Consider the following 288,358-nt stretch of genomic DNA (forward strand, 5'->3'; position numbering starts at 1 on the left):
TTCAATTCCCTTGTACCTATTTAGAAGCCAGATGCAAAAGTGATGTGTGTTTGTGATCCCAAGGTACCCAAGATGAAACTAAGCCAGTCAGTCTGAAGTTTGTTTGCAATGGCAAGAGACCCTATCTCAAAAAAAGTAGAGCACAAACATCCTTTGACCTTCATACGTACATCATGACACACATGTCCCCCCTACACAAATAAATAAAAACTTTAAAAAAGTCAAATAAAACACTCCCTGGGGGAACAGGAGAGATGGATTAGCAGTTAAAGCACTTGCCTGCGATGCCTAAGGACTGAGGTTCGATTCTTCAGTACTCACATAAGCCAGATGCACAAGAGGTCACATGCATCTGGAGTTTATTTGAAATGGCTAGAGGCCCTGGCATGTCCATTCACTCTATCTGCCTCTTTCTCTTTAATACAAAAAAAATGCTCCCTGAAAAGCCTTGCCAATAGAAGAAGGCAGAGTATCTCAACTGAAAGACAAGGACATGGCTTGGTGATTAACAGTATTTGCTGTATGATCCTGAGGGTCCAAGAAGGCCTGAGACTGCCCAAGTACCATTTCTCAGCAGCCATGTGAACAGCTGGGCACAGCCACCCACTTCTTTAACCACAGCACTATGTGGGGCAGAGACCTAAGAACTGTTCAGGCTTGCTGACTGAAAAAACTGAAAATGGCAGCTCTGGGTTGAGTGGTAATGTTTGTATCAAGGAAGCATTCAGTGGATGAACAAAAAAAGGAGGATATCTGATGCTCTACTCTGGCCTCCATATGTGTGTATAGGGCATGCATATCTACACACACACACACACACACACACACACACACACACGCGTGCGCACATGCATGTATGCACCCCCTGCATTCTAAGAGGGTATGAACTAAACTTTCAAGCTACTCAGGACATTATGAAATGACAAAATTTAAGAATTGTGGGCATAAAAAGTAAGGTTTCATTCTAAAGAAATAAAGAAAATATTTCCAACGAAATCATAGTAGGAAATTTTCCTACATTAGGGGAAGAGATGCCAATCCAGACACAAGAGGTATTTAGAATACAGAATAGATAAAACCACAAAAGAACTTCTTGTCATATCATAATGAAAGCACTAGATACCAGAACAAAGTATACTAAAAGCAGTAAGCGAGAAACACCAAGTCATGTATAAAGGCAGTTTCATAAGAGTAATAGCAGATTTCTGAAAAGCTAGTAGAGCATGGAAAAATAACTCATAAGGCAGACTTCTACATATAGCAATACTGTCCATCATAACTGAGTAAGGAAAACTTTCCATGATAAACACAGGCTCAAGGTATTTATAACAACTAACCCTTGAGGGAACTTTCTGGATGGCAGAGAAACACATTCATGAGGGCACAGGGAAGAATAAATCATGACTGAATAATAGTTAAGCAAGAGAGCAGAAGGAAAACCCCAAACATTATAAAACATTACAAAATTACAATGACAGGAAATATACATATTTTTCAATCATGACTCCAAGCATGGTCTCAATTCCCCATTCAAACAACAAGCTAAAAATCAGGATCTGGGCTGGAAAGAATGTTCAGTGGTTAAGTGCACTTGCAGTACAAGCATGGAAGCCTGAGACTGCCCAGTTTAAATCTCCAGAACACATGTAAACAGCTAGGCATGGTCATGCATATCTGTAACCCTAGCCTTGGGGGGACTGGAGGTGGGAAAGTCACTGGGGCTCGAGAATGAAAAAACCCACAATCAGTAAGATACTCTGTCACAAGGCAAAACTGTTGGGTGAGTAATGGAATGGGATACCTGATGTTCTCCTCCAGGCACCACAGGTGAACATACAGGACCACTGCACCAGCACATACATGTGCAAACACCATACATGCCACACATTTCAAAAAACCAAAAAGGGAGCTGGAGAGATGGCTTACTGGTTAAGGTACTTGCCTTGGAAGCCTAAGGACCCGGGTTCGATTCCCTAGTACCCAGTAAGCCAGATGCACAAGGTGGCGCATACATCTGGAGTTAGTTTGCCATGGCTGGGGGCTCTGGCATGACCATTCTCTACATATATATATTATTTACTTCTCTCAAAAATAAATAAAATTAAAAAAGCAAACAAACATAAAAGGCAGTATCTGTTACCTCCAAGAAACTCACCTCACTATGAAATGCAGATGCTACCTTATGGTGAAAGGATGGGAAAATATCTTCCATACAAACAGAACTAGGAAATAGTGGCACTGTTCTAATATTTGACAAAAAAAAAAATTAACTTTAAACCCAAAACTAATCAGAAGAGACTATTGTGATGTTTCTCAAAAAGCTAAAAATAGAAGCAGGGCTGGAAAGATGGCATAGCAGTTAAGGCACTTGCCTGCAAAGCCAAAGGCTCCATGTTCGATTCCCCAGGACACAGATGCACAAGGGGGCGTGTGTGTCTGGAGTTCATTTGCAGTGGCTGAAGGCCCTAGTGCACCTATTCTCTTTCTGTCTTTCTATCTCAAATAAATAAAAAGTTTAAAAATGAAGCTGGGCATGGTGGCACATGCCTTTAATCCCAGCACTCGGGAGGCAGAGTTAGGAGGATCACTGTGAGTTTGAGGCTACCTTGAGACTATATAGTGAATTTCAGGTGAGCCTGGGCTAGACTGAGACATTACCTTGAAAAACAAACAAACAAAAAAATAGAAGTTCATGACTCAGCTGTATCATGCCTGAGCACATACTCAAAGTACTCTACACTGTTACAGAGATATATTCATCAACGTTTACTGCTGCACTCTTCACAGTAGTAAGATAGCATCATCCTAGATGCCCATTAACTGAGGAATGGATAATGAAAATGTGGTTCATATATAAAATGAAATTTATTCATCCATAAGAAAAATGAAATCTGCTGGCAAGTGGATGGACATAGAAAACATTAAATGAGACAACAGGTACAGAAAGATCAACACTGCATATTCTCTTTCCTTTGTGAATCTTAGCTTAGAACCTTCCTATATGTGTTATTACGAGAGAATACAGATAACAGGAAACTAAAAAGGAACCCATGAAAAGGGGGAAAAAGAGGCTCCAAAGGAGAAGGGTAAGGAGTGCAGCAGATCTTAGGTGATATGTAAAAGCCAAAGGGGGAAATTGGATAAGGTAGCACACACCTCTAATCCCAGCACTCAGGAGGTTGGAGCACTCTATTTAGCCCCTACTGACCTGGAATTATGTATAGCTCAGCCTGGCCTTGAAGTCAGGACGATCCTACCTCCTTTTCGAGTGTTAGGATTGTAGGTATGAGACACTCATGTTTAGTTTAAGGTTTAAAATTCTTGCTCTGACTTTCTGTAACTGTCTTGTCACGGACCACTAACAAATGGTCTGAAGACTGGCACTAGCTCATGAACCAGATTTCTGGTAGCACTGCCCAAGAATAAAACTGAATCTGACCAGATGAAGTCAAAGCAAATGAAGTTGTTCTTGGTCAGGAGTGACCAGACAGCCACCTAGTGGCCTCTGTTAAACCTTAAATCTGATGTTACCATTCTGCTGCTATTATTAAAATCTGCTTTTTGGTCACCTGTCTCTAGAATGATACTCCAGTTTTTTAGCTTGGCTTCCAAGGCCTTCTGGCCTAGTCCCAAACATTCCCTACCCTCCATGCTCCCATTATCTTCTTTTGACTCCCCTTGCTATCCTTCCTCCTAAGTAGTCCCTCCTTTTTTTATTGGCAGTGCTAGAGATTAAACCCAAGGCCTTGTAAATGTTAGGCAAGCACTCTACTACTGAGCTACATACCCAGGCCTCCCACTCAATTGCTCAAATCTGACTTTCTACTACTATCTGTTCTACTAGACTTCCTTGTCCAATAGAGTAGCAACTAGCTCCACTTGAGCTGTAGTTAAGGGCTGGAGGGATGGCTTAGCACTTAAGGTGCTTGCCTGTAAAGCCAAAGGACCCAGGTTTGATTCCCGAGGACCCACATATGCCAGATGCAAAAGGTGGCCCATGTGTATGGAGTTTGTAGTGGCTGGAAGCCCTGGTGAGTCCATTCTCTTTCTACCTCTGTCAAATAAATTAAAAAAAAAAATAAAATGTAGCTAATTGAGGAACAGATTCTTTTTTTTTTTGAGACACAATCTTGCTCTAGCCCAGCATGACCTGGAATTCACTATGCAGTCTTAGGCTGGCCTCAAACTCTCAGCAATCTTCCTACCTCTGCCTCCTGAGTGTTAAAGGGACGCACCACCACACCCAACAGAACTGAAATTTTAGTATTGTTGCAGTCAAGTTCACGTTGCTGGCAGAAAACACCAACAGCAGCTTGAGGCAGGAAAGGGTTTATTTTGGCTTACAGACTCGAGGGGAAGCTCCATGATAGCAGGGGAAAACGGCATATGCAGAGGGTGGACATCACCTCCTGGCCAATATCAGGTGGTCAGCAGCAATAGGAGTGTGCGCCAAACACTGGCAAGGGGAAACTGGCTATAACACCCATAAATCCAATACATCACCTCCAGGGGAAATCTAATTCCCAAATTGTTACCGCTGGGGACCTAGCATTAAGGACATTTAAGGCTACAGGGGATACCTGATCAAGCCACCACAAGTATCAACTTTAATTACATGATTTAATTACCACAAAAAATTTCCAGTATATTTGCAACCAATTTGATATGTAAGTTTACTATTCAAGTATAATTTTTATGAAATCAAGTACTGAGATAATTTCCTTAAGTATAAAATACACAATAGATTGAAACTAATAAAAATAATGTACATCATTTAAAACTAGTTTAGATGACAGGACATATTGTGGGAAACATTAATTTCACATTTCCTTTTACCATTCTTTTGATTGCAAGTGTGGTGAACATACATGTATGCGCCCATGTGCTCACTTGTGGTGGCCAGAGGGAACACTGAGTGTTATGCTCCACCACTCTTCAGTTCTTACTGATCCTTGAGCTTCCTTTTTTTTGCAAGCTGTGGCAGTTCTCGGGCTTTTTGCTCCTATACAGGGACTAGGGTTATAGATGTGCTTGGTCATGCCCAGCTTTTTATATGGGTCTTGGGGATTGAACTCCATTGGATTCTCAGAGGTTTTTCTTAAGCCCTCATGATTGCACAGAGGTACCCTTAACTGCTAAGCCATCTCTCCAGCGTACCTTTTACTTTAAACATCATGCCCATCTCATGCTTCTTTTTATTAACTATTTACTTGCAAGCAGAGACAGAAAAATTGAGAATGCCTATCTTGCCAGCCCTACATGTATTTCCACTGGATAGTGCTGACCCAGACATCCATGCTCAAAACTCAAGAAACCACTATTGATTCCTTTCCCTCATTTGTCATTTTGTGAATGAGGTAAGTTAGGTTTAAATCATAAACTGCACTTTGGATTCATCTGCTTTTACCATCTCTGTTGTATTTAACGCTACTCTATTCCCTGGAGCTCTTCAATGGCTTGTGTAACTGAAGTTACACTTTTTTTTCTTATCCCTTTCCTTTGCTCAGCAGACTACACACTGGCCTCTTTGCTGTGCCCTAAAAACTCACCTTGCAGCCTCTACCCTACTATTTCTTTTAGTTTCACATTCACCCTAATTTCTCCCCAGTTCCTAGTTCAGAGGAAACCTCAGTGACCATACCAAAATTCTGTCTGCTTTCTTGAGAACCACTTTACCTAGTCACCTGTTTATTTACTTTGTGAATTCATAGGACATTTTCTCTTTTTTGTTTTAAAAACTTTATAGTCTCTCCCCCCCCCCCCCGCCTTCACTAGAAATAGTGCTCTTCCAACAAATGAATGAATGACTAAAACCTTATTTTTGATCAGACCTACCTGGTTGGTTGGCTCATAAGACTACACGGTCAAACATAATTACCTTTATTGTCCTTTTTCTGTCAGTAAACACATTATTATTCTTTCAGCCGCTCCTCAGACACACTTGAGAGTCACCTTTGACACCTCCAGTTCAGTGCAGCAAAGCTCCAAACTTTCTTTTTGTGGTGGTTTTCTTCACTCCTACCTCAGTCCAAGTCACTATTGTCTTAAAGATTACTGTTTTAACCCCAAACCTTAGGATAGTCACTGGCCAGAAATAGAAATTCAATAATATATTGCTTATGCTTATAATTTAATGACATTCTCCTTGCTCTCAGAAGCTAGTTCTTGCACCTTGCATATGCGGATGTTACCATACCTCTGCATCTTTGAGCACTCTGAATGTTGTCTTCTCTGCCCAGTCTTCCCTTCCTTACCTTTCTATTATTGTTTATTTGGCTGAAGACCTTCACCCTTACTAAAGCTGTTTCTCCAGTGCCACTCAATTCCTCCTTCCAGGCTAATAAGAGGTTCCTCCTCTGAGATTCTAATGTCCAGCAACTTGTTCTTATCATACTGACTGCACTTGTTTACACTTTAAGCATAAGATTAATGAAGGACAAAAATTTTGTAGCAATCATTACTTGAATGTTTAGTCAAATAATAGCCAGGTAATTTCTTTTTTCTAATTTTGGCTTTTCTTTTTTTTTTTGTCATTTATGTTTCTTTATTTGAGAGTGACAGAGAGAGAGGGAGAGAAAGAGACAGATAGAAAGGGAATGGGCGCGCCAGGGCTTCCAGCCACTGCAAACGAACTCCAGACGCGTGCGCCCCCTTGTGCATCTGGCTAACGTGGGTCCTGGGGAACCGAGCCTCGAACCGGGGTCCTTAGGCTTCACAGGCAAGCGCTTAACTGCTAAGCCATCTCTCCAGCCCTCATTTTGGCTTTTCAAGGTAGGGTTTCACTCTTATCCAGGCTAACCTGGAATTCACTAGTCTCAGGGTGGCCTCGAACTCATGGCAGTCGTTCCTACCTCTGCCTCCCAAATGCTGGGATTAAAGGCATGTGCCACCACGTCCGGCTAACCTGGCAATTTTTAATCCACTGAAGCAGTGAAACATTAAATCAAAAGAAAACAGACCATGTTATATGGTTCATAGACAGCTTACTTGGTTTCAATTTTACAATGCTTTAGAAGTTACATAACGTCTACAAACCTTTACTGAATCACAATTACAACAGGACAAATGGAGGAAGATTAAGGATCTGTAGCCACATAAATTTAGTGGGGAATATGTATTTCATTAAGTTTGTCAGCTGTGAGAGATTAAACTCCTGGTGCTGTCTCAGAATTCCCAATTGTTAGATACAAGATGCTCCAAGTCCCACGGTTACAGAGGTTAAAACATACTAGTCTGTTACTTTGCAAGTCTCATGTGAATTAAAACTTATAAAGCTTTTCCACCACAAATCGTACTCCTTAAATAAGCATGAATTACTTCAAAAACAAAACACAAAATGTTGATATTGTAGACAAGGAAAGCCAGGTACGTGTGTCCAAAGTGACAGCAACCCGAAGGTATTACAAAGGTCTCTAAAATAGGAAGTAATACTACAACGTTAAATTTAAAAACATGGCCACAGAAACCTGTACATGTCCGTCATAAACCCGTTCAGTTTATGCGCGATGCATACGGAACATCCTTTGTTCCTCCCCCCGCACAATACCGACTTCCGTCCCAGAGTCCTTAGTTCAGTCTATGTGGCCACTGTAAGGCACATCCTGGGCTCCAGGCCGCCCTTCCGGCTGCCGGGATCCTGCCAGCAGGCTCGGCGGGCAAGTTTAGGCTCGAAGTACTCCGCAGCTCGCGTCCTGCAGCAGTCAAGCCGCAGGGGCGAGGGTTCGCACTCGCAGGCCGCCTTCCTAACTCCTACCCACCTCGGCAAGGGGCGGCGCGGAGCAGCCCGGCCGCCGCCGCTCGCCGCGCACATGGCCCGCCGCAGCGCCCACCCCGCTGCCGCGCAGGCGCCGGCTGAGCCGGGACTTGCGGTCGCCCAGAGCGGATCATTCCGCCGCTGCCTTTGTGTGGCTCAGCGCTGGAAATGCCATTATTTCCCTTCCCTGTTAAAAATCGAAATCAGACCCTAACGTCCCTTCCTCCTGCCAGGATGAGGTCGGGCGGCGGGTGCGGGCGGGATCGAGGCCTGCCCGCGCGGGCAGGGGAGGAGGAAGTCTCCGGCGAGGGCCGTCCGGGAGGGATGCTGGGAGTTGACTCACGCGCACACCATGTGTTCCTCCGCGCGCCGCACGGGGGACTTTTCGGTGGGGATTTTGGGCGCCGACCAGACGCGGCATTTTCGGAAAATAGCGCCCTGTGCAGCTGAAGCGCTTTGTGTGTAGCGGGGCCGCGTCAGCCCGGCCGGGTACGAGGCGCCTCGGGTCCTCGCACCACCTCCTGCTGCTCCCCCGCCGCCGCTCCTGAAGCTTTTCCAGGTCAGTGCGGGTCTGTGTAGGGCCCTGTTACCACCGGATGTGGAAGTTGATCTCTTCGCTGGTAAAAAATAATTCCACTTCCCCCGGAACCCAGATCATCCCCGCGATTTCCTGTTTATTGCATTAAGGCGCCGGGTTTCCGGGGCTCCTGGCCCCGCGGATTTTGTGGGGGTCGGCGGGGATCGGCCTGGGTGCCCAGTCCGCCCGCGCCGTCTCCGCGCTTTGTCCGCCGGGCACCCGGTTTCTGGGAGGGGCGGGCAGACATGGTGGCGGCCGCCGCCCCCTCGGCCCGGCCCAGCCGCCGCGGCCTCCCCTGCACTCCCCGGCGGCCCGGGCGGCGGGCGGGCGAGCGGCGGAAGGAGGCCGGCGGCGCGGCCCGGCTCCCGCCGCCCCCGGGGCCGTGGGCCTTTGTCTGGGCGGCCTGGCGGAGCTGAGGGCGCTCTCCGCGTCTGCGAGGCCGGGCTCGCCGCGCTGCGGGGCCCGCGGGGCAGCGGCGCTCGGGCCCCGGCGGGAGCGGCCGGCCTGGACCGGGTAACGGGAGAGCCTGCCCGGCCCCGCACAAGCCTGCCATTCTCAGTGACTTCATCGCCCGGACCTTTGGGAGCCACAGCTTCGGGAGAGTAGTTGCAAATTTTGCCAGGTCATCTCTGCCTGGGCACAGTTTTAATCAGTATTTACTGTCGTGTGCTGAAGCTGTCCAACTGTGTTCATTCCGTGTGTCCAGCCTCGAGCGTACATCGTGAGAACTGAAACCAAGGCCTGTTTTGTGTGTCCCCGCTTTCAGCTTGTTTCCGTACACATACCTTTGCTTTAAACCTCTTCGGACGGTGGCGAGCTGACACATCTGTTTAAAGGTGGGGCGAGACCACTACTTCTGAAAAGGGGGCTTGAGTCTCCCCGGACACTGGTTTACTGTCTCTTTCAGGCAAGTTACTTTCTGAAGCATAGTGTTTTTTGGTTTTTTTTTTTTGTTTTTTTTCCTAGAAAAGACTGACTAAAAGATCCTTATGAACTTGAAGAATTAAAAATGCACCCTAATTTATTATGCTGAAGTTCGTGGTGAGGAATTTTCAAGGCAGGTCATTTATCTCACCACCCATTTCAGCTTGGTTTAATTTGCTTTTCACTGATATATTTTGACACTGAAACTTTCAGGTCCCAACTTTAAATTTAAGGAAACTAAACGTAGCTTTTTCCTTTTATTTTTTTAAATTAAAAAAAATGTTTCCGTGTTAACTTATAACATACTACGTAAGAATGACATTGCTTTGCAATTTTGTTTTTTAAATGTCTGGTTTAACAAAAGATAGATCTTTGAATCTACTTCTTTCTGCAGTCTGTTGTATTACCACGTAATCCCTGGAAAACTCCTTTGTACACCATTCTTTGTTTCTTTTTTTCTTCTTTTGATTTTTTGAGGTAAGGTCTCACTCTAGCTCAGGCTGACCTGGAATTCACTATGTAGTCTCAGGGTGGCCTTGAACTCACGGGTATCCTCCTACCTCTGCCTCCTGAGTGTTGGGATTAAAGGCATGCGCCACCACGCCTGGCTTGTTTCTTTATAAACGACACAAATGTGATATCCCTGTTCTGTTTGCACCGTGCACTTTAAATCAGGATGTTATGCAAGACACACTAAAAATATGAATAGGAAGAATGGTTCCTATGTTTTTTTGGCGGGGCCCTAACTTTTAAAGATTGGGGTTTAGTTGCATAAACTATCAGGTAAAGACTAATTTCATATGGTTTTGGATCTGAACATTTGGAAAGATTCTAAATGATGGAATTTTAAATTCCATAGTATGTTTAATAACGTATACAAATAAATTAGGAATTCCACATTAGATGTGTTGTGAGAATTTGTGCACTTGTAACCTTTAAATATAGTATACCTTAAAAAAATTAGCATACTTAGAAAGCAGTGTAGGAGCTCTGAATTTAAAAGGGACTCTGCAGTGAAAACCTTTGGGGAAGCAGGAGATTTTGCATGCATGTATCCATATAGTTTTCTAAGTCAGATTTGCCTAGGTGTGGGGACAATTAAGATTACACTTTAAATGCGTTTGAAAGGAAGCTGAGTTTCCAGTTGTTTCTGTGAACTCTAGTCTGAATTTGTCAGTCTAGTTCTCTACTGTTCCATCAACAGGAAGCATCTGGTCTTCATTCTTCATGTAATTGTTAGAAAATGCCAGATGTGTTTTCTTTGCTATTCATATGAAAGTAGATTGGATCTTGGTTAATTTGATTTGATTTTAGTGTCCTCTCCCTGGCATTTTATTTATTTTGATTTTTCAAGGTAGGGTTTCACTCTAGATCAGGCTGACCTGGAATTCACTATATAGTCTCAGGGTGGGCTGGAACTCATGGTGGGTGATCCTCCTACCTCTGACTCCCAAGTGTTGGGATTAAAGGTGTGCACCACTGAGCCTGGCTACTTTTTTATTTTTTATTTTTTTTATTTGAGAGAGAAAGGATGTGCCAGGGCCTCTAGACATTGCAAACGAACTCCAGACACAATGTGCCACCATGTGTATCTGGCTTATGTGGGTACTGGGGAATCAAACCTGTATCTTCAGGCTTTGCAGGCAAGCTCTTTAACCACTAAGCTATCTCTGCAGCCCTCCCTGGCATTTAAAAAAACATTTTAAAAACTTCCTAGAGTGTGTGCAAGTGTTTGGGCATGCCAGGGCTTTTTGCCACTGCAAATGAACTCCAGGTGTATGTGCTACTTTGTGCATCTGGCTTTTAGTGGGACCTGAGGGATTGAACCTGGGCGGGCAGCCTTTGCAAGCATCCTTAGTTACAGAGCTTGCTTCCCAACCCTCTCTCCCTGGCATTTTTTTTTCTTTTTTTTTTGTTTTTTTTTTTAAATGTTTATTTTTTTAAATTATTTATTTATTTATTTATTTGAGAGCGACAGACACAGAGAGAAAGACAGATAGAGGGAGAGAGAGAATGGGCGCGCCAGTGCTTCCAGCCTCTGCAAACGAACTCCAGACGCGTGCGCCCCCTTGTGCATCTGGCTAACGTGGGACCTGGGGAACCGAGCCTTGAACCGGGGTCCTTAGGCTTCACAGGCAAGCGCTTAACCGCTAAGCCATCTCTCCAGCCCTTTTTTGTTGTTTTTTTGAGGTAGGGTGTCACTCAAGCCCAAGCTGACCTGGAATTCACTATGTTGTCTCAGGGTGGCCTTGAACTCATGGCGATCCTGCTAGGGCTCTCCCTGGCATTTTAAAGTCATTCAAAATGCCTTATCAGATAAAGCAAACATGTTAGTATAAATTCAGAAATTGTTACATGAAATTTTGAGTCATGAATTAGTTTTTATTTATTTATTTGAGAGAGAGAGGCAGATAGAGAATGGGCATGCCAGGGCCTCTAGCCATTGCATACTAATTCCAGACACATGTGCCACCTTGTGCATCCGGTTCATGTGGGATCTGGGGGATCTAACCAAGGTCCTTAGGCTTGGCTGGTAAGCACACTAACCATTCAGCCATCTCTCCAGCCCAGTGAATTCATTTTTAAGGGAACATGAGGCCCTTACTCAGTTTCCCTTTGCAGGTAGCTTGTTTAATGAACTCTTAGGGCTCCACTTGGCAAATGATAAAAAAAAAATCCAAAGATGTTCTTTTAAATTTTTTTTTGTTTTTGTTTTTTGAGGTAGGGTCTCACACTAGCTCAGGCTGACCTGGAATTCACTATGGAGTCTCATGGTGGCCTTGAAGTCATGTCTATTTTCCTATCTCTGTCTCCCCAGTTCTGGGATTAAGGGCATGAACCACCACACCTGGCAACTTTTAAATATTTCTATTTATTTGCAAGCAGAGAGAGAACATGAATGGATGCACCAGGGCCTGCAGCTGCTGCAACTCTAGATCTATGCACCACTTTGTGCATCTGAGTTTACCTGAATACTGGGAAATCAAACCTGGGCAGTTAGGCTTTGCAGGCTGAGTATATTCATGACATAAGAGTAGAGGCTTTGGCTTGAAGTGATTTCTCCCAAGGACTATTAATAGATTTAAACATAGAAATCTCAAATGGAGCCTTAGTTCCTAGTAAGAATAGTTATAAAGCCTGGCATTTAGTGTAGAAATGCTAGTGTATAAAGAAAAAACGTAAGAAAGACTTGATTACTGTAACTACACCTTTTAGTATGAATCAGTACTGTTGTATACATTGGGTTTTTAAAATTTTTTGTTATTTTGATTTTTGAGGTAGGGTCTCACTCTAGCTCAGGCTGACTTGGATTTCACTATGTAGTCTCAGGCTGGCCTCAAATTTACTGCAGTCCTCCTACTTCTGCCTCCCGAGTGCTGGGATTACAGGCCTGGACCTTAGCCTGAAGCCCAGGCTGTCCTTGAACTCATAATGATCCTTCTACCTCAGTGTACAGAGTGCTGGGATTAAAGGCGAGTGCTACCACATCTGGCTATTTTATATTTTTTCTTAAAAAAATATTGTGTGTGTGTGTATGAGAGAGACAAATATGTATGTATGTATGTATGTATGTAGAGAGAGAGAGATTGAGAGAGAGAGAATGAATATGGGTGTGTCAAGGCCTCTAGCAGCTGCAAACAAACTCCAAATGTATGCCCTACCTTGTGCATCAGGCTTATGCATGTACTGGGGATTTGAACTGGGGTCATTAGGCTTTGCAGGTGAGCACCTTAGCCACTAAGCCATCTTTTCAGCCCTGTTTTACATATAAAAAAAATACGTTTTTGTTTATTTGCAAGAGAGAGAAAGAGGCAGAGAGAGAGAATGGGTGCACCAGGGCTTCTAGCCACTGTAAACAAACTCCAGATGCATGTGCCATTTTGTGCAGCTGGCTTATATAAGAACTGGGGAATTGAACTTATGTCCTTAGGCCTTGCAGGCAAGTGACTTAACCACTAAGCCATCACTCCAGTCCTATTTTATACTTTTTTTTTGTTTTTCGAGGTAGGGTCTCACTCTAGTCCAGGCTGACCTGGAATTCACTATGGAGTCTCACGGCCTCAAACTCACAGCGATCCTCCTACCTCTGCATCCTGAGTGCTGGGATTAAATGTATGTGCCACCATGCTCAGCTCTATTTTATACTTTTTAAAAACCACTTTTGTTTTATTTGCAAGCAGAGAGAGAATGGGCATTGGCAAGGGCCCCTAACCACTGTAGATGGACTCCAGACGCATGTGACCCTTTTGTGCATTTGACTTTGGTACTGGGGAATTGAACTTGGGTCCTTAGGCTTTGCAGGCAAGTGCCCTAACCACTAAGCAATCTCTATCCAAGTTTTTTTTTTTTTTTAAGTTTTCACATCATGTTTCTATTTGGTCTTCTATCAGTCTATTAGACTGATTGCATTATATCTGGGTATTTTTTCCTTTTTATTTTATTTTTTGGTTTTTTGAGGTAGGGTCTCACTCTAGCCTAGGCTGACCTGGAATTCACTATGTAGTCTCAGGGAGGCCTTCAACTCACAGTGACCTTCCTACCTCTGCCTCCTGAGTTTCCTTTTTTTTTTTGAGGGGGATGGTTCTTGGTCTAGCCCAGGCTCATCTAAAATTCACTGGTAGTCTCAGAGTGGTCTTGAACTCATGGCAATTCTCGTACCTCTGCCTGCTGAGTGCTGGGATTAAAGGCCTGTGCCACCACGCCCTGGCCTAAGTGACTTTCCTAACAAGCCAAAGGTGTTCCTACCTTAGGATCTTGCACATTTCCTTTACATAGATTCTAGAACATGACACCCAAAGAAGCAGCTTTCTGTGACCACTACATATTGCAGTCACGGCTCAGCACTCTTGTCTAGTTTTACCCCTTTTCAAATTTTACTCACTACCATTTAATAGTATGTGTCTGTTCATAATGTCCCTCCCCTAAAATGTTAGCTACAAGAAAAACAGGGACTTTCTTTGCTTTGTTTCATCACTGTAACTCCTCCCCCCACCAAAAAAAAAAAAAAAAAAGAAAAAAGAAAGAAACATAACTTGGCAAAGGACAACCGTTTTTGAGTAGTTCTGACAAGGAAAAGCAAGAGTACGTGGAGTTGTGCAAGAGCAGGCAGATCGTCATGGAAATGGTGGCCTAGTGATGCCATGGAGTTAGGACTAAGGCTGAAGAAGCAGAATGCGATATAAAAACGTTTTGAGGGGCCTGGAGAGATGGCTTAGTGGTTAAGGCATTTGTCTACAAAGCCAGAGGATCCCGGTTCAACTCTGCAGGACCCACATAAGCCAGATACAGAAGGGGGAGCATGCATCTGGAGTTCATTTAAAGTGGCTGGAGGCCCTGGCTTGCCCATTCTCTCCCTCTTCTCTCTCTCCTCCTCCCTCTGCTTTTTTCTCTCTCAAATAAGTTTTGAGTTTTAAAAACTAGAATTTGGACTTTACCCTGAAGACTACTGGGATTCAATCAAAGTTTTAAACAAATGGTGATCTATTCAAACATTTATTCAGTCAAGTTCAACTCACTTTGCTTGGCACAGTGGAGAGGGCAAAGGTCAAAGCCAAGGTCTCTCCTTGGGCTTTTTGTTGAGTAACACAGGGTTCAAAAGTTTCAAGAAAATTATTCTGGCAGCAACATGCAGGATGGATTTAAGGAAAGAGACTAAGTTGGAAAAACTGCAGCTTGGTGGATATGATAAATGAAGGAAAAGCACCTGTCACAGACAACATGAAGGTGTAGATATGATGAAACTAACCAAAAAAACCAGCAGATAGAAAGCTGGATAATAAATCTACAGGTGATGGAAATTCCTTGTGCTTTTTAATGGAAACATCGACTAACCCACAAGAGCTGCAAACCAAGAAAGTAGACCCTAGGGAGTCGGCAGTGTTTAAACATTCATCTGAGAGCAGACAGACAGGCAGATGCCAGCATACTGGCTAGAATAATGACATTGTAAGCAGATCCTAAAACAACAGAACACTAATCAGAAAGGGAGAGCAGGATGGTATGCTAACCTGGAAGGCAAAGGAAATTCATAGTCTCTGTGAAAATCAACAGTAATAGGCTGGGTATGACTCAAAGGCTGAGGTAGGAGGATTGCTACAGAGTGAATTCCAGGTCAGCCTGGATTAAAGAGACCCTACCTCAAAAAAAAGTAACAAAAAAATACTCTCTGGGGCTGGGGAGATGGCTCAATGGTTAAAGGTGTTGCTTGCAAAGCCTGCCAGTCCAGGTTTGATTCCCCAGTACCCATGTAAAGCTGGATGCACAAAGTAGCATATGTCTGGAATTCACTTGCAAGACACCCTCATACTCACTTTGTCTCCTTGTAAATAAAAAAAATTATTAACATTTTGTGTGGATACATTATGTTTTGGTACCTACTTCTTCCTCTTCCCTGCCCCCATTCCACTGGGGAACCTCCTCAGTGGGGTTGCAGGTATTCCCCATGGGATTGTGTGTTATGCTTTGGGGGAGTAGCATTCAGTTTTTGTGGGGGAGGCAATGCCTCTGGGCTCAACTTGTGGCTCTTACAGTCTTTCTGCCTCCTCTTCTGCAAGATTCTCTGAGTCATGGTTGGTGAGTTTTAAGTCTACTTCAGTGATGAGTTCTTAGGAGCCTCTGGATCTCTGCTTTGGTAAGTGTTGAGTATTATCAGGGTCTGTCTCCTACAGCCTGGCGCTAATTATCCGGTTCAGCATGGAAGCAGCACTCTTTCTCATCTCCCCAATCCCTTTGTGGTTTCAGCTGTGGGTTGGCTGAAGTACGAGGGGTGGTTTATCTCCTTGGGTCTTGCTACCTTCTGAAAAAGAAAAACATTGTCCAACGGATAGTGAAGTCAAAAATAATCTGAAGCAAAAATCTGAGTACAGTATTCCAAAGCCGCAGCCCACTAGGAAAGAAGTAGCAAGAGTTGAGAGCCAGAGCTGTTAATGCGGCTCAACCTTGTTGAAATAATGAGGCAGAAAGCTGGAAAGAACAGAACAGTAGTTCATTAGAAAGTTGATTGTCTCCCTCCCCACTCCCCCAATTCATAGAAGTCTACATTTAAAAGTATGGAGGATAAGCCATTGAAGATAATGAACAATGTGCCCAGGGAGGAAAAGTTAAATGTAGCAGTAAACTGGGTGGTTAACCAAAAAATCAAGGTGTTAATACAATCAGTGTTTGTTGATGGTCAACTTATAGGTAGCAAGCAGTCTTTCTGTTCGACTCTCACAAGGGGACACTGGCTCTCTGAAGGCTTTTTGTTTGTTTTTTGAGGGCATGTGGATGTGGAGACCAGAGGTAAACATCAAGTGTCTTCAATTACTTTCCACCTTATTTTAGGTTTTTTTTCCCCCCATTCTTATAATTTGTTTGTGTGTATAGGTGCACTACACCTTGGGGTATTCTCCTCCTTCCACTCTTGAACAGGGTCTCTTGCTGTTGCTGCTGCTGCTAGCAAGCTACTAGATTTGCTGTGTGTGCCACTTTGCATTTGGCTTTATGGGGGTACTGAGATCAAACTTGGGTCTGCAATCTTGCAAGCAGGTGGCCTTAACCTCTGCACCATCTTCCTAGTCCCTCCACCTTACTGTTTTCTAATTTTATTTTATTTTGGTTTTACGAGGTAGGGTCTCACTTTAGCTCAGGCTGACCTGGAATTCTCTATGCAGTCACAGGGTGGCCTCGAACTCACAGTGATCCTCCTACCTCTGCCTCCCGAGTGCTGGGTTTAAAAGGCGTGCACCACCACGCCCGGCTTAATTTTTTAGTATATATTAATTTTTTTAAATTTTTTATTTATTTTTGTTTCTTTTTAAAAATATTTATTTTATTTTTAGTATATGTTAATTTATTTATGAGGAGGCGTCACCCAGGGTCTCTTGCTGCTACACACACACACACAACACACACACAAAGTTTGTACCATTTTTCACATCTGGCTTATGTGGGTGCCTTGGAAATTGAACAAGGGCCATCCCTAAAGCCCTAGTCTTCATCCTTTTTTTGTGTTTTGTTTTGTTTTTTGAGGGTAGGGCCTTGCTGTAGCTTAGGCTGGCCTAAAACTCACAGCCATCCTCCTGCCTCAGCCTACCATATGGTGGGACTAAAGGCATGTGCCACCACGACTGGTTGCATCTTTTTTTTTTTCTAGGCAGGGTCTCAACTCCAGCTCAGGCTGACCAAGAATTTACTATGTAGTCTCAGGGTGCCGTCAAACTAAGGGCAGTCCTCCTACCTCTGCCTCCCAAGTGCTGGGATTAAAGGCATGCACCACACTCTGAGCTCCGGCTGCACCTTAAAATTCTTTTTTATTTTTATTTACTCACAAGCAGAAAGAGAGAACATGAAATGAATAGGGTCATCAGGGCCTCTTGCCACTGCAAATGAACTCTAGCTGTGTGCACCACCAGGCTTTGTAAGCAAGCACTTTAATCACTGAGCCATCTCTCTAGCCCTCCACCTTATTTTTGAGACAGTTTCTCAGTGGAACTAAAGCTCACTGATTCAGGTAGATGGATCCTCCTATCTCTGCATTCCCAGTGCAGGGAATGTGTCCACCTTATGCATGGGTATTCAGGATCCAAACTCAGGTCCTCTCTGGCTTGCATGGCAAACACTTTACCAACTGAGCCATCTTCCCAGCCCTCTGCAGCCTCTTTTAAAGGGCACTAATCTCATTTTTAAAGGATTCCACTCTCATGATCTAACCTCCTCCCCAAGCCATCATCTTGGATGTTTAGATTTCAACACAGCAATTTTAGGGAGATATAGCACTCAGACCATAGCAATAAGGAAGAGAAGATGAGGCTATGAATGGATAGGATAAAGCAATATAGGGAAAGCAATCAATCACATGGGCAAAGGTCAAAGAGATCACATAAGCCATTTATGATACAGAGGAAAAATTGAGGTCATTTTACACCTTACTATTTAAATGCTTCCTGTTCAGATCTGAGGTGGCATTGACACAAAGGAGTAGAGCAGTCAGAGGGGGCTACACGTTCAACAGTTGCATCACAAAAGGAACTGGCCTAATTCTGAAGTCCATTACTATAATTAATGTTATGGCCTAAATTCACATCTACTGATTGGAAGAGAATGTGTTAGTGGCCTCCACCCATTTCCTTTAAAGAATCAGCTGTAATAACAGATTAGTAGTTGCTTGTCCCTCAGGTGTATTGAAATTGAAACAACTGAACTGCAGTAGAGAAACTTGCTTTTTCTAGAAAAATATTCCACATTATGAAGCAGAATCACAGTAACAGTGGCTGTAGCATATTTTAAAAATAGAAACGGGAGGGGATGGTGGCACACCCCTTTAAGTCTAGGATTTGTGAAGCAGAGGTAGGATGATTTCTGAGTTTGAGGCCAGCCTGAGAGTATGTAGTGAATTCCAGGTCAGCCTGGGATAGAGTAAGGTGGGGTTGGGGGGAGGACACAGATGCAGTGGATTTAACATTATTTATTTATTTTTATTAGAGAGAAGGAATGGGTATGCCAGGGCCTCCAGACACATGCACCACCTTGTACATCTGGCTACCAGGGAATCGAACCTGGGCCCTTTGGCTTTGCAGGCAAGCGCCTTAACTGCTAAGCCATCTCTTCAGCTCCAACTTTTAAAAATTTTTTTGGGGGCTGGAGAGATGGCTTAGCGGTTAAGCGCTTGCCTGTGAAGCCTAAGGACCCCGGTTCGAGGCTCGGTTCCCCAGGTCCTATGTTAGCCAGATGCACAAGGGGGCGCACGCGTCTGGAGTTCGTTTGCAGTGGCTGGTAGCCCTGGCGTGCCCATTGTCTGTCTGTCTGTCTCTCTCTCTCTCTGCCTCCTTCTCTGTTGCTCTCAAATAAATAAAAAAATAAACCAAAAAAAAAAATTTAAAAAAAAAATTTTTTTTTGGTTTTCCAAGGTAAGGTCTCACTATAGACCAGGCTGACCTGGAATTCACTATGTAGTCTAAGGGTGGCCTTGCACTCACAGTGATCCTCCTACCTCTTCCCAGTGCTGGGATTAAAGCTGTGTGCCACCATGCCAGGCTCCATCATTTTTTAGTCAGAGATTAAAGTGGGCATTTTCCATTCTTCCCATTTTATTATGTTTTGATACTTGTTTTTTCTTGTTGTTTTGTGTTTTTTTTTTTTTAATTTTGTTTGTTTGGTTTTTTGATTTTTGAGGTAGGGTCTCACTCTAGCTTAGGCTGGCCTGGAATTCACTGTGTAGTTTCAGGCTGACCTCAAACTCAGAGCGATCCTTCTACCTCTGCCTCGTGAGTGCTAGGATTAAAGGCATGCACCACCATGCTCAGCTAACTTTTATTTATTTTTTAATATGCTGTTATGGTTTGACTGTGAAATGTTCTTTATAGTCTGGTGTGTTTGAACACTTGGTCGCTACCTGGCAGTCTTTTAGAAAGTTATGGCATCTACAGGAGGTGGATACTCTGTGGAGGAAGTGCATCACTGCAGAGCCTTGAGGAAGACCCAGCTCCACTTCTTTTTTTTTTTTTTTTTTAATTTTTAATTTATTGATTTGACAGCGACAGACACAGAGAGAAAGACAGATAGAGGGAGAGAGAGAGAGAATGGGCGCTACAGGGCTTCCAGCCTCTGCAAACGAACTCCAGAGGCGTGCGTCCCCTTGTGCATCTGGCTAACGTGGGACCTGGGGAACCGAGCCTCGAACTGGGGTCCTTAGGCTTCACAGGCAAGCGCTTAACCGCTAAGCCGTCTCTCTAGGCCCCAGCTCCACTTCTTGTGTGCCCTCTGCTTCCTGACTACAGACACAGTGTGCCCAGCAAACTCACATTCCTGCTGCAGTGCTTCCCCACCATGATCGACTGTATTCAGTCCAACTGTAAACCAAAATAAGCCTTACCTTCTTTTAAGTTTCTTCTTGTCAGACATTGGCAACAAAAGTAACCAATATATTTACCATGTACTAAAAAGTTATGTACTGCTAAGTTTTAATATTAAAATACATGGGATTCAAAATTGAGTAAATATTCTGAAGCATTTTTGTTTGATATGATTTTTTTTTGTAGGTAGGAGGGATAGTCTACTTACGCAATGTAGGCTCCTCTTTCCTCAGCCTCCCTAATATACAAGTAATCACCCAAGTCTACCAGCCCAAGAAGCCATTTTATTTTCATACTTTTGAGAAAATTACTTTGAGTAAAGTTTTCCTGTAATGTCTAATTAATGGGCACATTAATCCTAGTTCTTTCTGATCAGTTCAAAGCTGACCTTTCTGTGTTACAAACCTCCAAACAGATAAAGGTGACTGTCATTTCTTACTATTTTGTGTTTTTGAGGTAGGGTCTCACTCTAGCTGAGGCTGACCTGGAGTTCACTATGTAGTCTCAGAGTGGCCTCGAACTCACAGCGATCCTCCTACCTCTGTCTCCTGAGTGCTGGAATTAAAGGCATGTGCCACCACACCTGGCTGGCTGTCATTTCTTAAAGTAGCTTCTCTTTTTTTTTTTTTTTTTTTTAATTATTTGAGAGTGAGAGAATGAAAGAGACAAAGAGAGAGAGAGAGAAAGAATGGGTGTGCTAGGGACTCTAGCCACTGCAGACAAACTCCAGATGCATATACCACCTTGAGCATCTGACTTTACATGAGTATTGGGGAATCAAACTTGGGTCCTTAGGCTTTGCAGGCAAGAGCCTTAACCACCGAGCTCTCTGTCCAGTCCCCAAGTTTCTTTCCTTAGGTTAAATGTTGAGTCTATAATTTTTTTCAACATTTCCCATTTCCTCATGATCAAGGTCCTCTGGACATAATCATAATTTATATTTTTTCTGTTTTTTTTTTTTTTTTTGGTTTTTTGAGATAGGGTTTCACTCTATTCTAGGCTGACCTGCATGCGCCACCATGCCCAGAATTATTATTATTTTTTATTAAATATTGGGTTCCTATCACCTTGGGAACATAAGCTTAGGCCTATTTAATTAAATGATGATCCAAGGTCAGATTCTTGGTAGTTGCTACTTTAAAAACTGATCCAAGGGCTGGAGAGATGGCTTAGCGGTTAAGCGCTTGCCTGTGAAGCCTAAGGACCCCGGTTCAAGGCTCGGTTCCCCAGGTCCCATGTTAGCCAGATGCACAAGGGGTCGCATGCGTCTGGAGTTCGTTTGCAGAGGCTGGAAGCCCTGGCGCGCCCATTCTCTCTCTCTCCCTCTATCTGTCTTTCTCTCTGTGTCTGTCGCTCTCAAATAAAAAAAAAAACCAAAAAAAACTGATCCAAGCTGGGCGTGGTGGCACATGCCTTTAATCCTAGCACTCAGGAGGCAGAGGTAGGAGGATTGCCATGACTTCGAGGCCACACTGAGACTACATAGTGAATTTCAGGTCAGTCTGGTCTAGACCAAGACCTAACTTCAAAAAAAAAAAAAAAAAAAAAAAATCTTGGGAGGCAGAGGTAGGAGGATCACCATGAGTTTAAGGCCACCGTAAGACTACACAGTGAAAAACAGGTCAGCCTGGGCTGGAGTGACGTCCTACCTTGAACTCCCCTCCCTTCTCCCAAAAGAAAAATTTCCAAGAAAAGTAACTTAGGACTAGTGCTGCTTAGAGCAGCATGACAAGGGAATGATGGATGAGCTGAGAGGTAGTGGGAACCAGTTTTATTCCAAGGAATAAACTTTTCTTTTGCCAGAGAAACTCTCTTTCCTACTTCATCTGTTTTTTAAATTTAAACCTTTGAACCCAAAGAGCAACTATCAAAATAGTTTTCAAAATTTTTCATGTGCATGTGTGCATGTATTTTACGTGGGTACTGGTGATTGAACTCTGATTCTCATGCTTGAGGGAAATGGTATGAGCTATCTCCCTAACCTTCACTTTGTTCGAAACTGTATTGGTGCCTAGACCTCACATATAGGCAAGTATTCTGTTTCCAAACTACATTCTCAGCCCCAAGAGTTTATTATAGCCCACAGTAAGAGATGTATTCTGTGGTAATCATGTGTTCATGATACTGTGATTTTGTGAATATGTGCTTGTGTATGTTTACCTGTGTCAGGGGCTGGGGAGATGGCTTAGTGGTTAGTGGTATTTGCTTGCAAAACCTGTCAGTCTGGGTTCAGTTCCCTAGTACCCATGTAAAGCCAGATGCACAAAGTGATACATGCATTTGGAATTAATGTGCAGTGGCAAGAGGCACTGGTGCGTCAATTCTTCCCTTACTCCTTCCTCAAATAAATAAAAATCAAATATTAACTATGTCATAAGCTTGTATTTTTTTTTTTCATCTACACAGCCATTTTACAAATAGTGTATTTTAGATGAGATTTTGTGTACATGGTACAGTAAAAGCTGTATAACCGTTAACATTTGCACTTGGAAATTTTCAAAATATTACTTCAGTTCTCCATATAGAAAGTCGATCTTTGCCACAACTGTGCCCAACCAAATTTCTGTATTTTTCTAGAAGCATTTCATATATGTGACAGCAATTTAATATAAACATATACACATATAGACACAAATGTGTACTTTATATGTATTACCAACATATGTAAAACCACAAACATTGTTGTGCATGCTGTTTTTTTTTCCACACAACATCCTGCCTTTTCTTTCTTTCTTTTCTTTTTAATTTTTATTAACATTTTCCATGATTATAATAAAATATCCCATGGTATTCCCTCCCTCCACACCCCCACATATTCCCCTTTGAAATTCCATTCTCCATCATATTACCTCCCCATTACAATCATTGTACTTACATATATACAATAACAACCTATTAAGTATCCTCCTCCCTTCCTTTCTCTTCTCTTTATGTCTCCTGTTTTTAAATTTTTTTTAAAATTTTTATTAACATTTTCCATGATTATAAAATATATCTCATGGTAATTCTCTCACTCCCCACCCCCACACTTTCCCATTTGAAATTCCATTCTCCATCATATTACCTCCCCATTACAATCATTGTAATTACATATATACAATATCAACCTATTAAGTATTCTCCCTTCCTTTCTCTTCCCTTTCTGTCTCCTTTTTAACTTACTGGCCTCTGCTACCAAGTATTTTCCTTCTCACACAGAAGCCCAATCATCTGTAGCTAGGATCCACATATGAGAGAGAACATGTGGAGGTTGGCTTACTGGGCCTGGGTTACCTCACTTACTATAATCCTTCCCAGGTCCATCCATTTTTCTGCAAATTTCATAACTTCATTTTTCTTTACCGCTGAGTAGAACTCCATTGTATAAATGTGCCACATCTTCATTATCCACTCATCAGTTGAGGGACATCTAGGCTGGTTCCATTTCCCAGCTATTATAAATTGAGCAGCAATAAACATGGTTGAGCATGTACTTCTAAGGAAATGAGATGAGTCCTTTGGATATATGCCTAGGAATGCTATAGCTGGGTCATATGGAAGATCAATCATTAGCTGTTTTAGGAACCTCCACACTGTTTTCCACAATGGCTGGACCAGATTGCATTCCCACCAGCAGTGTAGAAGGGTTCCTGTTTTTCCACATCCCCGCCAACATTTATGATCATTTGTTTTCATGATGGTGGCTAATCTGACAGGAGTGAGATGGAATCTCAATGTAGTTTTAATCTGCATTTCCCTGATGACTGGTGACGTACAATATTTTTTTAGATGCTTATATGCCATTCGTATTTCTTCGTTTGAGAATGCTCTATTTAGCTTCATAGCCAATTTTTTGATTGGCTTGTTTGATTCCTTATTATTTAACTTTTTTGAGTTCTTTGTATATCCTAGATATTAATCCTCTATCGGATATATAGCTGGTGAAGATTTTTTCCCATTCTGTAGGTTGCCTCTTTGCTTTTTTCATTGTGTCCTTTGCAGTGCAAAATCTGTAAATTCATGAGGTCCCAGTGATTAATCTGTGGTTTTATTGCCTGAGCAATTGGGGTTGTATTCAGAAAGTCTTTGCCAAGACCAGTATGTTGAAGGGTTTCCCCTACTTTTTCCTCTAGCAGTTTCAGAGTTTCCGGTCTGATGTTAAGGTCTTTAATCCATTTGGATTTAATTCTTGTTCATGGCGAGAGAGAAGAATCTTATTTCCATCCTTCTGCAGATATATATCCAGTTTTCAAAACGCCATTTGCTGAAGAGGCTGTCTTTTCTCCAATGAGTATTTTTGGCATTTTTATCGAATATCAGGTGGCTATGGCTACTTGGGCTTACATCTGGGTCCTCTATTCTGTTCCTCTGATCTACATATCTGTTTTTGTGCCAGTACCATGCTGTTTTTGTTACTATGGCTCTGTAGTATAGGTTAATATCAGGTATGGTGATACCACCAGCCTTATTTTTGTTGTTCCGTATTATTTTAGATATTTGAGGTTTTTTGTGATTCCAAATGAATTTTTGGATTGTTTTTTTATTTCCATGAAGAAAGCCTTTGGAATTTTGATAGGGATTGCATTAAATGTGTAGATTGCTTTAGATAAGATTGCCATTTTCACTATATTGATTCTTCCAATCCAGGAACAAGGGATGTTTCTCCACTTTCTAGTGTCTTCTGCAATTTCTCGCATGAGTGTTTTAAAGTTCTCATTGTAGAGATTCTTTACTTCCTTCGTTAGGTTTATTCCAAGGTACTTTATTTTTATTTTGATGCAATTGTGAATGGGAGTGATTCTCTGATTTCATCCTTTGTGTGTTTGTTGTTAGCATATATGAAGGCTACTGACTTCTGTGTATTTATTTTGTATACTGCTACATGGCTGTAGGTTTTGATCAGCTCTAACAGTTTGCTAGTAGAGTCCTTAGGGTCTTTTATGTATTTGTATATCTGCAAATAATGATAACTTGATCTCTTCCTTTCCAATTTGTATTCCTTTTATGTGTGTCTCTTGCCTTATTGCTATGGCTAAGACTTCCAAAACTATGTTAAATAAAAGTGGGGACAGTGGATACCCTTGTCTTGTTCCTGATTTTAGTGGAAAAGCTTCCAGTTTTTACCCATTTAGTAATATGTTGGCTGTAGGCTTGTCATAAATAGCCTTTATTATATTGAGATATGTTCCTTCTATTCCCAGTCTCTGTAGGACTTTTATCATGAAGGGATGTTGGATTTTGTCAAATGCTTTCTCTGCGTCTAATGAGATGATCATGTGATTTTTGTCTTCAACCTGTTTATGTAATGTATTACATTTGTAGATTTGCGTATGTTGAACCATCCCTGCATCTCTGTGATAAAGCCTACTTGGTCAGGGTGAATGATCTTTTTGATATACTTTTGTATTCTGTTTGCCAATATTTTGTTGAGAATTTTTGCATCTATGTTCATGAGGGAGATTGGTCTGTTATTTTCTTTTTTTTGTTCTATCTTTGCCTGGTTTTGGTATCAGGGTGATGTTGGCCTCATAGAAGGAATTTGGCAGAGTTCCTTCTTTTTCTATTTCCTGGAAAAGCTTAAGAAGCAGTGGTGTTAACTCTTCCTTAAAGGTCTGGTAAAATTCAGCAGTGAATCCATCCGGGCCTGGGCTCTTTTTAGTTGGGAGATTATTGATAACTGCTCGGATCTCCATGTTTTTTATAGGTCTATTTAAGTGATTAATCTCATTTTGATTTAATTTAGGTAGGTCATAGAAATCAAGGAAATCATCCATTTCTTTAAGATTTTCATACTTTGTGGAGTATATGCTTTTATAGTATGTCCCTATGATTTTTTGAATTTCTCTGGAATCTGTTGTGATGTTACCTTGTTCATCTCTGATTTTATTAATTTGTGTCTCTTCTCTCTTTCTTTTGGTCAGATTTGCTAAGGGTTTATCAATTTTGTTTATCCTTTCAAAGAACCAACTCTTTGTTTCATTAATTCTTTGGATTTTTTTTTTTTGTTGTTGTTTCTATTTCATTAATTTCTGCCCTAATCTTTATTATTTCTTCCCGTCTACTGATTTTTGGTTTGCCTTGTTCTTCTTTTTCCAAGGCTTTAAGGTGAAGCATTAGGTCGTTTACTTGCGACCTTTCTAATTTCTTTTTTTTAAAAAAATTTTTTTGTTTATTTATTTGAGAGTGACAGATACAGAGAGAAAGACAGATAGAGGGAGAGAGAGAGAATGGGTGCGCCAGGGCTTCCAGCCTCTGCAAACGAACTCCAGACGCTTGCGCCCCCTGTGCATCTGGCTAACGTGGGATTTGGGGAACCGAGCCTTGAACTGGGGTCCTTAGGCTTCACAGGCAAGCGCTTAACCACTAAACCATCTCTCCAGCTCTCTAATTTCTTAATATAGGCACTTAAGGCTATAAATTTACCTCTTAGGACTGCCTTCATTGTGTCCCAGAAATTTTTGGTATGTTGTGTTCTCATTATCGTTTGACTCTATAAATTTTTTGATTTCCTTCTTGATTTCTTCATTGACCCATTCATCATTTAGTAGTGTGTTGTTTAGTTTCCATGATTTTGTGTATGCTCTATAGCCTTTTTTGCTAATGATTTTTAGTTTAATTCCATTGTGGTCAGATAGAATGCAAGGAATTATTTCAATTTTCTTGAATTTATTAAGATTTCCTTTGTGTTCTAATATATGGTCTATTTTAGAGAATGTTCCATGTGCTGATGAAAAGAATGTATATTCTGCAGCCTTTGGATGAAATATCCTGTAGATATCTGTTAGTTCCATTTTTTCTATGACCTCATTTATTCCAGATGCCTCTCTGTTTATTTTTTCCTGGGCTGACCTGTCAATTGATGAGAGTGGGGTGTTAAAGTCACCCACCACCACTGTGTTTGGTGTTATCTGTGACAATAAGCTTGTATTTTTTAAAAATGCTGGGCTTAATTTACCAGAATGATCTCGCAGTCTGATCTGAAAAGCAGAGTGAAGACAACATATGAACTGTTTTTTTTTTAAAAATATTTTGGTTCATTTTTTATTTATATGAGAGCAACAGACACAGGGAGAAAGACAGATAGAGGGGGAGAGAGAGAATGGGCACGCCAGTGCTTCCAGCCACTGCAAACGAACTCCAGACGCATGTGCCCCCTTGTGCATCTGGCTAACATGGGACCTGGGGAACTGAGCTTCCAACCGGGGTCCTTAGGCTTCACAGGCAAGTGCTTAACCGCTTAGCCATCTCTCCAGCCTGAACTGTTGATTTTTGTTACAATCCATATTCTTTTCATTATTAGTCTATTTTAAAAATCAACACACAGTAATTGCATATTTATGGAATGTTGAGTGGCATAATAGTACCTGTATAAAATTTTAATTATCATATTAGGGTGATTGGCATATCTTTTATACAGATATTATTTTTTTGTGTTGGGGAACATCCAAAATCATCCCTATTAGCTATTGTGAAATATTCAATTAATTGTTGTTGACCATAGTTATCTTAATTTGCTGTAGAACATTAGAAGTCATTCTTCTATCTAGCTGTGCCTCTGTGCCCATTAGCTTTCCTCTATTCTTCTTCCTCTGCACCCTTCCCAAGCTCTGATAACCACTATTCTCTTCTTTGAGATCGCCTTTAGCTTCCACACCTAAGTATGAGTGCATTTGTGTTTCTGTCCCTGAAGTTTTCATTTAATATAATACCCTCCAGTTGTACTTTTGCTGCTAAAACAACAGTATTTTATTTTATTTTATTTTTAAAGGTAGGGTCTCACTCTAGCCCAGACTGAGCTGGAATTCTCTATGTAGTCTCAGGGTGGCCTCGAACTCATAGCTTCTCCTACCTTGGCCTCCCAGGTGCTGGAATTAAGGACATGTGCCACCATGCCTGACCCCAGTCTTTTATTTTTTATGACTGAATGATACTCCATTACACACACCCTATTTCTTTATCCATTCATCCATTGATGGGTATCAAAGATAATTCAATGTCTTTTCTATTGTGAATAAAGCAACAAAGTAAATGCAGTTATCTCTGACTTTATTTCCTTAGAATATATATCTAGTAGGTAGGTTGCTGGTACTTCAGTTTCTAGTTTATTTTTTTAAATAATGTCATTCATTTATTTGTGTATATATATGTTTGTGTGTGAGAGTGCAGGCACATATGAGCCACAGTGTGTGTGTATGAAGGTCCACCACATTTAGGCAGGGTTTCTCTGGATCTCATTCTGCTGTGGTTCTTTGCTGTGCTTGCCCAAGAGCTTCTGGGGGATTCTCCTGTCTCTGCCTCCCATCTCTGCATCAGTGTGCTGGGATTACATGAGCTTGCCACAGCTTCCAGCCTTTTATATGGGGTCTGAGCATTAAACTCAGGTCCTCAAGATTGAGTGTGAGTGCTTTGTACACCGAAGCCATCTCCCCTGCCTCCTGTATCTAGTTTTTTTTTTTTTTCCCCCGAGGTAGGGTCTCACTCTAGTTCAGGCTGACCTGGAATTCACTATGTAGTCTCAGGGTGGCCTTGAACTCATGGTGATCCTCCTATCTCTGCCTTGAGTGCTGGGATTAAAGGTGTGTGCCACCACGCCCAGCTCTAGTTTTTTTAAAAATTAATTAATAATTTTTTTTTTTCAAGGTAGGATCTCCCTTTAGCTCAGGGTGCCCTGGAATTCACTATTAGTCTCAGGGTGGCCTTGAACTCACGGTGATCCTCCTACCTCTGCTTCCTGAGTGCTGGGATTAAAGGCATGCGCCACCACACCTGGCTTGTTTCTAGTTTTTGAGGCACTTCCATACTTTTTTCCACTATTGCTATTTTATATTCTTGCCAGCATTTGGTAATTATTTTTATATGTTTGAAAATAGATATTCTAAGTGGGGTGAGATAATAATCTCTTTATTATTGTGATTTTGATTTGCATTTCCTTAAAGATTAGTGACGTTGAGCATTTTTCCATATAAGTTTGGCCATTTGTATTTCCTCTTTTTAGAAATGTCTGTTCAAGGCTAGAGAGATGGCTCAGTGATTAAGATGTTTTTCTGCAAAGGCTAATGACCAAGGTTTGATTCCCCAGTACCCATGTAAAGCATGATGCACAAGGTAGCACATACATCTGGAGTTTGTTTGCAGTGCCTAGAGGCCCTGGTATGCCCATTCTCTCTCTCTTTTATTACAAATGAATCAAAATATTTCAAGAATGAGAAAAAAAATGTTTCATCATTTTTCCATTTTCTTTTCCTCCTCCTTCTTCCTCTTGTTTTTTTTTTTTTTTTTTTGTTTGTTTGTTTCAAAGTAGGATCTCACCCTAACCCAGGCTGGCCTGGAATTCTCAGGCTGGCCTTGAACTCATGGTGATCCTCACTTCTGCCTTCCGAGTGTTGGGATTAAATGCATGCTCCACCATGTCTGGTCCCATTTTTTTTTTAATCAGATAATGACTTAAAGAACATGATCTTTCATGTATATGTAAACATGTTTGTTTGTTTTTGTTTTTTTGAGGTAGGGTCTCTCTAGCTCAGGCTGACCTGGAATTCACTATGTAGTCTCAGGGTGGCCTTGAAAAGAGATCCTCCTACCTCTGCCTTCTGAGTGCTGGGATTAAAGGCGTATGCCACTATGCCCAGTGAAATTTAAAATTTTTTGTGGGTAAGTTCATAGTGTCATATTTGATAGTACATATATATAATGTATATATTAAAATTACATTTTAAAAAATTTTAGAGAGACAGAGAGCCTTAGCCACTGTAATTGAACTGCAGATGCTTATGCCACCTAGTGGGCATGTGCAACCTTGTGCTTGTCTCACCTTTGTGCATCTGGCTTATGTGGAATGGAACTTGGGTCCTTAGGCTTTGCAGACAAGTGCCTTAACCACTGAGCCATCTTTTCAGCCCAAGTTAAAGTATTCTTTTTTTTTCCCCCGAGGTAGGGTCTCACTCTTGCCCAGGCTGACCTGGAATTCACTATGGAGTCTCAGGGTGGCCTTGAACTCATGGCAATCTTCCTACCTCTGCCTCCCAAGTGCTGGGATTAAAGGCGTACACCACCACACCCGGCTTAAAGTATTCTTGATATATGAACTAGAGTGGACTTATTTAATTTAGTAACCATTTATTGTTATTCGAGGTGCTCCTAACTAAAATATACATAAGACTGACATAATTCCTGGGGCTGGAGATGTAGAATGCTTGCTTAGCATGCACGAGGACTTAACTTAATATCCAGTACTGAAATAATAAATAAATTCTGTATGACTTCTTGAGACTTACAGGAAAGGAAAACAGATGTACTTATAATATGGTAGAATCCTTGTGATAATGGAAATATATTCAGGGTCCATCTTCTATTTCTTCTACAACATTCAACCTTCACATCAGTAAAATATTTAAATATGCAATATGTAAAATTTAAATATGGCTGATATGTACAGGTAGAATATTGTTAAATAGGTGTATTATCTGTCATTCTATACCTTATATTGAACACATTAACTTATTAGCATGGTTCTAATATACTGATGTCTTTTGGTATCTAAAATTCAGGAAATAAAAATCATTTTTTATTTATTTGTGAGAGAGGGAGAGACAGAGAGAGAGGAAAGGAGGCAGAGGGAGAGAACAGGCATACCAGAGCCCATAGCTATTGCAAATGAACTTCAGATGCATGTGTCACCTTGTGCATCTGGCTTACATGGATACTGGGAAATTGAAACTGGGTCCTTGGCTTCACAGACAAGTGCTTTAGCCACTAGACCATCTCTCCAGCCCCTAAAATAATTTAAAATGAATGATCCCTAGTTTAGTATTTAAAACTGAAGATTAAGGATGTTTATATTAAGTATGAAAGTCCTTTTCAATGTAAAAAATTTGGGTGTACCTGCATATAACTTCTACTTAACAGATACAAGCAGTCACATACTGGAATGGTGCCTAAAACAAGGGCCTACTATATAATTTGAGATTTAAAATTTCTTTTTCTTTTTCTCTTTCTTTCTTTCTTTTTTTGTTTTGTTTTTTGAGGTAAGGTCTCACTCTAGCCCAGGCTGACCTGGAATTCACTCTGTATTCTCAGGGTGGCCTCGAACTCATGGCAATCCTCTTACCTCTGCCTCTCCAGTGCTGGGATTAATGGTGTGCACTGCCACACTTGTCTTAAAATTTCTTTTGAATGAGTTATATTTCAGAATCAAATTTTTAATTTTTTATTGACAACCTCTCTCCATATACACAATATACCATGATCATAACCCCCTTCTTTGTCTCCCTCTACCTGTTCTCCCCCCCCATTGAATCCTTTCTTTTCAGCTACTCTGTTCTGTTTTGATGTCATCATCTCCCCCTTCCCCCCAACTGCTTATATAGACCTTGTGTAGGTAACATCAGCCACTATGAGGATATGAATGCCACAACCCACAACCCCTTTGTATCTGGAAGAAATGCATTCCTCCCCTTCCTTTGGCTCTTTTTCATTCTGCCACCTCTACTGCATTGGTCCTTGAGCTTTGGAGGTGTGATAGGCATGTCTTATTTGGTGCTGAACATTCCACTGTCACTTCTTAACACTTTGATGAGTTTTGAGTCTCCCTAGTGGTCATTGCCTTCTGAAAAGAGAAGCCTCTCTAACCTAAGTGATAGTAACATTAATATATGAGCATAAACACAAGTATTTAGAGGGTGTTTGGGGCATGATACATTCATTTAGACAACAGTAGTAGTTTCCCCCAGGGCTCATGACCTCCCCTTATCATAGGATTTTGACTAGGTCTTCAATAGCAGGCATGAATTCCCTTCCATGGAACCTGCCTCAAATGTAATCGGAGAGCAGTTGGTTTCCCTCATAATAGACATGCTACCATTGCACCAGTTGGCACATTTGGCCTGGCTGGCCAGATGTGTAGCCTACAGTGTCCACTTATGATTAAGACTTGCTAACTTTTCTTCCTCAGTAGTGTATGTGGCTCTTTTCCACCGTCCTGACAGCTAGTCAACAGGGAGGACGTTTCCAGCTCAGCTCCAGCTTGATTTTCAGTGACCTGCAGCCTAAGCATGTGAAATCTTCAGCAAGATCTTACCTTCTAGCTCTGGTGTGCAACCAAGAGCCTTGGAATAACCTATAATGTTTTGGGGGCATCAAGGGGCCTCCCTGACCAACAGCTCACTGGAAGGTATCCTTCTCTTAGCATTGAAATTTTCTCTCTTGTTTTTTGGTTTTCGTTTCCTTTCCCTTACCCCTTCCTCTTTCCTTCTTTTCAGGTAGGGTTTCACTTTAGTTCAGACTGACCTGGAATTCACTATGAAGCCTCAGAGTGGTCTTAAACTCACGACAGTCCTCCTACCTCTGCCTCCCAAGTGCTGGGATTAAAGGTATGTGCCACCATGCCTGGTTCAGCACTGAAAAAAAAATTTTAAAGTATGTTTTATTAATTTATTTGTTTGAGAGAGAGAAACAGACAGAGAGAAAGAGAGAGAGTGAGTGAATGGGCGCGCTAGGGCCTCCAGCCATTGCAAATGAACTCCAGATGCATATGTCCCCTTGTGCATCTGCCTTATGTAGGTCCTGGAGAGTTGAACCGAGATCCTTTGGCTCTACAGGCAAATACCTTAACCGCTAAGCCATCCTTCCAGCACCTGAAAAAAGTTTAAAATATTTATTTATTTATTTTTACTTATTTGACAGAGATAGAGGGAGAGAGAGAGAAAATGGGCCAGCCAGGGCCTCCAGGCACACTGCAAATGAACTCCAGACGTGTGTGTGCCCCCTTGTGCATCTGGGTACTGGGGAGTTGAACCTGGGTCCTTTGGTTTTGCAGACAGACGCCTTAACCACTAAGCTATCCCTCCAGCCTCCCCTTTTAAAAATATTTATTTATTTTTTATTTATTTGACAGAGAGAGAGGGAGAGAATCCCCTGAAATTTTTAATAATCTATGGCTAGAATCACAAAAATTTGTTTGGAGCGAGTTAAAAAAAATTTTTTTTTTATTAATTAGTTTTGTATTCAGCAAATACAGTCAGTTTGGTACCATTATTAGGCTCACCCATGACCTACCCTTTCCCTATTGGCCCCTCCTTGTTAAGGTATATGGGTCATGCATTGTGGAGTTAGCCCACAGTTATGGGTAAGATAAATGTCTCTGCATATCATGACCCAACATGTGGCTCTGACATTTCTTTCTGCCCTCTCTTCTGCAAAATTTCCCTGAGCCATGTTGGGTTCATTTTTGGTCTGCTTCAGTGATGAGGTGTGGGGGGCTTCTGAGGCTCTGGCTCTCTGATTTGGTAGGAGTTGATTTTTCTCTGTGTTGATCTCCTTCCCCCTTGTGCTGGTATCTGGTTCACCAGGAAGACAGCACCCTTGCTTGTTTGGCCAATTTTTTTTAGTCGGAGCCCGTTTGAGGTATGATGGGATGGCTCTCCTTAGGATCTGCATCTATCTTTCTTTCCCTGGGATTTGCAGTGTAGCTAGGCAGTCACCATCTTGGCCGGAAGTCTCCCAGAGCGAGTTTTTTTTTTGATGTTTATTTGTTTTTGGTACTGGGGATTGAACCTAGGGCCTCTTGCTGGCTAGGCAGTAAATCTATCACTGAAGTTATTTCCCTGGTCCCCAGATTCTGATTTTTTTTAAAAATTATTTTTGTTCATTATTTATTTATTTATTTGAGAGTAATAGAGAAAAAGGCAGATAGAGATAGAGAGAGAGAATGGGCACGCCAGGGCCTCCAGCCACTGCAAACGAAATCCAGACACATGTGCCCCTTGTGCATCTGGCTAACGTGGGACCTGGAGAATCAAGCCTCGAACCGAGGTCCTTAGGCTTCACAGGCAAGCACTTAACCACTAAGCCATCTCTCCAGCCCCAGATTCTGATTTTTGAGGCCTTTGCTTATCTATATTGCTTATATCTGATTGTCATGTGGCCAGACTAAAAATAAGACACATGACGAAGCATATATATGTATGTATGTATATATATATATGCCTGCAAATAAATTTAGTAGTTCTTTTCTGGGTTTGTGTTAATAAGCATTTAAGTGTGGAATGAAAATGAAAAAGATCTGTTAAGCAATTCTTACCTGAGATTTAAAAATTGTCATGATGACAGAATAGGGCATTTAAAGAGTTGATAGCTATCTCTTCAAAAATATTTCCTAGAATCTGTAAAAGATGACAGGTTTCACGAAGTTCAGCAGTTCACCAGGTGTGGTAGCCCACACCTTTAATTCCAGCACTTGGGATCACTGTGGGTTCAAGGTCATCCTGAGACTATAGCATGAATTCCAGGTCAGCGTGGGCTAGAGTAAGACCTACATGGGGGCAGGGGGAGAATTACAGCAATTCATAAATAGGCCAAAAATACCTTCATAGTAAAGTACATCATAATAAAATCAAAGAAAACCAATGAAAAACCTTAAAATGTCGTTTGGAGAAGTGGAGCAGGGGAGTGGCTAAGTATATATGAGTGCTTGTTGTGCAATCATGAGGACCTGAGTTTGATTCCCAGCATGCACCCACGTAAAAAGTTAAACCTGGCTGTGCATTCCTTCAACCACAGCCTGAGTGGGGTGGAGCTAGGAGGATCACAGGTAACAGAACAGAGCAAGCTCCAGGTTCAGCGAGAGACCCTGTCTCAAGGAAATAAAGTGGAAGAATGGTATATATATTTTTTCTTTTCTCTCATATTATTCAGGTCTTGGGTAGGTAGCATCAGCCACTATGGGGTCATGGATGCTATGGCCACTTTGTGTCTAGAAGACAGTATTCCAAAGCCTGCTTTCCTTTCCTTTGGCTCTCACATTCTTTCTGCCACCTCTTCTGTAATGGTCCTTGAGCCTTAGAAGTTGTGATAGAGATGACTCAGTGCTGAACACTCCACTGTCACTTCTCAGCAGTATCTCCAGTGATCACCACCAACTGAAAAGAGAAGCTTCTCTAACCAAAAGTGAGCAGTATTGGTCTGTGAGCATAAATCTAAGAATTTAGAGGACAATTTGGTGGGTATGATATATCTGTTTATCCAAACAACAGTAGTAGTTCCCACCCTGTGCTTATGACCTCCTTAGCCATAGGCTTTTGATTAGGTTTTCAGTTTCAGGCATGAATTCCCTCCCCTGGAGTAGGCCTCAAATCCAATCAAAGAGCAGTTGGCTTGCCCCATACAGACATGCCATCATTGTACCCGTTGGCATGTTTTACCTAGCTGGACAGGTATATAGCTTGCAGGGTCCACTGCAGATTAAGAAAGTTGATGACTTTTCTTCACTATCTGCCTTCATGGATCTTTCCAGCATGCTGAAAGCTAGATAGCAGGGAGGAGGCTTCCAGCTTAGCTACAGCTTGATTTTCCAGTGACCTACAATCAGAGCCTATGGTATCCTCAGCAATAGGGTCTTACCATCTAGTTCTGGTGGGCAACCAAGAACCTTGACAGTAGCCTGCTTTGTTTTGGGGGCACGACTACAATTCTTGTCATCCTTTCTCATTCTAACTCAGGACCCTCATACCTGTCATTTCGTCTTCCTGGATTAATAGAGTCAGTCAGATCTTTTTTAAAACTTTTAAATTATTTATTAATTTGACAAGGTTGGTGGTAGAAAATGGGTATGCCAGGGCCTCCAGCCACTGCAAACGAACTCCTGATGCATGCGCCCCCTTTTGCATCTGGCTAACATGGGTACTGGGAATCAATCCTGGGTCTTTTGGCTTTGCAGGCAAATGCCTTAACTGCTTAGCCATCCTTCCAGCCCAAGAATTCTTAATTTTAACTAACAGAAACCACACCTGGTTAACTTAGCAGAAATTAGTTAGTCACAGGAAGAAACTTACTGTCATTTTGGAATTTGTTGCCACTTTTAGCCACACTGTTCTCTATACACTTCTGCTATTTCTTGTCTAGGTTAAATTGTAGTATGAACTTTCTCTTTTGGAGTAGAGGCCTTATGACTACTAGTTTCTTGGGAAGCTGGGAAAACAGATATTCAGTAGTATGAGCAAAAGTGATAAATGTGTAGTATATTTTTGTGATGAAGACTCAGTGGAGATAGCTCCATTAGTAAAATGCTTGCTTTGTAAGCATGAGGTTGTGAGTTCAGTCCCCAGAAACCACATAGAAAAGCTGGGTCTGGTAACATACTCTGGCAATCGTAGTGTTGGCGAGATAGAGCTGGGCAGACCATTGCAGCTTGCTACAGCCAGTCTAGCATGTTTGGTGAATTCCAGGTCAGCAAGAGACCCTGCTGTTTCTTTTCTTTTTTCAAATTATTATTTTCAAGGAGTGGGAAGGGAGAAAAGGTATGGGTGTGCCAGAACAAGCTTCAGACTCATGAGCCATTTTTATGCATCTGGCTTTATGTGGGCACTAGGGAATCAAACCCAGACCATAAGGTTTAGCAAGCAAATGCTTTTAACCATTGAACCATCTCTCCAACCTAAGACTCTTGTCATTAAAAAAAGAAATGGGCTGGGCGTGGTGGCGCACGCCTTTAATCCCAGCACTTGGGAGGCAGAGGTAGGAGGATCGCCGTGAGTTCGAGGCTACCCTGAGACTACATAGTGAATTCCAGGTCAGCCTGGGCTAGAGTGAGACCCTATCTCAAACCCCCCCCCAAAAAAGAAAAAAGTTTAAAAAAAGAAGTGGATGGCACCAGAGGTTGACCTGTCTTCCACATGCTTGCTCATGCGTATGTGCGTGAGTGCATGCGCATACACACACACAGACACACACACACAAAGATGGAATAAGAATATATATACTAAATTTGTTTATGTTGCAAAAAGCCAAATCAGAAGCTAATAACTCTATGGCAAAATTCTTCTTGTATAAGGGTTAGATAGATTGCTTAGCAGTTAAGGTGCTTGCCAGCACCTCAGGTTCGATTCCCCAGGACCTATGTAAAGCTGGATGCACAAGGGTGGCGAATATGTCTGGAGTGTGTTTGCAGTGAGTAGAGGCCCTGGCGTGCCCATTCTCTCTTTCAAATGAATAAAGTGCTATTTTTTTTTCTTATATGTATAAGGTACTGGGATGAAACCTAGGGCTTTAAGCATGCTAAGCAAGTTCTACTACTGAACTGTGTCCCTGGCCTCTGTAAACATTCTTTTTTTTTTAGTATCTATTTTATTTGCAAACATAGAGATAAAGAGAAGAGAGACAGAAAGAATGGATGTACCAGGGCCTTCAGACACTGCAAATGAACTTCAGATGCATGTGTCACTTTGTGCATCTGGCTTTACATGGGTACTGGGGAATCAAACCTGGGTCATCAGGCTTTGCAGGCAAGTGCCTTAACCAATAAGCCACCTCTAGACCTGTTAACATTCTTATACATTTTTCTCCCTTTGTGTATATGTTCAACCTTGCACAAGAAGATAGACCTTCCTAGCACAGGACTCCCCTGGGTTAAAGGTTAGGCATATCTTTAACTTTGCTAGGTACTGATAAATTGTTCTTCAGAATACCTGCTGGGAAAGATTTTAGATAAGGGAAGTTTGAAATGGATGTCTTCCCTCCTAGATAGTGAGTTCTTGGAGGCAGGCACTGTGTATAGGCTGTTTAAAATTGTATCTAGCTGAGCGAGGTGGCACACGCCTTTGATCCCAGCAGCACTCTGGAGGCAGAGGTAGGAGGATCACCTTGAGTTTGAGGCCACCCTGAGACTACATAGTAAATTCCAGATCAGCCTGGGCTAGAGCAAGACCCTACATTGAAAAACAAAACAAAATATTGTATTTTAGGGAGATTGCCTGGCAGCAGGGTGGAGAAACTAATAATTAAGTCAGCTGAGGTGCTGTTGTGATTTTTAAATGGCAGTGGGTATGTAAGGCAAGAGGCAGTGGGGAGAAGGGTGAATGAAGATGAGAAACTTGGGGAAGAAAGGAACAAAAATTTATGCATCTATTCAGTGGTGTAGTGCTGGTTCACAGTTGTGACAGCAATTGATTGACTTTACTTTGTCAGGTGATAATAAGAAGGTAGGTTGTAGGACTCTGATTAACTCAGTGCCATCTGCTACTGACTCATTACTATAGAGTTCAGGATTGGTCTTGATTTGCTTGCATTCTTTTCAAGACAGTCTTTTCCTGGGATAAATACGTGACTTAAAAGAAACTTGTAGTTAAATGGATTAAGGCACAGCGGTTTCAAAGATGAGAGTTTAGTAGTCTCCATGGACCCCTTTACCTTTAGATGAATTGATAAATTTTTATTGTTTATTCTTATTTATTTATTTGACAGTGACAGACAGAGAGACAAAGAAAAAGAGAGAGATAATGGACACGCCAGGGCTTCCAACCACTGCAAATGAACTCCAGATGCGTGCCCCCCCCTTGTGCATCTGGCTAACATGGGTCCTGGGGAACTAAGCCTTGAACTAGGGTCCTTAGGCTTCACAGGCAAGTGCTTAACCACTAAGTCATCTCTCCAGGACCAAACTGATGAACTCTTAAAGAACAAAGTTCACATTTTTTATGTAGTTTTTAGAAGAGCCTATCTAGCCTTACAAAAGAGGATAAGTCATTGGGCACAGTATTTTTTTTTTCAGAACTTTTTGCAAATTCTTTGGCTGGCAGCTGGCCGGCCTTCCTCCCTCCTTCCCTCCCTCCTTTCCTTCCTTTCTTCCTTCCTTCTCTCCTTCATCCTCCCTCCCTTCCTCCTTCTCTCCCTTCTTCCTCTTTTCTTTCTTTTTTGAAAAAGATTTTTGTTATATATATATATATATATATATATATATATATATATATATATATATTGCTAAGGCTGGGCTTAAACTCATGATCTTTCTGCCTCCACCTTGTGCAGGTTGGGATTATAGATGTGTGCCATTGTGCCTGGCAACTTTTAGAAAATTATAAAGTTGGTATCTTTAAGAAATATTTTGTTTTGTTTTGTTTTGTTTTTGTTTTATGAGGTAGGGTCTCACTCTAGCCTACAGCGACCTGGAACTCTAGTTCCAGACTGGCCTCACCACCATCCTCCTAAGTCCTGGGAGTAAAGGCATGTACCACCACTTCCAGCTCCTTTAAGGAGTATTTGAGAGGCTGGGAAAACAATTGTTCTACTATATTTTATTTAACCCCATATATATAAAATATTACTGTTTCAAATAAGCTGTCATATGCTTGCTTATTTATATGTGAATGTATATATATGTGTATATTTATTTTTGGAAACAGGGTCTTGCTTTGTAGTTAGGCCAGCCTTGCCTTGGTGATTCTCTTGCCTCGGCATCCTGAGTGCTGGAATTACAGGTGTGTAGTATCATGCTTGGCTTTCAATATGTTAGACAAAACTGTTTTTTTTTTTTTTTTTTTTTTTAGGTCAGGTCTTTCTCTAGCCCAGGCTGACCTGGAATTCACTGCGTAATCTCAGGGTGTCTTTGAACTTGCAGTGGTCCTCCTACCTCAGCCTTCCAAGTGCTGGTATTAAAGTCATGTGCCATTTTTTCAAATTAATTATTTTTATTTTTTTTTTCTTACTTTTGAGGGAGAGAGAGAGGGAGAGAATAAATCAGTGGACCTGGGCCTCTAGCTGCTGCAGTCAAACTCCAGACGCGTGTGCCACCTTGTGCACTTGTGTCACTGTGTGCATCTGGCTTTTGTGGAACCTGAAGAATCGAACATGGGTGCTTTGCCAGCAAGCGCCTTAACCACTAATCCCTCTCTCCAGCCCAGTTTATTTATTTATTTTTTAACTTTTTTGACAGCTTCAATACTTACAGACAATAAACCATGACATCCTCTCTTCTCCTACTTTCCCTCTCACAGATCCACCCTCAGTCTCTCTTCAATTTTGATGTCATCACCTCCTACTGTGAGGGTCTCGGTAGTGCCCGGCACTGCAAAGGTCATAGATATCCAGTCTAGTTTTTTAAAATTTTTATTAGCATTTTCCATGATTATAAAAAAAAATCCCATGGTAATTCCCTCCCTCCCCCCCACACTTTCCCCTTTGAAGTTCCATTCTCCATCATATTTCCTCCCCATCACAATCAATGTACTTATATATATACAATATCAACTTATTAAGTACCCTCCTCCCTTCCTTTCTCTTCCCTTTCTGTCTCCTTTTTAACTTACTGGCCTCTGCTACTAAGTATTTTCATTCTCACGCAGAACAGTCTATTTTGTGTCTGGAAGATTGCATTGTAACCCATCCTACCCTTCCTTTGGCTCTTGCATTCTTTCCGCCACCTCTTCCACAAAGGACCCTGAGCCTTGGAAAGTGTGTTAGAGATGCGTCAGTGCTGAGCACTCCACTGACACTTCTCAGCTATCTGAAAAGATGAGAAGATTCTCTAATATAAAGTAAGAGTAGCGTTAATATATGGGTATGAACATTTATAAGAAAAGTGCTTATAGGGCATTTTGGTGAGCATAAGATATGCATTTAACCAGACAACAGTAGGTGTTACTCCTTTATGCCTCATAACCTCCCTGGCCATAGGTTTTGACTAGGTTTTCAGTACTAGGCATGTATTCTCTCCCATGGAACTGGCCTCTAGTCCAATTAGAGAGGGGTTCATTCCCCCATAACAGACATGCCACTATTGTACCAATTGGCACATTTGGCCTGGCTGGCCAGTCTTAAGGCTTGCAGTGTCCACTGCTGTTTATCATTGTTGATGACGTTTCTCTCCCACAGGGCTGCATGTAGCATAGCTTTTTCTAGGTTTCTGCTAGCTGGTCTACAGGGAGAAGGCTTTTAGCTTACCTCCAGCTTGATTTATTAGTGACCTGCAGCCCGGGCATGTGGAGTCTTCAGCAGTAGGGTCTTACCATCTAGTTCTGATGGGAAACCCAGAGTCTTAGCAATGGCCAAAACATTTTTTTTTCTGGTGCTGGGACCAAGCTCAGGAGCTGTACATGCAGAGCAATCACTTTAGCATTGAGCCCTAAAGATTATTAATGATACATTTTATAGTTTATTAATTAATTAATTTATTTATTTATTTAAGGTGGGGTCTCACTCTAGTCCAGGCTGACCTGGAACTCACTCTAGCCCCAGGCTAGCGTTGAACTCAAAGTGATCCTCCTACCTTTGCTTCCTGAGTGCTGGGATTAAATGCCATTTTTTAGTCTTCTATGCCTTCAAAACCTAGTGCTTATTACGCTTGTAGTACATCTCAGTTTGGACTAGTATCATTTCATTTCATTCAGTAGCTCTAGGTCAGGTCTAGAAAATACTCAGCTAAACTTTGAACTCAACTTGTCACTGATAGTGTCCCTGAGGTGATCTTGTTTTATAGTCTTCCTGTTGCTAGTTGGTTAGTAGATGAGTTCTGGAATACATTTTTCTGTTAAACAACAACTTGGCAAAGTAACTCCCTTAAGAGTTCTAGCCACTGCCTATACTTACAATGTTCATAATTTTTGCTATTAATTCAGAAAACATGGGATTGACCTGAGAATTTTGGGGTCAATTTAATTTACTGTAAATTTAAACGTACAATTTAAACTACTAGCATTGTGGCCCACACGTTTAATTCCAGCATTCTGGAGATTGAGGTAATATTGCCATGAGTTCCAGGCCAGCCTGGGATAGAGTCTCCTCTATAGCACAGTTGGTTTCTTATTTATTTATTTATTTTTTCTAGGTAGGGTCTCACTGTGGCCCAGGCTGACCTGGAATTCACTATGTAATCTTTGGATGGTCTTGAACTCATGGCAATCCTCCTACCTCTGCCTCCCAAGTGCTGGAATTAAAGACATGCCCCACCACGCCTGGCTTGGCTTCTTGAGTACTGTGTCTGCAGGTGTGCTCTTCTATACCTAACTCAAATGGGATTCTAATAGAGAGGGGAAGAGAGAGAGAGAATGTTTGTGTGTTTGAACCTAGGGCATGGTATGGCAAGGACTCTGTCATTGAGCTTCATCTCCAGCCTTTATTTTACTTCTAAACTAAAAGATGTGGGGAGGAGGATGGACTAGGTAAAACGAATGAGGACGGGTGGGGCTGGCCATGGTTCTGTACCACTAGTCTAAGCACTCGGGTCAGAGGCAGGCAGGAGGATTGTGAGTTTGAGAAAGCAGGGCAGGATGGGGGTGGGAACAGGGGAAAATCCAAATGTGTTAGAATTATGATGATTTTTTCCCTCCCAAATAACTACATGGGTAGATAAGCTCTTAGAGGACATATTCCTCTCTGTCCAAGAAGAACCTCAGTGTTTTTTCATTGAGAATAGAACACAGAAGGTTCAAATACAGTTCTTCAGCTCAAAACTAGTGTTACTTAATAAGTGTTTTTACTTTTCACTTGCTTCTTTTGCAAAGTGAAGATAACATTGATCTTGGAAAGGCCCTTTAGTTTAAACGAAACTATCTAGGATAGATTTAGCAAGATGCTGGGGACTTTTTCCATTATTTTTGAGGTTATTTTCATATGAGAATGGACAACTAAAATCTTATACCCAAGAATATATTCCTATGTACAGTGTTACATTTTTACTAGGAGTCACATTTTATATGTTGCTACTTAACAGTGCTTTTTCAACATATACCTTTTTTTGGGGGGGGGAGTTTCGAGGTAGGGTTTCACTGTAGCTATGGCTGACTTGGAATTCACTGTGTAGTCTCAGAGTGACCTCAAACTCACAGCAGTCCTCCTACCTCTACCTCCCGAGTGCTAGGATTAAAGGCATGCACCACCATGCTTGACTGTATGTTTCTGTTTCTTTTTCTTTTTCTTTGGGTTTTTCGAGGTAGGGTCTTGGTTTAGTCTAAGCTGACCTGGAATTTACTATGTAATTTCAGAAACTCACTATGTAGGCCTTGCACTCACAGTGATCCTCCTACCTCTGCTTTACAAGTGCTGGGATTAAAGGCATGGGCCACCAAGCTCATCTGTAATCTAATTTTTAAAAAATATTTCATTTATTCAAGAGAAGTAGATAGAGAGAATAGGTGCACCACATGTGCATCTGGCTTACATGATTACTGGGGAATCGAACCTGGGTCCTTAGGTTTCACAGGCAAGTACATGAACTGCTAAGCCATCTCTCCAGTCCTGTAATCTAATTTTTAAAACATTGTATTTACAAGGTGGGCGGAGAGAGAGAAAGAGAAGAGAGAATATGAATGGGTGCACCAGGGCCTCTAGCTATAGCAAATAACTCCAGATGCATGCACCACTTTGTGCATCTGGCCTTACGTGGGTAACTGGAGAATCAAACCCAGGTTATTAGGCATTTCAGGCAAGTGCCTTAACCACAGAGCCATTTCTCTAGCCCCAATACGTTATTTACTTATGTTCCAGTTTGTGGTGTGTATTAAAATATGCTATCATTATTGGTAGAATTTCCTTTTACCACTAGATGGCCCTCTTAGCATGTATTGTAACTTGTTGGCAACAGTAGTTTCTGTAGATATTTTGAAGTTTCTTTGTACAGCTTATTAAAATATATATTAACTGGCATAAGAAGTATCAGATTGATAATATTTTCATAAGTAGCACAAATTCAAGGTGGAATATATTGAGGTGGTTTTTTTTTTTTTCCTTGAGAAAGGATATTAAACTAAATGGCTTAAAATGCCATGCACAGTGTATTTTCAGTAACTATTTTTAGGATCTGTTAAAATACACTGAATTATATTTTTTCAGTTGATTGAGGGAAATCAAATGAAGAACATCCTGTTATCACTAACCTTTAAGATGATATTTGAGAGAGAGAGAGAGAGAGAGAATGGGCACACCAGGGCCTCCTGCTCCTGCAAATGAACTCCAGATACATGCACCCCCTTGTAAATCTGGCACTTTCTTAATCTTTGATGATTTAACATATAATATGGATGAGTGAACTGGGGACTTAGCTTGGAGCTATAGTACTCTTGCTTGGTTTTGTCTGGATGCAACTATGTTCCTCTAGAGAGCCAGAATACTCCATTGTGTGGAATAATAATAATAATAAACACTGGTCTTTGCAGACAACTGCCAAGCTGAACCTACTCATACACTGTATGAATGAGACCTATATTTAATATTAGTAGCAATAATTAAAAAGGCTTATTTTGGAGAAACTGGGAGAACTTACCTATTTTCTCCATTTGGCATTTGGTTCCCTATGAAGAATTGTTTAAAGAAAGGCCCAAGTTAACTAAGCCAGCCCATGACCTTGGCCATGGGAATACTGCTTAATAGGTGGAGCTAGCTGGAGTGGTCAGGGCACCACCATGAACACTCTTGAAAAATGTCCAAATTCAAGATATTGTTGACAAGAACCTTGGCCAAATACACACAGTAATGATGAGAGATGTAGTCCCATTTCTCCAAAATAACTTTGCAAAACATAAACTCTTTATCAACAGCAAAAATTATATGTAAAAACCACATGCTTGGGCTGGAGAGATGGCTTAGCGGTTAAGTGCTCACCTGTGAAGCCTAAGGACCCCGGTTCGAGGCTTGATTCCCCAGGACCCACATTAGCCAGATTCACAAAGGGGGCGCATGTGTCTGGAGTTCATTTGCAGTAGCTGGAGGCCCTGGCGCGCTCATTCTCTCTCTATCTGCTTCTTTCTCTGTCTGTCACTCTCAAATAAATAAATAAATAAAACAAAAAAAATTTTTAAAAACCCAAATGCTTTTATAATCTAAGCAAGTGAAATGATACAAAACTGGTCAAAATATAACTCATGCCAACAGTTGTTGAACTTCATTGGACAAGAAAACAACACAGAGCCCATAAAGCCCCACCCCTGCCATGTACTGTTACCATGCTTCAGGGAAGCTCTGCAGCCCTCACTGTGGCTCCTCCACTCTCCAAACACATCAGACCCAAAGCAACTAGGCATCAAAAAACAAAGCTAGAATTGATGTTGAATCAGAGTTGAATGCAATAGTTGAAAGTTAGCAATCTCCAAACCTTATGGATTCACCCAGTTTCTTTTCCTGTTTGTTATATCACTGCTCTACCTCTGATTTACCTTTAGTTTTCACATTGGCAAGAATTAAGACACAGTAAGGTACCAAAAATTGCCGTGGATCTTCTGGTTAAGATGGTGGCGTAGGTACCACGCCAAAGCAGCCTAGGGGGGAAAACTCAGCAAAATACACACTTACTAAAAAGTGAGGTGTATAGGAAATTGAAATGGCAGTGGAGAAGTGGAGAAGGAGAGATCCAGAGCATCCAGAGCCCACAAAAGCTAGTAAAAGCAGCCCCGGAAGGTCTGCCAACTGCGGCGGCGGTAGCGCACCAGAAAGTCGCCAGGCTCGGCTCAAGCTGCAGGAAAAGCCAGGATAGGGGAGATTCCACCCACACCGGAGCTGTCCGCGAACTCAAGAAACGAGAAGGGAGAGCGGCAGTGAACAAAGGAGGAGCAGATCACAAGGTAGAAGAACACGTGGAACAGTGAGAGAACTAGAGCAGCTGTGGTCCCCTCCCCTCCCCCACTGCCTGTACCCAGCTCCAGCAAATGGAGCAGTGGTCCTGGGACCCGGCCATGCCAATTTGAGCCGATGGCAGGACCCAAGCAGAAGCAAAGTCCAGTAGCAACATCAGCGGCTCCGGCACCGACAACAGCAGCTGCGGATCCAGTAGTGTGGCAGCTTCAGAGGCAGCAGTGGTAGATCCAGCAGCAACAGACTCAGAAGCACCAGCTTTAGCAGCAGCAGCGAGGGATCCAGCTTTGGCAGCTTCAGCAGCAGCAGTAGTGGTTCCAGCAGCGAGGGTGCCAATCTGCAGGGCCACAGTTGCCAGGTTCAGTTTGCCCCTCAGGAAAAGCCAGTGCCCAGCTCCAGAAATAAGAACAGCAGCCCAACGACCCAGCCAGCAACTTGACTGAGACCAAAATCATCCAAGGTAACTGGGATTGTACCAGGGAAGGGTCTCAGTTGGTCACAAGCTGACTTGGATCCCTCAACAGACCAGAAATCTTAACCTCTTTGTTGATAGAGGATCTGGTTTTTATAATAACTACTCTTGCATAAATACTCAGTGCTGTTTTTGATAGAATGTGTACAGTGTTTAGTTAAATTTTATAATCTACCTGTATTTTATTCCACTCAGCCTACTTGAATACTCCCATAGCAGGGTAACTCAACCCCTAGGACACCTTTGAAGATACTCTGAGAGTCTTAAGAGCCACACCTAACATCATAAGCTCCTACCCTGCAGATATTAACATCAAATCAATTGATACAGCTAAGAATACCCAGCTAGCTAGAAAATCCAAGCATTAACTTAATCCAAGATACAAAAATATATACATTATAACACAAGAAACACTAAAGAACAAGACAATATAAATCCACCTAAAAGGATTAATGCATCAGAAATGACCTCCAGTGAGAACGAGTTAGAGGAAATGCCTGAGAAAGATTTCAAAAGAATGATTGTAAATAGGTTCAAAGAAGTCAAGAGAACAAATCAAAGGAATCAAAGAGGAAATCATAGAAGACGCAGGACACCAATTTAATGAAATAAAGAAGGCAATACAAGACATAAATAAGGAAATAGAAATAATAAAGAAAAACCAGTCAGAATTACTAGCAATGAAGAACACAGTTACTGAAATAAAAAACTCTGTAGAAAATCTCACTGGTAGAATGGATGAAGGAGAAGACAGAATATCTAAGCTAGAAGACCAGGTGGAATGCTTATCTAATACAGTCCAACAAAGAGAAAGACAAACTTATAGAAAAGTATGAGTGGGAATTTCAAGATACTCGGGACACTATGAAAAGATCAAATACAAGAATTCAGGGCATAGTAGAAGGAGAAGATTTCCACTCCAAAGGCATAGTAGGCATCTTCAACAAAATCACAGAAGAAAACTTCCCCCAAATTGGGAAAGAGGTGCCAGTGCAGATACAGGAAGCCTTTAGAACCCCAGCCAGACAAAACCTGGAAAGAACCTCTCCTCACCATATTTTAATCAAACTACCAAACACACAAACCAAGGAAAAATACTGAAAGCAGTTAGAGAGAAAAATCAAGTTACCTACAAGGCAAGCCCATCAGGATGACAGCAAATTATTCAGTACAAACTTTAAAAGCCAGAGGGCTTGGAGTGATGTATTCCTAGTTCTGAAAGATAACAACTGTCAACCAAAGTTACTTTATCCTGCAAAACTATCTATTCAAATAGATGGAGAAATAAAGACATTCCATGACAAAAGCAGGTTAAAGGAGTATTTGAAGACAAAACCAGCTCTACAGAAAATACTTGATAGAATCCTCCATGCTGAAGAAAAGGAAAAGCACACATATAAGGAACCTAGAAAAAACAAGCAATACTCAAATACTAGTTAACAGAAGAGAGCACAGGTAGAACTGGAACCACAAGAAAAAAAAAAAAAGGCAAACATAAATACACACCTTTCAATAATATCTCTTAATATCAGTGGCCTCAATGCCCCCCCCCCCCAACACATATGTTTGCAGACTGGCTTAAAAAGCAGGATCCTACAATTTGTTGTCTCCAAGAAACCCACCTTTCTACAAAGGGTAGACATTATCTTAGGGTGAAAGGTTGGAAAACGGTGTTTCAAGCAAATGGGCCTAGAAAACAAGCAGGGATTGCTATCCTAATATCTGACAAGGTAGACTTCAGTCCAACATTAGTCAAGAAAAATAAGGAAGGTCACTTTATATTGATTAAGGGCACACTCCAACAGGAGGACATTACAATCCTAAACATAGGTGTACCTAACATGGGCCTCCCATATTCATCAAAAACTATTAGAACTAAGGTCACAGATAACACCAAACACAGTGGTGGTGGGTGACTTTTATACCCCACTCTCATCAATTGACAGGTCATCCCGGGAAAAAATAAACAGGCATCTGGACTAAATGAGGTTATAGAAGGAATGGACCTAACAGATATCTACGGGACATTTCATCCAAATGCTGCAGAATATGCATTGTTTTCAGCAGCACATGGAACATTCTCTAAACTAGACCATATATTAGGACACAAAGCAAATCTTAACAAATTCAAGAAAATTGAAATAATTCCTTGCATTCTATCTGACCACAATGGAATTAAACTACAAATCAGTAGCAAGAAAGGGCATAGAGCATACACAAAATCATGGAAACTAAACAATACACTACTAAATGATGAATGGGTCAATGAAGAAATCAAGAAGGAAATCAAAAAATTTATAGAGTCAAATGATAATGAGAACACAACATATCAGAATCGCTGGGACACAATGAAGGCAGTTCTAAGAGGTAAATTTATAGCCTTAAGGGCCTATATTAAGAAATTAGAAAAGTCGCAAGTAAACGACCTTAATGCTTCACCTTAAAGCCTTGGAAAAAGAAGAACAAGGCAAACCAAAAATCAGTAGATGGGAAGAAATAACAAAGATTAGGGCAGAAATTAATGAAATAGAGACAAACAAACAAAAAAGAAACAGTCTAAAGAATTAATGAAACACAGAGTTGGTTCTTTGAAAGGATAAACAAGATTGATAAACCCTTAACAAATCTGTCTAAAGAAAGAGAGAAGAGATACAAATTAATAAAATCAGAGATGAACAAGGTAACATCACAACAGATGCCAGAGATATTAAAAAAATCCTAGTGACATACTATAAAAGCATATACTCCACAAAGTATGAAAATCTGAAAGAAATGGATGATTTCCTTGATTTCTATGACCTACCTAAATTAAATCAAGATGAGATTAATCACTTAAATAGACCTCTAACAAGCATGAAGATTCTGAACAGTTATCAATAATCTCCCAACTAAAAAAAGCCCAGGTCCAGATGGATTTACTGCTGAATTTTACCAGACCTTTAAGGAATAGCTAACACCATTGCTTCTTAATCTTTTCTAAGGAATATTAAAAGAAGGAACTCTGCCAAACTCCTTCTTTGAAGCCAGCATCACCCTGATACCAAAACCCGGCAAAGATAAAAAAGAAAATTACAGACCAATCTCCCTCATGAACATAAATGCAAAAATTCTCAACAAAATATTGGCAAACAGAATAGAAGAATATATCTTCTTTCTATTTTTTAAATATTTTATTTTTATTTATTTATTTGAGAGTGACAGAGAGAGGAAGAGAGAGAGAGAGAGAGAATGGGCGCACTAGGGCCTCCAGCCACTGCAAACGAACTCCAGACACATGCGCCCCCTTGTGCATCTGGCTAATGTGGATCCTGGGGAGCCAAGCCTCGAACCGGGGTCCTTAGGCTTTATGGGCAAGCGCTTAACCACTAAGCCATCTCTCCAGCCCTAGAAGAATATATCAAAAAGATCATTCAGGGCTGGAGAGATGGCTTAGCGGTTAAGGTGTTTGCCTGCAAAGCCAAAGGTTCCCGGTTCAATTCTGCAGGACCCACGTAAGCAATGCACAAGGAGGGCGCATGCATCTGGAGTTCATTTGCAGTGGCTGGAGGCCCTGGCCTTCCCATTCCCTCTCTCTCTTAAATAAACAAATAAAATATATTTAAAATAAATAAATAAGGGCTGGAGGAATGGCTTAGCAGTTAAGGGGCTTGCCTATGAAGACTAAAGACCCAGGTTCGATGCTCCAGGTCCCACGTAAGCCAGGTGTACATGATGGCACATGCATCTGGAGTTCGTTTGCAGTGGCTAGAGACCCTGGTGTGCCCATTCTCACTCTCTGTCTCTCTATCCCCCCTCTCTCTAATAAATAAACAAAGAAACAAAAAAAAGATCATTCACCCTGACCAAGTAGGCTTTATCCCAGAGATGCAGGGATGATTCAGTATACTCAAATCTGTAATTGTAATACATTATATAAATGGGTTGAAGGTCAAAAATCTCATGTTCATCCCATTAGATGCAGAGAAAGCATTGGACATAATCCAATATCCCTTCATGATAAAAGTACTACAGAGACTGGGAATAGAAGGAACATATCTCAAAGTAATAAAAGCTAATTATGACAAGCCTACAGCCAACATATTACTAAATGGGGAAAAACTGGAAGCTTTTCCACTAAAATCAGGAACAAGAAAAGGGTGTCCACTGTCTCCACTTTTATTTAATACAGAACTGGAAGTCTTAGCCATAGCAATAAGACCAGAGACACACATAAAAGGGCTACAAATTGGAAAGGAAGAGATCAAGTTACCATTATTTGCAGATGACATGATTCTATACATAAAGGACCCTAAAGACTCTACTAGCAAACTGTTAGAGCTGATCAAAACGTACAGCCATGTAGCAGGATACAAAATAAATACACAGAAATCAGTGGCCTTCATATATGCTACCAACAAACACACAGAGGATGAAATCAGAGAATCACCCCCTTGCACAATTGCATCAAAAAAAAAAAAAATAAGTACCTTGGAATAAACCTAACTAAGGAAGTAAAGAATCTCTACAATGAGAACTTTAAAACACTCAAACGAGAAATTGCAGAGGACCCTATAAAGTGGAAAAATATCCCTTGTTTCTGGATTGGAAGAATCAACATGGTGAAATTGGCAATCTTACCAAAAGCTGTCTACACATTTAATGCAATCCCTATCAAAATTCCATAAGCATTCTTCATGGAAATAGAAAAACCAATCCAAAAATTCATTCGGAATCACATAAAACCTCAAATATCTAAAATAATACTGAGCAACAAAAATAAGGCTGGTGTTATCACCATACCTGATTTTAACCTACACTACAGAGCCATAGTAACAAAACTTGCATGGAACTGGTACATAAACAGACATGTATATCAGTGGAACAGAATAGAGGACCCAGATGTAAATCCAGGTAGCTGTCACCTGATATTCGATAAAAATGCCAAAAATACTCATTGGAGAAAAGATAGCCTCTTCAGTAAATGGTTTTGGGAAAACTGGATATACGTCTTGAGAAGGATGAAAATAGATTTTTCTCTCTCTCCATGCACAAGAATTATGTCCAAATGGATTAAAGACCTTAACATCAGACATGAAACTCTGAAACTGCTAGAGGAAAAAGTAGGGGAAACCTGTCAACATACTGGTCTTGGCAAAGACTTTTTGAATAAAGCCCCGATTGCTCAGGCAATAAAACCACAGATTAATCACTGAGACCTCATGAAATTACAAAGATTTTGCACTGCAAAGACACAGTGAAAACAAAGAGGCAACCTACAGAATGGGAAAAATCTTCACCAGCTATCTATCTGATAGAGGATTAATATCTAGGATATAGTAAGAACTCAAAAAGTTAAATAATAAGGAATCAAACAAGCCAATCAAAAAATGGGCTATGGAGCTAAATAGAGCATTCTCAAAGGAAGCAATACAAATGGCATATAAGCATCTATAAAAATGTTCTACGTCACTAGTCATCAGGGAAATGCAGATTAAAACTACATTGAGATTCCATCTCACTCCTGTCAGATTGGCCACCATCATGAAAACAAATGATCATAAATGTTGGCGGGGATGTGGAAAAAGAGGAACCCTTCTACAGTGCTGGTGGGAATGCAATCTGGTCCAGCCATTGTGGAAATCAATGTGGAGGTTCCTAAAACAGGTAAAGATTGATCTACCATATGACCCAGCTATAGCACTCCTAGGCATATATCCTAAGGACTCATCTCATTTCCTTAGAAGTATGTGCTCAACCATGTTTATTGCTGCTCAATTTATAATAGCTGGGAAATGGAACCAGCCTAGATGTCCCTGAACTGATGAGTGGATAATGAAGATGTGGCACATTTATACAATGGAGTTCTACTTTGCGGTAAAGGAAATTGACGTTATGAAATTTGCAGGAAAATGGATGGATCTGGAAAAGATTATACTAAGTGTGGTAATGCAGGCCCAGAAAACTAAGCGTCACATGTTCTCCCTCATATGTGGATCCTAGCTACAGATGACTGGGCTTCTGCGTGAGAAGGAAAATACTTAGTAGCAGAGCCCAGTAAGTTAAAAAGGAGATATAAAGGGAAGAGAAAGGAAGGGAGGAGGGTACTCAATAGGTTGGTATTGTATATATGTAAGTACAATGATTGAGATGGGGAGATAATATGATGGATAATGGAATTTCAAAGGGGAAGTGCAGAGGGGTGTAGGGTGGGTATTACCATGGGATATTTTTTATAATCATTGAAAATGTTAATAAAATTGTGAAAAGAAAAAAGACATTAAAAATGTTGCCCTTCATGCCATCATCTACCTCCCTAGTAACCTCATCACCCATCACAGGCAATCTAGGAACTTGCAGGGAACAGTCTCCCAGAGATTGTAGATAGCTGCTCAGACAGTCCTGTTTCACCACCCTACATCCTATTCAGAGCAAGCTCTTAACAGTTCCATGGAGTCATTTATCTAGTTTCTTGTCATCAGTCTATCATTCAGAAAAACCCACTGTAGAGGCTGACACCCTCTGCTGGCTATCTTGATTTGCTTGCAAAATGACTGATTCATTGGCAACTGTTGAAATTTCTTGGCTGGTGGAAGATTCCTTGGAGGGGCAGTGAAAATATCACCAGATCACATAGCCTCCCTTACCCACCCTTTAATCTCATCTCTCTCTCTCTCTCTCTTTTGTAAGGAAACTAAGATATGCTTTTAAGAATGAAGCTGACTGTTTTCTTGGCAAAGTCACCACATTTAAAAGTAGCTCGGACATCACATCTTGCTCCCTTTGGAGCAGCACAGTCTGGGCACTTGGTAAAGGCTCCTTTCTCCTCAGAGGACTTTTGCAGGTCTCACTCATGTTTATTTCATTTTATCCAGTCTCAAAATAATCTTAAAATTAGCGTTTGCACTCAAAATCAAAGTCATTTCCCACAGGTTCATGGCTGAGGAGATTACCCTCCCTGCTGGTCTCATTACTGGATTTCTATCATTGAATTTGGCCTTTTCTTGGACATCAAGGGTCTGGATATTAGTAACAAAAATTTCATTGGCAGGCATTTGGCCATCACTCTTGTAAAGAGGTGTGCTCTCTACAAGGAAACTCACCTGGTGGGAACACCTGGGCAGAGGGGCACAGGAAGAAGTGGTGAAGGTGGCTGAGGCACTTTCAACACTGGTGCTGACAGAAAGGGGAAAATTCAGGTGGTGGCCACTACATTCTTGGTAAAGGCAGCAACTTTTTCCCACTCCTCTTTGGTCACCCGTGATCGTTTCCTTAAGATAAGGGTAGTCCTGAGCCATTTCTAAACCACTCTTGGGCCAAGGTGCCAAAGAAGGAGCAGGCGGGCAAGCACCAACTGTCTTGCGTGACCATTTCATGAAGTTGTTGATGAGAACAGACCTTCGCAGGTAACATTGAGCTCATCATTGAACTTCAGCTTTTCCAAGGACATGTAAAGGATATGGGCTCACTCAAAAATTGAGATGGTTTTGTGGCTATAGCTGCTGTGTTGTGGGTGAAGATCCTCTTCTTCCACATGCTTCCTCTTAAAGTATGTGATCTTGAATGTTACAGAATTTGAAATTCCTGTGTAATGTGATCCTGCCAGTGGGGACTGGCCCCTTGGTCTTCCTGCAGAGGAACCTGTGCTGGTCCTGGGGGAGGGGACCCTCTGGCCTCTATAGCTGTTAGCCTTGCATGGTGTTTCGTACCCAGAAATTTCAGCAGCTCCTTCTGAGACAATAGTCTCACAGAATATGTTCATGGACAGGACTAGAGCCATCTTGCATGCCCCCTAAGATCACTCGGCTTGTGCCACACCACAGCAGTTCTCCTTGGGTCCCTGGGTGCCTATGTGTGGCCACCACTGATGCTCACAGACATGATCAAGTGAGCAGCTCAGGGAGGCGAGGAGTGCAAGGCAGCCTTCAAGCCCATTCGTCTGGAGCTAGCATGGGAACATGACAGGCGCATTCCCCACCCGCTTCCCTTAAATTTGATTTTTATTTATTTGAGAGAGAGAAAGAAAGGGGGAGAGCAAGAGAGAGGGAGAGAATGAGTGTGCCAGGGCCTCCAGCCACTGAAAACAAACTACAGATGTATATGCCACTTTGTCAATCTGCCTTATGTGGGTCCTGGGGAATTGAACCTGGGTCCTTGGTCTTTGTAGGCAAGCATCTTAACAGCTAAGCCATCTCTCCAGCCCTCAGTAATTATCTTGACAAAACAATTAGAGCATTATTAATTTTGGTCTTGCTTGATGTCATGTATATCTTCTATTTATTTTCAATATCATTAGCTCCATTTTTTACCTTTTTTAAAATTAACATTTTATATCATCTCATGCTAACTTGAAATGGAAATCATGGTTAATATCTCCTATTTGTATCATCTAAAAATATCTTGCTTATAGTATAAAGGAGAAATAAGGTAGAAACAGTTCATAATAAAATAAGTACCTAGACAGTACTAGGTGACTGTACATGTGCAGGCTGCTTTCTGTATCTGTAGGCTGTGTGTGTTCACATTTAATCAATGACAAATCAGAAATGCATTAAGGACTTGGGAGCTGGCTTACTGGGTAAGGAGCCTTGCTGTGCATGCACTAGAACCTGAGTTCAGTCCACAGCACCCACATAAAAAGCTGGACATAGATGCATGTGCCTCTAATTCCAAGAGGATCTGGGACACCCTGATCTGCCAGCCTAACTGAAAAGTTAGGAATTTGATGAGAGATTCTGTCTCAGGGAATAAAGGCTGACAGGTGATAGAGGAAGACACTCAACATCTGAACTCTGCAGTGTGCACAAAGGATGAGCATATCTGCACAGATGTGCACACACTGTCCCCCACCATATGCTACACACCTATCAAAAATAAAGATAATTTTAAAAACATGCATTATAAGGGCTGAGGAGATGGCTCAGCAGGTAAGTGTACTTGCTAAGCAAGCATAAGGGTCTGAGAGGGTTTGAGACTGCCGCACTTTGAATCTCCAGATTCCACGTAAACAGCTGTGTATGGCCACATGCACTTGTAATCCTAGTTTCACAGGGGAGAAGAGACCCTGGAATTGTCAGAACCCCACAAGCTCTGCAATCGGTAAAGAGAATTTGGTTCAAAATGAGACTAGGTAGAAGAGTGATGGCGTGGGACACTGTGTGTTCTTCTCCAGCCACCATACACACAGGCACACACAATATAGTCATGTGTTTTTTAATTGTTAGTATGTTGGCTACTTGGTGTTTGTCTTCCCCTTCATTTTTTTTTTTTTTCAAGGTAGGATTTCACTCTAGCCCAGGCTGACCTGGAATTAACTATGCAGTCTCAGGTTACCCTTGAACTCTTAGGAATCCTCCTACCATGGCTTCCTAAATGCTTAGATTAAAGGCATGCCCTATCATGCCTAGCTACATTTTATTTTATTATTTTCTTTCATTTATGTTTTTTGTTTTTTGAGGTAGGGTATTGCTCTAGCCCAGGCTGACTTGGAATTCAATATGTACTCTCAGACTGGACTCAAACTCACAGAGATTCTCCTATTTATTATTATTACTTTTATTGACAATTTCCATAATTATAGACAATAAACCATGGTAATTCTCCTCACCCCATCTTCCCCTTTGCAACTCCACTCTCCATCATACTCCTTCCCCCCTCAATCAGTATGTCTTTTATTTTGATGTCATCATCTTTTCCTCATATTATGATGGTTTTGTGTAGGTAGTGCCAGGCACTGCAGGGTCATGGATAGCCAGGACATTTTGTGTCTGGAGGAGTGCATTGTAAGGAGTCCTACCCTCCCTTCTTTCTGCCACCTCTTCCACAATGGACCCTGAGCCTTAAAAGTTGTGATACAGGTATTTTAGCGCTGAGCATTCCTCTGTCACTTCTTCTCAGCACTGTGGTGCTTTCTGAATCATCCCAAGGTCACCACCATCTGAAAAGAGAAGCTTCTCTAACCAAAAGTGAGAGTAGCATTGATACAGTGGTATGAACATTAAGAGAAGTTCTTACCAGGCAGTTTGGTAGGCATATTATATATATTTAGCCAGATGCTAGCAGATGTTGTACCCTTAAGGTTCATGACTTCCCCTGTCATAGATATTCAATATCAGACATGTATTCTCTCCCATGGAGCAGGCCTCCATTCCAATTAGAGAGTGGTTGGTCTCTCCCATACCAGACATGCCACTATTGCACCTATTGGCTCATTTGACCTGGCTGGCCAAATTTAAGGTTTGCAGTGTCCACCATTGAGTATTTCCACTGGTGATTTCTCTCTCTTCCATTGAACTGCATGCAGTGTAGCTTTTTCTAGCCTTCTGTCAGTTGGTCTACACAGAGATCCTCTTTCTGCTTCCCTAGTGCTGGGATTAAAGACATCTGCTACCATACCCGGCTACCTTTTTCTTTTTCTTCTTTTTTTTCTTTATTTTGTTTTTTTGAGGTAGGGTTTCACTCTAGCTCAGGCTGACCTGGAATTCACTATGTAGTCTCAGGGTGGCCTAGAACTTAGACAATACTCCTACCTTTGCCTGCCGAGTGCTGGGATTAAAGGTGTGCACCACCATGCCTGGCCCTTTTTCTTTTTTTAAATAAGTTTTAAAAAATATTTATTTATTTACAAGGAGAGAGAGAGAGAGAGAGAGAGAGAGAGAGAAAGAGAGAGAGAGAATGGGTATGCCAGGGCTTGTAGCCACTTCAAATGAACTCCAGCTGCATGTATGACTTAGAGCATCTGTTTTTTTTTTTAATTTTTTATTAACATTTTCCATGATTACAAAATATATCCCATGGTAATTCCCTCCCTCCCTACCCCCACACTTTCCCATTTGAAATTCCATTCTCCATCATATTACCACCCCATTACAATCATTGTAATTACATATATGCAATATCAACCTATTAAGGATCCTCCTCCCTTCCTTTCTCTTCCTGGAGCATCTGTTTTTATGTGGGTACTGGGGAATTGTACGTGGGTCATTAGGCATTGCTGAGCCATCTCTCCAGCCTTTTTAAAATAATTAAAAGAATATTTTTATTTATTTGTTTGCAAAGAGAGAGAGAGCGAGTGAGAGAGAATCCTAGCATCAGAGCTTCTTGCCACTGCAAATGAACTCCAGATGCATGGATCACTTTGTGCACCTGGCTTTACATGGGTACTAGGAAATCAAACACAGGTCATCTGGCTTTGCACATAAGTGCCTTTAACCATTGATCCATCTCCGGACTCCCTTCCGACTTTTATGTGTTTGTGTTTTCAAAATCTCTCTCTCTCGTGTGTGTGTGTCTCAAATAAATAAAAAATGTATTTAAAAATGGGGGAAGCACTAAGTTAAATTACTGTTGCTTGAATGGGTGTGGATGGGAGGTCATTTACTGGACTTTAAGAAGCAACTTAGCCATGGGTACACCACTGAAGAAAATTACTCCCCTGCTTCTAGAGACCATTAACTGCCAATAGCCTCTCTGGGGGAAGTCTTTTTTGGTAATGTTGCTCACATGAATTTGTGATATGCTAATTAACCTGTCACTCCTCCCTTATAGCTTGATTTTCTTTGTCTGAGTTACCTGATCCTCACATGTATACTTTTTTTGGGGGGGGTGGGGAAAGTTCAAGGTAGAGTCTCACTGTATCCCAGACTGACCTAGGACTCACTCTTTAGTCTCAGGTTGGCCTCTGGCTCACAGCTGTCCTCCTACCTTTGCCATAGTGCTAGGATTAAAGGCGTGCACCATTGCACTTGGTGTATTCATTTCTTAATTAAAAAAATAGTTTTAAAATTTTGTTTACTTGAGAGAGAAAGAATGGCAGATGGATTGGATGGGAATGCCAGGGTCTTTAGTCATTGCAAATGAACTCTAGACACATGCAGCACCTTGTGCATTTGGCTTACATGGGTCCTTGGGAATTGATCCTGGGTCCTTTGGCTTTGCAGGCAAGCACCTTAACTGTTAAGCCATTTCTCTAGCCCATAATCATTTTTTTAGGTCATTCATTGAGAAAAGATTTCTCCTACTAAATTTGTTTCTGTTCTTTAGTATAGTATATAACACTAGAGGATAGCCTTCTAGCTGGATAGTCTTTTAAAAAAATTTTTTGTTTTATTTAGTTTTTTAGAGTTTTATTTATTTATTAATTAAATTAATTAATTAATTAATTTATTTTTGAGGTAGGGTCTCACTCTAGCCCAGGCTGACCTGGAATTCACTATGGAGTCTCAGGGTGGCCTTGAACTCATGGCGATCCTCCTACCTCTACTTCCTGAGTGCTGGGATTAAAGGTGTGCACCACCACACTTGGCTCTACCTTACTTAATTTTAATGAAACATTTCCATGCTATACCTCTTCCAATCAGAACAAATAGCTGTTAGTTTTAGAACTTCAGACTTATTTGTACCTGCTGACTTACCTCTTCTCACTTTTACCTACTATATTTGAAAAATTTAAACTAATTCATTCTATCTAAAAACTTAAAATGAAAAGAAAATATATTCCAAAAGTCCAAGTATAAAATATTTTGTGAAATCAATATTTTTAGATTTACTATACTACTTGAAGAGATAATTGAGAGTTGATTTATTAATAAAGATGAGAGGAAAATCATGTCACAATATATAAATGCAGATTTTGATATCCAGTTCATTTATGTTTTGTTTAGATGTCCCTGGTAGACTTGGGAAAGAAGCTTCTAGAAGCGGCACGAGCAGGTCAAGATGATGAAGTTCGCATTTTGATGGCAAATGGAGCTCCTTTTACTACAGACTGGGTAAAGGGTGCTTTTAATTTTGTAGTTTTTAAACTTCTTCCTTCTCCTCACCCCATTTGTGTCTTATAATAAAAAATGTAAAATGTAACCAGTATTATTCTTTTGTTTATTTTTATTTATTTACTTGAGAGTGATGGATGGAGAAAGAAAGATGCAAAGAGAGACAGAGACAGAAAGGGAGAGAATGGGCACGACAGGGCCTCCAGCCACTGCAAACAAACTCCATATACATGTGCCATCTTGTGCATCTGGGTTATTGGGTCCTGGTACATGGGTCCTGGGGTCCTTAGGCTTTACAGGCAAGTGCTTAACCACTAATCTATCTCTCCAGCTCCCCAGTATTATTCTTAAAAGTGGTAAATTTTTTTTTTGTAAATTTGTTTTTCAAATTTTATAATTATAGCCATCTTTTAAAATAAATTGTTCATATTATTTTCTTAGCCAAATATTCTGTAAAAAGGTTTTTTTTTTTTTAAAGATGTTAGAATATTCTAGTATGGTGTGAATCATAGAGCTACTTGGGATTCAGTTTAATGGATTGATAAACAGCATAAATAGAATTTACAGTTCACAGAATAGCAAATGAAGATAAGAATTCTTTTTTATTTTTTTTTTTTAAGGTAGGGTCTCACTCTAGCTCAGGCTGACCTGGAATTCACTATGTACTGTCAGGGTGGCCTGCCTCAAACTCATTGCTATCCTCCTACTTTGCCTCCCGAGTGCTGGGATTAAAGGTGTACACCACCACGCCCTGCTGAAGATAAGAATTTTTTCTTTCTTTCTTTCTTTCTTTCTTTCTTTCTTTCTTTCTTTCTTTCTTTCTTTCTTTTTTTTTTCTTTTCTTTTTGGTTTTTCGAGGTAGGGTCTCACTCTGGCTCAGGAATTCACTATGTAGTCTCAGGGTGGCCTCGAACTCATGGCAATCCTCCTACCTCTGCCTCCCCAGTGCTGGGATTAAAGGCGTGCGCCACCACGCCTGGCCAGAAGATAAGAATTTTAACTGATCTTGAACAGAAAAAAATTTGCATTTCCCTTGATACTTGTACAATTATGCATGCGTGTGTGTGTGTATGTGTGTGTGTTTGTACACATGTATGCAAACATGTGGAGGCCAGAGAACAATTTTTGGTGTTATCCTTAGGAATGTCATACATCTCTTTTTGAGACAGGTTCTCTCATTGGCCTGGAGCTCACCAATTAGGTGAAATGACTAGCCAGCAATCTCTAGGGGTCCTCTTGTCTTCACTCCCTAGCTCTGGTATTACAGGCATGAACTGAGCACTTTACATGGGGACTAGGGCTAGAGCTTAGCTCTTCATGCACACAAGAATTGCTTTGTTCACTAGTCATCTTCCCAGCCCCAAGAAACCTGTTTTATTCCAGGCTTCATATCCACTAATGAAACTGCAAGGAAAATGAGTAGTTAAGCAGAATTAAATACACCAACACCAAGCAGTTTGTCAACAGAAGCAGACCTACTGAGGACTATAGATGAGATTTCAGTAACAAGTTAAAAACAATAGAAGAGAAAATTAGCAAATGGAATGATGGGAAAATCTAGTGTACAACATAGACAAAAAATAGTAAGTGTAAGAGATATTAAGAGTCACAAGAAAGAGCTGGGCGTGGTGATGCATGCCTTTAATCCCAGCACTTGGGAGGCAGAGGTAGGAGGATTGCTGTGAGTTTGAGGCTACTCTGAAACTACCTAGTGAATTCCAGGTCAGCCTGGGCTAGAGTGAGGCCCTATCTTGAGCCCCCCTTCCCCCTAATAGAGGAAAAAATCATGAGAGAGAATATGAGAGAGGCTAGCATATATTCTAGCTATAGATCCCAAGGGGAGTGATAACTGTGATGAAGTCACCAAGAATTTCCAGAATGGATTAAAGTTGGCACCCTATGGATTACAGTTGACCCCCCCCCCCACAGATTCAATAGCCCAAAAAATCTACAGCAGGTCAATTTTTTAAAAAATATATAACTAGTTATATCACGATGATGCTGTATTATATCCAGACAAAAAGATCAAGAGAATTAGTATCCATATACATTAGGAATTCCTATGAGTAAGAAAAAGACAAGATGATAGAAAGCAGATAAATAACTTAGTAAAGTGCTATATCAAGAGAGAGTTTGAATAATCAATAAACATAAAAAGGTGTTCATCTCCTGTAACAGACATATGTGAAACAAAGTCATGAAATGTTTTTGCATATACACTTGGATTAACAAGATCATGTCTGGCAGTACCAAGCCTTGGTGAAGAGATGGTGAAATGGAAACTCTCAGATACTTTTGGTACAAGTGTGAATTGATATAGTCGGCTTGCCGGACAGTTTAGTAGTACCTAATAAATCTGAAAATGTGTATTCCCTTTGATGTAGCAGTTGAATTTCTAGAATATAGAAGTAGGTCTTTTTTTATGTGCCTGAGGTATGTACAAGATTATACTGAGCAGCAGTATTATTTCTAAGAACAAAACTAAAAACATCCCAATATTCATTAGTAGATTAATTAAATAATTGTGGCTTATTGATGGGATAGAACATTGTAAAGCCAGAAAATTAGTACATTACCTTCATATTTGTTAACATGTGAGTGACTCTCATAAACAGTATTAAACAGAAGACTAGTTCCAGAAACACATGTAGTATGTTCTATTTAAATAAAGTTCACAACAGGCAGAACCAGATTCTATCATCTGGAGGTTCATAAGTAATACAAATTAAATAAAGCAGTGCTTGTCAGGAATTCTGAGTTGTACTTACCCTGGGGCTGAGGGAGGGGCTTTTAATCAGGGAGTAGCATGTGAGAAGATTTAAATTATTGGCACTGTTCTATTTCTAGGCTGTATTGTTGACCTCACAGAGGTCTACCTTTTCTTCAAACTACATATATGTACACTCACATGCAAAGACTATGGATATTATATTCTTTCATCATCAGTCCAAAAGGGAAGAAATAGCTTAATAGAATTTAAAAGTGGTGAAATAGCCAGTTATAGAAACCTGTAATGAAGCATGATTTTTGATCTGCTAGAATCTATTAAAATTTCCTCTAAAATATATGGTTTTTGATTGTAGTAATAAAATTATTTCCAAGGTTTCTGGTTTTTTTTTCAGTTTTTTTTCTTTCTCTATTTAAGAGCGACAGAGAGAGAGAGAGAGACAGAGAGAGAGAGAGAATGAGAGAATGGGCCCACCAGGGCCTCCAGCCACTGCAAACAAACTCCAGATGCGTGCGCCCCCTTGTGCATCTGGTTAACGTGGGTCCTGGGGAATCGAGCCTCGAACCGGGGTCCTTAGGCTTCACAGGCAAGCACTTAACCGCTAAGCCATCTCTCCAGCCCCCCGAGGCTTCTGTTTTTGCCAGACATTGATAACACATGCCTTACATTGTATCATAACTCACCTGTTATGTGACTTCATGCAAATTAGTGACCTCTTTGTGTCTTAGGTTCTTTTACTACCAAATGGGGATAGTAGCAGTACCTATGTTATGAAGAGATTAAATGAGATTTATGCATCCAGGTCTTATAATAACATGTTCCTTAGAAAGTGCTATTATAACAGTGGTGTCCTTAGCACATTTCATGTTCTAGTGGAATATCTTAGTTCTTTGGACTATCATTGATTTGGCAATCAGTATAGAAGTGTTCTGTGCTTTCAAATGCATCTAATGTAACTTACCCTAAATTTCACCTATTTAAATTATGCTCTGATAAAGCTCTTCATTCACATTTGAGTGCTTCTTCTATTTTATCATATGTGTTAACTTAATGGTTAGACAATCAGCAAAACTGAATTTTGTTTTGGTTCTGTCCTGACTTTGGCAAATGTACCTCAAAAATTTTCCTTTGAAAAACAGTTATAGGAATCTCTTTTGAAAAGATCATAGAGAAGCCAGATGCGGTGGCACATGCCTTTAATCCTAGCACTTGGGAGGCAGAGGTAGGAGGATTGCTGTGAATTTTGAGGCCACCCTGAGACTACGTAGTGAATTGTAGGTCACCCTAGGTTAGAGTGAGGCCCTACCTTGGAAAACCAAAAAGGAAAGAAAAAAAAAGATCATGGAGGAGTTGGAGAGGTGGTTCAGTGGTTAAAGGCACTTGCTTGGAGAGCTTACTGACCTAGGTTCACTTTCCCAACACCCAAGCAAAGCAAGGTGCAAAATGTGGCACAAGCATCTGGTATTCATTTACATCAGCAAAAGACCCTGGCTTACTCATCATAAACACACGCACGTGCACACACACACACGCACACACACACAGAGTCATGAGTGCTTGTGTGCTCATGCATATACGTGCAAATAAATTGAAAAAATATTTTTTAAAAAGATCATGGAGATGCTTTTGTCAATGTAATTAAAAATATTTTTATTTATTATTTGAGGGAGGGAGAGGGAGAGGCAGAAGCAAATAGAAAAGGGTGTGCCAGGGCCTTCAGCCACTGCAAACGAACTCCAGACATGTGTTACTCTGTGCATCTGGCTTACATGGGTCCTGAGAAATTGAACCCTGGGTCTTTTGGCTTTGCAGGCAAGTGACTTAACCCTCCAGCCCTGTTAATGTAAGTTTTTTTTTCCAAGGTAGGGTTTTACTCTAGCTCAGGTTGACCTGGAATTATACTATATAATCTCAGGGTGGCCTCGAACTCACAGTGATCCTCCTACTTCTGCCTCCCAAGTGCTGGGATTAAAAGCATGAGCCACTATACCAGACTATAATTTTTAAGTCCTACTAAATCGGTTTTTATTAATTCAGTGTAAAATGTACACTACTGACCCAGTTCTGGGAATATAGCTCAGTGGTAGAGTGCTTGTTTAACAAGCATGAGGCCCTGGTTTAATCCCCAGTACCAAAAATGGAAAACAAAAGTGAACTGCTTAAATTAGTTGAGATTAATTTTGCAGATGAAGTTATTTTAGCAAGTTTTATGTAATTGATATGAAGAAAACAATTTAGTACTCAGAAAGATTTTTCAAGCCCTAATTATCTCTAAGTCTTTTATTTATTTATAGAGAAAGAGAGAGAGAGAGAGGAAGAGAGAGAGGGAAATAGAGAGAATGGGCATACCAGAGCCTCCAGCCACTATAAACAAACTTCAGATGCACGTGCTTCCTTGTGCATCACATCTGGGTCCTTTGGCTTGGCTGTCAAGCACATTAACTGCTAAGCCATTCCTCCAGCCCAGCCCTGTCTCTAATTTTTTTTTTTTTCGAGGTAGGGTCTCACTCTAGCCCAGGCTAGCCTGGAATTCACTATGGAGTCTCAGGGTGGCCTCGAACTCATGGCAATCCTCCTACCTCTGCCTCCCGAGTGCTGGGATTAAAGGCGTGCGCCACCACGCCTGGCTCCTGTCTCTAATTCTTAATGAAATTAATTTGCTTGGTTGTTTTTTCTCTGTTAAAAAACAATAAGAGCTAAGCATGGTGGTGTACACCTTTAATTTCAGCACTCAGGGGGCAAAGGTTGAGGATCACTGTGAGTTTGGGGTCAGCCTGGGACTACAGAGTGAGTTACAGGTCAGCTTGGGCTAGAGTGAGACCCTACCTCAACACCCTCCCAACAAAAGAAAACAAACAAACAAACAAAAAACCATAGAGCTAGTGTATACTCATATAATCCTGGTACTTGGGAGGCTAAGATAGGAGAATCTTGATTGTGAGGCCAGCGTGAGATCTTGTCTCAAAAAAAAGAGGAGGAGGTGGTTGAATAAAAGTAAGTACTGACTCTTGTTCCTCACTAAGTGAGTGAGAACTCTCAAAGACTTCTGTGAAGAAAATAAACTTAAATAATTTCTTTTGAATTTTGAATCATTGTATGCATAGTGTAATATGCTTATTGTGTAAGTAAAATATAAAATAATATATGGTAGTAGAAATATGCTCAAAGCAACTGTAAAAGTGTATGTTTTTCCCCTGTGGTGTAGCTGGGAACGTCTCCCCTTCATCTTGCCGCACAGTACGGGCATTACTCCACCACAGAGGTACTGCTTCGAGCTGGTGTAAGTAGGGATGCCAGAACCAAAGTGGACCGAACACCATTGCACATGGCAGCTTCTGAGGGCCATGCCAGCATAGTTGAGGTTTTACTTAAGGTAAGTGTTTTCTTTTTTTACTTAGCTTTCAAATCCAAGCCCCATAGACTTAATAAGAGGAAGGGAACTAGTTTTATTGAGTGCCCACCAAATGAATGTTATCTTGAAATTTTCTATCATGAGGAGGTAGGAAATCTTCCTTTAAGTATATAAGTTGAGTCAGTTGTAAGGTCTTCTGGGTGAAAGATTGTAGCTTTGTCTTAATACAGTTTGAATGATCAACAAATTAACAAGTAACTAAATAGAGATGTATCTTCAATCATCTAACTGCCTAAAGGTGATGAAGAAGATTCTGAAACCGAGTGATAAACTCTCTTTTTCCTTTTTATTCTGACTTCTATATAAACTCATCCAAAAGAAATACACTCTAAGTCAGAAATGCAAATCACATGTAATTCTATCTATTCTTTTAGCTATGTTAAAAACTAAAGATTTATTTTAATATTTAATTTAACCCAATATATTAAAAATATTCTCATAGGGGCTGGGGAAGATAGCTCAGCAGTTAAAGGTGCTTGGTTGCAAAGCTTACTGTCCCAGGTTCAATTCCCCAGCCACACATATAAAGCCAGATGGGCATTTATCTGCAGTGGCAAAAGATTCTGACACACATACACACATATATGCAGTAAGTCAATAACATAAGAAATTTCCTATATAAAAATTATTAGTGAGATATGTTATATTCTACTTTTTGATATTTTTACATTTTTATATACTTATTTATTTATTTGAGAGAGAAAGAGGTAGAGAGAATGGGCACACCAGGGCCTCCAGCTACTCCAAACGAACTCCAGATGCATGTGCCACCTTGTACATCTGGCTTATGTTGGTCCTGGGGAATCAAACCAGGGTCCTTTGGCTTTGTAAGCAAACACCTTAACTGCTAAGCAATTTTCTCCAGCCCTATTTTTTGATATTTTTGAATTCTACTTCTTTTTTATACATTTAGTGTATGTATATTCTGACTAGTCATAATGAATGCTTAATAGGTAGGTATATATATTTTTTGTCTATTATAATGGACAATGTCCCTTTAGATAACATACTTCTAAATCCTTGGGTTGTACTGGTGAAAGAAAATGATGTTTTTAGGTAAATAAAAAAAATGTGGGCACCATGTATATACCATACACCATCAAGGAGCATTTTGGAAGAGTGCACGTAGTGATCCTTCGCCTGTTATGCCATTCTACCATTTGTGCCCATAGCTGAGTAACAATGACAACAAAAAAGACATATTTAAGAAGTTAGAAGAAAAGTAAAGAAATGATTAGGAATATCAGCATAGTAGAAAAAGTGACTGATAAATGATAATGGCTGGAATATGTACTTAACATTAAGATTCCAAAGAATTGATTATGTTATTTGCTTTTCCTTCAAAGCATAGTGAGTAGTATTTAATATTTTAGCTATCTGACTGAAGGTTTTTTTTTTTTCAGCATGGTGCTGATGTCAACGCCAAGGACATGTTAAAGATGACAGCTCTGCATTGGGCAACAGAACATAATCATCAAGAGGTGGTGGAACTGCTGATCAAATACGGTGCTGATGTACACACACAAAGTAAATTTTGTAAAACAGCATTTGATATTTCAATAGATAATGGAAATGAAGATTTAGCAGAGATATTACAGGTAAACTAATAGCAATGGAATAGGTTTATTTTGAAAAGACCATTTCCCCTTCATATTTCAAATTCTTCCTTCATTTCAACAACATGAAACTTGCTGAAATGTCCGTTGTATTATTCCTGTTGGAAATGATTTATTTCAAATACCATGTTGAATTGTGTAAGAGGGGGCAGAAAGATTGGAAGAGCCACAAAGTAGGTAGGAATGTCCTGAGGCACAGTCTCCCCACTACCCCACTGGGACTAACAGAGGCCTTCATGACCCTATAGTGAATACCATAACCCCACTGAGGAGGGTCTCCAGGGTAATGGGAGCTGGGGTGAAGGGATAAAAAAGAGTAGCCTATTATAATCCATATAAAAAACCATGTTGAAAAGTAAGATATGCTAGATTAATTTTGAAGATAGGAGTTCTGAATTAAACCTTTAGGGGAATTCCATTTCATCTACTTCAAAATTAGAAGAAAAGGTCTTAATTGGATTTTCCTAGATATGAAGCTGCTGGAAAAGTAAAAAGCAAAAGGCTAAGAAATCTCATGCTGTAGGGAAAAAAAATCACAGAACCATTTGTGCTTCATAACATTTACTTTTCCATAACAGAAGTTATTTATCTGTTCATGTAGAAGCAAAGCTCAAGAAATAATATAAAATAATTGTAATAGCAAACATTTCATTTTTTTTCTTCTTTTTTATTAATTAGTTTTGTATTCAGCAAATACAGTCAGTTTGGTAGCATTATTAGGCTCATCTATGACCTACCCCTTCCCCGTTGGCCCCTCCTTGTTGAGGTATATGGGTCATGCATTGTGGAGTTAGCCCACAGTTATGGGTAAGATAAACCTCTCTGCATATCATGACCCAACATGTGGCTCTGACATTTCTTTCCTCCCCCTCTTCCGCAAAATTTCCCTGAGTCATGTTGGTCTGCTTCAGTGATGAGGTGTTGGGGGCCTCTGGGTCTCTGGCTCTCTGATTTGGTAGGAGTTGATTTTTCTCTGTGTTGGTCTCCTTCCCCTTTGTGCTGGTATCTGGTTCACCAGGAAAACAGCACCCTTCCTTGTTTTGCCAATTTTTCTTAGTATCAGCTGGGGCCCTTTTGAAAACATTTCAGTTTTTAAAAAACAAAATAAAATATGTACATAAGTTTCTTAGGGCTAAAAATAGCAATTAGCAGCAAGGTCTGAATAGTTGTAATCAATCACAAATTATTATTTGGATAAAATGGTGATACCATTGAATTTAAAATAATCTTTGCAGTCTTTGGAACTTTTTTTTATTTTTATTTTTTTCAAAGTAGGGTCTCTACCTCAGGCTCACCTGGAATTCACTATGGAGTCTTAGGGTGGCCTTGAACTCACAGTGATCCTCCTACCTCTGCCTCCTGAGTGTTGGGTTTAAATGCATGTGCCACCATGCCCAGGAATTTTTGCAGTCCTAATGAGATACAGAGTGCACAAAAGGGATATTTACTATCTTTTATTTATTTACTTTTTTACATTGTAGATCTTTATCAAGTACAACTGGGTGTTTTGAAATATGGCATAAATACATTGCAAAATGGGCAAATCTAGCACATCTATATCACAAAATATTTTTGTGATACCTTTAAAATCTGATTTGTTAGTATTATTTAAGAATATAGCTCTGGGGAGATGACTTAGGAATTAAGGCATTTGCCTGCGAAGCCTAAGGACCCAGGTTTGCTTCCCTAGTACCCACATAAGCTAAATGCACAAGGTGGCACATGCATCTGGAGTTCATTTGCAGTGGCTGGAGGCCCTGTCACATCCATTCTTGTTCTCTCTCTCTCTCTCTCTCAAATCAAATTGAAAAGAATGTAATATATTGCTATTTATTATAGCTACCATGCTGTATAACAGCTATCTTGAATTTTCTCCTAATAAATCAATTTTATGTCCTTTAATATCATGTTTTTGTTTTTTGTTTTGTTTTAGATAGAGACAGAGCAAGAGAGAATTGATGTGCCAGGGCCTCAGCCACTGCTATTGAACTCAAGACGCTTGTGCCACCTAGTGGGCATGTGTGATCTTGTGCTTGCCTCACCTTACCATGTCTGGCTAATGTGAGATCTGGAAAGTTGAACATGGGTCCTTAGGCTTTGCAGGCAAGCACCTTAACCACTAAGCCATCTCTCCAGCCCCCCCCCCCCATTTTTTTTTTTTTCCAAGGTAGGGTCTCACTGTAGTTCAGGTTCACTTATGTAGTCTCAGGGTGACCTTGAACTCACGTTGATCCTCCTACCTCTGCCTCCCAGTGCTGGGATTAAAGGTGTGTGCCACCACACCCAGATTAATATCATCTTTTAAAAATTCTTAGCAATTTCATACATGTAAACAATACAGTTCAGTTCTCCACTTACTCTCTTTTAAAAATTAAACAAGTAATCATAATAATGTCTCATAAATGATATATATATGTGTATGTATGTACATATATTTGCAGCAGGGTCTTACTATAGACTGGACTGGCTGGGAACTCACTCTGGAGCCCAGACTGGCCTTAAATTCATGGTGATCCTCTTACTTCAACCTCCTGAGTACTGGGATTATAGGTGTGCACTACAATGTCCAGCTCAATGTTATCATTATTGTCATTATTTTATAGTGCTCTTTTCTTGAGGACAACTTTGTACAATATTAATATATTTAAAATCTTCAAATAAATTGAGGCCTAGATAGATGGTATCTTTTTCCAGATAATATTTTTATTTGTTTTGGCTAGGTACCTGAGAATACTAACAAAAATATTTCATATTAGTCTCTATTAAGGTACTGTAGTGATTTGAAATTTTGGCTTAAGTTCCTATCAAAGATGACCCCTTTCCCTTTTATCCTCTTCCTATAGTACAACACTTTGGGTTTCTCAGGTCTCCTTCTCCTGACCCCTTGTCTCTAAGCCCTTAACGCTTTCAGTAACAAAATCAGTAGGTATCACCAAGGCTGGCACAACTGACTTCAAATAACAAAAGCTTGGGCAAGGTTTTGTGGTGTATTGTAGTTCTGGCTTATTTCTGTTATTTTTCACCATCATTAAGAAAATATAACCCAACTATTTGTAGATAGTTATTTTTGGCTTCATTGTTTCTCTTTCCTTCAGCTAGACAACATTGATGTACCTAGTGCCTTTTCTTATCTTATTTTCTGGTTCCTGTTTGCATCTGAATTCTTTTATTTTATATTGGCTGACTTCACTGACCTTTCACAAGTTACTTATCAGATATGTTTTGAAAAGTGGATTTTACCTTGACTTCTCATTTTTTATACGTAGGAGTGCAGTTTGAGTTTTGGGGTTGGAAGATTGGAGCAACTAATTGGGAAAGCCATACTTTATATATGTACTGTTATGTGTTGCCTAGTTTGGCAGAAGTACTTTAATTTTTAAATTATCTAAATAATTCTACAGAACAGTAGAATGTCTTTCATTGCATAATTTTTCTGTTTTCTATGCAAGCCTTTCAGATACCTGTTGTAATGAATTGTGCTGCTTTGCTCAACAGAAAATCTTAGAATATAAATTCATGCCTGTTTTACCACATACAATAATCCATGCACACACTTCTATTATATTTTATGGTTCTTCTAGAGAATATGCTTTTGTATATATATATATATACTTAATGCTACATTGAGAATCTATGACAAATTTTCTGGTTAAAATTCTGAAAATATTCTGGTGATTTGTCCCTTAGATTGCTATGCAGAACCAAATCAACACAAACCCAGAGAGTCCCGACACTGTGACAATACATGCTGCGACACCACAGTTTATCATTGGACCTGGAGGGGTGGTGAACCTAACAGGTCTGGTATCTTCAGAAAATTCATCCAAGGCAACAGGTATTGAGATGCATATAGGATAGATGTTGGGATTTTATGCATTAGTAGGTATTCATCCTTTTAAGAAAGGACTGTTGGAGAATGAGGGTAAGCTTATGTCAGCAACCTTAGCTCTTATTAGCAAGACCATTTTTTTCTGAGATAAAATAATCTAAAGAAAAGTGATACTAGCCAGGCATTATGGCACGTGCCTTTAATCCCAGCACTTGGGAGGCAGAGGTAGGAGGATGGCTGTGAGTTTGAGGCCACCCTGAGACTACATAGTGAATTCCAGGTCAGCCTGGGCTAGAGTGAGACCCTACCTCAAAAAACAAAACAAAACAAAGACAGAAAAAAGAAAAGAAAAAGAAAAGTGATACTGCAAAATGTACCACAATATGGCCTCTCAAAACTAATGCTATCCAAGTGTCATTTAAGACTTGAACAAAATAAAACAAAATAGAATATGAGAAGTATAAATTGGGTTAAGTGCCTTTAAAAATTCAAATATGGGGCTGGGGAGATAGCTTAGTGGGTAAGAGGGTTTGCTGAGCAAGCCTGAGAGCCCAAGACCAACTACTGAGTTTGATTCCCATGTAAAAACCCATGTAGCTACACTCTCTTGGACACTAGTCTTGTGAGCAGAGACTAGATTTCTATGCCTCACTGGTCAGCCATTCTCATAGAAAAAACCAGGTCCCAGTTTAGTGAAAGACTCCTGCTGAAGGAAACTGAAGAGTGATAGAGGAAGACATCCAGTATTCTACTCTTGTCTCTGTATGTGTGTGCACGGGGCACACACATCTGGACAAAAATATATATTCATGCATGTAAAATAAAAATTCAAATTTGTTTTCTTCTCTTGCAGATGAAACGGGGGTATCTGCTGTTCAGTTTGGAAACTCGTCTACATCAGTATTAGCCACGTTAGCTGCCTTAGCTGAAGCATCTGCTCCGTTGTCCAATTCTTCAGAAACTCCAGGTTAGAAAACAAGTAAAATTTATACATTAAAAATGGAAGATTTTGCCGGGCATGGTGGCATATGCCTTTAATTCCAGCACCTGGGAGGTGGAAGTAGGAGGATTGCCATGAGTTCAAGGCCAGCCTGAGACTACACAGTGGATTCCAGGTCAGCCTGAGCTAGAGGGAGACACTACCTTGAAAAAAACCAAAATAAGTAAATAAATAAATAAATAAATAAAAATAAATAAATAAAAAAGCAGATTTTAATAGTCCAGGAATGTAACCTTAAAGATAACATACCAGGGTGGAGATGACGACAGCTAGAGAGTGGGTGGGGCAGGAGCATCTTTGTTTTCATGGGAGGTGAAAAATCTTGGACTTTAAAAATATTAAGCCTGGGCTGGAGAGATGGCTTAGTGGTTAAGACACTTGCCTACAAAGCCTAAGGACCCAGGTTTGACTATTTAGAACCAACATAAGCCAGACGCACAAGGTGACACATGCATCTGGAGTTAGATTATAGTGGCTAGAAGTCCTGGCACACCTGTCTCACTCTTTCTCAAAAAAAAAAAAAAGAAAAGAAAAAGAAAGAAAAACAAAACAAAAAATATTAAGCCAGGCACTGTTCCTACACTCCTGTAATCAGCATTTGGCAGATTGAGGCAGGAGGCTTACAACTTTCAGGATAGCCTAGGCTGCACAATGAGAGCCTAACAACAAAAAAAAATAACAAAAAAAAAAAAAAAAAAAAGAGGGCTGGAGAGATGGCTTAGTGGTTAAGCGCTTGCCTGTGAAGCCTAAGGATCCCGGTTTGAGGCTCAGTTCCCCAGGCCCCACATTAGCCAGATGCACAAGGGGGCCCACGTGTCTGGAGTTAGTTTGCAGTGGCTGGAAGCCCTGGCGTGCCCATTCTCTTTCTCTCCCTCCATCTGTCTTTCTCTCCATGTCTGTCGCTCTCAAATAAATAAATAAAAAATGAACAAAAAAAATTAAAAAAAAAAAAGAGAGAGACAAAACCCAAGAAAACTTAAAAAAGAGATATTAAAGCCAAGTGTGGTGGCTCATGCCTCTATAATCCAGTGCTTTGGAAGGCTGGGGTTGGAGGATTGTAATGAGTTCAAGGCCAGCCTGGGATAGAGGGGAACCCTACTTTAAAAACCAACATAAGCTAGGCATGGTGGCACACGCCTTTGATCCCAGCACTTGGGAGCCCAAGGTAGGAGGCTCACCGTGAATTTGAGGCCACCCTGAGACTCCATAGTGAATTCCAGGTCAGCCTGGGCTAGAGTGAAACCCTACCTCTAAAAACTAAAAATAAATAAATTAAGTAAGTAAGTAAGTAAGTAAAGAATAAATTTTATTTTGGCCAGGTGTGGTGGTACACGCCTGTAATCCCGGTACTTAGGAGGCAGAGGTAGGAGGATCGTGGTGAGTTCGAAGCTAGCCCTGAGACTACATAGTGAATTCCAGGTCAGTCTGAGCTAGAGTGAGACCCTACCTCAAAATTTAAAAAAAAAGGAAGAATAAGAAGAAATTTTATTTTGCCAAATTTTTAAGAAACCTGTGTGGGTCACATAAAGCTTGCTTATCCAAATTGACCCTTGATTTTTTTTTTTTTTTTTTTTTACCAGTTTGATGTTTTGTTGAAATAGTATAAATACATATGAACTTACAGTTTTTTTCATAAATTTTTAGTTTTTGACAGTTTTTGGCAGATACATTAGGGTGATAGAAAATTTTAATGACAAAAGTAGTGTACAAAGATCAGTTTTAGAAGGGTTTCCTGTTTTAAAATAACGACATACAGTATTAGTATTGATGGTTCAGACATGTATAACGTTTGCATTTTATTTGCCCAAAATTGTTCTTACTGTTTTTATTAGGCAAGCATTTTATTTAATTAGGAGAATTAAAAAAAAATACTGAGTAGCCAGTCTTACAATCTTACAATCTCAGCTACTAAAGAGACTAAGAAAGGAGAGCTGCCAATTTAAGGCCTGCCTGGGCTACAAGTTCAAGTCCAGGTTGGGTCCACAGTGAGATCCTGTCTAAAAACAACCCAAAACATCAAGAAATACTCTTTTCTATTCAAGTTATTTGTATCATTGCTCATAAAAGCTAATAATAATTCTTTAAATTCATGTTTTTTCAAAATTTTAAGTAATAATAGCTCATTGAATATGTATTTGGGTAAGGCACTCTGTTAAATGTCTTGTGATGTCATTCATTTCTCACCCAAATGCTTTATAGTAAATAACAATTTGTTTTCACTTGGGAGAAAAAAAAAAGCCTACCTTAAAAAAAAATTTCCTTTCACTAATTGGTGACAATAAATATTTACTCAGCTTCTTTAGCATATTATGGATGAAAAACTAGGGGCTGGAGAGATGGCTTAGCGGTTAAGTGCTTGCCTGTGAAGCCTAAGGACCCCGGTTCGAGGCTGGGTTCTCCAGATCCCACGTTAGCCAGATGCACAAGGGGGCGCATGCGTCTGGAGTTCCTTTGCAGAGGCTGGAAGCCCTGGCGTGCCCATTCTCTCTCTCTCCCTCTGTCTTTCTCTCTGTGTCTGTCACTTTCAAATAAATAAATAATTAATTAAACAAAAAAACAAAACTAACCCTATGGGCTAGAGGTAGGGCTTAGCGGTTAAGGTGTTTGCCTGCAACCAAAGGACCCATGTTCTATTCCCTAGGACCCATTCCAGATCAGCCTAAACCACAGAGACCTTACCTGGGGAAGTGGGGGAATTCTTAGGAAGACAATGAAAAGCTTTCAATAGTAATTAACTATTTTTCTTAAAATAATTTCTTTGAAGGCTGGAGCATTAACTGAGCAGTTTCCCAAGTTTCTAAATTGGTTCCAAAGAAGCTTTTGGAATACATTTGTGTTTCTGTTTGACAAACAAAGAACAGGAACAGCCAGGCATGGTGGCACATGCCTTTAATCCCAGCACTGGAGAGGCAGAGGTGTTAGCCAGACGCACAAGGGGGCACACACACGTCTGGAGTCTGCAGTGGCTGGAGGCCCTAGTATGCTCATTCTGTCTCTCTGTCAAATAAACAAACCAACAAACCAACCAACAAACAAACAAACAAATAAATAAATAAAATAAAAAATTTTAAGCTAACCCTGTGTTTGGGAGTCCAGAGAATTTTCTGAATTGCTTCTGGCCATTAGCAGTTACATGCATCTTTATGTTGGCATGTTGCTTGTATAACTTCTACTTGGGTCTCTCTGGCTCCTTTGAATCTGCGGAAGCTACCAAAGATAGCTGATATCAGGGTTGTGGGACAGTTTAGTGGTAGAGTGTGTGCTCACCATGCAGGAGCATTGGATTTTACCTTCATTACCAGCCAGAGAGAGAAAAAGGAAAATAAAACTTGATTCCATTGGTAGTTTCTGTTTGGTTAAATTTGTCCATTTATTTAAGTTACATAGACCTGAAAATTACATAATTCTTCTTAAAAGTCAGGTAGACATTCTGACATTGAGAGTATTGATTCTATAATTAGTCATACTAACTTTTCTAACTTCTCTTGCCTTTGAAAATGTTACGGTCTTGTTTAAGGAGTTAGTAATTTCAGTGACGTTGATTGCATGTAACTTAGAATCTTCCATGAACATAATTTTTCATTTTGATGCTATTTCACAGTGTTGTCTTCTTTTTTTTAAACAATTTTTGTAAACATTTTTATTTATTTATTTATTTGAGAGCGACAGACAGAGAGAAAGACAGATAGAGGGAGAGAGAGAGAGAATGGGCGCGCCAGGGCTTCCAGCCTCTGCAAACGCACTCCAGATGCATGCGCCCCCTTGTGTATCTGGCTAACGTGGGACCTGGGGAACCGAGCCTTGAACCGGGGTCCTTAGGCTTCACAGGCAAGTGCTTAACCGCTAAGCCATCTCTCCAGCCCACAGTGTTGTCTTTTTAAATAAGATTTTAAGGACTGGAGAGATGGCTTTAGTTAAGGCATTTGCCTGCAAAGCCAAAGGGTCCCGGTTTGATTCTCCAGGACCCACGTAAGCCAGATGCATAAGGAGGCTCATGTATCTGGAGTTCATTTGCAGTGGCTGGAGGCCCTGGTGTGCCCATTCATATTCTCTCTCTCTCCCTCTCTTCCTCCCTTTGCTACTTACTTTCTCTCTTAAATAAATAAATAAATAAATAAAGACATTTAAAAGAATAAAAAAAAGATTTGAAGACCTAGAATGAAGTAGAAGTTTAGGTGGTCATGTCACTGAAGAGCATAACTAGATAAAGAAAGTTATCAAAGCTGGGGGTGGTGTTGCCTTTGATCCCAGCACTCAGGACGCAGAGGTAGGAAAATCACCATGAATTTGAGGCCAGCCTGAGACTACATAGTAAATTTCAGGCCAGCTAAGGCTAGATAGAATGAGATTCTACCTCAAAAAAACAACCCCTGCCCCCCCCCCCAAAAAATGATAAGTCTCTTAAAATTCTTTCTGTGCATCTTGATTGTCAGTCCATCAGACTCATGCTGATTTTATAAATATTTATATGCTTTAAAAGGGCATCTTAGCATCAGAGAAATATATTTGGAGTATTTCATCTTTTGTATGATAAAACTAAGGTCAAATAGTTTTGTTTTCTTTTCCTCTAAGGTCACATGGCTATTAAGTGGTGAAAGGAGGCTTATACTGAAATTAGACTGATTCCCAAGTTGTGTGTTGGGGATCACTATAAGTAGACTGCATTTCCTATGCAGTGTCATGAGGTGATGTATATTCTGGCCCCTTTTGTAAAGTATGTCGATAAGAAAGATTTGTTTATCTTTTTGTTTCTTTTTTTTCCTCTTTTCTCTTTTTTTTTTTTTTTAAGATAGGGTCTCACTCTGTCCCAGGTTGACCTCCAACTCACAGTGATCCTCCTTCCTCAGCCTCTAGAGTGCTGGGATTAAAGACATGCACCACCATGTCCAGATCAATTATCATTTTTCTTAGGCAAAAACACTACTTTTCCTGCCTTTACTTCAGGGACATGCCTGTACCTTTTTGTAGTAATATGAAATCAGTTGAAGTAAGTGTTCTCATAGTGTCTTGTCATTTTCACTTGCTCATAGGTGAAAATGTAGTGTAAGAAGTAGTGCTATACTAGTTGTTACTGCTCATGCTCTTCTGTTTTACCAGCCAAGTAGATATGCAAACCCTTTTTCTAGGTGCCAAGTAGCAGATGAACTATATTTTAAATGGAAACTGGATGGCTGGCTTAGTCCGCTAGATGGATAAAAGGTTCATGTGGTTGCTTAGGGTACTATGTCATTTCACTTGGGAATTAGAGCTTTAAATAACACTGGCATGATTGTAGTAGGACCGTTTTTTGACATACCATTAAGTTTTAATGTTAGTCCAATTAGAACCTCATAAAGTCTATTAAAATGCTCTATTACAGAGCCAAGTGATAACTTGTGTTCATATTACAAACAATTATAATTGTAGGTTATTAGTGTTTGATAATGAGACTATCTCAGTGTTATTGTTACTGTTCTTCAGAGGGAACAGATTAACTGGAGTTGGAGTTGGGCACAATGGAAGGGTGGGTGCTGTACCCGAATGAGTAGATGTAATTTAGAGAGAAAGGAATTCATTCCAAGCCGCACCACTTTGGAGTTCATTCCAATTTGAAAGTTATTTCAAAATGAAGAGACAGAAAAGTAAAAACTGTTTTTAGAACATTACAGTTACATTTTTTCTTTTTCCTTTTTGAAAAAAACCACTGTCGCTGAGTATACTCTTCAAAAATCAGAGGCAATCTCATTTTCCTCTTAAAATTTAGAGGTTACTCTAGTGGGCTTCTTACAATCTTCCTAGAGGATTAAATAGGATCAAGGACAAGTTGGGGAAAACATTTTACGAAGAGGGCCACATCAAGCTTTTGAAGAAAAAGGAGCTAGTCAAGAGACAGAATCCAGTGTAATTCATGTTGTTGAAAGTAAGATTAAATTTGTAAACTTGTAAAATGATTACTCTGGCTGGCTTAGAAAAATACTCTGGAAGGAAGTTTAAAAATTAGTTGGAAAAAAAAAAGAGTTTAGTGGAAGTGGGAGGGTGGATAATAGAGGATAATGGGGGTATATATGATCAAAGTACATATATGCATGTATGAAATTGTCAAAGAATAAATTAGTGTTTTTTGTTTTTTGCTTAGCTTCAGTCTTCTTTGTAGTTCAGATACATAATACTTCAACTAGGAATCTGGTTACACTTCAGTTTGTCTTTTATACAAATTCTATATTTTATTTATTTGAGAGAGGCAGATAGAGAGAAAATGGGTGTACCAGGCCTTCAGCCACTGCAACTGAACTCCAGACACGTGCACCACTTTGTGTATCTGGCTTACGTGGGTCGTGGGGAACTGAACCTGGGTTCTTTGGCTTTGCAGGCAAGTGCCTTAACTGCTAGCCATCCCTCCAGCACTTAGGCAAATTCTAATTGCTAGAAAGGTGGCATTTGAAAGGTGTAAAATGTCTAGTAGCTGTTAAAAGTGCTTTACTTCCAACTCGCTAGTGAAGTTTGAACCAGGAACCTTTCATTTATTGTATTTTGGTTTGTTCCTAAAATAGAGTAATAAACCTTAATTAGTTTTAAGGAATGTTACCAGCTCATTTGAATGTTTTGTTTTTCTTTTTAATTTTAGGTTTGATTGCAGTTCTTAATATCTTTGGAGTGTTACTTTTCCTTTAATGAACATAGTTTCTGTTTTATTGTTTAGACATTTTTTATGAGACATTTTCAAGCTTAAGTACTTTCCAAAGGCAGCTGTTGTCCCTGCCTAATTTCACTTGTATGACATTGTAATTCAGAACTCTGTAGGATAAGAGATCTCAGATATCTTCAAAGGCATTGTCTATTATCTAGCTTTCTTTATTAAAAGTTGACTTTTGAACTTTGATCAATGAATATTTATGTTATTACAATTACTTTTTATTGAGGGAGTTACAATTTGGAGTATATTTATACATTTTAAATCAATCTTCTAAAGTTCTTAGGGTTTCTCTTTTCTTTCATGTGACAACATTTCACTGATGGGCTGTTCTTAAGGTCTGGGCATTGTACTTTAACTTCTATAATTGGTTTCCTTTTAATTTTTACACAAATGCTTTATCACCACACAATTTATAAAAAGATTCTTGTAGATGAAAGGCAGGAACTCTTATTATTTTAATGACAGTCATTGCTAATAATACAAAGATGAAAGTTCTGTGGTCATACCTGGGTTGTGTGTGATCTCATATATTCCTTACATATGATAAAACCTTAAAATATTATTTGACATTAGCATTCACCTAGTGAACATTTCTTTTCATATGGTTATTCTTTTAAAAATCAAAGCAATAGCTTATGTTTTTGAAAGCCTTAGTAGTCATTCTATTGAATATTGCTATCTTATGTTCTATATTTCATTTTGTAACTGTCTTTTTCTAATTTTCTTAAGTGTTTGGTGACAAAACACAATTATAATTTAAGGAAAAAAAAATAACGAGAGCACTCAAAGCAAGAACAAAAACAAAAAGTTGTTTGTGTTTTCAGCATTCTGTTCTATTGTGGCCTGTTTTAAGTAGCAGTAGCATTGAGACAGGGTTGAAACTGGGCCTGTGGTCACAGTGCGCCTAGTGAACTGGGAGTGCTAGTGGTTCTCTTGCTTTTTGAAAAAAGCAGTCCATACATTTGTAGGCCTTCCACTTTTGGCAAATCCTGGGACCACTGGTGTCCGTGGTGTTCTGCTGGTCAGCAACTCTGTGTTTCAGAACAGTAGTTCTATCTGGCTGGTAGTTTGACTTTGGCAGAGAATAGTTTTATTTGATACACTTTTTCTATGTGTCCTTCAATAACACATTAAGAAACCATGTTACTTAGTAATACTCTTTTATTTTTTTTCTATAAAGCTACTCTTGAACTTTCTTTTAAGTTGACATTTTAAAACGGATAAAAAAATTGAGAGGATGGACTTTATCCACTTTTTACCTGTATTCACTGTTAACAGCTCGCCACACCCATGTTTGTCCTTTCTCTGAGACACAAGCACATACACTTGTTTTGCCAAATTATCCAAAAGTAGGCCTCAACATCATGAGACTTTATCTTTAGTACTTGTTATGAATCTCCCAAGAGCAAAGGCAGCCCTTTACATATCTGTAGCTCAATCATCAGCACTAGTTTAATATCTGACATATTGTCCGTATTTAAGTTTTCTCACTTGACCCCAAAATGTCTTTTAGAGTTGTCTGTTTCTCATCCAAGATTCAAAGTTCTTATATCGTGTCTATATTCAGTTATAGTATCTCTATGACCTTTTCTTTTTCAATGCTGAGTTCACTTTCCTAAATCCTTATTTTACTCTTCTTTCCTCCTTTTTTTTTTTCTTTTTTCTTTTTTGGTCTTTCGAGGTAAGGTCTCACTCTGGCCCAGGCTGACCTGGAATTAACTATGTAGTCTCAGGGTGGCCTCGAACTCACAGTGATCCTCCTACACCTCTGCCTCCCAAGTGCTGGGGTTAATTAAAGGCATGTGGCACCACACCAGGCAGAATTTCTCTTATTTTATTATTGACAACTACCATAATTATAGACAATAAACCATGATAATTCCCTCTCACTCTCCCCTTCACAACTCTACTCTCCATCATATTCCCTCCCCCTGTCAGCCACCCCCCTCCTTTCTTTCCTTAGTTTCTTTCTTTGTTTCTCTTCCCTCTCTCCCCACACTCTCCTCTTTCTCTTTCAGCATTGAGATTTGAACCTAGGACCTCTTACATGTTAAGCTTGTGCTATATCACTGAGCTATATACCCTTACTCATTTCTTTTATAGTAGATGCAGGTTAAATACTTTCAAGAAAAACACATACTTTATAATCTTTCATTGCATCGTATCAGGAGGCATATAGTATCAGGCCATCCTGATAATAACCATATAGTGAAAATGCTGACTGTTAGGTATTTACAGATACATTTCTTCCTTTGTATTGGTAATTTTTGATGTGATGCTTTAAGACCATTTATACATCCTGCTTCCCCAAAACATTTCACTAATGCTTTTATTTATTTATTTATTTTTGTTCATTTTTATTTATTTATTTGAAAATGACAGAGAGAGAGGGAGAGAAAGACAGATAGAGGGAATGGGCGCGCCAGGGCTTCCAGCCACTGCAAACTAACTCCAGATGCGTACGCCCCCTTGCGCATCTGGCTAATGTGGGTCCTGGGGAAATGAGCCTCGAACCTGGGTCCTTAGGCTTCACAGGCAAGCGCTTAACCACTAAGCCATCTCTCCAGCCCTCACTAATGCTTTTAGTGTACACTAGTGATGCTTGCTTAAATCAATTATTTTATTAGTATTATGGTAGTGACATTTTGTTGTTGTTTGTTTTTTTGAGGTAGGGTCTCACTCTAGCTCATGCTGACCTGGAATTCACTATGTAGTCTCAGGGTGACCTTGAACTCTCAGCAGTCCTGCTACCTCTGCCTCCCAAGTGCTGAGATTAAAGGTGTGCACCACTATGCCCGGCTTATAGTGGTAACTTCTTAAACATTTCCTCTATGTTAATTAGATATCATTCTTCATTCAAGACCTTTCCCCTTTCCTTTTTAACAAACATGATGTTGAAGGCTGGAGAGATGGCTACTGGTTAAGAGCACTTCTTGTGCAAGCATGACGGCCTGAGGAGATCTGGGAGACAACTTGAGTTTGATACAGGACCTACATAACAGCTGTGCCTGGCTAGCACATTGGTAACCCAGTCCTATAGGGGAGCAGAAGCTTGAGAATTGCTGGAGCTTGTGAGAAAATGGCAAGCTCCAGGATCAGTAAGAGATGTGGACTCAAATAAGAACCAGTGTAAGTACAAAGTACAGTGGAGCAGAACACTTGACATTCTGCTCCTGCCACTGTAGGCAAGCACACCCTCTCAAATGCATGGGGCACTGCATGGACACATACACATGGCATATGCTATATAAGACACACACATGCACACACCATATTATACATACATGCACAAGCAAAATAACAACAACAACAAAACAGTGTATTGGGGCTGGGGAAATGGTTAAACAGTTAAGAGTGCTTGTAACTTAAGCATACGGGCCTGGAAGACCTGAGACAGCTGTTTCAAATCTTCCAGAATCTACATGAAAATCTTGGCATGGGGCTACAGGTGATGTAGCAGTTGGCTCTTGCCTGCAAAGCCTAGTGACCTGGGTTTGATTCCCCAGTACCCATGTAAAACCAGATGCACAGTGGCACATGAATCTGGAGTTCATTTGTAGTGGCTGGAGACCCTGGTGTATCCATTCTCATTCTTTCTCTCTTTTTCTCTGTTTCTTCCCCCTGCCTCTCTTCTCTCTGCTTGCAAACAAGTAAGCAAACAAACAAACAAACCTGGGCATGGGCACACACATTTGTAATCACAGTCAATGGTAGACAGAGACTAGAGAATCACTGGGGCCCAGTGAGCAAAAAATGGCAGCTCTGGGTTGAGGGAGAAACCCTGTCTCAAGGAAGGAACATGGCTGAGTGATAGAGAAGGACACCCAAGATCTCCAGTTGTGTGGTGCGTTAGCATTGCATTAACATTTACAGTATGCGCATCAACACATACACTTGCACAGAACATACAAATATTACACACACACGGGCATGTGCGTGTGTGCATGCACATGCCCAAACCTCCATGATACATTTACAGATTGTGAAAAATTCAGTGTCATAATTAATTATTGCTGTTATTCCTTTTGATTTTTAAAATAAAATATTTATTTATTTATTTGAGAGAGTAAGAGAGAGAATGGGCAAGCCAGCACCTCTAGCTACTGCAAACAAACGCCAAATGCATGTGCTATCTAGTGCATCTGGCTTTATGTGGGTACTGAGGAATTGAACCTGGGTCCTTTGGCTTTGCAGGCAAATGCCTTAACCACTAAGCCATCTCTCAGCCCCCTTTTAATGCTTTTAAAATATATATATTTATTTATTCATTTATTTGAGAGAGAGAGAGAGAGAGAGAGAGCGCAAATGAAAGAAACAGAGAAAGTGAATATGGATGTGCCAGGGCCTCCTGCCACTGTAAATAAACTCCAGAAGAATGTGCCACTTTATGCATCTGGCTTTACATGGGTACTGGGGGCGCTCAAATCCAGGCCATTAGGCTTTGCAAGTAAGCACCTTTAACCATTAAGCTATCTCTCCAATCCTCTTTTGATGCTTTTTTTCTTTTTTAATGAAGCGTAACATGTATATAAAACTTCATATCACTATCAGTATTTTTGTTACATTCATCCATCTTTTTGTATATAGTCATTTAAATTTTTTTTTATTATTAACAGCTTCCATAATTATAGACAATAAACCATGATAATTCCCTAATCCCTCACTTTCCCCTTCGTAGGTCCACTTTTCCATTATATGTCCTCTCAATCAATCTCTTTTTTATTTTGATGTCATCACCTTTCCCTCCTGTTTTATTATCTTGTATAGGTAGTGCCAGGCACTGTGAGGTCATGGATATCCAGGCCATTTTGTGTCTGAAAGACTGCATTGGAAGGAGTCCTACCCTTCCTTTGGCTCTTACATTCTTCTTCTCTCTCTCTCTCTCTTTTTTTTTTTTTTTGAGGTAGGGTCTCAATTTAGCCCAGCCTGACTTGGAGTTCACTATGTGGTCTCAGGCTGGCCTCAGACTCACAGCGATTCTCCTACCTCTGCCTCCTGAATGCTTGGATTAAAGGCATGTACTTACTATACCTGGCACATATAGTCATTTTAATTGCTGTGTAGTATTGCACTGCATTGCTGCCAGTGGTTTATTCATTGTAAGTGAATATCTTGGTTATTTCCAGTTTTTTTTTTCTTTTGTGTCAATCTGTTAGGAAATGTGCAAGTCTGTTGGAGAGCAGTGTAGGATTGCCTATGAGAAAGGATTTTGGCAGTATTTACTTGTGATTTCTTTACTTACACAGGCCAGAAGTATAGACACCTTTTCTGTGCCTCTTAAACTTTTTTAAGAGCATATTGTAGGACTTTACTGATGCAAATTTTTACTTACCGAATTGCTCACTCTCATACAGTACCAGATCTACATGTTGCCTATTATCAAAACTGCCCTTTCTCACTCAGTCCCAAATGAGATGCTGCTTGTTGTATTAACTGATATGTAAATTTGAATAGAACATAACTATACTCAAAATGCTGTTTTTTATTTTTGTTTTATTTGTTTACTTCTTTGAGAGAATCAGAGAGAGACAGATAGAAAGAATGAGTGTGCCAGGGCCTCCAGTCACTGCAAACAAATTCCACTTTGTGCATCTGGTTTATGTGGGTCCCAAGGAATTGAACCTGGGTCCTTTGGCTTTGCAGGCAAATTCTTTCACTGCTAAGCCATCCTTCCAGCCCCCCAAATGCTCTTTCAAATTGTGAAATTTTACTGACCCTAAGTGATCTTATATTTGTACTTCATGTAACTAAAAGAAGAGAAGTGGTTTACTTTAATATAGTCATAAATGCCAGATGTGGTGTGGTGCACACATTTAATCCCAGCACTTGAAAGCCAGGGGTAGGAGGATCACCATGAATTCGAGGCCATCTTGGGACTATGTAGTGAATTCTAGGTCAGCCTGGGCTAGAGTGAGACCCTGCCTTGAGAAACCAAAAAAATAAAAAATTCATATAAAGATGATAGAACTCTGTTATAGATTATAAGGCACATTACTTGTATAGATATCTGCATACTTCTGTTGAATGGTTTAAAAACCATGTAATATTTGTCCTGTTTAATGCAAAGTAAATTACTTTTCATACTGTTAGATATCCTCAATGAATTTTACTTTTCTCCCCTGCCCCCCTCTAGTAGTGGCCACAGAGGAAGTGGTTACTGCAGAATCTGTGGATGGTGCAATTCAGCAAGTGGTCAGTTCAGGAGGTCAGCAAGTCATCACCATAGTTACAGATGGAATTCAGCTTGGGAATCTGCACTCCATTCCAACCAGTGGAATAGGTCAGCCCATCATTGTGACCATGCCAGATGGACAGCAAGGTTAGTAGTAGACATGTAGGTAATATGTCTGTTTTATTCAGTATTCAGGAAATTGTCTTTACAAAGAATTTAATTTTGTCTTGAATTATGTTTATAACCTTTTACAATGGACATAATTGCCTAATATTATTTGTTTATGTTAATACTGATTAGCCTACTTTCCCTAAGTGCTTTCTAAGTGGTCAGAAATTTGACCTCAAAAAATTTGCCTGGAAAATAAACTTCAAATGTTGCCACAAATAATACATAGATAACTTGGAATCTGTGTTGGACAATTTTTATGCAATTGAAATACAATATTGAAGAATAACAACTGAAAAAATAATGTGAGGACATGCTACAGATCCATGGTGGAAAGTGAGGAGAACAGGGAAGGGAGCTTTAGAAGCATTAAGACAGAAATATGTTTATTGTTAAGATGGGCCAGAAGTTTGAGTTTCATGTCTAAGCCTTGAAGTGCTCTCCTCTGTGCCCTGAGACTTGTGCTTAAGATGCTCATGTGTACTGTTTACTTTCCAGTGTTAGATTAGCCACACTAATAGAAACAGACTAGAAGGTGTAATTTTTTGTGGGGGGGTGTCTTTTGAACAGGTCTTTTGAACTAATTTTGTTAGCCTAAGATGTTAACATGGTGAAGCAGATAGCCTATTGCTGGTCATGGAGGATAATCAGGAAACTTGTCTCAAAGGGGACAGTGATTTGTTTCTGATTAAGTGAATTTCAAAATAAGGAGGAAAATGGTGATCAAATTCCTAGTGATGGCTTGGAAAGAATGGATTTTACGGTGATACAGAGGACATGAGATTAACTGATAGTGGTGATAAACAGGCAGAAATGAGAGTGGCAACTGTGCCTGTCAACTTCTGGGAAATATTTATCTGCTGAAAGCAACAATGACTGTGTTCACAGTTTGGTCAGCACAGTGGCACACTGTACAGCGTAACAGTGGAAGCCATGACTATAGCCTTCTTTCCTGCTACACATATGCTCCAGGAAGAAATCCAGACACTTAGGAAACATTTAATTATCTTTCTGTAAGATAAAACTAAAGTAATAAGTATGTAGTATATATAAGAGTTTAGTATGAATTGAAGAAAGGTTTAGGCATAAGTCGTTTCCTGAGACCCATGAAGTAAGCACACCCCATATAGTGGTTTGTTTATGAAATGTCTCTCATAATCTCATATGTTTGTGATTAAGTTTCATACTTAGTCCCTAGCTGGTGGAGCCTCTGGGAGGTGGAGCCTTGCTGAAGGAGGTGTGTCACTCATGGTGGACTTTGAGGTTTATTAGTCCAGCTCTATTGGTGTTCACTAGCCAGCTTATTCTTGCTACCACTTCCCAGCTGATGTTACAAGTTGTGATGCCCAGCCTTTGCTCTTGCCATACTTTCCCTGCCATAGTGAAACTTCCCCTCAAAACTGTATTCTGAAATAAACCCTTTCCTCTCATCAGCTGCTTCTAGTTAGGTGTTTTGTCTCAGCAACAAGAAGGTAACTGCTGCATCCCTCCAAGCTCAGCCAAGTATATGGAAATATGTCAGTGGGGGTTCCTCCTGTACCTCCCCCTCACTCCTATGGGAGCCTGCAGATATAACCTCATACCATACTCTTCACCCTTCAGACTTGTCGGGAAAATGGGCTCCTAAGATCCATCTCCTTACCTAATAAGGTTGAAGCCTTTGTCCATGGAAGAGAAGAACCTTCCACTTAAGCCTAAAAGCACATGGGTCCGGGAGGAGATTGGCTGTCTGGAAACACACCTCTCTTGCTCCTTGACTGCCCCAAGGCCCATCTAAATCTACTATGTGAATGAGTTCAGCAAAGATGGTAAAAGAAGGGTGTGTGTGCTGTTTCATCAGCAGTGTGACAGTACACTACTATCAGGCTGATGGAGGACAGAGGCAGTATGGCATCCTGTCCCTGCAGTCCCACCCCACTCCCTGCTCTTCTGAAGAGGGCTCCAAATTATGTTACTATCTCTACAAAAGCTGGACAGACTTCCCTTCTGCTTTCTTGTCTCTTGATAGGCTGGCTGAGGACCTGACACTGCATGTTAATCCTGAGGATGTGCCCTGGAAGAGATGTCAGTGTTGTCATCCTCTGACAACCTCTTTACCTCTGCATGGCTTTGGTTCAGTGCTCTTCAGAGCAGCAGTGAGCTAGTTGTAGAAGTTTGAATTGGGTATTGTCTTCCAGCAGAATGAGAAAGGCAAGAAATACTATATTAATAACATCTGCCAAGCAAGATGTGCCCATAGGGGCAATAGTGGACTGTCTGTTATGGGGGCAATTAGCTGCTTTCTGATTGGACTGGAGGCCCACTCCACTGGAAGGAATTCATGTGGCTGGGGAGGTCATAGACCCAACTGGGGAAGCTCCTACTTTTGTTTTGCTAAATGAATAAGATATGCCTGTCAAAAATATCTTTTAAGTATTTATATTTGTGCCCATAGATAAATGTTGCTGTCAACTTTGGTCAAAGAAGTGACCTTTTACAGTAGGTTGTAATTGTAGAGATTCTCAGTTTGTCAGAAATACATAACTGTTGAATGTTTATCCCTAAATAGATCATCTAAATCACATTGTGGAAGAGAGTGTGGAAAGAATGTAAGAGCCAGAAAAAACGAGGGTGGGTAGTGTTGTAGAATGCTGCCTTTTGTGCATGGTGTGCCCACTGCACTCTTGAGCCATTGGCAGCTGTGACTACCTGCCTAAAAGCTGTGCAAGAACAAGATTGGGTTCTAAAACATGCCATCATGAAAGGGGGAGGGCCTCACGAGGCCCTACCCCTCTCAGAGTTTCTATAGACAGTTAATAATTGCTGGGGATGGAGAAATATTTTCTTTAGTGGTGATACCACTGGTAAGTTGCCCATGCTCCTGGAAGCAACCCAAATTAAACTTACCAGATCCCTAAAATAAGATGTCAAAATAGACCAGAGACTACTGTTGGGAAGAGAAAAGAGATCAGAAGAAATGATAGGAGGGCATCAGGTAGTAATTAGGGTGAATATGATCAAAAGAAATTATGTACATGTATGAAAATGTTATAATGTATAATTCATATATAGTAATAAGTAACTTAAAAAGAGAAGATCAAATAAAAGACTAAAGTCACTGTGTGTGGCAACACATGCCTCTAATCCCAGCACTTGGGAGACAGGTATGAGGATTGCCATGAGTGTAAGGCCAGCCTGAAATCACATAGTGAATTTCAGGTCAGCCTGAGCTAGAGTGAAACCCTACCTCAAAAAGATAGAGTGAGAGACTAAAGTCAGAAGTTTTGTTGTTGTTGTTTTTTGGTTGTATTTTTTCGAAGTAGGGTTTTGCTATAGCCCAGGCTAACCTTGAATTCACCATGTAAACTCAGGGTGGCCTTGAACTCACAATGATCCTCCTACCTCTGCCTCCCAAATGCTGGGATTAAAGGCGTGCACCACCACACCTGGTTTATTTAGCACTGCTTTAAAAAAAAAATTATTTATTTATTTGAGAGTGACAGAGAAAGAGGCAGAGAGAGAGAGAGAGAGAGAGAGAGAGAGAGAGAGAGAATGGGCATGCAAGGGCCTCCAGCCACTACAAACGAACTCCAGCCGCATGCGCCCCCTTGTGCATCTGGCTAACGTGGGTCGTGGGGAATCAAGCCTTGAACCAGGGTCCTTAGGCTTCACAGGCAAGCGCTTAACCACTAAGCCATCTCTCCAGCCCTTAGCACTGCTTTTTACTGGTCGCCATGGACAGCCTCAAGTGTTAGTACTGTAGCTGTCATCTTTGGAGGAGAAAGAAGCATGTGGACATCAGCTGTATAATGTAGTAGATAGACAGACACCATCCCTAGGCTGTCAGAAACCAGACAGCTGTCTGGTTTCAAGTTTGACAAACTCTCTACTTGCTGTTTTGCTTCTGTGGAAAATTCTTCCACTAAAGTAACTGACATCAAACAATGGTCAGAGAAAATCAAGTTATACTTCTTGTTAATATCAAGAAGACCTCAAAACTATAGAACCACTCTCTTTTGTTTGTTGTGCAAGGTCCACCAACCTGGGTACCATCTGCCTCCTGAGACATCTGCAGCAGTTCGTCTGCCGCATCTCAGAGGCTATGCTGCCTGCACTGTTCTCCTGGCATCTGGTGGACACTGAGCATGGGTGGAGCTCTCTCCTTCAGTGACCTTGCTGAGGAGTTCATGACCCACCAGTTCTATAACTGAAAGGATTATCCTTTACTTTCACTTATACTTTTTGGTAGACAATGTGAGCTTTAATAGGCTACTTGAATACTTGAAATGTTAGCATTATTTACCCTTCCCTTCCTCCTACTTCTCTAAGACCAGCTTGTCTTCTGAGTTAAGAAGTAAGATCATGATTTAAAAAAAATTTTTTTTTAAGTTAAGAAATAGCTGGATGTGGTAGTACACGCCTTTAATCCCAACATTCAGGATGCCATGGTAGGAGGATCCCTGCAGCAGTTCAAGGCCAGCCTGAGTACACATAGTGAATTCCAGGTCAGCCTGGGCTAGATCAGGACCCTACCTTATAAAACCAAAATATAAAGTTAAGGAATAGCAATTTACTAAATTAGAAAGAAGATCTAAATAATTTTATTCTGTGGGCTTTTTAAAAATTATTTTGTGTGTGTGTGTGTGTGTGTGTGTGTGTGTGTGTGTGTGTGCATGCCTGCATGTGTGATCTCTGATGTGGAGATTAGAGAACAACTTGCAGGACTATCCTTGCCTTCCACCTGTTTTGAGGCAGGGTCTCTGGTTGTTCACCATTCTACTTGCAGGCTTTTGGTAATCCCTCACCCCAGGTGCACTGGGACCACAGAAGCCTGCTACAATCTCTGGCTTTGTGTGTGTGTGTGTGTGTGTGTGTGTGTGTGTGTGTGTGTGTGTATGGGGGTGGTTATTTTGGGTTATAGACTCGAGGGGAAACTCCATGATGGCAGGGGGAAATGACAGGATGGACAGAGGGTGGACATCACTTCCTCACCAACATCAGGCGGACATGTGGCAAAAACTGGCAAGAGAAAGCTGGCTATGTCAGTTTCTGACTTTTTAAAAAAATGATTTTAATAATTTTTTTTGCTTATTTATTTATTTGAAAGTGACAGGCAGAGAGAGGGGGAGAGAATGGGCACACCAGAGCCTCCAGCCACTGCAAACAAACTCCAGATGCATGCGCCCCCTTGTGCATCTGGCTAACGTGGGCCCTGGGGAATCGAGCCTGGAATCAGGGTCCTTAGGCTTCACAGGCAAGTGCTTAACCGCTAAGCCATCTCTGCAACCCAAGAATATTTTTGTTTTGGGGTTTGGTTTTTCGAGGTAGAGTTTCACTCTAGCTCAGGCTCTCCTGGAATTCACTATGTAGTCTCAGGGTAGCCTCAAACTCATGGCGATCCTCCTACCTTTGCCTCCCAAGTGCTGACATTACAGGTTTGTGCTACCATACCCACTGTTTCCTCCTTTGAAAATTCAGTACTTTGCTTCATTTCTTGAATGGATGTTTTTTTTGTTGTTGTTGTTTAGTTTTTTTTTTAAGTTATTTATAGATACTAGGCTTCTCTTGGAGGTATAGCTGGTGAAGATTTTCTCCCATTCTGTTAGTTGTTTTTTGGCTCTGTTTATGTTATGTTTGTCTGCACAAAAGCTTTTTAGCTTCATGAGATCCCCCTGGTTGAGTGTATGCTTAATTTCCTGAGCTACTTGGGTCCTAGTCTGGAAGTCTTTCCCCACTCCTATGTCTTGGAGAGTTATCTTTAATTTCCCCCCCGCCGAGTTTCAGTTTTTTTTTGTTTTTTTTTTTTTTTTTTTTTTTTGATTTTTCGAGGTAGGGTCTCACTCTAGCCCAGGCTGACCTGGAATTCACTATGGAGTCTCAGGGTGGCCTCGAACTCATGGCGATCCTCCTACCTCTGCCTCCCGAGTGCTGGGATTAAAGGCATGCACCATCACGCCCGGCTACAGATTTGATACTAACGTCCTTAATCCATTTGGATTTGATTTTGGTGCATGATGAGAGTAGTGGATGTAGATTCATTTTTCTTCATGTGGGTATCCAGTTTCTCTAGCACCATTTATTGAAAATGCTGTCTTTTCTCCAGTGTGCATTGTTGGCTCCTTTGTCAATGATCAGGTAGCTGTAGTTGCTTGAACTGGATCTTCTATTCTGTTCCATTGGTCTATATGCCTTTTTATGCCAGTACCATGATTTTTAAAAAAAAATTTTTAATTTTTTATTTTGGTTTTTCGAGGTAAGGTCTTTGCTGTGGTCCAGGTTGACCTGGAATTCATTACGTAGTCTCAGGGTGGCCTTGAACTCATGGCCATCCCCCTACCTCTGCCCCCTGAGTGCTGCGATTAAAGGTATGCGCCACTATTCCCAGCCCATGATGTTTTTAATACTACGGCTTTGTAGTATGATGATTCCTCCAGCAGTATTTCTTCTGCTGAGGATAGTTTTAGATATCCAAGGCCTTCTAATAGTTCCATATAAAGTTTGAGATTTTTTTTTTATCTCTTTGAAGAATGATGCTGGATTTTTTTTTTTTTTTTTTGGCATTGTGTTGAATGTGTCTATTGCTTTGGGTAGAATGGCCATTTTTACAACATTAATTTTACCAAGTCATGAGCATGGGAGGTCTTTCTGGTGCCCTCCTCAGTTTCTTTCTTCAGTATTGTTATGTTTTCATTGAACGGGTCTTCACTTTCTTGGATAGTGATACTTTAGGATATCTATTTTTGTGTGTGTGTGTGGCTATTGAAAATGGGACAGCCTCACTCATCTGTGTGTTTGTATTTGGCATTGCTGCACTCAGGTTCGCATGGCATAAATCATCTGAACTAGAGCAGCTTTTGGGAAAAATAAAGGTTTATTTTGGCTTACGGACTTGAGGGGAAGCTCCATGATGTCAGGGGAAAATGAAGGCATGATCAGACACAACACCTCCTGGCCAACATAAGAAGGACAATAGCAACAGGAGAGTGTGCCAAACACTGACAAGAGGAAAGTGGCTGTAATACCCATAAGCCCGCCCCCAACAATACACTGCCTCCAGGAGGTGTTAGTTCCCAAATCTCCATCATCTGGGAGTCTAGCATTCAGAACACCTAAGTTTATGGGGAACAACTGGATCAAACCACCACATTCAGCCCCTGGCCCCCATAAAGTGATAATCATACATGATGTAAAATGCAATGCATTCAGCAAGAGTTTAAGAGTCCTCATAGTTTTTATCAATCATAATGTTGTTCAAACATCCCTATAACCCAAGGTCTTTTATTTGAGCCGTAATAACAAAAAATCCCCCCAAAACTCATAATGGCACAGAATAAACACTCATACTGCAAAAGATGGCCCTGGGCATAGCAAAGAAATATTCAACCAACACAAGATTTAAACAGGGCAAACATCAAACTCTGTAGTTCCAACAACTCTAGCCAGTGACAAATCTCCAAGTCGGATAATTTTAACCAATAACAAGTCTCTGGAGTTCAATTCCACCCCTCCATCTATGGTATTCACTGTCCTGGAAAACTTTGTCCGGGTTGGCAGCTCTCGTTAGCAGGTGTATTCGTGGTCCCAGCATCTTCACTGGGTCTCCACTGCAACCCATGGTCTATCCTCACTGTTCCATTGGGTCTCCATGAAGGCATCCAGCAAATCTGCTTTACTGTGCCCATGGCACTTTTCAAAACACAAGACTGTGCTATGAATTTAATTACCCTCTATTTCCTGCATTTCTTATAATCTGTAATATAATGCTAGTGTTTTTTTTTTTAATCCGGGGGGTGGGGAATAAAGCATACTTTTTGTAGTGCAGGACAATCCTTGATCATTCAGACCCCTTCAAAAGACTCTGCATTCTTTCTGTTGTCCCAATGCAGGTCAGCTGGTCCAATCTCAATGGTTGTAATCTCTGATACAATTGCAGCTGAACAGGCAGCAGTTTCAGCCCAAAGATTTTTTTTTTTCCTCTGCCATATCCCTTTGCTCACACCAGTCCATTTCTGCACAATGCAACCTGCACAAGTTCTCAGGACAGGGACATTACAGCAAGCCTCTCACATAAACTGCTTCTAGCCCAGTCCAGACAAAGCACTTTCTCACCCTCATAAGCTGTACCTCACAGTCTTTAGGTCTTATTGCATTCAGGTCTTTCAACTCTGACTGGAATGGTCCATCAAGCTATACTTAAAGCACTGCAAGGTGTCTCTTAGGCCAAGGTTTCAAATCCTTGTACATTCCTCTTGCAGAGTAGTTCCAAAAGGCCAAGAGCCACAGAGTCAGGTTTCTAGTAGTAATGACAGCACTACTTGGTACCAACTTTACTGTTGCTGGGAGAAAACACCCATCCCAGAACAACCTGTGGGAAAAAGGGTTTATTTTGGCTTATAAACTCAAGGGGAAGCTCCATGGTGGCAGGGGAAAATGGCATGAACAGAGGGTGGACATCACCTTCTTGCCAACATCGGGTGGACAACAGCAACAGGAGAGTGTGCCAAACACTGGCAAGAGGAAACTGGCTATAGGAACACCCCCAACAATATACTGCCTCCAAGAGGCTTTAATTCCCAAATTGCCAACAGCTGGGGACATGGCATTCAGAATATCTTAGTTTATAGGGGACACCTGAATCAAACCACCACACTGGAGGTTAGGGTTTAAACATGTGAATTGGATGGTTGTGCCGGGGGGTGGGTGGGTAACACAATTTAGTTCATTCTTTTTTTTTTAACTTTTTTATTTTTCGAGGTAGGGTCTCACTCTAGCCCAGGCTGACCAGGAATTCACTATGGAGACTCAGGGTGGCCTCAAACTCATGGCAATCCTACCTCTGCCTTCCGAGTGCTGGGATTAAAGGCATGCACCACCATGCCTGGCTTATTTTTTCCCCCTGTACTAGCCAAATAGATTCTAAAGTTCATGTTTATTGAGAAGACAGAAAAGAAGAAAACCTTTGAAAAAGAAAAGCAATGAGAGGGCCATACTAGATGTTAAAATAAACTTTAAAAGAACAGCTTTTTATGGACTAATTTCATATATATACACAATGTATCCTCATCATTATACCTTCCCATCATCCTCTTTTGTACCTTCTCATATCTCCCCTCCACTGAATAACTTCTTTCCAACTAGTCCGCCTTCTATTTTGATGTTCTGTCATTATCTTTTGTTTTTTTCATATTATGCAGGTCTTGTCTAGGCATTGTCAGTCACTATGAGATCATGTATGCAGTGGCCACTTTGAATCGGGAAGACAGCATTCCTAAGCTCTCTTCCCTATCCTTTGGCTCTTACATTCTTTCTGTCACTTCATCACCATCTGGAAAGAGAAGCTTCTCTAACTGAAAGTGAGAGTAGCATTAATATATAGAAATAAACAAAAATATTTAGAGGGCAATTTGATGTACATACTATACCCATTTAGTCAAACAGTAGTAGTAGTTTCTACCCTAAGGGATATGACCTCCCAAGCCATAGGCTTTTGATTAGATTTTTTTCAATGCCAGGCATGAATTCCTTCCTGTGGAGTGGGCCTCAAATGCAATCAGAGAGCAGTTGGTTTCCCCCATAACAGACATGCCACCATTGTACTGGTGGGCACATTTGACCTGGATGGCTATCTGGTGTAGCTTTCAGGGTCTACTGTTGGTTAAGACGATTGATAAGTTTTCTCCTCCAGTAGGCTACATACAGAGCACTTTCCAGCACTATGCCATTTACTCAATAGGACTTCCAGCTCAGTTCCAGGTTTCCAGGTTTTTTTCGTCTTTTTTTCCCTTTTGGTATTGAAGAGGGATTTTTATTGAATTAGCTTACAGCAGGACAGTCAAACAATAGCTGTTTTCAAGCCTGAAAGTCAAGAAATCTGCTCAGTCCACATGGCTGGATGCCTCAGCAGTCCCAATCCAGCACTGAAAGCCTGGAGGTTTCCTGGAGAGCCGCTGGTCTTCAGTCCACGCTGGAAGGTTGAGGAAACTTGGATACAGTGCTGATGAAGGATAGTGGCACAGGATGGATGCCCTCGCAAGTGGAGGCACTCGCGAGCAGCAGCTCCTCTCAGACCTTCCTGACATAAAGCCCACCATGCTGAAGGATGGGCTCACTCTCCAGTTCCAGTTTCTTTGTTCAGTGTCCTATAGCCAAAGCATGTGGTATATTCAGCAATAGGGTCTTGTCATCTAGTTCTGGTAGACAGCCAAGTACCTTGGCAGTAGTCTGTATTAAGATAAATGTCTAAGACTTGTATAATATACTTATATATTTATAAAATACACAGCTAATATATAAGTATGGTATACAGTACAATGAAACATAAAATTTCTCAGTTTTTTCTGGATTAATTTATAAAAACAGTGAGATAAAAAGAAAAAGATTTCCTTAATCTTTCCAGTGTTTTAAATTAAAAGCAGTAGTTTTACTGTTTTTATTTTATTTAATTTCGATTTAAATTTGTTACTGACAGTAAAAGTTGTTAATGTTTTAAGAAGAAATTTAAAGGTCATATGACAACTGTACTTTTCTTCATGACTTAAAAAATTAATTTTAAAACTTCTCCATTATTATGAAGATTATAACAGCTTACAAGTGATGTTAATAATTGTGAATCATATGCTTATGTATAAGGTATTCAAAATATGGGTAGTGAAAAAGGCAGATGTAGAGTAATTTATTGTATATTATGTTAGAAAGTATTTTAGGTGTACTATCTGTATATTCAATGTTTTTACATAAATTAGTAATATACAAGAAACTGATAAAAATATTGGTAGGTCCATGAAACTTCAAAATATACTTATAAAATGTTGCTTTGACTTGAGCCAGTTGCATGAACATAGTATATATAAAATTAAAATAAGCAGATACTTTCTTAAGTAGATTTCAGTAAAAAAGCAATGACATATGGCCATCTTTATAAGCAGCACGAATGGTTTGAAATGACTGTTTTGGATGCTACCTTTTAGATGCGATGTCAGCCTTTTTTTTTTTCTACTAAGCTAGTTGAGAATGAAGTAACGTTTGCATTTATTTCATTTTAGTATTGACAGTACCAGCAACAGACATTGCTGAAGAAACTGTTATAAGTGAAGAACCACCAGTTAAGAGACAGTGTATCGAAATAATTGAAAACCGGGTGGAATCTGCGGAAATAGAAGTAAGGAGTCTTTTACCCGGTGTGTTTTGCCGCAGTCATCCAAAATAAATTCAATTCAATTTAATTTGTTTTTATTATTATTTTTTGTCATTTATATTTATTACTGGCAGTGTTTTGATACAGAATGAAAGTATATAGTGTCATCATTTTGTTTTTTTTTTTTGCCTTCTACATATGGCAAGCCCTCAATAAATAAATATTGAATGAATGAATGAGTGAGTGAAGAATTTGTTTGTAACAAAGTCTGTCATCCTGGTAACATTGGAATGTCCTTGGTTCTTGGAGTCCATCTTTTTTTTTTTTTTTCTATTAAGCATATACATACCATTCTTAAGTCACTGAAGGAAAATACCACTTTATACTGATTGACTTTTTTTGTTTCATAAGAGTCCTCTTATAGAAAATTCTTGTTTGTTTTTTTAAAAAATATTTATTTGAAAAAAAAATTTAAACTATTTATTTGAGAGAGAGAGAAAGAGGCAGATAGAAGGAGAATGGGCACACCAGGACCTCTAGCCACTGCAAATGAACTCCTGATGCATGTGCCACCTTATGCATCTGGCTTTATGTGGGTACTGGGCAATCGAACCTGGGTCCTTAGGCTTCACAGGCAAGTGCTTTAACCACTGAACCATCTCTCCAGCCCTTAAATTTTATATATATATACATATATACACACACATATATATATATATGTATGTATGTATATATATTTCCCCGCCCCCCCCCCCCAAGGCAGGGTTACACTCTAGCTCAGACTGACCTGGAATTCACTCTGTAGTTTCAGGGTGACCTTGAACTCACAGCAGTCTTCCTATCTCTGCCTCCCAGGTGCTGGGATTAAAGGCGTGCGCCGCCATGACCAGCTTAAATTATATTTTTTTAAAGTACCATAGATAACTACTTATTTCCCCAATAATTCCTTTAAAGAAATTTAATTTATACTATTAATAAGACCCAACAATCTTGTTCCTCCTCTTTCCCAAATTAGTTTATAAATATCAGCTAGTTTGTTGTATAACCAAACCATAATTACTTAAATATTTTCTCACATGACTATACATAAAATTTTATCTCCTGAATTAATAACATACCAAATAGAACCAACATTATTATTTTAATATCTTTGAAAGAGTAAATGTATATAACATTGAACTTGAAATTAGGTAAACTAGGATTGAATTCTATGCTATAGATCTATCAACCTTGAGTCTCAGTTTTGCTTTCTCCAAAATTTGCAATTTAGAAAAGTACTAACTTCATTTTAGGGTTTTTATGAGAATTGTAAACACCAACGTAGCTGAGTGTGGTGGCTCACACCTTTAATCCCAGCACTCAGGAGGCTGAGGTGAAAGGATTACCATGAGTTGAACACCAGCCTTGGCTACAGAGGAAGTTGAAAGTCAGCCTGTATTAGGCTGAGACCCTCCTTTAAAACAAACAAAAAGCTAACATATTCATACATACAGTCATTGTATCTGACACACGTATAAATTAAATGATTACCAATTCTTTTTAAAGGCTCTAATTATAGATAAAATAAAAACATTTTCCGTGTGTGTACATGCATGTTCCTATGTATGGAGGTACATGTGTGCATGTGTGTGGAAGCCAGATGACAACCTTGGGTGTTATTTAGGAAGATCATTTATCTCTTTTTTGAAATAGAGCCTCACATGGTCTAGAACTCACCAATTAGGCCAGAAGCTCTAAGGATCCCTCCTGCCCAGCAGTGGGATTACACGTATACACCACCATGCCTAACATGGGGATCAATCTCAGGTTCTCATGCTGGGGAGTCATGTACCTTACCTGCTGAGCTATCTCCCCAGCCTAAATTTTTTTTTTAAAATAAATAACAACATAATTCATACAAAAGACAATTAGAATATACCCTACCATTATTCATTTAAATATCAGGTACATCTGTGGGCATAATCACAAGTTTATGTTCTAAGTTAAAAAGAATATGACTAGTTGTGTACGGTGGTACCTGCTCATAATCTCAGCATTTTGGAGGCTGAGGCAGAAGGATGAAGACCAGGCAGTCTGGGGTACATAGATAGACCTTGTATCAAAATAAATAAATATAAATAAATAAAAATTAATGGTTTAACCAGAATGTGTTGTACAATTTTGATTTTTAGTAAGTGTGGGCTGCTTTATCTTTCAAAACTTAAAATGATATATAAGATATTAAAGTTCTCAGACTGACTGACAACTTATTTCAGTAAAAAGTATAAGTATACTTATTTAATACCCTTTTTAAACCCTTTCTGGTTGTCAGATGATCTTTCTCAGGCATGTAGGTGGAAACAATGTTATTACTTTGCTTTTACTATCTAATAAAACATTTTAAGTTGCTTTTAATTCTTATTAAATGTAAGCTGATATAATTCAAAAAGTTCTATTTTCTTGGAGCAATGAATGTACCTTGTCACTTTATTTACTAATGAGCAGTGAACATTACTGTTTCCCTCAAATTTCAGCCTGATTCCTCTTATGGGTTCCAGAGATGGAGAATAATTCCAAGTATTAAGAAAGTAGGATTGAGTTGTATTGAATAGGACCAAGGAAAAAGAACTTTAGAGAATTGGGATTTAGCTTGATTTAAAGAGCAGTGCTTTTTGTTATAATAGAACTTTCTGGTAGTGGAAATCTACCCTACTTTCCATCACTGGAAATGCTCAAGCCAAGGTTACATGACCTCTTAGGGCTTTACAGAGACTTTGATGCATGCAAGTAATTATAGATGGTAGAGGCAGGCTGGAGTACAGGATGAAGAGATGACGTCCAATGTTCACATCAAACCAGGTAACCATTTTTCTGTAATACATGAGGTCATTCTTTTGAATGTGTATTTTTAGATGATCATTACAGTTATCTGGGGGACAGACTTTTTTCTCTCTTTCTCTCTCTCTTTCTTCCTTCCTCCTTCCCTCCCTTTCTTTCTTTTTTTCTTTTCTTCTCCCCTCCCCCTCCCCTCCCCTCCCCTCCCCTCCCCTCCCCTCCCCTCCCCTCCCCTCCCCTCCCCTCCTTTTTTCTGAGGTAGGGTCCAGGCGGACCTGGAATTCACTATGTAGTCCCAGGCTGGCCTCAAACTCATAGTGATCTTCCTACCTCTGCCTCTCAAATACTGGGATTAAAAGCATGTGCCACCATGCCTGGCTTGTATTCCTTTCTTAAATAAAATCTTAGCCACAGTTTCTGTAAATCATTGATTACCAAATTTTAACCCATCAGACATTTGGCAATGTCTGAAAGTATTTTAAGTTGTCACAACTATAGGAAGAGGTTGAGTTGACATCTTGCAATGCCCTGGACAGCACTCAGAATTTTTGTGGTTGGGGGCTGGAGAGATGGCTTAGCTGATAAAAGCACTTGCTATACAAGGATGAGGCCCTGAGAGGGCCTGATACATTTGAGAATGATTACCCAGCACATCTGTAAACCCAGTTCTGATGGGGTAGGAGAGAGGGAAGAGACTGGAAAATCTCTGGGGTTTCTGACCAAGTTAAAAAATGGGCTAAAATTATAGCTTCTGCAGCTGTGGATTGAGTGAGAGACCCTGTCTCAAGGAAACAAGCAGATGAGAGAAAGAAACCCAGCTTTTTCCACTGACCTCCACACACTTGTTTACAGGGTGTGTGCACCAGCACATGCACACACACACACACACACACCAAAAAAAAAAAAAAAAAAAAAAAGAATTTATGTTATCCAAAAACATCAATAGTGCTTAGATTTTAAAAATTAGGCCTGGAGAGATTGCTTAGTGGTTAAGGTACTTGCCAGCAAAGCCAAAGGACCCAGGTTCGACTCCCCAGAACCCATATAAACCAGATGCACAAGGTGGCATACACATCTGGAGTTCATTTACAGTGGCTGGAGGCTCTGACGTGCCTATTCTGTTTCTATCTGCCTCTTTCTCCCTCTCTCTCAAATAAATAAAAAAAAAATACAATATTTTTAAAAATTAAGCAAATAATGAAAGTTAACATTGGGAGTTTCCTCTGTCCACAATTATCAGAGTGTCTGTCTATAAGTAAGGTGATAACAAATTGTTTATAGAATTTTCAACTAGCAATAGGATAGTTTTACCAATAATCTCATTTAAATTATAGAAAATTTATTATGGTCTGGAGAGATGTCTTAATGGTTAAGGCACTTGCCTGTGAAGCATAAGGACCTAGGTTTGATTCCCTAGTACCCACATAAACCAGATGCACAGGGGGTGCATGTGTCTGGAGTTTGTTTGTAGTGGACAGAGACTCTGGCATACCCATTCTCTGTGTGTCTCTCTCAAATAAATAAAATATTTGAAAATTTATTATGAATTTTATGGATTTTACATCCACATTATAAACAAGGAAATGAAATGGGTTTATTTTATGGAGGTTAAGACATGAGTAATACACTAAGTTGCATTAATATATCTGTTTTATTATATTGAAGCTATTATTTATAACATTGATTTTCATATATGTACATAGTGTATTTTGATTGTAATCTCTTCCTATTACCTTCTTTTGTCCTTCCTCCTTTGTCTTTTTTCCACAGCCCCTTCTCTTTTACAGTTATTCCCATGTATGTATGTGTGCATATATATTTCACCTGAAATTCACTAGATAGTCTCAGGGTGCCCTCGAACTCATGGTAATCTTCCTACTTCTGTTCCACAAATGCTGGGATTAAAGGTGTGTGCCACCACACCCAGCTTGATTATTTTTAATTATTTGTGTCCTTTAACCAGAAGAGTTGGGATTCTTAGCATTCATTTTATTTCGCCTTTGTGCATGTGTGCGTGCATGTGTGTGTGTGTATGTCCAGATGTGTATGTGAAAGCCAGAGGTTCACATGGTCTTCCTTACTCACTTTACTCATTACTTACAGAGGCAAGGTCTCTCAAACCCAAAATTTGCCAATTGAGCTAGCCTGGCTAGCCAGTTGCCACAGAGTTCCAGTCTCCATCTCCTAAGCATTGGGATTAAAGTGGCCACCCCGCCTAACCTGCATTTATGAGGGGGCTGAGAATCCAAACTCTAATCCTCTCCCTTATGCTTCCATCGAAGTATTTTATCTACTGAGACATCTCCCCAACTTCCATAGTGTTCTTTAAAGAATTAACCACTGGGTCTAGAGAGATAGCAGTTAAGGCACTTGCCTGCATGAAGCCTAAGGACTCTGGTTCAATTTTCCAGGACCCACATAAGCCAGATGCACAAGGGGGCATGTGCATCTGGAGTTTGTTTGCAGTGGCTGGGTGCCCTGGTGTGCCCATCCCCCCTCTCACTTTTTTTCTAAACAGTGTTTAAATAAAATTAAAAAAATGATCTCCATAAACTTTAATCAATGTTTTATTTGCCATATATTTTTTAACCCTCACCCCATCTTTTTTTTTTTTTTTGGTTGCCTTTGTCACTTTCTCTCTTTTGAGATAGGTTTTGCCTTGTAGCCCTTGCTAGCTTTGAACTTGTAGTGATCCTCTTCAGCTTCTTGGGTGCTAGAATTACAGGTGCACACCACTGTGCCTAGAGTGTTTTCTTTCTTGATCTGCCATAGTTTAGAATTTTATATAATTATATCTGTCCTCAATAAGTTTTTCCCTTCTAGGACTGGAGAAGGTGAAGTTTTGTAAAAAGGGCCAGATAGAAAAAATTTTAGCTTTATGGGCCATACAGTTTTTGTTGTAATTCTTCAGTTCTGTTCTAGTGGCAAGAAAGCAGCTACAGACAATTCAAACTTGCATGGGGGTCCTGGAGAGATGACTCAGCAGTTAAGACACCTGCAAAACCTAACAATCCATGTTCAATTCACCAGTACCCACGTAAAGCCAGATGTTCAAAATGGCACATGAATTTGGAGTTGGTTTGCAGTGGTTAGAGGCTCTGGTGCTCCCACAGTCTCTGTCTTCTGTCTATCTCTCTCTCTGCTTGAAAATCAATCAATAAATAAAATATTAAAGTATGAGAGGAAAGGCTGGGCATGGTGGCTCATGCCTTTAATCCCAGCACTCAGGAGGCAGAGGTAGGGGGATCACTGTAAGTTCATATCCTGAGAGTACATAGTGAATTCCAGCTCAGCCTGGGCTAGAGTGAGACCATACCTCAAAAAAAAAAAAAAAAAAAAAAGAATGGATATGGCTCTACTTCCAGAAAAGTATTTATAAAAATGAGTTGTTACCATATCTGGCCAGTTAATTTTTTTTTTTTTTTTGTACACAAGAAAACAACTCAGCTATCTGGCCTAATATTTTCTTTTTTAAAAAATTCAACTTGTGGGGCTGGAGAGATAGCTTAGTGGTTAAGCGCACTTGCCTGTGAAGCCTGAGGACCCCGGTTGGAGGCTTGACTCCCCAGGACCCACATTAGCCAGATGCACAAGGGGGTGCACACGTCTGGAGTTCGTGTGCAGTGGCTGGAGGCCCTGGCGCGCCCATCCTCTCTCTGTCTCCCTCATTCTCTCTCTGTCTGTTGCTCTCAAATAAATAAAAATAATTAAAAAAAAATTCAACTTGTGGGTTGGAGAGATGGTTAAGGTGTTTGCCAGCAAAACCTAAAGACATAGGTTCAGTTACCTGTACTCACCTAAAGCCAGATGCACAAGATGGCATATATATCTAGAATTCGTTTTCAGTGGATGGAGGCCCTGGTGCCCCCATTTTTTCTCTCTCTGCCTCTTTCTCTCAAATATAAGTAATAACTAACTAAATAAATAAATAAAAAGTAAAAATTTAACTTGAGTATCTGGGTGTGGTGGAACATACCTTTAATCCTAGCACTTGGGAGGCAGAGGTAGGAGGATCACTGTGAGTTCGAGGCCATCCTGAAACAACATAGTGGATTCCAGGTCAGCCTGGACTAGAGTTAAGTCCCTGCCTCAAAAAAAAAAAAAAAAAAAAAAAAAAAAAGAGAGAGATAAATATTTCTTAATGACATACACTCCAAAAGAGAGCAGCACATAGATCACTTGATGCTACTGCCTAGGAAAGGCAGTCTACTTACAGTGATCCCCAACACACAACTTGGGAATCAGTTGGACTTTCAGTACAAGCCTCCTTTCACCACTTAATAGTCATGTGACCTGAAGGGGGAAAAGTAATAAAAATTTCAATTTGTAGTTAGTTAGGGGTGAGAATGTTGACTAAAATTTAGATTTGAGTTTTGTTTTATAATTTTTTGAGAGTTTGATGTTGGTCAAGTTATGTAACCTTTCAAGGCATAGTTTCTCTGTGAATAAAATGGAGAAGAACAGCACCTACAGTATAAAATGGTTGGAAAGATTAAATGAGAACCCAGGAAGAGTTAGCAAAATGGAGGCATATAGTAAATACTCAATAACTGGCTATTATTACCGTAAAACTTTCCCAGTGGAGCTAGGGGAACTGTTCAGTGGGTAAGAAAGCTTGCTGCACAAACACAAGGGGCTGAGTCCCACCCCAGCATGATCTCCAGCACGGTCATGGTCATGTACACCTGTAACCCCGGTTGTACTGGGGTAGAAACAGAAGGATTTCTAGGACTCACAGATATACCCAATCTGAAAAAACTATAGTTCCAGGTTCAATGAGAAACTGTCTGAAGGGAAAAAGCTGAAAAGCAATAGAGGAGGGATGCTTAGCATTCTCCTCTGGCCTCTGCAATTGTGTGCACAGGTTGTGAGCATCTGCACACATGTGCATACACTGTATACCACACACTACATATACCATACACACTCAAAAAATGCTTTTGCATTACATTAATACAGTAAAATATTAAATTACTTTAACATTAATATAGTAAAATATTACTTAAGTAACTTACACTATTAAAATATTACTTAAAATATGAAAATTTAGTAGATTTACTGCAAAACATTAAAAGCCATAGGATTGACATTTCTATTTAAATAACTATCAGTCTGGGCATGGTGGCGCACACCTTTAATCCCAGCACTTGGGAAGCAGAGGTAGGAGGATCACCTAGAGTGTGAGGCCACCCTGAGACTACATAGGGAATTCCAGGTCATCCTGGGCTAGAGCGAGACCCTACCTTGAGAAAAAACAAAACAAAACTATCAGCCTGTTACAGTATTAATGTTTGAAATAACCAAGTGGTTACTTACATTAAGAAACTGTCTTGCATGTGATACATGCTAAGGAAGTATATGACCAACAAACAAACAAAAAAATCTCTGAATAAAATAAGAAGTAATATTTTCTACCTTTCAGAGATTTGAAAAGTGAAATGGCAAAAAAAGATTTGTCTTCTCAAATACCTGTATTCCTGAGAAATAAGTAAAATGTGAAAACACTAAAAACAAGTTTGTATATTAATCATGTTTTTGATATGCATCAATGATTACTACTGATGATCTTTGTCTTTTTAATGATTTACAATACAATGTAAAAGAGACTTTTATTTGACTTTATAGGCAAAAAGCGGGGTTATTGTTTCACTTACGTTAAAATGTATTTCAGGGCTGGGCTGGAGAGATGGCTTAGTGGTTAAGCACTTGCCTGTGAAGCCTAAGGACCCTGGTTCGAGGCTCCATTTCCTAGGACCCACGTAAGCCAGATGCACAAGGGGCCGCATGCATCTGGAGTTTGTTTGCAGTGGCTGGAGGCCCTGGTGCACCCATTCTCTCTCTCTCTCTCTGCCTCATTCTTTCTCTGCCTGTCGATCTCTAGATAAATAAAAATAAAATATTTCGCTTTTTGGCACTGGGGTTTTATTACAGAGCTTGCCTAGCATGTGTGTACCTCTGGGTTTGATCCCAGGTAGAATGGTGTGTGTGTGTGTGTGTGTGTGTGTGTGTGTGTGTGTGTGTGTGTGTAAGAGTATGGGAAAAGGAAAATAGAACTAAGCCATTTTCATTTGTAGTACCTCACTCACTTTACATTCATCTTTGAAACTAAGTGTTAATAAATTGCTAATGATAATAGGACACCTTTTATGTTTTAATATTTTGGATGCAGTTTAGGCAACTTTTTATCCATATTCAAACTGTTCAAAGGATCTTACTTCTTTTTTTAAATATTTTTTTTTATTCTCATATATTTTTTGAAAGAGAAAGAGGAAGAGACAGATAGAGATAGCAGGTCTGCAGCCACTGCAAACGAAGTCCAGATGCATGTGTCACCTTGTGCATCTGGATTACATGGGTTCTTTGATTTGCAGGCAAGTGCCTTCACCACTAACCTACCTCTCTAGCCTTTATTTCTTATATATATATATTTTGGGTTTTCAAGGTAGGGTTTTACTCTAGCTGAGGCTGACCTGGAATTCACTATGTTGTCTCAGGGTGGCCTCAAACTCAAAGTAATCCTCCTACCTCTGCCTTCTGAGTGCTGGGATTAAAGGCGTGCGCCACCACACCCAGCTTCTACTTTATGAATCTGTTATTATGTGGGTTCTTGGGAATTGAACCTGGGCCAGCAGGCTTTGCAAACAAGTGCCTTTAACTGCTGAGCCAACTCCCCAGCCCAGAAGATCTTATTACTTAGCACATGTAAAAATTTTAAGACACTTTTTCATGGCTGAGCATACTCTTGCCAGAGATGGATCAGCTTCTGGGGAAACAGCATGAAGCCCTGCCCTCCATCGTCTACCCCCAGTCATGGGTATGCTCCACGTCCTGCAGAGCTCCCAGAGGGTACTAGTGTTGATTGCTTACCTGAGGCCTGCTTTTTTCAGTGTTCTTTCTGACTTTTAAAACTATTTATTTATTTATTTGTTTGTTTGTTTATTTGAGAAAGAGAGAGAGAGAGAGAGAATGGGTACACCAGGGTCTCTAGCCACTGCATATGAACTCCAGATGCATGTGCCACTTTGTGTATCTGGCTTATGTGGGTCCTGGGAATAGAACCTGGGTCCTTTGGCTTTGCAAACAAGCACCTTAACTGCTAAGCCATCTCTCCAGCCCCTCTTTTTTTTTTAAAAAAAAATTATTTGAAAGAGAAAGAGGCATATGTGTGTGTGTGCATATATATATATGTATATGTATATATATATGTATATGTATATGAGAGAGAGGGAGAGAAAGAAAGAAGGGGCACACCAGGGCTTCAGTCACTGCAAACAAACTTCCAGATCCATGTGACACTTTGTACATCCAGCTTACATGGGTTCTGGAGAATTAAATCTGAATCTTTAGACTTTACAGGCAAGCACCTTAACCACTAAGCCATCTCTCCAGCCCCTGACTTTCATCTTTTTGGCTGCCATCTTTCCTAGGGTTACGAAACAAGGGTGTAAGAAGAGGGTGGTAAGGATATAAGAAAGAAGTAGGTTAGGACCTGGGCATTGCTTAAACTGGGGATAAGGGACATCCTTTTATTATATATTTTATTTAATTAGAAAGGTGTGAACTTTTTTGTGATCAATCTCTTTTACCTGGGTGATCCACAAGAAAAATTGGAAAAATAAGTGTTGGATCTAGCTTCATTCTCAGTGTAGGACAGGGTGATATCACAGGAAGGCAGAAGGATTACATGTATGTTCCTTCTTGTGTACCATGTGAACAGTGATACACAGGGAATCTTGGTATTATGGATGAATGAGTGTCAAGGAGGCTGTGGGTATCTGGGAAGAGTTACTCATACTTCTTTCTAGCAGCAGCCAACTCTTCATTTTCAGTTCCTTTTGACCATGTGTCTTATTTACTGTGAACCTGGCTTTTCTTATAATCTGTTCTCTACCTCACCTAGAGATATCTAGAGGGACTCTGATGTGGTAACTTCATTCCTAAGACTGGAAACTTCTTTGAATATGGGCCGGGAAGGATTAGCTTGAAGTATGGGAAAGAATCCTTTGAAATGTTGGCCCTTGTTTCCTTTGAGATAACTGAATAGAGGCAGTATGAGAAGATACCATTTTCATTGGACTGAGTTTATTTATTAGCCCTCAATAATTGAAGAATTAGCTGGGCATGGTGGCACATGCCTTTAATCCCAGCATTTGGGAAGCAGAGGTAGGCAGATTGCCATGAGTTTGAGGCCTTCCTTGAGACTACGTATTGAATTCCAGGTCAGCCTGGGCTAGAGTGAGACCCTATCTTGAAAAATCAAAATAAATAAATAATTGAAGAATTTTATATACATACACACACACACACACACACACACACACACACACACACACACACGTACGTACGTATTTAACAGATTTCTACTACAATCAATGTTTGCTCAGTGGTATGACCTAGTGAATCTAAGGTATCTTGCTTGATCATATAGAGAAGATAGTTTTTAAATGAGTTATTTTGAATCTTATATACTCAAATCTTTAGTGTGTCCTTGGGAAAACTACATTGTCTCTCTGCCTCTTTTTTCTTCCCCTGTAACATAGGCATAGGTAAGTGTTGTTGGAATTCACTCTGTGTTGTCATGGTGAGTGCTCAATAACATTTTGTAATTGTTACCTTTAGATGAACACATCATGAATAGAGATATTGAGAGGTATGGTCCTATGTTTTCCTTTAACTCTTCTATAGTTTTTATAAAATAATATATATATGGTATTATTTTTATTTCTAAAAAGTAACCTATATTTCATAATACAGGGTAAAAAATCAAGGGCTTACTTAACAGTGAATTGGTTGAAAAGGCAAGCTGTCTAGGAATTATCATTATATGGCTACTTTTGGCCACTGCATTTTTTTTTTATTTGAGGGACAATGCTTATATATATCATTGTATTAGTATAAAATTGAAAAAACACTTTGAAAAATTGAAAAACAAACTTTTATTTTTTAAATTAGGAGAGAGAAGCTCTTCAGAAACAGTTGGATGAAGCAAACCGAGAAGCACAAAAGTACCGGCAGCAGCTTCTGAAGAAAGAGCAGGAAGCAGAGGCCTACAGACAGAAACTAGAAGCCATGACTCGTCTTCAGACCAATAAAGAAGCTGTTTAACCAAATGAACATGTAGTTTGCTTGTGCTTTTGCTCAAGAAAGAATGCGATCTTGAACTGTACAGAGTAAGGGTACAGCCATGGGATACAGGACGGTGGAAGAGACTACAGATTGGACTTAAGCCATGAGCTCTGAATTCTTGTAACATAAGACTCTAGAAGTTGTGTAATGTATTTAAAACTGAATTCTGTAAATAGTTTTTTTTTTAACTGCTGGAAATGAGTTGATAAAGATCGTTGAGATCCAAAACACAATAAGCCACTGATATAGTGAATTCTTTGTGATTTTTAATACAGACTTAATTTCCTAGAACAGTTTTAAGGGTGATTGTTGTTGATTAGACCAAATGTCGTATGATAATTATGGTGGACTCATGCTGGACTTGCTCTGGAAGGCATAAGCTTCCATGTGAAGACTTCTCCTAGGAACTCTCTTTGTACAGCTCTTAAGTTGTCTCAGATTCTTGGAAAACATTTTTTAGGAAGCAAAAAATTTATATTTGTTGAATTTCAGCTATACTCAAGTAGATTTACACGTATATGAAGCAAATATTTTTAAATTTTGTTTGTACATATTTCGCATGTTTTATAATTTTGAAATGCATCACTTGCATAGGTATTTTTTCCCACAAAGATGATGAATATTACCAGGAAAATAAAAGCAAAAACAAAAACAAAAACAAAAAAATAAAGAAAGGAAAGCACCTTTCATTCTATAGGTCATTGAAACTAAGTAAGCTAGAAGCTGGTTTATTGGAATGACAATGTTCTTGGAAGGAGCAGCTTACAAGATAACTTGAATTTGCAAAATCTATGCTTTTTTGAAAGTTTCATTGTGGGGACGTGAAACTGTTTTCTGTGCCTTCCATCATGATTTCCACATGAAAGCACTTTAAGGCACTGGATTTTAAGATGATGTTTTGGCAAACTCAGTGCATATAGGTTTCTAAAATACTTCATGGACTTACCCTCCCAACCCCTGAAATTATTCTTATGGAAAAAATTGCTTTTGTATGTAGAACAAGAACTTTTTGTATACAGTGATGCTATAGATGTATCTAATATGACCTCCCTTTCCTTGTGAAAGCTCCATGTCCGTGCCGTGATTAGCTCTCATCCCAATATTGTTGGTCCACAATGAGTGGATATTAAACATTGGCAGACTGTTCACTCTTTTTTGTATAACGTAACTTAAAGCTTTTTCTTCCTGCTTTATTTTTAAATGTTTTATGGCTTTATGAAAATGTTTAACCCTAAAACCTCTCTAGATTACCTATACTGTATAAAGAAGTAATTACCCTTAAAACTGTACTCTGGCTTACTTTTCTATTTTACAATTAAATATCTTTTCCACATATGGTCATTGTAGACTTGTTTTGTAAAATATATTCTATTTATTTATTTATGTAGTTATTTATGAGAGAGAGGCAGATATATAGAGAGAGTGAGCATGCCAGAACCTCTAGCCATTGCCAACAAACTCCCGACTCCTGCACCACCTTTTGCATCTTGCTTTACATGAGTACTGGGTAATCAAACCTGGGTTCTTTTGCTTTGCTGGCAGGTTCCTTAGCTACTAAGACATCTCTATAGCCCTAGAAGTGTTTTGACTATATATTCTTTGCACATTAAAATGGGGGGGGGGAGGGGGCAGGCCTCACAGGTGGTAGAGCATGTTCTTAACTTTCTTGATGCCCTAGGTTTATATCTGATCATACACTGTTTATATATTTGAGTCACATTCAATATGTGAATATAATTATGCTTTTCACAACCCAGAAGCTAGGTTAGAGATGGCTTAATGGGTAAAAACACTTGCTACACAAGCATGAGGACCTGAGAAGATCTGATTGTCCCTGAGTTCAATTCTCCAGCACCCATGCCAACAGCTGGATGTGGTCATCACCTGTAATCCCAGTCCTATGGGGAACAGCGACCAGAAAATCACTGGGGCTGGGTCATCCACTTTGACTGAGGATAGCAGCTCCTGGTTCAGTGACAGACTCTTGTCTTAAGGAAATACATGGATGAGTGATGGAATACCTAACATTCTCTGACCTCTGCATACACATTCATGTTGTGTACACATCTGTACACATGCACCATACTACACATACTATACATACCTGCAACTTCTTGGAAATATCTTAGTGCTTCCAGGTGGGTTATTCATGAAGTAGTTAATGTAATAAAAGGGTCTATAGGTTACTGTCCTGATTTTAGTTACAATTCTGAGGACCATAAAGTTCTAAGGTGAATTTAGGAACTCAAGGGTTTTTTTTTTTTCAATTATCCACTAAATTAGACACATTAAATTTATTTTATTTTATGATGCGGTCTCAATTCCCAAGCTTTGGTGACCTTCCCACCTCAGCTTCCCTAGCTGTCTATAGAAATGTGCCACCATCCCCAACTTATAGAGTTTTCACTATGTTGCCCAAGCTGGTCTTGAACTCATGTACTTCAGTGATTTTCCTCAACCTCCCAAGTATCTGGGGCTAATGTGCACCACTGCAGCTAGCATGACATAATGATCTAAAACTAGATTTCAGGGTTAGTGCTGTAGCTCGGTGATAGAGTACTTGCCTAACAAGCATGAGACCCTGGGCTTGACCCAGCATGACAAAACTGAAAATAACGCCACATAATGCCAGGCCAAAGTTTCAGGTGCACAAAACTACTCTTTTATATTCCTAAAGTCAGTGGAGGTTATCTGCTTTTGGTGTGCATGCTAATTTATATCAGGCAGGTGCTATAAGCATTTGGATACCCTGATAGACCCTGTTGGAGCAGAGGAGAGGCTGTGTGGTCACTCCAGGGTGTAGTCACTGTGGTTTTGTTCTCAGACCAAACCGGCCCTGAAAAGCCTCCAGTCAGCGATGGAAACAAGCTTCTGCAAGCTTATTTATACCTTTTACTTGTAGTTTTGGGTCCTTCTAGAGACTTGACTTGGTACAAGACACCATTTTAAACTCTAATAACAATGACTGGGACAATATAATTGGTATTTAGTCTCATGACAATGGGTACTCAGGTCTTTTTGGAGAGAGTCACTTTTTTCAGAATCACTGTTAATATTGAACTTGTGTACTCCCTCAGTCATTTCCATCTGATTCATTACTGAGAAAGCAATATTTAGGGAAGAATTTGTAATTAAAACAAGGTGGTGTCTGTTTTCACAGTTTTCAGGTATTCTGGAAAAGCTTTGTCCTGTAATCATTCCCAGTGTTCTGTGCAGGGGATTAAAACAACTGATACAGTATGAAATGAAGGTTTTCATAAATCTACAATTAATTTGTTTCTACTACACAGGGATGGATTTGCAGTTAGCAGTCATCTGGTTTATTTATATATATCTATATTGCACATACCTGACTGAGGGCAGCTTCTCCACAGGAGTCAATGAGAGAATGAATCCATTAAGTAGGGTCTAATGTGCAGCTCGACTAGTTCTTGTAAATTATCTGTACTACCTCAGAGTGTTAGTTTTGAGATAGACTCGAGTGTCCCAAATTGGCATTGAATTTGCTATGTAGCTGAAGATGACTTCACCTCCTGCCTCTATGTTCCAAGTACTGGGATTACTCAGTAAGCACCACTATGCCCCCCTTTTGGTGTGTGTATATGTGTGTGGGGGCACATGGTGCACCTGCATGTGTGTGGAGGTCAGAAGTTAATTTTGAGTGTCAGTCCTTCCATGAGCAAGAAGAATCGCTGCTGCATTCAGTAGCCACGCTGACCCATGAGCCTCCAGGGGATTCTCTTGTTTCTGCTTCTCGTCATGGGTGCGCTGGGATTACAGGTGCTCATGCTACAGTGACCAGCTTTACATGGGTTCTCAGGATCCAAATGCAGGTACTCATGCTTGTGCTACAAGCTCTCCATATGCTTAATTGCCTTCCCAGCCTTCTTCCCCTTTGAGACAAGGTCTTGCTGTGTAACCCAGACTGGCTTTAACACAAACGAATTCTCCTGCCTCAGCCTGTCTAGTACTGAGATCACTGGTATTTACCACCATGTCTGCATTCATAGCGTCCTGATCACATAATTACTTGATTCAGACTTAACACTTGTGTAGGGTGGCTAGATTTCTAAGTCAGAAACCCTCATTTGAAGATCATTGTCTATAGGGACTGCACTCAGCTAATTTTCATTCATTGGTATTTACTTTTAAAATATTTTTAGTTACTTGTAGGGGGTGGGGGAGAGAATGGGCATTTCAGGGCCTCTTGCCACACTGTGTCCAGCTTTATGTGGATACTGGGGAATCGAATCTGGGCTGGTAGGCTTTGTATACAAGCACTTTTAATTCCTGTGCCATTATTTATTAATCCTACCTTTATTACTTCCTCAGAAGACATGATGCTATGTGTTTTCATTGCCTTTTAGGAATGTGATATGATATAAAATGAATATTTCATGCTGTAGATGACAGTGTAGTTGTGTTTTTTTACTCTGCCTCTGAGTTGCTCCATTTGTTGATAGTGGTGGAAGGGTAGAATTAAAGAACTTTCTTCCAGATACTCAGTAGAACAAAATTCAAGAAAGGAATCAAAAAAAATAAATAGGTAAATTAAGATTAGTTTGTGATAGACTTACATACAATATTTAAAATATTTCTAATGAAGCTCTGTTCCAGTATATGGATTTTCAACATGATCATGTATGATGTTGTTTATTGAAATTAGAATTCTTGTCTATAATAGACATTGATGCATTGATAAAAAAAAATAGTCTGATAAGGGCTGGAGAGATGGCTCAGTGATTAAGGTATTTGCCTGCAAAGCCTAACAACCTGGGTTCAATTCCCCAATACCCACATAAAGCCAGATACACAAAGTGGTGCATGTGTGTCATTTTCTAGTGGCTACAGGCCCTGGCATGCCCATTTCTCTGTGTGTGTCTGTCTCTTTGCTTGCAGATAAAATATTTAGATAGATGACTTTCTTTGTTATTCAAAACACTTTTTGTAATTTATGGAATTGCTTTGTGCTTTTTTAATATCTGGAAGAGGGCTGGAGAGATGGCTTAGCGGTTAAGCGCTTGCCTGTGAAGCCTAAGGACCCCGGTTCGAGGCTCGGTTCCCCAGGTCCCACGTTAGCCAGATGCACAAGGGGGCGCACGCGTCTGGAGTTCGTTTGCAGAGGCTGGAAGCCCTGGCAGGCCCATCCTTTCTCTCTCCCTCTATCTGTCTTTCTCCCCGTGTCTGTCACTCTCAAATAAATAAATAAAAAATGAACAAAAAAATATTTAAAAAAAATATCTGGAAGACTTTGAAATTTGACTCAAGGTAAAAATATAAGAAGGAAAATATTTTCAGATAAAAATCACAAAACAGTATTAAAAACATTTATGCCCATATGGGTGAGTTCCCAAGGCATTAGTACTTGAGCCTATATTTGCAAATAGAAAAAAATTAATGAACCAATTTCTATTCAGCTGGCTTCTCTTGAATAAGTAACCCCTCCATCAAATCAAATCAACTTAGGAATGGACTAATGCATAGATTGGTTATTTCATTAAGTATTATTTACTGTGCTTGGATTTCATTATAGATAACTAGTCTGTTCCAGTTGTAAGTGATGTTTGCTATTTGCTTTCTCCGTGTTAGATGAGAACACCTGATGCACACATACTCATTTGACGTAAGCTCTTAAAATCCATTCTCTGATTATTCTATGTAAACTACAGTGGAAAACACAATAGCATATTTGAAAATAAGCTTCTGGTTATAAATTAAAAGCTATTTTCCCATATGTACTGGTATACAAATGTTCTTGTGTCTTCTGGTCATTTGGATATATTGGTTCTATCTTTTTTTAAAAAAATTATTTATTTATTTATTTATTTGAGAGCGACAGACACAGAGAGAAAGACAGATAGAGGGAGAGAGGGAGAATGGGCGCGCCAGGGCTTCCAGCCTCTGCAAACGAACTCCAGACGCGTGCGCCCCCTTGTGCATCTGGCTAACGTGGGACCTGGGGAACCGAGCCTTGAACCGGGATCCTTAGGCTTCACAGGCAAGCGCTTAACCGCTAAGCCATCTCTCCAGCCCCCCCCCCCTTTTTTTTTTAAAGTTTAGAGAGACTATTAGAGAAAGAGAAGAGGAGATACTATCAAAAGCTTCTGCCCATCAGAAGGCAAGAGCGGGGTGAGGGGCACCTAGAGACCCAAATTGGGGTCATTTGTAGGTTGTGAATGGGGGCTGAGCTAACCAGACATAATGTCATGTTAAGGTTTAATCCTTTCAGGAATATTAATTCTAGGAAAAGGCAATGCCTGCCTAGGGAGGGATTCAGGTTGACTTTATGGAAAAAACAGATCGAGGGAACTCTTTTAGGTAGCAAGAGATAAGGAAAAGCTGTATCCTTCTCTGACCTCTAACAAAGCTGGTTTCTTTAAAAAGCTTTCACTTAAATGCTAATAAAATCTTGAATATTATCTGCATATAATTTCTAGGACTCTTCATTTTTATATAAATATTATAATTTCTGCTAGAAATACCCACCTCTCTGACCATTGGGGTGACTCAAGATCCATTAAAGTGCTGAGAAAAATTGACAGTCTTCAGCGCTGAGATATTTCCAGGACACCCTCCAAGGCTCAGGGAGCATTGCAAATGAGGGAGTAGAAAGAATGTAAGAGCCAGGAAGGGGAGCAACGCTTACAATGTTATCTTCCAGACACAGAGTGGCCATGGTACTCATGCTACCTACGCAAGACCTCCATAATAGGAGGAAAATTTATGACATCAAAATAGAAGACAGTAGTTGGAAAGAAGAAGGGATTCAGTGAATGGTGGATTTGGGGAAAAGGGAAGATGATGGGAGGGGATTATGATCATGATATATTGTCTATATTCATGGAAGTTGTCAATAAAAAAGTTTTAAAAAAGAGAAATACCCACCTCTCTAAAAAAGAGCCTGATCAGTGAAAGTGAGATAGTGAATTTTTGATTTTGCAAGGTTGGGTGTAGTCCAGGGGGGAAAAAATGGAGGTATACCACCTGAACACAGAAAGTAACTTGTAGTCCTTGAACATGAGTCCTTCCTCCTTCCTGGCCCTTGGTTGGGTGCCAGGGGAAGTTCAATCTTTCTGGTGTTCTAATGTAGCCCCCAGACCTGATTTTCTTTATTTTCTTGGTTTATCTGACCTCTGTTCTAATTCTGCTTTCTGCAAATATGATTTTTTTTTAATAACCTTGGGTTTTGATACCTACAGACCTGCGCATGCACTGAATCACTTCACAGCCTGTAAATTTCCACTCTGGACAAAGGAATCTAAATGGCAGGTGTTCAATACCTCTAGCCTATTAAACCTATAAACTCAAGTCTTATGTGAATCTACATATGTAATATAAATTCACATACATATGTTGGTCCATCATCAAAGTCATATTTCCTATTACTACCTCTACAAACCCTTTGCTTTTTTGAAATTTTTGACCAAGGTGTGGGACTTTTCCTGAAGAGACATGAAAAAACATCTTCTCACCCCAAACAGAGCACTAATAACAGACCCAAAGAAATGTTTCCACCATGTTTAGCTTGTGAGCCAGTGAGTTTATAGAGGTTACTCACAGAAGCATAGCAGCTGAATCAAAAAAAAAAATCCCACCCCAGCATGGGTGCAGACTGTTAAAACATGCATTCTCAGAGTCCATGCACAACTTGCAAGCAACTCCACCAGCGTATCCCTTTCTTCAGCACTTGTTTATTGCTCTTGTAACCTTGTAAGGGAAGGGCCTTGGGAATCTTGTATCTTTTTAAGCTTCCTGAGTCTAATGAGCCTTCTCTTCCCTCCAGGAGGGAATGTCTCCATGTGGAGGAAGTACTTACATAACAACCTGATTTCTGAGATTTTTTCCACCATACCTTATTAATAACTTACTTATTTTTTTATTCAAATAGCTTCTATCTCCTATCCACAGTTGGCCTGTCTATAATACAATTTCATTTTTACCACTGTTTACATAGTTTTGCATTTCATGGATTATTTAGATATCTTGATTTTTCTAGGAGATTGTTTTTCTTACATAATTTGCACAGCAGTTGTCATTAAGGCAGTCACTTTTGTGTTGATATTTTTTATGATTATTCTAGAATTACCATCTCCATCACAGCTCCAAAGAATCAAATATGTATTGCATTCATTATTTTTTTCTATAGGAAAGTATCATATATTAAGAAATCCCATCCTTAAGTTGAAACTATAGTTTCTCCTGTTTTTGGCCTACGTGTGGTATGGTATATGATGTGTGTGTAATTAATTCATGTGTGTATGTAGTTGTATGTACCCCATGTGTGTGTGAGACAGAGGAGAACGTGGAGTTAAGTGTGTTCCTCAGTTGACAATCTGCATGTTTTCCTTGAGACAGAGTTTCTCAGTCCAGAGCTGCTATTTTGGATCAGTGAGTCCCAGCAATTCTCCTGTTTTTACCCCCCCCCATGGGACTGAGGTCGCAGATATGTGTGGCCATGCCCACCTGCTTATGTGGGTGCTTGGGAATTGAACTTGGGCAGGTCCTCATGCTTGCAAGTGCTCTAACCCACTGAGTCATCACTCCTCAACCCACTGTAGTCTTTAAAAAAAAAAAAAAAAAAAGCAATGGTGGTTCTGTCCTTAACTTGTTTATGTATAAAATCCATTTCATTTAGAATTCAACAACCTCAATTCCAAATAGCTTCAAAATCCACTGTGGATTTCCAAGCACTTACCTGCTGTTCCCTTTCAATAACCACTTTGAAGTTCTTATATCCATAGGGCCCTCTCACAACTTGTCTCATCCAGACCACTGTCCAGCATGCTACATAGACCCAAGTGGGTAACATCCTTATCCTCCTGATGTCTCTTCTGACTCAGGCACCCTGAGGTAAAGAGGTCTCTGGACCCTACTACACTCCAGCCCAGCAGGAAGCAGTTAGGGATGCAAGTACATTACCTTATCACCCCACGCAGCCCCCCTTCTATCTCCTCCCCTACAAACTAATCTCTCTGTTTTTATTTTATTTTGTTTTATTTTTGGTTTTCTGAGGCAGAGTCTTTCTCTAGTTCAGGCTGACCTGAAATTCACTGTGTAGTCTCGGGGTGGTCTTGAATTTACAGCGATCCTCCTACCTCTGCCTCCCAAGTGCTGGGATTAAAGGTGTGTGCCACCATGCCTGGTTCCATTCTTTTTTTTTTTTCTTTTTTTAAAAATTATTTATTTATTTATTTGAGAGCGACAGACACAGAGAGAAAGACAGGTAAAGGGAGAGAGAGAGAATGGGCGCGCCAGGGCTTCCAGCCTCTGCAAACGAACTCCAGACGCGTGCGCCCCCTTGTGCATCTGGCTAACGTGGGACCTGGGGAACCGAGCCTCGAACCGGGGTCCTTAGGCTTCACAGGCAAGTGCTTAACCGCTAAGCCATCTCTCCAGCCCACCATTCTGTTTTTAATGTAAACAACAAGGCTGGAATATTAGATTTCAAGAAAGCTGCCCCTGCCTCTCTCCATAAGCACCTAAACCAGGTCTTGGATATTGGAATCCCCACTGTTAGGGAAATTGACTGTTTTTGGGCTTCAGGGCTGTAGTAAGAAATTCTGTCTCCTCCTAGCCACCACTTGTGGCCTTGTGTAAAGACCTGGCAGTGCACGCAGCTTCATAGGTGGTCCAGATAACCAAATCCAAATTGCATAGCTTGAATTACAGAGGTTCAACTCCCCTTCACATCACTGAAAATCCAGTTGTGCCTTTTTTGAAACATTTACCTTACTATATGTACATATGTATTATACCTTATCATACATATGTACTTATATATGTATACATCATAGATATTCTTTTCCATCTTATTCTGAATTTGAAAAATTTCAAATTTAACCTATTTTGTGTTCTCTATCCAAATGCAAGGAATATGAGGATAATGTTATTTATTGAATTTAAATGTAATGTCAAGAGGTTGGGGATATGGCTTAGTTGGTAAAGGACTTACTGCTGTACAATCATGAAGACCTAAGTTCAGACCCCCAAAGCATATATAAAATTTGGGTGTAGTCATGTGCCTCTGTAATCCACATCATGGGGAGGCAGAGATAAGGAATGCTTACGGCTCACTGGTGAGATAGTCTAGCTGAACTGGTGAGTGCCAGGTTGAGGAAGAGACCCTATCTAAAAAACAAAGTACAGAAGCTGAGCATGGTGGTACATGGCTTTAATCCCAGCACTCAGGAGGCAGAGGTAGGAGGATCTCCATGAGTTTGAGATCACTTTGAGACTACATAGTGAATTCCAGCTCAGCCTGGGCTACAGTGAGTTCCTACCTCAAAAAACCACCCCCCCCCAAATTAAGATTAAATTAAAAATAAAGTGAATGACTGAAAAAGATATCTGATACTGACCTCACACATGCACACATACCATACAAAAATACACATGTAAGAAGTCAATGAATAAATGTGATATTAGCCTTTTTTTCAGTTGTAGAATTTACAATATTTTTTCAGTTATAGAATTTTCATTTACAATTTTTATGGTTTGAAACTCCTTGCTAAAATTTTTTTGTTCTTTAGAGGCAGGGTCTCATCTAGCCCAACAGGATGCCCTAGAATTCACTGTGTAGCCCCAGACTGATCTCAACTCAGCTCCTACCTCAGTCTCCTAAATGCTGGGACTAAATGTGTGTGCCATCATGCCTAGCTCCTTGCTAAATTTTTAAATGTTAACTTTCATTATTATGAATATAATAGAAACTTTTATTTTTTAAATTTATTTATTCACACATGTATAGAATGTATTTTGATCATAGTGACCTCCCCCTCCCCATTCCACTGAATTCCTTCTTTTCCCCAACTAGTTTCACTTGTAATTGATATCATTTTGTATGTGTGTGAGACTCACTGGATTTAATTAGGCTTGCATAAGCATAAGTCAAGGGTTATTTACCAGAGCTCAGGCAATTGACCAGTGGCTACACCATTGAAGAAAATGTCTACTCCTCCTCAGCAACCGTACCTGACAATAACTCTTCAGAGAGGGGTGAGAGCCTCATGCTCTTCTTTTACCATCCATGACAGAATGTTAATTGGTCTAATATGGTGGAGGTCTAGTGAAAAATAACTACAGCCACTATGAGCTCATGAATGCCACGGCCATGTCATGTCCAGAAGGCAGTATTCCACAGCACCTATCTTCCTATCTTCTGGCTCTTAACATTCTTTCTGTCCCCTCTTCTGCAGTGTTCTCTGAGATGTGAAAGGAGTTATATAGATGTCCCATTTAGAGCTGAGCACTCAACAGTCACTTATTCTCAGCACTTTGACCAGTTTTAAATCTCCCCGGTAGTCATTGCCCATTGCAAAAAGAAGCTTCTCTGATCAAAGGTGAGAGTAGCACCCAGGGCTTCAGAACTCCCAGCAATAGGCTTTATAAAAAATATTTTTGGGCTGGAGAGATGACTCAGTGGTTAAGGCACTTGCCTGTGAAGCCGAAGGACCCATGTTCGACTCTCCAGATCCTATGTTAGCCATACACACAAATGTGAGGCAAACTAAGGTTGCACATGCCCAAAAGGTGGTGCAAGCATCTTGGTGCTCAATTGCTGTGGCTGAGGCTCTGGCATGCCAATTATCTCTCTCCCCTGTCTCTCTAAAAAAAAAGAATAAACAAAAAGTGCTTTTTATTTTTATTTATTTGAAAGAGAGAGAGAGAAAAGCAGATATACAGAGAGAATAGGTGCACCAGGGCCTCTAGCCACCCTACCTTGAAAAACCAAACAAAAATAAAAATAAATAAATAAATAAATCAAGATGAGACATTTGTCTTTCTGGGTCTGGGTTACCTCACTAGCATATTTTCAGTCCCATCTATTTACTGCATATTTCATAATTTTAGGGTTTTTAAAATAACTGTATAAAACTCCCTTGTGTCTTTGTACCACATCTTCATTATCCATTCACCAACAATTGTGTTTCTAGGATGATTCCATTTCCTAGCTTCCATGAATAAAGGAGCAATGAACATGGATAAACAAGTATGTCTGTTACAAAGGGTAGAGTCCTGAGGGTACAGGCTCAGGAGTGGTATTAGCTGAGTCACATGATAGATCTAATTTTAGAAACTTCCATACTGATTTCCATAATGCTTGCACTCCCACCCACAGAGGATTAAAGGCTGCTCTTTCCTCACAACCTTGTCAACATTTACTGTATTTTTTTTTTTTTTTTTTTGGTTTTTCGAGGTAGGGTCTCACTCTGGTCCAGGCTGACCTGGAATTAACTCTGTCATCTCAGGGTGGCCTTGAACTCATGGCAATCCTCCTACCTCTGCCTCCTGAGTGTCAGGAAGTTTTAGTTTGCATTCTCCTGATAGTTGAGAATATTGAACACTTAAAAATTTTTTTAAAAATTATTTTAGAGGTAAGGTTTCACTCTAGCCCAGGCTGTCCTGGAATTCATTATGTAGTCTCAGATTGGTCTGGAACTGATAGTGATCCTCCTACCTCAACTACTTCCCACCAAGTGCTGGAATTAAAAGTGTGCACCATACCTGGCACTTTTAAAAATATTTATTGGTCACTTGTATTTCTTCTTTTGAGAACTCTCTGTTCAGTTCCATAGCCCATTTTTATTAGGTTGTTTGACTTCTCATCATGCAGATTTTTGAGTTGTTTGTGTATTCTACATAGTAATGTCTGTCAGATGAATAGTTTGCAAAGATTTTTTCCATTCTGTAGTCTGCCTCTTTGCTAGAATAATAGTATCCTTTGCTATACAGATTTTTAAGTTCATGAGGTCTCATGTTTTGACTATTGGCCATATTTCCTCTGTGATAAGAGTCCTATTCATAAAGTCCTTATGTATGCCTGTGTCCTGAAATGTTTCCCCTACTTTTTCCTCTAGCAGTTTCAGAGTTAGGGCTCTGATCCTTTGGAGTTGATTCATGTACATGGTGACAAATAAGGATCTACTTTTATTCTTCTTCATATAAATATCCACCTTTCCCAACACCATTTGTTAAAGTGGTTGTCTTTTCTCTAGTGAGTACTTTTGGACTCAATATTTTATTTATTTATTTGAGAGAGTTATAAAGAGAGAGAGTGTGAGAGAGGGAGGGAGAGGGAGAGAGAGAGAGGGAGAGAGAGAGAACAGGTGCACCAGGTTGTCAGCCTAGCAGTAAGAGCAGGGCTCATGGAGCCACTGCCACAACACTGGCAGGTGTGGAACAGGCGGCAAGTCTCATGGTGGTTACTCTGTTTTCCTGTCTTATCAATGGATCTAGACTCTCCTCCATATTCTCTGCCATCCATAAAATAAAACAGATTCTCTAGCCAAGAGTGAGAGTCGCTTGGGTTAAAGAGGGAATGCAAACTTGCTTGAGAGATTTTTGGTGTGCAAGCCTACTCTTTCTAGAGAGCTGCTAATAAGGATAACTTGACTTTGTCCTTTCTTATTTGTATCTCTTTTATTTATTTCTCTTGTCTTATGAAGTTAAGGCTTCTAGTACTATACTTATGAGAGTTGAGAAAGTGGACACCCTTGTTATGTTCCTACTTTAGTGGAAATGCTATGAGTTGCTCCCAATTAGGACAATGTTGCATATACATTTGTCACATATAACCTTTATTATGTTGAGATATGTTCCTTCCATTCCCAGTTTCTTCAAGACTTTACCATGAAGGGATGTTGGATTTTGTCAAATGAGTTTTCTGCGTCTGTTGAGATGAAGATGTGGGTTTTGTACTTGAGTCTATTTATACTATGTACGACATTCACTGATTTGTATGTGTTGAATTATCCTTGCATAAATGGAATAAAACCAATTTGGTTGTGGTGAATGATCTTTTTAATATGTTTCTGTATTCTGTGCTAAAGTATTTGCTGATAAATTTTGCATCCATGTTCATCAGGAAGATTGGTCTATAATTTTCATTCTTTTCTTTTCTTTTCTTTTTTTTTTTTTTTGAGGCAGGGTCTCTTTCTAGCCCAGGCTGACCTGGAATTCCCTATGTAGTCTCAGGGTGGCCTTGAACTCACAGTGATCCTCCTACCTTTGCCTCCCAGGTGCTGGGATTAAAGTCATGCACCACCACACCTGGCTAATTTTCTTTTAAAAAGTATTTTTTAATTTTATTTGCAAGAGATAGAGAAATGAGAGAGAGAGAGAGAGACAGACAGACAGACAGAGAGAGAGAATGGGCATTCCAGGTCTTCCAGCCACTGAAAATGGACTAGACACTCTGTGCCTGTGCATTTGGCTTTATGTGGGGTACTGGGGAATCGCACCTAGGTCGTTAGGCTTTGCAGACAGCTGCCGTAATCACTGAGCCATCTCTCCAGCCCTAATTTTATTTTATTTTATTATTTTAAAAAATATTTTTATTTGGGCTGGAGGAATGGCTTAGTGGTTAAGCACTTGCCTGTGAAGCCTACAGACCCTGGTTTGAGACTAAATTCCCCAGGACCCACATTAGCCAGATGCATAAGGGGGTGCACCTGTCTGGGGTTCATTTGCAGTGGCTGGAAGCCCTGGCACACCCATTCTCTCTCTGTCTGTAGCTCTCAAATAAATAAATAAAATAAATAAAAAGTTAAAAAAATATTTTTATTTATTTATTTGAGAGAGAAAAAGAGGCAGAGAAAGCAAGACAGAGAGAATGGGTGTGCCAGGGCCTCCAGCCACTGCAAATGAACTCCAGACACCACCTTGTGCATCTGGCATACATGGGTCCTAGTGACTTGAACCTGGGTCCTTTAGCTTTGCAGGCAAGCACCATAACTGCTAAGCTATCTTTCCAACCCTAATATATGTTTGTATGGAAATAATTCACATGTGCTATCATTAGCTTTCTTTAGAATTCTGGCTTCACCAGGCTGCACTGACAAAGCACATGGAGGCGCATAATTGGGAACTCTTGAACTTTTTACCTTAATGTCACATACTTAATTGTCCTGAATCTAAGGCCCTAAATACAGGCCTCAAGTCATCATGTCCCACTTAAATTTGCTGTGCAGAGCCATAAGATTTCTATTTTATTAGCATTAGCTAGGCCAGTAGGAATGGACTGGGACGTTGTCTCACACTGATGATACCTCAGATGTTGGCCGGCTATGTGAACTGCCTATTTCTTATTGTTGGAGTTGTTTTGATTTCTAACTAAATACAAATAAGCAGTCTCCTTCCCTCATCCCAGGAAATGAAAAATAATGCTTTTTGACATTGTTTCGACATTGTTTCTGGAACTTAAAAAAATGATGGTACTATCCAAAATCCACTTATTTTTTTGAATGACAATAAAGATTCCTTTAACATAGACTCAATCAACATCTAACCCTTTAAGTCTAGTAAACTGTTGACTGCAAGGGTTTTGATCAATCCAGACACCAACAAAATCTTATTTGACAAATACTCTGAATTTTGTCTGTGAGCGTGTGTGCGCAGGTATGCCTGAGGGTGCATGCATGCAGTGTCCATTACTATCAATGCCTGCCTGAGTTGTGAGAATTATATTCCTGGTTCTGTGAGGAGGAGGGTGTGTAAAGAAACATGAAACAGCCCCATTTTGTTTTTTTTTTTTTATTTTTTATTTATTTATTTTTTAAATATTTTTTTTGTTCATTTTTTATTTATTTGAGAGCGACAGACACAGGGAGAAAGACAGATAGAGGGAGAGAGAGAGAATGGGCGCGTCAGGGCTTCCAGCCACTGCAAACGAACTCCAGACGCGTGCGCCCCCTTGTGCATCTGGCTAACGTGGGACCTGGGGAACCGAGCCTCGAACCGGGGTCCTTAGGCTTCACAGGCAAGTGCTTAACCACAAAGCCATTTCTCCAGCCCCCCATTTTGTTGTAAATTAGGCTAATGTTTATTGTTCTCAGAACTGGACTTTTTTCTCAAAGTTAAAACATTTTTTTCTTTTGCGTTTAACGAAGTATTGCTAGCTGAAGCCAGTTTGACATGGTGAGCGATGTCAGACTGATGAATGGTGTGCAGCCTGATTTAAAACCAAACCCTGAACCCTTTTAAAGAACAATAAAACATATTTTACATGCAAAAAAAAAAAAATTCTGGCTTCAATGTATTTTATTCTATCTACATAAAGAAATAGAATTACTATAAAGGAATATTGTTGCTCCTTGACAGATGTGAAGGCTACCTAACATTTCAAATCATAAAATCTTTTCTATGAAATAAGTATCTGACAGTTTCTTCCTTCTCCCACTTAAATCATGTTAAAACATCCATGAGGTGCATCATCTGGTTTTGGAAAACATTCCTGGGCCATATATTAAAGCCCTTAAATGACTCATCTGGACATCCAACAATGCATTTGTAGCAGTTGGTTTCCACAAAGACCCTCCTACCAAATACAAATATAATGCCTGTAGTCTGTCTATCTATCTATCTATCTATCTATCTATCTATCTATCTATCTATCATCTATCCATCCATTCATCTACCTATCATCTATCTATCTATATGGGAGTGGTTTAATTTTTGTAGGTCATATGTATATGTTATTATAGGAAGATGACTTTTTTTTTTTTTTTTTTTTTAGTTTTTCGAGTTAGGGTCTCACTCCAGCCCAGGCTGACCTGGATGGAATTCTTTATGTAGTCTCTTGGTAGCCTTGAACTCACAGAGATCCTTCTACCTCTCCCTCCTTGAGTCCTGGGATTAAAGGCATGTGCCACAATGCCTGGCTAGAACCAACTCTTTGTTTTATTGGCTCTTTGTTTCTATTTCATTAATTTCATCCCAACCTTAACTATTTCTTTCCATCTGCTGATTTCTGGGTTGGTTTGTTCTCCATTTTCCAAGCTGTCAGTTATATCATTAAGGTATTCCTTGGACATCTCTCTGATCTTTCCACTTGCAGTTATGAACTTCTCTCTTAGGACTGTATTTTTTTTTTTTGTTGTTGTTGTTTGTTTGTTTCTTGCAGGGTTTAAAATTTTTTTTGTCATTTGTTCTTTATTTATTATGGACATACTTAATATGGCTCCATCATGAGTTGGTACCATCCTTTCCCTCTGCTGGGGAGCCTCCTCAGTGGGGTTGCAGGTATTCCCTATAGGGTTGTGGATTATACATTTGTGGGAGCAGCAATTAGTGTTTGGGGGAAAGCAATGCCTCTGGGCATGACGTAGCAACCTGTGGCTTTTACAATCTTTCCACTCCATCTTCCATCATGTTTCCTCTAAGCTATGTTGGGTGTGTTTTAAGTCTACTTCAGTGAGGAGCTCTTAGGAACCTCTGGATCTCTGCACTGGTAAGTGTTGAGTATCCTCAGCATCTGTCTCCTTCACCCTGATGCTGACTGTCAGGCTCACCATGGAAGCTACACTCTTGCTCATCTCTCCAATTCCCCTGTGGTTTCAGCTGTGGCTTGACTGAAGTGTGAGGGGTGGTTTATCTTTCTGGTCTCTCTGCCTTTGGAAAGACAAAAAACAGTCTGTCCCAATGGAGAGTGAAGTCAGCCAGGTTAAATGGGATTAGCCTTATTAATTTAGGGAGAATTTGCTGGCTGTATCCCCTCTTTTAGCTAAAGACTAGTGGGAGCTTGACAATGGAGAGCATAATTTTTGTCTCTATAGAATTCTGACCTGGCTCCCATGTCCAGATATGGGTTTCTTTCTACTGAGTGGATTTCTTTTTCTTTCTTTCTTTCTTTCTTTCTTTCTTTCTTTCTTTCTTTCTTTCTTTCTTTTTTTTTTTAAGAGATCTGGGTTATAAGATTTAATAAAACACTCGAGTCTATGGGGCACATACATTCAAATTCAACATTCCATCCTGTCCCCATAAACTCAATCATCTCACATTGTAAATTGTATTCAGTCTAAGTTCAAAGGTTCCCAGAGTCTTTGTCAGCTTTAAGACTATTCCAAAGTCCCAAGGCTCATCTGAGATTCAAGACTGTCTCTTAACTGTGAGTCCTGTAAAACCAAAACAAGTTACATGCTTCCAATATATAATGGGACAAACTAAACACTTCCATTGCTATAAGGTATAACAAGGATAGACTAGACTAACATAAAACCAATTAACCATTAGGGAAACATTAAACATCTGCCATTCAAGTCAGACCTCTATAACCAGTCTCTGGATTTTTAATTTCCATCCCTCCATCTGGACTGAGTAGCCAGAGAAAATTCCATCTTGAGCCAACAGTGCTCCATGGTAGCCTTTGGACAGTAAAACAGAAATATACTGTTTTCCATGTCTCATCTAAGCAGAGGTTCCCATTTAATTCAGACAAGCTCACTGGCCTCTAATGGGGGACCTCACCCTGTTTCATTTGCCCTCATCTCAGGAGCAGCTCCTGGAACCATGTGCACTTCATGACCCACTTCTATGCATTTTATTCTTCTTCTAAAACCAATACCAGGTGTGCAGCCATACAACCATATATGTTAATCCAGAGAGGAAATAAATCTTGACCATGAAGAGCATGTTAATTCCTTCAAGTCATCTCCTTTCAAAGAGTTTTCATTCATGTTCATTCAGTTTTTCCTGGCCTCAAGCATCATCTCAAGCATCTTTTCATTGTTTCAATGTAACATGGTTAATGGTGGTAATCTGATGGACAGTAGCAGCTTCAATAACCTACAACCAGTCTCTGTGCCAGAAATTTTTTGTTTGATTTAGTCTAATTTTAAATCTTTTATCTTTCAGTTCTATATCTTCTCTTAGTTCATTACTTTCAAATTCATCCATGATCAAACTCTTAGGGCTTGGGCAGAAGAACACAACCCTCATGACAGTAGTCCATCTCCAACAAAAGTCTCTGTTGTCTTTCTTCTCCTTTAAAAGTTCATATGAAAAGTTTCCAAATACCATTCTCTCTGCATTTAGCATTTTCAAACTCTCATCAGAATAGTCCATGAAAATTGACTTACTGCTCTGAAAGGCATTGTCATTTGCAAATGCAAAGTTCTGTCCCATTCCTCTAGCACATAAGTTCCAAAAGACCATAATCTACATGGTCAGATTCATCTCACCCCACTCTTTGGGTACCAAATTTCTGTTGTAGTCATTTTCATGTTGCTGCGATGAACTTTCAAACCAGGCACAGTTGAGGGGAGGAAGGGATTGATTTCAATCTTACAGGTCCAGGGGAAGTTCCATTAGTGGGAGAAGCTGCTTCCACAGATCCAGACAGAGAGACACCCATCACCCCCTTCTCCATGGACACCATACTGCCCTGGGTCTCATGCCTTAGGTTCATCATTGCTGTTTCACATGGTGAAAGTGAAATGATCTGATACTTTTCTAATGCACAGATTCTCTCTCCACCTTCCATCACCATGATGCACTAACCATAGACAGCACCAACCTTGCAGTTGGGTAGGCAGTGGATGAGGGCGCAGGACGCCGGGCCACAGCCTGAGGACCTGAGTGGATCTCTTAACCAATCAGAAAGTTACTGGTTATCCACCAAGGCTGTGTGCCACTATGGCACTTGTGTGTACTTCCCGTCAGGAGGCTTGCTTCGGAGTAGCTTAGGTTCCTGGTTGCTTGGACTGTTGTTCGCCATTTTCCCCCTAACTAGCTCATGTAATGATTTCCAGCACTTCTGGGCTGTCTGGGGACTGGCTACCCTTTTGGATTCTAGCCAGGTCACTCTGCTGTGTGCCTCCTGTTGTTTCCATGGAGCTCAGCTGGTTCCCATCCTCTGCCAAGGTTGTTTTCATCTTAGGAGACTGGTGTGTGTAGGGAGAGCACTTCCTAGTAGATTTCACTGCTCTCACCGGAAGTGCCAGAGAAGTACTTGCCAGTGGCTGGCTCCAGCTGGACTAGCTGACCCATATTAAACAGCAGTGTTCCCCTTTGCTTCTCAGTGGGGCTCCCTCCTGCCTAATCAAGCTCGCTCATAGATCGTCTCTCTTGCCTCTTGCCTCTTTTCTGTCGCCATGTTTGGTTGGTGAGGTTCCAATCTGTCAGCCGACTCAGCCATGCCACTTTTTATGTGCTGAAGTTGGATATTATCATTGTTCTACACTGTTGGTTCTAAACGTGCTCCTGTGGAAAAAAATGTTGGCAATATTGATATGGATTAGGAGCAAGACATTTTTTTTTTAAATATAGGTAATCAGCTGTGGATTAGCCCAAAGAAGCATGGATGCCACCCTTCCCTGGTGAGACTAGAACTCCAGTCTGATTCTGGCTCAGAGGGCTGGACACCGCAGTAGCTTCCTCACTCGTCCTCAACTTTCTTGGGCTTAGCGCTGAAGGGCCTGCTCTTCCTGAGTCAGCCTTCCTCTAGGGCTATACATCAAACAACTTCCAGTGGACACGAACTGGATGTCTTCCCTTTCAATACAATTCCAACACTTGTATTCAGAGATGGTCTCAGGTCTTAGAAGTCCCACAAGGCTGTGTCACTTCAGACACAAGTTACAAGTAGTTTATTAACTTGTGTTTCTGACCCAGAGACCACAGATGTAGACTCCCATATTCTCCTTATGTTCAATTAATTTACTAGGGTGGGTCAGAAGTAAAGAAAACATGAATAACAATTTATCATAAAGGATATGAAAGGGATCCGCTGAGTAGTAAGATGGGGAGATGGACAGGGCAAAGAGTACGGGGCCACAGAGTTCTCAGGGTGCTTATGCTCCAGGTACTCCTGTGTGCACAGCGATCTAAAGTTCTTTAAATCTGCATGTTCAAGAGTTTTATAGAGTTGAATATTCAGCCCTTTCCACCACACCCAGGAGCTGGTGGATGAGGCTGAAAGTTTCAACCCTCTGATCACTTGTTCTTTCTAGTGACTAACTCAACAAAGTTGGGTATGATCATTATAGTTTTTCTTTTTTGCGACAGGGTCTTGTAATTTTGCTTTGTTTGTTTTCAACTCCTAACTCTCTTGTTACTCAAGGAACACCAAGGATTTTAGGTGCTCTGTGATAGTGTTGGGGCTCAGCATATTACACCTCAAAATATGCTTCTGGGAAAGTAGAATATGGAACCTCCAAGTAGATTTTTTTTTAGCATATTATGAGAAACTGTAGATGTAGGAATAACACTGAAAAGCTCTCCTTTTGTAAAACACACACCTATAGAAGAAAACTACATTAATAAAAGTGTGTGCCTCAGGAAGAGGAATACCACCCTTACATACCTCACCCATATGTAACTTATGCAGCCTCCCAGTACCCAAGCCCCTGTTATTATCTGTAGCTCAGGACGTGGTATAAACCTTTAATCAGCCGACTCTTTTTGAGTCTCATATTTTGGGTACTTCCATGATTAATGTTCTTAAGTATGTTTTCCCTCCTATTTGTCTGTCTTATGTCAGTTTAAATAGTAACCCAGTCAAAGAGCCTAAAACAAATATTACATAGTAATCAAAAGAATTCATTATGTTCATTGTGAGCATCTGCCTGTTCCTGAGCACGGTTCCTCCCTCCGTGCCACTGAGAAAGAACAGTGGCAGAAGTCGTGCTCCTTTTTTACTGTGCATATCCTTGGCAGTATTCGGGGCTAGGAAGCTTTGCCCGAGACTGGAATCTGTTACATGAATCAGAGGCAGAAACAATTTAGGGATCTTTTGCCTTGTCTCTCTGGAAGCAGCTTGCAGGCTGGGGTTGCTAGGTGCCTTAATTAATTTAGAAGCATCTTTTTCCCTGGATCTCTTGACCAAAGTTGTAATCAAGAAGGACTGGGGAGGAGGGGCTGGGAGGCACTGCGTGGGGTGGAGCTAAGGTGGGGGAAAGGAGAACCCTTTAAATAAATGCCAGGGAGTGCACATCAGGCCCTAGCAGGAAGCCGGGCTGCTTCTCCACTGTGCACTGCCTTCCTTCTCCTGCGTGTCTGTCTGTGAGAAGCAGCTAGCCCCAGGGAGAGGATGGAGCCTGCTGAGTACAGAGAGAGAGGTGAGCGATGGCTGTCCCTGGCTATCTTCCCTACTGCAGTCAGGAGCGGCTGCTGGGGGATGACCACCAGAACTGGGCTGTCATTTGAATCCAGTGTTAGCGCTGCCTCCGGAGAGGCAGCATTTTCCCTGAAAAGCTATGCAGGGTAGAGTAAAAAACTTCCTTGGGCCAATCATTCTGCCTTTTATCTACTCACTCACACACATCCACACTACTTGTATCTTGCTTTTCCTCTCTCCTTCCCATGAAATAGAGGGACTGTTGTCTTCTGAAATAGAAAAAAATTTTCTCTGAATACTTTATAGCATAAAATCTCTCTCAATACTTATTTCTCTATGTGTGAATCGGTATATTGTTCTTCATATATAATTCATTCTATAAATATGTATTAAGTGCCCACTATGTATCAAATCTTGTATGATAAGCAAAACTAATTGGTTGTTCTGTTTTCAGGCATGGCTCTTCTCAGAGGAGAAGTGGATAGTTGGTTAAAAGAGACTTTTTAGAAGCACATGTTCAGTGGAATTCTTTGTGATTGAGGATGATTTTGTTCTTTGTTTCTTGTGTTTTTGTTTCTTGTAATGCACACACTAACTTTGCATAAGTTAACTTGAAAGAACTGGCTTTTTAAAGAATTCTTGCATAATAAAGAAATTTTTAGTTTCTTCATAATTTTTAAAAATATCTTCTTCTCAATGTTTAGGTTGTATTGCTTAACATTTCTTTGTCCTGTGTTAAAATCTAACTTTCCTTTTTCCTACTATAAGAGGACTGACTAAGTGACTTCGCAGGTCAGTATGTATTAGCGTGTTCCATTGCTTTCCAGAGGTACATTTAGCTAAGTGCAGGTTCCCATAGTTTCATCCTGGGAGTAGAACATTCATGTGTGACTGTCCCTGGGTGAGCAGAGCCTAAGGCCAGAGTTCTCTGATGTCTGCTGGGGTGCTGCTGCGAGAGTCTCCAGAGGCTATGGAAGGGTTGGAGGAGAACAGAAAGAAAAGAGTGCTGAGGTACCCCTGACTCCTCAGTTTTGTCTGGGCCTGGTTCTGTTGGTAGAAACTTTGTATAAGCTAATGCAATGAAAAATAATAGGGCGGGGGAGAGAATAAATAACTTGCAGTGGGTTTCATAGTATTTGATTCAACTATATTTCTTACTCATGTGCTCATTCTCTTCATACATTTGTTTGACCATCAAAGATGTGCCCAGCCCCGAGGTTTAGAGCCAGCGAGGAGTGTGCCGTGCCTCCCTAGGATTCAGGCTGGTGTAGAAGCTCTTGTCTGGGCTTCTTATTGTGGTTTAGAAGATGTTTGTACGTGCAGAAAAGGTGAGAAACTACCAATCTGAGACTAGTGAGAAATCATTTTATCACTCTTATTAGAACTGGGCATGGAAACTTCCATCTGTGATTACAAAGGCCATAGTACATGCAAATGTGTCACAGTTTTTGGATATAATGAATTACCAAGGGCTGAAGAGATGACTCAGTGGTTAAAGGTGCATGGTTATAAAGCCTGACTGTCCAGGTTCAAATCCCAGTACCCATGTAAAGCCAGAAGCACAAAATCTCTCTCTCTTTTTTTTTGCTTGGAAATAAATTTTTTAAAAAAAGAGCTACCAAGCTTCCGTTGAATTTATGTGGTAATAAATCAATAGCTAATCTGTTTCTGAGAAGAACGAGAACAGAGTATAAAGGTAAGTGAAAGGGGAGGATAAAGAAATGTTAAATTTTGCAAGTGTTAGAGTTTTGTGGCTTGGAAATCTTGAAGATTTTTCCTTCTGTTCACTTGCTCATGTGCTCATATTTTCTTTTTAACTTCTGCAGACAAGATCATGTTAGGATTCAGCTCTTCCATGAATCCTTCTTTTTCTTCATCAAGTCTCTTGATCCCTACCCAAGAGAAACAAGCTAGAAAGGGGATGTAACCTGGTTTCTCTGCTTCTTTCTAGGAAGAGAGATGGTGGATTATATCTGCCAGTACCTGAGCACTGTGCGGGAGAGGCAGGTGACTCCAGACGTGCAGCCAGGCTACCTTAGAGCTCAGTTACCTGAGAGTGCTCCTCAAGAGCCAGACAGCTGGGACAGCATCTTTGGGGACATTGAGCGGATCATCATGCCTGGGGTGAGATGCATTAACTGCAGGGGTGATTCCGGACCTCTGGATTCTGGTGCACAGGGATGGGTAGTTTTTGATGAAATGCTGCCTTGAGTTAGCCTGGGATGACAATGTATTCGTCACCCACTTGTCTCCCACCATCAAAACAATGGCCATCATTGTGGCTCCAGCTTTCCACTCAGCACTACGGATCAGCATTAGCATCAGAAACCTACAGCTAGACAAGTGCTAGTCCTCTCATGCCCAGAAGCCAGGGTCAAGGATGGAACAAGGTGGGAGAAAGGACGCTAGACACAGTGCCTGGGGTCCAATAGGCAGGGCCAGGGACTCTCCTACTCAGTGCTGAGACATTTCCAAAAGGATGGAAAGAAGCAGAGAGCACAAGGGCACCCCAGCTGCCAAAATGGGAAGCCTAGGCAGCCAGAAACCCATCAGCCACTCCTCTCTCTGTGAGATAGGCACCACTTCCTTCTTATCAGGAGAGTCTGGTGGTTGAGCAGTTTCTCCGAGGCAGGAGAGGGCTTTACTGGAACTACTGATACTCTTATTGGATGACATTTTTTTAGCTAGGGAACAGGTGGAAGTGAGCTAAGGCAGGGGACTTGAGCTGGGACTCACTCCCTGGGCTGTGAGGGCATCTCCAGAGATGAGGAACAAGAGGCTCTGCTGGGGAGCCCCTGCTAACATCACTCCAGGCCCCTTCCCTGCTCTGTACAGACGAGCTAATTCTCCCAGTGACCCTGTTTGATGGATGAGGAAACCAAGGCCCAGATAAGTTATTATATTGCCATTATATCGATATTTGCCATTATTATGTTCCAGGATTTCAGCCTAAGCCAAAGGTCCTGCTTTTTCTCTTACATTTCTACAGTAAATAGCTTAACACACCAAACTGGCCCTGGCCCCAGGACCACCCCTTTAGCAATACCCTGACACCTGTTGATCCTCACACTCCCTGCTTGAAGTATTGTTCCAAATTGTGGGTTGCCTAGAAGCTTGATGAAATTTGCTCTCATTATCCCCCAATAGCTATGGACTTAGATGTGACAGCTATGTCTAGAGGCAAGGATGAGAAAATACTCAAACTCAGAAAACAGAGGCAATATTTTACAGTCATTCAGTCCATTTCATCTTTTAAAACATCTTTTAAAAAATGTCAGTATGAGTCCAGCTTTACTGAGAAGGCTATTTCTTTGATAAGATTATCTCAGAGATTCCGTCCTGTAAAGTGCAATTGGCTAAGTGGCCAACGGTAATGTGGAGAGAGACTGAGAGTAACCGTTAGTGCAGCAGAAATGACTGACTTGCTTGAGGAAAGGAATCCCTGCTGCCGGGTGTGCCCAAGGAGGCCCAGTTTTGACAGGAGGCCTGTCTGCTTTGATAAGAGTTCTGGCTTCTCTCATCTGATTACCTTACAAGAACAGATAAATCTGTCTTGATAGAGCCAGGAAGTGGAACCCTTCTTTTTGATTTCCAACACACTGTCACTAGTTACAGTAATAATAAGGGGCTCTCTCATCTCATCTTCCAGGCTGCATTGGCCCCTGAGGATTAGCTCTTTGCTTTTTCATCTTGGTTAGCTCCACATTGAAAGTGGGGATGACTTTTCTCCCTGCTTGCCATTTTATGGACACTAAGAAAAGAAAATATCATTTTGGTTTAATTCTAACTCTTGTTGGAGAGAGAGGGAGAGAGAGGGAGAGAGGAGAAAAGAAGAAGAGGAGGAGAAAGAGGGGAGGGGCACCCCTGGATTTCTGTCTTCACAGTATCTTCTGTCCTTATAAGGTGTGTGTGACTGTAGAATGCTTTTTCTCTGCCAGTCCTAATTTTCATATGGAAATCAAAGATAATGCTAGAACTTACCTCCTAGGGAGGCTATCAAAATTAAATATGATAAGCAGGGAAGAAGATATTGTAAAGTTGCCTTCTGCTTGGTGGGAATTGAAGGAAGAGGGCTTGATGACCTGATCTGAGAGTTAAGTCATATATATATAATATATATAATGAATATATAATGTGTTGATTACCATGTGGTTAGTTTTCTGTTCAAATTAGTGCCTTACATTTTGTAAATTTCTTGTCCATGCATATCTACCCAACAGTCCTAGGATTTATGATGAGAAACTGAGGTTGAGGAGTACAGGAAAGGATCTTGGTTTTATAGGGTCTGAAGTGTGTATACACATTTTGAGACTAGCTTTAAGAACAAAAATAAAAATGGATCTCAAAAGAGACCCAGGGAAATACGGGATGTTCAAACTTAATCCCAGGAAATCTATAAGTAGCTGACTGAGGCAGGAGTAGAAATGGAACTTATGTCTTTGTACTTAAATCTTACTCTCCTATATGCATCATCTAGGACATAGTCTTTGCATTAGAGGTAGGAGGATCACCATGGATTTGAGGCCGCCTGGGGAATACACAGTGAGTGCCAGGTCAGCCCGGGCTAGAGTGAGACCCTGTCTTGTAAAGAAACAAAAAAATTAATTTGTGCACACTAAACAGCAGTAGATTAAGAACATTTTCTAGTGAATTCTCAGGGTAGTGTACTAAGATGTTTTCTAGTGAATTCTCAGTAGGAAGAACAAAATGTTCCCTGGTCTCAGAAGGGATAAAAGAGGTTTGGAGGAACCGGAGAAGGACGTAGGAGGAAATGTAAAGTGTTTTTTTTTTCTCTTGTTTGTTTGTTTTTTGCTTTTTGTTTTAAGAATTAACAAGTTTTGGAGGATATGTCTTCATGGAAGTGCCTTACTGTCGGAGACACAGTGTTGCTCAAAGAGATAGGTTCAGAAATGAAACGTGTATTCATGTAGGGTAGTGTGATGAAGAGAGATAGAGAATCTGTGAAGCAGATGAGCCTCTGCCATGCTTTGGAGGCCTGATGGAGGCTCTCCCTGTCTGCCCAGTTCCTCCTTACATTGGGCTCAAGGTTTAACCTAAAAATTTTTCTCCCATACTCCTGGGCTTGCTCCGCCTCCCTTTCCTCACCTCTCCTGATTCCAACTCCCTGGGAAGTTAAGGACAAGGCAAGATTTGAACCTATTGACACTGACCCACTCAGGAATTCTGTCTAGATTTCTGAGTGCTCCATAAAACCAAAGAAGCTTTTTGTTTGTTTGTTTTCAAGTGCTAGGATTAAAACTATGTGCCACCACACCCAGGCCAAAGAAGCCTTTTTATTTTTTTAAATTGTGGGCTGGAGAGATGGCTTAGTGGTTAAGGGCTTGTCTGTGAAGCTTAAGGACCCCAGTTCAAGGCTCGATTCCCCAGGACCCACGTTAGCCAGATGCACAAGGGGGCGCACACGTCTGGAGTTCATTTGCAGTGGCTGGAGGCCCTGGCATGCCCATTCTCTCTCTCTCTCTCTCTCTACCTGCCTCTTTCTCTTTCTGTCTGTCACTCTCAAATAAATAAAAATGAACAAAAGCAAAATTTAAAAATTGTATGTGTGTGTATCAGAGGATTTTAAGGTGTCTGTTCTGTACCTTCTTTGAGATAGGGTCTGTTGTTGCTGCTGCAGCAAAACAAAACAGAATGAAACAAAACAACACTGCCAGATTGCAGATAGACATCAAACCAGTTGATCCTCAGCTTTGGATTCAGAGCCACGAACCACATTGCATCCAGCTTTATGCAGGTACTAGGGAATTGAACCCAGGCTGGAAGGCTTTGCAAGCACACATCTTTAATAGCTGAGCCATCTCTCTAGACCCCAAGGAAACTTTGTAAGACATGAGATGAGACAAGCAATCTGCACTTCTGAAGCTTATATTTCCCCTTCCTTTTATGACTGGGGAGGGCAGAATGGGGAGTCAGTCGTAGAGACAAATGTGAACTACTGAGGGTCTTACATCCTTGTTACTATGACAGCTTTCATTTTGCATACTCTTTCCTGGTATTTACACTGAAGAAGTAGCTCGTGACATGAGGTGTATGGGCTACAAAGCACCAACGAACACATGTTTTTATGGAGTGTGTTATTTGTCTATCTTAAAAGTGCCTCCCCATTTTTAGAGTGACTTCCTCATGCCAGGGCAGTTCTCTAGGGGACTAAAGGTTCCTGGGAGCTGAAGAGATGGCTTAGAAGTTAAGGTATTTGCCTGCAAAGCCTAAGGACTCAGGTTCAATTCCCCAGTACCCATGTAAGCCAGATGCACAAGGTGGTGCAAGCAGCTAGAGTTTGTGCAGTGACTGGAGGCTCTGGTGCACTCATTCTCTCTCTATGTGCCTCTTTCTCTAATAAATAAATAAATAAATAAATAAAATATTGTTTTAAAAAGAAAGCTTCCTGGAAATACCTTCTGGTAGCAATTGTTCATATGCTCTACCTCTAGGTGGTCCATTGGCAAAGCCCTCATATGCACGCCTACTACCCGGCCCTAACCTCTTGGCCATCCCTGCTAGGAGACATGCTGGCTGATGCCATCAACTGCTTAGGATTCACTTGGGTGAGTAGCAGTGGTTGTAAGCACTGTCAGTTGGGGCATAGCAGGGAGTGCCATTCCATGGCAGACATAGTTTGTCCTGATCTATAAAGAGAAGAACAAGATAAATATTAATAATGGAGTATTAGTAAAAACAAAAATATAATATTAATAACTGCATTATTTCTTTTATTTTTTTCCTTTTAGTTTTTCAAGGTAGGGTCTTGCTCTAGCTCAGGCTGACCTGGAATTCACGATGTAGTCTCAGGGTGGCCTCGAACTCATAGTGATCATCCTACCTCTGCCTCCCAAGTGCTGGGATCTCAGGGTATGCCATCATGCCTGGCATGACTGCATTCTTTAAGCTTAATCTTTACACCAATTATCTCATCTAACCTTTTAATCCTGCAGAATCACGAGTGCTAGCCTCATTTTGTAGATGAGGAAATTGGGGCTTAAGTAATTTATCTCCCCAAGATCACAGAATTTATAAAGACTCAGATGAGATTTGCCCTGAGATCTGGTTATTGCTATAGTTTGTGACCTTAATTAAGCACTTTGATGCCTACTGGGTCACAGCTTGCCCTGGGCACTTGGCTCTGAGGACTAGATACGTTCTGAGCCTTCCCTTGATAAACCTGTGAACATTACTAAGCCCAGAACTGTGCCTAAATCTTCCTTGAACATGAACTTGAACTTACACTGGATGAGGGGGTGATGTGGGGTAGAACTTGTGGATGTTATCTTTTCCAGGGAAGAATACTATACTTTCTTAATCAGAAATTGTCCCCAAGCCAAATTCAAGCCAATCATTTCCAGGGTGTTTGTCCACAGAACTCTACAGAATCATGTCATTTAGGAAAACTTGAATCCAAAGACCTTATTCTTTTCTTTCCTGGCAAGGTCTATCAGAGGGTGAGATGGGGTAGGTACGGGACCTAGTCGCGACTCCTTCTCTACAGAGGTTCCCACCAATACCAAGGCAGAGAAACTAGCATTTGGGGGGCTGGTAGGGACATCTCAGTGCCCTGGGGCTGTATGGATGAATTTTCTTTGCATTTTTCAGGCTTCCAGCCCTGCGTGCACTGAGCTGGAGATGAACGTCATGGACTGGTTGGCAAAGATGCTGGGACTTCCAGAGCACTTCCTGCACCACCACCCTGGGAGCCAGGGGGGCGGCGTCTTGCAGGTGCCTGTGCTGATGTAGCTCCATCTCACGCAGGGCTAAACAGGGAAAGCCAAGCCAAGCCTTCCTCAGCAGCGCTCCTGCTCTCTGCGGAGCTCCCTCCACCATCACCATCATGACTCACACGGCACACCATCTCCTGCATCACCACTGTGACAACTGGCGCCTCTGCCACAGCCAGGACCCTTTTCCCCTTCCTTTACATGGCTGCCACCACCTTCGACACTCTCCCTCTATTTTATGTGAAGTAGATTTAAAAAAAAAAAATGTATGTTTTCATATTTCTAGTATTCCTTGGCTTACATTTCCTAGTTTTTAACTTGACACGTCTCCTCTGTTGTCCCACTTTACACTTGGTAGTACGAGGAAAAAGGACAGCAAGGAGAGGCCTTCCCTCCCAGTCCAGGGCATCCCTGCAAGCCAGACAGACGATCAATCTTATCCCTTGGGTCTATCTTCTGAGTATCTGTTAAATGATGGTTCTGTAGAGGAGAGCTTTCGGGGCCCCTCACAGCATGTTGCTCCATGCTTTTGCATCTGTGAATTCTTGACAGTCATGAGAACTTGGTTTTGAGACTTCTGAAAATCCCTAAATTGTTGAATGCTACTATAACACATACTTTCCCTGGTTTCATAATTTATAAAGACATAGTATTTTCCTAATGAGTAAATGAAGATTGGGTGAGTCTTTCTATTAAATAAAAATACATCGTTCTGTGATGAGACCTGACATAGTTTGTTTGGCTCCCTTGCTAGATAAGTGACTCCCTCTTGCTCTCTGTTCTTGCAACAGGATTCAAATTTGAACCTTACAAGGAAGACAAAGTGCTGCAAGTGGTGGGCCATCTCTTAGCAAAAATTGCAACTCCAGCTCATACCTGGGAGAATATGCACAATGTGTACTAAACACAATCTTGTTTTTCTTTTCTTACAAATATTTATTTATTTATGAGAGAGAGAGAGAGAGAGAGAGAGAGAGAGAGAGAGAGAGAGAGAGACTGAGAGCACCAGGGCCTTCTGCCACTGCAAATGAACTCCAGATGCATGCATCATTTTGTGCATATCACTATGTAGGTATTGGGGAATTAAACCCAGCACATCAGGCTTTGAAAACAAGCACCCCCGTACTACTGAGCCATATCCCTGGCCCTTTTTCATTTTCTTTGAGAGGAGAATTTCACTTTGTAGCCCAGAGTGGAACTCACTATGTAGCTCAGGTTTATCTCAAACTTACAACTATTCTACTGCCTCAGCATCCTGAATGCTAGAATTACAGGTGTAAACTACCACTCCTAGCTCATAATCTTGCTGTCATCTGATTCTAACAGCTCTATAGGATAAACGATATCATCGTGACCTTGAGGTCTTGAAGTAGGAGCTGTGAAATTCAGAGAGATTAAATGACTTGCTCTGGCTAACATTTGTAAATGGGAGAAGAAACATTCAAACCCAGGCCTGTCTAAATCCAAGGCACACTTTCTGCTATATTCATTAGCCATGAGAGCTTGAGTTATTTCTGTGCATTCTGCATGTTCTCTGTTCTCTCTAAACATCATCTTCTTCAGGTGCAATGTGATAAGACTTATAACTACCTCAGAGAGGCATATGAGAATCAATGGATAGGAAGTATTTTGTAAATTATGATTTATGATACAGGTGTCAGATGGGACTATTATTGTTTTGGCTTCCTTGTTATGGAGTAATTTTCAGCTACTGGATATCTTTCAGGATCTGGTCTACCCCATCCTCCGTGACAGTGTCCACTAGGCCTTTTTAGCAGAACTCCATCAGCTCTAGGTTACTTGAAGATTTCAAGAAACAAAACAAAACACTGCAAATGAAGGATGAGAAATCACAAAGACTCCTGGGAGGTTGCTGATGTGGCCCCTGGGATTTCTATAATCATGGCCAGAGAAAAATCTTATCCAGCCTTGTTTCTCCATTTTCGGGGAGATGTTTTTAATAAGGGATGCTTCTCATTTGATAGATGCAAAAGAGTTTCCAGGACCTTATGCCCCAGTTCTACCACTCAGCTATTTCCCTGGCCCCAGGCGGTATTTTTCCCCTTTAAATAACTTTTATAGTGATCAGACCTCATAAAGAACAAGACATTCTCTTTCTCGCTTCTGGAGCATTTCTTTCTGGTTTAATCCGGAATAGAGATGTTGGTATTAGATGCCAGACTTCCTTTCAGAGTGTAGAATACTTGGGGACCCTTCGGGAGGAGCTTGCACTTCCTTATTAATAGCTATCACACAACACACACACACGCGCACACGCACACACACATGTTTACACAAGCACACTGGAAACAAACCTGGGAAACTGCAAAGGGGTACAGAGAGGCTGCTGCCATTGTTAATCCCTCTCCGCTACAGAGCACCGTCAGCGAGTCTACCTTGATCGCCTTGCTGGCAGCGAGGAAGAACAAAATCCTGGAGATGAAACTATCTGAGCCTGATGCGGATGAGTCCTCTCTGAATGCCCGCCTCATTGCCTATGCCTCTGACCAGGTGAGTCACCTGGCACAGGTCACACCTCCAGGTTGGGGCTTGGCTTCTGGGGCCTTAGTCCTTGGGTAGTCATCTTCTAGACATGAGTCCTGGAGGGCTTAGGGCAGCACGGGCCTGGGAGGTTGAGGTCGGGGACATTTTAAATGTTTGTGTTTGACTTTTTTAGTGTCAGGCTTCAGCTGTTTCTGGGCGCGGCCATCCAGGACCACTGGATTACTGACTGTTTTCCATGCCTCCTCTAGGCTCACTCCTCAGTGGAGAAGGCTGGCTTGATTTCCCTTGTGAGGATGAAATTTCTGCCTGTGGATGACAACTTCTCACTCCGAGGGGACGCTCTTCAGAAAGCCATCAATGAAGACAAGCAGCAGGGCTTGGTGCCTGTCTTCGTAAGTCAGAATGTGTCCGTAAGATTAGCATGTTAGAACGTGGATGTTAGCAAGCGTGGAACTTTGGCATAATTGTGGTAAGTAGTATGCTTCAAACAAAAGCAGAAAAGTCCTCCAATCCAATATTTTACAACTTATGAGGTGCTATTCTTTGGTGTAAAAAATGATGGGTTATAATCAAGGCTCAAAATAAATAAAATGGAAAATATCCACCTGCATTCATATAGTCAGAGTATGCACTGTTTTGGAAAATTTTTATTTCAAATATACAAGTATGTGAAGCAGGTTGCTGTGTAAAATTTATTTCTTACTGCAGGTCATGGTAAAATACAGTATGAAGTACACACAGTTCTAGCGGGCTACAAATGGCAGAGAATGTGTTGGGGTAAAGTCTTTGTTTGGCCTAATGTGAACCTTTATTTTCCTGTAGGTCTGTGCAACACTAGGAACAACTGGGGTCTGTGCATTTGACAGGCTGTCAGAGCTGGGCCCCATCTGTAAGTATCCTAAGAACTCCAAGCCCACTCTGTGCAGTTATTCTCTTCAGTCGGTTTGAAGATGTGGGAAGAGTCATCAGAAGTCATGAGGGCCACTCCCAGGCAGTCTAGTCCACCGGGCTTTTCCTAGTGGTATGATAAGGGCTGTAGCTGCTGGACTTTGCAATATGTCCTAGGAGGCAACAGTGGAGACTGTGTAGTCTGTAAGCATAACAAATAGTTTTAACAAATAGCTGAGATAATGAACTTACAAAGAAAAAGTGTTCATTTTGGCTCATAGTTTTGGAGGCTCCTGTCTGTGATTGGTTGTCCCTGTCACTTTTGAGTCTGTATGATGTGATAGGAGGATGTGACTAAGGACAGAGAGGACAAGGTCAGGGTTCTACCTTACTCTTTCACTCACATAACCACATGGTCACATAACCAGTGACCTAAAGCCCTCCAGTTGGGCCCCACCCTTAAGACTTAAAGGTTTCACTATCTCCTAATAAGACCATCCTATGGGCAACGTCTTTTAACACATGGGTTGTTGGGGGCCACAGAAAAATCCACTCTCAAATTTCTTATCCTCTCTCACTGGTATGTCAAAATCTTAAAGCAGGCTGTATCTAACAGAGCGAATGAAACAAATACAGTGTATCTTCTATTCTGCTTCAGGGAAGGAAAAGGGTATAGCAAAGGAAACCATGAGAGAGGTAAAGACAGAGAAGAAGCCCAAATGTAATTGCTTAATTCCCTAGTGAGAAACTCACCAGGGAAGAAAGATATCTTTCAGACTGTTGTGTTAAATGTAGTGATTCATATTGCTTTCTGGGCTACTGGGTAGTAAGGTTTGGTGCCTGCATGTTTTAGGTTAAGGCCAAGAGGGTGGATGCTCTCTGGCCAGCAAGAGAAGACCTTCCTGTTAGGAGGTAGCTATGCTTGATTCAGCCACACAGACACCCCATTATCTCCAAAGCCTTGGTGACTTTTTAAACAAAGCCCATCATTCTTTCCTGGCTCTCTTTCTTGTAGACTGCCATCCTTCCAGCTCAGTGAGGAATGCCTTTAGGCTGGCTAGAGGCAACTAGCCTCCTTAAGCCTCTCATCCAACCGGCAACATTTGCTTCCGTAGGTGCCAGTGAGGGCCTGTGGCTCCACATTGATGCTGCTTATGCAGGCACTGCCTTCTTGTGTCCAGAGTTCCGGGACTTCCTGAAGGGCATTGAGTATGCTGACTCCTTCACCTTCAATCCTTCCAAGTGGATGATGGTGCACTTTGACTGTACTGGTTTCTGGTGAGTGTGGCAACCAAGCTCTGAGTACCTGGGGAAGCCTGGCTTCTTTAGAGACCTCAGCCTGAATACTCACTTGGAAACCCACAGGGTCAAGGACAAGTACAAGCTGCAGCAGACCTTCAGTGTGAACCCCATCTACCTCAGGCATGCCAACTCAGGTGCCACCACTGATTTCATGGTGAGTGGCCAGAAGTGGGTAACCTGTGTCCTCTGAGGTGGGGACTGGATGGCCTGGCTCCTAAAGTTCTCTTGCTCCCTTCAGACAGCAAAATACTATGAGTTCATCATGCTCTGGGTACCTCTGATTTCAAATTCTGTGCTGGTGGTGTTTGGGATGGAACCCAGAAAACAACACCACCCTGGAAAACTACAGTTCTTGAATATTTGTGACCTTTTTTTCTCCCCAGAAATGTTTTCTATACCACAGATAGACTAGTTCCCTTTATTATTATTATTATTATTATTATTATTATTATTATTATTATTATTTGTTTTTTCGAGGTAGGGTCTCAGTCTAGCCCAGGTTGACCTGGAATTCACCATGTAGTCTCAGGGTGGCCTCCTACTGTGCCTCCCAAGGGCTGTGGTTAAAGGTGTGTACCAGCATACCAAGTTTAGTTCCCTTTACCTTGACTATTTTTTTTTTTTTGCTTACTACCCAACAGCAGGGAAAGGTAGAGCATTTCTTCAGGGGGGTGGGGAAGAGGCTCTTTGCTCAAGTTGCTTTTATGTCACTGTCCTTGACAGAGGCACCTCAGGAAGCTCTGTTGTGGTGATGTGACATGTGCCCTTTTGCGATGCTCAGGCCTTTCTGGCCTTCCCAGTTGCCTGTACTTAAAATCGCTCACATGCAGACTTTCAACCTGGACCATGTCTAATGAAAACAAGTTTTTCAGTTGTACTCCTCAATTTGAAGACAAACCCTTAGTTTTAGGCAAGCCATGGATGCAAACAAGCATGCTACATATAGCCTGACTACTACAAAGCTGGGAAGCAGAATAGTGTGTGCTTGGTTTGGAATTCTATACAGCAATGACCATTTGGGAAACGTTTTGAATGTCTCCGAGCCCCAAGAACATGGCATTAATTTCTCTGAGTAGCGTGGGACTTCAATAGAAGCACAATGCCTGCGTGGCAAAGGCTCATCAGATGGTAGGGATAAAATTCATAAAAGATGTTATTATTATCATTTTTGGTTTTTTGAGGTAGGGTCTCGCTCTAGCCCAAGCTGACCTGGAACTCATTATGTACTTTTAGGGTGGCCTCAAACTCACAGCTATCCTCCTACCTTTGTCTCTCAAATGCTGGGATTAAAGGTGTGCACCACCACGCCCAGCTCCACCTTATGTTTTTGAGATAGGCTCTCTCAGTGAACCTGAAACTCATGATTAGACTAGACTAGCCAGCAATCCCTAAGAATCCTCTTGTCTCCTCCTTCCCAATGCTAAGGCAGACTTACATTTCCATGTCTAGCTTTTTAAAAAAATATTTTATTTATTTATTTATTATTATTATAGAGAGAAAGTGGGCGAGAGAGAAAGAAAGAGAGAGAGAGAGAGAGGGAAAATGGACATGCATGGGCCTCTAGCCACTGCAAATGAACTCCAGATGCAGGCACCAGCATGTGCATCTGGCTAATGTAGGTCCTGGGGAATCGAACCTGGGTCCTTAGGCATTGTATGCAAGTGCCTCAACTGCTAAGCCATCCCTACAACCCATGTCCAGCTTTTAAATGGATTCTTGGGATCCAAACTCATGCCTGCATGGCAAACACTTTACTAATTGAGCCGTCTCTCTAGCTCCCCAAATCACCTATTCTTGAAGGTCCATGCTATTTTTATGACTCTATCATTTCCTGATTTGATGAGTGTATCTCAAGGCACACAGGTCATAACAACCCAGCCAAGCTTTAGTGTTTTCTTATAAATAGCTGGCTCTCTAGGAAAGCCTTTCATGGCTGCTTCCAGTTGAAAAGCTTCTGTAAAATAGGAAGCTTCCATTCTGGAATAATTGGTTAATTTATTGGATTAAAATTTGAGGTTTATGAAGAAACTACTAGAATAATGAATCTGCTCTCTCTATTGTTATCCTGAGGTCCTCATTGCTGCTCTGACCCATGCTTTGAGTACTTTTTGCATTTAAGTATCTGCAACCTTATTTTTTTTAAAAATTATTTATTTATTTGTGTGTGTGTGTTTGTGTGTATGCACCAGTATCTCTTTTTCTGTGGGGGGGGGGGGGAAGGAAGCCCAACAGACTGGCTTTTTTTTTTTTTTTTTAGGTAGGGTCTCACTCTAGCCCAGGCTGACCTGGAATTCACTATGAAGCCTCAGGGTGGCCTTGAACTCATGGCAATCCTCCTACCTCTCTGCCTCCCAAGTGCTGGGATTAAAGGCGTGTGCCATCACACTCGGCTGGACTTTTTTTTTTATGAGAGAGAAAAAGAGAGAGAATTGGAATGCTAGGGCCTCCAGCCAGATGTGTGCACCCCCTGTGCACATGTGCGACCTTGCATCACTTTGGTCACCTTGAGCATCTGCCTTATGTGGGACCTGGAAAGTCAAACATGGGTCGTTAGGCTTCACAGGCAAGTGCCTATTTCTTGCTACTACTAATTAATGCCCATCCAGCTTTGCACGGGTGGCTGGGCAAATGATCTCAGGCCATCAGGCTTTGTGAGAAAGTGCCTTCAGCCACTGTGCCATCACCAAATTCTTGAATGTACAACTTTAAATAGATGCTCACTTCTTTTCTGAGAGAAGCTGAAGACAGGGAAACATCTCAGGAGAATTGATCGAGGGCCTCAATTCTTGGAGCCTCTGGTCTCATCTAGAATCAGGTCTAGTTTCTGTTCTTCATCCAACAGTGTCTAATGGCCCAGAGAGCACCAATATCACAGGAGACCCACAAAACCTTGAAAGGACACAGAGGAGGCTGGGGAACATCTCAAAGAGTCATGTCAGTTTTTGTAGGACCAAATTTCCTGATCCAGGCAAAACTGTTGACTAGAACAATTTCTGAGTCTGTGTGGTTTGATTTGGGAAGAGTGACAAGTCTAACTGGGAATGAGGACTTGTGAGTGAGTCAGAACTGAAACCATCTCTACCTCTCCCTGTTATTTTGTGGTGAAAGACACTAGCCAGTTTACCACAATCATCTAGAAGCCAGGGTGCCATTAGAGAGAGGACAAAAGCTGGGGAGGCATAGTCTCACTACAGGACTGAGTACTTTCCTCAGGTTTTGATGCCCTCTGCTGGCTGCCAAAAGTCCTTTAGCTGGTCTTCCACCAGGCAGAGTTTAGCTTGGAAATCACAAGCTTAGTATGTTCTTGGAGAAGAAATACAGTTTACTCACATAGGGGTAATGTCCCAGCTGGGTCTAGCTTGGGAAACTGGGGTGAAGATGAAGACATTGGTGAAGATTTGGCAACTGTGTGGCGAGAGGCACATAAATATGACAAGACAAACATTTATTTCTAATGAACAGAAATTGTAGTAGAGGCCTTCTGACGTTTTCCACATCACTTGTTCTGTTTTCAGATCTGAGATATTGGTTTAAAACGTGTTTGGAAACTTTTAGATCTGTGATAATCACAACTTTGTACCAAACTCTTTTGAATCTAGTTGGCCCTAGGACAAAGGGTCATTTTGTGTTTGAGATAGAAATTCAGGTGCTGCTTTTTTTTTTCTTTGATTCTAGCCCAACTTGACCCAGAACTCACTCTGTAGCCAGGCTGGCCTTGAATTTATGGCATTTCTCCCTCAGCCTCTCGAGTGCTGAGATTAAAAGGCCTGAGCTACTATACTCAGCCTAGATGCTAATTTGACATCTCAACGCTTAATAGATGGTGCCTGTGAGGCCACTGGAATCTCTCAGGCAAACCCCAGAAGGTGACAGTGAGATAAAATAAGGACCGTCTTGACACTGTCAGAGTTACTCCCAGTTACTATATTTTAGTTATTATATATATATATATATATATATATATATATATATATATATTTTAAAATTTATTTATTTATTTATTTATTTGAGAGCGACAGACACAGAGAGAAAGACAGATAGAGGGAAAGAGAGAGAATGGGCGTGCCAGGGCCTCCAGCCTCTGCAAACGAACTCCAGACGCATGCGCCCCCTTGTGCATCTGGCTAACGTGGGACCTGGGGAATTGAGCCTTGAACCGGGGTCCTTAGGCTTCACAGGCAAGTGCTTAACCGCTAAGCCATCTCTCCAGCCCAGTTATTATATATTTTGAGAAGAATAGAAATAGAACTTCCATTTCTGCTATTCAAGCAAGTTAGTTCTTTCAGATTGAAAAAGGATCGCTTTTGAATTTTTAGGCTGGAGGAAATGTTTAAAGAAGTAATTTAAGTGAAGCACTCTTCTCTGGACTTGGTTTCCACTGTCCTATTGTTGGACAAGGGACCTTTATCATAGAGTACTGTGTGGGTAACTTACCTTGCCTTGCTCCTTAATAACAGCTTCAGGAGTCATGACAACTCCTCCTGTCCCCAGAGGGCTGCACAGACAAGAAATAATGCCAAGGGTGCCCAAGGGAGCATGCACCTTGTCTAACCATGGACTCTGTGTCCTTTGTTTCCAGCACTGGCAGATCCCCCTGAGCCGGCGGTTTCGTTCTATTAAGCTCTGGTTCGTGATTCGGTCCTTTGGGGTGAAGAAACTTCAGGCACATGTCAGACACGTATGTAGTGTGCACACTGGATTCTGAGTCCATGCTTCTTTGTGTTCTCATGGGGAAGAAGACTTGTCTTCACTTTGCAGACCTGTCCATGGGACCTTTGATGTCTTGGTGACATCAGGCTCCTGGGAATTGATTATTCAGGTGGCCATCTCATTAGCCAGAGGAGTGCTCAGCACAACATGACCATGAGGCTGTCTGTGTTTCAAAGTTCACAATGTTTTTCATCTAGATGAGCAATACTGACTGACAGCTTCTGAGTTTTTGTATACATTGACCTTACTGGGTGTCTCATCTTGTGTTTTGCTGTCATTGGGAACTGGAGTGTGATAGCACAAGACCCTCATGTGGAGAGAGAGAGAGAGAGAGAGAGAGGGAGAGGGAGAGAGGGAAAGAGAGAGTAAATCAAAAGACAATGCACTTGTCTAAAGTAGGCTCATATCTTTTTTGGGGGGTTCTCCTGATTGTCACAAGCTAGCCAAAAAGTTTTGTCACTATATTGATGCCTGAAAACTAGCTCTCCCAGCTTGGGCAGACAAACCTCCATGGAACAAACTCCAGTGCATTGTGCCTATGAGTATTTACTGAAGGTTTATTTGGTACAATTTTCCCTTCTTTAGTTAAACAGCTATAGAATGATTGTGCTAGGAAAAGATGCACAGTTAGCCGGGCATGGTGGCACACGCCTTTAATCCCAGCACTCGGGAGGCAGAGGTAGGAGGATTGCCATGAGTTCGAGGCCACCCTGAGACTACATAGTGAATTCCAGGTCAGCCTGGGCTAGAGTGAGACCCTACCTTGAAAAACCAAAAAAAAAAAAAAAAAAAAAAAAAAAAAAAAGATGCACAGTTAAGTGATTCAGGTATTCGTGTTCTTTGTGGGACAGGAGGCACTTAACTGATTACCTTGTTTCCAACAAAAGTTTATATAAAGGACAAAATCATTGATAAAAACAACAGAGTTAACTCAAAGATACTTCCTTTTTTCTTTGGTTTTTGAAGGTAGGGTCTTACTCTAGCCCAGGCTGACCTGGAATTTACTATGTAATCTCAGGCTTATCTTAAACTCACAGTGATTCTCCTACCTCTATCACCCGTGTTCTGGGATTAAAGGCATGTGCCACCATGTCATAGGGACAGGGGAGGGAGAGAATGGGTGTACCAGGGCCTCTAGCCACTGCAAACAAACTCAAGACACATGCACCACTTTTTTTTTTTTTTTTTGCTTTTACATGGGATCTGGCGAATTGAACCCAGGTTGTTAGGTTTTATGGGCAAGTGCCTTAATTGCTGAGCCATCTTTTCAGCCCACTTTTCCCCCCTTCAAATCAGTAGGTCTGTGTTTTGCTTTCTACCTTTCCTTTAGGCAAATCCCTTCTTCATTCAACGAACACCAAAGTGAAGGGTGAAGGTAGTAACTGTGACTGTTGTAGCAGCTATAATTTTACATTTGTTAAAGTTGGACACTTACCAATGGTCAGTCCCTGATTAGTATACAAGGGATTGTAGGCATTTTTCTGCCCTTTCTCTATCCTCAGACTTAAGATTGGAGGAGGTGAATGAGGTGAAGGAGGTTCCAAATAAGTAGGGAAATTCAACAAGTAGGTACTGGTCAATCTGCCCTCATACTGCCTTCTGCCAACCGGCCCTCTACTTCTCATGCTCCCCCAATGCCCTACAGCACCAGCCCACACGCTGGGCATGCCAACTGTCCTGCACCTTAGCTTAGGAGTTTCATGGAACATCCAAATTCCATGCCTCCCACATCTGCTCCCTTACTTTGTTGATCACCTGGGTTGCCCTCTCTTCTTCAGCCATGTTAAGCTCTCTTTTCTCCAGAGACTTCTCTATGGATTCTTCCTGTCCTGGCCTCTGCTTCTGTAGCATCTCAGTAATAACCAGTCATACATACTTGAAAGACCAAGAGCAATGGAATAATGAGGAAAGATGAAGTTGTTTGATAAGAGCTCTTTATCTTTTTTTTCAAATTTTTATTAACAACTTCCATGATTATAAAAATATCCCATGGTAATACCCTCCTTCCCCCCCTCCCCACTTTCCCCTTTGAAACTCCATTCTCCACTATATCTCTTCCCCATCTCAATCAGTCTCTTTTATTTTGATGTTATGATCTTTTCCTCCTCTTATGATGGTCTTGTGTAGGTAATGTCAGACACTGTGAGGTAATGGATATCCAGGCCATTTTGTGTCTGGAGGGAGCATGTTGTAAGGAGTCCTACTCTTCCTTTGCCTTATTTTATCTTTTGAAACACACTGTGATTAGATGATCATTGGCATACTACCTTAAATTAAAAAAAAAAAACAAACTATGCACAGTATTTCATTATATTCTTCCAACACTCTTATCAGGCAAGGCTCAGAGATACTAATTGCTCTGTTCAAGAGTAAAAGACCTGGAACTTTATCCCAGACTTCCCAATTACAAGTTCTTTCTTCATAGTGCTGGGCTGCTAAGCTCTTGAGGTCAAATGCATATAAAGTAGAATTTTTGTATTTCTCTATTATAGAGCAGTGTTTTATAGATCTGAATTTTACTTTTCATGAGAGAGAAAGAGAGAGAATTGGTGCACCAGGGCCTCTAGCCACTGCAGTCAAACTCCAGGTGCTTATGCCACGTTGTGTACATGCATGACCTTTGTACTTGTGTCATTTTGTGTATCTGGCTTATGTGGGACCTGGAGAGTTGAACATGAGTCCTTCGGCTTTGCAGGCAAGCATTTTAACTGCTAAGTCATCTCTCTGGCCTAGAGATCTGAACTTTAGTTTTACCTTTTGTTATTTGTTGACCTTAGACAGATTATTAACTTTTTTGAGTTTGCCTTCCTGATTTATAAAACAAGAAAATGAGCCATACATGGTGGCCCATGCCTTTAATCTCAGCACTTGAAAGGCAGAGGTAGGAGGATTGCTGTGAGGCCACCCCGACACTACACAGTGAATTCTAGGTCAGCCTGGGCTCGAGTGAGACCCTACCTTGAAAAGCCAAAATAAATAAATAAATGAAATGAAAAAATGATAATGCCTCTCTTAAAAGATAAATGGACAAGGTGGCACATGCCTTTAATCCCAGCACTTGGGAGGCAGAGGTAGGAGAATCACCATGAGCTCGAGGCCACCCTGAGATTACACAGTCAATTCCAGGTCAGTGTGGCCTAGAGTGAGAACGTACCTCAAAAAGCCAAAACAAAACAAAACAAAAGGTCAAGTGACAGGCTGGAGAGATGGCTTAGCTGTTAAGGCACTTGCCTTCAAAGCCAAAGTACCTCGGTTTAATTCTCCAATACCCACATAAGCCAGATGTACAAGATGGCACATGTGTCTGGAGTTCGTTTGCAGTGGCTGGAAGCCCTGGTGCGGCCATTCTTTCTCTCTCTCTCTCTCTCTCTCTCTCTCTCACTCTGCCTCTTTCCCTCTCTCAAATTAAAAAAAAAAAAAAAGCCAAATGAGATAATATACATACAGTTCTTAGCTCAGGTCTTGCTAAGTACTCAAAATGAACATTCCTCTTCCTCCTGTTTCACTTTTCCTTCCTGAAACTCATGATTCTCTTGCATAATTCTTTTCAATATTTGCCTACTGGTGTGTGCCACCATGGCCAGCTGTATGTATGTATGTGTGTATATATATGTGTATATATATATATATATATATATATATATATATATATATATATATATTTCCATATGCACCCTCCTAAAATGCCTGGCGTGGTAGCTCATGCTTGTAATCCCAGTGCTGGAGATGCAGAGACAGGCTGATCTCTGGGGCTTGCTTATTTGCTTATCTGGCCTAATTGGTGAGCTCCAGATTCAGTGAGAGACCCTGTCTCACCCCTGCCCCTAAAAAGGAGAGCAATAGAGGAAGACACCTGACATCTACCTTTGGCCTCCACATGCACTTGCACATATGTGGACATGCAACTACACACACATATGAGCACTCAAAGATGGTAAGTTGTTATCATCATTGCCTATCACCTTTAGTAGAGACTGGAAACTGTAAAAAGTCAGATAGTAAAAATTTTGGGGCTTTGTAACACTCTGTCTCTGTTGTAGCCACCCAATCCTGTTGTTGTAGCACAAAACCATCAGAGCAAGATGTAAACCCATGGACATAGCTGGATGTTTTGTTAAGAGAAAGAAGTGGGACTTGGCTGGCCCAGCGCAGTCTTGGCTCCCTGGTGTGCTGTGTGCAGCGCAGGCAGTGGCTCTGCTGTCGTCCTGCACACGGTGGACTCTGGTGGTGAGGGGCTGCCTGTGCTGTGTTCCCCTCTCCCCTGACCTGCTTGTGTTGCTGCAAGCAGCTTGCGTCACAGGAGGGGGTGTGGTGAGAGGAGAAGCTGCTTGGCCACAAGGAGACCTGCTTTTTTTTTTTTTTAATTTTGCCATCTGGGCCTTGGGAAAGTCACCATCCCTTGGCTTCTCCTAGAAAGTGGGTCACCAAGGAGGTTCTCTGGGCTGCTTTCCTCCTCAGAGCATCAGCTGCACGTTCCTTTGTGAGCCTGATTTGTTAGTGCCTGGGATACCTTCTTAGTCTCAGGTATGCTCAACCTGAAGCCCCATACAAAATAAAACACAATGACATATTTTTGTGATTTCCTTTGGTAGTTGGATATCAAAGTGTTTGAGTGTGAACTTTGTAGATAACACTGTTGTTTTTCTTTTTTGTTTATTTTTATTTATTTATTTGAGAGTTGACAAAGAGAGAGAGAGAGAGAGAGAGAGAGAGAGAGAGAAAGGGGAAGAGAGAGAGTATGGGCATGCCAGGATTTCCAGCCTCTGCAAACGAACTCCAGATGCGTGCGCCCCCTTGTGCATCTGGCTAATGTGGGTCCTGGGGAGTCAAGCCTTCAACTGGGGTCCTTAGGCTTCACAGGCAAGCACTTAACTGCTAAGCCATCTCTCCAGCCTGACAGTGTTGTTTTTCAATGTTAAAAGGTTAGATATGCCTGCTAGTGGGAATCATGTAGATTTGAGAAAAATTGGCTCAGAAAGATCAAAGTTGGCAGGCCAATTGGTGAAAATCAATCAGGAGGGTAAAGATACAGGGGAGAATCATGACCAGACTAGAATAGGAAAAGCAAAAGCCTAACATAGCTGGAGAACAATGCGTGCATTTTCCCAACAAGAGAGTGCCTAGGGCTGGCAAATAAAAGATGTTGGGATGGGAGGGGCTGAGGATGTGAAGTGCATTCCTAGCATGCAGGAAATTTTGGGGCTCATTCCTGGAGCCTGTAATCCCAGCACTCAGGAGGTAGAGGCAAGAGGTTCCAAAGTTCAAGGTCATTATTAGGTACATAGTACATTCTTGTGATTAGGGGCTAACAAGTCACATAGTGGAGATGGAAAGAGGCTCCAAATGCTGCATATGAAGTAGTGTTGCCTCATAATCAACTAAATCCCTTGCCTACTCCTGAAATAGAATGGCAAGTGGGATTACGTATTGATAAAATCATTTAGCAGATATTTTATTGAGAGTCTTCTTTATTTTTATTTTTATTTTTTTTACAACTGTGGAATTTTATTTTAAAAGTGAGAAAAGGAGTCAAAACAAGTTACATTTTTTTTATATGTATCTGAGAGAGACAGAAGGAGACAGAGAGACAGAAATAATGGGTGCACGAGGGCCTCCAGCCACTGCAAACAAACTCCAGATGCATGCGCCACCTCACACATCTGGCTTATGTGGGTCCTGGGGAATTGAACCTGGGTCCTTTGGCTTTGCAGGCAAGCACCTTAACTGCTAAACCATCCCTCCAGCCCAAGTAATAAAAATTTTAATATGAAAATCTGAAATCACATATTAATTGAGAGCTTGGCACACTTGTATTTTGCTTACTTCCCTGGCTGCTGGAGAGTCTTCTTTATATGTGGAGAAATTATGTAAAAGAAAAGACAAATCTCGGTTTTTATTTTTTAGAGAGAAAGGGAGAGACAGACAGACAGAGAGAGAGAAGAGATAGAGAATTGGCACACCAGGGCCTCAGTCACTGCAGTCGAACTCCAGATGCTTGTGCCACATAGTGGGCATGCATGACTTTGCGTTTGCCTCACCTTTGGCTAATGTGGGATCTAGAGAGTAGAACATGGGTCCTGAGGCTTCACAGGCAAGTGCCTTGACCACTAAGCCATCTCTCCAGCCCTCTTTTTTTAATTGTATGTTTTTGAGGGATGGCCTCATGTATCCCAGACTGGCTTCAAACTTACTGTGTAGCTGAGGATAATCTTGAACTTTTGATCCTCTTGCCTCAACCTCCTGAGTGCTGCAATTATAAGTGCAGTGGCTTTTTTGGTGCTTGAGATTGAAACCAGGGCTTCCTGTATGCTAGGCAAGCTCTCTACCAACTGAGCTACATCCTCTTGTCCTTGTTTAGTTACAGAAACAAAAACCAAGAAAATCATGAGAAAATTTAAAAGATGATATAAACTTCAGCAAAAGATTTTTGGTGATAAAATATACACAACATATAATGTGCCTTTTTTGTTGTTGTTTTTTTGAGGTAGGGTCTCACATTAGCCCAGGCTGACCTGGAATTCACTATGGAGCCTCAGGGTGGCCTTGAACTCACAGTGATCCTTCTTCCTCTGCCTCCAAATGCTGGGATTAAAGGTGTGCACCACCATGCCTGGCTTGTTTTTTTTTTTTTTTTTTTTGAGGTAGGGTTTTACTGTAGCCCAGGCTGACCTTGAATTTACTATGTAGTTCAGGCTGGCCTCAAACTCAAAGTGATCCTCCTCCCAAGTTCTGGGATCAAAGGTGTGCACCACCATGCCTGGCCAATGTACCATTTTTTAAGAGTGATATTAACTCACAGTATTGTGCAAGTATTACTACTGTTTTCCAGGACATTTCATCATCCCAAGCAGAAATTTTTTACCTATTAATTAGGTTACAAGGCTTTTCCATGGTATAGGTGGGGATGATATATAGAAATATGCCCTGTGAAGTGCCAGAAATAAAGGGAGGGATGAAAAGACCTTAACAATTTTGTGTACAATGTTTTCACACATGTTCATGGCATGTGTGTGAGTGTGGGAACATACATGCCATGATATGTGTGTGGAAGTCATAGGACAACTTTCTACCTTATTTGGGGCAGGGGCTCATTGTTACCACTCTGTCAGGCTACCTGGTCTGAGTTTCTGGTGGATTCTCATCTGTACTTCCTTTCTGGTCCTAGGTGCCCTGGGATTACAGACACCTGCTATAGCTTCTGGCTTTTATGTGGGTTCTGGGAATCTGAACTCAAGAACCAGTGCTTATTCAGCAAGCACTTTACTCACTGAGCTGTCTCCTAACCCCTAAAGGGCCTTTGAAGTATGCAGTGTGAGGAGATTGGTGAGGTCAGGGAAAAAGTAAGATTAGGCTGTGGCAGGGCAGTGGCTTAACCCACAGTACCTTCATATTCTGGGAACAAGTGTGTCTTTCTCTAGGCCTGGGCTGCCCGGCAGAGATCAGAGACTGAGTTGGGTCCTCTGTTGCCTTCTTGGCAGTGGAGCAGCTGAGAAGCCAGAATAAGGAGATTGCCTGCCTAAGTTACAAAGCATGTGGCTTGTGGGTTCTGGGGCTGAGTTGGAAGAGGGCTCTCAGATACAAGCTCTCTTGGTGGTGCTGAGGAAATAAGACTGTGGAGGTTTTCCAGCTTGGAATATGAGTGAAATCAAATGGAAAAGACAGGCAGACAGGACACTCAGGTTTCTATGATCCAAATGTGCCAATGGTTTATATCATTGAATCATATGAAAGCTTACGCAGTTTGTCTCTTGCTAGACTATTAATTCCAGTTTTCCATATATTTACAATTGCAGGGTACGGAAATGGCTAAATACTTTGAATCTCTGGTCAGAAATGATCCCTTCTTTGAAATTCCGGCCAAGAGACACCTTGGCTTGGTGGTTTTCCGTCTAAAGGTAATGCCCTCTTCCCTGGCCTCCTGAGAAGGATGTTGCTTGGTGTTTCAGAGTTGTTGAGTCTCTTGGACCAAGAAATGCTGGACTTCAGGGAATGCTTACAGGGAATGTGATATAGACTCCAATTCTCGTTTTCTTTCCAATAGGGTCCTAATTGTCTCACAGAAAGTGTGTTAAAGGAAATAGCCACAGCTCGCCAGCTCTTCCTCATCCCAGCTACTATCCGGGACAAGCTGATTATCCGTTTCACTGTGACATCCCAGTTTACCACCAAGGATGACATCCTGAGAGACTGGAACCTCATCCAAGATGCTGCTACTCTTGTCCTGAGTCAGCACTGCACTTCTCAACCTAGTTCTCATGGCAGGAGCCTCCCTATGATCAGGGGTTCCAGAGCCATGGCCAGTGGAATATCCCTGGAGTCTGTCAATGAGGGAGGGGATGACCCAGCTCAGGCTAGGAAGATTATTAAACAGCCCCAGCGGGTGGGAGCCACTCTGGTGAGAAGGGAAGGTAGCTGCCATCTTGAAACCCTGCTGGATCCCCTTGATGACTGCTTTTCAGAAGAAGCTCCCGACGTCACCAAGCACAAGCTATCCTCCTTCCTGTTCAGTTACTTGTCCACGCAGAGAAAGAAGAAGACGGTACGCTCCCTCAGTTGCAACAGTGTGCCTGTGAGTGCTCAGAAGGCAATGCCAACAGACGGGTCTGCAAAGAATGAGGGCTCCTCCCGGGTCAGAATCTTTTCCAGGTTTCCAGAAGAAATGATGATGCTGAAGAAAAGTGCCTTCAAGAAGCTCATCAAGTTTTACAGTGTTCCCAGCTTTCCTGAATGCGGCTCTCAGTGTGGGCTCCAGCTACCCTGCTGTCCTCTGCAGGCCATGGTGTAGACAGGTGTCTTTAGTTAAAGTCCAAGGAGTCTTCAGGGAATCTGTGAATCCCTCAAAATTGTGTTCAGAACATGTGTGCTTATGTGTATGTGCATTTGGGGCCAGCAAATATATAATTTTGATCATTTCCTCAAAGGGGTTCATGACCCATCATGGGATGTAAGTGGAAAATTTAAGCCCATATGATCATAAGTCAGGAAGGGCCAAGGATGGGGTATTGATAGGCAGTTTCTGTGGTTTAGCTTGTAACATGAAATACAGTCTTGAAATAAATTGTGCTTTTCCCTGAAATAAAGCATATCCTGCATGTCTTAACTGACTCCCAAACTATTGAACTACCTCGGGAGTGTGTTAATATTTCAACTCATGTGCTTTATAGATCTTGCTTTTCAGAATGCTGAAGATTTGAACTGTGGGAAAATGGGATTGGACAAGGCTGTTGGTAGCAAAGAAGTGTATATATATTGGCATGTGTATATAGTATGTGTGTAGTGGATGCATGTGTGTGCAGATATGTATGCTGTGTGTGTGTATGTGTGTCTGAGGAGAATGTCGGATATCCTCAATTGCTCAATGTGGGTATTTCCTTGAATGGAGAACCCAGAACTCTGTTTTCCAGTTAGACTGGCTGACCAGCAAGTCCCAGTGATTCTCTGGTCTCTACTGTCTACAGGATTGGGTTATAGGTGCATGTGGCCATGTCCAGCTGTTTACATGGGTGCTGAGGAACTGAACTCAGGGTACACCAGGCTGTCTCAGGCCCTCATGGATGCATGGCAAACTCCTACCCACTGAGTCATCTCCCCTGTTCAGCTTGTATGTTTAAAGCATCATTTCTTGGTCAGGAACTATGACTTCCGGTTTGTCCATGTAAAGCTGTGTGAGCTGGAGCAAGAAAATCCTCATTTACTGCCCTAGAATCACCTGAGTTGGGCCTTAAAAAATAGCAATGCTCGTTTCTCACCCCCAGAAATCATGAACTAGTTTGATGTGGAGTAGGTCTGGGCTTTGGCAGCCCACCACCTTTTCAGTCATCCTTCCTTCAAAATCTGACCTGTCTTCCTAGAAGGAGTCTTGGAAAACCCCATCATCCTGGTTCTGAGCACATCTCTCAATCTATAGCAGACATTCATGGGATGAGAAACACATTTGTTAAATCATGTTTTAGGACTGGTCATTGAAACTGGTCAGTCTTCCCCATTTTTATATTGAGTCTCCTGAACTTCCTCATTTGCTCCATTTTCGAGGTGACACTTCCCAGTTTAATACATCAGTTGGGTGCATGTAGCATTCTATCTATGCACTGATTACAAAACTTCTGCATGTGTAAGTGTGGTCACATGTGCGCGGGTTCATCTGTGCATGCATGAGTGTGGAGAACAGAGGTTGATGTCAGGTGTCTTCTTTAATTGCTGTTCACTGAGGCAAGGTCTTCCACTCAAAACCAGAGCTCACTGATTTGGCTAGCCTAGCCTACCAGCTTGTCACACAGATTCCCATCTCTGCCTGTGAGCATTGGGGTTAAGGGCAGGTCACCATGCCCACCTGGCATTTATGTGGAGTGCTGGGGATCCAAACTCTAGACCTCCCCTTTACCAGTGGAGCCATCTCCCCGGCCCACTGATTATAACCACTTAACAATACATTTGAAATCTACCCAGTGGATCATTTATGGATATTAGCTCAAACATAACTTATACTGCTACTTCTATGGGCCTGTCTAGTCCTTTAGAAGAATGAGAGATCTATCTTTTAGAATAGTTTCTTGTAGGTGATGGTTTACTTTTGTTTACACATATGCAAACCCAGGAGCTGAGGACAGTACCTGGTGCTTCAGTTTATTACAATGGAGCTGTGGTACTTGGCCCGGATGGGGGTGAGGGAATGTTGGGGGAGACCACTTCCCATCAGGCTGGGAAGCACAGGGAGTCTGAGGACATCAGTTTCGAGTTTCTAACTGGATATAAAACGTAGGTTAAAGTAGTCAGAGCCTAGCAGCCTGTGGTTATAGGAACACCAATGTTTTGGCTAATGGTATAAGTGCTGACCTCTCACCTTGAAAGAGGCCCCTAGTGACACAGTCACATGGCTGCCTTGACTTAGGAGTGCTGACAACCTGACTTACTTTGACAAGATTCCATATAACACAATTGCACAATGTGAAACTTTCCAAAACACATGCTTGGGTAAAAATTCTCACTGGGAAATCAATCAAGCAAAGGCAGAGAGAATTTTCCAAAAATTCTCAAGTTCTGGCATTAACCATGAGTCATTTCAAGTTACTGGAAAACATGACAAAGATGAAATGTACTCAGCTTCCCTTTGGCAGTCCTCAAGTCCCTTAAGCACATGAAGTGTTCAGGAAATGTTCATTGCTAGGTATAGTAAGTGGAGGCATGGATTCTGGCCATGAGTCTCTTAGAAGTCATATGAGAATAGGGAGTATACTAGACATGATTTTATTATTATTATTATTATTATTATTACACTACTAGTACTGTTGGGGGAAAGGGTGGCCACTCTTCTCATCAATAAGCATTCTGGGTACATTTGTTTGGGGCCTTAAGGGGACTATACTTTGGGTGAATTACGACTCCTTGCCAGCTCCTGGTCATCTAAGAATGGCTTCTAGGAAAAAAGTCTCCACTGTTCTAGGGAGGCTGCAGTGAACCCAGTTCTACTTGCTGGATGCAGACTCAGTGAATGTGACACTCCTATGACTTGAGAAAAGATTTAGGTCAAGGCTGTGTTGTCCTGAGCACTGATACCAAGAACCTGCTTCTAAAACCTTCACAATGAATATGACAGTATTGCACTCAGGAAGGGAGGAGGCTGAGTATGAAGGCAAAGTGCTTGACTGAAAGAGCGCCTCACAGGGTCCCTCCTGTTCTGAAGCCCTGGGTTCCTAACAGGCTTGTTACAGTTCAGGGGACTGGCTGTGGACTGAAACCAGTTTCTAACCGCAGAGGTGGAGCATGGTCCCAGGTGTATCTTAGATGGTGACGGTTTCTGGAGAGCCAGGCTTTTCTGTTTCTCAGATAATTTGAGATGCACACAAGTTTCAAAAATTTGGGAAAATTTTATAAGGATTTTGATTTCTGGCTGGGTATGGTGGTACATGCCTATAATCCCAAAACTAAGCAGACGGAGGCAAGAGGATAGTGAATTTAAGGACAGACTGGGCTACATAGTGAGAACTTGTTTCAAAAAAGAACTTGTACTTTTGTTTGCTGAATAATCAGAAGATCTCATCAGAATCTGACCTATTTCAATGTGAGAATAATCAGCTGACAAGCTGAGCAGTGGCTGTCTTGTTCATTGATGACTTGTTTCTGTTACATTTCCAATGTGAATCCTGTAGACCATGAACTTATAACCCTTGATGAAGCTAAAAAAAATCTTTACTGTACTCCTTTTATGGATATTCAAGGGGTACACATGGCACTCCCACCTTTTGCTAATGCTATTTTTACCCACTGGCCAGAATGCTTATGAGTGGAGAGAGGGGGCTTCCCTGTGCTAGAGCCTGGATTTCCACTGTTTTGTTGTTCATTGCTGGCCCACATGTCCTTTCCTTCACCCATTTTTACCTAGAACACTGTTACCTTGATGAATGAGATATTTGTGGAAATTACCAATGAAACTCTCAGTCTTTGGAGTAACTGACTTTGTATTGAGAATAGAGTAGGAAAAGAATATAAGAAACAGCACTATTTCCTTAGTTAGTATTCATATATTTTATTATGCATTTAAAAATAAGGCCCTACCTCCAACAAGCTCAGTTTGTAAATACAAATAGCAGGTGCATTTTGAAAAAAATAATTATCTCCAGATCTTTTCACTTACAAAACTTCAGGTGTAATTAAAAAGAAAACTCTTCCTTTTTTAATGTGTAATTTCCTAAAAATAATGGTACCTTATAATCTTCAGTCAAATTAAAGTTGGATTATAACAAGTAGCTGGGCTAGGCCCATGCAATTTCTTTTTGGAAACATTATGAGTTAGCCACCTGAGAATATTTAGAGTTTCAGAGTTTTGTCACTTATGGCTTTATAAATGTCCTCAGTCATAGGCACATACGTTTTTGCTGTGTCATCCATAAAGTACAAGGCATCTTTGATGACCGTGGGATTAAAGCCCTCCTCCATGAGGGTCACTTTGCGGTGTTTAAAAGTCCCAGTGATCTCAATATTATCCTGAAAAACATCAGACAATTCACATTGTGGTAGTGTTTTGCAACAGATTAGGATGCAGGGGAAGCATGGGGATTTGGCAATTACTGGCATGTCTGGTTCATGTGAAAGCAGGAAGTAAGAGACCCATACAACCAGAGGATCCACAAGGGGGCACCATGTGAGGGCGTTGTTTTTATTCTCTTCAGATCATGAGAGATCCAAGGAGAGTAAAAACCTGCCAGCCCTGAGACATCCATGCATAGATTTTGAGCAGAGGGATGCAGGCACCTGCTGCTTCAGGTACCACAGGTATGTTGGCTAATGGTGGGGATGGGAGTGGGAGGAGGCTTCATGTATACAGACAACTTTTCTCATCTGTCTGTTAGGCTAAAGATTTCCTTAATGTTAACTGAGCCACTAGGAGATGTTTGTTCTTGTGAGTCTTTACCACCTACAAAGCAAATGCCAATGCTTTATGAGCACAGCAGAAATGACCTTACAGACTCAACCATACTAGGGTCCTATGGTGTCAAATCTTACTTTATGAAATCACACAGCTCAAAGTCCCAAAGTGAGAAGATTCAACTAACAAAAAGGGTTAATATTTGAGGAAAAAGAAAAAAAAATAACAAAAGCCCATTCCTCCAGCATTAATACTAAGTTTGGCAGTTCTAAATAACTAATGATGACCGATCAAATATTACTTATAAGAAACTGTAGGACATTAGCAGATGTTTTTAGTTTTTAAAATTGGAAACAACATGGTTAGCTCAGTGGTAGAGTGCTTGCCTAGCATGCGCTAGGTTCTGGGTTCTATCCCCAGCTCTTCTCCCCATCACCCACAAAAGGAACAATAAATAGTAAGGTTAGAGTATTTCTATTTGCAATGTCTGTCACATCTCATCAAACACTGATTGTGATTTATTTGCTAAGACTACTGTTGAACAAATTGGCTTGTCATTTTAGGGACAAGTTTAGGATTGGGTTTCTATTTCCTTATTTTCTGATATTTTTGTGTCCTCATTGAATCATGGCATTTCTTTCTGAGCTGCCTTAGAAGGGTACTGAAAATTTAGCTAAAGCAGTCATTATGGGAGAAGGAGAGCTGTTCCCTAAGAGACAGGCATCTCTTGAACTCAATGTTACTTCTCACCTGTATTCTCAGAAATCGAGGTCTTGCATAACTCGGTAAATAATCAACAACATGCTGAAAGAGTTTCTGTCCATTGAATTCATGGTTCTCTTTCATTTTGATTGAGGCCATCCCAATTCGACCCTCATGACCTAGAAATAAAGTGATAAAACATTAGATGTGTTGCAGCTGCTAATTTCATTCATGAGGCTTTGCTAGTTAAAAAACAAACAAACTGTGGACTGGGATATTATGGCAAAAATTTCTTTTGGATGGTTCATATTTTATTTCAAATATATGTATATGTCCATATTATTCTCATTTAACCCTAACAACAACCTTATGAATAAGTATAGATGGTACCCCCATTTTATAAATGAAGAAATAGAGGCTAAAGAAACTGAGACTCGATTTCATGCAGCAAACACTAAGCAGGGTTAGAAACTGGATCCAGGGCTGAAGAGGTGGCTTAGTGGTTAAAGGTGCTTGCTTACAAAGCCTGATGGCCCCAGTATCCATATAAAGCCAGATGCACAAACTAAAAAGTGGCATATGCATCTGGAGTTTATGTTCAGAGGCAACAGGTCCTGCTGTGCCCATTTTTTCTCTCTCTCTCCTTGTAAATACATAAATTAAAATATTAAGAAAAGCAATTGGATCCAGGCAAAGTAGCACCAGTTCCTATGCTTATGATGCCATTCTTTAAAAATTATTTAGTTTCTTTATTTGGGAGAGGGGGAGGAAGGGAGGGAGGGAGAGAGAGAGAAAGAGAGAGAGAGAGAGAGAGAGGAAAAGAGGAACAGGCAGATAGAGAATGGGCACTTTAGGGCCTTCAGCCACTGCAAATGAACTCCAGACGCATGTGTCACCTTGTACATCTGGCTTAAGTAGGAACTGGGGAATTGAACCTGGGTCCTTAGGCTTCACAGGCAAGCACCTTAACCATTAAGCTACCTTTCCAACCCTATAACATTATTCTTAAGTAGCCTATACAGAGCTTAGTGGGACACAGAGCTAGTGGCTAAAGGAAGTTATTTTTTGTTTTTAAATTACAGTGCAAAGTCCTTGTTCTACAGTCATAAATAATTGAACTCAGTTTGCTATTTAGTTTGTAATGCCAAGTCTGTTGTTCCACAAACTCCACCTTTGAGACTTATTTATTTAATCAGGTTTCCTAATAGCTTTGCTTCTCTATTCCAGAGAAGCTGCGGGACAGGAAGGTAAAGGAGGCCAGTGCAAGGGCGAGTTGTTTTATGCCCTTCCATTCATGCCTACTAGTCTCTGGGGACCATACACTCCATAGAGAAAATCGATCCCAACAACAGGGTTGTTAGTAGAGAGCCAGCTGTTTAGAACAATTACCATTGTTTGTTTGTAAGGACGGTGGTAATTAGGTATTAATATACCTTCTACCTGATTGGGCAGGTTGGGAGCATAGGTTCACTTTCCTCAACTATTTAGCTATAATTAGAGAGAGGGGGAAGGAGCAGACTGGTCACCTGAGCCTCAGCTTTTGAAATCTCTCCCATGGTGATTGTGTGTTTACCTAAGGCTCCACAGAAGGCAAAGAACAGAAGGATTATTTCTTTTTAAAGCAATGCCTACTCATTTGTTTCACTCTTAGCCCTTTTTTACATAAGGGGTCACTGGTATCTGTCTCAGGAATCTCAAATATCTCCAGTACGCTTTAGAGTCAGGGCAGGGTTGACACAACAGAAATACTCTGTATGGACTAGCTTTTTGCTTACTGTTCTGGTGACAATAGCAGATGAGGGACACATGGGCCGGTTGGGCCTCAGGTCTCTTCACTGACTCATGGAGCTTGGTTTGGGACTAGTTCAACATTAGGCTGTGCAAAAGAGGAAACATAAAGGGCCAGTAAGCATGCAAAAAAATGTTCAACCTCATTAGCCACCAGAAAACTGAAAATCCGAACTACATTGAGATTCCATCTCACTCAATCAGAATAAGAATCAGGTGGAGGTTTCTCTAATATCTATTATTAAAATTATTTATCATCACAGCTTCATTCATGTATATGTTTGGCATTTATAAAAGTAAAATAAGTGAGTGCTTCTGATAATCTCAACTGATGGGCCAGTATTATGCCTCATTTTAGGGATCTGTCTGAGGTCAAGCAGCCAACAGGTTTTGGAGATAGGCTTCCATGTTAGACTTTGGTCTTCGCACTCTGTTGGAAGCAGCAGATCTGCAGAAGAAGCCTCTGTGATGCCCATCTGTGAGGATCCAGAAGCTCAGGGCTGGGCTGGGCTCAAGAACTTTCCTTCAAAGAACAAAGCCAGCTCCTTGCCAGTTCTCCATGCAACTGCAATCGCTCTTACTTGCACATTCTGGCTCAGAGGCCATGACGTCATATCCCAGCTCAAGCATGAACACTTCATTCCTCAAGGTGTTCCAGACAAAGTGTGGGACCCTGCAGTGAGAAAACCTAATCTTCCTGAGGGCCCTAGGACAACAGCAGCTGAGTCAGAAGAAGGGCAGCAGCAGGCATGACATACTCCTAAGGACTCCAGAGGACTCCTAAGCCCTGGTGGCTGACAGTTGTTCCTTCTGCTGGTAGGAGAAAGCACTGGCAAACTATGGCCTGCTGTCAAAATTCTGCTCAGTAACTGCAGAGATTCCTAATATCTAGTACATACCTGGCACAGGCACTCCATAAACATTCACTTCCTGAACAAAACTGACCAGTCCGACAATGTCAGCAACTTCAGTGGTAGCCACATTTTCCCCTTTCCACCTGGGAAAAGAGGCAGGGTTAGCTAAAGTCATTGGTGCTTTCTGGCCATGTTGCCATGGGACAGAGCACCTCTTTGGGGTGGCTGTCTCCTTATCATGGTCTTCTCAACTCTCCAACTTAGTCATGACATTCTGTTGGAGGTACAAAAATTATAGACCTAGATAATGAAATGTGGAACTTCAATGTTGTTACACAAAACACAATAGATAGATGATATTCTAATGCTAAAAATCTAGCTATGGCTAAGATCACTGGAAATCAGAAATAAATCTCAACTCCTTTTTAATATAGGCTTCCCATTTTTCTTATTTATCTTGTCACTTAATTCAAGTAGTAAACTTCTACTCAAATGGTTTTCTAGAACTTTCTAAAAGAATTTTATAATTTTATTTCATGTTCTCACAATAAGAAAACTTAATTAAAAAAAATCCAGGGGCTGGAGAGATGGCTTAGCCGTTAAGTGCTTGCCTGTGAAGCCTAAGGACCTCGGTTCGAGGCTCGGTTCCCCAGGACCCACATTAGCCAGATGCACAAGGGGGTGCATGCATCTGGAGTTCGTTTGCAGTGGCTGGAGGCCCTGGTGCGCCCATCCTCTCTCTCTCTTTGCCTCTTTCTCTGTCTGTCACTTTCAAATGAATAAATAAACATAAAAAAATAAAAATAAAAATAAAAAAAATCTGGGGCTAGAGAGATTGCTCAGTGGTTAAGGCACTTGCCTACAAAGCCTGAGGGCCTAGGTTCAATTCCCCAGTTCTCACATAAAGCTCAATGTACAAGGTGCCACATGCACATGGAGTTTGTCTGCAGTGGCTAGAGGCCCTGGCACGCCCAATTCTTTCCCTCTCTGCCTCTTCCTCTCTCTGTGACACATAAATAAATAAACAATATTAAAGCATCAGTTTTTATAGAGATTGCAATGTTAAGGCCCAGCCAGGACTATTTTTCTGAATTTTGTGTTAAAAATATCTGGGCTGAAAAGGTGGTTTAGTGAGTAAGAGTCTTGCTTGAGAAGCTTAAGAACTCATCTTCAAATCTCCAGGTCCCATGTAAGCCAGACACAGTGATGCAAGCATGCAATGCCACACATATGCACCAGAAAGCACATGTGTTTGGAGTTTGTTTACAGTGGCTGAAGGCCCTGGTGTGCCCATTCTGTCTCTCTTTTTCTCTCTTTCAATAAATAAATAAATAAAATCTTTAGTTCTCCCAGAAGTATCTTTTTTAATAACATGAAGGTGGCATAAAATAATGATACGGAACCTGAGCCAGGGAATTTTAGGGATAGAATGAGAATCGAAGATCACTAGGACCCTCCTGAAATAGACGAAAAGAATTGAGATCAGGAAGGGTTACCGGCCTTCAGGGCAACTGGGAACTTGGTTCTCATTCAACCTTGATCTTTCTACTATAGTCAAACAACTTGCATCCTTTCCTGATTAAATCTCTCAAAAGATAGTCAAGAATGTCAAGCTCACTGCTGGGTGTTACACAGACCAGACAGGCCCTTTTACACAAGGAGGAGGCCCGTGTCAGAGCCTGGAGGACTGGCCTGTTGTTAGAAATTCATGTCATCTTCTACTCAAATGACTTTCAAACTTCCTTATGATAGCCTGGGGGTTCTGTGGGCAACCATTTGGTTAGAGATGGAGGATATAAGGGGGGGAGGGCTCTGCACCCCTCATCTCCTCTTCAAACAGGTCAAATCCACATTAGTATTTAAATATATATATATTTTTTAAAGGCTCTGTGGGATAATGAGACTTCAGGCTCCAAAAATCTGACATGGGTTCCTGTCTTATTCTTATCTAATGTTGCTCAGCCACACAGCACTGTAGAGTGACACTCATGGTTTTACACCTGATTTGGGGGATACAGGAGGTAAACTGAGACAGCAAAGAGACAGGAGGAAGTGAATCCACACAACCAAAGAGGACTCTGAGTCTAATGGAGGAGGAAGCCAAACTCTGCACAAGAAACCAACCGGAATGTATCTCCAACTCTGTCGTGAAAATAGACGAAATTTTCATGATCAATCATTAAGAGATCTCCAGTGTTGAAATAGACATCTCCTTTCTTAAAGACATCTCTTAATTTCTTCTTCTCTGTTTGTGACTTTCCTCCCGCATAGCCACTAAATGGTGTAAGTTGTGTAATTTTGCAAACCAGGAGTCCAACCTCACCTAAGAGAAAAAAGTAAATTGTAATTTATTTATTTTTTGTGCTAGAAGTAAGGATTTTTTTTTTCTTTTTTGTTTTTTTTGAGGTAGGGTCTCACTCTAGCCCAGGCTGACCTGGAATTCACTATGTAGTCTCGGGATGGCCTCGAACACATGGCGATTCTCCTACCTCTGTGTCCTAAGTGCTGAGATTAAAGGTGTGTGCTACCATGCCCGGCAGGATTTTTTTTTTTTTCAAGGTAGGGTCTCGCTCTAGCTCAGGCTGACCTGAATTCATTTTGTAGTCTCAGGGTGGCCTCGAACTCTCAGTAGTCCCCTACCTCTGCCTCCCAAGTGCTGGGATTAAAGGTGTGTGCCACCACACCCAGCTCTAGAGGTAAGAAATTTTATTATCAGTCTCCCAATCCTGACAGCATACAGCCCACTGGCTAAAGAGTGTGACTTTTTGCATACAGTCATGTATGAGGCTCACGGATTTGCAGACTTGGTCTTCCCTTGCTGGTTCTCGTTTGGAAATTGTGAAACCTTTAGGAAGTGGAGCCTCATTGGAGGAAGTGGACCAGGAGGAGCAGGCCTTGAGGTTTTATGGCCCGGCCTAGCTTCTTGTCCATGCTCTGCTTTCTGACTGTGTACTCACTGTGACCAGTCACTTCATACTCTTTATTTATTTATTTACAATTTTGGTTTTTTGAGATAGGGTCTCACTCTGGTCCAGGCTGCTCTTGAATTCACTATGTAGTCTCAGGGTGGTCTTGAGCCCACGATGATCCTCCTGCTTCTGCCTCCTGAGTGCTGGGATTTAAGGCGTGCACCACCACGCCAGGCTCCCTTCATACTCTTAATGCCATGCCTTCTTTACCATGATTGACTATAACCTTTCTGAAACTGTAATGCAAAGCCAACCATTTCTCCCTTAAATTGTTTCTTGTCAGATATTTGGCCCCAGGAACAAGAAAAAAAAATAACAAATAGAGATCATATATGTAGGTATTATTGTATGTCATATATACTCATATACTAAGTATTATTTTACATGGCACACAGTGGTAATTATTTTAATGTTAATCTTTCTCTGAATGATTTATACATACATCACAAATGTATAGAAGTTAAAGATTACCTAAACTAACTATAGTTTTGCAACCCCAGTTACATATTCCTGCCCACAAAACATCTTACAAAGCAAGAAGTTGTTAAGCTGGTTTTATTTTTTTTTAATTTTTTTGGTTTTTCGAGGTAGGGTCTCACTCTGGCTCAGGCTGACCTGGAATTTACTATGTAGTCTCAGAGTGGCCTCGAACTCTCGGTGATCCTCCTACCTCTGCCTCCCGAGTGCTGGGATTAAAGGCGTGCGCCACCACGCCCGGCTCTAAGCTGGTTTTAAAACAATAATGAGAAATTAGTACCTCGTATAATTTCTGTAACTATTTCTGAATAGTTTAATATTTAATAAATATTGTAATGAAACTTAATATATGGTAGTAATATGTTAGTTGTTAAAAGTTACTTGGTCAAGACAAAACACACAGTTAAATGAAGACGTCCATTGTACCTTTGGGGACTTTGATGCAGTATCCATTTGAATCACGGACAGGTTCATCTTTTTCCACATCATATTTAATCAGCTCATAAGTTACAACTTTCTACCAAAAGTAAAATATGTCATTTTGAGAACATACTCTTTTGCATTTTTCTATTGTTTAAAAAATACATAAGAAAGTACATAAAACACTTATATCTTGTGCTTAGCTTGGATGAAATTTGAACATACTTCTATAATTACCATCCAGATCAAGATATGAAACATTCATTTTACCTAAAAAGTTACTTTTTGTCATTTTCTTTAGGTTAAACACCATCTGGCCTTTATTACCATCAATTAACTTCCAACTTTAATTAAGTAAGTATAGGCTTTTATGTCGCTTCTTTCAATACATCTGTGAATATTTATCTATATATGTTGGTATTTCTATTTGTGGTTTTTCTTTTTTGCTTGTGTGTGTGTAAAATGTTGTGTGTGTGGTATGTGAGGTGTATGCATGTGTATGTATCCATGTGACACAGAGCAGAATGTCAGGTGTTCAACTCTATTGTCCTTCTGCCTGTTCTTATATGAGCTGGAGTCTCTTACTGATCCTGGAGCTGTGTGTGTGTGTGTGTGTGTATGAGAGAGAGAGAGAGAGAGAGAGAGAGCGCACGAGCGCTCTGGTGATTCTCAGGTCTCTGCTCCCATGGACGACTGTGGTTGCTGGTGTGTGTGGCATGGTCAGCTGCTTATGTGAGTTCCTGGGGATCAAACTTGAAGCCTGTCTTGGCCTCCTCAGGTCCCCAAGCTTGCACAGGAAGTGCTCTTACCTGCGGAGTCATCTCTCGAGATGTGGTTTCTCTGATTAACTTTTCTCTTAATGTAGTGGTGCTGCAGATTGAGTCTAAGGCCTCTCACATGCTGTAAGGTGCTCCACGTCTGGACTACATTCCCAGCCCTACTGGTACACTGTTATTGGCATGCAATTTTTCTTAGTGTAAATATATTACAAATTGGGGCTGGAGAGATGGCTCAACTTAACTTGCTTGCAAAACCTGATAGCTTGGGCTTGATTCCCCAGTAGCCACATAAAGCCAGATGCACACATACACACACACACATACACACACACAAATGCCAGATAGCCCTGGCACCACATCCTTTCTCTCTCTCTCTCAAACAAATAAACTACAATTTGTTTATTCTTCTCCTAATAGGTATTTGGAACATTACTAAATTTGGACTATTATAAATCAAGCTGTTAGGAATATCTTCATAGTATTTTTTGATGGACATATCACAAATGGATTTTAAAGATCTTATATAATCTTATATTAATATCATTAGATGTTACACATTTTCAGGGACACATTAACCAATATATGTAAGGGTGAAAGGTAAAATTATTTCAGGCCTAGGACAATAAAATTATAAAAATTCTGTCATAGCCAGTCTGGTAGCACATACCTATAATCCTAGGTATTTGGGAGGCTGAGAAAGGAGGACCTCTTAAGGATTTATTTATTTTTATTTGAGACAGTGAGGGGGAAGGGAGAGAGTAGGGGCATTCCAGGGCCTGTAGCCACTGTAAAAAACACTCCAAACACATATGCCACCTTGTGCATCTGGCTTATGTGGGACCTGGAGAATCAAACCAGGGTCCTTAGTCTTGCAGGCAAGTGCTTTAAGCCTTAATTTAGCAATTTCTCTAGCCCTTAAGGCTCCCCCCCCCCCCCGAGGTAGGGTTTCACTCTGGTTCAGGGGCTGACCTGGAATTCACTCTGTAGTCTCAGGGTGGCCTTGAACTCATGGTGATCTTCCTATCTCTGACTCCTAAGTGCTGGGATTAAAGGCATGCTCCATCACGCCCGGCAAGTTTTTTTTTTTAAATAGTTTTATTATTCTCTCTCTCTCTCTCTGCCTCTTTCTCTCTCTTTAAATAAATAAAAAGATTAAAAAATAATTTTATTTATTTGAGAGAAATAGGGAGAAAGAGGCAGACAGAAGGGAATATGGATGTGTCAGGGCCTCTTGCCATAGTAAACAGATTTCAGACACATGCACCACTTTGTGCCATCTGGCTTTATGCGGGTACTGTAGAATTGAAACTGTGCCATTAGGCTTTTCTTTTTCTTGTCCTTTTTTTTTTTTGAGGGAGGGTCTCACTCTAGTTCAGACTGACCTGGAATTCACTATGTAGTCTCAGGATGGCCTTGAACTCTCGGTGATCCTCCTACCTCTGCCTCCCAAGTGCTGGGATTAAGTGTGTGCCACCACACCCGCCTCTCTCTCTCTCTCTCTCTCTTTTAAGTGGTTTTGTTTAAAGTAAAAGAACTGACAATAAAACATGATAATCAATGGGTAAGAAAATAAAGAAATGGTGATATACATGACACCAACTTCCAATAGAGTAGAAACAAATATCTATGTAACATCTATGTAACTGCTTTTTTTTTTTTTTTTTTCCCAAGGCAAGGTCTCACTCTAGCTCAGGCTGACCTAGAATTCACTATGTAGTCTCAGGGTGGCCTTGAACTCTTGGCAATACTCCTACCTCTACCTCCCAAGTACTGGGATTAAGGCTGTGCACCACCATGCCTGGCTTGTAAATCTGCTTTTTTTTAAAAAAAAATATATTTTATTTTTATTTATTTATTTATTTGACAGCAAAAGAGGGAGAGGGAGAGAGAATGGGAACACCAGGGCCTCTAGCCACTGCAAATGAACCCCATACACGTGCGCTCCCTTGTGCATCTGGCTAATGTGGGTCCTGGGAAATCGAACCTAGGTCCTTTTTCTTTGCAGGCAAATGCCTTAAACTCTAAGCCATCTCTCCAGCCTCGCAAGTCTGCTTTTAGAGGGTCTGTAATAGCAACACTGACAGCTGGCTGTGTTTAGCCTTGGTTTCAATGGCTGGGCTAGTCTGTGTTGAACAGAAGCCAACAGAGGCTGATCCTCTTGGCTCTGCTCAGTATGAGAGTCTCTAATCACAAGTGTCTATTAACATTTAAAATGTAGCTTGGTGGCTGGGCTGGAGAGATTGCTTAGTGATTGCCTGCAGGCACTTGCCTGCAAAGCCAAAGGATTCTGGTTTGACTCTCCAGGACCCACTTAAGCCAGAAGCACAAGGAGGTGGGTACATGCATCTGGAGTTAGTTTGCAGTGGCTGGAGGCCCTGGCACACCCATTCTCTCTCTCTCTGCCTCTTTCTCTTTCTCAAATAAATAAATAAAATATATTAAAAAGTAGTGGCTATTGTGAATAAAGAAACTTTTTCTTTTCTTTTTTTTTTTTGGTTTTACGAGATAGGATCTTGCTTTAGCCCAGGCTGACCTGGAATTCACTATGTAGTCTCAGTCTGGCCTCGAACTCACAGCAATCCTCCTACCTCAGCCTCCCTAATGCTGGAATTAAAGGCATGTGCTGGCCTGCCAGTCACTAAAGGAACTCCATAAGCATGCGGCATCTCATGTATCTGGCTTTATTTACTGGGTATTGGGGAACTGAACTTGAGTTGTTAGGTTTTATGGGCAAGCACCTTAATAGCTGAGTCAGCCCAATAAATTTTATTTACTTAATTTTGCATTTAAATATCCACACAGAGCTGGAGGCTCCTTACTGCATCAGGTATGGAGGAGGACAGCAGTGGGAGCTGGGTAGTGAGTGAGTTTAGTTTAGTTGCTATTGCTGGAGAAGATCTATGGAGTTGGTCATTCTTGAGCTCTGGTCAGAGTATAAGGAATGGGAGGGTTAATATCCAAGACTTTCATGACAAGCGTTGGGCCTTGAAGGGCTTTTTCGTAAATGACTTCATCTTTTTAGCAATCCTTTCTGTTAAGAACAGTTAGGGCTCAGTCTCTTTTTTTTTTTTTTTTAAATCTTTGCTTTAAGATGATGAAATTGTACCTGAAGAACGTAAATGACTTGTCTGAGGTCAGTGAGCTAGCATGTGGAAGTGATTTTCTTTTCAGAGCCACAGCACTTATGCCCATGGACTACTGTCCTCTCTGCTCTGTTGGTCAGTTCATGGGGACAAAGGCTGCCTAGGTGCTGTGGTGTGGCTACTTCCTAGTCAGATAGTATGGGTGTCCAGTGGCTGGTAACCATGACCTTACAAGCCAATAGAGGGTCAGAACACATGTGCTATTCTGCTTGATGACAAAGAAGACAGAAAGGTTGTTCTGGAACCCAGGCAACAAAATAACTGAGGAGGAGAGAAAAATAAGAAGCATCCCTCTGGTGGAATTATTAGGAGAATACAAATGCTGATTAGCTCATCCTCCCTCTCTTGAAGGTCTAGACAGTTGCTCTTAACCTTACATTGTTTTTAAGAAACATCAGGGGCTGGAGAGATATCTTAGCAGTTAAAGTGCTTGCCTGTGAAGCCTCAGGACCCAGGTTCAATTCCCAAGTACCCACATAAGCCAGATGCACAAGGTGACATATATGTCTGGAATTCTTTTGCAGTTGTTAGAGACTCTGGCATGACCATCCACTTTCTCTTTATTACATAAAAATAAAATAAAAATAGTTTTTTTAAAAAAAGAAACATCATCAGGTTTTTAGTTAAGAATAATTGAGTCCCAAGCCCTGGGAGTGGTACTCCGTACCTGCCTATATAAAGAACTCCACATGTGATTTACATGTGTAGCTTGATCACACACTGTGTTTCACAGTGGCTAATAAACTTATAGAATGGCAACTGTCAAGATTTTTTTTTACCATGTGAAAGTATAAATGGAGACCTAACAGAAGTTGTAGATGGCAAGATAATAGTGTGTTGTTATTAACAGAAGTTGAAATGCCCTCCTTAAGGCCATTGTTATAGTGAATGAGCAAACTTTCTCTTGGCAATACAGATGGGATACAACCTTCATGCTGCATGAGGTTATGATTATCACACTGTCATGGCACAGTCTGTAAGAAATCTCTCTCAATTTTCAATGTACTTAACTCTTTGTAGGTAGTTTGCTCTTCCGACAGCACCAATCTTTCTTGGGTAATTCAGAAATCCAATATTGCCTTCAGTGGAAGCGTAGAACTCATAAACGTGAATGTCCCCAAATCTCTTGATAAACTCTCTCCACACATCTCCTCGTAAGCCATTTCCCAGAGCTAGCCTCACTTTATGATCACGATCATTTGGCTTCTGTGGTAGATGAAGAAGGAGACCCAAATTTAACATTTCTAGAGCCCATACTTAACCTATCAATTGCCTTTATTTTCTACATATTTAATTTATACTAGTAGTTTTCTTTATCTTATTACTTATTTGTGTTGGTTACAAATTCACTTTAGCATATGCCTTTTGTACAACTCACATACAATATAAGCATTATAGTCTGGCAGCTTTAATACTCAAAAATGTAGATTTTTACATTTTTTTAAAAATAATTTATTTATTTGCAAGGAGGGAGGGAGAGAGGGAGGGAGGGAGAGAGAATGAGTATGGGTAAGCCAGGGCCTTTTGCAACTGCAAGCAAACTCCAGATGCCTGTGGCCCTTTATGCATCTAGCTTTACATGGGTATTGGGGAATTGAACCTGGGTCATTAGTCTTTCCAGGCAAACAATTTAAACGTTTCTCCAGCCCTCAGTTTTATTTTTAAGAGGCAAGATGAGACTATTAGATAAAAGTGATGTTGACATTTAGTCCCATCCAATGTAAAGTGTTATAGTATTATTGATGGGGCTGGTGAATAGCAATTACTTTTCAGAAAGAATGTACCCCATAGGAAATAGCTGTCAGAAATGGACACGTTTTATTACCAGTAGGATCCTGGATTATGTTTCTACTGGTGAAGCAATAATTTTCCTATGGCAACGAAGATACCTGAACACAATTGAGACAGAGTAAGAAAGAGAGAGGGGAGAGAGAAGGAGGAAGAGAGAAAGAGCACAGCAGCCATTTTCACAAGCCATTAAAGATAAATGTTAGGGCTTAGAGACAATAATCCTGATCACATCGGACAAGAACAACTAGAAGTCACAAGGCCAGTTGCAGCTGAACCAAGGTAGTGAAACTGTTTCAATGGCATGAGACAGCTTCACAATGACTCGGGAAGGGGAAAAAAAAGGAAGCTGGCTCCCAGTTGCTCCAGTGGCGTAGAAGGGAGATTCATTGGAAAAATTACAAAGGAAACACTTGTTTTTGTTTGCTTGTTTCTTTGAGGCAGAGTCTCATTCTAGCCCAGGCTGACCTGACACTCACAGTGATCCTTCCGCATGCTGGGATTGGGGGCATGAAGAGAATAGGTGTAGAGAAAGGCCAAAGTCCTCATGTCTCTTATGAGGGTGCTTAGTAGGGTAGTTTGAGAACAGTTTGAACTTGCATGAGCCCTGGATATTCTGGTTGTTTAGTAATCAAAGTTGTTCATCAACCTGTATGGTGGTGCACACCTTTTTTAAAAAAAAATATTTTATTTATTTATTTGAAAGAGAGAAAGAGGCAGAGGGAGAGAGACAGAATGGGCAGGCCAGGGCCTCCAGCCACTGCAAATGAACACCAGATGTATGTATCCCCTTGTGCATCTGGCTTATGTGGGTCCTGGATAGTCGAACCGGGATCCTTTGGCTTTGCAGGAAAATGCCTTAACCACCAAACCATCTCTCTGGCCTGTGGTGCACACCTTCAATCCCAGTACTCGGGGGATTGCTCCGAGTTCAAGGCCAGCCTTGAGCCCACAGAGTGAAGTCTGGGTCATCCTGAGCTAGAGTGAGATCTCAAAACACCATCACCACTACACCACCAAAACTTCATCAGTTCCACAGGTCCCAGGTCACTGAATGTGTTCCCTTTCATAATTACCAAGTACTGTTGAGAGGTGGGCCATCTATGTCTGTTTGCTAGAGCCAGTTCTGGCTTATATTGTTGTCTTGATGTGCTTATTGCCAATTACTTTCAAGTGTTACCATTGGGTAATAAATTATAGGGTCCCCTGCTCATAAGATGCTATTCTCATCAAAAACTGTCAGAGTATACATTGAGATTCCATCTCACTCCTGTCAGATTGGCCACCATCATGAAAACAAATGATTATAAATGTTGGCGGGGATGTGGAAAAAAAGGAACTTTTCTGCACTGCTGGTGGGAATGCAATCTGGTCCAGCCATTGTGGAAAACAGTGTGGAGGTTCCTAAAACAGCTAATGATTGATCTACCATATGACCCAGCTATAGCACTCCTAGGCATATATCCAAAGGACTCATCTCATTTCCTTAGAAGTACATGCTCAACCATGTTTATTGCTGCTCAATTTATAATAGCTGGGAAATGGAACCAGCCTAGATGTCCCTCAACTGATGAGTAGATAATGAAGATGTGGCACATTTATACAATGGAGTTCTACTCAGGGGTAAAGAAAAATGAACTTATGAAATTTGCAGAAAAATGGATGGACCTGGAATGGATTATACTAAGTGAGGTAACCCAGGCCCAGAAAGCCAAGCACCACATGTTCTCCCTCATATGTGGATCCTAGCTACAGATGATTGGGCTTCTGTGTGAGAGTGAAAATACTTAGTAGCAGAGGCCAGTAAGTTGAAAAGGAAACATAAAGGGAAGAGAAAGGAAGGGAGGAGGATACTTAATAGGTTGATATTGTATATATGTAATTACAATGATTGTAATGGGGAGGTAATATGATGGAGAATGGAATTTCAAGTGGGAAAGTGTGGGGGTGGGGAGGGAGGGAATTACCATGGGATATATTTTGTAATCATGGAAAATGTTAATAAAAATTAAAAAAAAAACTGTCAGAGTATTTAGAAATCTCCCCTTTTGATCTCTATCCATGCAACTCTGATAAAAAAAATATCCCAAATATTTCAAGAATACTCATTTTCACTTAACAACAACCACCTGACCTGGGTGCTCACTTGCTCTCAGGCCTGGGTGAGAAGCTTCAAAGTAGCCCTCCCATGTGTAAACCCAAATCTTTCTTGTCCCATTTACAGCTCACAATTAGCCCTTCTCCAACACAGTAGTTTGCCTCCTTGTGTAATGAATCATTTATCTCTCTCGTTAGATGTGCCTTCACAGAGGCCAAAAACATCTCTGAATCCTCCACAGGGCCTGAACCTGTGCTTTGTATATTGTATAAACAAATAATCTCCACCAGGAAACTCTCAAATTTCCCCTTGTAGTTGCTGCTGGCTGGGGCATTGGCACAAGGGCAGAGCTAAAGGTGCAGGTACTCTGGGTGTGTGGGAAGCTGGCTGGCCTCACAGGTGCAGCTGACACCTGCGGGTTGCAGGTAGCTAAGCTTATAATTATAATACCACAGGCTCAGTTTTCACTATACAACTGAGGGATCTTATTACACTAGCAGAGGGGATTAAGGTACGAGGCAGAAATACTCCTGGACATAAATGTGGTCCCAGAACTTTCTAAGATGCCTGGTTTTCACTTAGGCTTTTGCTTACCAGTGGCTGAAAGTAGAGTCCACTTAAGCTCTCCCTTTCCTCAGGGACAGGGTGCTTCTCTATCATCAAAGCCAAGAGTCAACTCTGCTCCTTTCTTTAACAAGGCTCAAACCATCTACTGCACACAGAGCTGAGGTGTGACAGGAACACCTGGGTGTTTAATCTATACTGAGATTTAGTTACTAATGAAGGGTGACGTCAAGGCGTTCCAGGAAGAATGTAGAGAACCCGGAAAGTAAAGTAGACAGAAAACTTTTGCTGAAGGCTTGCCCATGTGTCCTCATTTTGCTTGTATTATCTTACTTCAGTTTCTAAAAATTCTTCCAGAATGAGCTAGATCATGAAGGAGTTGACTTGTATTAGGTTATAGTAATGAGCCCAAGACCACAAAGATAGTTAATTAGTGGCTCCAAGATTCAAATCCAAATATACATGGCTTCAGACAGCACTCTTTTCCTTAATTTAAAAAGGCTGGGCCTGGTGGTGGTATACTGTAATCCCAGCACTTGGGAGGTGGAGACAGGAGGATTAGGAGTTTAAGGCCATCCTTGGATATACAGCAAGTTTGAGATCAGCCTGTGCTACATGAGAACCTGTCATAAGCAAGCAGACATCAAAGAGAAATAAAAAGAAAAATAAAGGGCTGGACATATGGCTTAGCAGGTAAGGCACTTGCCTACAAAACCAAAGGACCTAGGTTTGATTTCCCAGGACCAATGTTAGCCAGATACACAAGGGGGCACATGCATCTAGAGTTCATTTGCAGTGGCTGGAGGCCCTGGTGCACCTATTCTTTTTCTCTATCTGCCTCTCTCTCTGTTCCAAATAAATAAAAATAAAATATTTTTAAAAACAAAAAGAAAATAGAGAGAGAGAGAGGGAGAGAAAATACAGCATAACAAATCAAATAGCATCAAAAGACTCTTGAATAAAAAATGCTGTGTCCATCCTACTTATCTATCCCCACCCTCTGCCCTAGCTTACCATGCTGAGGTGAGTTATTTGTATTCTTATAGTGTTTCATCTTATCCTCACATTTCTAACTTAAATGCTTATATAGCTGTCTCTTGATTCATCAGTTTTACTCCTAAGGAATTGGGACTACAGGCCCCTGAAACCAAGCCCAGCTTGGAAATATATAGCTAAATAACGATACAGCTGGATATAGAATTCTAGATGGGCAATAACTTATTTACAACTGTAAAGGCAGAAATCACTTTTACTTTGAATTCTGAAGGCACCACGTCTTTGTCTTCTTCCTTGCGACGCTGCTATCAAAATTCAAATGATGTTCTTGGAGAATCTCCCTCCCTCCTTGTTGGCAGTCTTACATTTTATCATGATATGCCTTCCTCAGCATACATCAGTCACCTCCAGTTTTCAGATTTCTGTTCTACTGTAGTTCAACTTTGTAGTATCTCTTGGCTTCTTAGATCATGAACTTGTGTGTCTTGGCTTCCTTGTTTGAGGGGGCTTGTGAGAGATGAAAGGTTTTCACCATCGTCAGAATTCCTCAGGCCAGGCTCTTAATACTGCGCTGTACTCAGGGGAAGCTCCATCTACTTGCTTTATCAAAGAGGCCATTCTCTTTCCAGTGAACCCTCCCTGCTGCATCCCAGGAGACTTCTAGAAATGCCATATCCCATATCACCCCTCCATATACAACCCTCTAGTCATGATTTGTTCTCTTCACATTTAAGCCTCAGGATAATGGAACACATGCCTCCTGGACCAACCACTTAGCCTCATATTCTACCTGTGCAGTTCCCTGTAGGCCAGGCAGTTCATTCCATTGTTTCTAATGCTGTTCAGGTTGTCTGGTTGGAGAACTTCCTGTTCCCATTACAACTCACAGTGTGGCAAAATCCAATTTTCCTTTCCTTCTCCTTCTCTTGGCCTATCCCTGAATCTGTCCCCCAATTGTTCATTCTATGTCCTGTACTGCTACATACTACACCACTCCATCCTACTTCTACTAGAATTCAGGTGACTCAATGACAGAAATCTCAGGCTGGAAGGGAGCACAGAGGGCATTACACATGGGAGGGAGGACAGACATCTCTAAGGAGGTAAGTTGAGTCTATCAAGTTGTCAGTGTCCTGCTTACCTCAACTCATTTCCCTTTTCTCTTTTAAATTTTTTTTGTTCATTTTTTATTTATTTATTTGAGAGTGATAGAGAGTCAGATAGAGAGTGTGAGAGAGAGAATAGGCATGCCAGGGCCTCCAGCCACTGCAAACAGAATCCAGATGCATATGCCCCTTGTGCATCTGGCTAACGTGGGACCTGGAGAATCAAGCCTCAAACCAGGGTCCTTAGGCTTCACAGGCAAGCGCTTAACCACTAAGCCATCTCTCCAGCCCTCATTTCCCTTTTCAAATATGACATTCACTCGTGGTCTCTGGAACTCTTTCCTGGATTAATTTCTTCCTCTTTCTCCTCTCTCAGAAGATGTACAGAACCTCATCGAGCTCCCTTTCTATAACTAAGTTCATAACTAGAGGACTGAAATACTCAACTCTACCAATATCTTGCTCCAATAATTACTTTTTTCCTAAAGGACATTGTTTTTAGGTAACTACATAAACAAAATGGGAGCTGAACAATTGCACAATGCAAGAAATTAATTCTAATGCTCACAAATAAGTGATTTATAAGAGAAGACAGAGAGCTGGGAAGATGGCTCAGAGGTTAAAGGCTTGAAAGCCTGCTGACCCATGTTTGATTCCCCAGTACCCATGTAAAGCTAGATGCACAAAGTAGCACATGCATCTAGAATTCATTTGCAGTGGCAGGAGGCCCTGGCATATCTGTATTCATTTATTCATTCCTTTTCTCTCTCCTTGCAAATAAATTAAACAAAATTAAAAGAGACAAGACAGATTGAATTGAAGAATACTTAAAAATTCTTCTCTAAAAAACTTAAGTGAAATAGCTTTGCTATTCTACCCCTCATTCATCCTTATATGAGAGAGATGAACAGATTAAAGGCTGGAGAGATGGCTCAGTGGTTAAAGTATTTGCCTACAAAGCCTAATGATCCGGGTTGATTCCCCAGAATCCACATAAAGCCAGATGCACAAAGTAGTGCATGTATTTGGAGTTTGTTTGCAGTGGGTAGAGGCGCTGGCGTGCCCATTTTCTCTCTCCTCTCTCCCTGCCCTCTGCTTCAAAATAAATAAATAACTAAATAAATAAATATTTTTTTTAAAAAAACTTAACAAATTAATTTAATTATCTCCTCTTATTTCTTCCTCATTATATGTGGAGCACCGATTCATTCAATGAATGTGTATGGGTCAGCTACCATGAGCTACATACTAGTAGGCATGGAACATAATGATAATGACAGCCGAAATGGAGGAAACAGAGTAAATGATCATGTAAACTGGCACTATCACAGTAGGAACAAGATGGATAGCCAGGGACGGGTTGTTTGATTACCGTTATGAGGAGCCTCCTGAGGAGCGGAGACTTGGGGAAGGGCCTTCATTTACTTACTTCTTTTTAACTATGTCACACAGCATCTTGTAAATAAGTTGAATATAATGGGTGTTCACAATAACAATTCATAAACTCAGTGATTCTTTGAGTTTGTTTATTAATTTACTGTTTGATTAGCTTAAAGGAGTTAGACTCTGCTGGGTTCACAGTATGGTTCAGTCTGGTGATTCTCAACTAGGGGACATTTGACAATGTTATTATTATGACCTTGCAGAAGGGAAGGTTAGTACTATCACTTTGGGAAGGAAGGTTGAAGCTAATCCTAAGTATCCTAGGCTGCACAGAGTAAGTCCACGTAACAATTAGCGGGCCCCACGTGTCAGCACTGCCACTGCTGAGAAGCCCTGACCTGGACCCAAAGCCATTACCAGATGTCTGACGAGAGCCAAGTGAATGGACGGGTGGAGCTCTTCTGAACAATCCCATCCAGATAGCTGGTTATCTTTAAACAGCACAGACAAAAGATCCTTTTCACTTGTTGTTACCTTGATGCTTTTTTCCAAGTTTGGTCATGGATTTATTCATTAACAACATTAAATAAAATAATTAATAAATAAAAGTCTCCTGTGTATTATTGGTGTAAGAGAGGACAAGGTAGAAAGATGTAACCCCCCCCCCCAACTATCAAAAATTTACAGCCCAGGGAGGCAGGAGACATGATGACAAACATCTGCAATATATACCTACATATCTACAAGAGGCAGAAACAAAATGATGTAAGAGAAGGGAGAAATGACTTTTGTTGGAGTGACTCAAATAGATTTAATATCTTGCTTGCCCTCTGAGGTGAGGTTGGCAATGGATTTTCATAATCAGGGAAGGGAGAGGAGGATATACTAAAAGTAGAGGGTAAGATGTGAAAATGGGTAACAAGGCAGCGAATAAGTATCACAATAAAATTGATAGCAGCTTCCATCTAGGAAGGCCGCTCTACTTGATAGCTGTCAGAATAGACAACTGTTGATTGGAATGAAAACTGAAATAGATGAATTAGCTTAAGCTATGCATGACCCTAAGTGACTTGAACAAGAGTTTTGTTCTGTGGTGGTTTTAATGTAAAATGACCCCTCCCCCGATCATATGTTGGTGTACTTGATCCCAACAAGGTGGCACTATTTGGGAAAGCTGTGGGAGTTTTAGAGGTAGAGACTTGTTGGAGGCAGTGTGTCACTGGGCTTGGCCTTGAGGTATTACAGTCCAGCCCCACTTTCAGTCTTCCCTCTCTTTATTGTAACTTCCTGCAGATGTGACACCATTTTCCTGCCCTAAGCTATTCCTGGTCAGGTATTTTGTCCCAGCAATGAGATACAGCCTAATTTATTTCAAAGAGATAATAAAACATTCAGGGTTCAGAGAATACCACAGGAGATGGAAAGAATGCAAGCACCTATCAAACTCTGGTATTGGACGTGACACGGCATTGCACTCATGAATTCATACCAGCTGTGGTAACCTACACAGGACTAGCACATGTTGGGGCTGTTATAAATAGGAAAGGGTTTTGGAGGCCACTCTTCTTCCTAGTGAGCTAATGATAGCTATAGGCTGATAGGGAAGGGGGAGTCATTCTCTAATGATAGATACTGGTAGAGAAGGGCACAGGTACTCATGAGAAGGAGTGCAGTAAGATTGAGGGAGTAAGAGAGAGGAATGTAATGGAAATGTGATAAAAATGTAATATATATGTATGAAATGTCAAAAATCAGAAATCAAAAACAAAAACAAACGAACAAAAAAGAAAACCACCCCCCACACAAAAATAACCATGGAGGTGCTGCAGAGATGGCTTAGTGGTTAAGTGCTTGCTCATGAAGCCTAACGACCCAGATTCACAAGGTGGCATATACATCTGGAGTTCATTTGCAGTGGCTGGAGGCCCTGGTGCACCTATTCTCTCTCTCTCTCTTTCTTTCTGTCACTCTCAAATAAATAAATAAATGAACAAAACAACAAACAAACAAAAACGATGGAGAATGTTACCTGGGGTGTATTGCATAAATAGCGAATCAGTTCACCGATATACTGAATGACTGTGGCATTGTATTTTCTGCAGTCATCCCAGAACTGGCTGGCTGAAAATTTGGTCCGAAAAGCAAAAGTAGCACCTATGGGAAAAGCACAGAAAGTGTCAGTAAAGGAATATTGTTGAAAAATCCCTTCAACTGCATCTGTCATATGTGTGCAAATTACTTCCAAAGGCCCTATGTCCCAATACTATCCCACTAGGGTTCAAAATTTTATTTTATTTTTAAAATTTTTTTTGTTTATTTTTATTTATTTATTTGACAGTGACAGACAGAGAGAGAAAGAGGCAGAGAGTGAGAGAGAGAGAGAATGGGCATGGCAGGGCTTCCAGCCACTGCAAACAAACTCCAGACACGTGCGTCCCCTTGTGTATCTGGCTAATGTGGGTCCTGGGGAATCGAGCCTCGAACTGGGGTCCTTAGGCTTCACAGGCAAGCACCTAACTGCTAAGCCATCTCTCCAGCCCCAGAATTTTATTTTTTTACTTTTTTTTTTAAATTTGAGAGTGACAGACACAGAGAGAAGGACAGATAGAGGGAGAGAGAGAGAATGGGCGCGCCAGGGCTTCCAGCCTCTGCAAACGAACTCCAGACGCGTGCGCCCCCTTGTGCATCTGGCTAACGTGGGACCTGGGGAACTGAGCCTCGAACCGGGGTCCTTAGGCTTCACAGGCAAGCGCTTAACTGCTAAGCCATCTCTCCAGCCCCAGAATTTTATTTTTTAAAGTTTATTTCTTTAAAAGCAGAAAGAGATAGTGTGAAGAGAGACACAGATAATGAGTATTCCAGGGTCTCCAGCCACTGCAAATGAAGTCCAGATGAATATGCCACTTTGTGCATCAGATGGCTTTATGTATGGAGAATTGAACCAGGGTTGTTAGACTTTTCAGGCAAACACCTTAATACCTAAGCCATCTACCCAGCCCTAGAATTTTAATATATGAATTGTTTGGGAGGGAATGACACAAAACCTTCAGTCATAATATACATACATGTATGTATACATGTATATGTGCATTCATTATTATATGCACTACACATTTTATTTAAAATACACATCTATATTCAAAAGGCTTATTTAAAATGAAATGACACATGGGAGAAAAATCCTGCTATCTTGCCCAGGGAGAACTACCTTCTTCCTTCTTGAAGAGGGGTCTATGGGTCTGAGCCTTCATGAGTAAAAGTGGCATAAACCCTGAAGAAAACAAGGAGGATGACTCTCATTTGAATGGCAATGTCTGAGGAGGAAAAAAGAAGAAATGGCAAGCCGACCATTCTGTCAAAGCTGAGGAGCTGTGATAATAAGGAGGAATAAAGAATAGGGGCAGCTGATGTGCCCAGTAGTCAATAGTGGCACGTCTGGTAGGGGGTAACCAACTGCTCTCTGGAGCTGAGGCCTGCTCCATGGGAGGACATTCATGCCTGACAATGAAAACCCAGTCAAAAGCCTATGGCTGAGATCATAAGCCCTAGTGTGTGTATATGTGTGTGTGTGTGGGGGGGGATGCTATTATTGTTATTTGGCTAAATGGATATATTATGCCCACCAAACTGCCCTGTGAATATTTATGTTTATACCCATATATTAATGCTGCTCTCACTTATGGTTAGAGAGGCTTCTTTTTCAGGAAGATTCAAAACTCATCAAAGTGCTGAGAAGTGACAGTGGAATGTTTAGCACTAACTGAGACATCTCTATCACACCATTGTGGAAGAGGTGGCAGAAAAAAAATGTAAGAGCCAAAGAATAGGGGTGAGTGTATTGGAATGCTATTTTTTTGGGTACAAAGTGGCAGTTGCATTTATGACCTCACAGCAGCTGTTGTTACCTACACAAGACTTGATAATTATTGGACCCATCAACATGTCATGGAGGTTGGAGGAGGGCAAACAAAAAATGATACCAAAATAGAAGAGGAACTAGTTGGGAAGGAGAGGTTCAGTGGGGTGTGGATGGAGAAGGAGGGATGAAGGAGAGTGGATGGAGGGGCTGTGATCAGGGTACATACATTGTACATGCATACATGGAGATTGCCAACAGGAAATTAGAAAAAAAACAGGACAGCTGCTTGTAATCTCCACTGCAAGTCTGTCCACTTTTCTGAGATCTAAATCAAGAAGTATAACTTTTCCTTTTCTCCTTTCTGTGGATACCCATATGCTTTCCCTGACCCTCTGGGTTTTCTCCCAGATTATCTGAGCGTTCCTTCTCCCCTCCATGCAGTAATGTACAGACCCCCATGCAGAGTTTATCTGATTTCTTGGACACTAACTCAAAAGGTATAACTCTTTGCCTTCATTATCCATCTCCCTCATCTGCTGAGACTCACAGCCTGCTTACCCTGTTGTTGGTTTTTTCTCTAATATTAATATACATGTCCTTGAATTTCCTTGTGAGTCCAATCAGGCATGAGAAAATATAAATTATTTTAAATACTTGCTTGTGATGTGTGAGCCAAATAGGCTTGTTACCAAAGCAGAAATAAACACTTACCCCAACAGATGAAAGAGTAGCCAAATCTGCTTCTTGTGAGCAGTTGCAAATGTGTATTGGCTTCTCATGCCTTGGTGATAGGAAATATCTTTATCACACCTTCCAAGGCTCAGGGTCCATTGTGGAAGAGGTGGCGGAAAGAATGTAAGAACCAAAGGGAGGGTAGGACTACTTACAACATGCTCCTCCAGACACAAAATGGTCTGGATATCCATGACCTCACAGTGTTTAACATTATCTACACAAAACCATCATAAGAGGAGGAAAAGATCATGACATCAAAATAAAAGAGGGTCTAGATGAGAGGGGGAGGGGATATGATGGAGAGTGGAGTTTCAAAGGGGAAAGTGAGGGGAGGGAGAGAATTACTATGGGATATTGTTTATAACCAAGGAAATTGTCAATAAAAACTTAATTAATTAGTTCATTAAAAAATTTACCAGCCAGTATGCATCCATGCAAGCCAATCATAAGCGCAGCACTATGATACAAAGGCAGAGTGGTATAGATGATATCATCTGCTCTGATCCCAGTTGCTGAAGTAAGGCCAGTTCCATACCACAAGCGATGATGGGTGATGGTTGCAGCTTTTGGGAGACCTTTACAAAGATATAAGAGAAAAAAAAATCAGTGATCTAAGACTGACCATTCATAATAAGTGAGAGATCTGGCTTCATCAATCCTGTACTAAGAGAATTGATTGGTGCATGAACAGCTCAACCAGGAGTCAGGAGATTTTTTGTTTTTGTTTTTGTAAAGCATCAGAGAGTAATGCTTTAGACTTTGTAAGGCTATATGGTCATTGTTACACTGACCCAGCTGCTATTGTGCTGAAATTAGCTATAAACATACATAAAGGATTGAATAAAATTTTCTTTAGAGAAACATGCAGGGGCTGTATTTGTGGATCATAGCTTGCTGAGTCTCCAGTTAGGCAGCTGGTATAGTAGTAATCTGAACAGACTGAATTCCTATGTTGGGCTCAGTACTTTTTAAGACATATTCAAAATTTTAATTTCATTTCATCACACACAGGAGATAAAGAGAATTATACTCTTCAATCCACAGATGACCAGAAGGCTAAGATTTAGAGTCCAAATACTTAATCCCACCAATCACTTTCCTCTATAACTATTTTATTAATTTCTGGTGTAGTATTCTAGGGATTCTTCATACAAATGTGAGCAAATCTGAACATTTTTCATTTCCATTCACAACATAAGTTCTCTTATGCACTTTTTTCTTTGCCACAGTTTCTTGGAGATATGTCCATGTTTGTACAGATTTCTCACTCATTCACTTATTTCTTCTCTCTCTCAGATGCCTCGTATTTGTTATATGAAATTGTGATATATTTACATTATTTTGCTATTTCAAAAGATACTTTGATGGGGCTGGAGGGATGGCTTAGTGGTTAAGCGCTTGCCTGTGAAGCCTAAGGATCCTGGTTCAAGGCTCCATTCCCCAGGACCCACGTTAGCCAGATGCACAAGGGGGTGCATGCGTCTGGAGTCCGTTTGCAGTGGCTGGAGGCCCTGGCATGCCCATTCTGTCTCTATCTGCTTCTTTCTCTCTCTGTCACTCTCAAACAAATAAATTTTAAAAAAAGATACTTTGATGAATAACCTTGTTTAAATGGCAACTCACATTATTATAAATGATGGTACAGTCCAAAATACATATGTCTTTGTAAACTGAATACATAACTGCCATATTGCCAGTTTTTTTTAAGAGACAGAGGGAGATAGAGAACTGGCACACCGGGGCCTCAGCCACTGAAATCACACTCCAGGCACTTGTGCCACCCAGTGGGCATGTGTGACCTTGTGCTTGCCTCACCTCTGTGTGTCTGGCTTAGGTGGGATCTAGCGAGTTGAAAATAGGTCCTTAGGCTTTACAGGCAAGTGCCTTAACCACCATGCCATCTCTCCAGCCCCACATTGTCAGTTTTAAGGGTGGTTCTCATTCCTTGTTCCATCAGCAAAATGTGATAATGCCAGTTTCCTCATAGCCTCTCCAAAATATGCTTTCAAACACTGAGATTTTTTTTTGTACCTCGCAGATATGTTTATTCACATAGTAAATGGAACTTAGCCAAGTGTATAGCAAAATTCTGTATTCCCATCTAACACAGCTTGCTTAAATCTATAGGCCGACTGATGCTTCATCTCCAGTGGACTCAGGGAGCTGGTTAGTGATGACCGTGGGCAGCTGCAAGGATGGAGCCTCTCAAAGCTTTACTTATTTTATCAGCATTCCTGATTTTATAAACAATCATGAACATCAATCCTACTCCTACCCACATTTCTTCCTTTTTTTAAATTTTTGTGAGAGCAAGAGTGAGAGTGAGCGAGCGAGATAGATAGATAGATAGATAGATAGATAGATAGATAGATAGAGAGAATTGGTATCAGGACCTCAGGCAGTGAAATCAAACTCCAGATGCTTGCACCACCTAGTGTGCATGTATGACCTTGTACTTGCCTTAGCTTTGTGTGTCTGGCTTACATGGGATCTGGAGAGAGATCGAACATAGGTCCTTAGGCTTTGCAGGCAAGTGCCTTAACTGCTAAGCCATCTCTTCAGCCCCCAAATTTCTTCTTTTTAAAATATTTTTAAATTTATTTTATTTATTTACTTGAGAAAAAGAGGGAGAGAAAGAAGAAGACACAGAGAGAATGGGAGTGCCAGGGCCTCCTGCCACTGCAAATGAACTCCAGACCCATGCACTACCTTATGCAACTGGCTTATGTGGGTACTGGGGAATCGAACCTAGGTCCTTAGGCTTTGCAGGAAAGTACCTTAACAATTAAGCCATCTCTCCAGCCCCCAAAGTTCTCAATAAACCTGGGTATAGTAGGGTTTCAGAGAGACCCACATATTCTTAAGAATGCTTTGAAGCACCTTGGAAAGACCAAAGGCTCAGGCCATGCTGTACCCACACAACAGACTATGAAAGGTCACTGAGCATGCAGGCATTGCACAGGCTCAAACACTGAGATTTCTGCAGAAACAAAAATGTATCTCAATTCTAATATATTAGACTAAATGCATTTGCATCTTTTTTAATGTGTATATGTGCACACATGCACAGGTTCATGTATGTGGAGGCCAGAGGACAACTTTGGTTGTCATCCTCAGGTACACTGTTCACCTTTAAATAAATCTTTACTTATTTGTTTGTAAGCAGAGAGAGATTAGAAGAGAGACAGACAAGAGAGAATGGGTGTGCCAGGGCCTCCAGATACTGCAACTGAACTCCAGATGCATAAGCCATTTTGTGCATCTGGCTTTACATGGGTACTGGGGAATTGAGCTTGGGTCTTTAGGCTCTGCAGGCAAGTGCCTTAACTGCTGAGCCATCTCTCCATTTGTATAATCCATCCTTTTAGAGACAGGTTCTCTTATTGGGCTGGAATTTCAGCTAGGGTTGCCCAGCTGGCCAGTGAGCCCCAGGGATCCTCTTGTCCCTGCTCCTCCAGCTCTGGGATTACAGACATGTATTCCACTATGCCTTGTATTTTTATGTGGGTTCTCCGGATCAAATACAGGCCCTCATGCTTGCAAGGTTAAGTAGTTTACTGACTGAGCTATCTCCTCAGTCCTTGCATTTTCTCAACCACAATTTATGTGAGTTTCTATTGAAAGTATGCTTACATTGTTTCACATGGAAGATCTAATTAGTTGAGGAAGGCAGTAAGTCCCTATTAAGAGGCCTAGGTTCAAGTTTAAGACCTGAGTGAGCTGGTATGCTTTCTGAAGAAGGCAGATTTCTGAAGACTCAGACAGAGTACCTTATCCAGGAATTGTGGATAACAGTAATTTGTTATATAGCCTGCAAACTACCAGCAGTATAAACACAATTCAACATTAATTTCTTCTGTTAGTGGTCCAGAGCACTATATTAATATCATTTCCTAATTCTGCTCTGAAGCACTTTCAGAACTTTCCTAATTTAAAATTTTATATTAATGAATAAATAGAACATTTCATAACAATTACATAATTTTGTGCTAATAACTTCCTTTGAGAAACAGAGAAAACATTTTGTTCCTCAAGTGCTTAACTGAATTGTTTTGAATTAACTTTCACAATGGTAACATGCAAATATTTTATTTACAGATAAAGAAAAAAGTAAAATAAATTAATCCTATTATCATCCAATTAAGTATAAATGCTGCATTATGGGATTCCTACCAAGAGTGTTTTGTCCTTTCCCCTGAAAATGAATTTTCTATTTTCTTGCCAAAACAGGCACTGAAGAAACTCCACTTTTCCATTTAGTACCAGAATGAGAACTCCTCACCACTAGTCAAAATATCATTTTTTTCTCAATTAAAATCAAAGTTTACAATTAATTTTACTACTCTATGAAGAAATGAAGATATACCTCATATATCAAGGTGGTGTTTATGAAGTGCAAGCATGAGTTGGTTATTTATGCCACCCACCTTTCTGTTGGTACGGCAACACACAATTTCTGACAAAAAATTACAAATATTATGCTTCAGGCATAGGCTCTGTCATTCCAAGATTTTCCCTTTCATTTATTTAAAAGAAATATTCAACAAAAGTGGCAATATGAAGGGAAGCCCACATTCATGTTGAACTGAGGTCAAGAAACTATGATAGCAGCTGGGTGCCAAAGGCCTATGGGGGCAAAGTAGACAGTACCTATCAGCTGGTATTGATCTGTCAGGCTCAGCAGAACCTTCAGCCTTATCTATAGTGTGTGATTACTTAACAAGGAGAATGCATGCATGTGTTGTCTACTTAAATTAAAATCTTAATCAAGGACTGGAGAAATGGCTTAGCAGTTAAGGCACTTGCCAGCAAAGCCACAAAACCCAGGTTTGATTCCCTAGAACCCACATAAAACACACCCATTCATTCTCTCTCTCTCTGTCCATTTCTCTCTCAAATAAATAAATAAAATATTTAAAAATTTAAGCCAAAGAGGTATATCAAAAGTTTAAAAATAATAAAAAACTAAAAAAGAGGTATGTCTCATATATTTAATTTTTTACCAGTAATAATAAAGATAATCATCATCATCATGAAGAGATCAAGGCTGACTTCCTGCCTTTCTTTTCCATATATCCCTCAGGCTCCATAGTTTACATTTTGGTAATATTTTCTCTGGCCTAGAGTAGGGAGACACTGAATATCTGTTACATAAATAAACTGGGAGGTATTGCCACCTAGCTTCAATTTTATGAACCATGGTGTTAGTCTACAAGGTGAATCCTGATACTTCTACTTCTTATCATGGGAAGTTATTAATCTTTTTTAAAAAATTCATTTATTTGAGAGAGGGAGGGAGGAGAGGAGGAAGAGTAAGTGAGTGAGTATGGGTGTGCCAGGGCTTTTTGATACTGAAAATGAATTCTAGATGCATATGCCACTTTGTGCATCTGGCTTCATGTTGGCACTTTGTACAGCAAGCTTTTCAAGCAAGTGCCTTTAACCACTGAGCAATCTCACCAGTCATCTTAGTCTTTTAATTAGCTTCTGAATCTGTAAAATAGGAGTAAGAATAGTATTAATCTCCAGAGAAGTGGGAAATTGTATGGACATATGTCTCAAAGTTCTTAGAAGAATTCCTGTTACCTATGACTTAATATTGCTTGTTCCACATAGCCCTGCTGGTTGGCAACATTTTTTCTTGGTGGTCTGTAAAATATTGGAACACAGTTGAAGGCATTCTAGATTTGATGAAATACAGCATTTTAGGCTTTGTACTACAGTAGCAAGGGTGGCATGGGAAAATCATGTGAAAACATTTATATGCATTTATTCCATAGCTGTATATGTATCCCATTTATAGTGATTATATGTTATATATGGACTATGGATCAACTAGAAGCCAAATGCAACTAGCATGAGAAAATTGTCACAACTTGTTCAGGGCCAAATGTCAGCCATTACTCCAGTCACTTTATCATTCTTGGTGAACTTCTCCAGTACCTGGGAGAGGGCGTGCAATCTAGGAGACGAGTGAATGAGATCATACACAGTGAAGTAAGATCAGCTCTCATGGCAGAGCTAAATCCCCTGAAGGCAAGTTATCGGACAAGTTTTGCCAAAGAAAGGGAACATTTAACAGCTTAAGCCAACATTTAACTCATCCAGGCAGGCCCATGTCTTTGAGAATATTCTCTTGATTTTTTTTTTTTTTTTTTTTTTTTTACCTGTGGTTCCAGAAGTATAAATGTATAGGGCAGGAGTCATAAACGTGATCTCAGACCTCCATGACTCTGGGATAGGATCAGTTGACACTTCATCTATTTTGTCCAGCAATGTGTCCACCCCATTGGTGTTAGAAGTTCTGCTTACGTAATAGACAGACACGTTATCTTTTTTCAGGGTTGGCAGCACCTCTTCAATAGCCTCCTGGAGGTCTAAATGTAGTGAAAAAAATTTAAACAAACTACATTAGTCTATTAAGTTTCTATTTACTATAGTAAGCTTCATGATACTTTTGAGTACAGCATAAATTTTGCTAAATTGATATTTTTGATAAATACAATTGGTAAAATGATATAATAAGTGATGCTTATAGTTTTTAACATGGAACTTGCTACATTTGAAAAAAATCACAAGATTTCAATTTTTGAAAGAAGGAAGGTTGAGTCCATTTCATTTATTTGTTTATTTATTTGAGAGACAGAGATGAGAAAATGGGCATGCAAGGGCCTCTTGCCACTGAAAACAAACTTCATATGTAAGCACCACTTCATGATTCTTGCTTTCTGTGGGCACTGGAACATCAAACCCAGGATTGCAGGCTTTGCAAGCAAGTGCCTTTAGTTACTGAGCTATCTCCTCAGCCTAAAGGTTGAGTTTTGATGGTTTCATAAACATAGCAGGTGGTTGGTAAAAATCTGTACTTGTGATAAGAGCACACAAATTGATATGTCAACAAAACTGAAGAACTATAAGCATTTAATTTACATGCGGAACTTATACTTATCTAAAAATAAACCAGAAGGGCTGGAGAGGTGGCTTACTGGTTAAAGTGCTTGCTTGCAAAGCCAAAGGACCCAGGTTCATTTCCCCAGGACCCATGTAAGCCAGAAACACAAGGGGGTGCACATGTTTGGAATTTGTTTGCAGCAGCTAGAGGCACTGACGTACCTATTCTTTCTGCTCTGTATCTGCCTATTTCTCTCTTCCTCTATTAAATAAATAAATAAATATAATATTTTAAAAAACTAGAAAGGAATGTAGCTATTCTAATATGTGCCCACTGGAGCATTAATTAAAATGATTTGTACAGCAGAAGAAAAATTGAAAGGAGAGAGACATGTTGATTAGCAATAATAACAGAAGCCAAGTTTTTATACAACATTTTTGGTACCACATCAGTAACATGTAGTTCCACTAGGAAGAGCTAGATGATCTAAGAAATAAGCTCTAAATTATTAGCACATTATCTCATCTGAGTAAAAAGAGACTGGTTAATTTAGAGCAATATTTTCCCAACTGTGGATCACAATACAGTAATGTAGTATTGTGATCATTTAAGGCAACCAGTATTTAAAAAAAAATTAAATATAGTGAAGCAGACATTTTCAGAACATATATACATAGTAAGAGCTAAGTGTTGTTTTCAAGTTTTGTGTCAGTCACATGAGTGTGTGGGTACAAACAAATCTATTACTTGATGGGTCAGGTTAAAAAAAAAGGTTCTGGGGCTGGAGAGATGGCTTAGCGGTTAGCGCTTGCCTATGTAGCCTAAGGACCCCGGTTCAAGGCTCAGTTCTCCAGGACCCACATTAGCCAGATACACAAGAGGGCGCACATGTCTGGAGTTCATTTGCAGTGGCTGGAGGTCCTGGCACGCCCATTCATTCTCTTCTCTCTCTCTCTGCCTCTTTCTTTCTCTGTGCCCATCACTTTCAAATAAATCCCTAAAATTTTTTTAAAAAAGGTTCTGATTCAATATGTAAATGTCATTTCATATTTGCTACCTGGCGTTTTGTGTTCTTAATCTGTAGCATCCTACAGATTACAGATTACAGATTAACTGCTTTTAAGATCAACTGTCTTGAATTGTAATAAGTGAAGTGAATACACTGATTCTTAATAGGAAGGTGACTCGGCAGCCAGGGAATTTCCCTAGGGAAGCTATGCCTGACTCATCTCGATGATTTGTTTTTCAGGTGTTTGTGCATGATGTCTCCATCCAAATAGAAAATGTCACTATCTCCCAGGTTAAGTAGATATATTTAAATTTAAAAAATTAAAGAACTCGTGCTCTTTTAAAAATAAATTATTAAATCATTACAAAACCCCATGCCTTGGGCAACGGCTTTCAATTTTTTATCTCTTTTGGTAATCATCTCTCCGTCACCAAACATGTGTCTTTCCTGCTGCTTTTTGGCCTGTTTATTTTGACCTCTCCCCAGGCTCATTTTACTACTGTTCACTCCCACATATTATTACTTTCACTTTATTTTTATTATTTTTTTTAATATCTATCCTGACACCGAAATTCCTTCTTCCTAGCATTGTTGATGGATTGGCTCTAGAAGCTAAAAACCAATGATTATGCCCAATATGGTTATGGCTATGTAAAAAAATATTCATCACAGAGCCAAAGAGCACATTATAATTGAATTTTCTTTCTGGAATAGTTTTTCCCCACAATTACTAGTTGGCTATCATTCTTTAATATACTATTTGCCTCAGTTATTTTTTCAGCCTTTATCAGATTACTTCCCCTTTTCATGCCCCCAAGAGTCCTTAGTTTACTCTCTTTTTTTCTTAAAATATTTTTATTTATTTATTTCAGTCAGCGAGAGAGAGAGAGAGAATGGGTGCACCAGGGCTTCTAGCCACTGCAAACAAACTCCAGACACATGCACCACTATAAGCATCTGGCTTATGTGGGACCTGGAGAATCGAACCTGGGTCCTTAGGCTTCGCAGGTATGCGCCTTAACTGCTAAGCATCTCTCCAGCCCCTTAGTTTACTCTTACATGTTGTTTTTGTCTGGTTCCTGTCTTGCCCTTGAGCACTTTGGAAGGGCTACCAAAAGTATCAACATTGTAGCAGCTCAATGGGTAGCCTCCAATCCCTTGTCTCTTCCTTGGGAGGCTCAGCTGCTCATTATTACCTAGATTCTTGCAACAGTCTCCTGTGTGCTTGCTACTAATTTCTCCCTGCTTGTAATTTATCAGTTTCACTACTGCCAAACTTCTCAGTGCCACCCTGTACAAAGTTTCACATCCCTTGTGAGAGAACCCATCCTCCTATTCTGGAGCTCCTGAGTATTCTCACAGCCTCACCTCTGTGGGTCTTTCTGATGTTTCCTACTGTCTACCTCTGTCTGTCCACGTTGATCCAAATGAGGGTCCAAAAACTTTCCACAGGCTTATATTTCATTACCTTGGTCTGGGCTGCTTCATCAGCTGTGAATGCCTTCTCACCCCTGGTCACCTGGGAGAGTCCTGCTTCATGTCAGCCTGGTGACAATTCTGTTTGGTCACTTTTACTTCTCTTGCAAAACTGGCTCCTCATTTCTCTGAGTCCCACAGGGGTCTGCCCATACTTGTATCAGGTATTTTCTTTAGTAGACATTTTGACATGATTCATTTCTTCTACTTAACAGTGAGATTTTTGAGATTAAAGGATCATAATTTAATCATTACTATTCTCCCAAAATTAGACAAATACTCAGTGTTTATTATAAAATTTTATACATTGTATTGTGGAAGAGTAGGAATAAACTAACACTGCTTATTTAAGGGATTCAAATACTACAATATTTTGAGTTGATAAGCCATTAATAAAATAAAATGAAGTGATTTCTGTGACCTGCCTTGATTACAATAAGGATTCCCTACAGCCATTTGGTTATGATCCCTCTCTTTGACAGAGTAGGTAACCATTGCCTCTGTCCACCATGATTTCTCTCCCTCTTCTCTAGGCTGTTAGTATAAAATTTATTTGGTTGTCAAGTTGAGGGTCCAGTGGCATACTGATCTTATTGGGACACACCAGAGTAGACTTTCTTCTCATAAGTTGATATTAAAACAGATTTAAAACTCTGTAAGTGAATGTTGTGTGCCTATGATCTAGTTGCTATTTAATGTATCTCAAGTCTTTTATAAATATGATTGGGCCTACATACCTTGTCTTTCAGTTAAAATTTTGGAATTCTTATTGCAAAGTGAGCTCACTTAAGTATGGCAATCAGCCAGGGCACAATAGCTCAAGTCAGTCTATTTGTCATAGGTGGGTTCTCTGGGACTGTGACACTGATATTTGTTGAGTGCTCAGAGGAGCTGTATCTGTGAGGTTTCAAGAGAAGCAGATCAGAAGAGAGAGAGGTGGACTTCTGGGTAAGATAGCCATGCCAAAGCAGCCTAGTGAGGGAAATAAGCAGAAAAACACCACAATATACTCTTCTGCTGAAAAGTGAAGGTATGCAAAGAATTATTAACCACACCAAAGAAGCAGGAGAGACCTAGAGCTTCTAGCAACCACACAAGCAGCCAGAATCAGCTCCAGCTGTGGCAGTGGCACTGGCCATCCAAATCCTCTGGGAAGAGCTGCTGCCTGAGCCATAGAAGCAGAACCCAGGTGAAGGGACTCTTCACTCATGCCAACCTCCTCACAGTCAAAAACCTAATGGAGAAGTCAGCAGAGACCAGCTAAGTGGCTCCTGAAGAAGACAAATGGGACCAGCTACACAGCTCTAAAACAACTTCAGGGACTTCCACAGCCTCCTCCCTTCCAATCCCCATCTCTGGCAACCACTGGAGATCTGGGGAAGGGAACTCAGCTATACAACATCCAGCACAGCCATCAGAACAGCAGGTCCACAGATCCAACCAGCCTAGTCGAGCCCACAACACCACAAAGAGGGGCCCAAATGGGAACTCAGCATAGGTGAGACTAGAGGCCAATCTAAAAGGTAATTACCTACTTACACTGGGTTAATGCCTGCCCCAAAGCCTAGCATGTAGGCCTGCACTGGAAGTACTAATCTCACCTTTCATGTCAGGGCAGGCTGTGTGTTAGATTTGCTTGATGGTTGGCTTTACTAGTCTTAAATAAGTTGTATTTTAGGATTGTCTTTTGTTGATTCCTTTTTTATAGTGCATTATCTTTTATTTCTGTCATTCTTGGGGGCAGGGCCTCATTCGACTCTAGACTGACCTGCAACCCATTACAGACTACAAATCTCAGCTTCCAAGTTGACAGGATGTGGGCAACACATACCCTTAAGGACTTTGATTTTGTTAGATTATCTATTTACTGAATTTTGCTTTCTCAAGGTAGGGTCTCGCTCTAGTGCAGGCTGACCTGGAATTCACTATGAAGTCTCAGGTGGCCTCAAACTCATGGCGATCCTCCTACCTCTGCCTCCTGAGTGCTGGGATTAAAGGCGTGTGCCACCACACCTGGCACTATCTGTTTGTTTTAATCCCCACTCTTACATTAATACTCCATGCTGGTTTTTATTGACTGTATGCATTGCTCAGTTGAATTTTAGAATTTACCTGTGTTTTGCTTCATCTAGTCTTCTAGAATACTTGCATAGCATGCAAACCCAACACCTTGGGTCACTTCTACTGTTACTCTGGGGGTAATATAAGAGCCATACCTGGCACCTCAAGCTCCTACCCCAAAGATATATAATGTCAGATTTACATGTCTAAGAATACTGCAGATAATTAGAAAACCCAAGTATCAAATTAACCCAAGATGCAAAAATCTCTACATTATAATAAAAGAAACAAAAATGTCATGACAATGTAATTCCACCAAAAATTATAAATCCATCAGAAATGACCTCCAGTAAAACTGATTTAGACTGAATGCCTGACAGAGATTTCAAAAGAATAATTATAACTATGCTCAAAGAAATCAAAGGAATCAAACAATTAAAAAGGAAACCAGGGCTGGAGAGATGGCTTAGTGGTTAAGCACTTGCCTGTGAAGCCTAAGGACCCCGGTTCGAGGCTTGGTTCCCCAGGTCCCACATTAGCCAGATGCACAAGGGGGCGCACGTGTCTGGAGTTCATTTGCAGAGGCTGGAAGCCCTGGCGCGCCCATTCTCTCTCTCTTCCTCTATCTGTCTTTCTCTCTGTGTCTGTTGCTCTCAAATAAATAAATAAATTAAAAAAAAAAAAAGGAAACCAACTTAATGAAATTAGGAAGTCAATACAAGGCATGAGTAAGGAAATAGAAATAATAAAATCAGAAATATGAGAAAAGCAAAACAGAGTAGGTCAAATAGAAAACTTTGTAGACAGTCCCACCAGTAGAATGGATCAAGGAGAGGATAGAATATCTAAAGTAGAAGACAAGGTGGCAGATCTAGTATAGTCCAAGAAAGAGAAAAACAAAATAATAGGAAGATACAAATGGGAATTTTAAGGCATTCAGGACAGTATGAAGAGATCAAACATAAGAATGCAGGGTATAGCAGAAGGAAAGAATTTCACTCCAAAGGCAGAGTAGGAATTTTCAACAAAATCATAGAAGAAAATTTCCCCCAAGCAGGGAAAGAGATACCAAGACAGATGCAGGAAGCCTATAGAATGCGAAACAGACAAAACCAGGAAAGAACCTCTTGTAGCCATATTACAATTAAACTACTAAACACACAATCCAAAGAAAATATATTGAAGCAGTTAGAAAGAAACATCAAGTCACATCTAAGAGCAAGCCTATCAGAATAAAAGCAGATTAATCAACACAAAATTTTAAAGCCATAAGGATATTGAATGATGAATTCCAAGTTCTGAAATAACTGCCAACCAAGATTACTTTACCCAGCCAAGCGATCCATCCAAATTGGAGAAGAAAAGGACACTAAACAATAGAAACAAGCTAAAGGAATATATGACCACTAAACCAGCTCTATAGAAAATACATTAAGGGATCCTCTACACTGAAGAGAAAGAAAAGCACACACATAAAGTAACAGGAAAAAACAAACCATATTCAAATAATTGTTAATATAGGAGAGTAAAAGAAAAACTACAAAACAAGAACAATGGCAAGAGTAAATGCACACCTTTCAATAACAACTCTTAATATCAATGGCTTCAACCAAATGACATAGGCTTTCAGACAGGATTAAAAGGCAAACTCCTTCTATTTGTTGCCTCCAAGAAACCCACCTCTCCATAAAAGAGAAGACACTAAATTAAGGTGAAAGGATGGAAAATGGTATTTCAAGCAAATGGGTATAGAAAACAAGCACCTGTTGCTATCCTAATATCTGACAGGCTAGATTTCAAACCAACATTAGTTAAGAAAGATAAGAAGGTCACTTTATACTGATTAAAGGAACAATTCAACAGGAGAATATTATGATTCTAAACATATATTCACTTAACATGGGTGCTTCCAATTTTATCAAACACTGTTAGATTTAAAGTCACAGATAACACCAAACACAATTGCAGTTGGTGACTTCAATACCTCACTCTCATCAATTGACAGGTCATCCCAGCAAAAAATAAAGAGAGAGGCATCTGAATTAAATGATATCATAGAATAAATGGACCTAACACATATCTACAGAATATTCCATCCAAATGCTGCAGAATACACATTCTTTTAAGCAGCACATGGAACATTCTCTAAAATAGACCATATATTAGGACACAAAGCAATCTTAACAAATACAGGAAAACTGAAACAATTCCTTATACTTTATCTGATTACAATGGGATTAAACTACAAATCAAAAGCAAGAAAAACTATATAACATACCCAAAAATCATGGAAACTAAACAGTACAATACAGAATGATGAATAGGTCATTGAAGAAATCAAGAAGGAAATAAAAAAATTCACAGCATCAAATGATAATAATAACTCAACATACTAAAACCTTTGGGATACAATGAAGGCAGTCCTAAGAGGAATATACATCAAAAAGATCATTCACCATGTCCAAGTAGGCTTTATCCCCGAGATGCAGCAATGCAGAGATACACAAATCAATATATGTAATGCATGATATAAATGGATTGAAGGACAAAAATCACATGATCATCTCAATAAATGCAGAAAAGGCATTTGGCAAAATCCAATATCTCTTCATAGTAACAGTTCTAAAGAAACTGGGAATAGAAGGAACATTTCTCAACACAATAAAGGCTATTTTTGACAAATCTACAGTCAACATAATACTAAATGGGGAAAAACTTGAAGCTTTTCCACTAAAATCAGGAACAAGACAAGAGTGTCCACTGTCCTCATTTTTATTTAATATAGTACTGGAAGTCTTAGATACAGCACTAAGGTAAGAGACACTTGTAAAAGGGATACAAGTTGGAAAGGAAGAGATCAAATTAGCATTATTTGAAGATATATGGTTCTATACATAAAGGACCCCAAAGACTCTACCAGCAAACTATTGGCATTGATACTTTTAGCAATGTATCAAGATACAAAATAAACACACAGAAATAAGTAGCCTCCCTATATACTAACAAACAACATGCTAAGGATGAAATCATGGAATCATTCCTGTTCACAATTGTCTCAAAAAGGAAAAGTGTCTTGGGACCGGGCATGGTAGTGCATGCCTTTAATCCCAGCTCTTGGTAGGCAGAGGCAGGAGGAGCACCTTGAGTTCAAGGCCACCCTGAGACAATACAATGAATTCCAGGTCAGACTGGGCTAGAGTGAGACCCTACCTTGAAAAAAAAAGTAGCTTGGGATAAACTTGACCCAGGAAGTCAACAGTCTCTACAATGAAAACTTTAAAGGGCTGAAGAGATGGCTTAGCAGTTAAGGTACTTGCCAGTGAAGCCTAAGGACTAACATTTAACTCTTCAGGTCCCACACAAGCCAGACACACAAGGTGATACAAGTGTACAAGGTTGCACATGCACAGTAGGTGGTGGTGCATGTGTTTGATTGCAGTGGCTGCAGGCCCTGGTGCACCAATTATCTTTCTCTGTGTTGCAGTCAGGTTCACATTGCTAGTAGAAATCACCCAAACAAGAGCAGTTTGTGGGAACAAAGATGTTTATTTTCATTTATAGCCTTGAGAGTGAAGCTCCGTGATGGCAGGGAAAAATGATGGCATGAGCAGAGAGTGGATATCACCACTTGGCCAACATTAGGTGGATAACAGGAACAGGAGAGTGTGCCAAACACTGGCAAGGGGATACTGGCTCTAATACTCATAAGCCCACCCTCAACAATACAGTGTCTCCAGGAGACTTTAATTCCCAAATCTTCATCAGCTGGGAAGCTAGCACTCAGAGCACCTAAGTTTATGGGGGACACCTGAATCAAACCACCACACTCTCTCTTGTTCTCTCCCTCTTATAAGAAAAAAAAAAAACAACTGAGCCAGGCATGGTGGTGCACACCTTTAATCACAGCACTTGGGAGGCAGAGGTAGGAGGACTTCCATGAGTTCGAGGCCACCCTGAGACTACATAGTGAATTCCAGGTCAGCATGGGTTACAGAAAGACCCTATCTTGAAAAACCAAAACAAACCAACCAAAAAAACAAACAAACAAAAAAAACAAAACAACAACAAAAAACACTTTAAAACACTCAAGAGAGAAATTTCAGAAGACATTGGTAAATGGAAAGATATCCCATGTTCTTGAATTTGAAGAATCAATATTGTGAAAATGTCAATCTTTTTTATTAACTCTATTTTTATTTATTTGAGAGACAGTAAGAGGCAGAGAGAGGGAAGGAGAGAATGGGTACACCAGGGCCTCCAGCCACTGTGAATGAACTACAGATGCATGCATCTGGCTTACATGGGTCCTGGGGAATCAAACCGAGGTCCTTTGGCTCTGCAGGCAAACACCTTTACTGCTAAGCTATCTCTCCAGCCTGAAAATGTCCATCTTATGAAATGAAGTCCACACATCTAATGCAATCCCCATCAGAATTTCAATGGTATTCTTCATGGAAATAGAAAAGGCAATCCTAAAATTTATTTGGATGTACACAAAAATCCTCAAATAGCCAAGCAATTTTGAGCAACAAAAATTAAGCTGATGGCACCTCTATACCTGATTTTAAGCTATATTACAGAGTCACAGTAACAAAAACAGCATGGTCCTGGCACAAAACACTCATTGATCAATGGAACAGAATAGAGGACTGAGATGTAAATCCAGGCAGCTACAGCCATCTGATTTTTGATAAAAATGCTAAAAATATTCATTGGTGAGAAGATAGTCTCTTTAACAAAAGGTGCTGGGAAACTGGATATCTATATGTAGAAGAATGAAATAGATCCTTATCTCTGTCCAGGAAGCAGAATCAAGTTCAAATGGATCTAAGACCTTAATATCAGACCTGAAATTCTGAAACTCCTAGAGAAAAAGTAGGGGAAACATTTCAAGATATTGGCATAGGAGACAACTTTCTGAATACAACCCCAATTGCTCAGGAAATAAGACCACTAGCCAACCAATGAAACATCATGAAATTAAAAGGCTTTTGTATAGCACAGGACACTGCGAATAGAGGCAACCTACAGAATGGGAGAAACATCTTTGCCAGCTGTACATCTAACAGCAGATTAATATCCAGGATAGACAAAGAACTCAGAAACTAAATAATAAGAAATCAGACAACCCAATTAAAATGGGCTACAGAGCTGCTGCAGTCAGGCTCAGAATTGCTGGCAGAAATCACCCAACCAAGAGCAGCTTATGGGAAAAAGAGGTTTATTTTGGCTTACAGGCTTGAGGGGGAAGCTCCATGATGGCAGGGAAAACAATGGCATGAGCAGAGGGTGGACAATAGCAACAGGAGAGTGTGCCAAACACTGGCATGGGGAAACTGGCTATAATACCCATAAGCCTGAACCCAACAATACATTGCCTCCAGGAGGAATTGATTCCCAAATCTCCATCAGCTGGGAATCTAGCATTCAGAACACCTAAGTTTATGGGGGACACCTGAATCAAACCACCACAAGAACCAAATAGAGAGTTCTCAAAAGTAGAAATACAAATGGCATATAAACATTTAAAAATGTTATATATCCTTAGCCATCAGGGAAATGTAAATTAAGATTACTTTGAGATTCCATCTCATTCCCATCAGAATGGCTATCATTAAGAAAACAAATGACCATAAATGCTAGCAAGGATGTAGAAAAGGAACCCTTCTACACTGTTGGTGGGAATGTAATCTGGCACAGTCATTGTGGAAATCAGTGTAGAATTTCCTAAGACAGCTAAAAATAGATCTGCCATATAACCCAGATATATATACCACTCCTACATTTATAGCCCAAGGATTCTTCTCATTACCTTAGAGATACTCACTCATCCATGTTCATTACCACTCTATTTATGATAGCTAGGAAATGGAACCAACCTAGATGTCCCTCAACTGATGAGTGGATAATGAAGATGTGGTACAATGGAGTTCTATTCAACAGCAAAGAAAAATGAAATTATGAAATTAGCAGGGAAATGGATGGATATGGAAAGGATTACTCTAAGTGAGGTAACCCAGGCCCAGAAAACCAAATGTTCTCCCTCATATATGGATCCTAGCTACAAGTGTTTAGACTTACATGTGAGTTGGAATAAAAATTGGTAGCAGAGGCCAGTAAACTAGACAGGAGATAAACAGATTATGGAGGTGGAATGGCCTAAGTGAGGTCAGGGGAAGAGATTGAGTAAAGTAAGGGTAGGGGTAGGGTTAACTGAAACTTAACATGTTATGAATATGCCATATGGAACCTACTTTTTGGGATCATTGCACACCCAGAAGTCACAGATTGTTACTAGAAAAATTTCAGTGCCAGGGGTGGGATATCTTCCAGTGAGTTGTTGGCGAGGGAGTTCTCTGATGTTCCCAAAATATTATAGGTTGTTACCAAGGCTCCCTTCCCATCAGACCCTGCTGCTGAAGACTCCACATGCTTTGGCTGCAAGGTCACTAAGAAATCTTGCTGGAGCTAAGCTGAAAACCTCCTTCCTGTAGACCAGCTGACAGAAAGATGGAAAAAGCCACATTGCCTACAGCCCTATGGGAGACAGAAGTTATCAGCAGTGGTAAGCAATAGTGGACCCTACAATCCTTAAATTTGGTCAGCCAGTCCAAATGAGCCAACACGTGCAACAGTGGCATGTCTGTTATGGGTGAATCCAACCACTTTCTAATTGGGCAGGAGGCCTGCAACTTGGGAATACATGCCTGGCACTGAAAACCTAGTCAAAAGCCTATGGTGGGGGTGGTCATGAGCCCTAGGGATGTAACATCTACTGTTGTCTTGCTAAATATATGGTAGAAAAAAAGCAAAAAGTTGAACTAATTCACTGAGTTACTGTACAAGTTAATTGCTGAGGAGCTAAAACTTATCTTTGTCAGCATATGGAAAAATCCCAAAGAACAAACTGTCTAGAAAGGGCCTACAGGGACAATAAGAAGGAAAGACAGACAAAAAAAAAAAAAAAAGGAAAGATAGTTTAGACTAAAACAAAACAAAGCTCATTGTTAAAGTGGCCTGACTACAGAAATGATTAATATGCAAATTACAACATCTTGTTTGTTCACCTACCTCTGTCCTTGGCTAGGAAAACTATAAAATGAAATAAATTCTCAGCTCAGGGCCAGAGCTTCTGTGGAGGGCTACCTGAAGCTCTCTGCCCCTGGGTAATAAACTCCTCTACTTTCACTCATACTGGCATTGGAGTGATCTTTCCAGAGAATTTCTACAACATCTCTGGAGGCCCCTGTGAGATTTTCCTTCACCATAACCCCAGTTGGTCAGGAAGGACTACTGCTCCTGGGACTCCCCACCTGCCAAATGTCCCTGGAACTGGGAAGCGTATGCCCCTCACATGACTGTAGGTTCCCTTTCCAGGTGGCCCAAGGAGAATGTGAAACCCTGGACCCAAGTTCCTGAGTGGAAGGAAATGAAGCTGAATCAGATTTCCAGACCAGGTAACAATACCCTGGGGAAACCGGAAATTGGGATTGTGATTAGTTAGATCTGGAGGAGCTGGCAAGTACTGATACCCACAAGAGGAATCCCTGAGCCTCAATGCTGTTCCGATGTGATTTCTCTCTTTCCATCAAGTGGACCTCTGGTCAGAACCAATGGTATTCTGGACTCAGTAACCAGCAAGATAAGGACCCATGTTTCTCCCATTTCTGTAACTAGCTCCATCAGGGTTGTGAATGGAATTAGAGAAGAAAAGTTGTTTCAACCTCAAATGAATGAATAAATGTGTGAGAGAAGATGGCCATGTGCAGCCTGTATGAAAAGTGCACTTGATATGAATGTGTGTGCAAGTATGTATGTGGCTCACAGCCCCAAGGCTGCAGAATGGCTTCTGTCCCAAGCAGTGCGCTCAGGAAGGCTTTGCCTTTGTCTCTGTTCTGCAGCACTAACACAGTGGGAAATTCTTTGTGGAGGATGTCCTCGAAAAACCAAAAAAAAAAAAAAAAAAAAGTTCTAAAATGGAAAGATCAGGGAGCAGCCTTGTAGCCCCAAGAGAAATAAAAAACTCTTCCTAGGAAAACCAAAAAGCCAGTTTAGCTAGACCAGAAGCTTCAAGGCCAGAGATCACCCCCACACAGCTGCCTCCTAACACACTCTCCAGTAATGAGGGACTGGCTCACACAACTTAAAACTGGCAAAACCAAGGCCACAGAAAGGGGGTAATGGGAGATAATATTGTCTGAGCTACTGGGGAAGTCCACCACTCCAGGGCCTAATACTGAGGAAGAGGTTAAATGATGGAAAAGACAAATGAAGGTAAATGTCTCACTGCAAGATTTTACAAATGCTTCTGAGTTAAGTGAATATGATGAAAGTCACTCAAGCCCTAAACACAACTGTGTACCTACCAGAAGAGGAGGGAAGCCCCTCCCCCCCACTTGCAGAACCGGGTAATGCTGTCCTGCTGTGTTCCCCAGGGGCAAAAGGACAATCAGGAAGAGCTAAAATCTGGGGACACTCCCAGGCAAGTGCTAGGAAACTGGGGAAACTCTTCTGTCTTGCTCTCACATGCTGTGGCAACTCTGCAGCACCTGCCATTCCAATGTGTCACTTAGTGCTTTTCCTGCGGGGCTTGGTCTACATGATGGCCACATGGCCCTGAAATAGCAGGGGGAACCTGACACACAAGTCTCATCATTGGACATGGAGGCAAGACACAAACCTCTCTGGGCTTATGCCACCCCTGGGAAATCCCTGATGGCTCTACTTTCTTGGCTTCCCTGCCTTGCAGAGCCAGGGGGAGCTGCAGGCACAGGGAATCTCAGGGTCCTGGTCCCAGCATGATGATGGGTGAGAACCAAGTTGCTGCAGACAGATGAGGACTTATAAGACATTTGTAGCTGTTTTAAGTTTATTTATGCTTCTATGGAACTGATAACAGACAGTAGCTCCAAGATTTGTGCTTAAATTGAGAAGTATTCAATACTGAGTTTGTCAGAAAATTTCCAAAAATGTTCTAATGTGCTTTCACATTTTAAAATATGTACTTCAGACAGTTGATAAAAAGAGGTTCCAAAAATCAACAAATGATAAAATCAATTATCTATCTATCTATCATCTATCTATCTATCTATCTATCTATCTATCTATCTATCTATCTATCTATCTTTGTGAGTAAATAATGTAAGTCAAGTCTGGTGTACTCTTTTATTTAAAACAGCCCGTTTTTTTGATAAAGAAAATTGTTACAGAATGGTTACAGAGATTCTAAGGTAAAATTATGCAGATGAAGGTACAAATAAACTTTATTTTTATTTTTTTGAGGCAGGGTCTTGCTCTAGCCCAGGCTTCCCTGGAAATCACTATGTAGTCTCAGGGTGGCCTCAAACTCATGGCAATCCTCCTACCTCTGCCTCCCAAGTGCTGGGATTAAAGGCATGTGCCACCACACCTCGTTTATGAATAAAGTTAAACAGAAGGTTTAAAGGCCTAGATGCTTGATCAGACTATAGGATACTTGAGATTAAGTGAGTATTAGCCTAGAACTTACATCAGACTAACAAAGATGGCCCTAGCTAGTTGCAAGATGTTATGATATTCAGCTTGTAAATTTAAAACTTTAATTTACTGACATTAATCTGGTCATAATAATGGTTATAAGGTTATAAAAGGCTGGCTTTAAAGTTCTCAACTGAGTTTGCTATGCTCCTCTATTTGTCAACTTTTTAATATTTAATAAGGTCCTTATATCTTAAAAAAAACAACAACAAAGTAAAACAAAACAAGACACTGTAACCTTAAGATGGTTCCTGTCTTGTTCATGCTGTTTTACTGGGTGATTATCACTGAGGCCACCCTAGGTGACATGGTGAATTCCAGGTCAGCCAGGATTAGAGTGACACCCTACCTCAAAAAACAAAAACAAAAACAAAAACAAAAACAAAAAACTGATTTAGTTATTGTGACTCTGTTTTTAGGAAAACTGAGGAAACTCCTCCTGTCCTAGGAAAGCCTACAATATACAAACAATGTTAATACAGTTTGTCTAAGCTTCATATGTTCTACCAGTCACAAATATTGCTGTTAACAATGATTCAATGATTAAAGGTACTTAATGAAGAAATCACTATGTATATTATAATGTCTTTAATGTATATTAAAATCAGACTAAGTTAGCTCAACAATGATGAAGTTTGACTTTATTCTTAGGCTGTGTATAATCAGTCTCAGTCAAGGTTTTACTTAAGTAATGGTCTCATTTCTGTTATCTTAAGTTCATTGTATATAGATATATTGACATTTAAGACACATCCCCCACTCTGGACAAATGATCTTAAACTCTGCTGTTCTGCTTCCAGTTTGTGGGGTAATTGGTACCTGCATGGGTATACAGACTAGCCAAAGTTGTTTTCAAACAAAGATGCCAAATTTTTATACTGTCTTATCTTTTCCTAATATACAGTTTCTAGATTAAATCAACTGATTTAAAGTTGAAGGTAAAATATTACTTACAGGGCTGCTAACATGTTCTGCCTACAGTTATAACTGAAAGACACTTAAAAGATAAAATGTGTATGTTTTCTATGTTCCAGATACAGCTTACACTGTAACCTGACAACTAAACTTAAATGCTAATCAGAATGATTTTAAACTATTGTGTCATTCTATGGCCAGATCTGCTTTGCTAACCAGATATGTTCTGCACCTTTTTAATTAAGTCTGTTTTGCTATTCAGATATTTACAGTATCTCTGAGTGATTAATAACCATATATAGAAGTCAAGATTGATTGGAAACATTGGAGTTAAAAGGATAACCAATGTTTTGGTTCCTGCTCCCAGGTCAGAAGGCCACAGGAGGTGATGGGACACCTGATAATTTCTAGCCTCAGGCAAGTTGACTGTCTTCTTGATCAGGGAAGATATGGAGACCCTGAGATGGACTCCAAATCAATGTATCTGCAACAGGAGAGTCACATCAGAGGAATATCAGTCCTCCAGGCTTCCCAAAAGAGGGAGGGCCACTTGGTTAGCATGGCTTATCCTAGCAGATGACAATGCTGAGATTCATAGAACTCCTCACAGGTCCCTAAAGTCTCTTCTACCGAGCCATGAATAACCTCTAAAATATCATACATAGTTCATTTTGGCTGCCTACATAGTGTTAAACACCCAACAAGAGAATGTCACTTCAAGATATTACAACATAAACCAAGATTCAGACAAATAGAATGCCCTGCCTGATGCTAGTTTAGAGTACTAAGCTCATGCCTTCTGTGTCTGCCTAGCTCTAATTAGTCACTGTTTGCTTTTAAATCAAAGATCCAATATTGTCTTTGCTGATTATGTTTACCTGACAGTTATTGATTCATGTTAATCCAATCTTTCCTTGATATGTCTTATTAAACGGGGATATATTACACAAGGGGACTCACATACCCTTGGGAAATTTGGCCCACACCCATCAGCCAAATAATTTAAACTCAGTACACCAGAATCAAGAAGACAGTATCCTCAGCCAATTGTAACAGCTAACAGGTCACCAGGGACCCAGAAGATCCCCTCAAAGTCAAGTTCTGGAGGACATCTGCCCCTGACAAAAAGACTGTGATTTTGCTCCAGTCACAATCCTGAAAGGTGACTAATCCATACATGATAGAAGCTGAGGACTTCAATATGAGATTAAAAAAAAAAAAAAAAAAAGTCAGACACATGGGTAGGATCCTAACTCCTTCCATTTGCTGGACCAATCAACTCAGTTGATAACCTCGTGAGATCCATATAGTTCCTTAGTTCCAAGGGACTTTTATGTCTTTCACCCCGGAACAGATATAGTTCTTTACTATTGCCTCATATTATATCCTTTTCCTTCCACAGGAATATCTGCTTCTTTTTGAAGAATGTGGTACAACCCCCCTCCCCCCCAATACTGCAGGAATGTCCTGTGCTCTCCTACTCACAATAGGATTAGTCACAGTCATGCCTGCTGACTAATCTTATACAGAGAAGGCTCTCTGGGCTCACTTTCTTTGAATTTATTATAATAATTCTTTTGTGTTGACATTCATATTTTCAAGGATAATAATTATGATCTACTTCCTGCTGCTGAAAATTAAATACAAGGTTTAATGATAACAGTGTCAGTGTTCCCAGTGACGAAGGACCACATGCTTGGTTCTCAAGGTCATACTTACCCAAGAGTCTGGAGGTCTTACAGGTGATGTACCCCAGACCTTGGGCCTGCCCCCTATGTGGACTACATGGGGATACCGGTTAGCTCCTTTAATGGTGCCTCTCATAATAATTATGCTGGGACTTATGTTAAAATCCTGTGTTCTAAATGCTCTGTCCAGGTTCATCCACTCTAGGACGGAAATAAATAAAATAAAGGTGATATACCAGGTATACCAGCCATTACATACAAAATCATAAGGTGTTATGATGATAAAGAAGAGGGACTGTGGTAGAAAAGAAGCTAAAAGTTGAACTGATTCACTGAGTTACTGTACAGGTTAATTGTTGAGGAGCTAAAACTTATCTTTGTCAGCAGATGGAAAAATCCCAAAGAAGGAACTATCCAGAAATAGCCCAAAGGACTGATAAAGGAAGGACAATTTAGACTAAAACAAAGAAAAATGAAGCTCACTGTTAGGGTGGGCTGACTCCAGAAATGATTCATATGCAAATTATCACATCTTGTTTGTTCACTTACCTCTCTTCTTGGCTATGAAAACTATAAAATGGAAATAAAATCTCAGCTCAGGGCCAGAGTTTCTTTGGAGGGATACCCAAAGCTCTCTGGCCCCTGAGTAATAAAGTCCTCTACTTTCACTCATACTGGCATTGGTGTGATCTTTCCAGAGAATTTCTACAACAAATGCATATATTGTGTTCACCAAACTGTCCTGTAAGCACTTTTCTTAATGTTCATACCCATTGATTAATACTACTCTCACTTTTGGCTAGAGAAGCTTCTCTTTCAGATGGCAGTCACTTCTGGGAGGACCCAGAAGACACCATAGTGCTGACAAGAAGTGATAGAGGAGTGCTCAGCACTGAAGCATTTCTATCCCCCCTTCTAAGCTCAGGGTCCATTGTGGAAGAGGTGGCGGAAAGAATATAAGAGCCAAAGGAAGAGTAGGACTGCTTACAATGCGCTCTTCCAGACACAAATTGGCTTCAACATCCATGACCTCACAGTGCCTAGTGCTACCTATGCAAGACCTTCATAATAGGAGGAAAAGATGATGATATCAAAATGAAAGAGAGAGGGCGGGGGGAGGAGGGAGAGAGGGAGGGGGGAAGGGGGCTATGATGCAGAATGGATTTGTGAAGGGGATAGTGGGGAAGGGGAGGGAATTATCATGGTTTATTGTCTATAATTATGGAAGTTGTCAGTAAAAAATATTTAAGCAAATAGAAGAGGGAGAAGGTGAATTGATGTAGTCCCCACAGTGGCTCCCTTAGCTGATCCTCTTCCTTTGGGTCTGGAACATCCCTGCCTTTACCTCTGTCCATCAGTTAGTCCACAGACTCAGACTGAGGGGTGTGGTGCTTAACCCTGGGCTCTCTTCAGTCTCAGACATGTCCTGGGAAGGGGCTCAGCTGGGATATCCAGCTGCGGAGGAAGGAGTACCTCAGTTCTAGAGCAGGCAAGAGTGCAGTACATCACAGCATCTGCCACACCTGTCGTCCTTACTAGTAACAAAGCTTTACATTTCTCACTGGTTGAGAATATTTGTATGGTAGCTCTAAGACATACATCACATTAAGGACATAGCAACATTGTGATGTAGAAACTAGTATCCCTCTCTCTACAAGTGGAAAGTTACACATGAAATGAAAATAATACTGAGCATCTGGGATTCCTACTTCTCTGCACTATACATTCAAGTTCAAGTTTTGTAAAGTGCCTGCTTGAAAAGGCTGTCGACTTGACCTGCTCTGTGCCTGTTAAAGCATGTGAATTACCTGTGAATAAGCAATATGGATAACTTGTTCCCATATTTTTATTTGTTTTGAGGTACAGTGTTGCTTTAGTCCAGGCTGACCTGGAATCCACTAAGTAGTCTCAGGTTGGCCTGAAACTCATAGCAATCCTCCTACCTTTGACTCCCGAGTGCTGGGATTAAAGTTATGTGCCACCATGCCCAGCCTATTTTTTCTTCTTTTCAAAAAATATTGTATTTATCTATTTATTGTTTTATTGAGGTTGGGTCTCACTCTAGCTCAGGCTGACCTGAAATTCACTACGTGGTCTCAGGGTGGCCTTGAACTCTCTGTGATCCTCCTACCTCTGCCTCCCAAGTGCTGAGATTAAAGGCGTGTGCCACTACACCCAGCTTGTATTTATTTCTTGTTTGCAAGAGAGAAAGAGGCAGATAGAGACAGATAGAGAATGGGTGTGCCAGGGTCTCCAGTCACTGCAAACAAACTTCAGATGCATGCATCACCTTGTACATTCAACTTTTTTTTTTTTTTGTTTTTGTTTTTTGAGGTAGGGTTTCACTCTGGTCTAGGCTGACCTGGAATTAACTATGTAGTCTCAGGGTGGCCTCGAACTCCTGAGTGCTGGGATTAAAGGTGTATGCCACCATGCCTGGCACATTCAACTTTTTACATGGCTACTGGGGAATTGAACCTGGGTCCGTTGGCTTTGCATGCAAGTACCCCAACTGTTAGGCAATCTCTCCAGCTTGCATCTTCTTGATAAGAGAATAAATCCAAACTTTACTGAAAGCTTGGGAATGAAAAATAAAATATGCAGAAAGTTGCCTGATAGGTATAGAGAGTAGAGCAGACCCTTCAGCTAATTGTTATTAAGGTTTAGAATGGGGAAATAGTCCCTTAGATAAGGAAAATAAAGTGATTACAGCCTATTCATGCAATGTATGAAAGGAAACATTCAAAATTATGTAGGATACTGGTTCCCTTCATCCTGCTTTTTTCAAAAAAAAATTTATTTATTTATTTATTTACAAGCGGAAAGATATAGAGAGAAGAAAGAGGGAGAAGAGCCAGAGAGAGGGGGGGAAGAGAGAGAGAGAGGAAGAATGGGCACAATAGGGCCTCCAGTGGCTATAAGTAAACTCCAGATGCATGCCACTGTGTATCTGCTTTTATGTGGGTACTAGGGAATTGAACCTGGGTTGTTAGGCTTTGCAGGCAAGCACCTTAACCACTAATCCATATCTTCAGCCACTTTTCTTTTAAAAAATATTTTAGGGACTAGAAAAATGGCTTAGAAGTGATAGGCATTTGTTTGCACAGTCTGACAGCCCAGGTTCAATTCCCCAGTACTCATGACAGATGTACAAGCTGGTGTATGTGTCTGGAGTTTCATTAGCAGAGGCAGGAGGCCCTGGTGCACCCATTCTCTCTCTTCCTCTCCTTGTAAATAATATTTATTGTTTTCTCTGTGCCTCCTGCCACTGCAAATGAACTCCAGATGCATGCCATTCTGTGCATCTGACTTTTTATGTGGGTACTGGGGATTTGAACCTGGGCCATCAGGCTTTGCAAGCAAATTCCCTTAACCACTGAGAAATTTCTAAAGCCCTCCCCTTTTCTTTTTTTAATTTTTGTTTATTTCAAAGAGAAAGACAGAGAGAGAAACGGGGGGGGGGGGATGTGAGTGCCAGAGCCTCCACCCACTGCAAATGAACTCCAGAGGCGTGTGCCCCCCTTGTACATCTTGCTAACATGGTCCTTGGGAATTGAACCTGGGTCCTTTGGCTTTGCAGGCAAGTGCCTTAACTGCTAACTCATCCCTACAGTCCCATTTTTCTTTTGAAAAAATCCACTAAAGGAAGGAAGAGGTTATTTCAGCTTAAAGTTCCAGAAGGTACAGTCTGTCATGGTGGGGAAGGCACGACAATGGAAGCAAGAAGCCATTGGTCATGCTGCAGGCCCAGTCAGGAAACAGAGAGAGATGAATGCTGCTACACAGCTAGAGTTTTCCTTATATGCAGTTCAGAACCCCAGCTCATGGATTTGTGCCACCCACATTTCGGGTGGGTCTTTTAAATATTTATTTGCATGCATGTGTGTGGTGGGGTGCCAGTTTCTCTTGACACAGCACACAAATGTCAGCAGCTTATGCCACTTTTTGTATTTGGCTTTACATGGGTACTGGGGAATTGAGCCCAGGCTGGTAGGCCTTGCAAGCAAGTGCCTTTAATCACTGAGCCATCTCTCCAGCCTGATAGCATGGAGCCTTCTACCTCAGTTAAATTAATCGAGAAAATTCTTCACAGTCATGCCCAGAGATTTATTTCCATGGTGATTCTTTTTTTTATTTTTAAAAATTTTTCGAGGTAGGGTCTCACTCTAGCCCAGGCTGACCTGAAATTCACTATGTAGTCTCAGGGTGGCCTTGAACTCATGGCGATCCTCCTACCTCTGCCTCCCAAGTGCTGGGATTCAAGGTGTGTGCCACCATGCCTGGAAATTTCCATGGTGATTCTATATTCTGTTAAACTGACACTCCCAACATTTGTAAGAAATTATGTCACCTATCTACCAAGGCTCTATGTTCCTATTTCTCAGTCTGTGGGAAAGTCCTTTTATAATAATGGCTGCTTACATTAATTGTCCAGCATAATCATTCTAAGTTTCTGTCATTGGGCAGAGCCCTCCACTTTCCTATTCCAATGTGGTCCCAGTCCTGCGCTCACTACCTGCTTCCTCTCTGCACTAAGACTGAGGGAGTAGCTGTCTGAGTATGGTCCACGGCCAGAGGCACTGGATGAGCAACTGGTTAGAAGGACTTTGGGGAGGGTTAGTCTGTGGAAGGGTGAGGCTCAGTCTGGGAGAGATTGAAATGGATTTTCTGGGCTGGAAATAATAATCAGTGGTTAAAGGTGCTTGCTTGAAATGGATTTCCTAACATCAGCATGTATTTTGTTACATTGCTTTTCATGCTCTCATGCTCAATGGCTCTTAAGATCCAGGAAGAAAACCTGTTACAATCCACCAACTGAATTCAACAAATGTCAAATGCCTACTGTATACTATACTATCTTTAGGGCCTTTTTTTTTTTTTTTTAAAAAAAAGATATCTGAATGAATCCCAGCCTTTGAGACAAAGTGCATCAAACAACTTAAGTTACTTTGTTGGTAGCTCATATAGGTGAGAGGTGAGAAGAATTGAGATTAGATTTTCTCCACATCTTGGTTCTGGACTCAAGTTGTCATTAGAAAATTATCTCTTCTACAGAAGTAAGGCCACTGATACTCTGCGGAGAACAATGCTACACTCAATACTACTTTTATAATGAAATTTTTGTGTTTGAGCATTTTCAATAATGGAATACTTTTGAAAGCTATTGGAAACATTTTCTTTTTATTACATTATTTCAAGGACATCCACTTTTTTCTTTTCAGCTTCAAAACAGATGAAAGGTGATCAGAGCTGGTCTATAATTTCTCTAGAGCTCAGGCTTGGAATAGAGCAGCTTTAATTGTCCTTACAACCTTGAATAAAAACTATTTAAGCCGGGCGTGGTAGTGGCACACGCCTTTAATCCCAGCACTTGGGAGACAGAGGTAGGAGGATCGCTGAGAGTTCGAGGCCACCCTGAGACTACATAGTGAATTCCAGGTCAGCCTGAGCCAGAGTGAGACCCTACCTCGAAAAAAAAAAAAAAAAAAAAAAAACTATTCCATGGGAGCCATGCATAGTTAAGTTGGACCAGGCAACGCAGACCTGGCTAGAGAGCTAATGAAGGGATGTTCAGATGATCCTGTGATATTTTTTCAGTAGGAAGTCTAGTTCAGCAACGATCTTAAGGCTAGAACAAATGGCAACAGAACAAATATATTTCAGGCCTTTTTTGGGGTATTTATGAAATAAAATATGCTTTCCTATGCTACCCATATTCTGTGTTTGAGAAGTTGTATGAAAAATTATTGGTCCAGAAAGTTGGCTTCTATCTAGAACACCAAGACAAATTCATATGGTTGAAGATAATTTTTTTTTTTTCAAGGTAGGGTCTCACTCTAGGCCAGGCTGACCTGGAATTCACCATGGAGTCTCAGGGTGGCTTTGAACTCATGGCAATCCTCCTACCTCTACCTCCCGAGTGCTGGGATTAAAGGTGTGCGCCACCACGCCTGGCTTTGGTTGAAGATAATTTCTGTGTGATATCTGCAATTATACTCTGCCATGGAGAAGTCTCCTGAAATACACTATAGAGACAAAATCATATTCTCTGAGTGATGATTTAGAGAAGTGCTTCTGAGCCTCAACTTTCCGTACATACAGTGAATTCAGAACAAAGCACCAGGTACTGGCAATTTTTATAGGACAGAGCTCTGTTAAGTCTTAAACAAAAGTATCTATTTATTTATTTTCAAGGAAAGAGAGGTGTTGGGGAGGGGGAGAGATAGAATGGGTGCACCAGGATCTCCAGCTGCTGCAAATGAACTCCAGATGCATGCACCACTTTGTGCATCTGACTTTATTTGGGTGCTGGGGAGTTGAACCAGGGTTGTTAGGCTTTGCAGCAAAGCATCTAAACCACTGAACCATCTCTCTAGTCCAAGTCTTAAGAGTCTCTAAAAGTTTAAGATTACTGGGCCAGTCCTCATGATACATACTTCTATGCTGGTCCTGAACATAAGGGTATATATTTTTTATTTTGTTTTCAGGTAAGGTCTTGTTCTAGCCCAGAGTAACATGGAATTCACTATGTAGTGTCAGGGTGGCCTTGAGCTCACGTGATTCTCCTTTACCTCAGTCTCCCGAGTGCTGGGATTAAAGGTGTGTGCTGCCACCTTGCCAGCCATAAGTGTATTTTAATATATAGTTCATGAACTTTCATTAGCTAACAGGCCCTGTGGTTGAAACTTATCACAGAGTTGAATTCACCTTTGTGTATTAGGTTCAGACGGCTGATAGAGTAAATCATGTCCTGGAAGTAAAACTGTGTATGTATTCAGCTGTCTGTTGCTGACTATCCACAAGATGTGGAGCTATTGCTATCAACCTTTTGGGCTTTCCTTTGTTTATCTATAAAACAAGAGGAAACTAGACTGGTTTGTAAAGAGTAGTTATCAGGGACTGGGAGAAGGCTCAATGATGAAAACACCTGCAAAGTCTGTCAGCCTGGATTCAATCTCCTAGCACCTATGTAAAACCAGATGCCAAAAAAAGGGGGGGGAGGGCTGGAGAGATGGCTTAGCGGTTAAGCGCTTGCCTGTGAAGCCTAAGGACCCCGGTTCGAGGCTCGGTTCCCCAGGTCCCACGTTAGCCAGATGCACAAGGGGGCGCACGCGTCTGGAGTTCGTTTGCAGTGGCTGGAAGCCCTGGCACGCCCATTCTCTCTCTCTCCCTCTATCTGTCTTTCTCTCTATGTCTGTCACTCTCAAATAAATAAATAAATAATTTTAAAAAAAAAGGTGGGGGGACATGCGTCTGGCATTGATTTTTCAGTGGCAAGAGTCTCTTGTACCCACTACCATTTGCAAACACACACACACACACACACACACACACACATACACACACACACACACACACACAAATACACACGCAGAATTCCTTAGGTCATTTGTATTAAATCATCTGGGGCTTAGGTGAGGATGACTTGGGCACTAATACAATTCTATTCAATCAGAATCTTTGAAATGGGATTCAAGAATCTGTTTTGAAAAATAATGATTTTTGTGTTAATTAAAGGATGGTAGGATTACAATGTCTCTAAGACACTTTCTAACATCCCCCCAAAATTCTAAGGATCAGTCCATTCGAGACTTTTCCAGTTGATGCACTACTCAACATGTGACTTTGGACTCTGTGTTACTCCCTCTGCAGTGGCTGTTCTAGGTGAAGGGGTATCATGTACAAAGGTGGCCCACTGATTTGGAAAAAGTGAATGTTTTTCAACTGTGTACCTCTCTCAAAGGTTAGTTTGCACATTTTTATGTGGGAACATCTGCTCAATGTGCAACTTTGGACTGTTTTGTTCTCAGTAATTGTTTTAGGTCAGAGGGTAATTCTGTTTCCTGGGATCTTAATGAGGTAGAAAAACAGTACTTTAAAAACCTGCATGGCCTTAAATGATTAGAGAGCCTTAGGTCTACTGGAATGTCTAGTTCAAGTTTGATTTGCTTTTCTTTTTTTTTTTTTTATAAGTTTTGCTCATTTTTTATTTATATATTTGAGAGCGACAGACACAGAGAGAAAGACAGATAGAGGGAGAGAGAGAGAATGGGCGCGCCAGGGCTTCCAGCCTCTCTGCAAACGAACTCCAGACGCATGCGCCCCCTTGTGCATCTGGCTAACGTGGGACCTGGGGAACCAAGCCTCTAACCGGGGTCCTTAGGCTTCACAGGCAAGCGCTTAACTGCTAAGCCATCTCTCCAGCCCTGTTTTTTGTTTTTTTGAGATAGGGTCTTGCTGTAGCCCAGGCTGACCTGGGATTCACTATGTAGTCTCAGGGTAGTCTTGAACTCACAGCAATCCTCCTACCTCTGCCTCCTGAGTGCTGGGATTAAAGGCATGCACCACCATGCCTGGCTTGTTTGATTTGAATGAAAGAATTTCATGATGCTCTCCATGTAAACAGTGTTTGATGGTAGAAGGTTAATAATGTCTGGATGAGGCACTGACTGGGCATCTCTAATAAGGAAATCTGAACAACTCCAAAATCCAGTATTGTTGAGTGTGGAATGATGCCATAAATGGAAAACTATATATCATACACAGAATTATCATACATACTGTATAAAATACCCATTATGTTAAGTGTATAAGGTGTGCAAGAAACATAAAGTTTGTGTTTAGGCTTGGATTCCACCCCAAGATATCTTATCACATATATGTAAAATACTCCCAACCCTAAAATAAAATACTGCAAAACACTTCTAGTCCCAAGCATTTCAGATCAGGGATATTCCATCTGTATACAGTTGTGTTTCTGACTTTATTACAGAACCAAACTCAACCACAGGCATATAATCCTGAGTTTCTTAGTCAGTTAAACTCTAAGCCCTCTAAAGTCCCTCCAAGAGAGCCTGAGAAAATGTTTAAGTGCCTCCTGATGTGGTGTTAATAATTTCCTTCTAAGGAATCTGGTACAATGATAGGCTTAATAAGACTCTTCCAGGGCTGGGGAGATGGCTCAGTAGATAAAATTTCTGCCTGCAAGCATGAGTACCTGAGTTTGGATACCAAGAATTCATGTAAAAAGCCAGATGCTATGGTCATAATTCCAGTAAGCCTATGGTGAGAAGGGAGGTAGAGATAGGAGAATAGCCCCAGAGCTTGCAGGCAAATATGGTGGTGACTAGGAGGTAGATGAAGACCCACCCGACACAGAAGTTGTCTTCTGACCTCCATGTGTGTGCTGTGGCATGTCTGCATCTGTCCATGTGCATGCACATTTCGCATGCACACACACACACACACACACACATGCATACATGTAACACAGTCTTCCAGTTATGAAGTAGTGAAGTTGTCATTTCTCAGGCAACTAGAAATAAATGGGTACTTTTTTTTTGAAAGGATCACATACTTAAAATAATTTGTCTGCCTTTAAAATCATATATCTGCTTTTAAACTTTTGTATGAAGCCTATGCTTTTTGTATTATATATATTTTATACATGAAACAGGTTTGTAAACTTCCTGGTTCTTTACAAGCGAATGAACATTTCATTGTTCTGTGCCTCAGTTTCCTGAGCTGTGAGACAAAGTGTAGAGCAAACGGGTACTTGATCCCTCAAAGCTCTAACACCTTACAGCTGAGTGGAGCACAGCATGCTATAACATAGAACACACGACAAACTGGTTTGATCAAGGTTAGAATTTTAAGCCTCATTTCCCTCAGTTGTATAACGGAGGATAGTTGTAATCCCTCAGAGTGATAAAAGCCCATTATAGGGTTTGACATAGACAGGTATTCAAAAATGGTGGGGTTTCTTGACTTGCTTGCCTCCATCCTGTCACTCTATCTTTTAGCCTACACTTGGTTAGCCCACACTCATTGACTTAGAAGCAGTCCAGAGTGCAGGTGGGAGGAGAAACCCATCAGCTGTGTGGGTAACAAGCTTACTTTCTTCCTGGCCTGGGACCACTTCAGCACAGTTTTCACTTCAGGTCTGGTTGAAATGTGGCAAAAGGCAACCACACAGATGAAAGAGTCACGTGCTAGAGATAAAGTGGGTTCTCACAAGAGCACTGGAGCAGATCCCCAAATTCTTCTCCTTGCACATTCAGTGGAGTCAACTTCTCTGTAGCAGTGAGAAGCCAGACATGCTGGCGGCAACTTAGACCTAAGGAGTCCCGAGAAGACAGCCTCAACAGATGAGAGGAAAGGACGGGGGCGGGGCTGACTTTTCCTTGATCGAGCAGCAGAGGTGAAAATTTCTCTGGAAGTTCCAGGAGTTCATCTTTAAGACCCTCTGCGTCTTAATGTAAATGTAAGGACTGGTTAAGAGAATGGACTTTAGGGGTGGGTAGCCTTGGTTAATCCTTGGACTTCTAGCTCTGTGATTGGGTATGAGGCTTCACGGCTCTGGGGTTCAGCGGCCTCTATAACGTCCCAGAGTAACCCTTATCTTTTGTGAGCATTAAAGCAACACTGAGCATATACAGTGTTACCCCAGTACACTCACCCATCTGCCGTGGGAAAATATTGGTTGTGTGATGAGCATGTACACACCATTTGTTTTGGCCCTCTTCCCTTTTTAACAACAATTTTTAAGAACTGGGTAACTACGCTTAACATTGCCTTAACTATTATAAGTAACCTGAGACGACTTAAAAGTTTACGTTATATGCAGCCCCTTCCCACTTGATATGAGGGATTTAACACAGCGCTTGTTCATAAAGGCTCACAACAGGTGGTTCTCACGTTGTCATCCTCTCTCCGTGCCCCTCTACTTCCAATCTGAACCACTCTTTTCAGCCCCGACCCCGACACTGCTCTGCAGCTCCCGTGGCTCAAGTGGGTACCAAGTGGCGGACCAGCGACCCGCAGCTCACCTGGGGAGACCAGCATCACCTTCGCCCCGCTGCACTGGAAGCAGTGCAGCAAAGACTTGGAGCGGATGTTGTAGTTGAGGCAGGCCATGGGACAGCCTAGCTTGGCCAGCCCCAGCCAGAGCCACACGTAGGCCGGCTCATTGCCCAGGAAGATGGCCACGCAGTCGCCCTGTCTCAGGCCGAGGTGGTCGTGCAGCATTCGCGCTACCTGGTTGCTGCGCCGGTCCACCTGGGCATAGGTGAGCGTGTCGTCGCGGAAGAGCAGGAAAGGCTTGTGCGGCGTGTGGCGCGCCTTCTCCAGGAAGGCCGCCAGGATGGTGCGCACCGGCCGCCGCTGCCGGTAGCTGCGCACCCGTCGGGCTAAGCCGGCCACCTGAAGGAAGTAGCGCAAGTCCTGGAACAAGTAGGGGCAACAGAAGTTCAGCAGCAGCGGCAGGAGCAGCAGCCCCGCCAGGACCGTGTACAGGACCGGCAGCATGACGGCGGCGGGGACCTCTGTCCCCGCGAGGGCAGAGGACACGCTCCGGGCTTGCAGCGCGGCGGCGGGCGGGGCGCTCTCGCGGGGGCACGGCGGGCTGCGGCGACCACGGAGCGCGAGCTCGCCCCACCGGCACCGCCGCAGGCTCGGTGTCGCTGCAGTGGCCTGTGGACCGCCGGTGCGGGCGGGACCAGCCGGCTGAGCCCGCCCCTTGGTGGGCCCGCCCCCGCAGCCCTCCGGGACCGGCTGCCGGCTCGGGGTCTCCGCCACCGCCCTAGGCTGACTTGGAGGATGGGGATGAGGTTCAGCCTCCCCTGCGCTACCAAAAGGTGGTGAAGAGAGTCCAAGTCCTGGATGCTGAAAAGACGAAAGGCGACGTGCCTTTGGCGTCGCGCTTTTTTTTTTTTTTTTTTTTTTGAGATAGTCTATCACTCTAACCCAGGCTCACCTGGAATTCACTGTGTAGGCTCAGGATGTCCTCGAACTCAACGGCATTCCTTCTACTCTGCCTCCCACGTCTGGGATTAAAGGTGTGCGCCACCACGCCCGGCAATGGCTCTTTGTTATTACCAACAGAGTAATTTACAAATAAGAGACAGCCTGGTTGTTAACATCGGGCACCAGGTGTCACTACCAAACCCAAGTCCCACCTCTCCTTCCTGGTCCCTAAGGCTTTCCACTGATCTTGTTTTGTTTCTCCAATCTGATTCTCCGCCCAGCCTAAGCCTGGCTGCCAGGCCATCTCCTGTGGGGGAGGTTCAAGGTTGAACCAAAAGCTCCAGGGACTGTCTCATCCAGCTCTTCCAGGCCTCTGCCACATCCGTGCAGCCTCCTGCTTACGTCTGCCAGTCCCCTTCCGCACTGGGAGCCCTGGCAGCGTTGTCACACACATCGTCCTGTGCAATCAAGCCCTGAAGTGGTATGTTGACTTCTTTTGATATTTTGTTTTGCTAAGTGATTTTCTCCCTTCCCTCTCCAAAGTACACTGCATTGAAGGCCAATTTGACATTTGATATTTGCTCTGTCAGAGTATGTGCCTTACAGCAAACTAAGTATCAAAAGCTGTCTTTCAGAAATGTGGTTTTTGTATTAATTTCTCTTAGTACCTCTAATACTGCTTGCTACCAAGTAAGACCAGAAGCAAAGTCAAATTGTGTTTTGCTGTCATGTGTTCACCCGTCTTATTCTATTTTTAAATTTTTTTTTTATTTGAGAGAGAGAAAGGGAGGGAGGGAGGGAGAGAGAGAGAAAGGGAGGGAGGGAGGGAGGGAGGAAGAGAGAGAGAATTGGCATGCCAGGGCCTCAGCCACTGAAATTGAATTCCATGCTCGCACCACCTAGTGGGCATGTGCGACCTTGGGCTTGCCTCACCTTTATGCCTCTGGCTTACATAGGATCTGGAGAGTAGCACGTGGGTCCTTAGACTTTTCAGGCAAGTGCCTTAACTGCTAAACCATCTCTCCAGCCCAACTCCATCTTATTCTTATAACTACAGATAATGAATGCATGCACCTCCCTAACACTCTGTGAGAGTCTCCCTGGATTATAGTTTTGGACCTTCACAATTATTATAGGAAGAGGACCCCCCTCCCCAGGTAGAGTCTCAGTCTAGCCCAGGCTGACCTAGAATTCTCTATGTAGTCTCAGGGTAGCCTTGAACTCATGGTGATACTCCTACCTCTGCCTCCCAAATGCTGGGATTAAAGGCATGCACCACTCTGCCCAGCTCCGGAAGATGACATTTTAATATTATTAAGGGAAGTTTAGAGAGATCATGACAGCTACTGATAAATGAGGTTTGAATATAAAATCTGGTCCCAGGTGCCAACTCTCAGCTAGTCACTTAGCACTATGAACCACTATGTTAGGTTGTCCTCCTATTCTGGAGGTTTCTGTCAGTCTGTGTCCTCTTTACTTACATGATTAAAAAATAATCTTTCACTACATTTTATTATATACCTTTTAGCTTCTACACCTCCCAACCTTACTCAAACAACTATTTTGCTTTGCCTGGCTCTTTCTTATTGCGTGGTCCAGCTCTCTTTCAATGAATGGGTTGCATCAGTTCTTTGGGGAGAACTCAGGAGGCTCATCCTCCCTGAAGAGAAGGTAGTTGTGTTCATCACAGTAGAGGACGTGACAGAACCATTCTGTTGTGCACTTCTTTCTTTTCCTTAAACAATTACTATCCATCCAGTGCTAATTACAAGCACCCTCCTCTTCCTTCTCCATCGCAGGGACCTTGTTCACTGGCAGTCTTTCAGTTGAAAGTGAAAGAAAAGTGGCCAAAGGAGAAATAGGAATTAAGCAGGAATCAGAAAATATAATCATATGGGCTTCAAGTGAACCTTAGTGTGTGGCTTAAATTTTGGACCTATTTTCTTGTTCTCTGTTACTACCTTCTCTGTTCTCATCCAGACTGTCCCCTCATGGTCCAAGGTTGCCTGTAGTTCATAAGGGTTTGTGCTTGCTGGATTAATGTCAGAAAAATATAATAAATTTTTTCTTAGAAGTCTTTATTAGAAAACCCATCCCTGAACAAATCTCTGTGGGCCTGGAAACAAAGAAATCCTGATTGGTTTAAGGTATTCAGGGCTCACCCATGGAATTGTAGGTATTTAATTTCTGCTCAGACAATTTGATGGAAAATTTCAAGATATTATTAAAGCAGATAGAGGAGGCAAAGGAGAAGAAATGAAATTTGAGAAGCAATTAGCAAATGTATAAAATTTTAGCTAAGATACATCCAGAACACTGGTAAGTGATCACTTATGTACAATAATGTGAAATACATTTTTTTTTTGAAAAATAAACTTTAGTGGAACAATCCTGAAAAATATAGAGAAAGGTAGGTTTGTCAGTTTAAGATGTTGGCCAATTTGTTTCAGCCACTTTTAAGTCCATGTACTAGTATCTAAAACTCCTTATCCTTCCCTAAACTGAGAGCTTATGTCAGTAACTGTGTTATGAAGTAAAGGAGACTTAGGTGAAAAGTTTTTATTTATCACAACTGCTGAATCAATTGTCTAGGTTCTCAACAGCTTCATGGGAAGTCTGGGAAATGTTCATGCCTAAGGATATTTTGCCTTAGTCGACTTAAAATTGCCTCATACATTATTAACCCTTAGTGAAGCCTTTAAAATAAACATGTTGAACATTGGGTTAAAGCATCTGCCCTCAGAGCTATCAACTCAAGAATTCTCTTTTATGAAATCTTGCAGGAAAGTTATTTTTCTTTCTCAAAATCCAGGTGACAAAGTCCGTATTCCAGGTCTGGCATTTTTTCATCATCACTGTCTTGTGAATCATCATCTGCTCCATCTACTTCTGGAAAGTCTACCTCCTTACCACCCATGTGGTCCATCATCTCAGAAACACTATCAAAATTAGACATATCTTCATCTGAATCATCTTCCCAGTCTTTTCAATTATTGAAGTCCACACTAAGCCAGTTGGTTAAGCTTTGCTCTTTCTTTTGTTAACCTAGGCCATGACTGGCCAGATTCTCTTTTTTGTAAACAACATAAAATTGATCTGCCTGTTCTTTTATACTTGGAATCATTCGGAGAAGTACAGTCAAAAAGATCAATTTCATTTAAATGTTTAAAATTATCACTTCTTCCAAGACAACTGAAAGTAAGTTTGGAGCTTTCAGAATTTACATTAACATGTTTACTGTCTTCAACACAAAATTCAATGAAGACATAGTCTCTTCAATTGTACCACTTTGCAGAAGCAGGCTTCATGGTGAACAAGACAGGGGCATGGTCTGAAGGATGGGTGGGTGGACCTCTGTGGCGGCAGCCTGGGCTGGATAGTGGACTCCACTCCTGAGTTTTCTTTTCTTTTTTTTTTTTTCTTCTATTAGTTACGTACATACTCAGTATGTAAACAGCACATGTTGGTACCATCCTTACCCTCATCCCTGCCCTCCATCCAAAGGCATCCTCCTCGTTAGGGATGTTGGTTATTCCCCTGGGGGTTGTGTACTATGGGAGTAGCCATCAGTTATGGGGAAGAGGCAATGCCTGTGCCTAATGTCCCGACTTGTGTTTCTAACAGTCTGTCTGCCCTCTCTTCCACAAATTTCCCTGGGCCATGTTGGGTTCATTTTAGGTCTACTTCAGTGATGAGATCTTGCGAGCCTCTGTGTCTGGTTTGGTAGAAGACCAGTGTTCTCGGTGCCTACGTCCTTCACCATGTGCTGATACCAGCTTCACCAAGAAAGCAGCACTCTTGCTCATTTCCCCAATTCCTCTGTGGTTTCAGCTGGGGCCCTGGTGAAGTACAATGGGCTGATTCTCTCCTCAGGTTCTGCTTCAATCTGAGAAAGAGAAGCAGCTTCTCCAACAGAGAGTGAAGTCAGCACAGGTTAAATGGGATAACCATTGTTAGTTTAGAGAGCGTTTAATGGGTGTAGGCCTCTTGTAGCCTGTTCCCTCAATCATGGCCTCTTCTTACTCCCTACCACAGCTGGCTTGACCTTGATCCCCAGAGTCACAGAGAGAGTGGCTCGTTGGGTACTTGCTGGTTTTTTTTTTTTTTTTTTTTTTTTTTGTTATTGTTTTTGTCAGCAATTCTCAGGTCTCTGTTCCCCACAGAACTGAGGTGACACACATGTGTTCATGCCCAACTATTTACAGGGGTCCTAGGGAATTGAACTTAGGTGGCCTCAGCCCCTCTCAGGTCCTCATGGGAAGTGTGTTTACTCACTGAGCCATCTCTCCAATCCTGTTTGTTTAATTTTTTTTAAAAAAGTTAATTTTTTTATTAACAACTTCCATGATTATAAAAAATACCCCATGGTGATACCCTCCTTCCCCCCCTCCCACTTACCACTTTGAAACTCCACTCTCCATCATACCCCCTCCCCATCTCAATCAGTCTCTCTTTTACTTTTGATGTCTTGATCTTTTCCTCCTCTTATGATGGTCTCATGCAGGTATTATCAGGCACTGTGAGGCCATGGATATCCAGGCCATTTTGTGTCTGGAGGGAGCATGTTGTATGGAGTCCTGCCCTTCCTTTGGCTCTTACATCTTTCCGCCACCTCTTCTGCATTAGACCCTGAGCCTTGGAAGGTGTGATACAGATATTGCAGTACTGAGCACTGCAGTCATTTCTTTTCATCACCATGATACCTCCTGAATCGTCCCAAGGTCATTGCCATCTGAAAAGAGAAAATTCTCAACCAAAAGTGAGAATAGCATTAATATAAGGGTGTGAAGATTAACAGAAGTGCTTACTGGGTAGTTTGATAAACATAGTATATACATTTGGCCAGACAACAGCAGATGTTATATCCCTAGGGCTTATGACTACCCTGTTTTAAGTTTTCAGTATCAGGGATGTATTTCCTTCCCATGGAGCGGACCTCCAGTCCAATTAGAGGGCAGTTGTTTTCCCCCATAACAGACATGCCACTATTGCACCTGTCGGCTCATTTGGCTTGGTTGACCAATTAATTATAAGGCTTGCAGTGTCCACTGATGAGTATCTTCACTGGTGATTTCTCTTTCTTCCATTGAACTGCATGCAGAATGGCTTCTTCCAGCTTTCTGTCAGCTGGTCTACATGGAGGAGGTTATCAGCTCAGTTCCAGCAAGATTTCTCAGTGGCCTTGCAGCCTAATTATTTGGTGTCTTCAGCAATAGGGTCTTACCATCTATTCCTGGTGGGAAACCAAGGGCCTCGGCAATGCCCTATAATGTTTTGGGGGCATCAGGGATCTCCCTGGCCAGCAACTCACTGGAAGATATCCCATCCCTGGCACTGAAAAATTTCTAGCAACAATCTACAGCTCCTGAGTGTTCCATTGTCCAAAAAAGTAGGATTACATATGTTTTATTTATATCTTCTTAGATTTTGATTAGCTGTCCCTCTACCTTTCCTTTACTCAATCTTTTCCCCAGACCTCATTTGGGGCCTTTTCACCCCCATTAATCTATTCTTACATATATACAATACCATCCTATTAAGGACCTCCCTCCCTTTCTCTCTCTTCCCTTTATATCTGTTTTCTAGCTTACTGACCTCTGCTACTGAGTTTTTTTCCTTCTCACACAGAAGCCCAGTCATCTGTAGCTAGGATCCACATATGATAGAGAATATTTGATTCTTGGCTTTCTGGGCCTGGGTTACCTCACTTAGTATAATCCTTTCCAGATCCATCCATTTTCCTGCAAATTTTATAACTTCATTTTTCTTTACCACTGAGTAGAACTCCATTATGTAAATGTGCCATATGTTCATTATCCATTTGTCAGTTGAGGGACATCTAGGCTGGTTCCATTTCACAGCTATTGTGAATTGAGCAGCAATAAAAATGGTAGACCAGGACTTCCGGTTAAGATGGCGGCGTAGGTACCACGCCAAAGCAGCTTAGGGGGGAAAAAGACCAAAAAAACTCAGCAAAATACACACTTTTACTAAAAAGTGAGGTGTATAGGAAATTGAGGCGGCAGCGGAGAAGTAGAAGAGTTATAGAGCATCCAGAGCCTGCACAGGCGGGAACAGCGGCTCCGGGGCAGCACGGCCAACCGCCGCAGCCGCGGCGCGGCAGAAAGCCGCCGGACTCTCGGCTCGAGCCGCAGGACAAGCCAGGTGCGGGATTTTCCCCTCACACCGCGCTCTCCGCAACTCGGGAAACGTGAGGGGAGAGCGGCAGCGAGCAACGGAGGGAGGAGCAGACCGCGAGGTAGAAGCACACGTGGAACAGCGATACAACCAGAGCAGCCGCGGCTCCCTCCCCTCCCCCAACGCCTGAACCCAGCTCCAGCGAACACAGCAGCGGCCTGGGACCAGCCACGCCAACTTGGGCTGACAGCAGGACCCAAGCAGGAGCAGAGTTCGGCAGCAACTTCAGCGGCTCCAGCACCGGTACCAGCGGCCCCAGCAGCAGTGGACCCAGGAGCGGCAGCGGCGGCAGATCCCGCAGCAGTGGCTTCGGGGGGGAGCAGCGGCGGTGGTCACGGCAGCGGCAGCTTCAGCAGCGGTGGTGGCTCCGGTGGTGGCAGCTACAACAGCAGCAGAGGCAGCAGCAGTGGCTCAGTTTGCCCCGTAGGAAAAGCAAGTGCCCAGCTCCAGAAATCAGAACAGCAGCCCGACGACCCAGGCAGCAACTTGACTGAGACCACAATCACCCAAGGTAACTGGGATTGCACCAGGGAAGGGACTCACTTGGTCACAAGCTGACTTGGATACCTCAACAGACCAGAAATCTAAACCTCTTTGTTGATAGAGGATCTGGTCATTATAATAACTACTCTTGCATACATACTCGGGGCTGTTTTTGATTGAATGTGTACAGTGTTTAGTTAAATTTTAGAATCTACCAGTATTTTATTCCACTCAGCCTGCTTGAATACTCCTATAGCAGGGAAACTCAACCCCTAAGAACATCTTTGTAGATACTCTGAGAGTCTTAAGAGCCACACCTAATACCTTAAGGTCCTACCCTGAAAATATATTACATCAAACCAATTGATACAGCTAAGAATACACAGCTAGCTAGAAAATCCAAGCATTAACTTAATCCAAGATGCAAAAATATATACATTATAACACAAGAAACACTAAAAAGCAAGACGATATAAATCCACCTAAAAGTATTAATGCATCAGAAATGTCCTCCAGTGAGAAAGAGTTAGAGGAAATGCCTGAGAAAGAGTTCAAAAGAATAATTATAAATATGTTCAAAGAGGTCAAAGAACACATGAAAACAATCAAAGAAGAAATCAAAGAGGAAATCAAAGGAATCAAAGAAGAGGCAGGACACCAATTTAATGAAATAAAGAAGGCAATACAAGACATAAATAGGGAAATAGAAATAATAAAGAAAAACCAGTCAGAATTACTAGCAATGAAGAACACAGTTAATGAAATAAAAAACTCTGTAGAAAATCTCACCAGTAGGATGGATGAGGGAGAGGACAGAATATCTAAGCTAGAAGATCAGGTGGCAGACCTAATGCAGTCCAACAAAGAGAAAGACAAACTTATAGAAAAGTATGAGTGGGAATTTCAAGATATTCGGGACACTATGAAAAGATCCAATATAAGAATTCAGGGCATAGTTGAAGGAGAAGAACTCCACTCCAGAGGCATAGTAGGCATCTTCAACAAAATCATAGAGGAAAATTTCCCCCAAATTGGGAAAGAGGTGCCAATACAGATACAGGAAACCTTTAGAACCCCAGCCAGACAAAACCCAGAAAGAACCTCTCCTCGCCACATTATACTCAAACTTCCAAACACACAAACCAAAGAAAAAATATTGAAAGCAGTTAGACAGAAAAATCAAGTTACCTACAAAAGCAAGCCCATCAGGATTACAGCAGATTATTCAACACAAACTTTTAAAGCCAGAAGGGCTTGGAGTGATATATTCCAAGTTCTGAAAGATAACAACTGTCAACCAAGGTTACTTTATCCTGCAAAGTTATCCATTCAAATAGATGGAGAAATAAAGACATTCCATGACAAAAGCAGGTTAAAGGAGTATTTGAAGACAAAACCAGCTCTACAGAAAATACTTGATAGAATCCTCCATGCTGAACAAAAGGAAAAGCACACATATAAGGAACCTAGAAAAAAACAGCTATACTCAAATACCAGTTAACAGAAGAGAGCACAGGTAGAACAAGTAACACACACACACACACACACAAATGGCAAACATAAATACACACCTTTCAATAATATCTCTTAATATCAACGGTCTCAATGCCCCAACGAAAAGACATAGATTTGCAGACTGGGTTAAAAAGCAGGATCCTACAATTTGTTGTCTCCAAGAAACTCACCTGTCTACAAAGGATAGACATTATCTTAGGGTGAAAGGTTGGAAGACGGTGTTTCAAGCAAATGGGCCTAGAAAACAAGCAGGGGTTGCTATCCTAATATCAGACAGGGTAGACTTTAGTCCGACGTTAGTCAAGAAAGATAAGGAAGGTCACTTTATATTGATTAAGGGCACACTCCAACAGGAGGACATTACAATCCTAAACATATATGCACCTAACATGGGGGCTCCCAGATTTGTCAAACAAACACTATTAGAACTAAGGTCACAGATAACACCAAACACAGTGGTGGTGGGTGACTTTAACACCCCACTCTCATCAATTGACAGGTCATCCAGGGAAAGAATAAACAGAGAGGCATCTGGACTAAATGAGCTCATAGAAGGAATGGACCTAACAGATATATACAGGACATTTCATCCAAAGGCTGCAGAATATGCATTCTTTACAGCAGCACATGGAACATTCTCTAAAATAGACCATATATTAGGACACAAAGCAAATCTTAACAAATTCAGGAAAATTGAAATAATTCCTTGCATTCTATCTGATCACAATGGAATTAAACTACAAATCAGTAGCAAGAAAGGCTATAGAGCATACACAAAATCATGGAAACTAAACAATACACTACTAAATGATGAGTGGGTCAATGAAGAAATCAAAAAGGAAATAAAAAAATTTATAGAGTCAAATGATAATGAGAACACAACATACCAAAATCTCTGGGACACAATGAAGGCAGTTCTAACAGGTAAATTTATAGCCTTAAGTGCCTATATTAAGAAATTAGAAAGGTCGCAAGTAAACGACCTAATGCTTCGCCTTAAAGCCTTGGAAAAAGAAGAACAAGGCAAACCAAAATTCAGTAGACGGGAAGAAATAATAAAGATTAGGGCAGAAATTAATGAAATAGAAACAAAAAGAACAATCCAAAGAATTAATGAAACAAAGAGTTGGTTCTTTGAAAGGATAAACAAGATTGATAAACCCTTAGCAAATCTGACCAAAAGAAAGAGAGAAGAGACACAAACTAATAAAATCAGAGATGAACAAGGTAACATCACAACAGATTCCAGAGAAATTCAAAAAATTATAGGGACATACTATAAAAGCATATACTCCACAAAGTATGAAAATCTGAAAGAAATGGATGATTTCCTTGATCTATATGAACTACCTAAATTAAATCAAAATGAGATTAATCACTTAAATAGACCTATAACAAACATGGAGATCCGAGCAGTTATCAATAATCTCCCAACTAAAAAAAGCCCAGGCCCGGATGGATTCACTGCTGAATTTTACCAGACTTTTAAGGAAGAGCTAACACCATTGCTTCTCAAGCTTTTCCAGGAAATAGAAAAAGAAGGAATTCTACCAAACTCCTTCTATGAGGCCAGCATCACCCTGATACCAAAACCAGGCAAAGATAGAACAAAAAAAAGAAAATTACAGACCAATGTCCCTCATGAACATAGATGCAAAAATTCTCAACAAAATATTGGCAAACAGAATACAAGAGTATATCAAAAAGATCATTCACCCTGACCAAGTAGGCTTTATCCCAGAGATGCAGGGATGGTTCAACATACGCAAATCTATAAATGTAATACATTACATAAATGGGTTGAAGGACAAAAATCACATGATCATCTCATTAGATGCAGAGAAAGCATTTGACAAAATCCAACATCCCTTCATGATAAAAGTCCTACAGAGACTGGGAATAGAAGGAACATATCTCAATATAATAAAGGCTATTTATGACAAGCCTACAGCCAACATATTACTAAATGGGGAAAAACTGGAAGCTTTTCCACTAAAATCAGGAACAAGACAAGGGTGTCCACTGTCTCCACTTCTATTTAATATAGTTTTGGAAGTCTTAGCCATAGCAATAAGGCAAGAGACACCCATAAAAGGGATACAAATTGGAAAGGAAGAAATCAAGTTATCATTATTTGCAGATGACATGATTCTATACATAAAGGACCCTAAAGACTCTACTAGCAAGCTGTTAGAGCTGATCAAAACCTACAGCAATGTAGCAGGATACAAAATAAATACACAGAAATCAGTAGCCTTCGTATATGCTAACAACAAACACACAGAGGATGAAATCAGAGAATCACTCCCATTCACAATTGCATCAAAAAAAATAAAATACCTTGGAATAAACCTAACCAAGGAAGTAAAGAATCTATACAATGAGAACTTTAAAACACTCAAGCGAGAAATTGCAGAAGACACTAGAAAGTGGAGAAACATCCCTTGTTCCTGGCTTGGAAGAATCAATATCATGAAAATGGCAATCTTACCAAAAGCAATCTACACATTTAATGCAATCCCTATCAAAATTCCAAAGGCTTTCTTCATGGAAATCGAAAAAACAATCCAAAAATTCATTTGGAATCACAAAAAACCTCGAATATCTAAAATAATACTGAGCAACAAAAAAGAGGCTGGTGGTATCACCATACCTGATTTTAACCTATACTACAGAGCCATAGTAACAAAAACAGCATGGAACTGGCACAAAAACAGACATGTAGATCAGTGGAACAGAATAGAGGACCCAGATGTAAGCCCAAGTAGCTATAGCCACCTGATATTCGATAAAAATGCCAAAAATCCTCATTGGAGAAGAGACAGCCTCTTCAGCAAATGGTGTTTTGAAAACTGGATAAATATCTGCAGAAGGATGAAAATAGATTCTTCTCTCTCGCCATGCACAAGAATTAAGTCCAAATGGATTAAAGACCTTAACATCAGACCGGAAACTTTGAAACTGCTAGAGGAAAAAGTAGGGGAAACCCTTCAACATATTGGTCTTGGCAAAGACTTTCTGAATACAACCCCAATTGCTCAGGCAATAAAACCACAGATTAACCACTGGGACCTAATGAAATTACAAAGATTTTGCACTGCAAAGGACACAGTGAAAAAAGCAAAGAGGCAACCTACAGAATGGGAAAAAATCTTCGCCAGCTATATATCTGATAGAGGATTAATATCTAGGATATACAAAGAACTCAAAAAGTTAACTAATAAGGAATCAAACAAGCCAATCAAAAAATGGGCTAAGGAGCTAAATAGAGAGTTCTCAAAGGAAGAAATACGAGTGGCATATAAGCACCTAAAAAAATGTTCTACGTCACTAGTCATCAGGGAAAAGCAGATTAAAACTACATTGAGATTCCATCTCACTCCTGTCAGATTGGCCACCATCATGAAAACAAATGATCATAAATGTTGGCGGGGATGTGGAAAAAAAGGAACCCTTCTGCACTGCTGGTGGGAATGCAATCTGGTCCAGCCATTGTGGAAAACAGTGTGGAGGTTCCTAAAGCAGCTAGAGATTGATCTACCATATGACCCAGCTATAGCACTCCTAGGCATATATCCAAAGGACTCATCTCATTTCCTTAGAAGTACATGCTTAACCATGTTTATTGCTGCTCAATTTATAATAGCTGGGAAATGGAACCAGCCTAGATGTCCCTCAACAGATGAGTGGATAATGAAGATGTGGTACATTTATACAATGGAGTTCTACTCAGCGGTAAAGAAAAATGAAGTTATGAAATTTGCAGAAAAATGGATGGACCTGGAAAGTATTATACTAAGTCAGGTAACCCAGGCCCAGAAAGCCAAGCGCCACATGTTCTCTCTCATATGGGGATCCTAGCTACAGATGACTGGGCTTCTGCGTGAGAATGAAAATACTTAGTAGCAGAGGCCAGTAAGTTGAAAAGGAGACATAAAGGGTGGAGAAAGGAAGGGAGGAGGATACTTAATAGGTTGATATTGTATATATGTAATTACAATGTTTGTAATGGGGAGGTAATATGATTGAGAATGGAATTTCAAACGGGAAAGTGTGGGGGTGGGGAGGGAGGGAATTACCATGGGATATATTTTATAATCATGGAAAATGTTAATAAAAATTAAAAAAAAAATGGTAGACCATGTACTTGTAAGGAAATGAGATGAGTCCTTACGATATATGCCTAGGAATGCTATAGCTGGGTCATATGGTAGATCAATCTTTAGCTGTTTTAGGAACCTTCACACTGATTTCCACAATGGCTGGACCAGATTGCATTCAACAGTGTAGAAGGATTCCTCTTTTTTCTACATCCTCACCAGCATTTATGGCCATTTGTTTTCATGATGGTAGCCAATCTGATAGGAGTGAGATGGAATACCAATCTGGTTTTAATCTGCATTTCCCTGATGACTAGGGATGTAGAACATTTTTTTAGATGCGTATATGCCATTCGTATTTCTTCTTTTGAGAACTCTCTATTTAGTTCCATAGCCCATTTTTTAATTGGCTTGTTTGATTTCTTATTATTTAACTTTTTGAGTTCTTTGTATATCCTAGATATTAATCCTCTATCAGATGTATAGCTGGCAAAGATTTTTTTCCCATTCTGTAGGTTGCCTCTTTGCTTTATTCACAGTGCCCTTTGCAGTACAAAATCTTTGTAATTTCACGAGGTCCCAGCAGTCAATCTGTGGCTTTATTGCCTGAGCAATTAGGGTTATATTCAGAAAGTGTTTGCCAAGAACAATATGTTGAAGAGTTTCCCCTACTTTTTCCTCTAGCAGCTTCAGAGTTTCAGGTCTGATACTAAGGTCTTTAATCTGTTTAGACTTAATTCTTGTGCATGGAGAGAGAGAAGAATCTATTTTCATCTTTCTACAGATAAATATCCAGTTTTCCCAGCACCATTTGCTGAAGAGGCTGTCTTTTCTCCAATAAGTATTTTTGGCATTTTTATCAAATATCAGGTGGCTGTAGCTACTTGGACTTGCATCTGGGTCCTCTATTCTGTTCCATGATCTACATGTCTGTTTTTGTGCCAGTACCATGCTGCTTTTGTTACTATGGCTGTATAGTATAGGTTAAAATCAGGTATAGTGATACCACCAGCCTCATTTTTGTTGCTCAGTATTATTTTAGATATTTGAGGATTTTTGTGATTCCAAATGAATTATTGGATTGGTTTTTCTATTTCTTTAAAGAATGCCATTGGAATTTTGATAGGGATTGCATTAAATGTATAGATTGCTTTTGGTAAGTTTGCCATTTTCACAATATTGATTCTTCCAATCCAGGAACAAGAGATGTTTTCCCATTTACTAGTGTCCTCTGCAATTTCTCACTTGAGTGTTTTATAGTTTTCATTGCAGAGATCCTTTGCTTCCTTGGTTAGGTTTATTCCAAGGTACTTAATTTTCTTTGACGCAATTGTGAATGGGAGTGATTCTCTGATTTCATTCTCTGTGTGTTTGTTGTTAGCATATAGGAATGCTATTGATTTCTGAGTATTTATTTTGTATCCTGCTACGTGGCTGTAGGTTTTTATCAGCTCTAACAGTTTGCTGGTAGAGTCTTTAGGGTCCTTTATATATAGAATCATGTCATCTGCAAATAATGGTAACTTGATCTCTTCCTTTCCAATTTGTATCCCTTTTATGTGCTTCCCTTGCCTTATTGCTATGGCTAAAACTTCCAGTACTATATGAAATAAAACTGGGGACAGTGGACACCCTTGTCTTGTTCCTGATTTTAGTGGAAAATCTTCCAGTTTTTCCCCATTTGGTAATATGTTAGCTGTAGACTTGTCATAAATAGCTTTTATTATATTGAGATATGATCCTTCTATTCCTAGTCTCTGTAGGACTTTTATCATGAAGGAGTGTTGGATTTTGTCAAATGCTTTTTCTGCATCTAATGAGATAATAATATGATTTTTGTCTTTCAGTCCATTTATATAATGTATTACATTTATTGATTTGTGTATGTTGAACCATCCCTGCATCTCTGGTATAAAGCCTACTTGGTCCGGGTGAATGATCATTCTGATATATTCTTGTATTCTGTTTTCCAATATTTTGTTGAGAATTAATGCATCTATGTTCATGAGGGAGATTGGTCTGTAATTTTCTTTTTTTGTTCTATCTTTGCCTGGTTTTGGTATCAGGGTGATGCTGGCTTCATAGAAGGAGTTTCGTAGGATTCCTTCTTTTTCTATTTTATGGAAAAGCTTAAGAAACAATGGCATTAGTTCTTCCCTGAAGGTCTGGTAAAATTCAGCAGTGAATACATCTGTTGCCTGGACTTTTTTTTATTTGGGAGATTTTTAATAACTGCTCGGATCTCCATTCTTGTTATAGGTTTATTTAAGTTATTAATCTCATCTTGATTTAAGTTAGGTAGGTTATATAAATCAAGGAAATCATCCATTTCTTTCAGATTTTCATACTTAGTGGAGTATATGTTTTTATAGTTTGTCCCTATGATTGTTTGAATTTCTCTGATGTCTGTTGTGATGTTACCTTTTTCATCTCTAATTTTATTAATTTGTGTTTCTTTTTTCTTTCTTTTGGTCAGATTTGCTAAGGGTTTATCACCTTGATTATCCTTTCAAAGAACCAACTCTTTGTTTCATTGATTCTTTGGATTTTTTTTTTTTTGCTTCTATTTCATTAATATCTGTCCTAATCTTTATTATTTCTTCCCATCTACTGATTTTTGGTTTGCCTTGGTTTTCTTTTTCTAAGACTTTAAGGTGAAGCATTAGGTCATTTACTTGTGACCTTTCTGATTTCTTAATATAGGCACTTAAAGCTATAAATTTACCTCTTAGAACTGCCTTCATTGTGTCCCAGAAATTTTGGTATGTTATGTTCTCATTATCATTTGACTTTATGAATTGTTTGATTTCCTTCTTGATTTCTTCATTGGCCCACTCATCATTTAGTAATGTATCATTTAGTTTCCATGATTTTGTGTATATCTATAGCTTTTCTTGCTATTGATTTGTAGTTTGATTCATTCCATTGTGGTCAGATAGAATGCAAGGAATTATTTCAATTTTTCTGTATTTGTTAAGATTTGCTTTGTGTCCTAATATATGGTCTATTTTAGAGAATGTTCCATGTGCTGCTGAAAAAAAATGTATATTCTGCAGCATTTGGATGAAATGTCCTGTATATATCTATTAGGTCCATTCCTTCTATGATCTCATTTAGTCCAGATGCCTCTCTATTTTTCCCGGGATGACCTGTGAAATGATGAAAGTGGGGTGTTGAAGTCCCCCACTACCACTGTGTTTGGTGTTATCTGTGACCTTAGTTCTAATAGCATTTATTTGATGAATTTGGAAGCCTCCATGTTAGGTGCATATATGTTTAGGATTGTAATGTCCTCCTGTTGGAGTGTAGCCCTTAATCAATATAAAGTCACCTTCCTTATCTTTCTTGACTAAGGTTGGACTGAAGTCTACTTTGTCAGATATTGGGATCGCACCCCCTGCTTATTTTCTGGGCCCATTTGCTTAAAACACTATTTTCCAACCTTTCACCCTAAGATAATGTCTATCCTTTGTAGAAAGGTGAGTTTCTTGGAGACAACAAATTGTAGGATCCTGCTATTGAACCCAGTCTGCAAACCTTATATCTTTTGGTTGGAGCGTTGAGGCCATTGATATTAAGAGATATTATTGAAAGGTGTGTATTTATGTTTGCCATTTTTTTTTTTTGTAGTTCCGGTTCTACCTTTGCTCTGTTGTGTTAGCCAGTATTTGAGTATTGTTTGTTTTTTCCAGGTTCCTTATATGTGTGCTTTTCCTTCTCTTTGGCATGGAGGATTCTTTCAAGTATTTTCTGTGGGATTGGTTTTGTCTTCAAATACTCCTTTAGCCTGCTTTTGTTGTGGAACATCCTTATTTCTCTATTTGAATGGATAGCTTTGCAGGATAAAGTAACCTTGGTAACAGTTGTTATCTTTCAGAACTTGGAATACATCACTCCAAGCCCTTCTGGGTTTTAAAGTTTGTGTTGAGTAAACTGCTGTAATCCTGATGGGTTTGCCTTTGTAGGTAACTTGATTTTTCTCTCTAACTGCTTTCAATATTGTTTCTTTGGATTGTGTGTTTGGTAGTTTGATTATAATATGGCGAGGAGAGGTTCTTTCCAGGTTTTTTCTAGCTGGGGTTCTAAAGGCTTTCTGTATCTGCATTGGCACCACTTTCACAGTTTGGAGGAAGTTTTCTTCTATGATTTTGTTGAAGATGCCTACTATGCCTTTAGAGTGAAATTCTTCTCCTTTTTATGTTTGATCTTTTCATAGTATCTTGAATATCTTGAAATTCCCATTCATACTTTTCTATTAGTTTGTCTTTCTCTTTGTTGGACTATATTAGATCAGCCACCTGGTCTAGCTTAGATATTCTGTCCTCTCCTTCATCCATTCTACTGGTGAGATTTTCTCCAGAGTTTTCTATTTGTTTAATTTTTAATAACATAAAATGGTATTCAAATTTTACATAATCCCCTCCCACTACCCTTTACTGAACTCCCACTTCTTTCCTACTATTACCTCATATGCGTGTGTGTGTGTGTGTGTGTGTGTGTATATATATATATATATGTACATACACATACATACATGCACATACACACATATATTGTCTTCCTCTATTATCCTTAATAACCTGGTGGTGGGTCTAATATTATGTAAGTCTTGGGTAGTGTAGACAATGACATTCGCTGTAAGGTCATGAATACAATGATCCCTATATGCATGAGAGATAACTTTTTGAAACACTCCTCCCCATCCTTTAACGCTACATTATTTCTGCCACCTCTTCTACCTCAGTCCCTGAGCCATTGGAGGCTATGATAGAGATGTCTCATTAAGGTCTGAACACTCAACTGTTGTTATTATTATTTTTTTCTGGTTTTTCGAGGTAGGGTCTCACTGTAGCTCAGGCTGACCTGGAATTCACTATGTAGTTTCAGTGTGGCTTCAAACTCACAGTGATCCTCCTACTTTTGCCTCCCAAGTGCTGGGATTAAGGGTGTGCATCACCACACACAGCTCAACTGTTATTTCTTCAAAGAATTTTGACAAGTTTTGAGTTTCCCCAGCAGTTACCACTATCTGAAAAGAGAGACTTCTCTAAACAAAGGCAAGAGTAGCACTAATACATTTGCATAGATCTAAGCATTTAGGGGAAATTTTGTAGACAAACAGTAGTAGCTTCTTCCTTAAGGGTTTGTGACTCTCCCAGACATAGGCTTTTGACTAAGTTTTCAGTATCAGGTATAAATTCCCTCCCATGGAATGGGCCTCAAATTGAATTACAGAGCAGTAGGTTACACCATAACAAACATGATTCTGTTGTACTAATGGGTACATCTTTGCTGGGTGGTCAGTTTTATAGCTTGCCAGGGTCCTCTGCTGATTAAGACTGCTGATCACTTTTCTCCTCCAGAAGGCTGCATAGCACTTCCCAGCACTAGGACCACTAGTCAGCAGAGAGGAGCCTTCTAGCTCAGTTCTTCTAGCTTGATTTCTCACTGTCCTGCAACCAAAGCACATGGGGCCTTTAGCAATAGGATCTACCAAGAGCCTTGACAATAGCCTGCATTCTGGGGGAGGGGAGGACATCAGGGGCCTAACTGACCAATGCCTCATTGGCAGGTAACCCAACCCTTAGTTTTATTTCTTAATTAGAGAACTGAGACTTTAACATTTACAGTTATTGTTGAAAAGTATGTACTAATTCCAAAATTTTTTTGGTTTTGTAATGTTTAATCCTTTCTAATTTTATTTGCTTATCTACTCTTACAGTGAGATTTATTCTTTCCTATATTACCATGGCTGTGTTTAATAATCCTCTTCTTTGGATAGGATTTCTTTTGTATACTTTGTGCCAATGGTGAGGACTAAAACTAGCACTTCCAGGCACTCTACCATCAAGCTATCATGCCAGTCCTCTTTTACATTTTATTGTTGTTGTTTGGAAAGGGAGAGTCTCATGAAATTGTCCAAACTAGCTTTCAACTCCCTTTGTAGTACAAAGGTAGACTTTGAACTTTTGATCCTCCTACTTCAGTTTTCCAAGTAGCTGAGATAATAGACCTGTACTAAGTCTGGCTTCCTGGAAGATTTTTTTATATCATTGCAATTTTATTAGTTCAGGTTGCAGTCAGTCAACTCTGGCTTTCTCCATAATTTAAAAAAAAATCCTAAATTTTTTTTGTTTATCAGTTTTGTACTCAGTGAATACAGTCAAGTTGGTACCATTGTTAGCCCCTCCTTGTCATCACCCCTCCACAGGGACCCTTATTGTTGGAGTACATGGGTTGTGCATTGTGGGGTTAGCCACCAATTATGGGTAGGAGGAAATGTCTCTGTGTATCATGACCCAACGTGTGGCTCTAACATTCTTTCTGCCCACTCTTCCACAAATTTCCCTGAGCCATGTTGGGTTCATTTTAGGTCTGTGTCAGTGATAATCCTAGAAGATTTTTATTTCTTCTTTGGCTTTGAAAGATAACTTTTATGGGCACAGTAATCAAGGTTGAAAATTAATTTTAAAAATTTATTTTTATTTATTTGAGAAAGTGAGAAAATAGGTGTACCAGGGCCTCCAGCCACTGCAAACAAACTCCAGATGCATGCGCCCCCTTGTGCATTTGGTTTACATGGGTCCTGGGTGTTGAACCTGGGTCCTTTGGCTTTGCCAGCAAGTGCCTTTACCACTAAGCCATCTCTCCAGCTCCAAAATTACTATTACTTTCTTCCAGGCATGACATATATATATTTCCTCCTGAGTTTTACAGTTTCTGTTGAGAAGCATGCTATTACTTTGATTTTTGATTTTTATAAGGCCACATTTTATTTAGATTTTACAAAGGAGTGCGGAAAGGGGAAGGCTGAGAGGTTAGGGAAAACAAAGTGGGGAGAAGAGAAGTACACCATGTGGAGACTGAACACCCATGTGGGCCATGTGTAGCTCAGGAGTCCATGCGGCCAGATGGGAAAATAGGTAAAAAGGCATGGAAAGAAAAGAGAAAATAAAGTTCAAGGAGCTCCTGCCATGTGAGGAGCTGGAGGAGATAAAGAACCCATGTGGAGAGTAAGGGATAGGAGGCCCTGCCAGCTGGGCCTGGGCTAGGGCCTAGGCCAAGTTCCTCCCAGCTGGTCCTAGCCCAGCTGAGTGAAAAACTTACCCACAGCTGGAAGTTTCCAAGTGATCAGAGAGCCAGAGAGCCTGCCGTCCCTTTGCAGAGGTACTTATAACCTTAGGGTAGTGGACTGTCTTTTTGGCCCACGTGAGCCAGAGGGCCAGCTGGTTGGTTAGGACTAGGGGCTGTCTCAGGAACAGATTAGCTTAATTTGACTAACCACAATGTTTAAATCATATGAAAGACCTCCCTCCCAGGAGGGGTCCTGACTGTGGAAAAACAGTTCTTTGGAACTAGGCAAGAGATAAGAAAACTTTCCTGCCCCTTTTACCTATAGGTCCAGTCACACTCTCCCCCCCCACCTTCATTCCCCATTCTCATGAGAAGATACTCTAAGGACAAGGAGACAATGATGTAAGATTGTTAACTCTTTCTTGCTAAATGGGGCATGACGTTGTAGCAATTAGAGTCTCTCCCAGAGAGGGGAACTATCTAAAGGACCCCAGAAGTATACTGATGCATTGCAGGAAGATAGTCTTGGAAGATAATGTTGGGGAGAAAGATAAAAGTAAGGAATTAATGAGAAGTGAGCATACAGCAATCTGGTCACCTTCAGGGCTATCCTTCCTGTGGACTTCTAGGCTTTGGGGGAGCATTCAAAGGAACCCAGGTAAATGGAGTTGGATTGTCTCAGGATCATCTCAGCATGAGCTGGCTGAGATTTTCTTCCAGAACTGTTCATTGAATGGCACAGTAGTGTCTACATGCTCTAAATCTGTTTTAGTATGGCTTGTAAAACAGATGAGATATTAGCAGAATTATCAGAAACATATACACAACATTTAACTTTGATACCATATTTTGTAAAATAGCCTTCTAGAGTGTACCTTTTCAAATTTGTCCTGAGGGTATCCAGGGCCAAAGGTTGGTACCATAGAGCCACTGGGTGCCATGAAAGGCTGTACAAATATATTTTTGGTCTCAGGACTTGTTTAAGGATGTCCTGGTACAAGTTAGAAGAGATGCACCATGTTCCCAGTATAAGGAAATCTTTTAAATTAAGTGACATTTGGAAATTATATCTATATCTATATTTTTTTTCTTATAGAACTATAACTATTAGAGCTGGGGAAAACTTATCTTAAGGCCTTTCTTGTCTCCCCTCTTGGAAAGCTCTTATTGTATTACTTAATAGACCATTCATATATTTGAGTTATCTCTCTGTTTCTGGTTATACATTTTTCTCTGAGTGTTTAAGACCAAGCAGATAACCAAAATTTAATCAAGGATTAATTTTGGAGGTCACTAATGGCTCTCCAAAGGGGACTTTAGGGTCCCAGGAGTAACCCTATAACTTACTGGTGTTTTCTGTCTGTTCAGGATGAGTCAGGGCCATACTGGCCAAGTAGTTTTCCCTTCTTTGGGAAGTCAGGAGGACTGATTGCTCCTCATGTGTGATTCCTGTTTCAGATTGTACACCATTTTTTCTCCTTTTTATTTTTGGTTTCCATATCCTCCCTGATCAGGAAGACAGATGACTTATCAGGGTGTCAGTGTAGGAGTGTCCCATCATCACCAGTGGTCTCGTGACCTGGGAGCACAGGCCAAAATATTGGCCTTTTTGCTCCAGTGATTTCAAATGGCTTTGGCTTCTACATAAGTGATTAATACACTTATAAAGGAAGGTACACCAGCTTGGATGTATGCACATATAGAGCACATTTGATTACTGATACACATTTGGTTAAAGAATGGCACAAGAGCTTAAAGTCATCTTGTCTAATCTTTTAAAATTTGATTGTCTTGAGGAAGCATAGGCCATATCTGAGGCATAGAAAGTAGGCACATTTTAGCTTTTAAATATCTAACAGTTATAAATAGAGGCAGAACCTGTTATCAGTTTTTAAAACAAAACAAATCTAAAGCAATTAACTTAACTTAGAAGTTGTTAGGAAAGGACAAGTAAAACTATAAATTCTTAGCACCTGTGTTGGAAAACATCTTTGATTAGTTCAGATGCCTGTGTAGGTACCAGTTATCCAGGGATCATTTGAAACAAATCTATAGAGATTGAAATTATTTCTCTCAGATGAAGACCATTGTTTGAGCATGAGGCTGTACCCTAAAGTAGGGAATGTGTCATAAGAGTTAATTTTGTTATAAGCACTGGATTTGAGATGCCAGAAATGAGACAATTACTTTGCATACAATAGAGCAGAATCTGGTCTTTGTTGAACCAAAACCGCTAAGCTCTAATACAACCCTTGACACATCTGTTTTGAAAGAGAAAATACTATTTGATAACTGATATGTTTAGCTTAGTCTTCATAGGAATTGATCTTAGGTACCATAGAAATTTTATTAACATAAAACAATTTTATGTTTTACCCATGAGTTAAATTTGATAAAGCTTAGGCAAGCTATCCCAACATATTTTTACCTAACAAGAGCATAAAGATTATAGTGACTGAAATTAAATCACACTTAAGCCTAAATGATTCAAACCTACTGATGACCATTCAATAGAATCAGCATAAATAAAACAGAAGCTATCTTTAAAGTCACAATGTCTTTAGATATGAATACCTCATCCTTAGAAATTAAATACTTATTCATGAACCTTTATCTAAGGCTCAGTTTCTCTAATAGTTAAAAACTTGATTAACAGAGGAATCTAATTTACTTTACTGTCTTAAAGCCAGTTTTTATAACCCTGAAATCATAATAAATTAGCATCAGTGAGCTACTAAAGACTGAAGTCTTTAATAGATTCATTTTCTCTGATTAAAAGCTTGGCATCAGGTAAATATATTTTAGATTTTATTCAATTGAATGCCTTTCCCTGAGCAACTTTCATTATCATTATGATGTCCTTGTGACATCTGTTCTTTTTCCTTTTTCTTCCTCCCAAGTCCATTTTTTTTTCTTGGTTTCCCGATTATGATAAGACAGAAGTTACCACCAGGAGCAACTCTTTTAAAGTTCTTATTTGGTTTGGTTACCAATTTTTGTAATTTCTTACACATATCAGATGTTGACTGAGTTTAGAAGAAGAATTTCCTTTTCCATGGTGTCTGGAGTTGCATTAGTATGCTTTCTAATAGTCTCTAGAGAGAAGTAATGGACAATCTTTGTTCTCACCTGTATTATCTAAATGAGCCTAGTTTTTAAGGAGATAGGCTAGCAGATAATTTCTGGCTATCTTGGAAGCCAACTGTCCCATATGAAACAAAGTGGAGAAGAGTGAAAAGAAGAGTCTAGAGCCAGGTTATACCCAATCCTGGCTTTCATCTTCTTGAAGAAGGGGGCATCCCTCCAAACCAGATATGGGACAGGAAATTAGGGCTTTTCAAGAGCTGAGTCCTAAAAAAAAAAAAAAAAAAAAAAAAGAGCGGAGTCCTCACCCAAATTTCCTTGTTTCTCCCCAATCAAATGGGGACATATATGCTGTCTATATGTTTCCAGGAGCAAGGAAGGTCCAGGGCAGAATTTCTGTGCTCATCCTCTTGGACCACGTCCAAGCCTAAGTGCCTCCAGCATTCCTACCCCCCCCCCCCCCGCGCCCTACACACGTCTTACATCATGGCATATAAGCAGTGCCATTGGCAAGATAGGCCCAAGTGTGAAGACTTGCACATTTATTCCTGTCTTGACAGCCTATATTTCCTTTTGGGGAAAGGGGTTTCCTGGGACCTCTTTCCCTTTTCTATGCTGTGGGAGCCTGGGATATGGGTCCACCTCCCCCCCCCCCCGCATTTGTGAGTGTTTCAGAATAGTCTAGGGGCTAAATAGTATTATTTTAAAGGTAATTTTTGGTTTTATTACCTTAAATATAGGGATTCTACCCTTTGTTGATATTAGAGAGAGAGACAGATGAGAGTGTGCCAGGGTTTTTAGCCGCTGCAAACTTAAGACACATATGCCATCATGTGCATCTGGTTTATGTAGGTACTGGGGAATTGAACCTAGGTCCTTAGGCTTCCCAGCCAAGCACCTTAACTGCTAAGCCATCATTGACTTGATTTCTTTTTGAAAATCATATCTGTTTATATCCTGATATACGTTTTAGGTAAGTCTGATGTTTGCCTTATGTAAGGAGTTTGTAACCTGATCAAGTACCTTGACTCAGTTTATCTATTTAACCTTTTTGTCTAGTGAGAAATGCCATATGATAGAAGTGACTCTAGGTGTTCAAAAGAGAGGAACTATAAAGAGAAACAAAGTTATATGCTGTTTTTCATTCCCCTTTTCGTGTTAGAGACAATTGGCCATTTTGTCTCTGTACAGGATAAGGGGGACACATGGCTTAAACTTGGATGAGGTCTGAGATAAAGGAGGCACCATCCCTTTTTCCAGAGTCCAGCTTGCCATGACTTTACATAGCATATAACAGTAAGCAAGAGCAAAAAGAAATGACAGAGCATCCTGACATTTCTTGTCTTACTCTGAAGTCCTTTGTTTTTACCTACGAAATTTATTTTACCCATTTGTAATACACACTGTGATAGGGTCTTGTCTATTTCTAACCTGGTTAGACCTCCAAAGAATATGAATTACATCTGTGTTATGACTTTGTGACCCACCTAGCATAGGACATCACCTGTGTCTAATGTAAGATGAATTTACATTAAATCTATGTCATAATATAAAACTTTTAGAGCATCCTTAAAAGTCTGAAAACAGCTGAAAAATCTTTAACTTTAGGCATAGTGTTTAGGTTTAGCCTGAAAATTAGCTTCTGTTCCTTATAAAAGGAAATTAGTTTTAGGCAAATTTTGGTCTTTTTAGATCTATATCTTTCATACATATCTATACCTTCATCCACATACTTTAATATTATGATCTAAGTTCCAGTCAAAAAGTATTTTTAATGAACACTCTATGTCCAACATTGAAAAATTCCTTCCCATTTTCTTCAATCAACTCATCTCACCCTGTAATTAACCATCTTTCTTATAAGACTGTTAAGAGAAACTACACCAAATTAATCAATCCTATTACTCATGGACAAAGAAGCAAGTATTCTAGCTTAAAATAATTTTATGTCATCAAAAACCTCTGATAACTTCTGGTCAAGAAGGCATCCTCCTAACTGCACTGCACCTCCCAGGGAAGGAAAGACAAGACGTTGAAGGTTCATTGGGTCTTCTAGGAGTGAACAGACTCTAATAGACCTCCAATGGGAGGGCTCAGAGGATCCATAAAAGAGAATCTGCTGATTGCCACACTCGTGGGTAGCCCCCAGCCCCCCAATCCCCTCAAGTAGCTACCCTAGACATAGTCCCAGCTGCAGGTTCCTCCTGCACTAACTTCAGGCAGGGGGACTCAGGCCGTGCACCTCCACACTCATGAATGCTGTCCCACTTGATGCTGTGCCCCACCCCATGTGCATACCCAGGCCAGCAGGCTAGCATTCCCCTAGGGGACTTACACACACACACAGTCCCACTCGCTGCCATCCACTACCTCCCTATGCAGACCCAGTTCAGCAGGCTATTGCTCCCCCTGCCACCACCAGGGACCTCAACTTGCCATTACCCCTCCTTGTGTGGACCCAAACCAGCAGGCTAGGGTTCCCCCCTCCTTAGGCTCTCCCACCACAGGGAACCTTCACCCCCCCACCCACATGTCACCTGACCCACAGGGTAGATTACAGCTTCCTCCTAAATTAAATAAGACTCCTAGACTGTGATGGGCAGAGCACAGCACAAAAGGGATAACATAAAAAAATCAAATGCAAATAAATCCTATAAGATGACCCAATCCCACAATGGATGTGTCTAATCAAAACATAGAAGAGACATTAGGAGCAGAACCCCCAAATAAAGATACCAACTATGTAATCCTGACCAAACAAATAAGAGAACTTGCATAAAAACAACAAAGGGCCAATAATATTATGAATGCTAGATTAGACCTAATAGATAAGAACTAGGAAGGGAGGGCTGGAGAGATGGCTTAGTGGTTAAGCACTTGCCTGTGAAGCCTAAGGACCCCGGTTCGAGGCTCGGTTCTCCAGGTCCCACGTCAGCCAGATGCACAAGGGGGCACATGCGTCTGGAGTTCGTTTGCAGAGGCTGGAAGCCCTGGCGCACCCATTCTCTCTCCCTCCCTCTCTCTGTCTGTGTCTGTCGCTCTCAAATAAATAAATAAAATAAAATAAAATAAAATAAAATAAAATAAAATAAAGAACTAGGAAGGGATCCAAAGACAGTCAAAAGATCTGAAGGAGAGCTGAAAAAAAAAGAAGACTCCAATAACCAGTTGACTAAGCTCAATGAAGTTATAAAGAAATGCAAGGATGAACTCCAAGAAGCATTAACAAAATCAGAAAATGATGGGAAAAGGAAGCACAACAGAGTCATGGAAACTACACATAAAAAAATACTAGGAAATACAAATCAAATTGAACAAGCCCCAAACTCTATAGAAGCTCTCAAAAATAGAGTCATCCATGTGGAGGATCTAAACTCAGAACTGGAAGACAAAACAGAAGAAACAGTTTTTGAGTCCAAAAGTTTCAATACATTCAAAAATTTTTATGAACAGAACATGAAAGAACTGTGAGACACCCTTAAATAACCCAACATTCAGATTATGGGAATACCAGAAGGGTAGAAATTCAGACCAAAGGCATGGAGAACTTATTCAACAAAATTATTGAAGAAAACTTTCCCACTCTCTTAAAAGAAAGATACAAGAAGCTAACAAAACTCTAAACAGACTGGACCAAAGGAGAAATTCTTCAAGACATATTATCATTAAGACTCTAAACACTGATACAAAAGAGAAAGTCCTAAAAGCAGCTAGGGAGAGACAACACATTACATATAAAGGTAGCCCCATCAGAATTACTTCAGACTTCTCAATGGAAACCCTGAAAGCCAGAAGGGTCTGGAATGGAACACTGTAAATTCTAAGAACCTATAGCTTCCTGTTCAAGATACTTCTTCAGAGACCTGGAAGACTCTAACCTTGAAATGAGACATGGACAACTGTTCGATGCAACTGACAGCTTTATTCTGCAGCCACACAGATTTTATAGAGTGATCAGAATTGTACATTAGTTACTAAGTAAGCTGATTAAAAGAAAAAAACATGTTTTTGTTTTAAGTACAAGGCTACCATGACTGAGGACTTCAGTAAGAAAACATGTCTGGGAGAATGGGCATAAGAACCAAACAGCGAGGTAAAGAATAACAGCTCAGCTAAAACCAGGATGGAGATTTGTGTTCTTTTGAACAACTGCCCAGGATTCTTGGCCTTTCACCATCATCCTTGGAGGACTTTCTCCTCCTTTAGGCTGGTGTTCTCAAGTTACCTTCATGCCTCCCCCTCATTAGTTTTAGTCACAGCATGGAGGCTGTGAGGGTGGTAGGAGTAACAGTGGTACCGATATGGCATTGGAGACAGAAGAATCCTAAGGATAACAGACACACACCAACAATCACAATGAATATAGGTAAATTATGTTGCAAATCTCAGAGCCAATTAATGGGATTTAAAGGAGCAGTGGTGTCAGCCCAAGTATCAAAAAAGGTTGAATTGAAGATAGCAGGAAATGGTTTGGAAAAGGCATTGAAAATTTCTTTTTTTTTTTTGTTTTTAATTAATTAATTTATTTATTTGAGAGCGACAGACACAGAGAGAAAGACAGATAGAGGGAGAGAGAGAGAGAGAATGGGCGCGCCAGGGCTTCCAGCCTCTGCAAACGAACTCCAGACGTGTGCACCCCCTTGTGCATCTGGCTAACGTGGGACCTGGGGAACCGAGCCTCGAACCGGGGTCCTTAGGCTTAACAGGCAAGCGCTTAACCGCTAAGCCATCTCTCCAGCCCTGAAAATTTCTTTTTAAGTGATTCAATATCTAAAGAATAATTGCCTCTAACATCTAGCAGGTGCCCTTTTATAAGAGACCAATGTTACTTAGAAGAGTTATATTCATAGTTAGCAATGAAAAACTTTAAAATTCCAGTAACATCATAAAGAGAGTCTATATTGTGTTTCCATGAGTTGATCTCCTAACCAGGTATCAGCTTCTTGAAGTTCCTGAATCCTATGAAAAGTTTATTGATTTAACTTTCTTTGTCTACTCCATAGAGAATATAAATCCTTTTGCTAGGTAGAAATAAATTCATGATTAGTAATTGAATTGTGCAAAGAAAATCCAGCTATTGTTCCTACTGTGGTAATAGTGATTAATTCTATCACTCCAGCAATGACCCACTCAATAAATCTCTTTGTTCTAAGTTTAATATGTTGGTCGAGAATTGATAGAAATGAAGACTCAGACTATGGTTCAGGTATATATACAGGGAGCCAAATACTGGGCCTTTGTTGAAGGATAAGTAGAGAATGAATAGTTCTATTAAGGGGCAAAGTATGATTAATGCACACATATAAAGAGCAGTTAATACAATAAATTATCTTTTGAGTATTATTAAAGGTTAGTACACCAATGGCTAATACATAAGGTGGCCATACACAAGCCTGCATATGACCAGTTGTATGGAATAATTTTGAGGTTTTTATGGTATGAGCAAATCCTGAAGCAGTAGTAACTTTATATAGAGCAGTGGATAATTTCCAGATATGCCATTGTTCAGGACCCAAAGGATTCAACATTCAAGGTTGGGGGGTGGGGTGCCAAGCCACCACAATACCAGGATAAGACATCACTTTTGCTCTCCATAAGCCTAGTGTAGGCCCATTATGTTTGGTAACATTAAATTGAATGAAGGTATTATTACATATTAAATCTCCCCATCCTCTTCTTCAGAACAATTTGTAAAGAACCGATGAGGGCCCAAGTCTATGAAAGAATAATTATGGAACTTAGAGATTTTTCCTAAATGACCTTTACAAGTGCTCCAATGGACTGGGAATAAATTATGTTTCCCCCAGGAAGTCGTTTTACAAAGTGCTCCAGGTGGCATAAAAGAATGTAAAGTATAATTCATTATATGAGAATAAGTAATACATTCTGTATCATTAAATAAAAAGGAGACAGTACAGAAAAATCCCAGATGTAATTCAGAACCATTCTCAGCATTGAAACCCCACCATTGTGGATATAGATTAACACATAAATCTTTTGCCCCAAAACATATAGATAAAGTTGCAAAGCCCAAAGAAATATTAATGTTTCTCCCTTCTTCTTGAGGGAATTGTGGTCCTTCATTTGTCCATGGATAGGGGAAATGTGAGTCATTAGTATAGACCATAGGTCCAAGGTGTGTCCAGTTAACAGCACGCAACAAAGGTGGATATGGAATGTATGTCCAGTAATTAAGTTAGCATCTGTCTCAGAGGAACATGTAAGAATGACCATCATAGTCAGTAAAAGCTTGTCTGGAGTCCAAGGTGTTCCAGTACTGTGAAGAGCTTTTTCAGCCTCTCATGACAGGTTCTTCATTTGATCCCAGGTTGGACACTTTTGAGCATCATCTCTCTTCTGTTTTCTTTACAAAGTCATGGCTGCCATCCTTTTGTTTATTGGTTCCATCTGTGCTTCTGGGGGTTGTAGCTGTAAGCTTGTGAGACTGGATGCAGCACAGGGGACTTCAAATTTCCTCTCCATTATCTGTAAGAAGCATATTATATCATCTGCCTAGGAACTTAAGTATTCCTGGCTGCCAATCATTAAAAGCTTTATACCATAATGAAAGATCTTCTGCTTTAAGTCCTGATTTAGCAGCAGAAAAATGTGTTTCTGCCCTAGCTGTATTGGCTCTAAAGTTAAAAAATTGACAATCTTCATTAGCATTATCATAGGCTAGCTGTCTTAATAACATGTTTTGCAACTCTTCATTAGTTACTATCTTCTGTATGACATCTTGTAATTGGACAATAAACTCATTGCCACTTTCATGGGCTCACTTTAGTGAATGACTCAGTGGCAGATCCATTTTTCCAAACATTTAAAGTTGGTAAGTTAACCCAATAAATCATCTGAGGCTGTATATGAGTTGTTTGATCAGCAGGTTGGGTCATAGTCCCAGACCCAGTAAGCATATTGTATGAGAGGCTGGCAGGGTGTCTTTGAGCCTCTTGATCCCTCATGATATTTTTTGCTTCATCTCTTAGCCACATTTACCATTGCAACAATTGTTGATTAGATAGTACCATTCTTGCAATAGAATAAAAAGCAAAAGGAATCCAATCCTCAAATCAAGCTCTCAGAAACTTGAGACAGTAAGTAGAAGTAGGTCCATACATAGTGCAAGCCTTTTATTTATTTATTTATTTATTTATTTATTTATTTATTTATTTATTTATTTGAGAGTGACAGACACAGAGAGAAAGACAGATAGAGGGAGAGAGAGAGAGAATGGGCATGCCAGGGCTTCCAGCCTCTGCAAACGAACTCCAGACGCATGCGCCCCCTTGTGCATCTGGCTAACGTGGGACCTGGGGAACCGAGCCTTGAACCGGGGTCCTTAGGCTTCACAGGCAAGCGTTTAACCACTAAGCCATCTCTCCAGCCCTGCAAGCCTTTTTAAATGTAGTAATGACATCGAAGTTAGGTCTAACCCATTGTGTTTGCCCTGGCTGGTTGTTAGCATTAAATGTTATGGGAAAAGTGAAAGCAGCATGCGCTGGAATATCTTGCAGTTGAACATAGGGAAAACTGAAAGTAAGAGATTTGTCAAATCTTTGAGAGCCGATTACTAACAAATGCAATTTGTCTGATAATGAGTCCTCCTTAGTGGGTTATTTTTTTCAATAGGATTATTGCTAGGTAATGGTAAACAACACTCAAACATGATTTGCTTTTCTTCCTCTGCTTTGTTTAAATCTTCTTCTGAAAGTTTGTACTCACGGAGCGATTGTGTAGTTTCTTTTTCCATATTAGCCATGAGAGATTCCCTCATTGTTTATATGCTGTCTAATTACTCGTACTAAGCTCTAAGTTACCCACCATTGGGGAGGAATTTTTTCCCCTTGTTTATTAGCCTTCATAACATTATGTTTTATTTTCTCCCATACATCAAGATCTAATGTTCCTTCATCAGGAAACCATGGGTTATATTCCAATAATACATCATAACACTGTTGAATGGTAGCTATAGTAACATTAGCTCCAAATTGTTTAAGAAAATGATGTACTAAATGAACAAAAGGCACTTTACTTGCCAAGTGTCCCATATTCTGTTTACCTCTCTTCTTCTGCCTTCAGGTCCCTGTTCAGGTGTCACCTGTTGGAGATGCTTCTTTGGAGACCTGGAAGACTCTAACCCTGAAATGAGACATGGGCAACTGGTCGATGCAACTGACAACTTTATTCTGCAGCCACACAGTTTTTTTTTTTGGGGGGGGGGGTTTAAGGTAGAGTCTCACTCTACCTCAGGTTGACCTGGAATTCACTCTGTAGTCTCAGGGTGGCCTCAAACTCACGGTGATCCTCCTACCTCTGCCTCCCGAGTGCTGGGATTAAAGGCTTGCACCACCACGCCCGGCTCCACACAGTTTTTATAGAGAGATCAGAGTTATACATTAGTTACTAAGTAAGTTATTCAAAAGAAAAAAAACATGTTTATGTTCTAAGTACAAGGTGACCATGACTGGGGACTTCAGTAAGAAAACATGTCTAGGAAAGTGGGCATAAGGACTAAACATCAAGGTAAAGAATAACAGGTCAGTTAAAACCAGGATGGAAATTTGGGTTCTTTTGAACAACTTCCCAGGATTCTTGTCCTTTTGCCATCATCCTTGGAGGACCTTCTCCTCCTTCAGGCTTGTGTTCTCAAGTGACCTTCACTCTTCCAATCCAAACTACTCTACCCAGCAAAAGTATCCCTCAAAATAGATGTTGAGAGAAAATCTTGTCACGACAAAACTCAGCTTTACAACTATATGAACACAAAGGCAAATCTGCAGAGTACTTCAGGGAATTCTTCACATAGAAGAATCAAATAATCAACCTCAAGTGCCTATAAGAAGCAGATTACAATAACCAAACTTATAGAGGGCACAAAAAACTACAAAGTGCAAGAAAGCACCAAACCACATAAACCACCACAATATGGCAGGGATTAATAAGGAGAGTGCTTTTACTGGTAATAAGGAGGGCACTAATAATCCATGGTATGAACTATTTCAAGAACTCCATGAGATAAATGTATTTGGTGATCCTGAGTAATATCTTATGAATAGCAAGGAATTTAGTGACTCTGTATCTAGAACTTTTTGAATATTTGTGGAAAAGTAAGACAAATGATGATGCTGGATGGCTCTTTTTGTCATCTCTGGATAAAATATTGAAAGAAAAGCAGAAGCTCAGAAAGGAAATTTCCAAGCTTAAGACCCACATACATGATCTGAAGGTTTCAAAGGGAGCCTTGGAAGAGAGTCTCCTCTAGCCAGAACAGTGGTCAAATCACAGAAAACCAAACCCAAGCTTTCATTGTAAGATTGGCTAACTTGTAACCTAAGCTCAATTCCCAGTCTCACAGGCTATCAGAAGTTAAAGTGAGGGCACTGGTTGGAAAAGAGTAGAATCCTATGACTTGGGAAGTGATGTGTGGGAAGACCCTGAAGAATCTGGGAACAGTGAAGTGTCAGATTCTGAAGAAGTTGTTATGCATGAGAATGTCGTCTCCCCTCCTTTAGGGACAGTTGCATCCCCACATCCTGAAGTCTTGTCCTCTCCACACTTGCCTGGGGGAATTAATCCTTCTTTGTCTGAGGAACCAACAATGACCTTCCCTGCAGGAGGTGCTGATTCTTCTCAGTGCCCACCCATCTTTACCTCTACCCTATAACAAGGCGGAAGGCTAGGTATGCCCCTAAAGGTGAGCTAGAAAGCGAGATTCAAGAGGAGGTGAGTGAGATACACCCCTAAAGAACTTCAGGAGCTTTCTAACTTGTACAGGCAGAAGCATAGAGAATATGTATGGGAATGGATTTTAAGGGCATGGGATGATGGTGGGAAGAATATAAGACTAGATCAGGCTGGATTTATTGAAATAGGCCTGAGAGACCAAGGAGAACTAATGTGCTACATCTGGCTTCTGTGACCTCGCTTAGTGGCTGGACAGTGGTGCTGCCATTTAAAAGCCATTTTGACTCAGATGATGAACTAGCTGACTAATGTGCTATTTTTGCTTCTGTATCAGTGCTTGCTTAGCTATAGCCTTGATTCCTGGGAAGCCTCCACTTCAAGGACATTCCAAAGATACCTGGCCACAGAGGCACTGGCCTCTTGCAAAAGATAAGTTCTACAAACAGCTCTTGCAATAGGTTCTGCAAACAAGTTACTACCTAAGATAAGTAGGCTGGAGTTCCCACACGCACACTCTCTGAAATTCCCGCGCGTGCCTTCTTAGAACCAATCATTTTAAAAGTCACAATATGATGTAACCTTTCCTTTATAAACCCCTTTCCTCTGAGGGCTGGGGCTCTCTGCCTCACTACCGCTGTGTCGGAATGTGTGGATGGAGACCAGGCCTAGGCTTGCAATAAAGAAACCTGTTGCTTTTACATTCGAATGTCTCAGCTTCTGTGGCGGTTTTCTGGGTGACTCCTGGGTGACTGGGGGACTTGGCTCCTGGTCAGGGATCTTAGTACAACAGGGCCCACTGAGCAGAGATTTTAGATTTAACACTGCAGCTCATTCATTGGAAGAGGTACCAAGAGTTTATTTGATTGGTTGGATCCAAAGATGGCCTACTGTGAATGAGCTGCCTGATATACCTTGGCTTAATGTTGATGAAGGGATTAAAAGGCTCACAGAACTTGGGATGCTGGAGTGGATTTGCCATGTAAACTCATCTTTGCCCCCACAATGGGAGTGTCCAGAAGATGTGCCCTTCACTAAGTCTGTAAGAAACAGATTTGTGAGGGGAGCACCAGCATACTTAAAGTGCCTAGACATTGGTCTTTTATGTAAAGAAGACATAGTGGGAGCTGCAGTTGCTGCATTAGGTGATTTAGATGCAATGGGTTTAACTGGATCTTGGAGTAACAAGGGTCAAATTTTAGCACTGAATCTCCAAAGGAAAGGTGAGTGTGTTTACTGTAATGGGCAGCATAGGCAAAACAATGCTCATAACATTATGAATCATCTAGACCTTTGGTACTGGCTGATTAATTATGGTGCTCCCTGAAGTGAAATAGATACTAAGTTCCTGCTTGATCTGTATAATCATAAAATTTCTGGAGCAAAGTAACAAAAGGCCACTTTGAATTATAGCAAGAGAGAATCAAGGCCTCTTAACCAGTTTCCAGACTTGAGCCAGTTTACAGATCCTGAACTCCTTGATTGAAGGGGTGGCTGGGTTCCCTTGAGGAAGGACCCTCTCACAATCCCCAAAAGATTCAATGTTAAGCTTAGTCCTATCCTTCCTCAGAGGGACCTGCTGCCTGTTGCTAGGGTAACTTGTACACTGGGGAAAAGTAAATAATCAGACTTTAGGGGCTTACTGGACATTGGCTCTGAACTGACATTGATTCCAGGAGACCCCAAACAGCACCATGGCCCTTCAGTTAAAGTATGTGCTTACAGAGGTCAGGTGATCACTGGAGTTTTGGCAAATGTTAGACTGACAGTGGGTCCAGTGGGCCTGAGAACTCACCCTGTGGTTATCTCTCCAGTCCCAAAATACATAATTGGTATAGATATACTTAGGAGTTGGCAGAACCCTCACATTTGTTCCCTGACTGTGGAATGAGGGCCATTATGGTTGGAAAAGCCAAATGGAAGCCATTGGAGCTCCCTTCACCAGGGAAAATAGTGAACCAAAAACAGTATCACATTCCTGGAAGGATTTCAGAAATTAATGTCACTGTAAAGGACTTGAAGGATGCAGGGGTGGTGCTTCCCACTACGTCTCCCTTTAACTCTCCTATTTGGCCTGTTCAGAAAACAGATGGATCCTGGAGAATGACAGTGGATTATCAGAAACTTAACCACGTGGTGATTCCAATTGCAGCTGCTGTACCAGATGTGGTTTCTTTACTTGAGCAAATTAAGTCATCTCCCAGTAGCTGATATTCAGCTATTGATCTTGCAAATGTTTTCTTCTCTATACCTATCCATAAGGACCACCAGAAGCCATTTGTTTTCAGCTGGCAAGGTCATCAGTACACCTTTACTGTTTTACCTCAAGGTTTTATTAACTCTCCAGCCCTGTGTCATAACTTAGTTCACAGGGATATTGATTGCCTGTCCCTACCACAAGGTGTCCCATTGGCCCAATATATTGATGACATTATGCTGTTTGGTTCAAATTAGCAGGAGGTGGCAATCACTCTGGAGTTGCTGGTACAGCATATGCGCATATATAAGACCAGGAACTCAGCTACTACTGGAAGAACAAATACAAGGAACTTTCCATGATATAGGGATGTGAAAACCCCAGTAGCTCAGAAACTTAAACAATCACTCCACCATTGGGATCTCATGAAACTGAAGAGTTTCTTCACAGACAAACATACAATATGCAGAACCAATAGACACAGAATGGGAACATTTTTTTTGCTGGCTATTCAACTGATAAAGACCTAATTTCTAGAACCTATAAAGAAATCAAAAACCTGAACAATAAAAAGTCAAATAGCCACTCACAAAAAAAGTTGTCAATAAAAATATTAAAAAAAGAAAATGTTAATCATCCCTAATCATTAGTGAAGTGCAAATTAAAACAACTATAAGATTCTACCTTACTCCAGTAAGGATAGCAAGCATTAAAAAATCCAATGAAAACAAATGGTGGCAAAGTTGTGGAGAAATAGGAACCCTCATACACTGTTGGTAGGAATTTAAGATGGTACAACCACTATGGAAAGCAATATGGAGACTTGTAAAAAGGTTGACTATAGAGTTACCAACAGACCCAGTTATTCTCTTACTGGGCATTTACCCTAAAAGCTCTATGCCTCAATTCAGACAAATTTGCTCAACCATGTTTATAGCTGCTCAATTCATAATAGCTAAGACCTGGAATCAACCCAGATGTCCATCATTAGACAAATGGATTACCAAGACGTGGTATATTTACAGCAATAAGAAAAAATGGCACAATGAAATCTGAAGAAAAGTTGTTGAACCTGGAACAGATCATTCTCAGTGAACTCACCTAGTGCACATGGTCTGACTTGTCTGTGTCTCCTAACCTGAATCTGCCAGAGATGCTGATGTACCTAATAAGCATCTCAAGGACTGGACAATAGGGAGGGTGGGGTGAAAGGGAAATGTAAGGGTGGAGGTGGGGGGACATAAAACTGGACCCAAATGGAAATGGTACCATAAAATTCTATATCCTAAAAGACAGACTAAGTGGTTGAATCTTCATCAGGTCCTTAGAGGGAACACCTGAATCACAGGGCCCTGGAAAGTGTAAGATGAAGACTAAACTTAATCTTCTCCTGTTTCTCCTTCTCTCTGTCCCCCTTATCTCTCTCTCATTTATATTACCTACCTTTTTCTTCTTTTCCTTGGTACTGGCATGTAACTCCCAGTACCAGCATGTGGTTAACAATCCACAATGATCTGTTAATCAGAGATACTTATAAGGGTTCCCCAAAGTAGATAGATTTGTCAGAGGACTTGATGACCCACTAAGGGTTAGTGGTAAGACTGTACTGCTGAAGACACCATATGCCATAGGTATGGAACATGGAATGACTTGGCTGGAATCTGGAAGAGAGTCAGTCCCCAGACAGCTCTTCTAGTGCCAGAAGGTGCTACATGAGTGACTGGGGGAAAATGACCAATATCTGTCCAAGCAACTTGTGGTCTAAGCTACCTAGCAGGAAACAACCTGATGTGATGCTCACACAAGTGCAACAGTGGCATACAGCCTTGGTGGGAAACCAACAACTCTCGATTTGGCTAATTGATCCACTCAGTGGAATGGAACCCATAGCTGGATCTGGGAAACAAGTCAGAACCATATCCAACAAATGAGCCCACTCTCCATTATCAAGCTCCCACCAATCACGGGCCTACACCTATTACTTTCCCCCTAAAATAATAATGGTTATCCCATCTATCTGGTGCTGACTTCACTTTGTTTTAGAGAATTTCCTTCTCTTTTTCAGATGGGCACAGATTCTGATGAGAAAATCAGCCCATTGCACCTCAGCAGGGCCCCAGCTGAAACCAAGAGAAACTGGGGAAATGAGCAAGAGTGTTCCTTTCTTCATGACCCTGGTACCAGCAGAAGGGTGAAGGATATAAAACACAGAGAACACTCAACTCCTACCAAGCCAGGTATACAGAGACACAGAGGCTCCCAAGAACTCATCACTGAAGTAGACCTAAAACAACATGGCTCAGGGAAATTTGCGGAAAAGGGGGCAGAATGATTGTTAGAGCCACATTTTGGGTCATTATGCCCAAAGACACTGCCTTTTACCCATAACTGATGGCTAACCCCACAATGCACGACCCATGTTCTCTAGTGAGGAGGGTCCCTGCAGAGGGGGCGGACAGTGAGAAGGCTGTCGATGGTACCAACATGAGTGCATACACACTGGGTATATAACTAATGAAAAAAAGCAAAACAACAACAAAAAATCTCTACCTGACAACCAGGCTTGCTTTATAATATCAGTATATATACCTACAAATTTTGTATAACCCATTGATTTGAGATATCTCTTATTAATAAACTCTATGAAATACATTTTTTAAAGTTATAAGTCTAGGAATATAGGCAAAACATGACAACTGTTTTGAGGATAATCTTTATCAATACCTCTAACACACTTGGAAATGTTTTTATTAGGAGTAACTAAGACAAATGTTTGTTTCTGTCTTGGGACAGGTTGGCCTGGAACTCAGACCAGTTGCATCCTCCTTTTAAGTAACAGGACATTACAATCTTTAAAAATACCTGGCAAATTATGAGTCACCACCTCAGAGAGAATTTTGTTGTTTTCAATAATACTCTATGTAAGTTGAAGTTGACTTAGAACATAAACTCAGTAATTATATTTATCAGTTCACCATAGGCTTTAGTCAAATCTGACTTTTAAAGACAAAAACAAAATCAAAAATCCCCCCCCCCCGAAAAAAAACCCCTTGATATAAATCAAATACCAACAAAAACTTCAGGAAAGACTTTTTCTTTCTTTCTTTCTTTCTTTCTTTCTTTCTTTCTTTCTTTCTTTCTTTCTTTCTTTCTTTCTTTCTTTTTTTGTTTTTCGAGGTAGGGTCTAACTCTATCCCAGGCTGACCTGGAATTCACTATGGAGTCTGAGGGTGGTCTCAAACTCATGGCAATCCTCCTACTTCTGCCTCCTGAGTGCTGGGATTAAAGGCATGTGCCACCACACCCAGCTTTGTTTGTTTTGTTTTTTAAGGTAGGGTCTCACTCTGGCCCAGGCTAACCTGAAATTTCTCAGGGTGGCCTGAAACTCAAGCAATCCTCCTACCACTGTCTCTCGAGTGCTGTGATTAAAGGTGTATGCCACCACACCCAGCTAGGAGAGACTTTTGTGGGGTATGGTGTCACACAAGTAAGACCACTCACTCACAGAGTGCTGGGCTACACTCTAGAGGTTGGGATCTCTGACAGCAGCCTCAAACTGCTCAGAGTGTCAGTTTTTATTGGAGAAAACCACAAGGTGTTCATTGCAAAACCCGGACGAGAGTTAAACCACAAACTTACAAAAAGTTACTGTTAAATAAGGGGGTTATTACAAAAAGTTACAAGGTATTCATTACATATGTTATATAGGCAGAACTGAGGCAAGAAACAGTCTATGCTATGTAATCACAAAGGTATTTAGAAACAGAGAGAGGTACAGGAAGGTCATGGTGCATTGCACAGAGGGGTCATCCCATCCCTTAGATAACAGAAAACACCTGCATTTTGCAATAAGGCCTGTGGTAACAATTCCTGAAACCTCTCCTTTATCTGTCAGGAAGATCAACTTGGGTAGTAACCTCCATTATGTGTGCCTAAAGACAAGGACTGCACAGGAGAATGTTTAACCAGGTCTATTAGGTTCCTTTAAATTCCATTTTCCATTTTCCCCTCTGATATGACACTAAATTAAATCCTTGACTTTTGAAGAACAGTGTCTAGGGTATTTTCATCTAGTGGGGCATATTGCTTCTGCAATACCATGAGATTAACAGAACTTATTCTATTCTTTATATATCTACTTAGAGCATTAATAATGCAAGGTCTTATGGTAGGGCCTAAGACCAGTAGTATCAGGGGGCCACCAATAGAAGAGATCAGGGTAGTTAGCCATGGAGACCAACTAAACACACATGGAAACCAATTATTAGTGGCTTGTCTCTGAAGTTCTCTTTCTTTGAGATTTTCTCTGTCTAAAGCCCCTGTATTTCAAATTATTCCAAACTGATTGGCATAAAAGCAGCAACTTTCATCTAAAGCCACACATAGGCCCCTTTGTTTCATAGAAAGTAAACCTAATCCTCTTCTATTTTGTAGCACTACCTCTGCTAAAGAGTCAACTTGTTCCAGACAGCAAGTGGAACTTTCTAAGTGTCCTAAGTCCTGGTATATTTGTTCACTAAGCAGTCTAAGATTTTTGTCTCCTACCACCAGACAGGCAGTGCCCAATGCAATAGACCCAGACTCCTATTTGTAGTATCGGAGTGGCTCTCTTAGCTTTTCCCATCAAAGTGGTGATTATGCCCATGGGTTCTCTGCCTGATGTTCCATCATATAAGTAGACCTGGAGAATAACATGAGTTATTATGCATAATTCCTTTATGTCTTTAAAAAAATTCCAGACTTAGCCAGGTGTGGTGGAATACACCTTTAATCTCAGCAATCAAGTGGCAGAAGTAGGAGGATCACCATGAGTTCAAGGCCACCCTGAGACTACATAGTGAATTCCACAGTAAGAACCTACCTCGAAAGACCAACCAAACAAACAAACAAAAATTCCAGACTTATACAAAGTGTGAGGCTGACTGTACAGGAAAACCAGGTAGTGGTGGACTTTTAAGAAAGGCCTATGTATTTTCTTCTGGCTTAACTTCCAAGGTCATTTCACAATTTTGTTGAAAAGGGGAGGACTGCAGAGGATAGGTTGAGGACTTGAAACATAGTTCTCTTTCTCTAACGTCCCCCAGGGTTATTACTGGGTTAGGTACACCCCAAGGCCATTCTTTTTCTGCCCTGGTGTAATTGATTTTCCTTATCTGTAGTTCTCCTTCCCCTATTATACTTTTGGCACTTACTCCTATATAATAGGGAGGTTTAGGGTTTAACCAGAACCAGCAGTCATTAGTTATGTTTGAGTTGCATTAAAAAAGGAGTACATTGTGTCTAGCATAGAGAGAATAGGATCTGTAGGTGTACCTGGGGCAGGGACAGAAGTTGGATTGATTTTTATTATCAACTGGACTCAAAGTCTTTTCTGTTTTAGGAGGACCAGGATTAACTGTGGGGAGATTTAAGAGTACATTCCTGAGAGCATCCAGAGCCCACACAGGCCAGCAAAATTGGCCCCGGCAGCTCCGCCAACTGTGGCAGCGGTGCACCAGAAAGCCACCAGGCTCGGCTCCAGCCGAAAGAAAAGCCAGGTGCAGGGAGCTTCCACTCACACCGGATCTCTCCGCAACTCAAGAAATGTGAAGGGAGAGCGGCAGTGAGCAACAGAGGAGCAGACCACGAGGTAGAAGAACATATGGAACAGTGAGAGAACTAGAGCAGCTGTGGCTCCCTCCGCTCCCCCACCACCTGAGCCCAGCTCCAGCGAACAGAGCAGCGGTCCCGGGACCTGGCCATGCCAACTTGAGCTGACAGTGGGACCCAAGCAGGAGCAGAGTCCGGCAGCAACATCAGCAGCTACAGCACTGGTAACAGCAGCCCCAGCAGCAGCAGATCCAGTAGCCGCAGCAGCAGCAGACCCAGCAGCAGCAGCAGCAGTGGACCCAGCAGCAGCAGCAGCAGTGGACCCAGCAGCAGCAGCTTCAGCAGCAGCGGCGACAGACCCAGCAGAGGCAGCTTTAGCAGCAGCAGTTCCAGCAGTGGGTGTTCATCTGCAGGGCCACAGTTGCCAGGCTAAGTTTGGCCCACAGGAAAAGCCAGTGCCCAGCTCCAGAAATCAGAACAGCAGCCCGATGACCCAGGCAGCAACTTGAGTGAGACCAAAATCATCCAAGGTAACTGGGGTTGCACCAGGAAAGGGTTTCACTTGGACACAAGTTGACTTGGATCCCACAACAGACCAGAAATCTTAACCTTCTTGTTGATAGAGGATCTGGTTATTATAATAACTACTCTTGCATACATACTTGGGGCTGTTTTTGATTGAATATGTACAGTGTTTAGTTAACTTTTAGAATCTACCTGTATTTTATTCAACTCAGCCTACTTGAATACTCCCATAACAGGGAAATGGAACCCCTAGGAGCACCATTGTAGATACTCTGAGAGTCTTAAGAGCCACACCTAACACCTTAAGCTCTTACCCTGCAGATATATAACATCAAATCAATTGATACAGCTAAGAATACCCATCTAGCTAGAAAATCCAAGCATTAACTTAGTCCAAGATGCAAAAATATATAAATTATAACACATGAAACACTAAAAAGCAAGATGATATAAATCCACCTAAAAGTATTAATGCATCAGAAATGACCTCCACTGAGGACGAGTTAGAGGAAATGCCTGAGAAAGATTTCAAAAGAATGATTGTAAATATGTTCAGAGAAGTCAGAGAACAAATCAAAGGAGTCAAAGAGGAACTTAAAGAGGAAATCAAAGGAATCAAAGAAGATGCAGGACACCAATTTCGTGAAATAAAGAAGGTAACACAAGACATAAATAAGGAAACAGAAATAATAAAGAAAAACCAGTTAGAATTACTAGCAATGAAGAACACAGTTAATGAAATAAAAAAACTCTGTAGAAAATCTCACCAGTAGAATGGATGAAGGACAGGACAGAATATCTAAGTTAGAGAACCAGGTGGCAGATCTAATACAGTCCAACAAAGAGAAAGACAAACTTATAGAAAAGTATGAATGGGAATTTCAAGATATTTGGGACACTATAAAAAGATCAAATATAAGAATTCAGGGTATAGTAGAAAGAGAAGAATTCCACTTCAAAGGCATAATAGGTTTCTTCAACCAAATCATAGAAGAAAATTTCCTCCAATTAGGGAAAGAGGTACCAATCCAGATAAAGGAAGCCTTTAGAACCCCAGCCAGACAAAACCTGGAAAGAACCTCTCCTAGCCATATTATAATCAAACTTCCAAACACATACACCAAAGAAAAAATATTGAAAGCAGAGAGAAAAATCAGGTTACTTACAAAAGCAAGCAGATCAATATTACAGCAGATGATTCAACACAAACTTTTAAAGCCAGAAGGACTTGGAGTGATATATTCTAAGTTCTGAAAGATAACAACTGTCAACCAAGGTTGCCTTATCCTGCAAAGTTATCCATTAAAATAGACGGAGAAATAAGGACATTTCATGACAAAAGCAGGTCAAAGGAATATTTGAAGACAAAACCAGCTCTACAGAAAATACTTGATAGGATCCTCCATGCTGAACAAAAGGAAAAGCACACATATAAGGAACCTAGAAAAAACAAGCTATACTCAAATACCAGTTAACAGAAGAGAGCACAGATAGAACCAGTAACACACACACACACACACACACACACACACACACACACACACACACACACAAATGGCAAACATAAATACACACCTTTCAATAATATCCCTTAATATCAACGGTCTCAATGCCCCAACGAAAAGACATAGATTTGCAGACTGGGTTAAAAAGCAGGATCCTACAATTTGTTGTCTCCAAGAAACTCACCTTTCTACAAAGGATAGACATTATCTTAGGGTGAAAGGTTGGAAGACGGTGTTTCAAGCAAATGGGCCTAGAAAACAAGCAGGGGTTGCTATCCTAATATCAGACAGGGTAGACTTTAGTCCGACGTTAGTCAAGAAAGATAAGGAAGGTCACTTTATATTGATTAAGGGCACACTCCAACAGGAGGACATTACAATCCTAAACATATATGCACCTAACATGGGGGCTCCCAAATTCGTCAAACAAACACAATTAGAACTAAGGTCACAGATAACACCAAACACAGTGGTGGTGGGTGACTTTAACACCCCACTCTCATCAATTGACAGGTCATCCCGGGAAAAAATAAACGGAGAGGCATCTGGACTAAATGAGGTCATAGAAGGAATGGACTTAACAGATATATACAGGACATCTCATCCAAAGGCTGCAGAATATACATTCTTTCCAGCAGCACATGGAACATTCTCTAAAATAGACCATATATTAGGACACAAAGCAAATCTTAACAAATTCAGGAAAATTGAAATAATTCCTTGCATTCTATCTGACCACAGGGGAACTAAATGATATCAGTAGCAAGAAAGGTGATAGAGCAAACACATAATCATGGAAACTAAACAATACACTACTAAATGATGAATGGGTCAATGAAGAAATCAAGAAAGCAATCAAAAAATTTATAGAGTCAAATGATAATGACAACACAACATAACAAAATCTCTGGGACACAATGAGGGCAGTTCTAATAGGTAAATTTATAGCCTTAAGTGCATATATTAAGAAATTGGAAGGGTCGCAAGTAAACGACCTAATGCTTCACCTTAAAGCCTTGGAAAAAGAAGAATAAGGCAAACCAAAAATCAGTAGATGGGAAGAAATAATAAAGATTAGGGCAGAAATTAATGAAAAAGAAACAAAAAGAACAATCCAGAGAATTAATGAAACAAAGAGTTGGTCTTTGAAAGGATAAACAAGATTGATAAACCCTTAGCAAATCTGACCAAAAGAAAGAGAGAAGAGACACAAATTAATAAAATCAGAGATGAACAAGGTAACATCACAACAGATTCCAGAGAAATTCAAAAAATCATTGGGACATACTATAAAGGCATATAATCCACAAAGTATGAAAATCTGAAAGAAATGGATGATTTCCTTGATTTATATGACCTACCTAAATTAAATCAAAATTAGATTAATCACTTAAATAGACCTATAACAAACATGGAGATCCGAACAGTTATGAAGAATCGCCCAACTAAAAAAAGCCCAGGCCAAGATGGATTCACTGCTGAATTTTACCAGACTTTTAAGGAAGAGCTAACACCATTGCTTCTTAAGCTTTTCCAGGAAATAGAAAAAGAAGGAATTCTACCAAACTCCTTCTATGAGGCCAGCATCACCCTGATACCAAAACCAGGCAAAGATAGAACAAAAGAAAAGAAAATTACAGACCAATCTCCCTCATGAATATAGATGCAAAAATTCTCAACAAAATATTGGCAAACAGAATACAAGAGTATATCAAAAAGATCATTCTCCCTGACCAAGTAGGCTTTATCCCAGAGATGCAGGGATGGTTCAACATATGCAAATATATAAATGTAATACATTACATAAACGGGTTGAAGGACAAAAATCACATGATAATCTCATTAGACGCAGAGAAAGCATTTGACAAAGTCCAACATCCCTTCATGATAAAAGTCCTACAGAGACTGGGAATAGAAGGAACATATCTCAATATAATAAAGGCTATTTATGACAAGCCTACAGCCAACATATTACTAAATGGGGAAAAACTGGAAGCTTTCCCACTAAAATCAGGAACAAGACAAGGGTGTCCACTGTCCCCACTTTTATTTAATATAGTTTTGGAAGTCTTAGCCATAGCAATAAGGCAAGAGACACACATAAACAGGATACAAATTGGAAAGGAAGAGATCAAGTTATCATTATTTGCAGATGACACGATTCTATACATAAAGGATCCTAAAGACTCTACTGGCAAACTGTTAGAGCTAATCAAAGCCTACAGCAAAGTAGCAGGATACAAAACAAATACACAGAAATCAGTAGCCTTCATATATGCTAACAACAAACACACAGAGGATGAAATCAGAGAATCACTCCTGTTCACAAGTGCATCAAAAAAAATAAAGTACCTTGGAATAAACCTAACCAAGGAAGTAAAGAATCTCTACAATGAGACCTTTAAAACACTCAAGCGAGAAATTACAGAAGACACTAGAAAGTGGAGAAACATCCCTTGTTCCTGGATTGGAAGAATCAATATTGTGAAAATGGCAATCTTATCTAAAGCAATCTACACATTTAATGCAATCCCTATCAAAATTCTAAAGGCTTTCTTCATGGAAATAAAAAAAAAATCCAAAAATTCATTTGGAATCACAAAAAACCTTGAATATCTAAAATAATACTGAGCAACAAAAATGAGGCTGGTGGTATCACCATACCTGATTTTAACCTATACTACAGAGCCATAGTAACAAAAACAGCATGGTACTGGCACAAAAACAGACATGTAGATCAGTGGAACAGAATAGAGGACTCAGATGTAAGCCCAAGTAGCTATAGCCACCTGATATTTGATAAAAATGCCAAAAATACTCATTGAAGAAGAGACAGCCTCTTCAGCAAATGGTGTTTTGAAAACTGGATATATATCTGCAGAAGGATGAAAATAGATTCTTCTCTCTCACCATGCACAAGAATTAAGTCCAGGGCTGGAGAGATGGCTTAGCGGTTAAGCGCTTGCCTGTGAAGCCTATGGACCCCGGTTCGAGGCTCGGTTCCCAGGTCCCACGTTAGCCAGATGCACAAGGGGGCGCACGCGTCTGGAGTTCGTTTGCAGAGGCTGGAAGCCCTGGCGCGCCCATTCTCTCTCTCCCTCTATCTGTCTTTCTCTCTGTGTCTGTCGCTCTCAAATAAATAAATAAATAAATAAATAAATAAATAAATAAATAAAAAAGAATTAAGTCCAAATGGATTAATGACCTTAACATCCGACCTGAAACTCTGAAACTGCTAGAGGAAAAAGTAGGGGAAACCCTTCAACATATTGGTCCTGGCAAAGAATTTCTGAATACAACCCCAATTGCTCAGGCAATAAAACCACAGATTAATCACTGGGACATCATGAAATTAGAAATATTTTGCACTGCAAAGGACACAGTGAAAAAAGCAAAAAGGCAACCTACATCATGGGAAAAAAATCTTTGCCAGCTATATATCTGATAGAGGATTAATATCTAGGATATACAAAGAACTGAAAAAGTTAAATAATAAGGAATCAAACAAGCCAAATAAAAAATGGGCTATGAAGCTAAATAGAGCATTCTTAAAGGAAGAAATATGAATGGCATATAAGCAGCTAAAAAATGTTCTATGTCACTAGTGATCAGGGAAATCCAGATTAAAACTGCATTGAGATTCCATCTCATTCCTGTCAGATTGGCTACCATCATGAAAACAAATGATCATAAATGTTGGTGGGGATGTGGAAAAAAAGGAACCCTTCTACACTGCTGGTGGGAATGCAATCTGGTCCAGCCATTGTGGAAAACAGTGTGGAGGTCCCTAAAACAGCTAATGATTGATCTACCATATGACCCAGCTATAGCACTCCTAGGCATATATCCAAAGGACTCATCTCATTTCCTTAGAAGTACATGCTCAACCATGTTTATTGCTGCTCAATTTATAATAGCTGGGAAATGGAACCAGCCTAGATGTCCCTCAACAGATGAGTGGATAATGAAGATGTGGTACATTTATACAATGGAGTTCTACTCAGCGGTAAAGAAAAATGAAGTTATGAAATTTGCAGAAAAATGGATGGATCTGGAAAGTATTATACTAAGTGAGGGAACCCAGGCTCAGAAAGCAAGCACCACATGTTCTCTCTCATATGTGGATCCTAGCTACAGATGACTGGGCTTCTGCATGAGAATGAAAATACTTAGTAGCAGAGGCCAGTAAGGTAAAAGGGAGACATAAAGGGTAGAGAAAGGAAGGGAGGAGGATACTTAATAAGTTGATATTGTATATAGGTAATTACAATGATTGTAATGGGGAGGTAATATGATGGAGAATGGAATTTCAAATGGGAAAGTGTGGGGGTGGGAAGGGAGGGAATTACCATGGGATATATTTTATAATCATGGAAAATGTTAATAAAAATTAAAATAATAAATATATAAATAAAATAAAATAAAATAACCTACATTAATGTAGCAGGATACAAAATAAATACACAGAAATCAGTAGCCTTCATATATGCTAACAACAAACACACAGAGGACGAAATCAGAGAATCACTCCCATTTACAATTGCATCAAAAAAAAAGTACCTTGGAATAAACCTAACCAAGGAAGTAAAGAATCTCTACAATGAGAACTTTAAAATACTCAAGTGAGAAATTGCAGAAGACACTATAAAGTCGAGAATCATCCCTTGTTCCTGGATTGGAAGAATCAATATTGTGAAAATGGCAATCTTACCAAAAGGAATCTACACATTTAATGCAATCCCTGTCAAAATTCCAAAAGCATTCTTCATGGAAATAAAAAAACAATCCAAAAATTCATTTGGAATCACAAAAAACCTCAGGTATCTAAAATAATACTGAGCAACAAAAATAAGGCTGGTGGTATCACAATGCCTGATTTTAACCTATACTACAGAGTCACAGTAACAAATACAGCATGGTACTGGCATAAAAAAGGACATGTAGATCGGTGGAACAGAATAGAGAACCCAGATGTAAGCCCAAGTAGCTATAGCCACTTGATATTCGATAAAAATGCCAAAAATAGGGCTGGAGAGATGGCTTAGCGGTGAACTGCTTGCCTGTGAAGCCTAAGGACCCCGGTTCGAGGCTCAGTTCCCCAGGTCCCATGTTAGCCAGATGCTCAAGGGGGCGCACGCGTCTGGAGTTCGTTTGCAGAGGCTGGAAGCCCTGGCGCGCCCATTCTCTCTTTCTCCCTCTATCAGTCTTTCTCTCTGTGTCTGTTGCTCACAAATAAATAAATAAATAAAAATGCCCAAAATACTCATTGGAGAAAAGACAGCCTCTTCAGCAAATGGTGTTGGGAAAACTGGATATATGTCGCGCCCACCTCACCAGCAAGGAGGATGCCACAATCAGGATTCTTCTGAACACACTTTATTGGGGACTGCCAAGCTGCTAGATGCGAAGACCTCGAACCAGGAAAGGCAACTGTTTATATAGGGTTCAAGACTGCTTACTTACTAATGATTGGCTAACAGTGGATATGTAACCATCAGTGATTGGTTACTTTCTGGATGCCTCATTAGCATCTGCCCACGGCGGGTTGGAACATGCGCACTGTGCTTGTTTACTCCAGCTGTGACCAAGAAGAGGCCGGAAACTGGCGCCATCTTGTAATGGCGTCTGCAGGGCTCCTAACAGATATATATCTGCAAAGGGATGAAAATAGATTCTTCTCACTTGCCATGCGCAAGAATTAAGTCCAAACGGATTGAAGACCTTAACATCAGACCTGAAACTCTGAAACTGCTAGAGGAAAAAGTAGGGGAACCCTTCAACATATTGGTCTGGGCAAAGACTTTCTGAATACAACCCCAATTGCTCAGGCAATAAAACCACAGATTAATCACTGGGACCTCATGAAATTAGAAAGATTTTGCACTGCAAAGAACACAGTGAAAAAAGCAAAGAGGCAACCAACAGAATGGGAAAAAATCTTTGCCAGCTATATATATGATAGAGGATTAATATCTAGGATATACAAATAACTGAAAAAGTTAAATAATAAGGAATCAAACAAGCCAATCAAAAAATGGGCTATGAAGCTAAATAGAGCATTCTTAAAGGAAGAAATATGAATGGCATATAAGCAGCTAAAAAATGTTCTACGTCACTAGTGATCAGGGAAATCCAGATTAAAACATTGAGATTTCATCTCACTCCTGTCAGATTGGCCCCCATCATGAAAACAAATGATCATAAATGTTGGCAGGAATGTGGAAAAAGAGGAACCCTTCTACACTGCTGGTGGGAATGCAATCTGGTCCAGGCATTGTGGAAATCAGTGTGGAGGTTCCTAAAACAGCTAATGATTGATCTATCATATTACCCAGCTATAGCACTCCTAGGCATATATCCAAAGGACTCATCTCATTTCCTTACAAGTACGTGCTCATCCATGTTTATTGCTGCTCAATTTCTATTAGCTGGGAAATGGAACCAGCCTAGATATCCCTCAACTGATGAGTAGATAATGAAGATGTGGCACATTTATACAATGGAGTTCTACTCAGTGGTAAAGAAAAACGAAGTTATGAAATTTGCAGAAAAATGGATGGACCTGGAAAGGATTATACTAAGTGAAGTAACACAGGCCCAGAAAGCCAAGCCCCACATGTTCTCTCTCATATGTGGATCCTAGCTACAGATGATTGGGCTTCTGTGTGAGAGTGAAAATACTTAGTAGCAGAGGACAGTAAGTTAACAAGGAGACATAAAGGGAAGAGAAAGGAAGGGAGGAGGGTACTTAATAGGTTGATATTGTATATATGTAAGTACAATGAATGAGATCAGGAGGTAATATGAAGAAGAATGGAATTTCAAAGGGGAAAGTATGTGGGGAGGATGTAGGGAATTACCATGGGATTTTTTTTTTATAATCATGGAAAATGCTAATAAAAATTAAAAAAAAAAAAAGAATATTTCCACTGGGTCATATAGGCTGTACCTGGGGAATTACTTTTACTCTTTGGATGGTGAATTTAGTTCTTACATCTCTTACTCCTTTATAAATATGGATTCCCCATGTTATCCCTGTGTCCCATTGCCTGGTCAGGGAAAAGGGGTCCCAGGTGCAGAGGGTGATGTTGATCAGATTACAGTGTTCAGGGCTCTGCAATCATCATTAGACTCTACCTTAAGTGATATGAATGGATCTTTGTCTATCCAAGGTGCTATGGTTTCACATCCCCAACTCCCACAGTGATATTGGTCTTCTCCCTGACAGGATGGTCCCCCATTAGCAGGATATACATAGTATTCACCTCCCCTTATGGAGTCTTCCTAGGAGAGGTCACCATACCCAGGCCAGAATGTTGAGTAGGCCCTTTGGACTTCCAAATGTGCTGTGTTCATGTAGTTCCACAGTATGGACCATAATTGGCACAGGTCAAGTTTAAATACCAGGGGAGTCCTGAGGGTTTTCTCTGTTTATTTGGCCCTTAATTCCCCTGTTTGGGTATCCTTTAATTCCCATTCCCAGGTCCTGGGAAGGTAAGGATTTTATTGGGTGGTAGGCTTTAAATAATGTAACAATAGTAAGTCTATGATTAAGAGAGTCTTAGCTTTAATGGATTCTCCAGATGTTCTAGGACTCACCAACTCTTGTCTTCTTTCAGCCCTTCCAAAGGGTCCATGGGAGTTGTTGCCTTCTTGAGTGTGGTAAATGCAGGTGTGTATTCCATCCACTTTCATGGCTGTTGGAGTTGTCAAGATGATCTAGTGGGCACCCTTCCAGTGGGGGTCCAATGTTTCATACTTCTTTTTTTTTAAATTTAATTTATTAGTTTTCTTTTCAGTAAACACAGGCAGTTTGGTACCATTATTTAGGCTCATCTGTGATCCACCCCCTCCCATTAGACCCTCCTTGTTAATGAAAATGGGTCGTGCATTGTGGAGTTAGCCCCCAGTTATTGGTATGATAAATGTCTCCGCAAATCATGACCCAACATGTGACTCTGACATTCTTTCCGCCCCCTCTTCCGCAAGATTTCCCTGAGCCATGTTGGGTTCATTTTTGGTCTGCTTCAGTGCTGAGGTGTTGGGGGCCTCTGAGGCTCTGGCTTTCTGATTTGGTAGGAGTTGATTTTTCTCTGCGTTGATCTCCTTCCCCTTTGTGCTGGTATCTGGTTCACAGGAAAACATCACCCTTGCTTATTTCGCCAGTTGTCCTTAGTTTCAGTTGGGCCTCTTTTGAGGTATGTTGGGGCAGCTCTCTTCTTAGGATCTGCATCTATCTGGAAAAGAGAAGCAGATTCTCCAACGGAGAGTAAGTTAGCATCCGGAAAATTGAGATAACACTTATTTTTTTGATAGACAGTATGATAGGTTTAGGCCCTCTTATATGCCAATGTTTCATACTTCTTAATCCAACTCTATCACTGTGCTGAAAAGAATGGGGGCAAAAAAAGCAGACTTAACTGTCAGAACAATTGACTCTTGGACTTTAAGGCTTGGATAGAGTGCAGAAGCCTTTCATTAGTGAAGTCAGTTAACTGTTCAAGGCCCATCCAGGGAAGGATGGGAGGGGCTTTGCCATATATGATTTTGAATAGAGTGATTTTTTTTTTTTTACATAAGGAATACAACCTGGCCCTTGACAGAGCAAAGGAAAGGAGTCCCACCCAACCTTCGCCTGTCTCTAGGGTTAATTCAGTTAGAGTCTCCTTCAAGGTCTGATCCATCCTTTCTACCTGTCCGGAACTTTGTGGATGATAGGCACAGTGTAATTTCCAATTAATTCACAGCATCTTAGTCAATATCTTAGTGATTTTGGACACAAAGACAGGCCCATTATCTGATCCTATTTTGAAGGGCAACCCATAACAGGGAATTATTTCCTCTAACAATTTCTTAATACTATTTGGCCTGTCTTGGTCTTGGTCAGGAAAACTTCCACCCATTCTGAAAAGGTATCAACATAAACAAATAAGTATTTATATCCATACTGACTTGGCTTTACCTCTGTGAAATCAACTTATCAATATCTACCTGCTCTGTTCCTTGCTCTTTCACCCCCATTGATGGCACCTTACCAGAGGTGATATTTGTCTACTGGCAGGCCTGACAGTGGGTGGTGGTGTCCTTGATTATTGAGTCCATTCTTGGGAAGAAAACCTCTTTCCTTATTAGTGTGGATAGCTTTTTGTTTCCTAAGTGAGATCCTTCAATTAGTTTTTTAGCCAATCTCCACCCTTAGGCCTGGGGCAGCAACAGCCATCTATTCTCCAGTTGATACCATCCTTGTAGGGTCTGTTCCTTCATCGGATTGGAGGTGAGCTGTAGGTCCTGTTCTGTGTATATTGGTCTCTCAGGAAGAGTGGGTACTGGAAGGGTGACCAGACAATCTGATGAATGCTGAGAGGCAGCACTCTTTGATACTAGGTCTGCCAGTGTGTTCCCTTTTGCTTTTTTGGTCCCCCCTTTCTGATGACCTGGACATGGGTTATAGCCACTTTAGCAGGCACCCAGAGGCAGCCAATAAGTCCAGAATTTCATTTTTATTTCTAAAATATTTTATAGTTATTTATTTGACAGAGAAAGAGGGAGAGAGAGAGAGAATGGGCATGCCAGGGCTTCCAGCCACTGCAAACAAACTCCAGACACATGTGTTCTTTGTGCATCTGGCTAACATGAGTCCTGGGGAATCGAACCTGGGTCCTTTGGCTTTGCAGGCAAATTCCTTAACCACTAAGCCACCCCTCCAGCTCTTCATTTTTATTTTTAATGTCTTTACCTTTTTCTGTTAATAGCCCTCATTCCCGGTAGATGGCCCCATGCATATGTGCCATGACAAAGGCATAATGGCTGTCTGTGTAGATATTTGCTGTCTTGTCTTTTCCCAATATGAGAACCTTGGTTAGTGCTATTAGTTCAGCTTTCTGAGTTGATGTATCCCTAGGAAGGGCCTCAGCCCACAGGGTTTCTTCCACAGTCACCACAGCCATGCCTGAATACCTGAATTCCATCCAGGACAAAGCTGTTGCCATCAGAATACATCACCAGATCAGGGTTTAGCCAAGCCACATCTGTCAAGTCTTGGAGGGGTCTGTGGAAGATGTAGGTGATTTCTAAGCAGTCGTGTGGAGGAGTTGATGCCTCAGTTTCTGGCAGCAGGGAGGCTGGGTTCAGAGCCTCAGTCTGGCAAAATGTTATCCTTGGTTGATCTTAAAGCAAGGTCTGATAGTGGGTTATGTGAGAGTTGGAGATCCATCGGTTGGGAGGACTTTTAGAAGAGTCTCTATTGCATGTAGGGCTGTAATCAATTAACATCTGTCCCAGGGTTAGTTTGTCTGCATCTTTTGTCAGAATAGCAGCAGTTGCAATACCTCAGAGACAAGGGGGACAACCAGTGGCTACTGGGTCTAACTTCTTAGACAAGTAGGTCACTGGGCGATGCCATAGCCCCAGTCTCTGGGTTAGGACACCCCTGATTGTCTCATTCTTTTCATCCATTTACAAGTGGAAGGAATTTGGTTAAGTCTGGGAGCAGCAGGGCAGGGACTAATGTTCGAGCTGATTTTAGTTTTTGGAATGCTTGTTCTTTATTTTCAATCCAATTAAAATTTTTTCTTGCCCTCTTGTGGCCTCATATAGAGGCTTGACTAATTCAGTAAACCTTGGGATCCAAATTCTGTAATACCCCACAGTTCTGAAGAATTCTTGGATTTGTCTCTTAGTCTGAGGCATGGGGATATGGGTGATGGCCTGAATTCTAGATGCTGACAGAATTCTTTTACCTTATTGGAGTTCATATCCCAAGTGGATTGTTTTATGCACACACAGTTGAGCCTTCCTGGCTGTTACATGATAGCCCAGATATTGTAAGGTATCCAGAAGATGCTCTGTGGCAGAGAGGCACTCCTCTTCTAAGGCTAGAAGGAGGTTGTCCGCATACTACAAGAGAGTTGCCTCAGATGTCTTACTGCAGAAAGTCTGCAGGTCCTTATGGAGAGCCTCATCCAAGAGGGTGGGGAAAATTTTAAATCCCTGTGGAAGCCTAGTCCAGGTTAATTGCCTGCTGGTGCCTTGCTCCACAGCTGTCCATTTGAAGGCAAAAATGCATTGACTTCCTTTGCTAATGGGATACTAAAGAAAACATCCTTTCAGTTCTAAATTTGCCTTTCTGGTGAAATCATACTGAGCAAACTATATAGATTGGGCACAGTAGAATGTATATATCACACCCATTTATTTACTTCTCTTAGATCTTGGACTGGTTGATATTCTCCAGTTCCTGGCTTTAAAAAAATTTTTTTTTGTTCATTTTTCTTTACTTATTTGAGTGACAGACAGACAGAGAAAGAGGCAGAGAGAGAATGAGGCACATCAGGGGCTCCAGCCATGGCAAACGGACTCCAGACCCATGCGCCCCCTTGTGCATCTGGCTAATGTGGGTCCTGGGGAATCAAGCCTCGAACCGGAGTCCTTAGGCTTCACAGGCAAGTGCTTAACCACTAAGCCATCTCTCCAGCCCCTGGCTTTTTTTTTTTTTTTTTTTACTGGCAAGATATGGGGTGTACCAGGATGACTGGCAAGGTACTAAAATGCCAGCCTCCAGGAATCTATGTGTTTCTTTATGCCCTGTTTTGCTTCTAGAGGCATAGGATATTGCTTGACTCATAATGGTGTCACCATACTTTTTAGTTCTATGACAACTGGTACCTGGTGGGCTGCCAGTCCAGGGCTATTGTTTTCAGCTTATACCTTTGGAAACTTGTGTTGTAAAGTAGTCAAGAGATCCTGATTTTTCTTTGTGATGGGGCCTCCCAGTGGCACAGTCACTAAGATTTCTGGCTTGTCAATAGACATACTTATGTCCTGGCTCCCAAATTGAATTTTTGCTTTTTGTTTATGTAATAAGTCTCTCCCCAACCATGTATGGGCATTCAGGAATAATAAGGAAGGAATGTGTCATAGTACATTCTCTGAGGTCCACGTGTCTCTTGTTGGTCCAGGAGTAAAGTTTTGATCCAGTTTCACCTGGGCTAGGGTCTGTTTTCTTGAAAGGGAACTATTGGCTTTTTGAAGAATTGAAAAATGTGACCCAGTATTGACCAGGAACCTGACAGGTTTCCCCCCCCACTGGTAGGGTTAGCCTGGGCTTGGGGGGCACTTCAAGCCCTGATCCCCTCAGTCTGTTAATTTCAAGATGTGTGTAGTCTTTTGACCTTATTTGGGACATTTATTCTTCCAATGGCCCATTTCTTTACAATAAGTGCATTCATCCTTTTTAAGTGGGGCTTTTGTCTTGACCTCCTGGGGTCCCCCAGCATTTTCTCTTTGTTTCTGAAAGGGCTGTCTCATGGGGCCCTGTATCTTCTGGAATGTAGCTACCATAACTTTAGCCATTTTATTAGTCTGTCAATCTTCTGGAGTGTCTCTATTATTATATAAACTGGCAGCAATCTCTACTAACTCTGAAAGAAGTTTACCCTCAGAGCTTTCTATTTTCTGAATCTTCTTTCTAATATCTGGTGCTGACTGAGTTACAAAGTCAATGTTAATAGCTCACCTATTCTCAGGGGCCTCAGGATCCATGTGGGGGGTATGTCCTATATGCTTCCTTCAGCCTTTGTAGGAAAGCAGTGGGGGATTCTGTGTGCCCTTGGGTCACTTCACTCACCTTAAACAAATTTGTAGGGTATTAAAAGCTTCCCAGAGACCACCCATCAGAGTCTGGCAGAAGAGGTTAAGGGACACCCTATGTTCAGTGGTGTTGTGATCCCAGCCTGGTTGTGTGGAGGGAAAAACTTCATCAATAACATCACTGTTGCAGTCAGGTTCACATTGCTGGTAGAAATTACCCAACTAAGAGCAGCTTGGGGAAAGGTCCATGACGGCAGGAGAAAATGGTGGCATGAGGAGAGGGTGGACATAAGGTGGACAACAGGAACAGGAGAGTGTGCCAAACACTGGCATGGGGAAACTAGCTATAACACCCATAAGCCCTTCCCTAACAATACACCACCTCTAGGAGACTTTAGTTTCCAACTGCCATCAGCTGGGGAACCAAGCATCCAGAACACTGAAGTTTATGGGGGATACATGAATCAAACCAACACATTCCATCCCTGTTCCCCATATACTGATATCCATACATGATATAAGATACAATGCATTCAGACTAACTTTAAAAGTCCTCATAGTTTGTTTTTTTTTTAATCAATTCCAATGATGTTTAAACATCCCCATAATTCAAGGTCTTTTTTTTTTTTTAAATTTTATTTATTTATTTATTTATTTGAGAGTGACAGACACAGAGAGAAAGACAGATAGAGGGAGAGAGAGAGAATGGGCGTGCCAGGGCTTCCAGCCTCTGCAAACGAACTCCAGACGCGTGCGCCCCCTTGTGCATCTGGCTAACGTGGGACCTGGGGAACCGAGCCTCGAACCGGGGTCCTTAGGCTTCACAGGCAAGCGCTTAACCGCTAAGCCATCTCTCCAGCCCAATTCAAGGTCTTTTAACTGAGCTGTAACACCCAAAAACATTCCCCCAAACCCATAATGGCACTGAATACACATTCACACTGAAAAAGATGGCATTGGCATAGCAAAGAAATACTCAAGCAATACATGATTTAAACAGAAAATACCAAACTCTGCAGCTCCAAGTCCAACAACTCTAGTTAGTGACAAATTTCCCAGTCCAATAATTCTAACCAGCAACAAGTCTCTAGAGTTCCAATTCCACCCCTCCAGCTAGGCTACTCACAGTCCTGGAAAACTTCATCGGGGCCAGAAGCTTTCCTTAGCAGCCATATCATGGTCTCAGCATCTCCACTGGGTTTCCACTGTAATCCATGGTTCATCCTTATGGCCCCATGGGGTCTCTATGCAGGCAAACAGCAAACCTGCTTCACACTGCTCATGGCCATTTCCAAAACACAAGACCATGTTGCAAACTCAATGACTCTCACTTTCCTGCATTTCTTATAGTCTACAAAACCAGGTAGGGTGGCAGTTTGTTAATCCAGGGGAGAATCAAGCAGGCTTTGAAGAATAGTACACTTCTTGAGCACTCAGCCCCCTCCAAAAGAGTCTACATACTTATTGTTGCCCCAGTGCAGGTCAGTTAGCCCAGTCTCAAAGGTTGTAATCTCTCAATTGCAGCTGAATGGGCAACAATTCATCCAAAGATTTTTTTTTTCTTTCTGTGCCATATCCCTCAGCTCACACCAGTTCATTTCTACGCAAAGCAACTCTGCACAATGTCTCAGGACATTGGCATAAGAGCAAGCTTCTCACACAAACTGCTAGCCCAGTCCAAGCAAAGCTCTTTCTCACCCTCATAAGCCAAACCTTACAGTCCATAGTTCTTACTGCCTTCAGGTCTTGCAGCTTTGACCAATCAAGTTGTACTTATAGCACTGCAAGGCATCTCTTAGGCCAACGTTTCAAACACTTTCACATTTCTCTGGAAAATAAGCTCCAAAAGGCCAAACCTACACAATCAGGTATCTAGTAGCAACCCCGCTTCTGGTGCCACTTTACTGTTGCAGTCAGGTTCACATTGCTGGTAGAGATCACCCAACTAAGAGCAGCTTGTGGGGTAATGAAGTTTATTTTGGCTTATAGGCTCAAGGGGAAGCTCCCCAATAGCAGAGGAAAATGATGGGATGAACAGAGGGTGGACATCATCCCCTGGCCCACACAAGGTGGACAACAGGAACAGGAGAGCATGCCCAACACTGGCACGGGGAAACCCATAAGCCCACCCCCAAAATACACCACTTCCAGGAGGCTTTAATTTCCAGTTGCCATTAGCTGGGTAATCTAGCATTCAGAACACCTAAGTTTATGGGGGATACCTGAATCAAACCACCACAGTCAGAGTTCCTCATGGGGTGGCTGTCAGCTCCCAACACTAGTTTCTTGGCTTCCCTTCTAATTCTTTCATGTTCCTCTGTGGTGAAGGGAGTCTGCAAAGTTGCTGACAGTCCTCCCATGTGGGCTGATGGCTATAAAAGACTGTCTCAAGAAGGGATATTAGATTCTGGGGTTTTTCTAAAAAAGAGGGATTCCGAGTCTCTCAATTATATAAATCATAGTGGAAAAAGGGGTATAAACCATAAACCACACTGGGTGGTGGATTTGTCACTGGGGAAGTCTGTCAGAGTGGCAGGATGGGGACAGAGGCCCCAAGTGTTTTAGGAGAGTTAGAAGGGGTAGACTGGGGTTGGGGTTGCTATGGAACCATAGTATGGGAAGAGCTGAGAAGGGGATTTTGCAGGTTGGAAGATGGCTGCAGCAATGGAGACCTGTAAGGTGGAGGGATTTCTTCTTCATTTTGAGAGAGAATCTGCTTTAAATCATATTTAGGTTTAGCAATAAGAATGGAAGTGCTGTTTGAGGGAGAGAGTATCTTCTTTACTCAAGCAGGGGGTCATTCCACAAGATAGCACCATGCAATGATGTAAGGAAACTAGTTTGCATCACCTGGAGAGGAGAAAATCCATTTTTGTACAGAGTAAATTAAAGATAAGTTCAAGGTGCCCTCTGGTGGCCACGCTATGTTAACTGCCAGCCAAACAATTGAACAATAAGTATTTAGTTTGCCAAGAAAAACTTGGTCACCAGATTCTGATGCCATTTTCTGAAAAAATCTTTAAAGTGTGTTCTAAACAATTTCAAAGGAGATCTTTCACTAGACTGATTTTGACCCATATCTGTGAAGACAAGGACAAGACCCATGAACACAATACCAAACACAAATATGCTAGCAATTCTGGTTTTCCTGACACTGCCGTGTGGCTGCCAAACTGAAACTGAACAAGAAACAGACCTTCGTTCAAAATCTCTGAACAGAGCCAGAGAGGGTTGAAGGTGGCCCCTTGATCCTTCATCCAGGGGAATAAATGTTGCTTCCAGCTTCACTCTTGGATCCAGAACAGTGCACAAAATCAAAAACGAAAAAAAAAAAAAAAAAAAAAAAAACCACCTCTGGAGTTTTCTTACCCAGCAAAGGAAGGGACCATTTGTCCTAGTAGAAAGCTCTCCATCTCTGGCTTGCTACTGGCTCCAACACCAGAAACATGCAGATGGGTGGAGATCCAGCTGTTGGGCCAAGATTGTGGGTCTTTCCCCAGTCCAGTCACCCCAGAGTCAGGAGGGAGGTTGTAAAATGTGGATCCCGGATGAGCCCCCAAGATTTTGTGGGGTATGGCGTTGCACAAGTAAGACCACTGACTCACTGAATCCTGGGTAAGAGCCGATGCACTGGGACTAAACTCCAGAAGTCAGGATCTCTGAGTGAAGCCTCAAACTGCTTGGAGTGTAAGCTTTTTTTAAAAAAATTTTTGTTTATTTTTATTTATTTATTTAAGAACAACAGACAGAGAGAGAAAGAGGCAGACATAGAGAGAGAGAGAGAGAGAGAGGGAGAGAGGGAGAGGGAGAGAGAGAGAGCGAGGATGGGCATGCCAGGGTTTCCAGCCACTGCAAATGACTCCAGACATGTGCACCCCTCTTGTGCATCTGGCTAATGTGGGTCCTGGGGAATCGAATCTTGAACCAGGGTCATTAGGCTTCACAGGGAAGTGCTTAACCACTAAGCCACCTCTCCAGCCCAGAGTGTAAGCTTTTATTAAAGAAAACCATAAGACATTAATTGCAAAAACAGGATGGGAGTTAAACCACAGAGTTACTGTTAAACAAGGGGGTTATTACAAAACAGTCGCAAGATATTCGTTACATAGGTCATGTAGGCAGAACTGAGGCAAGAAACATTCTATGCTATGTAATCACAAAGATATTTAGAAACACAGAGAGGTACAGGAAGGTCATGGTACATTGCACAGAGGGGTCACCCTATTCCTTAGATAACAGAAAACACCTGTATTTTGCAGTAAGGCCTGTGGTAATGATTCCTGAAACTTCTCCTACATCTGTCAGGAAGATCATCTTGGATAGTGACCTCCATTAGGTGTGCCCAAAGGCAAGGTCTGCACAAGAGAATGTTTAGCCAGGTCTATTGTGTCCCTTTATATTCCATTTTCCAAGACCTGTTGGACTATTTTGATTAATAAGGAAACCAAAAGGGAAACAATATCTTATTTATTTAAAGCCCAAACAAAAGGGAACAAAAAATATCAGGTAGAGTTCAAATTAAAAATATATACTTATTTTATAGAAGTCATGTAGCTTAAAAATGGGGAGTCAGGCAATCACATTAGAACCTCCAATTGGCGATCCTCCTGTCTCAGGGTCCGCAGTAGCTAGGATAGCAGGCCTAGTTCATAGAGCAATTTGGCATAAAATCATGGCATGTAGTAAACACAGGTGGGTGGAAGCATGTGGTTGGAACCTAAGCCTGTTGAAAAACCTTTCCAGCCAAGTGCTTAGGTTCAGGGCTTGGCTGGAGCATTTTAAGCTTCCCCTTCATTTAGGCAGCTAGAGACCCACAGACTCTGGCTGGTGGTAAGGTCTAGGCTTATGCTGCAGGATGGGCAGAGCCCAGAGCAGGATTGGAGCTCCATTATCCCACCCCACCCCCACAGGCAGCCATGTGTCTTGTGGCACAGAGACTTGTAATGGATAAAGGAAAAAACAAACAAACAAACAAACAAACAAACAAACAAACAACCCTTAGAAGACATTCAGGCAAGGTGTCTTTGGTTTGGGGCCTCCATGTGGCCATGAGCAGAACCAGCTCACAAACTCTGTAGGAGTTTGACCTCGGGATCTGAGAAACTCAACCCAGTGCATCTCCCTACAAAAGTTGTCAACTTTACAAAAGATCCCACCTGGTGCTATACCAGTTTGGCCTCAACCAATAGCAATTTCAGTAGGGCTCCCATCCCAGCAGGGTGGAGCAAGCCAATTGAAGAAGCCATGGCATCATTAGTTGAGAGGGAGAGGGGGAGAGGGAGAGAGAGAGAGCGGGCAAAAAACAAACCATAAATCTGATTTCTGTTCAGTTTCTGTCTTCCCCAGTGTGAGGCTGCAAGAAATGAGTAAAAGTTTGGGGGAGTTTGTTTACTTTCAGCAACTGCTAAAGTATAAAGGATCTAGAATATTCTTACAGCCAATGGGAGCAGTGGCTGGAGCATACCAGTGGCTCATAGAAGTAAAATAGGGAAACCAAATAAAAATGTGACTATTTGTATAAAAATCATTCTCAAGATCTCTTGGTGGGGCCTCCATTCTGCAATGGGTAAATTGGGGTTCTGGGGTACTTCCTGGAACCCCAAGACCTTAGTTCATATCTCAAACTAACCAAAGAATTGGCAATTCCAGATTCAAAAGAATGATTTTTAAAAGACAACATTGTATTCAGATTTTACAAAGAAGTGTGGAGAGGGCAAGGCTGAGAGGTAAGGGAAATCTAAGTGGGGAGAAGAGAAGTACACCACATGGAGACCCAACACTCATGTGGGCCATGTGTAGCTCAGGAGTCCATGCGACCAGAAAGGGAAATTGGGAAAATCATGGAAAGAAAAGAGGAAAAAAGGTTCAAGGAGCTCTTGCCATGTGAGAAACTGGAGGGGATAAAGAACCCATGTGGAGAGTCAGGGCTAGGGCGTCTGGGTTAGGGCCTAGGACAAGCTCCTCCTGGCTGGGCCGAGCCAGCCCTGGCCCAGTTGAGGGAAAAACTCATCCACAGCTGGAAGTTTCCAAGTGATCAGAGAGCCAGAGTGGTTTTCTTTACATATGACTTAACGGTTCTCTTTTGTAGCTCTCAATATTCATTTTGTTCTGTACAATGGGTATTTTAAGTACAATATGATGTGTGGTTGTGTTTGCCATGGTTTTGGAATTTTATAAGCTGCCTGAATATGAATGATATGAATGTCTATTCTCTTTCCTAAGAGTTTGGAAATTTTTCATCATTTTAAGGAGAATGTTTCCTGTGTTATTAGTCTGATCTTGTTCTCTAACTTCTAGTATGTCTATGACTTTTGATTTTTAAAAATATTTACTTGTTTAAGAGAGAGAGAAAGGGAGAGAGAGAGAGAGAGAATAGGTGTGTCAGGGTTTCTTGCTGCTGCAAATGAATGTACCACTTTGTGCATCTGACTTTATATGGGTACTGGGGAATTGAGCCTGGGTCATCAGACTTTCCAGAAAGTGTCTTTAACTACTGGGCCATCTCATCAGCCCAAGTTTGATCATTTAATAGTGCCTCAGAAGACTTGTATGTTCTGTGAATACCTTCTTAAATATATATTTATTATTGTCTGAAATTTAAAATTCATCTTGAAACCCTGTCTTTCGCTTGATTCAGTCTATTTGCTTTCAACTGAGATTTTGACTTATTGAGCTTTCAATTTAAAAATTTCAATTGATTTTTAAAAGAAACTATTTTTATTTTATGAATTGCTTCTTCCTATCCTGCATTTCCTTTCTTATTTCATTTAGTTGGTTATTTGTTGTTATTATTAGAATGTGAAGTATCTTCCATAGGCTCACGTGTTTGAACATTTGGTCCCAGCTTATGGAATCATTTGGGGGTGGGGATTGTGGAACCTTTAAGGTTGTAAGGTATTGCTGGAAGAGAGAGTTACTGGGAACAGGACTTGAAGCTTATAGCACAACTCCACGTCCTATCCCCTCTCTGCATCATATAGCCTTCCCAAATGCAGACAAACAGCCCCATCCTCCTGCAGCCACAACCATGAGCTACTTCTGTCACAGAGCCTTCCCCATTGTGGTAGTCAGCCTCACATTGTTGGGATGAACTTCCAAATCAGGCACAAGTTATGGGAGGAATGACATTAAAAAAAAAAAGCCTCATCAAAAAGCCTCAGGGTATAATACAAATTTACTTGAATAAAAGAAAGTCTGAAATGGGAATGCTGCTACAGGGGTTCCTTGCCCAGAAGAAACTTCCCAGGAAATGTTTTCTGAGGTTCAGCCAGGTATGTCCTCAGAAGCCAGTGCAGCTGTGCTAGAAAGGAGTCAGTCCACATTTTTAGTTGGCAGGAGACATTTATAGCATTGTAAATCCACATGATGTAGGCATACAAAATACATGAGTGAGGGTGTTATGAAGGCTTGTACAAAAGTTCCAGAAATTTGTTAGTAACATGTAGTACTGTTGGGTTACTTATGAGGAGGCCCTGAGAGGCCATCATGTGAACCTGTGAAGGTTAAGCCCAAGTTGCAGTAGAAATTCCAACATATCAGAGATGACAGAGATGTGGGACAGTTACTAAGGAAAGCTGCAGGCATCGTGTTAAGCCAACTCAAGTGAGAGGCCATGCTTGTTCCTGGCTACGGTATTGTAGGGACAAGATAACTCAAGGCTACTAAAATCTAGTTGGTGCCATGGAGAGCCTCAGGTGCCAGACATGGAGCTGTAGGATCTGGTATTTGTACTGCTGGGTCTTGCTTTGGTGTCATCTTTCCTTGCTAGGCTCTCACGTATTAGTTACTTTACTTGTTGCGGGGATAGCTCCAGGCCGGTCATCTAGGGCTTGTGATGGAAACTTCTGTTCCAACAGCCTTGGGAAGCTTGGTCTCTCTAGCTCTTCCATCTGCAACACAGATCTGTATCTTTGGCCATCTTTACTCCATGCCAGCATTTTTCTTCCCAAATACTACAATTTACTGAAATTTAGGCTTCACCTTCCTAGTTTCACACAATGGCTTCTCAGAGCTTCCTTGTAGGGAATCCAACTTTTCCACATGACGATTAATCTCAGTAACTTTCTAGAACTTTGACATGATTTCTGTGACCCCTTAATTCTTTTATTTTTTATGTTTACAAGTCACATGAATGCTCTGCCAAGCTCTACCAGTTCAAGATGTAGCCTGGCCCCCTTGGACCATAGTTGCACTGGTCACTGTATCCCTTTGAGGCTGACCCTGAGGAAATATCCTGGTTGTTTTTGAACAGAGACCTCCTGTGGCAGAATTTTGTTTAGACTTTCTTGTTTCAAATTAATTTTAGTTGGCAGGAGAAATAAACAGCATTGTCCACATGATGCTGATTTGTAGGCATACAAAAATATAATATTGAAGGTGTTATGAAGGGTCTCATGTGATTTCTTGATCATAGCCATTCTGAATGGGGTGACATAGAATTTAAAGATAGTTTTAATTTGCATTTCTCTGATGGCTAAGATGTTGAACACTTCTTAAAATATTTATTGGCCATTGTGATGGTTTTGCGTCAACTTCATTTGTTTAGAAATTCACAGTCATTACCCATAAGTGGGTCTCTGAGGTTGCTTCCAGGGAGGATTAAATAAAGGAGGAATCCTTCCCCCATGGTGAGCCCTTCCCCCAGTGTGGAGGGGCGTTCTTTATCTAAGGAAACTCAGGAAGGAATGGATCCCCTCCTCCCACCTGGCTGCTGATGCTATTTGCTGCTTTCCAGTGTGGACTGAAACAGTAGCTCTCCAGGAAGCCTTCAGGCTTCCAGTGCCAGATTGGGATGGCTGAGGCATCCAGCCTCTTGGACTGAGCAGCTACCAGGTTCCTTGACTATAGGCCTGCAAACCTCTATTGTTGGACTGCCATAAGCTAATCCAATAAATTCCTTTTTAATACAATTCATTCTATTGGTTCTGTTCTTTTAAAGAACCCTGACTAATACAGCCATATATATTTCTTCTTTTGACAATTCTGTTTAGTTCATTGGCCCACTTTTAAAATTGTGTTGTTTTCTTATATTTAGTTATTTTTTTAAGTTTTATATTCTAGATAGAAAACCTCTGTCTAGCTGGCAAAAATTTCATCTCTTTGTGTAGGCTTGTCTTTTCACTCAATTAATGTGTCTTTTACTACACAGAAGCTTTAGTTCCGTTGTTTTTTTTTTTCCTTTTTCCTTTCTTCTGAGGGGGGGGGGAGGGAGGGAGGGAGGGAGGGAGAGAGAGAGAGAGAGAGAGAGAGAGAGAGAGAGAGAGAGAGAGAGAGAGAGAGAGAATGAATGGGCGCATCAGGGCCTTTCAGCCACTGTGAACGAACGCCAGACACTTGCGCCACCTTGTGGACATGCATAGCATTGCATGCTTGCATCACTGTTATGTCTGGCTATATGTGGGACCTTGAGGCTTCCAGCAGTTCTTAGGCTTTGCGCGCAAGCACCGTAACTGTTAAGCCATCTCTCTAGCTCTGTCCTAGTCTTAATTAAGTCATATTTGCTTTATTGGCAATCATTGTATTTAGTAGGTAACCAAGGCAATTAGCTGCTTTTCTTCCCATTTTTGAACTTTTTTTTTATTAAATAGAAACTTTATATGGACAACTTATGTGTTGGTTCCATTCCTCTCCTCCCAGCCCCCATTCTACTGGGGCCTCTCCTGGGTGGGGTTGCTGATATTCACCATGGGGTTGTGGGTTATAAGTTGTGAGAGCAGTCACTGGGGAGGGGGAATGTCTGTGGATGCTCCTTCCCATCCTGTGGTTCTTATAATTTTTCTGTCCCCTCTTCCACAAAACTCCCTGAGCTTTGGCAGATGTGTTTTAAGTCTCTTTTAGTGTTGAGCAGAGTCCTAGCAATGAGTAAGTATAAAACTAGTATAAAAATGAAATTCCTTACCTTTTCCACTCATGATTCATAGATTTGATGTTTACGGTGTCCTGAATGTCTTGGAATTGCCATGTGTACCTTCTTACTAATTAATTATTGTCCTTTGATTGTTCCAGTTCTTCTACTTTGTCTTTAGGCTCAGATATTCCATACTCTTTTTAATCCATTCTATTTCTATGGAACTCTTTGCTTGATTTTTTCATTTTCAGTATTTCTTTTCGTATTTATATCTCTTATTGAATTATTCTTTCATATGTTGTGTCAACTTCCTTATTTTATTTAGATGTTTGTTTTATTTTGGCACCCATTCAGCATGTTTTCTTTTTATTTATGAGAGAGAGAGACACAGAGAGAGAATGGTGCACCAGGACCTTAGACACTGCAGACCAACTCCAAACCTTGTGCATCTGGCTTATGTGGGTTCTGGGAAGTTGAACCTGGGTCCTTAGGCTTCAGAGGCAAGTGCCTTAACTGCTCAGCCATCTCTCCAGCCATATATATATGGTGATTATTTATTTATTTATTTATTTATTTATTTATTTATTTATTTAAGAGAGAGAGAGAGAGAGAGAGAGAGAGAGAGAGAGAGAGAGAATGGATTGAACTCCAGACACATGAGCCCCCTTGTGCATCTGGCTAACATAGGTCCTGGGGAACTGAGCCTCAAACTGGGGTCCTTAGGCTTCACAGGCAAGCGCTTAACCACTAAGCCATCTCTTCAGCCCCAATATAGATTTCAAAATTTGATTTCTTTGAATATTCTTACAATCAGGTGTGAGAGATGGCTCAGTGGTTAAAGGAGCTTGCTTGAATATATGTATGATCATTCTTTTGAGTTCTTTGAGATTTCATCTAATTTATTCTCAGTGGAAGTCATAATTATGGGTTTAATAAGTTTGGGGATTTTTTTCACCTTAGTGTTTCATGTTTCTTATATTATTGTATTGGAATTTATATACCTGGGGTTATTTAATGTTTAGATTTTTTTTAAAAATCAGCTATAATTTTCAGTTGAAATATTTGCAATGCTCATGTGATTGTGGTGGAGTTATATCCTCAGTCAGAAGTTGTATGCTTAGTTTGGTAACTTAAGGTGTCTTGTGTGGCTCTATATTACTTCCAGAGTAGAATGTGAACTGTGGGAGCAATAGCAGCTCCTGGATATGTTCATTGTGCTACTGCATTCTATGCAGATATCAAGGAATCCATTAACAACTGTGATCCCTATAACCTTAGTAACTTTAGAGAACATTTCCTGCACAACCGAGCTGAGTGGTGTTACTGGTTTTGAGAGGAGCAGAACCTCTCAAGCCAATGGCCTATTAGAAAAGAAAGTGAAACTAAGACACAAACTGTAAGTAAAGCAGAAAAGCTCTCAAGATAGGAGGAGTCCTGAACAGGCATAGTGACTTGGAGCAGGCTTTCTTATAACCTTGGGGATATAAATTAGGCATCAAGTTGGGGTGAGCTTTACTGCTTAAGCATAAATGTGATGGAGGGCTTCAATTGGTTGGTAGTTGGGGGAAAAGAGTACAGACTCAGAAGGAGCCTGTTGCTGGGGGCTGGGCAGAAAGAGGAAGAACCAGGAAATAAAACAGGTCTTGCCCTCATCGCCATCTTTTTTTTTAAATTTAATTTTTATTTATTTATTTGAGAGAGAGAGATACAGAAATAGGGAGGTAGACAGAGAGAATGGGCGCACCAGGGCTTCCAGCCACTGCAAACGAACTCCAGATGCTTGCACCCCCTTGTGCATCTGGCTAACGTGGGTCCTGGGGAATTGAGCCTCGAACCGGGGTCCTTAGGCTTCACAGGCAAGCGCTTAACTGCTAAGCCATCTCTCCAGCCCCTCATTGTCATCTTGATGGGTTCAGGTTCAGATTGGAGCAGCCTTCTAGTCTTGCCAGGGCACGTTGACATTGTTCTTTTGGGCTTGTGTCCCTAATTAACTACCTACAAAACAAAGCTCCCTTGCTCCTAATCTCTGGCAGTGTAATTTATAGTTTGTTTCTTCCTTGGTATTCTCTCAAGCTTGTCTCTGTGCTGTGTGGGGAAGGGGCTAATAGGAGCCCTTGGCTTCAGTCGCAGCCTCAGTGTTTCAAGGTGCTGGTTGTTGAGGGGGACAGGTTGTAAATCAGAGCCTGGTGCTTTCTGTGGACTTCAGCTGATCCCTGCATTCTGCCTTGACATCTTCAGTTCTTGGGCAATACTTCTGATTATGCATCCAGACCTTGGTTGTCAAGCTGAGTCCAAAGAAGATTCTTTGGTTGTTGTTTTCCAGGCGGTGTCTCACTCTAGCTCAGGCTGACCTAGAACTCACTCTGTAGTCCCCGGCTGGCCTTGAATTCACAATCCTCCTACCTCTGCCTTCTGAGTGCTGGGGTTAAAGGCATGCGCCACCACACCCTGCTGAAGGTTCTTGGGTAAGTAAGCAGCTCTCTCAGCCAGGTGTGCTCTGTGTTGCCACGGCCTTGTGTGAGTGAGGATAGACGAGGCACTGCTTGTTCCTGTCCTGCCACTGTTGGCCTCTGTCTTTCCTTGCAAACTCTCTTATCCTTCAGTGTTTAACAGCAGCAGGTAGGAAGATGGGAGCAGCAACATGTGGCGCCCTGTATTGGTACAGTCTGTGTATTGAGGCCTTTAGCTCCCGCAAGCCACTCCTCAGGAAACCAGGATTTCCCTGGTCCATTAACACAGGCCAGTGCCACAGCTCTTGGCCAGATGTTTGAGACCCTAGTTCCTAAAGAGCTGACAGATCTCTGGAACTCTTTTGGAGTCCAGGGGCGTGTATCGTTTCTTCTCTGGCCCTGTAATCATTTTTCAGTCCCAGCTCTTTACCCTCTGTTGCCATCTCTCGACTTCTGCCACTGTACTTCAACAGTATAGCTGCTGTCAAGCAGCGGGGCCTTGTCGCCTTCCCAGCTCAGCTGCTGCTTCTCTGCTGTTGCTGTACTGCTGCTCCATGGCCTCTGCTGCTGCTTTCTTGCTGTCACTAGCTCAGCCTGTATTACTCAAGGCAGACCAAAAAATGGCATCTGAGAGAAGGTTTCTGTTAGGCTCAGTGTTGTAACATCATAATTTTTCTTTGGGGGGGGGTTTGAACCCAAGACCTTGGGCATGCTAAGCAATTACTTTCCTACTGAGCCACATTCCCAGTCCTCTCAATGTTGCAGCTTCAAAGGATGCAGTATAGGAGAGCATCCTTAGCTAACTAATGAAGTAATCCTGAGCAATCTGCTTATACATCCAGAAAAGAGGTGTTTGCACCTTTAGTACTCTCTAAGGATATCTCTTTTTTTTGTTTGTTTTGTTTTTTTGAGGTAAGGTTTCATTCTAGCTGAGGCTGACCTGGAATTCACTATGTAGTCTCAGGCTAGCCTCGAATTCATGGTGATCCTCCTATCTCTGCCTCCCGAGTGCTGGCATTAAAGGTGTGTGCCACCATGCCCTGCTAAAGACATCTCTTAAGTACTAGTGACAGCCATGGATATTTTTATTTGAACCAATAACAGCTTTATCTCTTTAGTATTACCACTGAAGTCCATGTTAGGCCATCAGGAGAAACATTTTCCCTCTCGCTTAGTGTGAAATGGTTACAAAGTCCTGTAGTATTGGCCAAGGCAAAATTTCTGGTATAAACTACTTGAAACAGTTCCTGGCTGAAGTTATAATTGTTGTGTAACTTTCTCAAGGGATGTGTGGGTTGTTCAAATCAGCATGAGGGGGTAGTCTACCTGGCTGTTTGACTGGGCTTTTGCTCAAGGCAGCCAGGAAAGCCAGAAAGAATCCAACAGCTGCCAATTGGGAGCTCAAATTGCAACATTCTCTACCATGTTTACTTATTTATAGAAAAATGAATATCAGCAAGAGTGTCTGTAATAAGGGCCTGAATGAGTTATCAGTAACACTAATAGCAAATTAAATAGATATTAACACCTGCCCAGAACTGCAGGGAGAGGTGAGTTTCCTTATCTGTTTCAGAATGAAGAGTAGGTGAATAAGTACTGCACATATATAAACAATGCAAAGAACATCCGGATATACTACAAGATTCACCTTTTTCTAATTTTGAGCCATATTTACATTCCTAGTACTAACTCCCCTTAACCATAGAGTATTATTTCCTTTTTTTTGGCATGTGTCTGCATGTGTGTGGTGTGCATGCATGCAGGTATGTATGAATGTTACCATACACTGTGTGTGTGTGTGTGTGCATATGGAGACCAGACGTTGTCCTCCTTAGTCTCTCTCCACTTTATTATTTCTGGAGACAGGGTCACTCACTACACCCAGAGTTCACCAACTCAGCTAGACTAGCCAGTGAGCAGTAGGCATCTATCTGTCTCTACCTCCTCAACACTGGGATTAAAGGCACATGCCACTCCTGTTGGGCCCTGAAAGGCCCAGGCGTGAGGCCTAGTGAAACTTCCTGAACCTAGCTAAAGTTTGGCGACCTGTCTCTGGCCAGCTAGGACTCAGCATGGTGCCTCATGGCTTCTTGCCTGCCACTTCCGCGCAGGAGTTGGAATTATCATTTCAGTAGTCACAGTTTACTATTGGCCCTTACCTATTCCCCCATCCTAAAATCCCCGCCTTCACCCCAACATGTTATAGGCAACTGTTTGTAACAATAAAACAAGTTTCTGTGAGTTCCTGCTTCTACAACATTCCCGACTCAGTGTGGTTTTTCTCGTGACTAGGAGAGATTCTGGGTCATCCGATGTCCACCCTCTTCCTCAACCCCTTGGGAGGAACCATCAGACCTGGTCCTTCCTCAGCACTACCTGCCCACCGGTGGAGCCCAGCATCTGGCGACTAACGTGTGGCTCTGAGAACCCGGCAGACTAGTGCCCCATGAGAGGCATTCGTTGAGGACGTCAATCAGTGTGCGGGTGAGTGCACCCTCATGAGTTATGAGGCAGTCTTCATATTTAATGTGCTAAACTTTGCTTCTATAACCTGTACTTGCTTGTCAACATCTCTGCAGTCTCTTTCTCTTTTCTTTCACTTTCAGTTCGCAGACAAGCTGCATCTGTGGCTTTTGTACAACATGTTTACTATCTTTTGGATCCTTGTGGTTGTGTTGTACTCGTGTGTCTATGGGTTGCTATTGCCCTAATTTTTTTTTCTGTTTAATTTCTTATTTAATTTTTTTTACAATTTAATTTATTACTTTTCTTTTTAGCACATAAAGGCAATTTGGTACCATTGTTTAGGCTCATCCATGACCTACCCCTCCCAATGGACCCTCCTTGTTGATGTAAATTGGTCGTGCATTGTGGAGTTAGCTCACAGTTATTGGTACAATAAATGTCTGCATATCATGACCCAACATGTGACTCTGACATTCTTTCTGCCCCCTCTTCCGCAA

General features: G+C 40.9%; 4 protein-coding genes and 2 pseudogenes across 8 annotated transcripts; 2 read left to right on the forward strand and 4 right to left on the reverse strand.

The window, feature by feature from the left end:
- The first annotated feature begins 8,051 nt into the window (after positions 1 to 8,051).
- Positions 8,052 to 108,598, forward strand: Gabpb1 (GA binding protein transcription factor subunit beta 1). 5 transcript variants are annotated; one of them, XM_045156120.1, is made up of 9 exons: positions 8,054 to 8,312; positions 58,505 to 58,612; positions 64,546 to 64,713; positions 66,156 to 66,350; positions 70,056 to 70,203; positions 71,051 to 71,164; positions 84,004 to 84,189; positions 95,232 to 95,347; positions 107,090 to 108,598. In XM_045156120.1, exons 2-9 carry the CDS (start codon positions 58,505 to 58,507, stop codon positions 107,240 to 107,242), a joined length of 1,188 nt encoding a protein of 395 aa, XP_045012055.1. In that variant the 5' UTR covers positions 8,054 to 8,312; the 3' UTR covers positions 107,243 to 108,598. The 5 variants fall into 5 exon arrangements, with proteins under 5 accessions (XP_045012059.1, XP_045012055.1, XP_045012060.1 ...); XM_045156122.1 differs by having other exon boundaries at positions 8,056 to 8,312; positions 70,056 to 70,167; XM_045156121.1 differs by lacking the exon at positions 8,054 to 8,312 and adding an exon at positions 8,894 to 9,237.
- Positions 52,610 to 53,622, reverse strand: LOC105944862 (annotated as a pseudogene).
- A 20,383-nt stretch (positions 108,599 to 128,981) lies between the features above and the next one.
- On the forward strand, positions 128,982 to 155,288 carry Hdc (histidine decarboxylase). The gene is made up of 12 exons (XM_004669726.3): positions 128,982 to 129,096; positions 131,047 to 131,219; positions 135,548 to 135,661; positions 136,704 to 136,826; positions 139,202 to 139,336; positions 139,579 to 139,722; positions 140,153 to 140,219; positions 141,334 to 141,496; positions 141,584 to 141,674; positions 146,100 to 146,198; positions 154,024 to 154,125; positions 154,272 to 155,288. The coding sequence occupies exons 1-12, from the start codon at positions 129,069 to 129,071 to the stop codon at positions 155,013 to 155,015; spliced, it is 1,983 nt and encodes a 660-aa protein (XP_004669783.1). The 5' UTR covers positions 128,982 to 129,068; the 3' UTR covers positions 155,016 to 155,288.
- A 3,445-nt stretch (positions 155,289 to 158,733) lies between these two features.
- On the reverse strand, positions 158,734 to 218,190 carry Slc27a2 (solute carrier family 27 member 2). The gene is made up of 10 exons (XM_004669728.2): positions 217,641 to 218,190; positions 189,422 to 189,631; positions 183,671 to 183,829; positions 180,690 to 180,814; positions 171,737 to 171,931; positions 166,810 to 166,900; positions 165,062 to 165,260; positions 162,983 to 163,080; positions 160,344 to 160,474; positions 158,734 to 159,211 (listed from the first exon to the last, which is right to left on the reverse strand). Exons 1-10 carry the CDS (start codon positions 218,116 to 218,118, stop codon positions 159,035 to 159,037), a joined length of 1,863 nt encoding a protein of 620 aa, XP_004669785.2. The 5' UTR covers positions 218,119 to 218,190; the 3' UTR covers positions 158,734 to 159,034.
- Positions 185,422 to 187,833, reverse strand: LOC123462752 (ATP synthase subunit ATP5MJ, mitochondrial-like). Its single transcript, XM_045156008.1, has 3 exons — positions 187,828 to 187,833; positions 186,072 to 186,134; positions 185,422 to 185,541 (listed from the first exon to the last, which is right to left on the reverse strand). The coding sequence occupies exons 1-3, from the start codon at positions 187,831 to 187,833 to the stop codon at positions 185,422 to 185,424; spliced, it is 189 nt and encodes a 62-aa protein (XP_045011943.1).
- A 3,154-nt stretch (positions 218,191 to 221,344) lies between the features above and the next one.
- Positions 221,345 to 221,864, reverse strand: LOC101595600 (annotated as a pseudogene).
- Positions 221,865 to 288,358: the final 66,494 nt, after the last annotated feature.

The sequence above is a fragment of the Jaculus jaculus genome, chromosome 8 (assembly GCF_020740685.1).
Source record: "Jaculus jaculus isolate mJacJac1 chromosome 8, mJacJac1.mat.Y.cur, whole genome shotgun sequence".
NCBI lineage: Eukaryota > Metazoa > Chordata > Mammalia > Rodentia > Dipodidae > Jaculus > Jaculus jaculus.

Excerpts from the sequence above, each read along its gene's own strand:
- Gabpb1 (XM_045156120.1), top strand. The coding sequence starts at position 58,505 with ATGTCCCTGGTAGACTTGGGAAAGAAGCTTCTAGAAGCGGCACGAGCA. Across the intron at positions 66,351-70,055 it reads ATTTAGCAGAGATATTACAG|ATTGCTATGCAGAACCAAAT; the intron begins GTAAACTAATAG and ends TTTGTCCCTTAG. Across the intron at positions 95,348-107,089 it reads TGGAATCTGCGGAAATAGAA|GAGAGAGAAGCTCTTCAGAA; the intron begins GTAAGGAGTCTT and ends TTTTTAAATTAG.
- Hdc (XM_004669726.3), top strand. The coding sequence starts at position 129,069 with ATGGAGCCTGCTGAGTACAGAGAGAGAG. Across the intron at positions 136,827-139,201 it reads AGGGGGGCGGCGTCTTGCAG|AGCACCGTCAGCGAGTCTAC; the intron begins GTGCCTGTGCTG and ends TCTCCGCTACAG. Across the intron at positions 139,337-139,578 it reads TTGCCTATGCCTCTGACCAG|GCTCACTCCTCAGTGGAGAA; the intron begins GTGAGTCACCTG and ends TGCCTCCTCTAG.
- LOC123462752 (XM_045156008.1), bottom strand. Across the intron at positions 185,542-186,071 it reads CCTACTATACCCAGGTTTAT|GAAGAAATGTGGGTAGGAGT; the intron begins TGAGAACTTTGG and ends ATTTAAAAAAAG.
- Slc27a2 (XM_004669728.2), bottom strand. The coding sequence starts at position 218,118 with ATGCTGCCGGTCCTGTACACGGTCCTGGCGGGGCTGCTGCTCCTGCCG. Across the intron at positions 189,632-217,640 it reads GGTGATGCTGGTCTCCCCAG|ACCTCCAGGAGGCTATTGAA; the intron begins GTGAGCTGCGGG and ends CACTACATTTAG. Across the intron at positions 171,932-180,689 it reads ATTTATGCAATACACCCCAG|AAGCCAAATGATCGTGATCA; the intron begins GTAACATTCTCC and ends CATCTACCACAG.